A 258,919-nucleotide genomic window follows, 5' to 3' on the forward strand; every position below is an offset into this window, starting at 1 on the left:
CTATTTAAATCTAAATAATAATTATTTTTATTATACACAACTGCAAAGTACCATCAGAGTAAATATGTATTATTAAAGGAATAGCTAACCTAGAGTGTCAACAAATACACGCTAATTTTGCTGTACTGTATTCATCGTTGTAGCCTATACACCCCCAGCCCACCGCTAATAACTGTGAAAGCTATAAATATATCATCACTCGTAGTGTAACTGTACGTCAAAAATCATGGTTTGGCACAAAACCGAAACATACTGTATACTTACTGTACCTATAATATGTTCCATGTTATGTTTCCACCAGAGATAAATTCCTTGCAAGATTTACATAACATAATCAATGTAAAAAAAAAAAAAAATGCTTTACATCATGAAGGGAAGCAAATAAGTACTAAAAGAGATTTTTCAGGTATCTGTACGTTCAATTTTTTTATATATATATTTTTATACGGACAGCTCCTTACATTTAAAAACAGATACCTGTATTTTCCACATGGAAAACACTACAAAATAGGTTTGTTAATTTCTTCAAACTCAACAGATGACAATGTAAAAGATGTAAACAGAGTCAAGCGCCATTGAGATTTTGATTGATTAATTGATTGGGGACTTTTAGAGAAGAAGAAAAATTATGAAGCATGGAGAAACAACAGCAATGACGCAACAGATTCAGAGAAGCAAGATATCTCCCATCCGTGAACTTATTCAGACAGTTGTTTGTGATTTTCAGCTACAAGACTGCTTTGTGGTCAATGTGTTGCGTCTTGTGAAAACTTAAAAACCACCATCTTACTGTGTTAAAAATGAATCTAATCTGGGGGTAAAAAAACACATAGCCTACAAGCAAGATGTTTTTTGTTGTTGTTGTTGCTATCATTAGCTCATTTAAGATTTATTTACTAGTCACTTTGCAAAGTTAGCAAAGTTATGGGAAAATGTTTTTTTCATAGCATAAAAGCCTGGCCTATATAGCGATCTTATTTTTTCTTCACAGTACGAGTACTATCAAAGTGAATACAAGGGGGAAATTTGGGATTTCACAAGTTTTTTTTTAATTGTGCAAAGTCATCAAAAATAGTATTGTAAATAACAGTTTAAAAAATAATAATCTTTTGTACTTTTTTACAGTTCTGAGTACTTTTACTTGGAATTAGTACTGTACTGCTTTTATCAGTCTTTTCTTTTTTATATATATTTACAATCTGTCTGAATTTCTACTTTAATATCTGGTCATTTGTGGTTGTGTTTGTACATTTTGAACGTATGGTTTTGATTTGGCTGTTTTTATGGATTTATGTTTGGCTCTAGATACATCCATGCAAGCACACACACAAGCTGCCTTCTCCACGACTGTCCTCGGGGTTAGCTTTCCCTGTGCTTGAGTAATTTACCCCATTAAGAGTGGAAGGATACGGCCTTGTATGTTTCCACGTCGAAATATATGAGCTGCCACAGTGCTACGGGCTAATCCAAAGTTCCCGTCCGGCTTTGTTTACACTGGCACTTGAAGGGTTAACGCGGCTCCGGCCCCTTACGCGCTTCCCGATTGGCTGGCGCGCTGCCACGACGCTGTCCATCAGCGAGTGTAAACAAGGCTCTGATTGGCTGCTGGCCAGTCCGCACTGGGCTGCCTGAAAAAAGCAATTACTGCCCCCGCGGTTTCAAGGCGACCCGCGACGAACGATGAAAGGAGATAAGGAGGAGCGGTTTCAAGGCGCCCCCTTCGCCCCTCGCGCGAAACCCCCGTTGGCCCCAGAGCAAAAGGAGTCAAGAGTGACTAAATCAAAGGGAATACGGCAAAAAGGGGGCAAATTACACGCCGTATGCAATGTAGAGGAGCTCGGCGCAACAACAAGAAGTTTGTGTTTAGGAAACGAAGACGAGAGCAAGGCGACGCGGAACCGAAGAGCCAACAAGCGCGTGGCGTGGCGTGGGGGTCCCAACAAAAGTTTGTACTGGTGGACGTAAGATGGCCGCTTTTAAAAGTGAGTCGAATGTGCTCTATGGATGATTTAAGGAACTTGTTATTGTTCGTAAATTCCACACTTTCGATTCAACACGGTTGTGAAGTGCATGTGTTCGATTTCCTTTTTTTTTTTGCTTCTCAAAAATAATTCCGCACAATAGAATAAGATATTTTAACAACCGTGATATATTTAATTTAGATTGATATAATTTGATGTCCTGACAAACGGAAATACAAATGCCTGAAATAGTCGAGAAATAGTCGAGGCAGACTTGAACGTATCATTTGCGTTGGTCCGGGCCCAAAGAAAACACTACATGTCCGTACAACCACAAGATGAGTGACTATACACACTCTATGCGCAATGCTTGTAGAGAAGAAGACTTTATAGGAGAATTAATTACATATAAGTCTGTAATTTTAAGAAAAATATAGGGGAAAAAGTAAGATTTATTAGGTCTGTAATTAGATAATTGTTGCCATGTTTGCCTATTGAAATAGCTTTGAGAATTCCACAGCGTTGCACTTTTATAAAGATGCATATATGTAATTTGCAATATATATAATTTGCTATCTATATAAAATTGGAACTGCAGGGTATTGACACTTGTATACGTGCATCCAGAATTGATCACAGCAGCATGTGGAAAATAAAGTTGACTTTATCTTCAAATTTGTTTACGGTTTAATATTCACTACATGCTAAATAATGCTAAATAAACAAGTATAGTTATATTCTTAAATATTTCTTTACATTCATTACTTGGATGATGACTTAGTCAAAATTGTATCCTGTGCCTGAATCCGAAGTTTATAGGTCAGAGATTAAAAATACACAGATATATTTTAGTTGACTTCATTCATTCAATGCATGCTAAATACAGAAAATACTTGGCTCAGTTTTATATCATTAGGAAAAAAAATGCTATTATTAAAAAAAAAAGTGCTGTATAGTATATTGTACAAGGCTATATACTACATATATAGTAAGAATAGTGATATGGTTTACATTTTAACATGTTATTGCATGATGATGATTTGGTCAAAATCTAATAGTAAAAAAAAAAAGAAGAAGTTAACATTGAATCAAAATCTTATAGGTCTCAGGAGGTTAAAAAATGCACATACATTACAATATGTAATTTATGTATCAGTCAAACTGTTCACCTTGCAAACTGCAGGGTATGAACTGATTAGAACACAAAGTCTCAAAATTGCTCATTTACAGAATTACTAACTATAAAGCGATTTGATATTCTTTTGTTGCTGTCATATTCATTTACATTTGAACATTGTATTACTTACATGACAATTTGGTCCTAGATCAATCCCCCCCCAAATGAAAAATAAGCACTGAATCCTCATTTTTAAAGGTCTCGGGAGGTTAAAAAAAATGCACAAATATTCTCAACATGTATTCCCCCCCCCCCCCTTTTGTCCTAACCATCATTTTAAGCATTTAATAAAAAGAAAATATGAATAACATTTATGGTGTATTTTTTTTAATGGCTGTTATAGGTTCTTTTTTTTTTTTTTACTTAAAAGTGGGGGTCATGTGTGTGTTTGTGTGCCTCCCTCCCTGAGCCCGCGTGCCAAAGGTGGGGGTGGTTGGGCGATTGAGGAGTGTGGAGGGGGGGGGGTTGTGGGGATAATTAATGCGGATTGACTGATTGCTCTTGAAACAGAGCGGTCCTGCGCTAGGATTGTCCTCAAGCAGTGAAGCGTCCCTGACTGACACTTTCCACCTTCCCCTCGCGGCTTTCTATTCTATTGGGGCCTTGCTCTTCTCCTCCTGCACACTGACTGGCCTGATGGAAGGCTCCTTCTACTGCATATCCCGGCCGGGCTGCTCCAGCAGCCAAGACTGGCTTTCTCAATAAAGCACATTTGAATTAAAAACAGTGACGTTTACCTACTGTAGTTTCCAAAGTGTAAAACTGCACATCATACTGAGAGGGCTTGGATCTCATTAGCTTGTGCAGATGTACCTAATAAAGAGGCCAGTAAGGTTAGAAGGTGATGAAGTTTGTTAGATTCTGCATGTTGGATGGCATTCGCCCAAAAGGGTGCCAAAAAATTAACAACATTATTGATTGACTTCACATCAGTTGCTGATTAAACCAATCTGATCAGAAGACGCATCAATACATTGTATCTTTTTAAATAACTTTATTTACTGTATACGCTGGGGATTATAATTGACGCTCATTGAAATACATTAGGGGGGAAAAAATTACAATTAAGCCCTAAAAAATGTCCCCAAAACATTCAATACATGGAAAATTGGATGAAAAAAAACGAGATTGTGTTTGTTGTAATGTTTTATGCCTTTGATCCGATGAATGACGTCATTGATCGATTGGCAAATTATGATATTAGAGCCGATCACCGATTTTGGATAAAATTCAAATTATCTGCCGATCCCATCCAGCCGAAGACTGTGCGGCTGTACCTAATAAACTGGCCGGTGAGTATACATCGCCAAAGTCGGTTTGTCTTGAAGTTAAGTTTCTGGATCCATGCTGTTCCTAATATTTTGCCTCTGTAATGGAGCTAAATAAAAATATTAGAAACACTTCTGAGTATGATGCAGTACAGCACACACACACACACACACACACACATCCAGTCCCTATTAAGCCGTTCAACTCCATAGAGTTTCTGGAAGTAGGCGAATAAAATATTTCCTGCACATTACCAGCAAATGGCTAAATTAACCTAAAGTAGGTGCCATGCCAGCCACTTTAATATTAAATGACCAAACTTTTCAAAAGGTCTAAATAAGAGCCCCTTTAAAAAGTCATAATTCACAGCCAATGGGAAACATGCCGGATTTAAACGAGGTCCAAATGGGGGTATTGGGGGGGGGGGGGGGTATGTCTCCACGGGTGCCACTCAAGGAAAGGCAGCCGTGCCCCTATTTCTGATAGAATTACCAAACACAGCCGTTCATTCGAGGAGCGGGCCGTGGCCATCTCCTGAGACAAAAGAAACGCATTCAAAAGCTTTGAGTGTGAAAAAACAACATAGACGGTAGCATTTTTGCACTATTCTGGTGGACAACTCTGTAAATATCACCCCCCTCCCCCCCCATACGCCAAAATGAAAACACAACATGACCTTTCCTGGGATTGTTGCTGCTGCTTGTGATCATGCAGACAAATGAAACGCCGAGAAGCTCACGGCAACTAAACGCCGCCGTCCTTTGGACGACGACGAGGAGATAGATGGTGGTAGAACGTGGGGAATGGTTGGGCGCCAAATTAGTACCTGTCAACCAGATATATATCCGACTGTAATCAGCTCCAGGCCTGTGTGGAGACGACACCGGCATCTATTTATGGGACATCAAAACATGCAGGTAGAGGCTGTAATTATCGTTAGGATTTCTTGCCATAGCGTGTTGTCTTGTGTGTGTTTACAAGGTAAACTTATGTTTTGTAATCACCCTCACAAGCGTTTTTTTTTTTTTTTTAATTCTCAACATCAAATTAACAAATGTGATTATTTCTGCTTGACATAAAGTAACAACCCAATTTGGACTACTCCTGAAATTTTCACGAAATATTTTCTCACCGGGCTTGAATGTAAAGAAAATAAAACTCACTCAAGCGTCTTAACTGAAGATTACAAACATGTTTTGATAAACTCTAAAATGTCCAGGAATGTTTAGGTTGGGTTTAACACAGTGGCTCTATAGGCCAGCGTGGGGTCAAAAGGTCACACGACCCCGTGCAACACAGCACTCATCTTTGGGAAGATTCTTTAAATTATTTCAACAAAAGCTCTTTGCCTAATACACTCAAAATTCACTTTAGGAAACTTTTACCAGAGAACTGTGGTTATTACCACCTAAAAAAAATACAGTAGCAATATAGTCGGCCTAAGTGATAGTCAAATACTAGGCAGAGGCTTTATTCCTAAAAGCAACAACAAAAACTTACATTTAATAGACTTTACACCAACTTACACATCATTGATCAGATCCGCAACATAAGACAGCAAAGACAAACTGAAAAAAAAAGTTCATGCATTAATATCAGAGAATGAGATGTAAGTATATAAGCATGACGTGTTATAATTAATGTTTACCAGCATTATTTTTTTGATTTTTGTTTTGGAGATTAACTTATTTTTCCAATGCATTTGAATGGGCATCAATTACATGTGATTTTGGGTGATTTTTTCCAAACTCACTGATTGCTTATTGACCAAAAAATCCTGATCGTGTAAAGCCTAAAAAAAAAAAAAACAGTAAATAAACAAGTTAATCCAATAGACATTTATTGCTCCATCTTGTAATCGTATCGGTGATCGGTTATCGTGTTTTTTTTCTTAACTCACCGATCGGCGATTGGTGAACAGCCCCAAAAAATCCTGATCGTGTAAAGACCAATATTGAATATTGTAAGCCTCTGTAACATTATGCAATGTTTGAACATTTAACACTTTGTTTAAATATGGGGGAGGGGGTACTTAAATGAGTCAACTAAAATGTATATAAGTAAACATTGTACTAAAATAAATGTTTGAACACAAACAGTCCTAAAAGTAAATAAATCAATAAATGCAAGCACTTAAAAGTAAAATAAATAAATAAATAAATAAAAACGTTACTATACTGGACTTAAAAATAAATAAATAATTAAGCCGCCGTAAGATTAGGTGCAGTATGAACATTTAAAACAGTACTTAATGATTCAATAAAACATAAAGCACATATATTGTACAACTGTTTGAAAACAAACCGCCATAAAAGATCAAATGCAAATGTGTTGCACCGACAAGTTAAATACAACTGAACTGTACTTAATGAATATAGCAGTGCTATAAAGGAAAGCATATTACTCAGTCACTATGTTGATCCATACAGAAGATCAAAATTAATCTGAAAATCCTCAATAAGCTTTTCTTGAACTTTTAAAACGTTTGATATATTTTCAAAAATGTAACATGAGGCATTTGGTCTGACCAAAATCCACCAATCGGATCAAAATTAGTCAGATTTTGCACTTTTTTATCTGCAATTATGTTGATATAGGCATTATTTAGACTACCTTATAGTCTTTTTTTTTTATCCGTGTATGATTGTTGCTTACAGTACGTTTATATTTTCCAATTTTGGAGGGACAATTAGTATCAAAACAAAGTGATGCTGACTAGCTGGTTTTAAAGGTCAAAATTAGGCTGAGGGAAGGAGGTAGTGGCATGGATCCTGATGACGATAACACAGTGCGTGTTGTTGTGCGCGTGAGATGCAAATAAACAGCTTGCTGCAACACAAGCTTGAGCCAAGCCTATATGATGCGAACTAAAACGGGAGAGCACATTTGACATGCTTGAATCGGCGAATACGCGCCACTCCGTGACACCGCATCGCCCTCGAGAGGCCCCCAAATTGACAAACCTTCCAACATTTACTCGATTTCCCAAGACAAATTTGTCACGTAAGAGCCATAAAACATCCACCCGTCCATTTGCATTGACTTAATTGGCAAGCATTGAAAAGAAACGCTCAACTGCAAAAAAAACACACACACACACACACACACACGCATATCCTGCTTAAGTTATTGGAAGCGCACGACAATATCGTAATCGCGCACGCTAATTCATTCATCACAAAAACATACAACACGCCTACCCAAAGACAACTTCTTCTCGTCATTACAGAACTTGATCCGTAAAGCCAGCGCGCATCACCTCAAACTCAAACAGTTCCACATACTTCGTCTTGTGTTGAGTTCACGCGCCGTGGGATTCCCCCCGCACCAGATCCTGTGGACGACGTCGTGTAACTACTTTTCAATTTATGTCACGCTCTCTCCCGCAACACAATCTCGCTCTCCTACCTTCTCTCCTCGCAGCTTTCTTGATTTTTTTTTTTAAATCATGGGAGGGGGCAAAAGGCACATCATCGCGCGAGTTACACCCACTTCCACTCTTGCCGGCAAATATTACGCCATCTAAGTGTTTTGTTTACAAATATGATTAAAGATCCGGATCTGTTCTATTATTGGCCTATTATTTATTTATTTCTTCGTTTAATCATTACGTTTTGGGCAATGTGAACTGAAGTCACCATATGTCATTTGTGTGTTATTTATTAATAGTTTACCCAATAATAGATCAAACTTCCGTCTGGAGGTCATAGTGCAGCTGCCGAAACCCACCGATAACATTGCTGAGCTTTTACAAGCATTTTAGACGCAGACACGCACACGCTGGTCCAATTGGAGGAGAACTATAAACATTTAGCACGGGCGTTAAAGTCCGCGGCATTTTCCACGCACTTGCAGCAGCCCCCGCAGCCTTTGATCACTTCCAAGCGGTCCGGACAAGTTTGTGTGTAAAAGTGAATTTACCTCACGGTTCGAGTGTGAGCAGGGGGCAGTTCGACCCCCAGCTCTGCCGCGTTGTAATGATTGCAAACAGGCGCGTCGTAAAAGTGAACTAAAATTGAAAAAAAAAAAAAAAAACAACACGCAAACAATTTCCACTCGTGGGTCAGTTTTACGCGCCGGATAAGTGGAGGCGTAAAACGAACGACCGGCGAGGAAATAATTTCAAGAAACGAGGCGGTTGCTGCAGTCTTCTTTTCCTTCTAGCATTTTCAAAACAGTAACCCCCCCTGGACTCCCCCCCCCCAAACACACACACAACCTCCTCGAACTGACCCCCCCCCCCCCTTCCCCAGCGGGTTACCGCACCAACAGCACACGTCACCGTCGCGTTAACCCCTGCGTGGCCATGTCCGGGACACAGGAGCGTGTCGAGATGCCGGGGATGTGAACAAGCATTTAGGGAGGGAGGAAAAAGGGGGGGGGGGGGGTGAGGTTAAATTTTGGGGCTGCAGTTCCCATGCAAATAAACGAGGAACAGGTTTCCTTTAGAATTCAAATGGTTGGGAATCGTGGTCGATGTCATTGTAGGTTGTTTTTTTTGCACTGCATCAAACTTATTTCCATTTTTTTGTCAGTACAGAAGTAAATTATTAGGCATACCTCAAGTCATATAATTAGCACATTACTAAATAATCCATGTCATCAAGACAATATTTTTTGTAAAAGATAGAATTGTTGTTACATCTCATCTAATTGTGCAGGTGCTCATAATATGCAGGCCAGTTGTACTGTATACATGACACACAAATATATTGGTTTGTTTTCCTACACTCTTAAAACTGCCGAGTCAAAAACAACACAATTTGGATCAGAATTTGGACCAACCCGCTAACTTGGGTCAATTTAACCCAACTATGGGTTGTTTTGAAAAACAACCCAAAGTTGGTCCAATTTGTGACCCAGCATTTTTAAGGGTGAAGCCACTTGCTGGGTAGGGTTGAATTTTGAGCATGTTGGGTTCATTTTACCCAAGGTTAGTTTATTTATTTGGACCCAGCGATTTGCGTTGAAGATTGGTTGTGGCTGAAGAGCTGAAGCCTGTGGCTATTTTGGACAGTTTTGAAGTAAATTTAATGTAACATGGTTGCAGCTGGCAGAGGGTAACACCACTGACTTTGGACACAGACATCGAATCAATTCCCGGTCAGGGCAGATGGCCCAGAACCAAAAATGGGTGGGCAGCATCAGGAAGGCCATCCAGAGTAAAAACTGTGCCAAACATCAGGTGAGTGACCTGCTGCACTCTTAAAATGGATGGGTCAAAAAATAACCCAATTTTGGTCAAAAATTGAAGCAACCCGCTACTTGGGTCAATGTGAGCCATCTTTCTACCAACCCAATTTCTAACAACCCAATTTGTTGACCCAAGTAGGGGATCTGTCTATTTTTATTTTATTTTTTACCAATTGACCCAGTGGTTTTAAGTGCACTCTTAAAACTGTTGGGTCAAAAATAACCCAATTTGGGTAAAGAAAAAAAGACCCACTACTTTTATCAATTTGACCCACCCTTGGCTTATTTTGAATGGGAAATTTGGTTGTTATGTATGAAACAACCTAGAAAGTTGGGTCAAATCAACCCAAGTAGCGGGTCAGTCCAGTTATTCGTGACCCAGCAATTTAGTGTGGCGATGCTTGACTGGGGAAAGTTGCTTTTTCAGTCATTCATTCATTCTAGAAAATATTGGTAGTATTTTTAATCTCAGCTTTACCTGGTAACCCATTTCACGATCACTTTAATTCATCAGTGCATATACTTTTAACCCCTTGTTGGATAAAATCTTGACCCAACATTCTGGGTCAAATCCTCAACCCAACGTGCTGGGTAGAAATAACCCAGCATTAGATCAGTCCCTTTTGAACCCAGCACTGGGTTGGCTATTTCCCCCAATTTGGGTTACTTTTAAGTAGACCCAGCACCAATATACTATACAAATTAGTATTGACCGAGTGACAGCTGAAAATCTACAGGCCCTTCAAGCCTGCTATACTAAATAACATAGTGAAAGAAGGAGAAAAAAAAAGCCTTAAAAAAACATCCAACAAAAAGATCCGCCCTTTACAGGCCCCGACAGGCTACTCCGCTCAAATAAACTTGCCAAGCTCAAGCAAAGTCGTTCTTATGTTGAAACTATGAAACTACGCTGCACACCCAAGCTATCACACACACACACACACACACATGTTCTACGTCGAGATGATTGATGAGGAGAGGGAGGTGTCAAGATTGGCCTCACCCACTCACAAGCCCATTCATATTTGACTAGAACAGCCTACCACTATATTACAAAGGACACAGAAATGTTCACTTCTGCATGCTAAATTTAAAAATTTTTTTTTTTAGGTTGTACTGATTTAGGTTACGAATCAAAGTTCGCACACTTCCTAGCCTGATGTACAACAAAAATGCCGTTTTAAATCATGACAAAATATGTTCAAATGTGTCATTTCTTTACTGAACTAATGCACAAAAGCGTATCTTAATATATTTGAACGCTCAAACGTGTACTACAAATTGTGCCGTCCGTCACAATAGCTGCTTGAACAATAAGGCAATTATATTCCTTTGTAGCACTATAAAGTATTGAATATATCCATGACATACCTGTATGCGCTTTAAATGAAATGTCAACGGTTCACTGTTGTTTGTTTACTTTTTAGACGTGCGTTGTAGGTTGAAATCTTTAATCACTGAATCTTATCTTACCTCAAAGACACCATTTTGTTGTTTGCCAGGACCTGCTCTTTTGATCTGGTGGAGAAGTAGTCTTGGAGTTGCTGTTAAGGGATGTCTGCCACCTAGTGGTGAAGTCTGTTATTACAACTTAAAACAGCTCATCCACAGTAACACTTTTTTTTTTTTTTTTTTTTGTGAGAGCTCAATTTTATTTTTTTAATCGGCAGCCTTCCCAAGTCAACAGGTCATCATCATCGCTCTCTTTAAATAAAACAAACAATAACAAAACAAAAAATAATTGTGTCATGTTTATTTTCAGTCTTGTTTAGTCCCTGTCATGTTTAGCCTCTGTTTTCCTTGTGTGTTCCCCTTGTCGTGTCATTTCCTGTTTTATTGTGAAAAGTCTGACTCCTCTCGTTTCAGGTCACTTGCCCTTCCTCGTGTGGTGTCTGTGTCAACCCTGATTGTGTCCACCTTTCCCCATTACCCTCATGTGTCATCCAATCAGTGCCCTCAGCCAGGTGTGTCTTGTTATGTCATTAGTGTTGGTGTATTTAGTCGGTTGTCTCCCCCCTGTCTGGGTCGGTTCATTGTTGCCACTGTCGTAAGTCTTTCGCCACGTCACGCTGACCTCTTTGCCTTATCAGGATCCATGTCATGTTGTTAGTCTCGCCTTAGTTGTTTTGTCATGTTTAGCTTCATGTTTTGTTAGTTCAGTTTATTTTGCATTTTGAAGTTAGCTTTTTTTGATTAGAAATTAAAACCTCTTTTTGGACTGCACCTCTGCCTTCCCGCATCTGGGTCCTAAAGCCCCCACCTTACTGACAAATTGAGGGTGGTCACAGAACAAATTCAACTTATATCTCCAGGCACCACCGTATTAAAATTCACAATATATGTCTTCGCTACACCATGTGTTCTTCGTTGGAGTTTCAGATGTAACTTAAGCATACATCTCAATTAATTTATTTTTATACTCGTATGACAGTCAGGAATGTTAAAGTAAGAGATAAAATATTGCGTTATTTCCTAAGGGAAAAATATGGATGAAGACAAATTGGAGGTCGACCAGCTTCCCAGTAAAGATTGTACAAGACCCAAGAGGTTACAACTGTATTTTTTAAGTTGAGTTTTGTGGACACTTGAAACAAACACTGATTTCCACTCAAGTCTTTACAAACACCTTGAAAAACTCAGCAACGTTTTTTTTGATTCAGAAAGCAAACAAAATCAATACAGAAATCTTCAAGTAGCCATCATATGTGGTATCTTGCAGAACTTTTTTGGCACGAAATCGACAAGAACAGAAAGCTCGACAAGCGTTCCAGACAGACCCTTTAAGACATCTGTTTGATTTAAAAATTCCTCTGCCGGAGCTCACGGAAGCTCCTCGTGTTTTCTTCCTGTCATAATCTGAATGCCCCCCCCCACACACACACACCTCCCATTCCCCACCTCCCGACCCTTGTTTTTTTCCCCGAGTGCGCTGTAACAGGAGAGCGCGCTCAAACTGACCCCTGACTGAATGGTTAAATAGATGCCATCCACATACTCACCCCATCCATCTATTTCAACTCTGATGAGGAACAATTGTGGTGCGTTCAGTCAAACTCGGAACGCCCGCAGCCCTGAAACTCGACCCTTCGCTCCTCATTAGAACAATCCCGACCAAGGCCGGCTTTTACCGCTCGAGTCCTCTCTCTTTCTCTCGCCGCGTCGGCTAAACATACTTCAGTGGCGTAGTCCTACACATGTCAGGTTGTTCTCATGCATAAATACATATTTGTAAAAAAAATTCCGTTCCTTTTCTCAGGGCTTTGAAGCTGTGAGGCTTGAAATAGTAAAAATGTCCAGCGTATTCGCAGAGGGCCTTATCATTATGCGGCAACCACATGTACACAGGAAACATCTGTAATGTTCATCACTAAACAAGCCAACTTCTCAGAAGACAATGCTAGTTTGCCTTTTTTTTTTATGTTCTGGGATAAGACCCTGTAAAGTGAACAAAGGTTATTTGTTTCTAAATCCATTATGTTAGCAATAGCGATCTAACTGTATATGTTATGTTGTACAAAAATACATACATTTATATTAGGGGTGTAACAAAAATCGATTGAACAGATGTGACTGTATCGTATAAAACCAAATTAAATTGTTCGTCCTTGAATGGTATCGCTGTTCATGTATCGAGAAACACATCGGAAAAAAAAGTAAAAATAACAAACATTTATTATATTTTTTTAATTTATTTGTTGTTTTTTTTTTTTAAAAAAAAGGAGAGCAATGATGATGTCAAATCGAATGAACAATACTGAGCTCTCCTGGAAAAAAAATTAAAATAAAATAAAAAAAAGAAAAAGAAAGAGAAACACATCGAATCGTCTTTTGTTGCAAAGATGCACACCCCTAATATACATATACACATATGGATGTGCATATATATTAGGGGTGTAACAAACGGTTCCGCTTTGACAAATCAAATTGAATCGTTACATTTTAAAATCATTGATTGCACTCCATATATAGAGATACTTATATTGAATCGTCTTTTATGAGAGATGCACACTTTGTTGTTTCTTTACATTTAATTAACTTGGCCAGTTTGGGCTTTGGAGAGCTTGTTGCTCCATATAAATAAACAAGACAAAAAACTACGGCCGCATATTGAATCTAAATTGATGATCCATTGGAATTGAATTGAATCAAATCGTTACATTTTGAAATCATTACATCCTTGAATCGTATTGTAAGAAAGCATAAAAACATGTAACAATAACATAAATAAAACGTTTTTTTTTTTTTTTAACTGTTTGTACATTAGGATTTAATTTTGCCAATTCATTGTGCTTATCCTTTTTGGTTTGCCCGCCTTGACCACTAGGAGGACGTACGATACTTTACAGTAATGCAAACACGAACAAGAAAAATAGCCTTCAACTACTGCTGTTAAGTGAGCAAGATGCTGTAATATTAGTCTTTTATTTCATAAATGATCAACCACGCCTCTAAGTATTGTTATATCATCTGCCTAAATGTGTTGCATTGCTTCTAACACCGCGCAACTACCCATGCTAACTGTTAGCATGCCAACTGCGTTTGCTAGTGAGTTGAGTCGAGTTCACTGCCAGCATTTAGTCGGTACGTGCGTAAAATGAAATCATGATAAACCCGAACAAATGTAGGGGATTTATATCTGACGCTTGTCATTTGCCATATGCTGTAATACCGCTGTTAACCCTGGGAGAATGTGTGTGCGTGCGATATTTGTGTGTGTATGTGACACAGCTGTGATACGTTAAGAATCAGACGTTAAACTTGCCTCTGGTTCCAATTTTAGCTTCCAGCTTCTTTTTTCGGCCAATGGAAAACACTTCAAGGTGGCACCGGCCTCGAAGAAGGTGCCGCTTTCTACGGTTTTTACGCGGTCATGTGATTTTTGGAGAGTGGCGGTTGTTTGCCCCAGAGGCAAGTGTACACCGCACACACACACACACACACACACACGACCCTCCAAGTTTATAGCGGTCCCCATAGGTGAGTTGCAAGAGCCACAAAAAGGGGTGAGCTAAGACAGCAAATCATCCTGGGATGCGACTTCTTGCCAGTCCACTAAAACGGCTCGTCTTCCCACACATTTTCTAATCCGTCATAAAAAGATGGGTGACATCACCGGGCGCACAGTGGTTCCTTTTAGAGTTAATCGACCACACTGTGTCTCTGTGAGTTATGCGGCACGTATGTATGCATATTTGACGCAGCAGCATTAAAATGCATTGTACTCGGGAGACAAACAGAGACATCACTCTAATGTCAAGCCAGGCCAATAAGACCCCCCCCCCCCCACCCCACACCCGTCCCCACAATCCATGCCATCGTCCATCCATTCCAATTTTTTTTTTCTTTTACATTGCAGCTGCTAATGGAGCAGCCGGAAGGGAGACAAAGCTAGCTTTGTCAGCCCCTTCCCCTCCTCGCTGTCTGCTGACGAGTCCACTTGCCCCCCCCCACCCCCCCCTCTCTTAGCAGTCTTCCAATCATTTTTTTTTTTTTAAACGGCTTTTCTCCCTTTTAGAATTCACCCTCCACATCTGCAGCTAAGTCACGCGGAGCGGCGTGGACAGGCCAGGCCGGTCATGCGATCTCGGTCACGGCCTCGCCGGGGAAAAAAAGGGAAGTGTGTGTTGCGGTGGACATTATGGGAGGTCAGCGGTCAACTCGAGGCTGATAGCATCAGTCGGACTCAAAAAGCGGGTCAACTCGTTTTTATTCTACTTCTGTTGCGGCGTCTCAGGTTGTCTAACGGTGGTGGAACTATTCCATTGAGGCAGCTGGACTCGTCAAATTTTGCGACATTTTTGCTTGGTACGACGCCATGAAAAAAAATCGGAATAAACACACCAGGATACATGAACCAATTTTAGGGAAAATAAGACAAATAAATATTACAAACTCTTGCTAATGGAAATACTCAGTGGGCTGGGTTAAAGAAATGCAGGCCACATGTGGCCCGCAAGCCACACTTTGCCCACCTAAGGTTAGCCTAAGGTCACTTATCCGCGACTTCAAACTGCACAGACCACATGAGTAAAAACAATAAGGATCAAAGCCAGTTCAAATGTGATAATTGTTGCGCTGTCATTATTTTTTTTTTTTTAAACTCTCACTTGAGCGCGCAACCTTTACTGATCATGAGAGCAAATAAAATGTGAGGATATGGGCAGTGACGAATGAGATGGAGTTGAGAGAGAGTTCAGAGGATCAAATGTTCATCTGCGAGTATTCCATTGACCCACATGACTCGTGCTCTATGAAGCACGGACCTCTTCCAAAACCAATGGGGGAATTTTTTTTTTTAAAAATCTGATTCAAAATGAATATTGTCTTCTATGTACTTATGTAACTTTAAATTTCATACATGAACAAATATTCAGTGCTTACAAACCCCCCAAAAAATAAGTGTGTCACCAACTGGGCCTATTTTTCCATTTTACAGTAATTTCTTGTGTGGCACTTAAGTATGTTGGTAAATTTTATTTGATTTTATTTAGATCAGGGGTCCTAAGACTTTTTGGGTACTGATACCACTAGTCCTTCTGATACATAAAAATTCACAAAAATAAAACAATGGCAGATAGATTTAAAGAAACGTTCTAATGTAGCATTTTCTCTTCAAATTTGATTAAATTAATGGAAATTTTCTATTGTTCTAATTTCTAAACTTTCAAAACAGTTGGGTCAAAAATAACCTAAATTAGGTCAAAAAGGGACCAACTCAACTTTTTGGATCATTCAATTAACTCAAAGAGTTGAGTCAAATCAATAACCCACAAAAAATCTGGTTGCTTTGTGGGTAATTAATTCAATTTTATCCAATTTTTGGGTAATCCTGCATTTTGTAAAAAAAAAAAAAAAGCCTACTAGAACATCTGAACTATTTGGGGTTAGAGGCACTTAAAATGGTGGCAGACGTACGCAAACATGAGTTTGGTTCATTCTGACCACAGCCACGTCCCTAAGAGATTGTCGCAGCTGATCCTTTTTATGTACCCTCTCACTAAAAAATATTTCCCGTTTTTTTTATTTCACTTGAGTCCTTCTGGTTATAGGTCACATTAATGGTGGAAAAAGTTATGAATTAATTTATCTTTATCTCCTTTTAAATTCTATATATATATATCAAATGTGGAATTTGAACCGGGGTGTGTAGACTTTTTTTTTTTTTACGATACAACAATAATTACATTGCATAATGCTGCAATGACCCATGCAAGTGAAAACAGGAATAATTCAAACAAGATGTTAACATGAACCACAAATGCACAATTATCATGAGGCTACTGGTTTAGCTTTAAGTCATTCTTAGTGTAGAACGACCGCAATAATAAACAATGTTCACCGACTGCCCCTCTCACTGTCAATCAAACTGTCATTAGTTCCTGCAGGTGTACCTCAATGTTGTGGCCACAGAGTGTATTTTCAAATAAACACGCACGCAAAACTCACCATAACACACGAAAACACGCTACCGTTCGTTAGCCACATCTGCAAAAGTAGTCACTCCTTTCTATTATCATCCGGACAGATGTGTCCTTAACAACATGTGACATGTTGTAGGAGGGGATTTTACACAAGGCAGATGTATTAAAACATCCATCTTACTAGTATGAAATGATTCCCACCCTCACTCAATGCGCTTTCGTCATCTCCAGCAACAAGTGGCCTCTTCCCTAGATGAATTTTGACATCGTGCCGTCTGCTGCTACGCTGCCGACATGAGGCAGATCGAGAATGTGGGGGGGGGGTTCATTGATTGCGCTCAGAGGCTGACAGGTATACATGGAAGAAAAATATTGCATATGAATACAGATGCACGCCTTAAAGCTACCCCTGCAACAAATCCCCCCCCCCTCCTCCTCCCCCTTCTTGATCAAACCTGAGCGAGCTGGTTTAGTAAAATAAAATTTTAGTGCTGCGCTAATGTTGTGGAGCAGCATGGCGCCGCGGCTAATGGGGGGGATCATATCTATATCGCTGTTCCTACACCCCGCTTCATGTTCAACCCCGAGCGCCTGTCATCATCCCCCAGCACTTGGCACGGGATCCAACAAGGAGCCAAAGTTCAAACAAGCGCACATAAAATGAAAATAGAATTACAACAATGTGATAGGCTGTCGCTTTAAATGTTGGCAAAGAAAGTCCGTCGTTTTTTTTGTTAATCTCCTGTTTGCGGTTCTTCTTAATGGGCTTTTTTAAATTTGTTTTTGGGAACAAATCATCTTTTCCCATTGAAATAAATGTAATTGCTAATAATCCGTTCCAACACCCCACAGATCTTACAGTTTCCAATTTACAGTCACAAATTTAATAATAAATATTCCTTCACCTGCCTTTATGGACTTGATAATTAAATATTACAAAGTGGCTGCAGGTGAAAGTGCGCGTACATCATTTGAGTGGTGTATTATTAGAGGCCATTCTGGGGAGTTATCCATTAATTTGGGGTTAAAGTCCATTTGCATCCAAACAAAGGGGATATGGGGCATCCATCTCCACGCTAGGGGAAGGGGGTTACAGTGGGGAACGGAGAGAGAGGAGAGGGTGAGGAGGTTTGAGGTGCGGGGCAAGTGTGTGTGGTGGGGGTGAAGCAGATAAATCTGTCGCCCTCAGGGGTGCATTTACATAGGTGAGGACTGACGGGTCGGCAAGCAGAGTGATTTATCTGAAAATACCAACACAAACACACACATAGCACTCGGTGTTTCGCAACCTTTAATGACCTAAGGCACATCTTGGATAGTATAAAAATCTCACCAAACAAAAAAATATCAGAAAAATTATAGCTTCCACATGGAGTTGCCATCGAGGGTTCTCATTTTTCAAGATATCAGTCAGGGGAAAGGTCACTATGGATCGGACACATTGAAGACAGTCATCATCAGCTGGGGACAATATACCAAGAATTGGACGTCCCTCCGAAATTGATGAAGAGAAAGGAAAACAAAAGAACGCCATACACTAGTCAAGATGAAGGGAGTGATGAGCAACTCCAACTACCAGAAAAATGTCAGAAGAATCCTATGAGAACATCTGAAATTTAGGTGGGGTCAATCAGAGGCATTTTAAATGGTGGCAGATGTGTGCTGGCCCCCATTTAACATCAATGTAATTTTTTAATTCTACCCCCTTGCTAGTTATGGGAGGGTGTACACACTTTTGCAACCATGACAACTCAGTTATTTGTATTTACTTCCGCTTTCTAAAAAAGATTTGAAATGAGCTAAAAAAATGCTTTAACTGATTTTTTCTTGGTCCCATTTTTTTGTATCACAAAAAAAACCCTGACATTTGAACAGGGGTGTGTAGACTTTTTATATCAATTTAATGAACTAAGAGACCACTTGTTGCCATTCATACAACCGAAAATAGCTTTATATTCAATTAACAAGGCACAGATGTGATACTTTTTGGGGACATTTCTTGGATACCCCCCCACCCCCCAATGTAAAATCATAGCACTCACTCTGTATTTTAAAAACGGAATGTCCCAAAACATGTGTAGATTTATTCAAAGCCTGTGCGCACATTTGCATGCACACAACAAAGCTCTCCACACAATATAGTCTACATATAGTGCACCAAATCCTTACATTATACCTTCCAAAAGAACCAAGAAACCCAAATCTATATTTGAAACAAGATTTTTTTTTTTTTTTTTTTACAATTGCAGCCGCCTTCTTTCTCATCCTGCATGTAGATCCTCCCCCTCCCCTCCCTCACCCTCTCACACACACAGAAAGGATTTCCTAGCAACCATTCTAATTCTCGCGCACACACACACACACACACAACATGCTGGCGCTCCCTCCAAGCTATCAGCGTGGGCTTCCCCCTCCTTTCCCTCCTCCCCCTCCTCCCTCCCCTTCTTCTCTCCTCCGTGGCGGGAGAGAAAGAGAGAGCGATCCCCTCTTCACAGCTCTCCCGCGGAAGACCCCCGCACTACAGCCCGCCTGCCTACCACGAGACGCGGTCACAACCGGGGCTCCGTGCCACGCTTGAGGGGACGACGACGACGTGTGGGGAAGGGGGTTAAGAGATGGCTTCCGAAAGAGAGAAAATGGCGACTGGACGACGAAAGGGAGCGTTTCGAGAAGACTCGAGCTGTGGTGGAAGAAAAACAACCGGAACGGGGGGATGGGGAACGCCCGGGAGACGAAGCCGACGAGCGAAACCTTTCTCCGGGGCGTAATAGCGCACAGCGCGGTTCGGACTCTCTTCCAGGGCAGGGGCGACGAACCAAGCAGCGGCTGTTCGCGTTTGGTCGATGAATTCCGGAGACGGTTTTGAAAATTCTGCGTGTGTTGGGGGGTGGGGGGGTTGGAAGAAAAAGAGACTGCGGCTCCATCGGGGAGACCCCCAACCCCCACCCTTGTCCTCCCACGGCCGCCCCCCGCCCCCTCTGCGGCAGGGCGCCATTTTCGAACGCCGTTTTCTGCATGAGGAGATTTATTTTGCTGCGGTTTCATGTTACACTTTTGGCCAAGAATGTGGACGGACGAGGACAGCAGGACGCAAAACTGGACGATCCATCCGCCATTCTTCTTCATTGATTTTTTTTTTTTGTATTATTTGCACAGGTGAGGAAGCTAATAAATTCATTGTTGCTTCTGTTGATAATAATAGTAATAATAATAAAAACCCACGTGAGTAAAAAAAAAGTTAATTTAAAATTCGTTTTATAATTACAAATAGCAAATTAGTTACACAAAATGTCAGATTATTTTTTTTAATCGCTGTTATTGCACCTAATGAGTTCATAAAATATATAGCAAACAAAAAAATAACAATGTCCTTGTTTAAAAAATAAAATAAATTTTTTACGGTGTAAATAAAAGCCAGCGCAGGGTGACCGTTGTGCGTGTAGCAAAAGAAAGACTCAATTTCGTTTAGCAATTCTGCATGTATGTGCGCGTGTGTGTTTCGTTCACCCTAAAACATGCGATATTACCGTGACCTTTCTATTCTCATTTCAAGTATAATTGAGTTGACATTTTTAGTTTTTCATGAACGTGTCTTGAGTTTAAATGAGGAAAATCAAACTAAATTTGAATTAAAATCTTGAACTAACGACATAGAGATAACAATAGCGCGCGTGTGCGTGCGTGTGTGTGCGTGTGTTTAGTTAACCCTAAAATATTCCGCAATAATATGCCCTTTTTCCCCCCATTTAACGTGTAATTGACATGACATTTTATTTTTTTATGAACGTGTCTTGATTATAAATGAGGAAACGAAAACTAAATTGCAATTAAAATCTTGAACATACTTGTCACCAGAATGAGAACATAATCTCGTGCGCGCGCGTGTGTGTGTGTGTGTGTGTGTGTTTACGGCAAAGGCTCATAAAGCTTCACAGTGAAACTTTAATCTTTTTATTTTTTCAATATAGCAAAACGATTTAATTTTAAAAGGGGAGCCTCCTCTTGTTTTATCTCATTTGATGTTGCGTCACCCTCTAAATTCAACAGACTTCCTGAAAACGTGAAATTACAGGCTGGCTGCAGGAGCGTCGCACCACTTCACATAATTACACAGAGTGGACTCACTTTGAAGAACACGCTTTTAGTTGTACTAATCCTCACACAACCTACACGACCAGTTTATTAAAACACACGTGTATTATCCTTATTATTTTATTCGCAGTTTTGCATTTCGTTGTCACAATTTGGCCCCAAAATATCCACATTCTCTTTCTCTTAACATGTGTGTGAGATGATTATTTCACACACTGCACGAGCGATCTCAGGCAGCTTTGTTGACACGCGTGTTCCGTGTTTCTATATGGAGGCATTTTGAAAATGCCAGTAAAGACTGCAGCGTTTTGTTTTTTTTAAGCTTTGGACATTATAGGCGTTAATCACGTCCATTAAATAAATAAATAAATAGACTATGTGCAAATTTTGAGTGCTAGTAACTATCAGCTAGATGCAAATAATAATTTAACCCTTAATGTATTTTTAATAGCTCACATTAAATAAAATGTAACGAGTTCATATTTTTTAAACTTCAAAATAAACCATCTTAAGCTAAAGAATATAATGTGCTGTATTTATATTGATGACTTGAATTGCTGTTTTGAACTATCCAGTCAGAATTTGTGAAATTTTAGCAATTTTGTTGGGGGAAAAAATGACACCACGGTATGTAATTAAAAACATTTTTAATTTATTTTTTGCACAATCTGTATGATTAAATGCAAGTTTCATACTGTCTTAGTATGTGGATTTTTGTATCTGATACTTTTTAAATTATAATTTTGAATCATCATTTAACTTACAAGTATACTGTATACTTTGTGTATATGTGTACTATATTTACAGTAGTATTTATATATTTATTTGTACGTGTGTGTGTGTGTGTATAGGAAGATGTATTATGTGAAATTAATGTTTTTTCATTTGCAATAAAATCAGCATAGGTGTTTTCTTTTTGTAATTCAAATTAATTGTGATGTGGAGGGTAAACAAAAAATAAAAACAAATATATTTAACAATAACTGGTAGTATGTGATGTGTTCTAATGAATGTGAGTGCTCCGGGTTACACGTGGACACTATAAGGGCACGTTGGGTTAATAGATTAATACTCATCAGAATAGGGCCCAGACTTGCAGGTTCTGTCGGCCCAGTTGGAACTGACTGACCAGACACCAATCACGTGATCCATACTCACTGTCCTATAATGACATCACAGCCCATTAAGGGAGGCAAATGAACTAAATGATGAAGCTTTGAAGTGGAATATAAGAGACCATCATTAAGTCTGGCGAGCAGGCCTTTTTCATTACATGCTGCTAATAGCAACACAACAGTTTCCTCACTTTTTGCTTTTGATGAATAAGACGTCCTCTGTTTTCTTCATGCTGTTTTTCCCATTTAAACACATGAGTCAGATTAAGCTAATTAAATGAAAACATGGTAAAATGGCACACCATTACCATTTACCATCTTCTTCAGAGGAGGTCTTTTATCTAAAAAAAAAAAGTTACTTTATTTTTAGAGGGGGGGGGGGCATGCAAATATACACTTGCCTGCCATAATATTAGGTACACTGGCACAATAGAAGTGGTCTGCATCATATTGTTTACTATTAATTACCTTGACCTACATTAGAGGATAAAAACAACCACAATTTTTATTTTATTTTTTAACTTAATTCATCTTAACAGTCAAAACATCTTTCTAAAAGCAGAATTATAGATGTTGCTTTGTCATCATGCAAGTGGCCTGTGAGTGTACCCGCTGCAGATGCAAACACATAATACATGAGAGGTTTTCACTAGTAGTTAGTCAGAGGCGGAGCTGTCAAGAGGTGGTGGTGGGGTCCCATCTCCCCCTCCTCCTCCCCCTCCGACACCTCCCCTCAGCCCCTGCTGCCGCTACTGGGAGAGCCTGGGAGAACTCCCCCACCCTATAGCGAGAAGGCACCCAGCTAAGAAATACAATATAAACTCAATTAAATGCAGTCTCCACTGCGATTTACCGCAATGAATGATAAATTGGCCGTCGTTTGCACTCGGTGGGATCTCCGAATTTGCAATAATGGGGCAGAAACATTGGGTAAAATATGCAGGAGCCCGCGCGGTTTACCAAATTTAGTCCAGGAGGGGCAACTGTCCGTCTGTGTGTGTGCCTTTGTTAGAAAATGCCTGCTCAAATAACCAGGTTTGTCTTGCATGTTGTAGTGCGGGTCAAAGTGGGTTAAATTGCCCATTTGTGACATGGTAGAGGACAGCATGCAAGTAAAAAAAATATGGCCAGAAAGCTCACGACATGACAACGTGAATAAAAATGGAACAAAACAAGGAAGGGAGGGGGATTATTTAAAAAAATAAATAAAATCCAACCTGTTTGGATGATTCTATTGTCATTTGATGAGGAAAAATTGAGACGTGTAGTCCAAATTTGGTTAATTATTGTTTAGTAGTAGTAGTGGTTAAATTAATATGATCACTAAAATGACCATTGTACCCTACGCTACTATAAAACGACTCATTTGGTTTAATCTTAGCTGTCAAATTCATATTTGAGGCTACTAGCATAATTGCATGAAGCCATTTTTGAACAGTTTCACAAAAAGTACAAGAAGCCTCAAGTTGCCTCAATTCAACATTCAACAAAAACTGAATTTTGAGCAAGCACATTTCTACTTTTTTTTTTGTAATTGATACCAAGTTACAAAAGGCTAAGACAACTAGCTATTAGGCTACTGATTTTCTAACTGCAAAACTGTAAAGAGTAAAAACAAAAAAAATACAAATTGCACATTTTTGGACTAAGGAACTATTCTGCAATTATAAATATACATATATAACAAAAAAAAATATGTAAGAATATAAACACTCATACACAAAAGTGTCAACATATTAGCTTCCATTACATATTTAATTTTAGGAACTGTGTTGTGTACTCATAAGTTCATGACCCAAACCAACATGTTCACAAGCAATAAAAAAACAAAAAATCTATCACAACAATTAATGATCATGTGACTAATACATGTGAAAATTCGGATTATAAAATGCAAGCATTGAAATGAAAGCAGCCACCTGCTGAGTGTGTCAATACATTGAGGGACAACCCCCAAAACGCCAGTCAGGAGTTTGGAATGAGCCTGAAAACAAGAACGACTTTTCACATGACGATGACGACTTTACAGTCCTAAAGAAACAAATACACATTTTAAAAGTAAGGAAATCTAGTAAGTCATATGTTGCATTCCCATCTTACCAGTGGACATAAAACAACAAGCCTGCTATTCATTTGTGGACGAAGGACTGCATTCCCTTTTTTTTTTTTTTTTAAGCCTTTTAGTCTAAACACTAAAATGATCTGCAGCCGAGCTTTTAGTTATTCAACAATATAAGAGAGAAATCAATGAAACATTGTGCCAGCATGTTTATGACGGGCGACGCGTATGAAAATATGCGGCAGATGAGCAATTTCATTCCTTGCTGGAGCACAAAGACAATTCCAAAGCACCGTGGAGTCTTTTTAAGGTCAAAAAAAATAATAATAATAAACGCGGAAATGATCAAAAGGAGCCGTTTCACACACACAAGTCAAATACTACAATTATAAATGGATTCGTCTAATTAACTGGCAAGTTGGACTGCAGTTCTAAACGCGTCAAATTTACGTTCTGATGGTGATGTACCGGTAAGTCCAACGGCAAAAGAGCTTTATCATAGAGGAATATTGATTTTTTTTGCAGTGGATTGACTGACACACTCGCGCACACTCACAATTCTCTTCCCTTTATTCCATTAATCTCTGTGAGCTGTGTAAGATACTGGAGGGTTAGTGTAACATTGTGCAGCTCTAATGTATTCCAGCCCTCACTTTGCCTGTGGCATCCATATGTTTAATTCCACTACAAATGTTTTGACAGCAAATGAAACTCTTTTCTTCAAACCCCCCCCCCCCCCATTTTCTTTACGTTTGTGGGGATTCTTTTTTTTCTCTCTCCCTCCCGTTCTCTCGCAATGCATTTAAAGCGATTTTCTCTCACAGTGATGCTTTATTTAATTAGTTATGGACCACCTGGAGTTCGAACATCTCCCCTGGCTGATGTCAGACTCCGTCAACGACGCAAAAGAAAACAACTGATTCAATTTATTATTATTAGGTGCAACATTAATTTGGCTTAATGCGAGGAACTGGCCTCGCTGGTCACAACATTAGATACAGCTGCATATTTATATTATATTATATTATATTATATTATATTATATTATATTATATTATATTATATTATATTATATTATATTTTATTATATTATATTATATTATAACTGGATGGATTAGTTGAAGTACTAGACCAGTATTTCCCAAACTATATGGAGCTAAAGCACATATTTTCTATTAGAGAAATCGCACAGCACAAAACCAAACAAAAATATCACAAAATCTATGTACAGTATAGTGCATATTTAAAAAAAAAAAAAATAAATAAATAAATAAAAGTCTACACACCCCTGTTAAATGGTTTGGAATCACAAAATCTATATGCAGTATTCAGGATATAAAAAAAAATTATATATAAAAAAATAAAGAGTCTACACACTGTTCAAATGGTTATAATATAATAACAATGACAAGTGGTGACAGCCTGTCACTATATGACGCTGACATAGAAAGATAGACATTTGTCGTAAATATTTTTCCGGACCAATGAAATGAAATAAGGCAATTTTTTGTGTCAAATAGAATGAAGGCTTTTAATGTTTTAAAATAAAAGAACTGAGTCGGGTTGCTAGGATCACATTGCGACTTTGTAACATAGAAAAATTAACATTATATGTTGAGGACCATTTGATCATAATTGGTTTCATATGTCTAACCTTTTTGGGTAACGGTGTGCGGCATGCAGTTTAAGCACAATATTAAACATATTGAATAAATAAAAAGAAATTGTTAAATAAATATCTCTGACATATTCAATTAAAACTGAACATTATTCGCTTTTGGCATAACTGTGCACATTGTGTCTACAATTTTAATTGTTGTCTACGTTTTTCCATGTCTCTATTTCTCCTGAGGTGATGTCATATGAACACGCACATGAACAGGCGATTATCATCTGCTTTATGCATCTGGAAAACCAGAGACTATCTGCTATAGCGCCTCCGTTTCCCCCTGCTCACCATGCATACCACCACCCGCATTCTAGAAGACTTTTTCATCCAAAACTCACCTCATTCATTCCACTATTACCGTTTCAAACATTAGCGATACCGTGCTATGATGTAATGTAATTATATCACGCTGTGCAGTTTGTTGTTTGTACTTGTGTGCGAGTGGGAGTGAGTCTTGTGTGTTACCTCACACACACACACACACACACACACACACAAACACGCGTGTGTGTTCAACACAGGACACTATCGACAAGACACTACGCTCTCTGTGTGTCAGGAGCTCGGCGGGAAAGAGGAGAGAGAAGGATAGTCGGATAGGGAGAGTGCGGGAGAAAACGAAGGGCTGTGTGTGTGCGGGTGTGTGCGTGCAGCAGGAGGTTCTAACGTGTGTTTCCGGCGCAGGATGGCCCATTCATCATTCTCACATGGTGGGTTTACTTTGCCAGTGATAGAGAAAGCTATGAGGAGCAGCACTACGGGGAGAATTAATGTGTGTGTCTTGGGAGGAGGGGCGCGTCAACTGGAGCCGATGGCCAAAGCAGATGTGAGAGTGTGTGCCGGTGCGTGCGTGTTTATGCGGCGGGGTGTGTCGCAGGGTCACGTGCGCCTCTCCCCTCATGTCCCGTCATACATGTCAAAAGACACCACTTACTTTTCGACCCCCGCATCCTCATAAAATTAAAAGGAGGTGAAGCTTGGCCACAGCTGAGCCTTTCTTCACCCCCCCCCCCCCACCCTCCTCGTTTTTTTTTTTTTTTTTTTAAAAACAAGGCCTTTGTTTTAAATGCTACCACGCCAAATTGCGTGAGTGGGCGCACGGGTTGAGTATGGGGTCCGATGACATAACAGATGATCCCGCCACGGCCTCAAACAAACCGCCGGCGTCGTGGCAACTAGCGAATATGCAACAACTTGACAGAGGAGAGGGGGGGTCAGAGGTCACGCGGGGAGGACAGATGAGGAGTCGCATCCTCATCGTCGGGGTACGAGCTCGACGACTCCACACCTGCAGGTTCCCGTAGGCGAGCTCGACTGGAACGCCGGGTGCCGACCTTTGACCTGCGAGATCAGCCGGTCTTCATGTTGTGCGGAAATGACAAGCGCGCAGGGTGAGCCACAGCCTCCCCTGCTGGCCGCATGCTGAACCGCAACCGCACGGAAAAAAGCGGCGTCGGGTGAGGTAAGATCTAAAAGTCTTTATGATTAAATGTTGGAAAGGGGTAAGATAGGAGACACAGGGGCGGAGTTGCCGTGGCAACCGTGAATAGGGAACACCTGTGAGAATGTGGAATTTGGCATGTTTTAGTCATGCATGAATACGACGATAATGATACAAACTCACTGTGAACGAGCGCGCACACGCGCAGATATATTGTTTAAGGTCACTCAGAGGGGAAGTGAAATTAGTTTCAAATGTTCACATTATTATTGGGTATCCTCTCACTGTACAAATCCAATGCAGATGTTATCCCCGGTGGGAAAAGTATGGCCCCGGGGCCACATGGCTCCCACCACTCAATCCACAGAGCATTTATATTGTTGAGAGTTGAGAATATTTGTTGAATTAAGTTAGCATTTTCCCCTAAAAGTGGACCATAGAAATATGCTTATTAATCATTTTTTTGTATTGTTCATTCATCTCATTCAATAATTTCTTAATTGATTTTTGAAAATACAATACAAACATTTGTAACTTAAACAATTTTACATATCTGGCAATTCTTTTTCAATTAAAATCATTGGGTGATTAATTGAAAACGGAGCATGGTCTCATCTTTTTTTTTTTTTCATATTTCACGTTTTCCATTCTATTAAATTGGTTCCATTGGCTATTTATTTAACTTTTAAGTACAGTAAAATACTTTTGTATTGACTCATGATGAAATGTTTGTTTTAATTTTTTTTTAGTACAATTGACTTCATTTTAATGGAATCATGAAGTATGTTTTAACATTTTTGTTTTCAAAGCTTACACCATAAAATCAAAGCTTTTCATTTCTTTATTTTTATTACAATATTATTTAAAAAAAAAATTGAAAGACACAAAGAATCACTGAATTAAATGTTCACCGTGCTTAAAGTTATTTTGGCTGAAACATTTTTTGAACCCGCTACAGTACACTTGTTTAGCACAGTTCAGTTGATTTTAAGTAAAGTCAATTTAGTTTTCAAGCATTTGTTTAAGGTGCAAAAATGTAACTCATGTGCAACATATTTTAATTGAAATGTTTTTTTTAAAGTACACTTTTTTCTTCTCTAATTTTTAAATGCATTGTTAATGTTAAAATTGTGCATTATGTATAATAAATAATATACTTCTTAGGAATTAAACATATGCCTTGTTTACAATTAGACGTACTACATTACTGGATTTGAATGTTGTCATGGTGATACTTGGGAGAGCAAAAATGTTTTTATTTGTGGTACTTGGTATAAAGACCTTGAGAACTACTTTTGCATGCATTGTTATATTGCAATTTGTATATTTTTCCCCCTTGTATTATTATTCATCTTTCTATAGTTAACATATGTTGGCATCCACATGAATGGTAAAGAAAGACGTTTCTCTACTGATCATATAAAAAACACTTGGGATCTTTTTTGACTGGTATGTTGGAGAGGGTGGGGGAGGGGCCATGCATGCATGTTATGATGGGGGGTACCTCTTTGTGTGTGCAAATGTGTGTGTGGCAATGAGTGACTGCAGAAGAAATCAGGGATGATCTTTATGTGGCAGCCTATTTGCTTTTGAATGCACAAGGTTCAGAGGCCCCTAACGAGAGGCATTGAGTGCAGTGGGTTGGGGGGGGGGGGGGGGGGGGTTTGCAGAATAGGGGCGTCACGTCACCGACTGTACTGTCAGCAGACTCACAAAACCAACACACGCAGCTTGCTCCGGCCTGTGATCGGCCCTCGTGAGCGTCACTTGAGCGGACGCACAAGGAATGCAAATTCCCAAGGTGACATCCGGATATGAGTCAGGATCTTATTAAGCAAATTCTGGATTTTCTTAAGCAATATTTTAAAAAGGATGAAAGATTTTGCAGTCTACTTCTTCCACTTACATGATAATGCTTTTTTTTTTTTTTACATGTATGACAATGACTCATTAAATGAACCCCTTAAAAGAGAATTTTGTCACAAGGGAAAGTAAGGTTGAAAAGATGAACTCTAATTCCACTCGACAATGATTTTGTTTGTTACAAAAACTACAATTAAAAACAAAAATGACTGGTGATCAAATACACATTACAAAAAAAAGTCAGTAAATTTCCATTCCGACATCACCGAGCTCAATTTCGCCCAAAAATACAAAATGGCTCTTTAATACAAAAACGCCCCAGGGTGTTTTGTACAATTCCCCCTCAAAAAAACATTCCCTGGTGATTTTTTCTAAGGAGCTGCAGTCTGTCAGAGGTCTGGTAGCAATGAGAGTCTCCTTAAAGGTCAGAGGGGGAGTCAGAGGAGAGGGAAATGCATTGTGGGGGACTGCTAGGTCGCCAGCCTGGCCTCAGGACAGCCCGGGTAGGCCCGTTGACCTTTTCTGATGTTGGCGCAGCTCTGGATGTGGAGAGTGGACCAATGTGTGCGGCCTGAGGGGGGAATAAAGGTGGGTCATATCTAAATGTGCCCACATGTTGAGGAGAACGTGAATACTGGCATTTATCGTCCATATTATCAGTGGGGGGGGGAGTAACAAAGTACATATACATCTTCACTGTACTTTTTTCTGACTACTTTTTATTTTTACTGCCTGTGATTGCGTTGATTGAGATATTGGGTCTAAAAGTGGGTAAAAAAAAATACACAAAGAGCAGCGAAATAGAGAAACGTAAACCAAGAAGCATTATCGATGAGGGAGAACAATTTAGAGAAGCAAGAATTGTTTGATGTTGTCGGTTACAAGAATCAATTTGTGACTAAATGTCTTGTGACAGAATAAAAACCACCAGTAATTACCACCAACAAAAATCTTATTTCAATCTGGAAAAAAAAAACTCACATACAAGGTATATTTTTAGTTGTTATCATTAACTAATTTTACATTTTTGACTTAACTTACAGTTAGCAAAGCTATGGAAACCTCGTTTTGCTTTGAGAATAGTCCAGCCAAAGCTAGCTAGCTCGCTTTGTTTAGGTGCTAACTAGCTTTGGCTCGCTAGCTCTTAAACAAAGCTAATTAGCTCTTAGACAACTAGCCCGATTAACTATTAGCCCGACTTCAAATGCAACATGTAGCGGGATTTCCCCCCCCCATCTAAGTACGATTTTCCATTGTTTGAAAATATCAAAACAACTATAGTAGTGATTGTCAAAGTATGGTAAACGGCTCCCCCTAGTGACACGTGAAAGAATTAACTAAATGTTGATTTATAATGTGAATAAATATTACAGTGGTTTATCACATTTTAATTTAATCATTATGCCCAGTATTATTTTTATCTTTATTTTAAGCAGTGTAACTTTGCATGTTACAGTGAGTTCAACTCAAAAAAAAATTTTTTTTAAGTAGAGTTCAGTTGTTTTTAACTTCAAAAATATGATACATCTGCATGCAATCATTCAAATACGTTTGCCTTCAAACATTTATTTGGGTGAATTAATTTTAGTTTTGCGTGGTACATTTTCAAAGTTTAAGTACAGTATTTTATTTTCTATATTTAAGTGCAATGTTAATGTTTCAGTGGCTAACAAAATATCAAATATTTGAACCACTTCTGTATTGACGATAAAGGTAAAGCTTTACTTTCTTTAAAACCTTTACACTAGATTAGTAGAAATCTCAATCTGCATTTTTTTCTTCTAATTTTACCAACTCCTTTTACACCACTTCTGTACCTTTACTCAAGTACTACGACTAGTGCGAGTACCTTGCCCCCACCTCCGCCATATAGCCTACAAGGCTTTTAAATGCTTAGCTGTCATATCAGCTAGTAAATAACATGCAGTATATCGAAAAGGCAGGAGGCTTTGTACTTTGTCAACCAGCTCGTTTTACTGTTTTTGGCCGACAGCTTGGCACAAGCTGAAAGGAGCAGAGTAAATAAAGTGGCCGTTATGTGTGGGCTCCGCTAAATAGCTGCTCTCTTGTGTCTCCAAAAGAGAGGCGGAAGACGTGATCACGAGGAGAGCCCGTGTCTTTTCTTCTCCTCGCCGCTATTAAAGGCCCTCTTCTTCTCTCCGCCCCACTTCTCTTCTCAGCGTTCCCTTTCTGCTCCCTGCGTCCCCCCGTCCCAGTCCACTTCTGCCGTCCTTATCCACCCCGCTATCTGCCCCGCCGCAAAAAAAAACACACACACACACAAAAACACGCTAGGCCCGCCCAGCGGCTCTCAAACATGCAGGAAGGCGAGATCAATGGTGTCCACGGCGAGGGCTGAATTTCGATGAGAATAGAAGAAAGGAAGAGGAAGGGAGAACAAGTAGAGGCGGGGAGGGCATGTGAAAAAGGGAGAGAAGGGGGGGGGGGTAGTATATCCCGCACAGGGGAGGAAGAAAAAGAAATGGGAGGAATGTTGAAAGCTATGTCGACGACGGAGTGAGTGTCACAGAGTCTCACAAGGCCCAATCCTGAAATGTGGAAATGATTCAAAATTCTTCAGAATGAATCATGGATTTTGTTGCTTAACTGCGTGGGGGGGCATGTCTGTTTAACTCAATGACAGCTAGGGAGGGGTGGGGGGGTGTTTGGTTCCCTTTTAAACTGCCAAAAGCAGTTGCAGGTTAACATTTGCATCACCTGTCAAGCCTTTCCATTCGAAAAATCTCACTCCACCACATTAAAAAATAAAAAGGATATGAAATGATGTACTTTCTACCATGTAGTGGGAAAAAAAACAATTGTTCTACCTGTCACTATACGCCGGCGGCATAGATAGATGAACAAAGATTATTTAATTTCTTGAGTGTCAATTACAGGGAGATACGCAAGGTGCGTCAGAAAAGTTCCAAGATTCCAGCCATCTCTTCTACCTCTTCATGCACTCCTGGTAGGATTCTTCCCGGATTATCCACAGCGCCACATCTTGAAAAACAAGTTCCGTTGATGACCTCCTTGAGCGTGGCGAAAAATAAACCAGCAGAGGGTGAGTAGGTAAGTAGCTTCTAGGCTGGGAAGTGTCCGATGCTCAGGCAGAATGAGCTCTTTGTAGACCGGCAGGTTGATCATCTGGCTCACATTTAATATCTCGTGACACCAGTCCTGGAACTTTTCTGACACACCTCGTTGTCGGGTATACACGCCGTCCGATTTTACCGATTCCCCTCCAGTTGCAGCCCACTCGGACAGTAAATGATCACTCCCCTGTGTCTGAGGTCTGCAGCCGTGCGGAGTCGCCTGTGAGACCCTCCTCTGTCTTGATGTGAATGCGAAGGAATTCCCACCCTTTGCGTGCCAAACCCTAAACTCTGCAAAAAGGAAGCCATGGAACATGCGGCTGCACGCACACTCGCAAAAACGCTGATTTTAACGTGCACATATGGGCACAAATGTTCGTATACGCTATATAAATGTTCTCCCCCGAGCAATAGATCATTGGCAACAGGTAGACTTGAACACATACACACACACACACAGGCTGTAGATCATCGCGGTGGGCTGGGACGTCAGCACTCCCGTACACAGTAAGCCTTATAGCAGATTTAATAGAGGAAAGCCAGCATGAATTCCGGCAGTCATTCTGTTCCACTCAAAAATACCATTCACAGCACACCGCCCCTGTTAATGTGTGTATGTATGTGTACAATGTGCATATATGAATAAAACCAGGTGCGTTCTCATGCAAATTCGACATACCTGTGGGTGTATGTATGGAGCACGGGGGTCATGAATCTTGTATGAGAGGGCATTTGTGTGTATGTGTGTGCGTGATAGAAAATAGGAGGGAGGGCGGGGTTGGAGGGAAGCGGGGGTAAATTAGGAAGGACATCATCCCCAAATGGCAATTTAGGGTACAAAATCGTTTAGATGAACTTCACAAAATATTTATTTTGACTGTTCTGAGAGTAGCAAATTGTACTGCTCAACAGTTTGTCAGATAGCAAACAATTCTTCATTAACTCTTTGACTGCCAAAAACGTTAAATAACGTTTAGTAAAATCCTATGTAGGAGTGCCAAAGACGTTAAAAGACGTTTTTTTTGTTTTTGTTTAAACAGAGGTGAAACTAACCATTTTCTATTGTTGATTACTGAAAAAGGCAATAAGGTAGAAACAAACTTTTTTTTCTGATGAAAGTCCAATCTTTCATTTGGTACTATGTGTGTTTCCATAGTCCAAACACATAATTTTCTGTGGACCTTGAAAGATCAGTCAAAATGCTTAAATCGGCTGGCACTGGCGACGTCCCGTTTCTGAAAACGTCTGGCAGTCAAAGAGATAATTTTTTTTTTTTTCCCTGGAGAGCTCAGTATTGTTCATTCGGTAATTTTACCGATTTGACATGTCATCATCATTGCTCATTTTTTATTTTTTTTGTATGTTGGTGAGTATATGTATGTGCGTGCGTGCGAGTGTATTCATTAGTTAAAAAAAATTCATTAAAAAAATCCCATACCGTTCACCTAAACCGAACACTTCCAGCCAGAGTCGTGAGGCCGTCAGGAGACCCGAGGAAGGACCAAAGAAAGGAAAGGAAAGTGAATTTCGCAATTCTTCAATTCTAAACCGCTTCACGCTGTTTAATGCCACTCCCAGTTGAAGTTGATCTGGGCTCGGCTTCGGAAAACAGGTGAGCCGTGATTGGTTGCTAGCTGACCAACTGTGATGTCATCTTCTGTCGACAGCAAGTGGCAAAATGGCCGCTCCCCACAGATGAATAAAAACTTCCTATTCCACAAACACAATATTAATTAGAATACTTTGGACTAGTGGGGCTGCATGGAATATATTGTAAAGAAAATTTGAGGTTTAACTTCCCCTTTAAGTCTGTATCTGTTTGTCTGTCCTTTTAAATGTCTGATCCTAATTCTTATTGGGTAAAAAAAATATATATATATATATCACAAATCTTCAAAAGGATTGTATGCATGTATGTATGGCATGTATGCGCCCTCACTAGTCTAAACACAACATTCTGATTAATATTGTGTTTGTGGAATACAAATCCACTGATTTTTATCCATCTCAGGGGGCGGCCATTTTGCCACTTGCTGTCCACTCAAAATGTCATCAGGGCTCAGGAAATGAGCAATCACAGCTCACCTGTTTTCATGGTCATGTGACGTTCACACAAGCTGAATCATGATTGGTCATTATTACCCCTGAGCAACTGTGATGTCATTTTTCGGCCGACAGAAAGTGGCAAAATGGCCGCCCTCTGAGATGGATAAAAATCAGTGGATTCATAGAACATATTATTGTAAAGAAATGTTTGGGTTGGGGTAATTTCTCCTCTAAGGAAAAATTTGCTTTTCCTGTTTTCACAAGCATTGATGAAACGAAGGCATTAAAAATGTTGTCATTGCACAGCAAGGAGTTTACTTTGGAGGTAAACATTAGCATGTGTGCTGTTTACATGTGTTGACCTAAAAACGTTTTTTTTTTCCTGGGGAAGAGGGGGGGGGGGGGGCAGTGGGAGCATAATTCTCCGCGTAAACATGGTGATAGATGTCGATATTAACACGTAAACGCTGCTCTGCGTGCGTGTGCGGCGTGCAGATGGCGACCTGGCATCTTTCTCTCCCCACGTCATCTTCAAAACGCTCCGCTTCAAAAATTGATTTCACAGTCCAACCACCTACCCCGCCCCCCCCTCCCCCTTGGAGAAGAACAGAATACACTTCGCCTCTCCATGTTTTTTTTTTTTATGCTTAAATCATACCCGAGCAGACATGCAGCATTTTCTGGGGGTCTTTATTCATAATGGCAGGGCAACGTGATTTGCTGATGAGTCTAATGTGTGGTCCATTTGCCTCATTAATGAGACTGACACACGCCGCTCAGCCAAGAAAACGTCTATTGTCCCCTTTTACCTTCGAGTTCTTAATGTGCAGCATTTACTTGTTAGTGCTCGACTGTAGTGCTTTGCTGATGGTCAAATGACAAAGTCTTAATAGAAGATAGAGGGGACGCCGGGACAAAGGTGGGCAATGTTCGGCGGGATGCGGCCAATTCCAGTGTGAGAGGCCTGCCTAAAAACCCTATTCATGGGCCGTCTAATGCTGGTGTGTAATTAAATGTGATTACTGGAGCAGAGGGCTCCTCTCTGCCTCTCCGAGGGCCACACACAAGCACTGGAGGCGGCGCGCGCTCATTAAGGAGCCGCTAACAGATGTACACAAGCGGCGACCACAGGCGGACTTCCAATCTCTCACTCAAACGTAAGCACACGCAAGAATTAACTCCACGATTTTTTGATGCTCAGGGATCAGGATTGGAAGGAGTATAAAAGACCATGGCTGGCTTTGTTTTGCTTTTTTTTTCTCCCCCTACCATCAAGGAGTTTGTCATTATTTGGATGGGAATGCAACATGAATCGGAGTGGCAAAGTTTCCATCAGACAAACTAAATCTTTCCCAGAGCGCATGCAAATCAAACGCACCCACATGGAAGGTAGCAAATAAAAATCAGGGCATCTTGTCAGGGATAATCACACATCAAGCAACTTGAAATCCAAACAAAAATCAATTACGGTTTACACACACGCACGCACACACCTCGCCACTCCGCCTCTCGTTTCCTGGGCAGACGCGGTCCCCTGGCGCTCATGGGAAATAGTGAGCATGCCAGGCCCCACAAAGGCGTCCTTTCAGCCGCCCGCATGCTTGACCTGCGCGGGGTCACCGCTCTGCTTTGTGCCCCGTGACCCCCTTGGTCACTCGGGGGTCGCGGCGAGGACCCCGGGTCAAATCCAGATGCCTGCGTCCAATTTCGCCCAAAGTGGGTTATCGGTCCAAATCTGCCCTAAAATGTGCCCCTAGCCCCGCCCCGATAACCCACGGCTACTTCCAAACACATGACTGACCCTTTGGAATATACGTCGCTACTCCGCACTGTTAATTGGACTACCGGGGGAGAAGAACTCAAGCATTCACACATACACACACAGGCCTGACCCCTATAACTGCGCCGATACTCCAACCCGTGGCTTTTGCTCGATCCTGAAGGATTAGGTGCAGAAAGACACACATGCACAGATACACACACACGCACACACACACACAGCAGGCCTGGCAGAGGGTCTACCTTGAGGGATTAGGTGCAGAAAGACAGGACCCTCCAGCCAATCAACTGGTCTGTCACATTGATTTTGAGGGGTCATTGGTGCACAAGGAGCAGGGCTTTCCTGTCTTAACCTCTCTGATCACACACACATGCACACTTGCACACACACAATGATAATAAGTTGTATTCATGGAAATTACAACTTCATCGTAAAAGGGACACATTTCGTCATTTAGAGGCACAAAATACAAATATTTCCTCAAATAGTGACCACATTTTTATCTCAAGCACCGTACGAGATATGACTTATTTGTTCCTTGACCATTCGCACAAAACAATCATATCTCAAATCATCTTTCACCATAGTAATACATGGAAATGCTATTAATCCGTTCCAGGCCCCCATACAACAGCAACAAGCAATTTTGCAGTCATTTAGATGCTAATCATCACCTATGTTAGCATTAGCTAGCCGATTACAAGGTTATTTTAAATGGACGGTGTGTAAGATTTAGCACCATCTGGTGGTGAACTAATAATGCATCCATTTTAAAGAAGCATTGTGCCGTTTAAAAAGGTAATGTTAAAGCTTTTTCTACATCATGCATGCTCCACCAATGGCCAGATGAGTACAAAGAGCCCTGACTGTTTTACTCTGACTGCACCCATCAGCTTTTATCTTCCGTTCATAGTAGCGTGTGCGGACCAGCACACGCCACAGTTTCTTTGGGGAGGGGAGGGGCGGAGTTTTTCTTACCTCATTTGAAGTCATGTTTTCGTTTGTCAACTGTGGCTGTCGCTTTAAGATCATGCAGGTACTCATACGCGCACCATGAACGAGCCTGACACAGATGCTGCAGTTACGCTTTAGGCCAGAAGTGGCAGTCACGAGTAAAAAAGTGACAAACTGCACAAAACATCCTTTAAAACCCCACTATTAATTTTAATAATATGGAGAAAGTTCTACCACATCAATGTACATATTTAAAAAAATATATATAATTGTAAATCTAGTAATCACTAATTATATCTGGTGGTGCTTGGAGCTAGTGTCTGCCCTAATGGGTCGATCACCATTTACCTTCCGGCGCTAAGTCCCGTGATTCGGGCTTGTTTCCCTCTGCTTTGCTTTGGCTAGCTTTTGCTAGCTTCTCCCGTTAGCCACTTTTATTTCTTGCTCGACACTCCAGCTCACTCACTCCAAATCCCACACACTGCCCCTTTAAATCCACAAAGTGAAATTCGCTTTGTTTTATGTAGTTTGACAGTAAACAGCTTGAAGCACCTTTTTTTCCTCTTTTTTTACACGAACGTTTACTAATTCTGACACTGCCACCATACAGCCCTCGTAGCGCAAGTTTATGCTCACACGCACCACAGTAGGGTCAATTCAAAAGGGAGATTGCATCTGTATAAACGCTTGTATAAAGTGTCAGGCTAAATTTCCATTGACGGCAAATTGTCACTTCCGTACACACACAATGGCAACGGAATGTGTAACTGCCATACATAAGCAGTTTGTAGTCTTTCATGCTTAGCTCCGATAAATAATGGAGTGAGGCTAGAGGCAGAACTAATTGTTTCCTCACCCACTTAGCATCGACGCATCTGCCTGAAAAGCGCAAACGAAGCAAACATTTGTTAGCGCTAGGGCGCAATAGCATCTAGTTAAAGAGGAAGTTTGCAATGGTAAAACTGCTAGCAAGATTTGAATGTACCCGTAGCCTCACTTCCCAACCTCCTCCCCCCATGTTACATTGTATTGATTTGTAGCCGCGTATTTAGTAACAACTAACTGCAGTGAAAGCAATAAACTAATTCTTAAACATAGACATTGTTGAAACAAGCCAATATTAGCCATAGCTGTTACATAAGTAGCATGACTCATTCAAATGTTACTATAAAACGAAATGTTATTGGTTTAAAGTTGTATTTTTTGAACTTCCTCAAAGCCCAAAGTAACAAATGAATGTGAGGCTACGGGAAAATGATTGGTTGTTTTTCCCGTCTTTAATTGTAAACGCACCCTTTAATTTCGCAACAATAGTGTTTTTTCCCTCGCTATTTGCAGCAGGGCAACAACAACAAAAAAAATCTATCCGACATACATTTCCATTCATCCCCCAGCTGCCTCCCTAACCATCACATCCCAGCCTCTGAATAACCTTGATCCTTGGAGATACAGCACAACCCTTCTCGAGCAAAGCGCCCTGGGTTCCCCCCTCCCACCACTCCTCGACTCTTTCTTCCATTTCCTGGTCAAACAACACAATAGCCTTCTATCTGAGAGGGCACCAGGCAGGCAGCAGGAATAAACCATCACAAGTTACATTTAAGGTGCTGGGGTTTAATATTTATTTCTCCCCCGAGTATGTTTGAGTTTTTTTTATTTTGTTTACCCTCACACCTTTAGCCTCTGCATCCCCCCCTTGTTTCCCTTTCCTGACCGGAATCTGATGGCTGGAAAAACAGGATCCGCTTATATACATAGATATATTAGTGTTGTTATGATTACAAAGCCAATCAGCGTGAGAGGAAGTCGAGCGCACTTTCTGAGGGTCTTCTGCTTTACGACAGTAATGTTCCGCTCCTATAACTCCATGAGACGATTTTGTATGCAAGTCTCTAATGCGGTAGTAAAGTCATAGTTACAAAACAAACAAAAAAGAAAAAAAGAAGAACACTCCTCACCTGCTTTATTACTCTTTGTTGGTTCGCACACCGGAAGCTACCTAGTTCATAACATAATCACGAAACATTGAATGTCGGGACCATTGCAAACCCAGGCCTACCTGTAAATAAGAAAACAAACAAGTTAAAATCTTGTAATGCATTTTACTTATAAAAACATTTGAAATTATTGAATATAACCTGCTTTATACATTGGTACTATTATGACTATTTTCACTCACTAATTACACAATGGTATTAGTAAGGTAACAAGTAAGAAACAAATAAATGCTTGAAAGAGTTGATGATGTGGACCAGAAGCAGTTAGTTAAATGAAAACCATCTGCGAGGTTTCACTGATACTATCTGCTGTAAACCTCTCTCAACCGAGACATCTGAAAAATGGCATCGACATCTCAATTTATCAGATGAAGAGATGAAAGGCTGAAAATGTTGGAAACAAATGACTAGACTAGATTAAACTTGATTGTCGTTACATGTCACGAGTACAAGAAAACAAAATCCAGATTGCATTTTACCAGTCTGGAAGTGCTTGTTTTTGATTATACGGAGAGCTAAGTATGTTTTTGAGGTGGTACATGGTGTCAAAAGTTTGAGTATTTTTCTATTTTTCTTAACTATTTTCTTTTTTCCTCTTTGCTGCAGTAATATGTTCTTACTTTCTTTTCAACTTTTGTGGATGACATATTGCTGTAAAAAAATATCAGAATGGTACAATGGGTGAATTTCAGTTTCTGTACTTTTTACATCTCTGGATAGGACAAAAATGTTCAACTTGGGAGAAGGCCTCGTGACATTCAACGTGCAACCACTATTAAGGCGCCAGGGGGCGTTCGAGTATTTCACGCATAGGCAAAGGTGTAGGCTGTGTTGTCTTTATTCAATTCCTCGACTACAATCGCTACTTCCTGGATACGAGAGAGAGCAGGAGGGGGAAAAAACAGACAGGGCGAATTTGATTTACTATTTCAAACAAAGTTGTTTTAAAACTACAGCTTACACGCTTTTAAAGGAGGACGATACTCTACAGACATAACCGATCGCTTTATGACACGATGCCGCCCATGATTACGTAAACAGCCCGACGCTACGCTTGGTTAATGATGAAACTTTAAACGGTAAAGTTGCTATCTTTGCGCTTTATTGTTAAACATGCCTTTGTAAGACATACGTTCGCGTGATAATGTTTTGTAATCAAATGTTAAAAGTGTTCCTCAAGTGTGTGACGTATCTGTTTACTCTCCCCACAGCGCCACGTCACTAAAAAGAGTTGTGGAACCCCGGAACTGAGACAAATCCCGCCGTGGCCAAGCGATAACTACACTGACATTTCGTCGTTTTCCCCTTCACTGTATTGCGTTTTTTTTTTTTCGTGTTGTTTGACATTTGCCTACCGAGGGAAAGAAGAAGTCGCCTGTCCAAAAATGACGGCGTCCAACTGGGGTCTCATCATGAACGTGGTGAACAGCATCGTCGGCGTGAGCGTGCTCACCATGCCCTTCTGCTTCAAACAGGTGCGTCACCTGCGACGTGCGCGTGCTCGGATTGAAATCAATGAGCGCGCGTGAGCGAGCGTTCAGAAGCCACCATTTTAACCCTGCGTTTTAAAATTGAAATTGACATTTTAAATGCTTGTGTTCAAACAGTTGGCATTCTGGGGTGTCTGCCTGCCCATAAAGTGTGAAATTAAACAACCAAAATAAATATTTGGTTAAACAAACGAATAAATCTTTATAAAAACAGGTTAAGGGGGGGACACATTCAAAATGGAGCAAAACAATGTAACTTGTCCATTAATTCTAAGGGGTACTCCAAATTGACACATCATGGCACGGTTGAGTCATTAAAAACAAAAACAAACAAACAGACAAATTCCTTTCACGTTATAAATACAGTAATTTCCTTCAAATACTCACAAAAAGGATGACTATCTCACCCCCAAACTTGTTCCTATCTGTGGGAGGGATATGACAAAATAAGCATGATATCGGTGTTAATTTCTAATAAACAAGCATTGCTTTTGTGGGAGAAATTAAAGCTCGCCTCAGGATTTAACTAGGCAAATATCCTGTTGGATATTTACTGCAGTGATTATCTTGTTTCACTTGCCAACAAGTTAATGAAGCTCAGTAGCTTCTCAATCGTAAAACATGAATAGTCAATGACATAGCCCAAGGTGCAGACTTCTTTTTTACTGTAGTTTCTCAGGAGTCAAATTAAACGGGGGGCCTTCATTAAGCAAGAAAACAACTATGGAGATTCCTCCAAACAACTTAAGAATACTTGTCAATGAGTTTGAAAAGTTTACTTTCTGAAGCAGAAGGCCAAGGAGAATCCTTAAATAAGATGACCACGCACTGCACAGTAATAAATGTTGCGACAAACAATGCAATACAGTTGTCAAAACTAGAAGCAAACCAACTAAATTAAGTTTTGTAATAAAATATGACACGTGTACTTAATTGTGCATACCCATGTATGTATTTTACATATGTATATTTGCCTAAGGAAGGACAACGTTTATCTGTCAACACTAAGCTCAAAGGAGCGGTTACGTCACCGCCATAGGAACAGATCACATGTGGCAGAATGTCTTAATGATCATTATTTCTTGTTCATTTACTGCCTCATTTCTGCTCTCATGTGTGACTTGGAAGTAAATGAGTATTAAGGACATTCAGTGGACGAGAAGTAGAACAGTGGTAAATGTAAGGGCTTCTGGTGTGGCAGAAATGGCATACACATCACTTATATTACATGCTTTCAACAGGTTGATATGCCATATTGGAAGTAATGTATTTTCTATTACTGGTGGAAAATATAAATACCCTTGACTCCTTGCTATGTCATTTACTTTACATTTGAATGCAAAGTACATTTCAAGATGGATGGTCTACATGTCCTCGCTTTGACTGCTCCCTGTTTTTGTCTCCAGTGTGGGATCGTGCTAGGGACTCTCCTGTTGTTCCTTTGCTCTTGGATGACCCACAAGTCATGCATGTTCCTGGTTCACACCGCCAGTAATACCAAGCGAAGGACGTATGCTGGATTGGGTGAGATGTAATTTTGGGGAAATGTGCAGAAATGACACTTTTTTTTTTTCATTTTTTAGAGCTAAAAATGTAGTTCAAAACGATTACAATAAAAGTTCGACAAAAACGATAACACAAAGGATTGGGAATACATGTGATGAAATACATTTAATAATGTTTTTGAAAGGTTATATAAGTAATAAGAGAATTCATACACAAGCTTCCAATGCACACAACCTGTGCTAAATCACAACACGCAGACAGGCTAACGGACAGTTATCTAAATCACAGACGCCCACGTCACTTACCAGGTCAAGCTTGCAAAAAGTCACAGATACTACAGTAGAATGTGAGGATAGTGACTCCAAGTGGACAATAAAAAATACCTTCACATTTTTGTCCGATTATTTGATAGGATGATCGGTAGAATACTTGATTCTAAAAATATGAAGTCAGTGTAGCCCTACTTTTAACTCATTCACTGCCATTGACGGCTATAGACGTCAAAAATTCATTTGAACTATTTCCATTTAACATTTTTTTCCCCACTTTTGTTAACAAGAGTATGAAAACCTAGAAAAAAAATATTGTACATTTGGAACAGATTTAAAATGTGTGATTAATCGTGAGTTAACTAGTGAAGTCATGCGATTAATTACAATTTTTAAAAAATCGCCTAGCACCCCCAATTTTTAATAATCTTTTCATATATTTTTTTTTAAAAAGATTTTAAAAAGTCTCATACTCTAGTCAACAAAAGTGGAAAAAATGTTAAACTAATAGAAATAGTTAAAATTATTTTTTTGACGTTTATAGGCGTCAATGGCAGTGAATGAGTTAATTGAAGTTTTTATGTCTATTTGCATATGTTATAATTTTTTTTTTATCTGTCACAGCTGGTTCTGAAATGTAAGTCTTTTTTTTAGGGGATCACTGGCAATAAATCCCATAGCAACATAACAAGTGTATCAGATTATGTTTATACTGTACTTAAGTACACACAAGGAAACACCAGTAGGTCCAGTGTGTTCTTAGTGAAACGTGTGCTTTGTTTTGCTGATGGTAATATCAAAACAAAGACTATTTTTGGACACAGACATTTGTTTGCACGCAGATCATTCACACGCTAACGTCCTGTTTGCCTTTGCAGCCTTCCACGCTTACGGAAAACCAGGAAAAGCACTGGTGGAAACTAGGTAATTTATTTGACACATTTATGTCCATTGTGTTTTTATACTGATATCTTTAGACCTCAGCAAATTTAAAATTAAAGCAAGGGGCTAAGGTTTGAGGATTTTTTTTTTAATTAAAAAAAAAAATACGTTTTTACTTTAACATTTAAAACATGGCCGTTAGTAGACACAGTAAATTTCACATGCCGCTCCACCTCGTGTCTTTGCAGTATGATCGGCTTGATGTTGGGGACCTGCATTGCCTTCTATGTGGTCATTGCCGATTTGGGCTCCAATTTCTTTGCTCAGCTGTTAGGTTTACAGGTATGGGATTTTGAGTAGACACCTCAACACCAGAATTGAAAGTACCACAGGCAAATTCTAATTTGGTTCTTAAATAAATCCTTATTTTCGGAAGGTGACAGGCAGTTTTCGCGCGCTGCTGCTGATCGCAGTGTCACTCTTCATCGTGCTGCCTCTGAGTCTGCAGAGGAATATGATGTCCTCCATTCAGTCCTTCTCGGCCATGGCGCTCATGTTCTACACCTTCTTCATGTTCACGGTAAGCCAGTCCTTCCTCTCTGCTATACGTGTCGGCATTGTCCACAAATGACAATATAATATTCAATCAATAAATTGATTTTATGTTTTTTTTAAGCAAAATGTGTAGTTTGTAAATGCTACATGCGTTGAATGATAAAAAAATCAATCTTTCCCCCTCTCACGATTGCAATTGCGATTTAATGTGCAATTGTTTTTTTCAAAGTTCTCTTCCCATGTGATGTACACGAGAATGACGTAGGGCATTGCAATTAATCTAAATTCAATTACAATTTCAATTATTACACTCCACAATTACAAAATCAGCATAATCGTTAAAAAAAGTGTATTAATACTAATTTAAAAATGTATACATTTGCACCTTTTTTAAATTTTAAAATAAATAATTTAATACATTTTGTTTCATCCAAAAGGAACCTGCATAATTATAGCGTTTCAAATAATTTGATTTGTTTTAATATTTTTTATTTGTTTTTTACATTAAAACATTTTCTTGCTTTGTACCGAAATATAAACGATCGTCCTACTGCACAGTGCACGAGCTGCACTCCGACTTCAAATTTTTGCCAACATACATAAATAAATAAATATATAGTATTATAATTATATTATATTATTACAAATTTGGTTTGGTCTGAAATATATATATATATATATATATATATATATATATATATATATATATATATATACTTTTTTTTTTAAATGTTGAAACATTTTCTTGATTTGTACCCAAAAAATAAATGATCGTCCGGCTGCACAGTACATGAGCTCCAACTTCAAATTTTTGCCAACATACATAAATAAATAAATATATATCATTATAACTGTTTGGTTCATAATTGTAGTGTTTATTTTATTTTTTATTTTTTATTGTTCTTAATATTTTTAAATGTTTAAACATTTTCTTGTTTTGTACCAAAAAATGATTGTTTGAATAATCGTGATTTCAATTATTGCCAAAAAAATCATGATTATTATTTTTTCCATAATCGAGCAGCCCTAGTATGACGTTAACATAAGTCAGTAAGTCATAAATCAGGTTTTACAACAATAATGTAAACAAATTGGTGACTTTATCACTTCAACTTTAGAATTCTTGTTCAGCCCTAATTAGTAGTCCTAAATATGTTATATATTCCTATTTATTATTATTATTATTATGAGAAGGCAATGTAATGTAATGATAGACTCACCTCAGGATGAAAACAGTTGTTGCATTTTTTTTTATTACCAAATGTCAAAAACACTCTCCTGGGAAAGATACATCAATACTTTTAGTTATGTACCATTGACATAGCTAAAGTGACTGCTAAGTTGTTTTTCATTTTTTTAAATTTATTAATTTATTTTTTTAGTGCAATTGTTTTTGGGGATCCAGAGTCCAGCAACTTTTTCCCCGCCTGTTGCATCTCACCTGTGTGTTTGTGTACTTACATGCACTCCTGCTTCCACAGACTTCTCACTGCAACTTACAGCAACTCTGTAACCAGGAATCGTTTTTTTTTTATGACGCGTGTCTGCTGTTAGTAGACGCAGGCCCAGCCTGGGTCCTTTTAGAACCCTGAACCCTCTAACAGTCACAAATCTCCTTCTCATCCCTCCCACCCCCCCCTGTCCTATTCTGACACCCTTTCCTACTACCGCCCTTCTCTCCCGCCTGCTGCTCACGTTGTAGATAGTGTTGTCGTCCCTGCGCTATGGCATAGTGTCAGGCTCCTGGTTGGAGCGGGTTCACCTGTGGCGCTTGAGGGGCGTCATTCAGTGCCTGCCCATTATCGCCACCACCTTCTGCTGTCACCCGTAAGTAAACCATGGGACCCACGACGGGCATATTACACCATCAAGAGGGCAGGGAAGGAGGATCGGCCGAAGGAGCCTGAACTTCATTACCCCGTAAAAAAAAAAAAAAATAAAAATAAAAATTGCCAGCTTTTTCCTCATTTCTCACCTTTGAATTCGGTTTTTCCCCTCAAACGTCACGTGTGTGTTTGTGTGTGTGTGTGTGTGGATGGCAGGGCGGGGTGGTAAAAGTCAAGTGAAATATTTTGGACCCCTTCCCATCAGGTTGAGCAGGCTGGATATAGTTGCAAAATGGTGGAAAGTGCTTTCGCAGATTAACCCCACACTTTTTTTGTCTTTTCATTTTTATTCCGTGTCCGATTTTCTTTTATTACATCATCATGCTCTTCACGCCCATCTTTTGACTCTGGCAGGTTTCTGTGCAGCATGGGGGGTGTCCATGTCCTCATTTCTTCTGGTTTGCATGGGAGAGCAGCTCCCCCCCCCCCTTTTTTTTTGTTTTTCTCTTCCTTCACCTGTCTTGATTTGGTTTGCGCTGTAACCCCGACTCCCCCCCTCCCCCTCCTTCCCCTTAGATGGTGCTGTCTTCATTCAAACACGAGCTGCTCAGTGGCTGGTGGCTAGGGCAGGTCAATGCGATGCGCTGGGAGGGGGTGTTTCGCTGTCTCCCCATCTGTGGGATGGCCTTCGCCTGTCAGTCGTAAGTACTCCCCTCGCACAGGACCGGACTGTAAACGTCTCGCAAGCTCAAGTGACTGACATGTAGTCGAGCCAATGGTGGATGGATGGTCACACTTCTCCCCAGTGGCTAATTCTTGCTGGGAAATGTTAATGCGGGTGCTGCATGGATCCTTGCATGATTCCTGAAAGCCACAACGGGGGGGGGGAATCTGACAATATACAGTGCAAGAGCATTATAATTGCACAAAGAGGCTGCTGATTCTGTTAATGTGCATCTCACAGCCATGCGGTAATTGAAGCAAATACAAGTCGGCTACCTCGCCAGTATTGGGCATATTACAGCTATTATATTAAACCATATATTCAATGGGAGTTTCTCACTGGTCTTCTCATTCCAATAATTTTTTTTCTTGAAGTAACACCGCCATATTTAAATTAGCTAAAAAGAACTTTTCTTCTTTTACATCCATCTTGCATGCTTTGTCTCGTTTCCTTTGTCCTCTTCACTTTAGTCCTCGCTTTGGGTTATTTAAAAAAATCATTTCATTTGAATGCAAGACTGGAGATAGATTTAGCCAGTGTTGTTTGGAGGTCAGCAGGATCTAGACTCTGTGCATGTGTGTGTGTGTGTGTGTGTGTGTGTGTGTGTGTGTGAGTGAGACAGAGAGTGGTAAGTGACAGCAGGGGGTGACTGTAAGCCAGGGACTGAAGCGAGACCCTGTCAAGTCAATTCAGAGATTTGCTTCTAAATACATTGCCCATGTTTGAATATAATTCCTAAAAATGTGCAAAGAATTCGATTTATGTAGTGCTCCAGAAAAAGAAATAATATATATATTTTTTTTTATGTAGTGCTCAATTTTGGGGATTTTACCACTTTAGAGCGCCTCGTCGTCAGCCACGAGTGCATACAGTTTGCGATCAGAAAGGCTGATATATTTTTCCACAGCTCAAACGTGTTACGTGCAGGCACAAGAAAGATGCTAGATGAGTTAGCATCTATTTTTTAATCATTTCAATTAGTCGTCTTTGTGATGTGTCAAATTCACAAGGCACGTTTATTTCACCTTACAGGGGGGCAAAGGGGGGGGCTGTAGTAACTATAATAGTATAAAACCAACCAAATTTGACCGTATAGCGGCGACGTTCATTTTACAAATGAGGTGTGCGCGCACGCTTAAAAGGGGAAGGACGCCCACCCGTGCGTTTGTATGCGCGCGTGTCCGGGCGCCAGGTCCCACTAGTGGCGCTGAGTGATATTTGGCAGGACGGTGCGTTTGGCCGCTTGTCAGGGCCGAGCGAGCGAGCGAGCGAGGCAGGAGCGCCCGCCCCGTTAGATGGCAGGCAGCTGAAGCCAGACCACTAATCAACACGCTGGACTGCGGCCCTCCTACAGACACACACTGATGCATTCACAGGCTGATTAAATAGCTCTCAGCACATTGGAGTTTTATTACATTCATGAACCGTGTTTACTCCCCCGTTACATCATTACTTAACGTTGCCATTATGACGGGACGGGAGCCGGCCTTGTTTTTTTGGGCTTAAAAGGCTTTGATAGCGATGGCCGATCGGCTCATACAGTGACGAGTAGTTACACAACTTACACTTAAGGATTTTGCCGTATGCATTATTTTTTCAAGTCAGTTAATTAAGAGGTGTGTCCCACATGCTTGTGTCATATTTTTTGCTTTTTTTTTTTTATAGACTGCTTTAAGCTACTGTAAATAAAAACACAGCAGTCGGCACTATCGGGTCGACCATTTACACACCATAGCCCGGCTCTTACAGGATGCCATTTTATTTAACCTTGGCATTGAGATTTAATGGTTTGTGGATTAAGCACGGTGTGGGAGCACAGGACAGTTCTTGCTCATAAACTTCTCTTAAGAAGTGAAACGGGAAAAAAAGAACAAGCGATAATGAAAGTCATGGCCGTTTGGGCCTTTTCACTTCTTGTACATAAAGGAAAGAGTACGTTTATAAATCTCTTCAATCCAGCAGTTAAATACTGTAACAGACTTCACTGGTTAATGTTATCATACCGCTTCCCAAAAAACAAAAGTGTGGGAAATAGCACACGCACACACATTATGTAAACCAGCGGACACTTCAGACCGCCTTGACTACTGTCACCTCCTCCTGTCACACACACAACCCCCTCAATTGCCATCGCGTCATTTCCATCCGCTGCTATTTTTGAAACTGCCCGTTTAGTTCCTTTTAACGATTATGTGCTTTAAATCTTATTACGATTAACAGGATTTCCAGTGTGAGAATTGTACACGGATTTGGGAAAACTTGTTGCAGACTGTGCCTAACTGATTATTTTTTTATGAAGTCGATTTTGAAACGTTTGGCAACGCTGGTCTTCATAGGAATTGCTTATTTATTTTTGTATAGTAAATTTCGAACTTGGTTGAAATGTAAGCAAAAATGACTTTGTTTAAGCACACAAAAAAAACAGCGACATTTGAACAAAAATTATTATCAGGTGTGAAGTGTGCTGATGGAAATGAATCCAATTAATTGACTAGTTACATGTAATTGTTCTGAAAAATTATATTAATATAATACAATAATATGTATATAATTAACAAAACAAACTCAGAGTTAATTAGCTGACTTAATTGAGACAAGATCATAATTTTTTTCTGCATATATATTTTTTGTGACATTTTTGTCTGGTTGTCTGCTGTGAGATTTTTCTAATATAAAATACGTGCCTTTGAGAAATAAAGGTTGGAAAATACTGGTTTAGATTATGTTCCGAACCACAATTTTAGGCGACAGAGACCATAAAAACACATTTTTTGGGGTGCATTTTTGGCAACTTTTTGGCACCAAATTCTCTAATTGCGTCGCTTCTAACGTCTCATCCGGTAACACAGACGGCACACGAATGCAGCAACAACCCCACAGTGTGTTTGCTCTAGCCTGGTGTTTTTTTTGTAGTCTGTTGCTTTCTTGTCCCCCGCAGTCAGGTGCTGCCGACCTACGACAGCCTGGACGAGCCGTCCGTCAAACGCATGAGCACCATCTTCACCTCGTCCCTCAACGTCGTCACCGTCTTCTACATCACTGTAAGTGGAGACGTACCGTCTCGCCACCAGCTGCGTTTGTCACACGCAGACTCTTTTTAAGACTCCAGCGTCTCCCAATTGTGTATAAATGCGGCGAGACAAACATTCAGTCCAATGCTATTGTCCATCCAAAACATCATTATTACACTCTTTGTTTTTATTGCGCGATGTACAGATAGCCAAGTCGATCAAGGACAGTCATTCTGGACATGTGAGGTATTAAGTTTTCTCAGCCTTGTGGAGGAGATTAAAGAGGAGAAAAGTAATAATGTAGCAATGGCGCCACACGTGTTACAATCAGATTGCGCCGCTGTCATTCATGAAGGGAAGTTGTATACGAAAAGTCACCATTTTCGTCGGGTAAAATTTCAAGATGAACCTCAAATAAATAACAGTTCCGCAGAGTTTTGAGGTTTTTAACTCTTTGACTGCCAGACGTTTTCAGAAAAGGGATGCCGTGGGTGCCAGCCGATTTTAAGCATTTTGACTGATCTTTCAAGGTCCATAGAAAATTATGTGTGTTTGGACTATGGAAACACACATACTACCAAATGAAAGATTGGACTCTCATCTTTCATCAGAAAAAAAAGTTTGTTTCTACCTTATTCCGTTTTTCAGTAATCAACAATAGAAAATGGTTAGTTTCACCTCTGTTTTGAAACAAACGTCTTTGGCACTCCTCCATAGGATTTTACTAAACGTTATTTAACGTTTTTGGCAGTCAAAGAGTTAATAGGGGGGTGCCAAAAAATTTATTCTCATTTAGTACGATTCAGAATCGATTTTAAATGTCCCAAAATCGATTTTATTTAAATTATTTTATACCGTCTTCCCTTTGTTTGTGTATTTCTTTATTGGGAGCACTGTTCGTGTTGTACCCGATTTGGCCACTTAGGGGCAGTGTCTGATACACTGTTTTTTATTTTTATTCATATTTTTTCTGGAGAGCTCAGTATTGTTCATTCGGTAATTTTATTTGACATTTCATCATCATTGCTCTCTTTTTTTTTTTTTTTTATAATTGTGTCTGATACACTGTTAAGTTGTAGCCACATTAGAGAGTAGAAGGAAAAAGTCACGATCAAGTTATTCCAATAAAAGTTGTTGTTTTTTGCAGCGTGGAGCCGTTCTTTTGAGTGATAAAAGTGCCGCGAGTAGAGCACTAATTAGCATTAGCGAGTCAGACTGGAGTAGATCATTACGATTCCTTGAACATCTATAAATTGAAGCAAAAATCAGTCAATCAAATCATTTTGAAGCAAAAATCGATTCTGAATCGAATCGCACACCCAAAAATCGGAATCGAATCGTGAGACATTTAAAGATTCCCACCCCTAGTTTTTAGCTATAGCTCAGTGGTTAGAGCAGATGACTACTGCGTCGGAGATCAAGGTTCGTACTTCATGTCCTGGTTGGACCAGATTTTAGTCCAAAGTAGAATTTCATATAATAATCATTGTCCAATATCTTTTCACATTTTAATTTTTTTTCAAGGGTGTTTTCCCCCAATTTAGGCTATAATGACAGTTGATTATGTTTTAATGTGTCCTGAATAACGACACACCGAACCATTTTGCTTCCAGGTGGGCTTCTTTGGCTATGTCAGTTTCACGGACAACATCGCAGGCAACGTGTTGATGAACTTCCCTTCCAATCTGGTGACCGAAGTGATCCGGGTGGGCTTCATGATGTCCGTGGCCGTGGGCTTCCCGATGATGATCTTACCATGCCGCCAGGCTATCAACACCATGCTCTTCGAGCAGCAGGTGATCTCGGAACTTGTTTTTTCCACCACCACGCAGCATACGGCAGCACGCTCAACCAATCAGTGTATGTTTGCTGTGCTTGATTAGAAACTGCTGAGTCATTCTCTGTGTGTGAGCAATGTAAGCACAGTCCTCCTCAAATATACCAAGAAAGGAACTCGTCGTGACCTCAATTTCAGTAGTTTGTATTTTTTTTTTCTTCTTTTTTTTTTTTTGCCTTCATATCCACACGTGAGCTTTGGTACACAAACGCAACTGACTTGAGCGCCATACATTGACAGAGGAACATCAAACACAAACAGGTCACGATAAAGGTGGAACATACAGGAAAGTCCAGTTGCCTTGATTCGAAATGTGCGCTTGAGATATCGTAAGAGCCTCCCACCGGGGCTGGACTGCCACAAAAAAAATCGTTTTTGGCATTTTTATTTAGGTCCCACTCTTGCCTAACATGTAGTTCTTCCCCTGATGTTTATTGAGGATGTTTCAAATTGCTATCTATATTTGAGATTGATTACCAGACTGGTCGCTCTAAATTGTGGGCCAGTCTCTTGGGGTAAAATAGAGAAAAGCACTCAATCGGCCCCAAAAGAGGCCGGCCCACAGGGCATCTGCCCTGTATGCTAGATGACCAGTCCAGCCCTGCCCACCACCTGCACCAACTTTATTGTGAAATGGTTGGGGAAAAAATTATCCCTTGACTTTTTTTTTTTCAAAACTTGCTTTTCCTTAATTATGTTGTGCAAAAAATTTCAGTCGGTAGTATTGGTCAGTCACCATGTGAGTTTATTTTTTTATTTTTTTATTATTAACCAGGAATTGACCAATCTTAAGTGTTGAAAATGGCTTTTTTTAGTTGCGAGGATTCCACTTGAAGCTAACGTTATGCATTAATATGATGAGGCGATTATACATTTATTGGGTTTAACAACTACAATGTGTCCTACAACAAAAACAAGTTTGAAACCCCCGTAACACACAGCACATCATAGTCAAAATTTGAAAAATGTCTCTTAAAGCGTTTTTCCACATGCACACCTCTGAAGTTTAAATATAGTTTAAAGCTACTGAAGGTAGAATATTCCATTTCTAATCGCTACTGCCACCTGCTGACGAAAAATGAAACTGCACATACTGTTCTTCACATACACTCACCACTTACGTCACATCCGCAGATAGGGCGCGGGAACTATTGGCCAGAGGCTTGCAAGGGTACCCATTGTGAACAGCTATGGTGTTAATCTGCTAATTAGAAGACGTTTCAGTCATAAATGGTTACTGTAAAGTCATTTTGAGGGAAAACAGTTCCATATTGCAGCTTTGATATTTATCTTTGCCTCGTGAAATATTTTCAAGAAAGACATGGATTTTTCTTTATAAAATTAGATGTACGTACTTAATGTCCATGTGTGATTTCGGTGCGGAATTTGCTTTTGTAATGATATAGTTTCAGGAGTAGTAAGCTAATATTTGGATTTGGATTAGTGTTGGTGCGTGTGAATGTTTTTTTTTTTTTTATCCTACTGGGCAGTGAGATGATTGAAAAGTGAAATGAGAGCAATATCATGTGGAAGATACTGCATAAGTCTGTAACCCGCAGAAACAAAAATCCAATATAGCTAGTCATAATGAACCAAATTGTTGTTGTTTTTTTTTTTTTTTTTCAAGCGTCGTCTTCCCTTGTTGTCTCTTTTATAACTTGCAGCAGAAAGATGGGACATTTGCAGCCGGTGGATACATGCCTCCTCTGCGCTTCAAGATGATCACCCTCAGCATCGTTTTTGGCACCATGCTGGGAGGCATTCTCATCCCCAACGGTACACTCGCTGTGTGTGTGTGTGTGCAGCTTGTTGACTGGAGGTCTGGAAAGGTGCACGTGTTTCTTTGTGTGGGCAGAGTCACTGGGACACTTTAACGACCCGTGTGAATGTGACTTTATGAGTCAGTGACTGTCACACCGGAACACAGTCCTTAAATCAGGGCTCTAACTTTTATTTCCTTTCAGATGGGTAGACAGAGGGTTATGGGCGTTATTGCCGCAGACGTACACACACACACACACACACACACACCACTGTAATGTTGCTGACTCTGCATCAGGTTCACTCTGTATTGGTCCCACTCACAAGCTTCAAAATGGTGGAAGAGTTGCAACTGTTAGAATGAGTTTTCTCGCATTCATCCTTTTTTATGGGGACTGCGTGTGAAAGCTTTGATAGGTTGGACGCACAAGCAAAAAAACACACTGCTCGGCTCTTTGTGTATCTAATCAGACTAATAGGCTGAGGAGCAGGGAGGTAAGGACCCCGGGGAGAACACACACTAAATCTGAGGGAGACAATATGGTGCCCGTCCTCTGGATAAACGATAGTTCTCGGGGTCTGACATCCAGCCAACTCAGTCGACAGATACAGGGGGGGGGGGGGGGGGGCACAGCCCCGACGCCAGGAGCAGGATGCCAGGGATGCGAGCCCAGAGCGAGGGGCTGGGCGGCAGCTGATTATGAATGGCAGTTGAATGGAGCTGCTTGATAAGGAGCATGCATTTGGGGAGCAAGAGACAAATCCCTTTTGCCATTGTGTATTGTGACAAAATCAGGTGACTTTGTGTTTACAAGCACTTGGGAGTGGCAGAAGCCCATCTCTCAAAAGTGTACTCAGCGCTAATCATGTCCGCTTTTCAATATTTAATCAGTGGTGCTTAAGGTACCTCCGCATCAGTGATGATTTAACACAAAATAAACCTCGTAACCCCTTCAGACCCGCATTTTTTTCTGCTGGGCATTTCAAAAAATATATATATTTTTTTGGATTTTGACTCTTTTTCCACATAAGAACAACATGGAAAATTTTGGGGTGTCAACTTGCGATTGTGATTGCATAGCTAAAATCCAATCATGAACCAGAAGTGTTGACATCATCCAAATTAAGAGTTTTAATGGTTTAGACACGCAAATATATCATGTCGCTGCAGACATTATGTTTGTCAAACCTTTTTGTCACAAGTTTTGCTCTGACCAACCAAATTGTCCGTCCGTCCGTCGTCTTCCGCTTATCCGGGGTCGGGTTGCGGGGGCAGCAGCTTTAGCAGGGAAGCCCAGACTTCCCTCTCCCCTAGCCACTTCAGCCAGCTCATCCGACGGGACCCCAAGGCGTTCCCAGGACAGCCGAGAGACATAGTCTCTCCAGCTTGTCCTGGGTCGTCCCCGGGGCCTCCTGCCGGTAGGACATGCCCGGAACACCTCCCCAGGGAGGCGTCCAGGAGGCATCCAAACCAGATGCCTGAGCCACCTCAACTGGTTCCTCTCAACGTGGAGGAGCAGCGACTCGACGCTGAGTCCCTCTCGGATGACCGAGCTTCTCACCCTATCTCTAAGGGAGAGCCCGGCTACCAAATTGGAGCAAGAAAAAAAAAATGCTGTTGTAAGGCGAATATGAAATCTGATTGTTTAAAGAGACAGCCCTATTGTTAATATAGTTCAAGTTGCACCAAGTTGACATGGCAACACTTAGAGGCTGTAATCTGATTGGACAAAAAAAAAAATTAACATCAGTAGGGAAATATTAATGCTGTTTCTTGTAACAAATATTAGAATTGAGGTTGCATATGTACTAGAGCTGTCGAACATTTTTTTTTTATCAGATAATCACATTTTAGAATTCTGATTAATCACGATTAATCGCCTAATAAAAAAAGGCTTTTTTTAGCAACATTTTTTTCCTGCCTAATTTGAAGAGCACCGGTTATGTGTTAATTCTTATGACATTTAATATTATTTGTACGTCCTCAACATTTTTTTTTTGATCCACTGTGCACGCGCATCCTCCTCTTTTTCTCATCAGTTAATTACTTGCATAATTTAAAATGGGGAAAAAAATTGACCCCGGTATTTTGACATGAACAAATATTCTAAATGTGATACGCCAAACATTCATTAACTCTTTGACTGCCAAAAACGTTTAATAACGTCTAGTAAAATCCAAATGCGGGCTGCCAAAAACGTTAAAAGACGTTAACTATGATTTTTTTTGGGTGTTTTTTTTTGGAAACGGGTGGAGGAAAGCCTTGGCCAGCTGTGCTGAAAGTATCAAGCAGATCGAGTTAGTAGTTAGTGGCATCATTCATGGGAAAAAAAAGGTGTCAAATTCACTAGAGTGCATGAAGTAATATCGTTTCACAAAAAGCTTGATTTCTCCGTATTTTGGTCCAAAACAGAGCATTTGGGTGAAACTAACCATTTTCTATTGTTGATTACTGAAAAACGGAATAAGGTAGAAACAAACTTTTTTTTCTGATGAAAGATGAGAGTTCAATCTTTCATTTGGTAGCATGTGTGTTTCCATAGTCCAAACACAACATTTTCTGTGGACCTTGAAAGATCAGTCGAAATGCTTAAATCAGATGGCACCCCTTTTCTGAAAACGGTTGGCAGTCAAAGAGTTAATACATGGAATTATGTTTATTGCTCAAAAACAATCTGTGCTACCTTAAACGTAGTCATCCGCTGTCACGCAAAAAAAAAAAAATCTATGGTTAAAATTAATAGTGCGATTAATCTGCGTTAATTCATAATTAATGCGCTAATTTTTTTGTGATTAATTAATCAGTTAATGCTTTAACTTTAGTAGATATGTGCAGCCAACTTTAAATAAATGTTCCTGATTTAAAAGCCACTGTGGGACTACAATGTGAACTTGTCTGCTTTTGTGTGTCTATAGTGGAAACTATTTTGGGTCTGACGGGAGCCACCATGGGCAGCCTCATCTGCTTCATATGCCCCGCTCTTATCTACAGAAAGATCCAGAAGAATAGCATCATAGCTCAGGTGACCATATTATTTTTTTTCAGTTTTTTTGGGGGGGGATCCAAATGTATCATTATCAACATCTCACAATATGTCTCCTACTCTCCTGTTTCTCATTAGCTCGTACTTTGCGTGGGTCTGGGCATCCTTCTCATCAGCACCTTCACCACTTTGTCCATCTCAGCCCAGGGCCCCAGCACCAAAGTCCAAGCTCCTCCTCCTCCGGCACCCGACAAAGCAATGCAACTACCAGACGTCATTGAGCTGCATGGTAAAACACATGACTTGGTGGCTGTAGCACGTGAGCTAATAAGGCTAACATTTACTTCAACAAGGGCATCCATACCCTGCACAAGAAATGTAAGGAAATTGCGATCCTCATAGTACGGTCCAGAAAAAAAAGAAATAAAGCGACATTATTTTTCATCCCATGCCTAACAGAATGACTGATAGGGAGACAGGCAGGCCAAGGAGATAAGACTTTGATAGTATCTCTGAGCATCTCTGAGCGCCTGACATTGATGGAGCAAGAGTGATGCCCTTCAGACTGAGGCAATTTTCTTTACACCCCTCGTCCTCATTTCCTCTTGACACCCTTCCCCCACAAAGTCTTCCAATATCTCCTTGGGCACCTCAAAAAGGCCTTTAAGCCGCATCTGTATAAAGGAGAAAAGGTAATATTAGTTTGGCAGAGAGCGCAACTGGAGGTGGGAGAGAAAGCTGAACGTTGACGCGTTCAGTTTCACTTCCCCGCGTCATGCTGTAGTTGCACCGTATCGACTGTTGCAACCCGGTTTGCTCTTGCATCCTCCGCCTGCTTCCTGTTTTGTCGCCTCCATTTCGGCGTATTGCAATTGGTGATGCAGTAATGCATTTTGTCCCATGTATTGTTCTTGTCGACATGGGCTGCCACCTAGTGGAGGTTTTGGCATCAATAAGAGCTGCTCAGGTTTACTTCACAGGGAGCAATTAACGAGCTCATAAAAAATGATGAGTCAACATTGCATTGAAAGATTGTTATTTCTGTTTGACAAGAGAAAGTTAGCAAAATTATTCTGAGTTGGAACTTTTCCTTGGTAATTAATGTGAATATATGGTCATTTACAGGAAATAATTAGCATACATCATTTGTTTACATATCCCCTGACAGAATTTGTAACCTATACGATTTTACTCAAATTCGTTTATAGTATGTTTAATGGAATTCAACTAAAGCATATAAGAAAAGCACAAGTGTGCCAGGTTAATCAATACATTTTATGTGTAATAGAATTCAAATTAAACTGTAAAAATATTTCAGAAAATCAGCATCATTAAACTAAACATAGAAAAAAGAAAATAAAGAAATGCTCCTAGTTCAGTTCAATTTTTTTTTTATCTAATATTACTGTAAATAAACAGAAAATATGCATGTAACAGGGAATTTAAACATAGTTAAAGATAATTTTGTAGAATAAATTTGGTTAAAAAAATATTTCTAGAGTTTCGAGAATTATTAAGGCCATACCTTTTTTCTTTCATTTGTAAAAAAAAAATCAAATTATTACTATGTAGTTCACAATAAATTAGTCTCATGTCATTGTAAAATGTGTATTTTAAATGATTTTAATCATTAACACTATCACGTTTCAAAATATGTACTACCTAAATTCCCAGCTAATTCCTAATGATCCAAAATGTCACAAGTTCCAGGAAATTTTCTGGCCCTTTGTAACATCTGACAAGAGGACAAAGTGAAACAAATGGCATGTCAGATGTACCGTTTCATAGTTAAGTAATTAAACACATATTGCTCCATGGAAATGACGTTTTATTTTTCTGTCCATAGAGAATCTTCCAAATGTAAAACCAGTAGACATCGATAAGCCTGACCTGCCATTAGTGGATGAGCTGCAAGATAACAAGAGGCAACCAGTGGAACCCCTCCAGATTAAAGGACCAGAAGGACTGCCTGAGATCAAGAAGGAGGAAGAGGTGCAGTTGGACCGCCCCGATGCCGGTAAGGAAACCCAACTGAACATGACCTGCTTGTAAATTGGACCTCACGGAATCCAACTTTGCCTGTTCACGCAGGCGTAGTAGCCCTGCCGGAAGGCGAAGCCCACCGCCACGAACCGCCTATCCCGCGTGACGAGGTCCAGATTGACACCAGAAAGAACAATGCAGAATTGGAAGAGGAAAAGAAAATAATGGAGGAAGATCACAAAAGAGAGGTAGAGCCGGTCGGAGGGCAGGATGCCGTTAAAATGGAGGAGAGTGCGGAGAACGGAATGAAGCCTGCTGTAGTGGTTGGGAAGAAAGAGGAAGTGGACCTGGGCGGAGGTGAGGCGCGGTCCAATGAGGTGCTTGAGAAGGTGGCGGAGAAGAAGCAAGACGTACCGCTCAAAGTGGAGAAGCGAGATGGTGTGAAAGACCCACACGTCGCTGATGCTGCGGCGGCGGAGCGAGCAGACAAAGTGGACAAAGATGCCGAGGCTGTAGGGAAACGTGAGTGATTGATATTTCCCCAACTACTAGATTACAGATGTTTTTTTCTTTTTCAGGAGAGCTCAGTATCGTTCATTCGATTTGACATCATCATTGCTCTCCTTTTTTTAAAAAACAAATAAATTAAAAAAAAAATAATAAAAATGTTTTTTTTTTGTTTTTTTGTTTTTTAAATATATATACATATATATACATATACACACACACACATATATATATATTTTTTTTGTATGTGGGTGAGCATGTGCATGTGCATGTGCGTGTGTGTTAAATTCGAGGTGTGCGGGTCAGTTCTGGCCCGTCACGTCATTTTATGTGGCTCGCAAAAGCTTGCAGTCATTTTCTAGTCGTAAAAATTGATGGTATGTTTAATTAGGTTCTGAAAGAGGACCTTCTTTTTTTCTAAAGGACATTTTATATTTTGTAAGGTAGCGTGATATGAGATTTTTTTTTTTTTAAATGTAAAATATTTGTTATCAAGGTTGGAAAACACTGGGCCTGTAAAACTAGAAAAACAGCACGTTGTATCTAACTGCCGTTGCTATTTGATGTGATTTTAGCGCCACCTGCTGCTGAAGATGCCCAAGCTGCAGACAGCAAAGATGCTGGAGATGAGAAAATGGATGGTGAGTGGGAACTACACGTTTCATTTATTTACAACCAATAAATACAGGTCTTCAAGCATGTGAAGAAAGTTTCTAGTTGAGAACACATATTTATCATTTGTGTAATGAAGGACATTTTTTTGTGAAATGATCTGCAGTATGTGCCACTTGCCACTTTTTAATCTCACTTTGCTTCTTTTATCATCGCTGTGATCCCTTTTTGCTTATTGCACTCTTTAAAGATAAACTTGGGGGGGTAAACTGAAGCAGAGCCTTTCGCTGACATTTCAAACATTGCAGGATATACGCTTGGCATTTTATTTATTTATTTTTTTATTTCTGCACTTTCTCATTCTGTTGTTGACTTCTGCCCCTCTCTCTCTCTCCTCCTAAATCTTTACCTCTTTGCTCCTTTCTCTGCCGGATCACAGTGATAAAAAAGCTGGTTGCAGGTATGACAACCCTCTCGCTCCACCTTCTCTTGGTCTGTTACTAAAAATTTGAAAACGCAGCATTTATCCACGTGTGTTCACGGATATATTCATTGTAATAATATAGCATCTTGTGTGATTATCTAAACTCACCATCCCCACTTGTCTAACATAGTTCTCGTTAACTAGTTCCTTGTAGTGCTTAGATATGTCGTAGCGTTGATTTGTGTTAGATAATGCATCTATTAAAGAAGTCGATGTACACTCACCGGACACTTCCTTAACTCTTTGACTGCCAGACGTTTTCAGAAAAGGGATGCCGTGGGTGCCAGCCGATTTAAGCATTTTTGACTGATCTTTCAAGGTCCACAGAAAATTATGTGTTTGGACTATGGAAACACACATACTACCAAATGAAAGATTGGACTCTCATCTTTCATCAGAAAAAAAAGTTTGTTTCTACCTTATTCCGTTTTTCAGTAATCAACAATAGAAAATGGTTAGTTTCACCTCTGTTTTGAAAAAAAAAACGTCTTTTAACGTCTTTGGCACTCCTCCATAGGATTTTACTAAACGTTATTTAACGTTTTTGGCAGTCTAAGAGTTAAAGTAATAGAATGCTCAGTTTTTATTTATTTATTAATTTAACAGTTTTCTTATTGCATCATACTGAGAATTGTTCCTTAAAAAAATAAACCCCCCGTCAGTGTCACTGTAAAATGAAAAATTTCCTTTTTCTTGATAGGCAAACATTTTTGCTACATTTGGAAAGTGTCCAGCAAGTGTATATACTCCTTTCCCATTCCCCTCCCCCATTGAAATCCTCGGTCCTGCTAACTAAGGGCTTCTAACAGTCTCGTTTATTAGCCCACCGACTATTGTGTCGTCTCCATCCCTGTAGAAGGTCAGCTGGACCACGCGGTACTGCTGCAGGTCATCAAGGAGCAGCAGGAGCAGCAGAAGAGACTTCTCGACCAGCAGGAGAAGCTTCTGGCAGTCATAGAAGAGCAGCACAAGGAAATCCACCAGAAGCAGCCAGGCGGTATGTGAACTATTTTGCTCATTTTGATGGCCATGAAAAATCGAGTGAATGAATACCCACTAGGGAATTGTGAAATGTTTATACCACCAATTACTACTTACCTATTAGCTACTGTTTTGGTGCCTTCTTGTGGCATGTTAGGGTATTTCAGAAAGAGCACAAAAAAACGGGAATAGCTAAGGATAGGTTCCACAGAAAAATAAATTATGAATACCTGGAGTCCTCGAGTTACGTCGTATGATTTAATAATGTATGACATTGTTGGAAATTTTAGGGATATATGGTAATTTTCTGCCTCTCTCTTTTGGGCATTTAAAAAAAAAAAAAATTCAGCCTTTTTGTTTACAATTTTCTGAGTTTTTTGGCAATTTTGTGGACATTTTATAGTAATTTTCTGCCTTTCCTCTTCCTTTTTGGACATTATCAATAAATGTAAAACATAAAGCTAACTACATTGTGGATTTAATTTATTGCGGGTATTTTTTGGAACCTAACCCCAGCGGAAAACGAGGGAACACTGTATTTATTTATTTTTTAGAGAGATCCACAGGGACCCACGGGAGAGGGATTTAAGATCCACATCTGGCTCTAGAGCCTCAGGTTGCAGATCTCTGGTTTAAAATATTAACTCATTCACTCCCAGCCTTTTTCACTAAAACAATCTCCTTCGCTCCCTGGCTCTTTTACTGACTGATTTTGCAAGGCCCACAGAATATTGTTCTATTACTATAAAAATCTGAAACCTACCAAAAGAAAGATTAAAGTCTCTTCATTCATCAGGTAAAAAAAAGTATATTTCTATCTGTTTCCGTTCTGCAGCAATAAACATTAAAAATATAGCTAGGTTTCATCATTATTCACAAATCTATTTAGAATTCTGAGTAATTGAGTTTATTTTCAACATGGTCCTGATTCATTTCCTATGCTCTGCTTCCACCTGCTGGCCGTTTTTTGTAATAACTACCATTTCTTCAACCGTTCTTTGCAATTGAGAGACTGCATCAAAGCCTTCTGTATGCTCTAGCATAAAAAAAATATAAAAATACGTTTTAGGGTTACGGTTAGAACGTATTTATACGTTTTTGGGAGCAAATTAGTTAACATAGGCAGTTATAAATACTTCTGGGCGGGAGTGCAATTATTCAGGGTTCAGTTCCTGCCACCCACAAATAACTACTTTACTATAATACGTATTTAGATTTTTGAAACTGTGCAACAAAGTGTTCATCCATGAAATGTGCTGCTCCTGCAGACCTCCAGGAGCACGCGGAGGAAGCAGACGGAGGGGCGGCGAAGCCCCGAGACTCGGCCTCAGATTTGCAACAACCTGAAGAACCAGGCGCCGCCGGGGCTCCGCAAGTTGCCGTGGACGAGCCTCGCGCAGCGTTGCCGAATCCAGCTCAGGCTGAAGACAAAGGACCCGAGGTAGCCAAAGTTGCTCTTCCGGCGCCTTACAAAGAGAACAACGCAGGCGAGTCCCATCAGGAGAGTGAGCTGGGGGCGAGAGGAGTGCCTCTAATTGGGAGAAAAGCCGAGGTCCAACAGCCGGTAGCTCTAAATGAACACATTACCCAAGTGGGAGATGAGGAACTCAAGCTAGATGATGAAAAGCAGAAGTTGGAGAATGAGGTCCAAGCCAAACTGGAACAGCTTGAGAGGGAGAAGAAGGAAAAAGCGGTGTTGGAGAACAAGAGAGCGGAGAGAGAAAAATTAGAAAAAGAACAGCTGGAGCGGGAGGCCAAGGAAAAGCTGGCCAGAGAGCAGGAGCGGCTTGAGAGGGAGAAGATCGAGAGAGAAGTGCAGGCTCGGGTGGAAAAGGAACGACTGGAGAGGGAAAAGAGAGAGAAGCTGGAGAAAGAGAAGGCGCTAAAGGAGAAATTAGCGCAGGAGGAGAAAGCCGACGAAGAGAGACGCCAGCAGGAGATTGAAAAAGCAGACAAAGCTTTGCTCGAACAAAAAGAAAAGGAGGCGCAGGAGCGAGCCAAACAAGCCCAAAACGCCGACCACGCCGCACAGGGGGCTCCAAAAGAAGACGGCGAAGCTTTGAAGAAAGGAGGACGAGACCTCAAAGAGAAACTTGCCGCTGAAGCCGACCCGGGAGAGGACGGCGAAGACGGGCCGGTCAAAGCCCAAGCTGGCCCTCGGGGCTCCCGTGAGAACGCGCGGGACGAGGGGGAGCTGGATCTAAAGCGGAGGCGCCGGGCCCTGGGACGCGGCGAAGACGCCGGCGCTCCGGAGGCGCCCAGGGCCGTGCACGGGCTGGAGCCCCTGCTGGAGCTGGGGGGGCCCGACCTGCACGTCGCCCTGGAGGAGAAGCTGCTAGCGGGGGCAATGGTGCACTCGCGGCAGATTAAGCAGACCTCGGAGGACAAGGAGATGAAATAACGCGCATCACATCACACATTCTCTTTTACACTTCGAACCTGGACAGACTCCAAATTTATACCAGGAGACCATGACGTCGTTGCCTTAGACCCGCTTGCCTTCAGAATTGTTACACAGAAATACAGTGGTGCCTTGAGATTTGAGTTACAATTTGACAACAAAACACTCATATTTAAAAAATTACATTTCCCTAATAAAAGAAATGAATGCCCTTAATCCGTCCCAGCCTCCCCCCAATAAACAATAATTCTCATTCTGGCCACCGGGGACAGTAAATAGTCATTAAGACAAAAGCGAAGAAGACTTTACTTTATATACTGTATGCCTGTGAGTATTGTTTTATTGTCTATATGTGTTCATGCACTGATTGTGTTGAAATATATTTTGCTTAAAGGGCTATAACACCGACTCAGATGCTATTTGTTAGCCTGTCTATTGATTTGTGCTTTAGCATTAAGCTAATGTGGTTGTTTTGAATACATGTGTAATATTCTTAATTTAATGTTTAGTTTGACAAAAAAAACTTGTCTTGAAGCCTCTTTGAAGGATGGTTCACAATCTGCTGCTTGTTGTAAATTTAGTTGAATTCACTTCTCTCAAATGTTCTCGTATCTCTTGGCATCACGGTATACGACTTAGCTTTCAAGGTGACATTTCAGGACGAACCTAAAATGCACTATGATCTTTTACAGCGATTAGTACATTTCCTTTATTTATTAGAATTCATCACGCTGTTCACATATTGACATCATGTGACCAAGATGTCACATCGGCGTCAGCAGCTTGAAACAGACTGGAGGGGAGTCACTCAAAGGCACAGAAGTGGATTCCTTGTACATTTTCATAGTAAAAAACGCCTGTTGTGAATTTTGCTGTTCTGCTCCTTATTAGAGAAAATAAAGTAATGTGCATTGAGGTTTGGAGGTCAAATGAAAGTCACCTGGAAAGGCTCTAGTGCATTTGAGGTCCAGCCTTTAAATTTTCCCTAATATTTTGGACTTGTTTCTGTGAGTAGTGGCTTTAGTGAAAGTTAAAAATCGTCCAAAGTCCTTATTAAGGAGCAACGAGTTTGTACATATTAAGTTATTTCAATGAGTATTAAATTGTTTAAATGTACATACAGTACTTCTATGCAAATGGATTCTATTGAGGATGGATATTGTCTATGAGTCACTTTATTTTTTTGGCCGCATTTACCTTTGACCTGCCCATTCTTGTTTTCTGTATGTTTCCCCACTCTCAAGTTGAGGTGTAAATACTGTGAATCTTGATCTGATGTTATTGTGTATACTTTTTTGAGTCTTAAGTTCAACGTAATGCAGGACCTGCTTGTTATACTTTTGCTTCTACACCCATGATTGAAGTTACTCATTTGATTTCCGTGCCTTGTAATTCATGTGCAGCAGTGGTCATGTCAGGTATTTTTTGCTGTAGAATTACAGTAATTTATTGAAACAAGCAGCGGTATTGTATCAGAAATGTAGTGCAAACAATTTTGTCAGCACATGTATCGCTTTTGTATAGAGGTATTTTCTGGCTATTTTTCTATTTACAGTGTTTTTATGTGTGTTCAGATAATAAAGGCTCTATCGCAATGGTGTAAGTCCTCTCACTTATTTACACAAACAACAGGATGAGTTTCAAACTCAGAGCTTCAGATCTGTGCAATCAATTTATTAACATTACTATAGAAATGTGAGTTTTTCATAAATACCACATGATGGACAGTCCTTTTTGAGAGTATTATGACACCTATTCAGTACATTTCCAGTCAAACTTGTTATTTCGCGACATTGTTCATGACTTCATTGTCACAGTTGATTTCATATATTACATCAAACCCAAATTGGGATTTTTCATTTGGGATTTTTCTTGGCCTGTAACAAAAGAGACAGCTATCATTAAAAGAGACTTAAAAAACAATTTCCCACTAGTAAGTTACTTACAGCATTTGCAAAGCACGTCTTCAGGGCTGCAAATTCTTTAGCACAATGGTCTTTCTTCAATTCCTGCTTGTTTGTTGTGGTAGCTGCCACACATTTGCCATAAACTGCTGCCTGAATTACAAACATAGGACGAGAGACCAAGCAAAACCATAAACTTTTGTTATGTAGATTTAGAACAGCGGTGGGAAGTACAAATATGTCATTACTGTACTTAATAGATTTTCAGGGGCTTGTGTAGGGATTTTAAAACAATACATTAGTTGACAGTGACATCACCTCGCAGTCAGCTGGTTATCAAATAAAGGTAGCTCAGAATGAAATGCGAATAAGAGGCGTTTTCAATGCTTACCTCTTCTGCACATTGTGCAAAGAATTCCGGAAAGCGTCTGAGTTTCTCCCGGCTACGATGCCAAACATTTGACCCAGACATGGTGCCGTAATGACCTAAACTGCAATTACTTTATCGCAGCCTGATAACAATAAGAATCCAGGGGTTCTGGGAGGTTTGCTAACTGCCAAACATTTTTTTAAAGTGTTAGGAAACAGAAAAATACCCAACAGAGGGTAACACTTCGTAACTACGTGGACGGCGCCATTAGGTTGTCTGCGTAATTTAACAGCACCGCGCAATATTCTGCATTTTCATTCGATTATTCACTTGTCAATCAAAATACAACAGCAGTTTTGCGTTGGATGATTGGTTGTTTCATCTTTTTAGGCGTTTCCAAATGACAGGGTTTTTTTGCAGTCACTCACTCAGCTACTTACGAAAGTTTGCTAACTGCTTAGTTGTTTAATGTGTCAAGACGTTTTTTTTTAAATAATGTGTACAAATTAAGAAATAATAACAAAAAAAAATACCAGACGAGCTAGATTATTTCTGTGTTCTGATTTGCTCATTGGTTCGTCCACCAAGAGTTGCCAATTTTGCGAGCAGTGATTGGTTGTTAGTTTCCTAAACAGCCAATGGATTTTTTCCCGTAGCTGCTTACATCCTGTCCTATGATTGGCTAGCTGTCACAACCAGCCCCGCCTCCACCAGGGTCCACTGAAAGATGAGTAACCCGCAGCTATGATTGCTACATCATGGCTACATTCATGGAACGGTTAGCTTTCCTTCAAAAAGTAAGTGACAGTTGTTTTGATGGTTAGTTATTAAATCAAACATGAGCTAAATGGACTATGACTCTTTTGCCATTTTGTCTACGTGTCGCAGTCCTTCCCCCTAAGAGGTTAGCAATAGCCTGCTAGCTAAAACGGACAGTTTGAATTGTTGTAATTTTTACTTATCGTTACATGTTGTCAGAGTTTCTTCGTAGCAGGTACTTAATGAGTTAACTCAAAACATGAGTGTATTTATGTGTACACAAACAAAATCTCTCTTCCCACTTCCACTACTGAAGGTCCCGACTCTGACGAAGGCGACAGCTGATGATGAGAGTCCCTGTCCTGGCTACCTTTTCCAAGAAATTGGAAGTATCCTTTGGCTTTTTCCGTTATGCACTCCACTTTTGTCGCAGGAACTTTAAATTCATGAAAAATAAACGTTATTGAAAGCACTTAACTGTCATCACTTTGTAGAAATTTCCCACGAGTCTTTGGCGAGTGATCAGTGTTTGTTAGAGTACCTAATAGAGAGGCTTCAAGTCGAGTCCTGTCATGTCAAACTCAAGGTGAGTCACTTTATATATGTATTGTTTATATATGACTCTTCATCAATTCCCGTGGCAGGCAGAAGATATAATTAACATTTGTAGCCACCTGTAACAATTAATATAGCGTAATAGGTTTTGAAACACTTCTGTAAACGATTTGATCCTGGTCTCTTGTGTTTCAGGTGCTGAAGATCTTCGTTCATCTGTGCGGCCATGGCTCCAAACATTTCCTCACTGAACTCAGGAGGAATTCCACCTTCATTCAGCAAGCATCAGGTTGGACATTTGTTAACTCTCCTCTACTCTGAATACTCAATATTATTATTATTTTTTTTAGTATACAGTGGGCCTCCCGATCCCATCCATGGCACGGCTTTGTATCAGAAAGTGAGAAACAAGGCACAGGTCAGACAAGGATTCTATTTAAATACTCGACAGACTTACAAAAGGTTTAAAAAAAAATAGCTTGATGTATTTTCTTGTTCGCAGGAAGTTGCACGGCTGCTTTTCACTGATACGTTTTACGTAAAAAATGATGTGCTGCCATTTAACATGGCAACCTCAGCAATGGGTGAGTAATGACAAAAGTTCATTTTTTTTTTTTTACAAATTAATGTTAGTCGTGTTTTCCACTTCCACCCCCCCCCCCCCCCAAATCTGGATGTGCTCATTTCAGCTGGCCTCTCTCTGTCCAGGTATGGGATCTGCAGCCTCCCACAGGGCAGGAATGCAAGGTTTTGGGTACAATCCAGTGAAGCAGGGGGCAGGTGAGTCACTCTCTGTCCAAGTTGCGTCTTCTCTTGTGCAGCTTTACCTTCATTTTTCTCACCTCTGTGTTTTTAAGCAGGCAACGACTCGCTCCTGGATAAGATCCAGAAAGCTGCAGAAGTCGTAGCCAGCGCCGTCCTTCCCCCGACAGAACACCAGGGCATCCGTCTCCACGACAACCACTACCGGGCTGTCGTGGCGCCATCGACACCGATAGAAGTGGCTGTACCAGCATGTGCCTACAGTCTGCCTGCTCGCAGACTTAAAGGTCCAAAACGACTCATTTGAGCAATCAATCCTTTTATTTAATTAATTAAAATGCATATATTCACTCCAGGAGTGACTCAGCGTTCTCCAGGGCAGGTCGGAGGCGGCTGGGAAGAGACTGACAGTGGCAACAACTCCTCTCGCAACTCATCTCAGGACATCTCCACCAACAGCAGGGCTTCTGCGGGTAGCAAGTCGGCGTGCACTGGGAGCCAATCAGGAGCCAGCAGAGAAAGCAGCGGGGACCTATCGGAGCGGTGAGTGGAGAAGCCCAGTTAATTACCAATTACGGATTACCGGTTAAATTAACTTGCCCGTCTCTACACTATTTGCCGGCATGATTGGATATCAATCATATGCTTCTGTCAGGGTGGAAGCGTTGCAGTTGGGGGACTGCGGCCAGGAGATGGCGCTCATCAGCAAGCTGATGGAAGGCTCCAGAGTGTTTCTGTCCAATGAGGAGAGCCAGCACTTTATCAAAGAGTCAGTACAGAGGCGTCATTGAATTGTGGTCAGCTCACAAGTATGATCCAGTAGAACCTTTATAATCAGAAAAAAACGTGTTCTTAACTCGAGAGCGCCGTCATGCATGACATCACGTGAGACACGTTGAGTGAACATGAAAGGATTAACTAAGCCGGCTCATTCAAGAACAGTCCGCTGCATGTGAGACCATTATTTTGTATTTGTTGACATTTGTGTCTTTGTTTAATCCTGTCAGGTGCTCCACTCTTAACTGCGAGGTTGTTGTGGAGTTGCTCTCGAGTCGGCTGCAAGATCCCTCCAACACTGTTAACATGGTAATATGTCCATTTTCGATACGGTGAAAAATATCATTAGAGACCAAGACCCGCTGCAAAGAGCAGAAATATTATATTATATTTGTCACAAAAAAATCACTCACTGATAAATAGATACTTTCATTTTTTTGAATGTATACACTAGTGCCTTGAGACGTGAGTTTAATTCGTTCCGTAACCATGCTCATAAGTCAAATCCTCATATTTTAAATTAGCTTTCCCCATTGAAAGGAAAAAAAAAAGCCATTAATTTGTTACAGTTTTGCAATATATATATATATATATATATATATATATATATATATATATATATATATATATATATATATATATATATATGTCATGTTTATTTCTAGTCATGTTTAGTTCCTGTCACGTTTAGCTTCTGTTTTCCTTGTGTGTTCCCCTTGTCTTGTCATTTCCTGTTTTAGTTTGAAAGTTGACTCCTGATTGTTTCCACCTGTGTCCCCATTACCCTCATGTGTCATCCAATCAGTGCCCTCAGCCAGGTGTGTCTAGTCATGTTTAGTTCCTGTCACGTTTAGCTTCTGTTTTCCTTGTGTGTTCCCCTTGTCTTGTCATTTCCTGTTCTAGTTTGAAAGTTGACTCCTGATTGTTTCCACCTGTGTCCCCATTACCCTCATGTGTCATCCAATCAGTGCCCTCAGCCAGGTGTGTCTTGTTATGTCATTAGTGTTGGTGTATTTAGTCAGGTGTCTCCCCCCTGTCTGTGTCGGTTCATTGTTGCTGTTGTTGAAAGGCTTTCTCCTCGTCACGCTGTCCTTTTTTGCCTTGTCAGGAACCATGTCATGCTGTTAGATTTGCCTAAGTTGTTTAGCCATGTTTAGATTCATGTTTTGTTAGTTCAATTTATTTTGTACTTTGAAGATAGCTTTTTTGATTAGAAATTAAAACCTTTCTTCTTGGACTACACCTCCGCCTCCTTGCTCTGCCTTCCCGCATCTGGGTCCTAAAGCCTCCAACTTATGGACAATATATATATTTTAATTTTAATAAATAAAATAAATAGCACTATGTAATATTTTACTAGTTGAAGAGTTTTTACTACATTTCCTTTCAGGTGGTCAAAAGTTACTCCTCAATAAGCTGCAATTGTAATAGTCGTTCCTCGTAGAGGATAAAAAATACAGTGTTCCCTCGTTTTCCACTGGGGTTCGGTTCCAAAAAGTACCCGCAATAAATGAAATCGGCGAAGTTGGTAGTTTTGTTTTACATTTATTATAAATGTTTTATGGCTCTTAAACCCCTCACCACACAGTTTAGACACTTTTCTCTTCAAGGCATTTACATTTTCTCACATTTCTCTCTTGTTTAAACATTCTCATTGTTCAAACCTTCATAAATGTTATAAAATAGGTACATTACTGTAAAAAAAAAAAAACATGCAAAATTGCACTAAAAAAATCTGTGAAACCGCGAACACTGTATATCGCTAAAGTTAGAATTTGGTCAATTTTATATTGCAAAGAAAATCGATACTACTACTTGGTCATTCCACACGTGCGGTGCCGGTGTTATTTTTGACTAATTATTGATGAATCTAAAGTGTTGAAAATAGCTTACTCTTTTTGAGGACGCAATGTTAATGGTTGAACAAACGTGGCATTTTAACGGGGTCTCCTGAAAAGTGACTATTTTGGCGGTACAAGGTTTCGGCCCGACGCCAGCGATGTGTCTTCAATTTGTTCACACGGATGCTATTTACAAGGTTAGCCTGTCTATGGGGTTTTGTGTCATTTGTTAGTGTTGACATTTTAATATTTCATTTCATATTTTTACTGTTTTGAATTTAGTTACAGTTGTGAAGATGTAGATATAACTATGTTAACTCAATATAGCTTGATGAGTAATGCTTTTGTCCTCTTTTTTATCTTTCGTTCTCTTTTCCCAGAAATGAGAAAGTTAATAAGTTTATTTTATTTATCTAAGAAGTCTAGTTTCTGTTTGTCAGAAATCCGGTTTTTGAAAGTTCAAGGACGATCTAGTATACTGGGAGAATGTAATCTGATTTTGTACTTGGAGGGAGGGGGAGGCGTTTTCTAATAAAAGTCCCGTGTCTGAGAGAGACGAGACACATTTTGGACAGAAACATGGCTTGGTGAAATTCCTTTGTGTCATCAGAAGCTTCTGATTAAAAAACCTTGCAAGGACCCTCTTCACGAGATCTCAACTCTGATTTATTTGAACACGCAAAAGATTACAAAAACAGCTAATCTAACATTAGCATTAGGCTAAAGTAAAGTAATTGTCTTTCTTTCATGTTTATTTTGATGGTGAATGTCAACTGGTTTGGAGCCTTTTTTTTTTTTGCTAAATTGTTCACTGTTTGCCCAATTGCTTTTTGTACACAGATTTAAAAAAAAAAAACAGGCACTACAGTATATAAGAGTATGTCAACAACAACTTTTTCTTTAGTTGAATTATTGTACCCTGTCAATAGCTTTTAGCAATGATAGCAAAGAACTATTATTGATTACATTATTCTTCTCTGTTTACTAACAGAGGGCATTGTGCGCCGTAGCCTGCCTCATGACTGCCGACCTTCTGTCTCTTGAGCAAATTTTCGGAGCGACGCAACGTAGGCTCCGTCAGCTCAGCGAGGGCCCTCCTGGACCCGTGGCCAACAAAGCCACGAAGGTGCAAGAGCTAGAAAAGTTTTAAAAGTGATTCGACGGCAGGAGATAACACGACTTTTCTTTTCCTATCTGCTTCGACCAGATCCTGAGACAGTTCAAGGCCCTGATGGGCGGAGTTCACCACACGGCCAAACAGGAACCAGCCGGCAGCACTCATCAAGTCAACCACGCATCCAGCCAACTTGTTACATCGACATACTCGGGGTCTGTAGAGCCCGCGCTGGTGGACAGCTGTGAGAAATCTCCACTAACTGAGCGGCAACTGCTCCTGGCTCCCGTTCGAACTGAGGTGACAGACACTAAATACGAGGAGTGCATTCAGCCTTGTGTGGAAAGACTGTCCCTGTTCAGTGGCATGAAGCTGGTAAACAGGACGAGGCCTCTGTGCGAGACTAGCGTGGCCCACTTGGACCTGGACTCACTACAGAAGCAACCTGACAACCCAGCTTCGGTTGTGTCTGATAGTAGCCAGCAGTCGTCTGCCTTCTTGTTTCTCAACTCTTGACCTCTAGCGAGATGCTTTGCCGCTTTTAAAAGTGTTGCAGAGATGTCATTGAGTATTCGTTTTAAGAGCTGATTAACCCTGGAGAACCCACGGGGTCAAATTTGGCCCCTATAAATTCTGCTACTCAAATAACAAAGACCTTTTTTTTTTTTACTAATTTAACTTTAAAAGTCCTGAGTGCCACTTCTGACCCCTGCATGGGGCCATCTAGTGGATGAATATTGCACTTACATGAGCCAAAGTGGTGGTGACAAGATGGCTGGCAACATGCTGTTTTGTTGAGCTGGAAATTAATCCAAACAAAAACATCTTCTCAGCAAACCATCAGATGGTAAAATTGTTTTGTTTTTTTGTTAATCTATTTCATATCATGTTGCAGAATGCCTAGGAGTATGTTTTATATATATTTTTTGATAAATTAGAAACTCAGCTAGTTCAAAAAAAGGGTTAAAACTGAAAAAACATTTTGGTGTTCAGTGACCTTATAGCAGTCATTTAATGTATAATTCATAATTTTCCAAAGAAGAAAAGTATTCTTGGGTTCTCCAGGGTTAAAGAAGTGTCACGTTAGGGGTGGGCATAGTATTTATTTAAAATATGTTAGAATTTTTTATTATATTTTTTACACATGCACTTCAGATGGACAAAAATTTGAATTGTTTTGAAGAACTATTTTTTCGTATATATTTGAATTATTTTCAAAAATCAAGTGTGACCCTTGACCTCCAAAGTTTGCTCACCCCTGGTAGAATGTTGATTCGTTTATTGGCTTTCCATTGTTCACTTGCAGGAGACAAAGGCGGCCACGTCCAACTCTGCGCACGTTGTTGGGACTCATCTTTTGGAATTTTGTGCTCTTCAAGTATTGAGTGGCTCCGTTGTAGAGAGATAATTCTGCTTATTGAGTTGTTTTATCTCAGGATTTGTTTTAGGCAACAAAAACAACCTCCGCAGCACATCTTGAACCTCCAACTTGCACTCTGGTTTGCACTGAAGTAGCTTTTCTTCAAAACCCGCTATGCTCGATCTTCCGGTCTTTGCGATTATATGAATGCAAACGTATGGTTGTGAGGTTATTTGTTGTTTTTACAGCTTGTTGACTAATGGTGCTAGAGTGCATGTTAAAATTGCGTTGTGGGGAACCAACCGTTTGGATAAGCAATCAAAAGTGGCATTTGGAGTGTATATTTAACGCAGAATATTTGTCATGTTAACAAATAAAAGCAGGTCAGCTTTGTTTTGATTTTGTAGCACTATGAGTGGTCCCAAATTAATTGGAAATTTTGTGAGGACCTAAAATATTTGACAGGATTAGGTAGAGCTTGTCTGAGTCACGTACAGTAATGTCTGCATAACTATATTATACTGCCTCCTTGTGGCCAAAGCAAGCACATCAAGAGCAGCACAATGAATTGGATTGCAGCATAACACTATTTAAATCTTTACATTTTTATAAACTACAAGACAAAGAAAAAAACAGATTTTATACATAGTAACGGACGGTTATAAAGAAAAAATGGAGACTTGCCATTTAGAGTAAAGTGCATCGCTTTATTTACTTTTGCAAGCACTTTGGATCCCACTTCTCTCGCGATTAGCACCAATGAACATGTCCACACATCAACGCACGCATGTCAAGAGAATGATAACCTCTCCATAAAGTGCACAGGGCCGGATCCACACACACACGCACGCATATCAATACTGCACAGTAAACCACAGTGGCTGGGCCATGAAAAGGCAAATGTGCTTATGGTCTTCACAAATGGTTTATGGCAGGGGTGGGGATGAGCATTCCAGCCCATAATATGTAAACGTCCCCACTCTTCATTCACCCCGTTTGGACCGGGGTGGGGGGAGGGCGGGTGTTCCGCTCGACTCGGGCGTGAGACATGAAACGGGAGTCGTCGACGTGGCTGTTCATGTCGAACCCGGGCGCCCTCTCGTCTGTAGACTGCTGAAGTGCGCCTCCCTCAGGACTCTGTTGATGGAGTCGTAGGAGAAAGTGCTGCAGTCGCCATGGAAACCTTGCTGCGCCGAGTCCTTGGGCTTGGGAGAGTACTGGGGGATGCGGTTGCTCTGGTTGTGGATGCACGGCCTGCTCGTGACCACCATCGGCCTCTCCGTACTGCAGATGCCGCTGCTGCTGTCGCTGCTTGACGACTGAAAACACGACAGAAAACCAGGCTTTTACTCGGATGCATTTGCTGCTAAATAAAACATTGCACCCAACTGTACATGTACCTCAGAGTCCAAATCGGACACAAGCAGGCATGGACCCCCTCCTGACCTCTTGGCCTGCGGACTCAGCTGTTGATTCTCCTCACTGTCACTGCTCCGGTGGCGCTTCCTGTATGCAAAAAAAACAAAACAAAAAAAAAACATGTAAAAAATGTTCAAATGTGACGTGTGTGTTGGAAGGAATGATGCAGTGAGGAGCGGAAAGGAGGGGGGGAGGAGTGTTAGGGGGGCGTGCATCTAAAAGAGCACTGAGATGAACCAAAAATAGATACGGCTACACACAATCGGGCAGTTACATGATCACATATTATGACAGGGACACTGATGATTCACTGAGCTCGTTTTGGAGTTGATAACATGAAATGGCAAAAATAAGGCACATGTAAGGCATTTACTGTACCTGTTATCTGTCAGCATTGCTGCAGTCTTGGCAGATGTGGCAAAGAGAAAGGTGGACACTCCCTATGAGCTGGATTTGAATGTAAAAAGCTTCTGGCTCGGGCTATAGCTCCACAACCGAACCGCAAGACATACTACTCCTCATTCCTTGCTTGACGTTTTAGTATGGGTGGATGTATATGTGTGTGAGGGTCTCCAGCCCGATCAAGAATATAAAAGATCACACTTCCGATCGTAGCGTTCCGCTCGGTTGCTAAGTACCGAACAGCTAACAGTTGAACCCTAATGGAAATATTTCGCAAATATCGACATGACAGCAAAGCTCGCTAACGTTGACACGGCTAACTGTTGGAGCTAACTAACTAACCCCAAAAAACGCTGCACTGTGACCAAGTTCTTCCGCTGTCGTATTCCGCTCACCCTGCTGAAAAAAGAAAACGGGAGCTGGCTTTTCTTCGGAAAGAACTAACAAACGGTCAAATCTCTAAATTAATAATTAAAAAAAAAACACGATAACGTTTAAGTTGTCGAGTCACATAAGCGACATTTTAGCTTTGTAACGACATGAGCTCGCCAGCTCGTGTCAGCTACGGTAGTCCCCAACGTTTCCTTGACGTCACCAAGCCGCGCCCCTGTGTTGTCACAACGTCATCGGTCAAAAGCGGAAGTAGAGAGGTACCATGAAAGTAGCTTTCGGATCACGACGTAATTCCCATTTATTTACTTGAGTTTCTTGATTTACGTGTATTTCCGTTAATTGTATTTCGTACTCTGTATTTTCGTCACTTATCCAGGCTGCTTTTTTTTCTTTTCATATTGTTTTGGTAGTCTCTTTGACTGCGCATTTAGGCAGAAACATGCTATTACTGCTACTAGCATGTACTGTCGCCTGAATAGTACGTGCACACAAAATGCTAATATTTGTACTCAAAATGTGTTTTTTTTCTACTACTACATTTGTGGCCACGCAATGAGTAAACTGCACTGTGCCCATGCAGTAACATTTTTTAATTTTTAGGTTTTACTAAATTTAATTTGCTAATTGGCATTGGCATTTAGGTCGTTGGAAAAAAACGGGAAAAATGTGTAATTTATTTAATTTTTAAAATTAGAATTTAAACTGGTAAATAGGGGTTGAGCCCGTTGGCAATACCCCAAATTTGTGAGTAATTGATGCCCAATTAATTGCCTTATCATGCCACAAAATGGTGGCAAAGCACCACATCAAGCTTCTCAACTCACTTCACCATAGTTCTTTGGCCACAAGGAAATACTATTTATATTGTAATTTGCACAGACAGGGCCCGAGCACAAAAGTAGTAAACTAGAGAGGTGGTGGTGGTGTTGTTTTTAGCAAATCACAGGACAAATTTTGTGAAAAAGTGCATTTTTAGCATTTGGTATTTCTATTTATATCTACACTACACTATTATCCATGCCGTATGGTGTTACCGTCACTGTGCTTTTACAGGTGTTTCTTTACTTTTCTTTCACAGATGAAGGTGATTCACCATTCCGCAGAGACATTGCAAAAAGCATTGGTTTCCAATTGCAAGGACTTGGCTGAACTTTATAATCAGTACTCCAAAGAAGAACGTCACCTTTTAGAGGAAGGACTGCGTCCAGGGCAGCCTGGCTCTGTTTTCCAGCCCATTACTGTTGATTCAGACTCCGACTGGATTTCCTCTCATCCTGAGGAGCCTCAAGATTTTGAGAGCTTTTATAGAGACCCTTACAGAAAGACCCCAAATGCAAGCTGTGCCACTATTTACATTCAGACCATAGGTCAGTTCTCTTTTTGTCTCACTACGCAATAGTACGGAACGGTATTCAATTGATTACAGTCTTTGTCAGCCCAAATTTCAGCCAAATGTTTTGTTGTAGGTTCTTTTGGCGAGGCCGGGCCCCAGACAGAGCAGTACGTGGAATGGCTTCGAGAATACTGCCAAGCCTTCTTCTATGGGCTGCCTGTTCGTTGGTTACCAGCTGTCACAGTTGCGCAAACAGGGTGCTATTTCAGAATTAACCATGGCTCACAAAACCTTCAGCTGCTCACTGGTAATTGGAAATATCTACTTAGAGCCTATTGGAACCATGCCAGAGTAAATAACTGGTTAATTTTGTTTGATCTATGCTTTGTTCGCACTACTGCCATTTCCTCTTGTAGGTGACCTGCTACAATTTTTGTGGAACCGGAAACCAAAAGATGCTTTTTGTGTCGTTGGAATCACAATGATTGACCTGTACCTGAAAGACTCCTGGAATTTTGTATTTGGACAAGCATCTCTATATAAGGGTAAGGTTTTACAAATTCATAAATCGCTCAGAGAAAAAACAGATGCAGGGTCGGGAATCAAATTTAGTATATTAGGTAAAACTAATATAATTTCCAACTCAAAAGCTGAATAAAAAATTATACGTTTAAATAGACAGCAATGATCATTTTCATTCGAAACTCACATTATTGGACTATATGCCACGGAGGAGGCGGGACTTCTGACTTTGTTTCCGTTTCCGGTTTGCGACGTGTGGGCCGCCGTCACAGTACTTGCGTTTCCGCCTTTGTGCTTCCCGTCGACTTGGGGACGTGGAACGCGGCCAACAGTGGCCCGAAACGGCGCTGATGTGTAAAACTCGGAAGTCCGTGGCATCTACCCCATACCTGAGCATTATGTTAATCATGTAATGTGGTTCTGACACCACAAGATGGCGCCCCATGAAGGTTAATTGCACTCTTTGCAGGGATCGGTGTTTTCAGCTTTGCCCGGTACGATGACAACTTCTACAGCAAAAGTTATGCCGGAACGCTGAAGATGCAATATCAGCCAAAGCAGGGGGACTACTCCGCCTTTGAGGGATATTACACTCCCCCCATCACCAGCACTTTGCTGCTGCGATCCTGCAAGGTTGCATTAACAAGCTGTATCTCTCATCGTGAACATAAAAAAACAGAAACTAATGGAATGATTTCTTGCCAGACGATGACACATGAAATCGGCCACATGTTTGGGATAAGGCACTGCCAGTGGCTGAGCTGTGTCATGCAGGGCTCCAACCACCTGGAGGAGTCGGACCGACGGCCGCTGGATTTCTGCCCAATCTGTTTACGCAAACTTCAAACCTCGGTGGGGTTTAACATAGCCGAGAGATACAAGGTATAACACAAGTTTCACCACATAACTGTAAATTAGATGATGACGAGTCATCGTGCGTAAAGCTTTTTGAGTGGTACTGGAGGCTACAAAAAGAAAATATCACTCGCCTGGTGCTGAATCAGAAATACATGCTAAAGTCATCCTAAATAATTGTTTAATAATAATAATAATTTGTTTGGCACGTCCACTGAACTTGCTACTTATTTATTTGGAGAGGGGAAAAAATCCCTCTTTCGTCCTCATAACGACGAGTTTAAGTACAAGAAAAATACAACACAGCACTAGATTTCAGTTGATATTTAAGATATAGTAGTTGACTCGTTGCAGTAGTTGAATTGCATTTTTTTGGTATTTGATTTCCTCACATTAACATTGTACTTTTGGGTGCTCCACAGGCCTTGCAACACTGGATGGAAGAGGAGGCAAGGCCACCACCAGTGCAGACCTCCTTTCCCAAACCTACGGAAGCCTTTCACACAGCCAAACTGTGGCTGCAGAGGTGCCGGGACATACTGAAAGTCAATAAACGGTAACAGAGATAAGATACCAGTATATAATAAGCTTTCACTTTTTATAGCGTGTGTCATCTCGCTTTTGCTTAAAAGAAATCGACTTCTTTATGCGAGATAGGCTTTACCACACTGGCCATTAAATTTGTATGCAGTGGGGGAGGGGGGGGGACTCGGTTTGCTTTACGTCCTTATAAAGAGGTGTCAGCATTTATATTATATTTATCGTATTCATACACACAGTCAAGTATAAAGTAAAAATGCCCATTTTTACAGATCAAAAACACTCTTGCTTTAATGCTAGTGAACATGTTTTTCATTACAAAAATAGTTCATCTTTGACATCTCACGAGTGCACTTTTGGTTCAAAAATAAACTTTTCAAGCACACGTTTCTCCTGAACTCAGCCAATGTTCGATAACACAAACACAAGAGCCGATGTTAACAGAAATTGCGCAATTTCATGTACAGTATTTGGCTTCACAGTATTATTATAACATAGATGACCAATAGGTAATGATTATCATTGATCCTGATTCCCTGATTTCAAAAGTTTTTGTAAAAAAAAAAATGAAAGCCATCTCAGCAGAACGGATATTACCTCGCTCGAGAATCAAACACTTTTCAGGTACATCAGCTACGAAAGTCACAATACAGATTTCCGATCCCCTCCCAAGTGACCAGGTCAGCAATAATTTTGCCCACTTAGCGCTTACCTGTAGGTAACCTTTTCCAGCATATTCTTCACAATTAAGACCCGCTCAAGCAGCATTTATAACATGCGTGTCATGCTATATGGTTTCTGTCTTTATTTGCTTCAAGTTCATCAGGTGCATCTGAGCTGAGATCAGCACTGTCTGTTGGTTTTATCCTGTTTCGTTGACGTCTTCCGTAAAGTCCCCTTTCACAACATCGGGCGCGTCCTCGCTTAGCTTTAATGTCCTCTTCCTGCAAAGTAGTCCTCTCTTGACGGGTCTCACTAAGCCCAGGAACACGGCGCCAACCGCCATGCCGGCTGCGCAGGAGTAGAAGGCTGAGCCGTAATCCTGAGTCTCGTCCACTAACACACCTAGAGAAAGAAGGCAAAGTGTTAAGCGCTTAAAGATACATACTAGGGTGGATACTACTTACTACCAATTATGTATTTTTGTTCATTAATCTATGCCAGTGACGTGTAGTGACAAACACAAAAATTAGATGGCTTTAATAAGATGTTGGTAAATAACTACATTAGAGATTAAGAAAGATTTTTTTTTTTTATATCTATATATGATTGGCTGCTTTTGTCGTTGAGCTGAGTAAGCAAGCCGCCTTTTTGGAGTTATTCTCGAAGGAGCAAGTCGAGATACTGCAAACACAGATGCCTGTTTGGTCTGATTAATGTGCATTGTCCCCCCCAAATAAGTGCCAGTGGGTACTAGTTAGCCCCAAGAACAACATGAGTAGCCCACGGGTCCGTTCTAAAAATAGATAGCTTGTGATAGGACACTGTGACTTACTAAGAGGACTTAAAACTATATTTATCCCAAAAGAGAATTCAAAAATCATTTTAGATAATATATATAATTAATAATAAGTAATTAATATCTTGGTACCATATTTTTGTTATCATCCTTTCAGAATCTAATATCGGTCCCTGCCTACACTCTAAAAACAGTTGGTCAAAAATAACCCAAATTGGGTGAATAACTTTTTCCTCTCCAACAATTGGATCAAATTTAATTAATAACCCACAAAGCAACCCAATTTTGGGGTCGTTGTTTTGTGGATTAGTCACTTGACCCAACTTTTTGGCGATTGAATTGTGTCAAAATGAACCAACCAAACTTTTTGAGTTATTTAACCCAAAGTGTTTTTTTTGTGGTTCTATTTCTTCCCTCCCGACCACCTTCATGTGACTCAATTCTTTGAGTTAATTTAATAACCCAATTGAATTGGGCCTATAATGAACTGACCCAACTTTTTGTGTTAGTTAAATTAAATCACTAACCCAACTTTTTTTTTTTCCTTAAGACTTTTTGGGTGAGTCAATTTAGGCAAAAGTTGGGGCAAATGAATAACCAACAAAGCAAGTTGCTTTGCTGGTTAAATTTGAGTCATTTTGGACCCAACTGTTTTTAGAGCAGTGGTTCTCAACCGCGGTCCTCGAGTACCCTTATCCAGCCTGTTGTCCATGTCTCCCACAGCCAACACAGGTGTTTCAAACAATCAGCTAATTAGCAAGCTCTGCACGAAGCCTGATAACAATCCTCAGCTGTGTTGGCTAAGGGAGACATGGAAAACAGGCTGGATAGAGGTACTCGAGGACCGCGCTTGAGAACCAGTGTTTCAGAGTGTAGACTTAACTCTTTGACTGCCAGACGTTTTCAGAAAAGGGATGCCGTGGGTGCCAGCCGATTTAAGCATTTTTGACTGATCTTTCAAGGTCCACAGAAAATTATGTGTTTGGACTATGGAAACACACATACTACCAAATGAAAGATTGGACTCTCATCTTTCAACAGAAAAAAAAGTTTGTTTCTACCTTATTCCGTTTTTCAGTAATCAACAATAGAAAATGGTTAGTTTCACCTCTGTTTTGAAAAAAACGTCTTTTAACGTCTTTGGCACTCCTCCATAGGATTTTACTAAACGTTATTTAACGTTTTTGGCAGTCAAAGAGTTAAGATGGCATTTACCTCCGAGTGGGGGTCCAGCCAAGCCAGCGAAGCTGTGTATGAACACATAGACTCCAGCAGCAGAGGACATCCTCTCTAAGCCCACCACGTCGTCCTCCGCCAGCATGGGAATATGCGTGCATGCAAGCGTCCCCATGAAGAACCCGTACACAGAGCAGCAAACCGCCAGGCCGTAAAACTCAGTCACCAGAGTAAATCCCACCAAGTCCACACTTATGGAAATGACACAAGCCAGTAGGACGAGGAGCTTCCTCGTCCGGATTCGATTCTGTGTCAGAACCCATCCGATAAAAAAGCGGCCGACGATTTCGGCTACCGCCATGGTGGAGAGCATGTAGGTGGCGCGATCCCGCTCCACGCCTCGACTGACGCTCAGCTCGATGATGTAGAGCTGAGGCGCGAAGAAGCCCAGCGTGGCAAAAAGTCCGAAAAGCGAGTAGAAGATGAAGCTGCACTCTTTGAGGACGGAGAAATCCAGAAGTTTAAACTTTTTTGCTGGTTTCTCATCAACTTGCTTCTTCTCTACATCCTTCTGACCTTCAGCTTTATCTAAGTCATTTTTTAGACCCAGGCTCACCTCTGGCGTTACTTCCTTCGTTAGTAAAGTCCTCTCTGGGTTGCAGTTGACCTTCTCATCATCATCGTCATCATTTCTCACACAATCTCGTCCATTTGTCTCATTCATAATCAAGTCTTCTTTGGCGGCATGCTCCACATTCCCAGGCTTGCTTTGGGTTTCCTTGCTTTTCGGAGAGGATCTGTCAGTCTCCGTCTCCTGGCTTGTTTTGGGTTGGATCATGATTGGCCGAAGCAGAACACCACAAATAATGATGGTGCCTTGCAAAGCTCCGATCACTGCCATGGTGTGACGCCAACCGAGAAAATCCCTCAAAGAGGAGAAGGCTGAAGATAAACAGTAGATAGTGAGTGATTCAAGGTATGAGATACTTGTTATTCGTTAATAAGAAACGTACCCGGGGCTAGCGCAAACATGGACAGGGCCTCTCCAGTGGAGGCGATGGCAATGACCAGTGACCGGCGTCGTGTAAAATAATGTGATAGTATTGTCACTGTGGGTAAAAATGTCAGGCAGTAGCCAAGACCTGCAACCAGCACAAGATAGGTGTGTTCAAAACCACACATTTTTAAAAAAAAATTCTTGACAATAATATGTTACATGTGACAGATCATTCTAATTAATATTACATTTGTGGAATATGAGTTATGAAGCAAAATCCGGCCCTTTTTATCCATCTCAGGGGGCGGCCATTTTGCCACTTGCTGTCGACTGAAGATGACATCAATGTTGCTCAGCTCAGGCAACGACCAATCACAGCTCACCTGTTTTCTGAAGCTGAGCTGTGATTGGTTGTTACCTGAGCAACTGTGATGTCATTTTCACTTAACAGCAAGTGGCAAAAATGGCCGCCTTCTGATATTGATAAAAGACTGCTGGATTTTGTATATTACACTAACACAATAGTAACCAGAATACCGTATTTAGCAAAGAACGTATTATTGTCAAGACATTTTTGGGGGTGTTGACTTCCCCTTTAAAGCTTAGTCAACAAAAATAGTCAACTCAAACCTGCCACTATTCCATAGGTGATGTACATTTGATTGACGGAGTTGGTAAAGCTCGTGGCGATGGTCCCTGAGGAAATCAGTACGCCTCCGAGCATGACAATAAGTTGGAACCCAAAGCGGTTGGTCAGCATGGAGGAAAGGGGACCTGCACAGTCAGAAATAGTGTCGTGTAGGGAGTTCAGTTTAGGTTCGTCAAAGTACAATCCGAATGAATGTACTTCATATGGCCAATTGTTTGTCTTTAGTTCATTTTTGAATGATCTCTTGGGTAAAATTCGGGAAAAAAATCTTTACTTCTAAATTTGTTAAGGATGTAACGATAGGCAAATTAAAACATGAAAAAACTCATAGTAGAGGGGAGGGGTAAGCACAATATTGTGTTTTTGTACATAACACTAGTGACGGAGAAATAGGCTTGGCCGTGTCACTGTCATGCTCCTATTGTTTTTTTTTTGTTTGTTTTTTTAGAGATGTTGATAAACAAATTTGCTGGTCCACAGTGGCCAAAACATGACTAATTCAAATTAAATTGCACTAATAAACTAACCACCAGATGGTGCTAGAACTGCACAAATAAAACCTGCCTTTTTAACAGATGAGCCGCTTTTTAATATCGCGATATCACGATATTGCCGTTATCGTTACATCCCTACTTCTAATGTCACACACTGACTCCACACTGAGCCCTCGGTATACTTTATCAGATAGCCGTTAAGCCAGAATGAATTAAAAACATGTTTGTTTTTATATTTATTCCAAAAGAAGGACCCGCCTCAACAGCTTTGTCTTAACGAATGTTAGAAAAGAGGCGTATCCTTCTCTCAAGTCAGTACAAGAAAATCTTTATCACACCCTGAAAAATGTCAAGAGGGGGCCAAGAGCAGGAGAGCAGCATCCAATACTTGACATTCATTTTCTATTACCTTTCATTGTTAGTTTGGGGATTTTTTGTTTGTTTACATTTTTAGACTTTTCTGCCTTTCCATAAAATGTTTTTGGCATTTTTATGGATATATTGTAGCCATTTTCTGCCTCTCTGCTTAAAAAAACAAAAACATTTTATGGCTATTTTTTAATTAATTTTTTTATTCTGCCTTTTTTGCCAGTAAATCTGTGACATTTATGGCAATTTTGTGTACATTTTAGGGTAATTTCGGGATTTCTAGTTACCTTTTGAACATTTTCTTTTCTGCGCCTTTTTTTTCTCTTTTAATTAAATACATTTTCTGACTTTTTTGACAATTCAAAAAATATTTTATGGTCATTTTGTGCCATTCTTTTGTTTTAGGAAATTGTAGGTTACATTTTATTTTATTTATTTATTTATTTATTTAATTCTCTGACATTTTTGGCAATTTCACTGCGATTTTATGGTAAACTTATGCTTTCCCTCTTCTTTTTGGACATTTTTAGGTCATTTAAAAAACAAAACGTTTTCATCTTTTTCTGACAAGTTAAAATTTTTGACTCAGACATTTTTGGGAATATTAAAGTATTCATTTTTTTATCTAAATCATTCATTCATTTGAAGAATATTTTTATCTTAAAAAATACAAATAAATATGAAAAAAAAAAATCTACTCATTTTTTGAAGATCCGCATGTGGCTCCGAAGCCGCAGGTTGCAGGTTGCTAATGGATTCATTCAATCTCCATATTCCAAAATCCGAACAAATCAGAGATGGACCAACATCCCATAACAGATTTTGGTCAACCCTGGATCCATTATTCAAAATCATTCATTACGGCAGAACATACATTTTGTTTTAAAACTCACCGTTAAAGGTCATGACAAAGACACAGATGGAAACGATCCAGGACACCCGGCTGTTGCTCTCCCCAAACTCCTCCATTAGCTCTTGTAGGAAGATACCAAAGATCTTGATGGTGCCATAGGTGAAGACCTCCACCACGAAAAAGGCCACGGCCACCACCCATCCCCAGCCTCCATCTGGGGGTTCTGCGTATACGTTAGGCCCCAAGAAATTTGGTGTCTTGAGTCCAAACAGCACCATTTCTTAGAAAAAGAAAAGAAAAACAATCATCACTAAAACCCTTGTAAAAAACAAAACAAAAAAAAAACACATGATCAATGTTTTGAGTATCATCTACTGTGTCAAGCTAGGTCAAGTATTTGTCGGCATAGTTTTGAATTTGCTTGGGGGAAAATGAGAAAAACACACCTTGACCCAATTTACAAAACAAAATATGACCAAATGTTATCGTTAGACCAATTCCATTTTGTGTACAGTACCACTTGTCCTGATGAGATTCAAGGGTGAGCTGGAGACGGGACTATCAAACACAAACAACTATAACAAACACTGGTTTAAACCAGATTGCCAACCATGAGCTTTGCGCCATGAGAGATAATCAGGAGTGCCTCGGGAAATTCTTATTTATTCATAGCAAATACAACTTTGCTTCTCTATCTATGCTAGTGACATATAGTGACAGGCAGAACCATCAAATGCCCTTCCATTAGATGGCAGAAGGCGCAATACACCTGTTTCCAGTTTATTTGTATAGTCATTTTAATTAGTAATGTTTTGGCCACTGTGGACCAGCAAATTTGTTTACTCACAAGAGTTGCAACAGGGCTCCACGCTAGTTGACAAATATCAACGACATCACTAATTGGGATGGCCGACATTTATCACATATGGTGTTCAAGCCGTAACAGAATGAGAGTCAATTTATTTAGATTTATTTAGAAGTGCCAACAGAATGAGACATTGCTTCTTGCACGCACATCAGCTTTTTGTCAGGCCCACATTTCAATTTTTAAATAAACTGAGACAAGATGACCATTTTAGTATAATACTTTTAGTTATATCTAGATTTTTTAACCCTGGAGAACCCACGGGGTCAAATTTGGCCCCTATAAATTCTGCTACTCAAATAACAAAGACCTTTTTTTCTTTTTACACATTTAACTTCAAAAGTCCAGAGTGCCACTTCTGACCCCTGCATGGGGCCATCTAGTGGATGAATATTGCACTTACATGAGCCAGAGTGGTGGTGACAAGATGGCTGGCAACATGCTGTTTTGTTGAGCTGGAAATCAATCCAAACAAAAACATCTTCTCAGCAAACCATCAGATGGTAAAATTGTTTTGTTTTTTTGTTAATCTATTTCATATCATGTTGCAGAATGCCTAGGAGTATGTTTTATATATATTTTTTGATAAATTAGCAACTCTGAGCTAGTTAAAAAAAAAGGATCAAAATTGAAAAAACATATATTTTGGTGTTCAGTGAATTTATAGCAGTCATTTAATGTATAATTCATAATTTTCCAAAGAAGAAAAGGGTTATTGGGTTCTCCAGGGTTAAATGTCGATTTTAGGTGCATTGGCTTTAAAAACTTCACAATAAAAAAGTGAAGTAATCAGTCAAAAATGTATGATACAGAACGTAAACAAAAAAATGCTAGTCTGTCATACCCTTGCAACGTACAATTATTCCCGGCGAATGCACCACTACTATTGCACCGCGTGGGGTGTTGCAATGGGTGGTCTTTAAATACACACTTCATCCTAAATGCGTCTCGGGAGCCCTTTGCGTATATGCCAAGTTTCTAGTACGTAGTTGCACACATTGAATTGAATTAGGTTGTTGGAGGAGCCGGGGCAGGGCAGTAAAGTGAAGCCGGCTAGCGTGTGGGTCCGAGCGGCTGACGCAATGCTCCCTTCCCCCGCGGGTGTCCCCACTTCTCAGTGGGACTCCAATCACTGGACGATCCCACTCTACTCCGGCTCTATTATTAGTGTGCAAAACAAAAACAAAAAAAAAGACGCCATATCATTCTTCCTCGCTCGTCCTCGTCAAAATATAGCAGCGGTAGTCAAATTGCGTCTCACCCGTACGCTCCTACTCCCAGCATAAAAGTGAGTCCTCGTGTCTAAAGTGCTCAATCCGCTTTACTTTGTCGACACGCGCGCTTCCCCCCGCTGCCCCCTCGTTGAAAAGCGAAGGGTCACAGATAGATCTGGTTCCAGCCAGTTTTTTTCTCGCACAGACGCCCAAACAATATCGCGACTTGCAAACTACACCCTTGGAGGGTGTGGAGGCGTTGTTAGGACCAGGGATGTTATTGGTGCGAACCTGCAGCTCTGAAGCCAGATGGCAATTTCACCCCCTCCTGTGGTTCCCTGTAGATCTCTAGAGAGAGAGAGAGAGGAAAAAAAGTTGAAATTAATATATATATATATAGAGAGAGAGGGGGGGGAGAAAAAAATATTTAAATAAATTAAAAAATATAATGTTTTTTTTCTAAATGTTAGAGTCCAAATAAGTTATCAGAAAAAAAGAGACAAAGGTAAATAAAAACGTTTTTTTTTTTTAAATGTCTAAAAATATCCCAAAAGTGGCAATAAAAATACACAAAAGGGGAGAGGGAAAGCAGAAAATTACTTTAAAATGTTCACAAAATTGCCCAAAATGTCAAAAAATTGCTAGCAAAAAAAGGCAGAAAAAGTTAAAAAATAAATAAATACAAAAAAGCCATAAAATGTCCCCAAAAAAGGACAAAGGAAGGCAGAAAATTACAATAATATGTCCATAAAACTGTCCAAAAATGGCCCCCAAAAAAATTACTGAAAGGCAGAAAAGTTTAAAAATGTATGAAAAATTACCCCAAAAAATGAATCGAAAAACAGAAGACAAAAGGTAGAAGAAAATAAATTTCAAAGTATTCAATACTGCATATTTTTCTGTTATAATGCAGCCATTATTAGCTCTTGGGCCCTCAGTACATTAGACTAACACTAACACACTGTTTCATTCACAATGTTCAAATGTTTTGCGGCTCCAGACAGATGTTTGATTATTTTATTTTACCTAAAATGACTCTTGACAGGAAAGCTTACTGACCTCTGCCCTAAACAAAACGCAGCATGGACAGGGGGCGTATTTTAACGCCCAGTCATGGGACCCTCGACAACACTACCTCATTGACAAAAGTTTTATTTTCACATCAACACAAGATCTCTAATGATAAAGTCTAAAATCCTCTTGAAGCTATTTTTTTCTAGCAAGAATCTCTTATCTATAATTGTAGGTATGTGTGTAAAATTTCAAAGATTAATTGATCTACACGAAGCCAGCATTATCCGACAGATTCTTATAAGACGATAAGTATGGTTTTCCTCTGACAAATGTGAAAGTTATGACAAGGCAGTGAAAAACGCACCAATTTCTGGCCAACATCTAAATGCAAAGTCAATGGGGGGTAGGGGGGGGTCAAGATTTTAGGTGTGACTTTGTAGGATTCAAGTTTGAAACTTGCATCACTTTTAAATCCGTATCCTATTTTCAAAAGACTGTTACTGGCACACAGGCATATAGCAATTATGCTAGTTATTTCTAATTCGTTAGCTAATAAAATAATTCCAGTTACTATGCAAAACAATAGGGAAATCTCAGCATAATGCAAAGAAGGCCTGCTTATCGTGCGTGTTGCTGAGCTCACCGATGCGCTTGTGTCACGTATGAAGCTAGCAGAAAAATATTTGGCCACTCCTAGATTTGTTGTCAGATTGGTTTGTTTTGTTCCTTTCACTTAGTGGTTGTACTTGTTCGCATGAGCAACCGCCAAGCAAATGGAAATATGTACAGTCGGTTATCTGTGCCAGGGCATGGCACACTATGCAGTTAAAAAAAAATAATAATAATAATATTTTAGATTAAAAAATATTTGATTGACAATGATTTCTGCTTCAATTTATAGATATGCAAAGAATTGTCATGATCTACTCCAGTCTGACTCGCTAATGCTAATTAGCGCGCTACTCGTGGCACTTATCACTCAAAAGAACGACTATTCATACAAAACGCTTCAGGGATGTATGCAAGAGAAGTCTCTTAGCGTCCTACACTGCAAAAAAACAAAACAACTTTTATTGGAATAACTTGATCATGACTTTTTGCTTCTATGTGGTGTTAAATGATGATATAATTTGTCATCTTTTGCGTGTTCCAAAAATTGGAGATGAGACAAAGGCTCCTTCGAAGGATGATTTATTACAGAGATCTCCGGTCACACAAATTGAATATCACGTAAAGAGTGCGTCAGTCCAAGAGTGCGTGCCCCCTCCCTTGCGAGAGAGAGCTCTTTATACAATCCGAGTTTGAAAGCAAAACGCCTTTTTCTCCTCCCATGAATAAGAAAAACAGATTGGTTCTCACAATGTTACATAACAGAAGAAAAACAGAGAAGGAAACAGAATCTCAGTACACAGTTCGCACCTGTGTTCATCTTTTAGACACAACATATTCTTCAGTGTACCAGTTCGTACTTTTTTCCCAAAACAAAATCTCACAAACAGATTGAACTTGACAGCTCCTAATGTAGTATAGTTGTGGGAACTGTGTGTGTGCTTTCTCTCTCACGAACAGAATATGTTCTCACGCAGGACACTGAGAAGAAATTTTAGACAAAAACAAGGTACCAGATAGGTTAAGGTCAAGTTATACTGAGTTGAACATTATTACACCTGCTCTACACATCTATAAAACATTTCAACGTGGTTAGAATATGAAATAAAGAATTAAAAATGTTAATAATGTTAATTAACAGTGGCTACAACTTAACAGTGTATCAGAACGAGCGGAAACCACTCTGCCCCTAAGTGTACCCAAATCGTGTACAACATCAACAGTGCTCCCAATAAAGGCACACACAAACAAGGGCAAGACAGTATAATATAATTGAAATAAAATCGATTTTGGGACATTTAAAATCAATTCTGAATCATACTAAATGAGAATCGCGATTCTTATGAGAATCAATTTTTTTTGGGGCACACCCCTAATTTATAGCCATCACATTGTGGCAAGATTTTGATCCAAGGGGTAAAAACTATAAATACTGATGAGTTAAAGCTACCAAGAAATGGGTTACCAAGTTAGCAGCATGGCTGTGTTTAAAAAAAAAAAAAAAACATTTACGCAACTTTCCCCTGTCAGGTAGCTCCTCACGTCCGTCACCACTGACAGACAGTCAGTACCGACGGACCTTCTCACTCCGTCAATGTCGGATTCCCGTTTCGTTGCCTCGCCATTTTTTGGTGAAGCGTTTCAGTCATTCCACTTATGCTGTAAAATACATAAGAGGGATGTTCAAAATGGCGACTAACTTCAGCTCTACAGACCACCAAATCCAATATTCACTGCTGGGTCAAAACAATTAACCCAACCGTGGGTAAAAGTAAACCAAAGTCCACATCTAGGAAAGCAAGCCAGCATTTTTTTTTTTTAGAGTGTACTCCACTGATTTGACGCAAAACATATATAACTTGTTTTTGATTTAAAAAAAAAATAACCTCTCTTACCGTTTTCTTTCAGGCTTCGTCACAAAATGCAGGAGGGATTCACACCGCTGCTCGTTTGTGGGATTTTGCTGTGCGTCCTGTTTGTCCACCTTGTGTCAGAGCGGCCAGCTGGGTTTCAAAAGCCAAACAAAAAACCCAACTTCATTATCATACTGGCTGATGATATTGGTTGGGCTGACCTGGACGTGAACCAACCTGAACAGAGGACCAACAACACACCCAATCTTAACCTGATGGCCCAGCAAGGATTGAGGTAAAACTGAATTATTAAACCAGTTATTACACCCCCCACCTCTCTTCATCATCATCATCATCATCATCATCATTCATGATAGATTCTCGGACTTCCACTCTCCGGCTTCAACCTGCTCACCATCTCGAGCTTCCCTCCTGACCGGTCGTTACGGACTCAGGAATGGGGTCGTTCACAATTTTGCCACGCGCTCCGTTGGCGGTCTGCCGCTGACCGAAGTCACTTTGGCACAACTCCTACAGCAGGCGGGTTACTATACTGCCATGATCGGGAAATGGCATCTCGGCCATAATGGGCCATATGGCCCAACTAAAAGAGGTAAGGAGGACTTTGACCTTACCAGGTAGCAGCTACACAAGTTTGGAATTTGACTTGCTCTGTTTATTGCGCATATAGAATTGGGATGTGCAAAGTAAGGCCCGTGGGCAACATACAGCCCGTAATACTTTTAAATGCGGCCCACTGAGCATTATTTAACAAATTTATTTTATGAAATAATTAAATAGAGCTGTCAGAATTAAAAACTCTTTGACTGCCAAAAACGTTAAATAACGTTTAGTAAAATCCTATGGAGGAGTGCCAAAGACGTTAAAAGACGTTTTTTTCAAAACAGAGGTGAAACTAACCATTTTCTATTGTTGATTACTGAAAAACGGAATAAGGTAGAAACAAACTTTTTTTTTCTGATGAAAGATGAGAGTCCAATCTTTCATTTGGTAGTATGTGTGTTTCCATAGTCCAAACACATAATTTTCTGTGGACCTTGAAAGATCGGTCAAAAATGCTTAAATCTGCTGGCACCCACGGCATCCCTTTTCTGAAAACGTCTGGCAGTCAAAGAGTTAAAGCGTTAGCTATAGAGATGAATTTAAATTCCTCAAAGTGTCTTTTTTTTTTTTTTTTTTTTACTCAAGTTAACTCATTTTTATTTACTTGAGAAATTAGACATTGTTTTGTTTAACGGTTGTTTCTATTTGATGATTTTACATTAATTCCGAGATGTGCTTAAGTAAATATCTGTTACAAGCTTTAAAGAGAAAAGTAGAAGCAGAAGTTGGAAAATGTGGTTAATTGCGATTAATCACAAATAATTACAGAAATTTGTGTGATTACAGTAATTTCTAGACTATAAGGCACACCTGACTATAACCCATATATTATATTGTGCAGTTTGGCGATGCTAATTAATTAAATGTGTTTTAGAGTACAAAATATTAATAAGCTGTTTCTTGTCTCTTGAACAGGTTTCGACTACTACTTCGGAATTCCCTACAGCAATGATATGGGATGCACTGACAACCCTGGATTTAATCATCCCCAATGTCCCAGGTGTGACTCTTCTGGATTTCAAATAACCAGGTGGGTGGGACTCGATTTCTAATCAAAATCCAGAGTGGATTTACAAGTATTTGATGGCCCGTTGAAAATAATTAAAAGTAGTCAAATGAGATTTGTATTTTCTTGTGTACCTAAAGTTCACCCAAGCCTAATGAGAAAAAGATTCCTGTATCGTTGCATTTTCTGCATCTCGGTGTTGAACGCATTAGCTGTAAAAAAAGGATGCATGCGTGTGGCAAAGACACATCATACATTATGCATGGCATTATTGTGTATTGTAGATTGAGAAGGAGCGCAGGCAAAGAGAAATACTGCTATTCCGATGTGGCTCTTCCTTTGATGGAAAACAGCAGCATTGTGGAGCAGCCACTCGACCCGTGGACACTTACGCAACAGTACCAGGCGGCTGCACTCCGAAGCATACGCCATGCCAGGTAAAGCACAGACACGTGGGAATCATTTTGAGGCTTGAATTAGCAAAGATCCTACATTCTTACATACTTGTGTGAGACAGCATGTAATAATTCAAGGTAATGTGAAATATTTCAGTGGCAGCCATGCATTTACAAAAAAAAAAAAAAAAACTCATATGAAGGTTTTCATACAGCCTGTGTCATGTTAGGCGTTGGGAAAATGATGTTCTGCCAATGCAGTGTGAGAAAGAAGCTGTTCAAACTTGCGTGCTCAAACCCGTGCTCTACCATAAACCTTTAAGGCTAATAAGCTACCTAATCGTTGCATCAGCACACCTGCGCGATAAAACAACCACATAGCTATCAGTCTGCTAGCGTAATGCTAACGCATCTATGTTGCTGTGCTTTGATCATTTAAGCAACGGATTAAACACAAGCTGACAATACAGCAGCATGCACGGTCATATTCTTTATCCTCTGTGTAGAACTGGTATGAATATTAGTGCCATACTGATGATCTGAGAGAGGAGCTGAGATATATAAATAAACAGGATATCTATTTGCGAAAATTGTTTAATTGTATGCCATTACTGTATGCTTTTATGAAGTGCTATTCTACCTCATTAAAATGCACATTATAATATTTTTGTTGTTTTTTGCGGGGAAGTCTGGAATGGATTACCAGAAATTCTGTTCATTTAAATGGGATAGGATTAACTTGAATATCACAGAAACTACTGTTATGTTTGATCTTATGTACATCATGTTGTGGCTGTAGTTGAATTTTATAAAAAAAAAAGAAAAAAAAAAGGGTGTCAGGCGATTACAATGTATTTTTATAGTAAATAATCGCAAGATTTCAATAGTTAACTCACGGTTAACCGCAAATTTTATATCTGTTCTAAATATACAATAAAAAGTTTTCATACTCATTACCATAAAAGTGGAAAAAAATGTTAAATAGAAATATGGCTGCATCTTTTAGTCGTTGATACAGTAATTTCATAATAAATCATAACATTGAGTTAAAATAAAAAGATGCACTGCACTGCAAAAAACTGGGTGACATTGATTTGTGTTGAGTAAATTTTCTGCCACTAGATGGCATAATTGCATTTGTAAGTGCATTTTTCTTTTCATATTAAGATCTATCTAATCTTTAACATTAAGTAACTCGTGAAATTCTGCACATTTTTTTTTAAAATATAACTTGACCCCAGTCTAAAATAAATATATGCATTATTATTATTAAATATATTACTGCTAAATTTTGACGTGGATGTGTCTGCTGCGTTGCGACTGGAATTCCCACGATTAAGGGGCGGTCATTAATCTCGCTTTTAAAAAAATGAGTGGCGTTAAAGGAACTTTAAATGAACTCAAAATGAACGCCCTAATTTTGACACACCTAGTAATAATCTAATCTAAGGTAACTGTGTAAACATCAAATGCAATATCCCTTTTGTGTCCTTTCCAGAGAGCGAGGACAGCCCTATTTTCTTCATTTAGCGCTGGCTCACATGCACGTACCCTTGGCCCCACCACTTCCACAAACCGCTGCCCCCCATTCACCAGCTGACGGCCAAGCGTACGCCGCCACCCTGCGAGAAATGGATGGCCTGGTGGGGTCGATCAGGAGTGCTTCAAACGCCGATGATACGCTCATCTGGTTCACTGGTAAGTCTTGTGCTCCAATTATGACTGGTTTTGTGCCCATGATCTGGAAAGCCTTTTTTCGCGTTTAAGGTGACAATGGTCCTTGGGAGCGGAAGTGTCAGTATGCAGGAAGTGTGGGACCGTTCGAAGGAAGGTGGCAGAAAAAAAGAGGTAAAGGATAATGTCCAATACTGTAATACACTTTTTAAATATGTAAGCTTATAAAGTATTTAAGATGATTCATAGCACAGTTTTTAACAACATCCTCCTGGCTAATAACACTGAAGCACGGGGTCTGTAGCCTGCGGCTCTGGGGCCAGATGTGGCTCTTTAGTCCCGCTCCTCTGGCTCCCTGTGGATCTAAAAAATCCCTGATTTTTTTTTTTGATAAAATATTATTTAAATAAACTAATGATTAAATAAAAAAAATATCTAATTAATTTTTTTTTTTATTAATGTCATTGTGACCATAAAATGTCCTAAAGGGAAGAGGAAAAGCAGACAATTACTATAAAATGTTCCCAAAATTGCCAAAAATGTCAGAAAATGAATAGCAAAAAAAATAGCCATAAAATGTCCAAAAAAGGAGAGGCAGAAAATTTTATGTCCGTAAAATTGCTCACCAAAAAATCCACAGATTTTTTTCCTTCCGTGTAAGGTGGGGGTTCAGCGAAGACGACTACTTGGGAGGGGGGCCACCGGGTGCCATCTGTGGCCTACTGGCCTGCTATGATCCCTGCAAATGCCACCAGCGCTGCCCTGCTCAGGTATGTCGGCTTCCCGCAGTTGTAAATTCCTCTGACACTTGAAACCACGCTGACATCCTGTTACCGTTGTTTACCGCGGCACACACTTTTGAATATAAATGAGCGCATAATTAGAAAAAAAACCCACACATTTTTTACAGCGGTATGGACATTTTCCCGACGCTCCTATCCCTGGCAGGGGTGACGCCACCTTCGGACCGGCGCTACGATGGCATTGATGTCACAAGTGTCCTCCTGCACGGCGAGCAGACTGGTCACAAGGTATGGAGACAATTAATTACAAGCCGTGTTTAAGCAAAAGTAAACACTCAGGAGAAACCAGTTGAACCGGTTAAGAGGCAGCATTGTCAGTTTGAGCTTTTACGTACTTGTAGATGTGTTTTGTTTATTTTTAGGTCCTCTTCCACCCCAATAGTGGTGCCGCGGGGCAGTTTGGTGATTTGCAGGCAGTGCGAGCTGGGAAATATAAAGCTTTCTACGTGACAGGTAGGTGGGCACATTTCATGTTTAAAAGTCACTGTCAGCACGGATGTCACACAAAAAGCTCACGCCCAGATGACGGTAATGAAGTGGAACCAGAATGTTGGATGCGTTGTTTGTCGTCACGGAGATTAGGTTAATGTTGTGTTACTGGCACGCAATTGCATTCGTTCTGCTTAAATAGCGATATCCGGGTATTATATGCTAAATCCTCACCGGGTTTTTGGACAATTTCATAGCATTACCTGTCAAACGAGCTATTTTAGGGCAAATAAATAACCCAAAAATCTGCCTGGAGTCACAAGACATTTGAACGTTGTGAAACAGTTTGTTGGTGTGCCTAATATGCTGAAGGCCCAGAGCTAACTAGAGATACGCTATAACAGAAACATATGCAGCATCCGATTCATTTTCTTCTACCTTTCGTCTTCCGTTTTTGAATTTTATTTATTAATTTATATTTTAAAAAATTATTTTTTCATAAAAATTTTTTTTTTAGAATTTCCTGCCTTTCTGTCAAATTTCTTGCATTTTTGAGACATTTTCTGCCTCTTTGACTTTTTTTCTTCCTTTTTTGCTGTGATTTTTTTTGCCAATTTTTGTGTACATTTCATGTTAATTTTTGGGATTCCTTCTTGTTTTTGAAAATGTTTTAGTTACTTTTTGAATGTTTTCTTTTCTGCCTTTTTTAAAGATTTTTTTTCGAAATTTTGTGTACATTGTATGATACTTTTCGTGATTTCTTCTTTTGGTTTTGGACATTTTATGGTTACTTTTTGAACGTTTTCTTTCCTGCCCTTTCTTAAATCAATGTAATTTTTTTGGGGGGGGGGGGGGGGCAATTTGTTGTCATTTTCTGGATTTCTTTTGTTTTTGTACATTTGATAGTTACTTTTTAAACGTTTTCTTTTCTGCCTTTTTAAAAATAAATTTCTGACTAGGCAATTTCGTGGACATTTTATGGCAATTTTCTGCTTTTCCTCTTTATTTTTGGACATTTTGTGTACATTGTATGCTACTTTTCGGGATTTCTTCTTTTGTTTTTGGACATTTTATGGTTACTTTTTGAACGTTTTCTTTCCTGCCCTTTCTTAAATCAAATAAAAAAAATTGGGGGTGGGCAATTTGTTGTCATTTTCTGGATTTCTTTTGTTTTTGGACATTTGATAGTTAATTTTTAAACGTTTTCTTTTCTGCCTACATTTCTGACTAGGCAATTTCGTGGATATTTTATGGTAATTTTCTGCTTTTCCTCTTTATTTTTAGACATTTTAGGTAATTCTAAAAACTTTTTCATCTACTTTTTGTGTCTCTTTTCCTGACAACTTAAAAAAAATCCTTTACAGAATATTTTATCAAAATTTCAGAATTACCCCAAATTGTTTCAATTTTTTTACCGTCCTAACAATTCCTGTCTACCCCCCTATAGGTTCAGCTTCACCATGTGACAGCGACATAGAAACACAGGAGCTCCACGACCCACCGTTGATATTTGATTTAGAGCGCGACGAGGCCGAGGAAACACCCTTACAGGTTGGGACACCCGAATACCGAGCGGCAGCCCAACGGGTTGCACTCTGGAGGGACGAGATATTATGGGACATCGCCACCGACCCATCCGTGTCTTCGGCCGACTACACGATGGACGACTCGGCCCTGCTTTGCTGCGGGCCCACGCAGCCGTGTTGCCGTTGCGTCTCACTGGCCTGACAGCGGGAAACCCGGATCCAGAAACGTAACTTGTGTGCTTTGGAATGGACGGTCAGAGGTTTGTGGGGACCGATGTCATGTTTGGCAGGTACAATGTCCAGATGGGACACGGAGGCGTGCAAACAAAGAGAGTAAAGAAGAGTGGCCGATGAACAGGTCAGTTGTCTGTCAGATCGATATGGCAAAAAGAAAATATCTGCTCAGCAATTGTTGGACATTTAGGGAGTTTGCAATAAAAAAACACTTTTTCATATTTTTTAAAAAAGTGGTAATGACTTAACAGTATGACTGATTGACACCTCAAGTAACTGATTAGCTTTTTTCCCCAGTCAGATTAAATTTATCATCTACTATTGTCAAGTCATGATTAACGTGTGAACTCCCTTCTCCTTTACGCCTCAGAAATAACACGACAGCCAAATAATACGCAAGGTGGATTGATTCTGAATCAGCTTTATTGATTCTTCATTGTCAGTATGCAACAGCTCAATGTAGTGTAAGGTGGCCGAACAGCACCACCTTTTGGCAAAATTAAATGTTATCACACTACTCAGAAAAAGTTTTCAGGATGAACCTAAAATGCACTGGATCCTATAGAAGTGATCTTTATTTGACACAACTTTATGTTCTCTAACTATGAACTGAATGGCAATTTTTTTTTCTTTAGAATTGAGTCTTCATCACTGTTCACATTTTTTTGACATCATGAGACCAAGACGACACCAATTAAGCCAACATTTAAGAATCGCATGAAGTCATAAAAATGGACAGCCATGGAAATTTTTTATAGATCACGGCAATTGTGCAAAAAGTACTGAAATATTGACCATTCAAAAGATTTGACATCAAATTGTGTTCACTTTTAGGCTCATCCTGAAATTTCACCCAAAAGCCAAATACCTCTACCTTTTTGTGAGTAGTATATGTATTATATACACAAGTAAAAACTTTTTTTTTTTTCAAGATATGGTCGGTTAATACATTTTCCTATATTTTATTAAAAATAACCATATTGAAATTCAAGGACCTGTCTGTCGCTTTGTCGTGTACCATTAAGCGTTTCACATTACATGTTCTCATTTTAACTCCCATGAGTATACGAGCGTCTCTGCTTCTACTGTTTTACCCAGAATTGGTAAAACAGCTGCATCCTCAAGTCACATACTTAAAAGTGCACGTTTCAAATGCTCTTATTTGAAATACTCTCATTTGGAGGCGATGGCAACTGAAACTGAGAGGCTTTTTGTCAGTTTCAAATACAGATGCAAATGCCCTTACGGTGGATGTTAGGCTAAAACTAAAACAAACTTAGCGCATTTCAAGCATCCAGACTCTTGCATACTTCAACTGCAACAGTACACTCTTTTCAAGCAGCCTTTTGCGTAGAAAGATTAAAAAAAAAACATCTTATTTTAAGATTAGACATAATAACCGCCGATAAGGAGGTTTTTGCACACTTCCTTTGGTTTGTTTTCAGCAGGATTACTGTACACAAAAGCTACCTTTTTTTTCTCCATGCCAACATTTGTGCTATTGGGTGTAGGCCTGCTAATGAGCATTGGCTTGGGGGGGGTAGAGTATGTACTTTAAAGCATGCATGCCTACTGTATGGGATTAGGGGTTTCCCGCTCGGAAATGTTAAGATAGTTAAAAAAAAAAATAAAAAAACTCAAGTAATATGACTGTGTTTAGCATATTGAGTAGTTATTTTGTGGTCGTGACAAAACAAGTACAAAAGGTTAATAGGACCACTCTGAAAAGAAAAAAAGAAAAACTTTATCCTCATAAAAGTAGAACTTTTTTTCATAAACGTAAAATAAGACATTTAACAAATTATTATCGATATTATTTAACTGTTGCAAAGTGACTTCATTCAATTTTTTAGTCTCATCAAATTAATTTTATGCTCTCTAAAATAAAATAAAATTCAGGAACGTATAACACTTATTTTTATGATTTAGTTACATTCTCATTCTTTTTAATTTTTTTATATTTCATTTTGTTTTTAATTTTATTCTCTTAATATTTCACCTTTATTCTCATAAAATCAAGCCTGGACTTTTGTGAAGTCACAATTTTACTCTCATAAAATCTCAACCTAATTCTCTTAAAGTCACAATTTTACTCTCTTTAAAATTAAAAAAAAAATTCTAGTGAATATATGAGTTTTATTTAGTGTAAAATTACAATATTATTCTCTTAAAATGCAGACTATTCTCAGAGTCAAATATTTTCTCATAAAATTATTTGTGTATTTCTACTACTGCTAGTACCCCCCCGCCCTTTTTTTTTCAGGGTGGTCCTAAGTCACATACATAAGCAGAGCAACATACAAGGTCTACTTTCAGGAATGTTGACCTAATCAGAAGGTCAGTGCTTCTTGTACGTTTTGATCGTTTATCTCAAACAGAATGTGCTCAGAAGCAGGTTAAGTCTACAACGGCTGAAAACAACAAATGCTGCCTCACATTACATGTAGCCTGCGTTTTGCGCTCCTGTCATGATGAAGCAATGTCACTCACAAATTCTAACACTGTATTTTTCCGTGAAATAAGGTAGACTTTGTCAAAGCAACAGAACATGAGATTTTCCTATTGAGTGAAATGTCCACTCGTTGTTAATGTGTTTGTAGAACTACAAAGATCCAGAAACACCAGGATGGAACTTTCTGGTAGGATTAATTCCCTCGACCCGCAGGGGTGTACGCGGAAGGAGGCGGCTGGTATTCGTACGACCCCACCCCCGCATTCTCAGTGAGGAATCAGTGGTTACCGACTGGTGGAAATTCATTTTCGTCATCCAGACACACGGGGCCTTCAGCAAACTCGTGCTCCGGGATGACATCCCCCTTCTGGGCTCCGCCGTCCTCTGAGTATCCTGGAAATTGAAGAGAAGACTTTGTTGATTGAGGTCGGGGCTTCATGCAAAACACCCAAAATTCTGAAAATGTTTAATTCCCAGATAAGTCACCCAAGAGTGTGGTAGAGCAGGGCGGGCTGGAAGGAAGAGCCACGGTGGCTGCGTAGGATTGGCCGGCTGGTTGGTTGGAGACCTCTGCTGGTGTCTCCTCTTCCTTCTCTTCCACATGCTCCTCGCTGCCATCAAACAACCTGGCGGGTGGTAACAAGTATGGTATTTTTTAAATCGTTCCATAACCTTTACTGAGCCAAGGCACGTATTTTACATTAGAAAAATATCACTCTTTACAAATCTTAATATTGTACACAAAGAATGGAATTGTCACAAAACGGCATTTTCCTCAGTGATTCATGCTCGTTTAACGTTTTTACTGAACACACACCTGTGTTTTTGGACCAGCATACATTCACCTCCATCCTGTGGATCGACGTTATAGATGTAAAGATGCCCGTCGGAGGAGGCCACCAGCAGGCGAGGCAGCTTCTGAATCCTGCCGTACAAAAAATATAGCTATGAATATTTATATTATTAATTAATATTAATGATTTCAATTTGTATGTATTTTTTTTACTGTTATTTTATTTTTTATTAATTAATATTTATATTATTATTATTGTGTTTATATTGTATGAATAATTAATTATTATATATAATTACTATTATTTAATTTGTATTTATTCATTATTTATTTATGATTAATTAATATTTATATATTATTATATTTATATTATTATATGAATATTTATATTATGACCCCCCCCCCCCCCAAAAAAAAACAAAACAAAACACACACACACACTTAGATAATGATGTCTTACGTAGCCAGCGCGCAGATGTTCTTCAGGCCGAACATGTTGAGCCGCACGGTGGCGAAGGCTCGGTCCTGGTGCATCATGTCGGACACCTGAGCTGGCAAGTAGGTGCTGGCAGCTGTGAACATTTTGCCCACGTAGGCCGACCATGTGGGAGACTCCTCCTCTTGACTAGAAAGTTGGAATTTAAAATAGAAGATACTAGCATCAGCACTGAGTAATGTCACTTTGAAAAGGAGTAGAAAACCTCATACTCATATTTGATTTTTTTTTCTTTTTTTTATCCTGCATCGTGCGGTATAGTAACAGTATAACCAGAGTGTTTGATATGTTCTTGAAATTGACATTTTGAGCTGTTGTCGTTTTTGTTTTTTTTGTTTTTGTTTTTTACCTGGGGCTGTGCTGTTCCAGTTTGAAGATGTGAACCGTCTCAGTGTTGCTGGAGGCGCAAAGGAACTGGGCATCGGCGCTGAAGGACAGTGAGCTAATGCTAACATATCTGAGAATGAAAAGGGCAAATTATATAACACTTTAAAAGAAAGTCAACCCCAAAATTTACAAATAAAATATTCTGCTTACTGTAGCATTTGTGGAATATTAATTAACTCATTCACTGCCATTGACGGCTATAGACGTCAAAAATTTATTTTAACTATTTTTATTAGTTTTACACTTTTGTTAATAAGAGTATGAAAACCTAAAAAAAAAATATTGTACATTTAGAACAGATATAAAATTTGTGATTAATCGTGAAGTCATGCGATTAATTACAATAAAAAAAATTAATCCCCTGACACGATAAAAAAAAAAAAAAAAGATTATTAAAAATAAGGTTGTAATTAATCGCATGACTTCACTAGTTAACTCACGATTGATCACAAATTTTATATCTGTTCTAAATGTACAATAAAAAAATCTAGGTTTTCACACTCAAGTGGAAAAAATATGTTAAATAGAAATAGTTCAAATGAATTTTTGACGACTATAGCCGTCAATGGCAGTGAATGAGTTAAGCAGCTAAATCCACCCATTTAAATCCATCTCAGGGGGCGGCCCTTTTGTCACTTGCTGTCACAGTAGCTCAGGTCAACCAATCACAATTCTCCATTTGCAAGCTGAGCCGTGATTGGTCCGTTACTTGATGCAGGAACAACTGTGATGTCATTCGGGTGGATTTTGTTGCTTAATTCACATTCCACAAACGCAGTATTGATCAGAATGTCATCTTGTGTATGATGAGGACAGGATCACAGATACTTTTTTTTTTTCTTCAGATATTTTTAGATCATTTTCTTATATAATAGGGGCAAAATGGAGGATTTGTGGTAAGCAAACAAAAACAAATGCCTCACAGCTCTGTACTAGTAGACTCCATTTAAATTTATCAACACGTTAGCTAAAAATCAATTCATGCTACATACAGTGTGATGGTTATTTTGCCAGATTATACTATCAGAAAAAATATGATTGCAAACCTTTTCATCCCTCGCCGGAACTCAAACAGCCTCTGTCCTTCGGGAATGCTGAACACCCTGATGACGGTGCCCTGTGGAGGAAGACGGACATCATTGGGCCACGCTGGTGGGACGTGGAGGAGGAAGTTGAAGCGGACTCACCTTCTCTGAAGCGCTAGCGAGTTTAGTGCCGGAGGCGTTGAAGGTGAGCGCCGCCAGGGGACTGGCGTGGGCCTGGATCAGCGTCACAGTGCTCTAAACGGGAAAGCGATCAATCATGTTATCGGCACCGTCGCCTACTGTGATGTCACTTTTGACTATTCTGTTGAGTGAGGCCGCACCAGGTTGTTTGCATCGTACACTGTGATCTCTCCAATAGTGGCGCTGCCAGGGTACGCCAAGAAAGAGTTGCCGTGGTTGACGGACAGGGCGCAGAGACCTGGGAAGAAAAGAGGGAGGGTGAGATCTTGTTGCATTGTTTAGCTGTTTGTTGCAAGAATGAATTACGTTAAATTAAATTACAATGCTCTGGGAAAAGGAAGAGGTCCACTGCACACCACAATTTATTGATTTAAGTGTATTTAAAAAATATATATTTTATTTTTATTCATTTGTCTCATTCAATAACAGGTCCGTTTATTTATTGTAAATATCCTAATATTTTTTTTAATTACACATTTTTGTAGCATTGATTTCTCATTTTTATTTAGGTTTTATTCATTTATCTCATTGATTACCTAGTTTATTAATTGTAAATAATAAAATAATAAATGTTAGTAAAATACTGCCAATATTTGTTGCATTAAATTAGCATTTTTTTCCAAGGAATTGTTTGATTAAATGTACTTTTCATATTTTTAATTGAGTGTTTATTAATTTAACTCATTTATTAACTATAATAATCAAATATATATATTTTTTTAAAGAATAATAACACAAAAAAAATTATGTTTTTGTCTGAGAATTTGTTAGTATATTTTCTAATTGCTTTAGCTCATTAGATAACTGGCTAATTTATATGTTGTAAATAATAAAGCAAAAATAATACAGTATGTAGCCATTTTTTTCCCATTCATTTATCTAATCAAAAACTACCAGGATGATTTATTGTAAATAATTTAAAGAACAAAATATTTTACAATATGTTACAAAATATTATTACATTAAACAATTTGTAATTTTCTTAATGAATTGGTCCATTAATTAAAATTACATTCATTACAAATAACATTTTAAAATGACAATGAATTATTTTATAAAGCATTTGACATTTTTTTCATACAGTAAACCCACGCCACTCAAAAATTCATTTGAACTATTTCTATTAGATTAACATTTATTTTCCACTTTTGTTAACAAGAGTATGAAATCCTAGAAAAAAATGATTGTACATTTAGAACAGATATAAAATGTTTGATTAATCGTGAGTTAACTAGTGAAGTCATGCGATTAATTGCAATTAAAAAAAAAATTATCGCCTGGCGAGATGATTATTAAAAATTAGGGGTGTCAGGCGATTCATTTTTTTTAATCGTAATTAATCGCATTACTTCAATAGTTAACTCACGATTAATCACAAATTTGATATCTGTTCCTAATGTACCATAAAAAAATGTATCTAGATTTTCATACTCTTGTTAACAAAAGTAGAAAAAAAGATGTTAAACTAATAGAAATGGTTGAAATGATTTTTTGACGTTTATAACCGTCAATGGCAGTTAATGAAAGAGCACAAAAATATTCATGCGCTTACCTGACGGGTTGGTGGGGGTGTTGAGCAGAGTCTTGAGGAGTTTCATGTCTTTGATATTGTGGATGTAAATGGACTCCTCCAGGCACACCACCAGTCGCTAACGGGAGGGGGGAAGACAAACGGTGAAGTTAGCGAACGCGCTTGATGACTCACAGAAACCGACGATTCCCCGACAAAGTGTGAATACTCAGAGTCACCGATCGCCTTACCTGCCTGTTGAGCCTGACGGAGAGGATGTTGTTGGTGTAGCTGTAGTTGCAGATCTCGGTACCTTTCTTAAAGTGGTAGACGTTCATCCGTCGCGGCACGGACTGGCTCACCACCACCACCAGGCTGCTGGAGAACAGCCGCTCCACGATGCACACGTCGGTACACTCCACTGGGTGAGAGGGAAAACTTTGATTATAATGTACTGCAAGGTATTTGCTGTTTTTGTTATCCATTTGGCGCCATCTGGTGGACTCTTAGTGTTGTCATCTCTGTGTTTGAGATGTCCTGTTTTGTTGACGGTCCTTAAATGCACCTCGTGTACCATTGAAACTGCTAGCCGCTAGCTAGCTTGTCGTCTACTTTGCCGTTACAATTTGCCTGCATTCACTAGCGATCGGCGCCGATATTGGGCATTTTGACAAATATCGCATCGGCCTTTTTAAAAAAAAATAAAAATAAAAATCTGTGGGCCGATAAAAGGTCAATATAAAACCATTTTAATCTCAGGGTACTATTTATTAATTTTCAGTTAACTTTATAAGAAATATTGCTGACCCCGGGAAACTTCTGAACCTTTTGTTTTTGTTTGACATTGAAACAAAATATAATAATGTGTGACATTTTTGGCAATTTTATGGACATATGTTGATCATTTTTTGCCTCTCTTATTCCTTTTTTGGACTTTTTATGGGTATTTTTTTTAAACTTTTTTTCCTGCCTTTTTTCTATAAATTTTCTGACATTTTATGGTAATTTTTGCAATGTTTTCTTTTGTTTTTGGAAATGTTATGGTGACTTTTTGAACATTTTATTTTCTGCCTTTTTAAAAAAAAAATAGATTTTTTTGGGGCCAATCTTGTGGTTATTTTATGGTAATTTGGGGGATTTCTTCTGTTTTTGGACATATTATACAAGGTAGTTAATTTTTAAATGTTTTCTCTTCTACCAGTTTTTATTCAATTCTTTGACATTTTTGGCAATTTCTTGGGACATTTTATGGTCACTTTTTGGACAACTCATATTTACCTGCATTATTGTATGCAAATACTAAAACAATGACATAACGTTTATGTGAAGTGCTAGTGCACATATTTGTTTGCCATGTGTGATGTCGCGTCAGTTTGAGCTAGCGTGTTATTTAGGCTAGTATGCTAGTCCTAATACTATTGATGAGGCTCATGAATGTGATGTATTTGTATAATTTAACTGCTAAATGCAGGTGTTTGTGTGACATGGGTTCACAATTGTGTACATGCTAGCTGCATGGCCTTTGTGCTTTATTATTATCTTCAATTTAAATGCTGTACTGCGCTAACAGAAGGAGTTCATATACAGTATACAACGATTTGTTTTTATGGCAACTGTAAAATTGCTTGACCCCAAATTTTTCAACGGCAGTGTATATTATATTTTCTCACCACCCTCATGGATGCAGTCCAGTTTGTCCACGGCGGTGACTGAGAAGAGACGGTAGCCGGTCTTGGTGCCCACCGACAGGGAACTAAACACACACACACAAAAGGATGCTAAAAGTTTAAAATTGGAAGAAAAAAAATGGAAGAGCAGAGCAGATTCATCCTTTTGCTTTATCTTCACTCACTACTTTTTTTTCCCTGATATGACGTATGGGGTGGGAGTCATTCATGTGTCAGACAGAAAATCGGAGCGGCGACACAGCCTGCAGAACCATCTGTACCTCTAAAAAATATGACTTTGTTTGTATCAGATGACGATAAGTACATGACGGCTAAGGCTGGGCAGGCCACCTGCTTCTTTTTACAACCAGTGCCAGTAACACGTTTATTTCAAGGAGGAACACCCAAGACCTTATGAAGAGGTACTTCTACTCTAGACATGAGGTGATTGTTACAATTACTCAAAAGCAACAAAAAAATTTTTTTAAAAAGAGCTTGTTTTACGTACCTCTGTTCATTTTATGCATTAGTGTTTTATTTAATTATCTCAGTTTTTACATTGCAGGTTGATTTTATACAAGCATTTTTTTGATTACTGCATTTTATAGTTCTTGCACTACAAATTGTTCTTGCACATTGCTGTTGCCTATTTTTTTAAATAAAAAATAAACCATAGGCTACCACTTTTACAGTAAATACATACTAAACTAGTTTATTTTTGTCACTTTTAGTGATATTCAGTATATCACTTAGTACGTTATTACTTGGATTGATTCAGCAAAACTAGCAAAACAAACTTGTTGGCATGATATGAGATAATGCCTTTTCACACTGCGCTTAGCAATGTACAGCACGCCTTTGACGAGCCCATTTATTGTGTATGTGCTTCGCGATGTGCAAGGCAGACAGCTGCTGTGACCTGACGCCAGAAGGCGCATCCAATAGGAGAAGGGCTGGCGAAGTGATTCCAGAGTGTTATCAACCAAAACTCCTAGTTATTTCTTGTTATATACAAGCACGTCCAACTATGGACAAGATTAGAAATGTAAATGTTGATAACTTTCTTTTCTTTTTTAAGCGCAGATATGATTCACTTGTTAGATAATAATTTAGGGAAACACTTTTTTTGTGTCTAAATGATCAATAATACATAAATAAAGGGCCCCGTGGAGGCGGAGGTCATCTTATCAAAGCAATTATACAACAGACAGGTGCGTCAAGGAGTTAGCGTTCGTGCAGGGCAAGAAAGGCCCTCAGGTTGCTTACGTGGTGTCCTGGTTAAACGAGGCACAGATGAAGCCTCGGAGCATCTCGGGGCCGCCGTCCCCTTCGTCCTGGGAATCCATCCGAGCCGCTAGTTTCCCCTGTCCTCTCGCTGGCCGAGCTCAGAGGCCTCGGGCTCGGCTCGATCCACACCGGGGGCCCCCCCGCTTTCCCCTCCTCCGCTGCCCCGACTCCAAACGCCACGCTCACAGTCCTCGGGGGGGAGGAATGTCCGGACTAGCCCCGGATGGTACGCATGCAAGCACCGGCAGCGAACGATCCCCCGATCGCTTTAAACTGTGGATGAGATCAACGATACCGATCGCGTCGTTTCGCCGTGACAAAAAACGACGGTACTGTTAATATGAATATTAACTTCCAGGCTCCATACAGCAAAACAATAACAACCGATGGGAGGAAGCGTCACTTGAAGGTGCGTTCCGATTGGCTGGAAGAATCACATAAGACCCGCCCTCGGTGTTTTCGCACGGATATTTGTTTAACGCGTGTCTGTGATTCGTCAAAGTAACTGTCAGTCGATTAAGTTTACGTAGCAATCCGCTGATTGGTCAACGACACGCTCGATGGACTGTTTTGGTGATTCGATTGGCTAAAAGTCTTATCAATCTGTTTGCTGTGCTTTTGATCGCCCGTCTACACAGTATGTCACAAGACTCAAATGAAATGCAAATAACACGTCAAACAAGCACATAATCTTTCAAATCTTTATATCTCAAACTTTAAAGGGAGCGTCCAAAACGCGCACCCCCTTTAACCACTAAAAATAACGTACGGTTGGTGTCCGTGTGCTTTTAAATACATTAAATGTGTCGAGGTTCGTTGTTACAATGAAATCTACGCCAGTGATTCACAATTTTTATTGAGCAAAACTACATACAATATTATACATCAGAAAAATGTCACAATACTGTAAATACTGAGAACTCAATTGATGACATGATCTGCCATCCAGTGCAAGAGCATTTAGTTCTGCTTTTCACTATAGGTTGCTGGCATGGATTAGATAGAAAAATATATCAAATTTTCAGACTAAAGGAAGTGAAATTTAATGTCCTACTTTAAAACGAGCATTTACCCTCCAATAAATATGACATTAAATTAAAACAGTTAATGTTCCCCCTTTTCAGCTGAAAGTTACCTCTTCAGTGGACGTTTGCAGTTAAAAATTTGTTTGGGCAGGTATTCCAGTAAAAGTAAATTGATTTTTTTTGTGTGCTTTGATTTTTTTCCTATATATTAATTTGATTTTGTTGATTTGTGTTGAACTACCACTTAGCATTTGGGACTGTTTATTTTACCAATCAAATTTCACATCCACCCTCACAGGGCCGGAGTGCTGGCCCTAAATGATGTCAGCATTTTTTTGCCTTCTGATTAGTTGATCAAAGCAAAACTTGTTAAATTTAAGAGAAGACTGACTAGCAAAACAGTCGAAACACATATCTACGATCTGCACATACTTACTACAAACAATCTGCATCGGTGGTAGGTATGATGTATTTTATAAATTTTTTAAAATACTTGTGTGAATGTTACTAGATAAATGCATGATTCTGTGTTTTTGTTTAGTATTGAATGATTTCTGTAATTGTAAATCTCCTCACTCGTTGATACACAACCCAAAAAATGTTAATTATGGTCAGTAATATGTTTCATGCTCAGTTAATGAATTACCAAATAAAATACTTTAATTACTTTAGATGACTGTCTTTGACTTATAATTATGTGTGTTTTTTCTCTCTCCTTTTTTCCACCTCGAGCAGCTCCCCTTGACGTCATCAGCCTGGACGCGGCTCCTTTAAGGTTGCCATGGGTTACGGGCTCACATGTCAGAACGAGGAGAATTGACGTCAGCGGAGGCCGTTGATTGGCTCTCAGCCGTATCCGGTGGGGCAGCGGTCCAGGGCTCGGGAAAAAAAGATCGAAGAGAGCACAAGCTGCTAACCGTAACAGCTTTGACAAATACCACCCGTCCCGAGTCACTGTCGAAGGGCTCGGTAGGATTTGACTACATTTTGTGAGTATCCCTCTCTCCCTACGCCGACGCACGGCATGACCTCTGCATAGGTGAAATTTGTTTTCTCTTGTCTCGCGTTTGTTTATGATGGAACCCAAGATGGCGTCAACGCAAGAGGGCTTTGCCTTTGCACGGAGCTAGCATGCTATACATCAAAACCTTCAATGCTCTTTTAACGCGGAATTTACACAAGGCGGATTAAGTCAAACGATTCTAACGACGTTTTTTTTTTTTTTTTACGTCTATTATAGGAAATGCGGCGTTCACCAAGTGGTCAAGCTTTCCTTTCGCAAAGCACTCCCCTGACCTAGACGTCATTGCATACTGCACACAATGTGAACTTCAAACATTCATATTACAGTATTTATTTCATATTTTTTTCTAGCGGCGGTGTTTTTATTCTGCATGGAGTGCTGCTTGTTTAGCAAGGTCATTTTGCGTCGGAATGATTTCGGCTGGAATTTTCACACAAAACGGTAGATATATTCTCACAATAAGGAATAGTAGACTAAGTAAATATATTATTGTTATTATCCATGAACAATTATAAAAAATACCGTGATGGTAAATAGTGTCTCAATTTACAATATCGAGGGAAGTCTATTTATTTCAATTTGTTTCAAAAAGTGAAACTTGTATGTTGTATAAATCAACTTCGTCACACACTAAGTGAAATAGTTCAAGCATTTATTTGTTTGAATTTTGATGATTATGTCAAAGACACAAAAAAACAACCTCAGTATTTCGCAAAGTTTGAATATAAGCCCAATTCAGGTGTTTTGCAGCCAAGTTGTTTTGATATTCGGTTCCCTCGCTTTTCACTTTGGACAATACTTTTGGCTTTGTTGTAATCACCTGGCATTATTCAAGTGTATGATGACAAGACTGGGTGTTTGAAATAGCACTCTATTTTTTACTTTAGGCTTACAGTAATAGCATAATTTAATCGATTGTAAAGAATTAAACCATTTGTGCGTCATGATTTCATGTTTTAATTTCGTGCATTGAGTGGCTACTTTTGGTATGATCATCCTGGCCACCAGGGGCACTATAATGCCAACATAATAAATACACAAAGAAGACAGTTACGACTAAGTAACTCAGGAAGCTGCAGTAATATTTGTTTTATCGTTTTTCACAGGATAAAAAAATATATGCCTTAAAATTCTGTTATATTGTTTGTGTTTGTTCCTGCACTGCGCAGAAAAGCTTTGAACTACTGCAACATCGTTTCTTTAGCTTGCCTATGACATTTTGTACAATGTATTAGCATTAAGCTAGAGGACCTTTTGTAAGTCTTTTCGCAATTTTTGTACCGTAGCTCAGTCAAGATCAGAGAAAATTAGCTGAGTCGGGTCATTCATTACCATCGTTTTTTTGTCCTTGTGTATCACTACCTGATGATAAATGCTTATTTGTTTGCTGTATAAACCGTATTTCAATGACACACGTGTGATCGTTTTGCAAGTACAGGATGGATGTGGTTTTGGGGTATTGGCAGTTTGTAAGCATCACTTTAGAGGCTTTCCTGTTTGATAAAGACCAACCAACCTTTTGGCTCTATCTATGCTGTCATGTTAGAGGCTGATCATATGATCATGGCCAGCTTTTTCTGAGAAGTGGTTTTCTGTTTCTATGGAAGTGTAAACGAAATGCCTTTTCACGCTTTAGGTTTGTGGCTTAATTCAAAGCAAAATGAGGCGTTGTGCACGACACACTTTCATAGCCAGTCTTTGTGCTATCAAACTTGACTTGAGGAGATGAAAAATGTTGCGGTCTGGACACAGACATCATATGACCGTCTTCGGGCCTGCTGCTGAACAACACCAAAACGTCTCTTGGCCTTCTCGCTCCGGTTCTATTTCTCTCACGCGCTTGTTATTTTTGTCCGCTTTGTCGCACAGAAACCGAAAGCCCCGCATACGCATTTATAACCTCTCCTGGCATTGCGAAGATGTCATCATCTGCTTTTTTTTTGTTGTTTTCTTTCCCACTTCCCGCTGCCCCCTCTCAAGGTTAGAGGTCATAGAGCAAGGTTGCGGTTGTCGTCATGGCTTCTGGAAGCACGAGCAGCGAAGAGGAGCGCAGCCTGAGGGAGTGCGAGCAGTACGTGCAGAAACACAACATCCAGCAGCTGCTGAAGGACTGCATTGTCCAGCTGTGCACCTCCAGGCCCGACCGGCCCATGGCCTTCCTCAGGGAGTACTTTGAGAGGCTTGAGAAGGTGCGTGCGTGCCCTTTAAATGGTGCCAGCGTGTTCTTACTCCCACTTAGAATCCGTTTGTATGTTATTGGTTGTTCTGAACAAAGCCCACATTGGCAGTTATCATTCGCAGTTAAATATTCTCTCCAATTGAGAGGATCATCAACCATCAACGCCGTGCCTGCAGCACGAACACAATCACAAACCCACGTTACATAAAAACAAATATTCAGTTGTTAATTAGTAGGGGTGTGGCAAAAAATAGATTCTCATATAGTATGATATAGAATCGATTTTAAATGTCCCAAAATCGATTTTATTTCAATGATTTTATACTGTCTTGCCCTTGTTTGTGTGTGCCTTTATTGGGAGCACTGTTCATGTTTTACACGATTTGGCCACTTAGGGGCAGTGTGTTTCCCCTCGTTCTGATACACTGCTAAGTTGTAGCCACATAAAAGCAAAAAGTCCTGATCAAGTTATTCCAATAAAAGTTTTTTTTTTTTTTTTTGCAGTGTAGAATGTTAACGCTTTGACTGCCAAAAACGTTAAATAACGTTTAGTAAAATCCTATGGAGGAGTGCCAAAGACGTTAAAAGACGTTTGTTTCAAAACAGATGTGAAACTAACCATTTTCTATTGTTGATTACTGAAATACGGAATAAGGTAGAAACAAACTTTTTTTTCTGATGAAAGATGAGAGTCCAATCTTTCATTTGGTAGTATGTGTGTTTCCATAGTGTAAACACATAATTTTCTGTGGACCTTGAAAGATCAGTCAAAATGCTTAAATCGGCTGGCACCCACGGCATCCCTTTTCTGAAAACGTCTGGCAGTCAAAGAGTTAAGATCCTTCTCTGTATACATTCCCAAAGCGTTTTGTATGAATAGTCGTTCTTTTGAGTGATAAAAGTGCCACCAGTAGTGCGCTAATTAGCATTAGCAAGTCAGACTGGAGTAGATCATGACAATTCTTTGCATATCTATAAATTGAAGCAGAAATCATTGTCAATCAAATAATTTCTAATCTAAAATCGTGCTGAATCGATAATCGATTCTGAATCGAATCGCAGGCCCCCAAAAAATCGGAATCGAATCGCGGAGACAGTCGTCACAAGCAAATCCCTCATCATTAGAAAGCGGTCACTCTTTTTGATCTTGCATCCAGGAGGAGGCCAAGCAGATCCAGAACCAGCAGAAGGCCAGCAGTTCGCGCTCGGACTCCCGCGACGAGGAGGTGTCCCCGCCCATGAACCCCGTGGTGAAAGGTCGCAGGCGGCGGGGAGCCTTCAGCGCCGAGGTCTACACGGAGGAGGATGCCGCCTCCTATGTCAGAAAGGTACACACAAAACACTTTTATGTTCACCGACGTGGTTTCTTGAAGAGGTTTCTTCAGTCCGTAGTGACGTGCGTTGCTTCTTCAGGTCATTCCGAAGGACTACAAGACAATGGCGGCCTTAGCCAAAGCTATTGAAAAGAATGTGCTCTTCTCTCACCTGGACGACAATGAGAGGAGGTACCCGACGTGAAGGTTTTACTGAAGCCCTGTCAAATATAAAAGTGCTGCCATCTTGTGGCATCTTTTGGCAATTATGAACTTTTTTTATTTATTTTTTCAAATTTTCACTATTCACAATTAGAGTCAACAAACATTTCTTTGCAGTGACATATTCGACGCCATGTTTCCTGTCACCTACATCGCCGGGGAGACCGTTATTTTGCAGGGTAGGATTGTTTGCACAAAATGGCGCACGTATCAAATGGAGGCGCACCTTTAGGAGTGTTCTTCCTGTCCACAGGTGACGAGGGCGACAATTTCTACGTTATTGACCAAGGCGAGATGGACGTGAGTACTTTCTGGTTTGATTTGAAAAAGTTTCGTCATATTTTTTGTCACCATTTTTGTTTTCTGTTTAAAATAAATCGAAAACTGAAATAGAAGCCATTCATTGAAAAAAATGACGATAACTAAATTAACTGACAATTTTGTCAATGGCTAAAACAAACAACATAGTGACGAAAAATTCACATGGTTGGAGAAAAGAACCACTCAAACAGTTTACTGCAATTTATTTGATTTTCAAACGTGTTTCCATTCATTGTGCAGCTGTAAGATTAACTCAGTCACACCCAAAAAGCGTATAAATATGTTTTTAATACTTTGTCCTTTACTCCCGAAAACGTATTTATACGTTTTGTTTTGTTTGAATGCTAGAGCATACAGAAGGATTGGATGCAGCTTCTGACCTGAAAAGGTTGCTTAAAGCAATGGTAGTTATTAACAAAAAAATAGCCAGCAGGTGGCAGCAGAGTATGAGATCAACCAGGGCCATGGTGAAAACAAGCGGATTTGTGAATAATGATGACATTTAGCTATATGCTAATGCTAATTGCTGCAAAACGGAAACAGATAGAAATATAAAAAAAAAAATTCCTGATGAAAGAAGAGACTTAATCTTTTCTTTAGTAGGTTCCATGTTTTTATAGCACTAGAACACAATAATCTGTGGGCCTGGCAAAATCAGTCAAAATCCAGTAAAACAGCTTGGAGTGAAGGGGGTTGCTTAAGTAAATTAATCTCAGGCATTTATGCACTTTTTTTTCATTTTATTTAGATGAAAACACAGTTTTAAGACATTTTATTGGCAGTTCAACAGGTTTCATTCAAAAAACAGTTTAATAAAGAATAAATATAGGAGAAATAAATGGAGTTGTGATAAATGTGTCTTACGTGTTAAACTACCGTTAAAAATAGGTTTGTTATAATTTTTGTATAAAAGTTTAAATGCACTTTTTTTTTTTCATTTTATTTAGATGAAAACACAATTTTAAGACATTTTATTGGCAGTTCAACAGGTTTCATTCAAAAAAAGTTTAATAAAGAATAAATATAGGAGAAATAGAGTTTTGATAAATGTTTCTTACGTGTTAAACTACCGTTAAAAATAAGTTTGTTATAATTTTTGTATAAAAGTTTAAATGCACTTTTTTTTTTTCATTTTATTTAGATGAAAACACAGTTTTAAGACATTTTATTGGCAGTTCAGCATGTTTCATTCAAAAAAGTTTAATAAAGAATAAATATAGGAGAAATAAATAGTTTTGATAAATGTGTCTTACGTGTTAAACTACCGTTAAAAATAAGTTTGTTATAATTTTTTGTGTAAAAGTTTAAATGAATGCTAAAGGAAAACCGACTAAATTGTCAATTTAGTTGACTAAAATTGGTTTAAAACTAAAATACAGATGACTAAATTATGACTAAAACTTCACTTTTAGTCCAAAGACTATAATTAAACAAAATTTAAAAAAAATTACGCCAATTTTTTTGGGCGGGGTTCCAGGTGTACGTGAACAACGAATGGGTAACCAGCATCGGCGAAGGCGGCAGCTTCGGAGAGCTGGCGCTGATCTACGGCACCCCGAGGGCCGCCACCGTCAGAGCCAAGACCAACGTCAAGCTGTGGGGCATCGACAGAGACAGCTACAGGAGAATACTCATGGTGAGGGGACGCCACGGGACACATTTGCATGCTTGCGAAGAATACGCACTAAAAGTCGACTTTTGTTTCTCGGTGTAGGGAAGCACTTTGAGGAAGAGGAAGATGTACGAGGAATTCCTCAGGAAAGTTTCCATTTTAGGTCGGTTGTTTCCCTTCTATAGACGAGTAACAACAAAAGTTGAGCTTTTGAAACGGAATGTGTCATGGCGGCGTGCGCCCTCAGAGTCCCTGGACAAGTGGGAGCGCCTGACCGTGGCCGACGCCCTGGAGCCGGTCCAGTTTGAGGACGGCCAGAAGATCGTGGTGCAGGGAGAACCCGGAGACGAGTTCTTCATCATTTTGGAGGTGAATGGGCCGAAACCCCTCGCCGCGGCTCGCGGCCCACCAGCTCGGGCATCGGGTGGGATTGAAGTGTTGTGAACATATTTTCAGGGTTCTGCTGCGGTGCTGCAGCGGCGCTCAGAGAACGAGGAGTTTGTGGAAGTGGGAAGATTAGGACCATCGGACTATTTTGGTAAAGAAACATTTTATTATTATTTTTTATTTTTTTTTGTAGCTATTACTAGTTGGGACTCTAAATGTTTTTTTATTGGTGAAGTGCTCACATTTTAAATCATGCTGTTAATATTGCTAATATTAGAGCCACTTAGTGAGTCAGTTGTGAATTTTAACATAATAATTAATAAATATAAATCACCATTAGGACAATTATCTGTTTTTTTGGTACAAAACAAGAAAATGTTTAAACATGTATAATAAAAAAAAACACATTAAGAAACACTATAATTATGCAAGTTCCTTTGGTTAGTCATTTTTAAATAAAAAAAGGTTCAAACATATAAATTTAAACGACTCAAAATTAGTATGAACTCATTTGCTCCCAATAGCGTATGCACACGATCTATTTTAATTAATATTACCATGGTCCCCAAAACGTATTTATATGTTTTTTAATTTTTTTTTTTAATGCTAGAGCATACAAAAGGCTTCGATGCAGCCTCTGAACGCTTGAAGCAATGGTAGTAATTACAAAAAACAGCCAGCAGGTGGCAGCAGAGTATAAGAGATCAAACAGGGCCATGTTGCAAAAAGCTCTTTTCCCCCACTGTTTTCAACAGATTTGTGAATAATGATGAAACTTAAAGTTATATTATAATGCTAATTGCTGCAAAACGGATAGAACTATACTTTGTTTTTGTCCCGGTGAAAGAAAAAACAAATCTTTTGGTAGGTTCCATGTTTTTATAGCAATAGAACACAATATTTTGTGGGCCTACTGCCCCCTGTGGCAAAGGTGCACACAACAGAGGGAGTACCACAATGTCTATTGAATTGATGCAAAAAACAATTGATCACTTTGCATTCTGTTTTTTTTTCCCTTTTATAAAAGACATACAAAAAATGCCATTTGTTGTTATCAAAAAAAAGTCTTTTTTATATTTATTTATTGGGGAGTCTGGAGCATATTATTGGCATTTCTATCAATTAAATTCAATTAATTGTCAACGCATTTTGCCACTTGCTGTCAACTGACTGACGTCAAATCAACTCACCAGTTTTCTGAGTTTGGTCATTTTCAGTTTACAGCAAGCGGCAAAATGCGTTTTTAAAAGTATTAATAAAATAACAAGTGATCAAATCAATTCTAGACAAAATAGTAACTTTGTACTGCTGAAAATGATTGTTGATGTCGATTGTGCTCTTGGCTGCAGGTGAGATCGCCCTGCTGATGAACCGCCCCCGCGCCGCCACGGTGGTCGCCCGCGGCCCCCTGAAGTGCGTCAAGCTGGACCGGCCCCGCTTCGAACGCGTCCTGGGCCCGTGTTCGGACATCCTCAAGCGCAACATCCAACAGTACAACAGCTTCGTCTCGCTGTCGGTCTGAAGGGGCTCGCGTTCTCCCTCGGCCCCGCCCACCACCCCCTCTCCCCCCCCTCTCTTTTGCTCCTTTTCGACCAACGGGTCCCCTCCTCTTTTCTTTCGTGGTCGCCACCCCCACCCGGAGGTGACTTTTAGCCGTTCACCAGCGCTTGTACCAGCTGCTGTAAACGTTACCGTGTAGGCACAGTCGCATCACGCTTACCTTCATAATATCCGCTTTTGGTTTTCCCGAGAACGCAAAGCAACATTTGTTAGGAGATCTCAAAGACGGGACAATCAAAAAAGCTCACATGGCAAATTTGTTACAGACGGATTTTTTGGGGATTTTTTTTTTTTTTAAATACTTTTTTGAGTCCTGTGAAGACACATGCAGCAGAACACATGACGGCTCCTTTTTTTGATTTTTTTTGATTTTTTTTTTTTGATTTTCAGGCGGTAGAACGTGACAGTCGAGATGTCTAAAAGTTGATTTTTAGTGTGCAGCTTCCAGGCTGGTGCCAAATTTTTAGTACAAGCTGAGATGACGTATTTCGATTTGGAGCGTTAAATAGGATTTTTTTTTTTCTCCTTCTCAAATCCTTCTTGTCCTAATCAGTAGAACACCTCTACAAGAACTGCCTTGAAGAGAAAAATGGAAAAAAATAAATATATATAAAGGGGCAAAAAGCCCAAAAGTATTGTGTATTTCAGTATTCCGTTTAGTATATACCAAATAACTTGGTCACTTATGATATGGTTTGTAATCCAAATGTTCTAGTTAAATGGTCAATGACTTAATGACTATTGTTATTAAATTTTATGGTTTGGAGTGATGATAATCTTGAAAAAAAAAAAAAAAAGTTCTCTTTGTCTTTTGTAAACACTTATTTTTCCATAAATTCTATTTTAGCTGTCCAGTGCCACAAAGTAAATAAATGCTTCATGTCAATTGACACAACAGTATGTAAATTGTATTGTGTAAAGAATGGGGTCGATGCCACCGACTTCCCACTTCCGGGTTTTCCCACGGCCGCGCCGTTTTGGCCGCGTTCCAACACTCGCACCCCCACCCCTGCGGCCCCTTCAACCGCGCCGCTCCCGCTCAAAAGGCGGAAGCGCAAGTCCTGGGACGCGGCCCACACGTCGCAAACCGGAAACAAAGTTGATGGCTGAAAACCCAGAAGTCGGAAGTCCCGCCTCCTCCGTGGCATATAGTCCATAATAATGGGTTCTTTTTTTTTCTTCTTTTTTTTTCTTCTTCCAAGTAAATGAAATGGTATAAGGAAAACTATTTCAGGAAATCTATGTATCGAGTGAGTAATTTATTTAAAGCGTTTGCTAATTTTGCTTCCTGGAAAAAGCCGCCTGTCTTTTCACGCGCTTGTGATTTGTTCTCTGCGCTTATTGAACGTGATGTTACACATCCTCAACACGAGAATAGCAACTTTGTGCAGAAGTGACAACTTGATTCAATATTTTTGTTACTTCATGACTATACTATCCAAAATAATTTCATTCCTGTGTCATTTTTTCCCTGAAAAGATCATTTTGAGGCTGATTTTGCTTTGTAGTCACGAGTGTAATTTTTCCCCCCCTTTTCTTTTCGATTACAGCCCGCTCATGCTCAAGACGTGTTGCCCTCCCCGCTCAGGCTATCCTTTAGTCACTTCCTGTCCCATCCCGCTCCACAGGAAAAAGATTCTCAATAGGGACGAAGGTGTTTGTCGGACTAACGTCTCCGTTGTAAATAGCAGCAACATCAGCAATCGGTTTTAAATGTTTTAGCCACACTGCAGTCGTCCCGGTTTGCCTTAGCTGAACTTTTCCTGGGCTTACAGTAGTCGTTAAGTCACTCCCGCTGGTTGCAACCTTCCAGCGGGTCGGTGTGGGCCTGTAGTGCGCTGAGCCGCAGGCAATAAAGAGGACCATTCTTTTTCTATTCTTCCCTGTATTCAGTTTGACCTCCTATATGTGCAAAGATGTTTATCCTTTTTGGTATAGATTGTTCCAGATGGCAGTTTAAGCAATAAAAAAAGTAAAAAGAATTCGGATCTGCCTCAAGTGTTGTTATTTTGCATATTTATTATTACGCCACATGACTGATGTATGCTATATTTCCAAGGTGCCTTTACAGTTGCCATTGTCAACATTGGCCACTAGAGGGAGACACGGAGCTGTTAAAAAAGTACACACCCCTGTTCATTTGCCAGGTTTTTGGATGCTAAAAAAAATGAGACCAAGTAAGTCCTTACAAACGAAAGCTCAGGAGTTTCAGATTTTCATGACACTTTTTTTTTTTTTCCCCTAGCAGAAGCCTTAACGATTGGTGATCGGACTGCTATTTGGAACTGATCATACCACCACCAGCCCCAAAAGTGATACTGACACTGCTATGCTTCACTGGAAGTAAGTTTTTTTTGTTTTTTTTTTAATGTGAGCCCTCAGACAAGATGGAGGGAATTCCGAACAGTTCAAAATAGTTGGTATTTTCTTCAATCTTGCTTGAAAGCTAAACGGAGATGACAGGAAAAGCCTACTAGAACATCTGAAATTTACTTGCTGGCAATAAAGGGCACTTAAAATTATGATAGATGTATGCCCAATTAACATGAATTTGTTGTAGGAGGGTGTCACTTCTCAAATGTTTTTTTTTTCTTTTCAAACTTAAGATGTAGGTCACAATGGTGGAAAAAAATTCTATGAAATGAAAACCTGGCACTTTAACAAGGGTGTGTAGACTTTTTATATCTGTCTTTAAAATCACAACTTAACACTGATATTTAGTGGATGCCAACTTTCAAACAAAAATTCCCAACCATCCCAGTGCTTATCCTTAAATGTAATACAGTACTACTTTATCAAAGTATGATTTATTTTGTTTACTTTACATTTTATGTGCTCTTGTTTTATAAACATTCTTATAGGCTTATCACAAATGCACTTCCTATGGAGATTCTCCTCTCCCGACCCCCATTTTGTGCGCTTCACAGCATCTAGCATTGATTCCCGGCTCGTTCCCTTCAAATCGAAACGACTGCACTTCATCATGAAGTCCTAAGAAAGCAGAGTGGACTTCCATCCTCTGCTGCTACCTGGCCTTTTTGCTCTCCGCGTTGGCCCAAGGGTTCGCCGTGGTTCGGATGAAGTCATTAGCGATGACCCGCTCGTCGCCCAGCTTGCGCGTGCAGCGCTGGACCGCTCGCAGGATCTTGACGAGCCTGCGGTCCAGGGCTGAGAGGTGCGATTCGGTTAGGATGGGCCGCAGGGGGTCTTTTTGAAGGGACTCCCTCATCACGTCGCTCAGTCTGAAGTGAGGTTGGGCCAGCAACTGGAGTCTCAGTAGAGTGGACTGCTTTATTCTGTGGGAGAGAAAGTAAAAAAAGAAGCAAGTAATATAATTACAATATTAACTCATTCACTGCCATTGACGGCTATAGACGTCAAAAATTCATTTGAACTATTTCTATTAGTTTAACATTTTTTCCACTTTTGTTAACAAGAGTATGAAAACCTTGAAAATATTTTTTTACTGTACATTTATAACAAATATAACATTTGTGATTAATCATGAGTTAACTAGTGAATTCATGTGATTAATTACGATAAAAAAAAAATTATTGCCTGACGCCCCTAATTTTTAGGAATCTTTTTTTTTTAAATCACATCAGGCGATTAAATTGTTTTAATTGTAATTAATCGCAAGACTTCAATAGTTAACTCATGATTAATCACAAATTTTATATTTGTTATAAATGTACAGTAAAAAAATTTTTTCAAGGTTTTCATATTCTCGTTAACAAAAGTGGAAAATTTTTTAAACTAATTGAAATAGTTAAAATAAATTTTTGACATCTATAGCCGTCAATGGCAGTGAATGAGTTAATGTGAATTTATACATTCATTTTATTATTTCTTTTAATTTTATTTATGTATTTACTTATATTTATTTCATTTATTTTTTGTGTATTTTTTATTTATATATAATTTTTCTTTTTTCTCTCTGTTTTTCTTATTTTAACTTTAGTGGGGACGATTCACACAATGAAATTTAAAAAAATACGGTACAGATTTGTTTATTTGTTTTTATTTATTTGTTCATAAAGACTTCACTGGGTTTATCTCCAGCTACCCTAAAAAAACACTGAGGGGAAGTGTTATAGAAAATAATATTATTTTTGTTTTTACTTACATGCAACACTGCAATAGCGGGGCAAGAATAGACATCTCATCTCGACTGTGCTTCCCAAATCTACAATCACATATGACAGACACCATAAAATAATGCCACTATTTATTTATTTTATTTTTTTTTATAAAAATATATTTTTGGTCTTACCCTCTTGCATTGTCCAAGTGAAGAAGAAATCCTTCATCGCCAAATTTGGTGAAAATCTCATAGTGGTGTCGGTCCATGTTACCTAACAAGGTATGAAACATCACAGAAAGTAGTGTTTTTACTATGTTTTGTTTTTTTGCGTCCAAATTTTAAATTCAAGTATGTGTGTTGTGATGATGTAATCATTTATCACAATAACAACCCACCCATAAGAAAGTCAAAGATGGACATATCGATGATGTTGAGGAGCCGGTTGCCCGAGTTGTAAGGATAAAGTTTCTTTACGGTGTCGCAGTAGGACGGATTCACCTGCCACCTTTTCCAGAAAATAACAAATATTCCAGAAATGTTTCAGTTTGGTTGTTTACGAGGCGGATTCTTACTCTTCCTGTCCGGTGAAGGTGTATGAGCGTATCCAAGGGTTGGGGATGGAGATGCGAGGAGCGATGCTGAGGCCGGGAAGGTATGCGGAGAGGGAACCTTCCAGTAGGTCGGGGCTCCCGCAAACTGCATATTCCGTCTTGCATACGTACAGACATTTGGCAAAAAAACAAGTGTTGATTGCTGCAATGAGAGAAAATGAAAAAAAAAAATTGGCATTGTTTAAATGCTGTAGAAAAAATCCATTGATATGAATGGAGACGTTCTATCTATCTAATCTGTATTGCTGTTGTTTGCCCACTAGATGGCGTCAATTCCCCAACGAATATGATGCACAGTCCAATAAGAAGCCAAGTAAAAAATAAAATTAAAAAATAAGTGTCATTAAACGTCAATAAAAGTAACCAAAAAACATAAATATCGCATTTACATTCTTACACTAGACCACCAAACGGTTTTTGTTTTATACCGGGTGAGGTGAAGAATACAGCCCGGCTATCTCGCTATCTAGCTATCTAGCTGTATTGCTTTTGTTCACCCACTAGATGGCGCCAATCCCCCAATGAAAATGATGCACAGTCCAATAAGAAGCCGAGTTAAAAAATAAAAATAAAAAAAAGAGCGCGAGAGAGAGGGGAAAAAAAGTCACGAAACGTCCATAAAGGTTCCCCAAAAACATAAATATAGCATTTACATCCCTACACTAGACCACTAAACGAGTCTTGTTTTTGTTTTATACCAGGTGAGGTGAAGAATACTGCCCGTAGGTCGTCATTTCGGGTCATTTGGAGTACTTCGCCGGTGAGGTTGAGAAACCTGCCAACGACCGGTGGAACTCTTCGGAAATCCAGGATCCTAACAGAAAAATCCACAAAAAAAACAAACAAACCGTAAGGTAACCCTCATGACTTTGTTTTATTCTCTCATTTTAAATGAACATACTTTCGAAAGAGGTACTAAAAATGTATTTCCTGAAGAAATGACAGTCTTATTTTGAAATGACAAAGAGAAGAAATGAAGTCACAGTAAGTGAGGCGATATGGTCTTAAAATTAAAATAAATAACATTTTATTCACAGAAATCCAATTTTTTTAACCCCCCCGGTTACACAATAATAGACAATAAAGACCATAATATAAGAAGAAGAAAAAAAGGAAATAATGTCTCTTTTTGTCACAACGTATACCAGTGCAATTCTTAACAAATGAACATTTAAAATAAAAATACTTTAACATAACATTGCACCCTTCCTCATATGGAGTTGTGCAGGTGAAGCAAAGCGACCTGGGCACAATATTTGTAGCTTGGAAGCACATACCTTGGGTCAATAGTTTTCAATAGTTCCTGCTTCTTAGTGGGTTCGAGTTTGAGGATATGCGTTTTTGCCTGCATTGAAAAAGTCCTAGATCTCTGACTGCAGCTCGTGAAAAAGGGAGCAAAAAAATGTGATGCTTTAATTTTTTTTGTTCAGTGTCACTAAGTCTAATTCAATGCTTCTTTCTGTATCCCATCCAAAGGGCCATTCACTCCCCCCCGGGCCACATTTTAGTCATTGATCAAACAATTCAAGTGTGACGCTGGAAGAGCGCGAGAGATTGTGAGCGTTAATGAGAAAGTCCTCAGGCAAGACCGAGAAATACAGTACAAGAAAATAAGAGTCTTACAGAGGGAACATTTGTTTTAAGTGAGCTGTTTGCAGCATAATAACCGTCTGGCTGGAATTGTAGCCGCAGAGTGTTAAAAAAAAAAAAAACGATGCAGTGAAATGTGTGTATGTGTATTTTATAATCCATGGTTAGCTTCAGCTGTGAAATTTGTGTGTGGAGGTTCGGTACCTGTCCAGGTGAAAGGCAGCAATCTCTGCATTGTGTCTCTGGACATCCACGAAGAAAAAGACGTCATCTGGCGTCTCCTCGTCCCTCTGCTGCCTGATACGTGCACAAAGTCATCATTTGCGAGTGTGCTCATGAAGATCTTTAATGAGGCTGAAGTGGATGCGAGCTCACCTCATTGGCTTGAACATGGCCTTGCCAAAGTCCTGCATCTTCAGCGCCAGTTTCAGGTGGTGTCCACTGGGCTTCACCACTGGATAGATAGACAGCAACCATAAACCCTAAAACTTCTTAGAAAGGGGGCACTTTTAGAAACCTGAAAAAAAAACCCTGATTAGTGTCAACATTTGGTACATTTGGTGTCGGAGTTGGAGGATTTGTGGAAAGTATGCGGTGACACCTGAGGGTTGCTGGGAATTAGTTGGTTGCATTCTGTGACCATTTGGCATTAATAATTAACAGGCACTGCATAAAATCCCTTTTTTTTGTGTTTACAAAGAGGGTCAGTTGGAGATAAAAAGCGTAGTTGAGGAACATCGTCACTAGAAGCCGAGATTTAAGTCTCAGATGGTTATATGTAATGCTGTATTAAGAAGGGTTATTATAGTTAATGAAAACGATAAAAAGGATATGTCAAATCGGTAAAATTACAGAATGAACAATACTGAGCTCTCCAGAAAAAAAAAAACTAAACAAAAAAAACTAAAAAATTTTTTTTTAAAATGATAACTAACTGGAACTACAGTTTGCATTTATATAAAATGTCAATTCATTTTATACATGAGCTTTTAGTTTTTTTTTTATAAATATTTTTTTTTGGGGGGGGGGGGCATTACAGTACAGTCGTACAGAAGAAAGAATGTTGAAAATTTGTGAGGGAATTGTAAGCTTTTGCTTTGTGTTAAACTCCACAAATACGCCATATACATAAAAAACTAAAACTAATGCCAAAACTAATAAATCTAAATTAAAATGTAGCGTTTTTGGAAAAAAAAAAAAAAACTAATACAAATGAACCTGCTCTAAAAATGAATTAAAACAAACTGAATTTAAACGTCAAAAGGAAATAAAAACTAACTATAACGGGGGAAAAAAAACATTAATCAGCGTTACAGTACAGCATACAATAATATTAATCCAAGTCCTTTGTGTAAATACAATAAATGTCGTAAAATATTTCAGCTAATATGATTAATTCAATTGTACTTATAAAAATAAAATGTTGAGCTTCACAGTAAACCGTGAATAGAAAAAAAATATCGAATTGATGCTTTTTCCTTATAATTGGAATGGAAATATCAATCTTTTTCGGACCCCCCGCCCCCAATTGTTTTGGGTTTAAATAATAATAATAACACTGTAAAAGATTGTACTTGTATTACATACAATAATGACATAACAAAATACAATATAAAAAACAATTACACATTTAGCCACATTTTTGTTGTTGTTGCTCCAATTCAATGTGCATGTTTCTGCTCCTTCTGGTGTGTGTGTACGTTTGGCCACATGGGGGCAGTATAGTACAGACACACATTTTTTTTTACAACTGACTCAGTAACCTGCAATAATTGTTCTGAAAGGATAAGGAATGTGTGTGAGTAGTATTTATGTTGCTCCAGACTAAATGGCAAAAAAAAATTACAATGTGTTGTCATTTTTGTTGAATATTTAGCATAAACGGCATGAAAAAGTTTAAATGGACGTGAGATTAGTTGTAAATTTAAAATGTTAACTGACCTTACCTTTGGTGCAGTCACACGCGCCTTTCAGGGCCTTCTCATCTTGAGTGTAATCTGGAACAAATTCCCATTATTACCACAGTGGCGACTTTAGAACAAGCAAGAAGTGAGAATTAGTCACCTGCGTTGACCACTGTCATGTCGTGCATGTCCAGGAGCAGCCGTGCGATGGTGGGGTCACGGCGGGAGTACAGAGCGTGGCGAGTGATCCCCGCGTGAAACTTGAGCCAGTTGGCGTTGGCATCGAAGGCCACTTGGTGTTGGATCACGGTCATGTTGGAGGTGGCCGCAGCTTCGTTGTATAACTTCATGTGTCTGACCGAGAGTGGCACGAGGTAAGTCGTTTAAATGTTGCACTAGGGCAGAAATCTATGTAGCCTCAGTTAAGCCCCTCCAGCATTTTTTTTATATTTTAAAATTTATTTATAAATTATTTTTACAATTTCTGGAAAGATATCATTTGTACAAGGTCATTCTATTTAATTATTTTTGTTTAATTGTTACCCAGAAAGCATCTTGACTGTTTGCTGTCATTTATTTTGTGTTGACTTTCTTTTTATTTTAATTTTTGTGTGTTGATTAGGTACAGATATTATATAAGTTTTCTTCTTTCTGTCTCCTTTCATTTCCTTTTCTTTTCAAGAAAGATTTTTTATTTTTATTTAATTGAATTTTTTTTGTAAATTGTAAAAGAATAAATAAATAATAATGGATGCTCATTTTAAACATATTTTTTTCAAATTTTATTATATTTATATAATTAAGCAATTTTAATAAAATAAAAATGTATTTTTGGTAAAGCAGTTTTTAAAATAATTTGAATAATAAAATCATGAATTCCAATATCATTAAATGGATCAAATATTTTGATATAGTTTATATTGCTTTTCTTTTTCATGTAAAATTGTTTATTTAAATAAACAAACAAACATTTATTGCTCATTTTAAATGGGACTGTTTTAAATTTCATTTTAGTTAATCAACCAAAGAAAAGTATTTTTTTGTAAAATTGCAAATGTTTTCAATCTTCAACTATTTTTTTTCTTTTTCTATATATATATATATATATATATATATATTATATATATAATGTAATCACAGCTCATGGTCATTTTAAGTATTAATTACTAATGAATTTTATTATTATTATTATTATTATTAATTAATTAACCAATAATTTACCAAAAAATAAATAATGGTTATTTAACTAATATTTGTATTTTATGTAAAATCATTTAATTTAATAATAAAATAATGAATGCCCATCATAAATGTTATTCTTCATAATTAATTTATGTATGATTCATTTAGAATGAAGAATTACATAGTAAAATGCTCTTTTGCTTTATTTACTGTTTTTCTACTTTTTACATAATATTCTTTATTTTAATAATAAAATAATTTGTGGACTTTTAAAATGACTTACTAAATTTGATACAATGGAAAAAATATAGCTTTTTTTTGCTATTTATTTTTGTAAAAAAAAACAACACAACAACCCCAACTTATTATTATTATTCTAAAAATGAAATTATTTCCTACAAAAAATATTATTCTTCTTTTGTTCCTCTATCTGTCAGCAATGTATGACAGCCGGAACAATTAAAATTCTCTTCCACTAGATAGCGGAATGCACAATTAGCCGTGTTTGTTTGTGAGCAAATTGTGACGAAATGATCATTATTTCAGTATACTGTTCATTTTGTGACATTGTGGTGAGATTTTTTCCAATGTAAAATGTGTGCCTTGACTAAATAAAGGTTGAGAAACCCTGCCATAGGGTCTACTCCTGATGATGTAAGGTCACCATGTCAATGATAGACGATATTCTCTTGTATTACTGATTTTGAAATTGTCATTTGAAACGGCAGTCGAGAAGGAAAAATAGCCATAAAAGTAGAGCCTGACTGCTCATAATTCTTCTCCCTTTCCACCTCAAGGCTCCAAAAATCTCCCAATCTTGCTGAACGAGGGATCTCAGAATAACATGTTTGCGGCTGTGGACTCGGAATGACGCACGTTTCAGCGAGTGTTGTGCCTTCATCGCTTTGCCCCCGAAGCAAACACTCGCTCGCTATTGTCTGCGCGATTTGACAGCTGCGGGAGCGCATCTGTTATCATAGTATTTATATTCCTGGCCGCCTGCGTGCGGTGGGTTGAACGGCCGTAAAATCAGCGACTCTGCCCCTTGACCACAAACACGCCTTCCAATATGATCGCTTGCAACAACACGTGTGGCGGGGGATTCTTCAGTAAACGCCTTCAAATAACCTTAAAACCAATTGGTTGAGTAAATACTCTGTGCATGTCTAGACCCAGAGGTGATTGCATCATTTGGGACCAGCAACAGAAAAAGTTCTATCCCCTCTGAGCTTCCGTTTAGACTTCACCTGATCACCTGATCTGAGGAACTAATCGGGAACCTCCTACTGAAAACCAAACATGAGTTCCAGTTAAGAAGGTAGCAAGGAAAAGTTCAGTACAAACCATTTCAGTGAAACGAGATCATTTGTTATTGGGTTGGGTATCGTAGCTCAAAGACACGGACGGGTCAGCAACCTTTACTGTCAAAAGACTTTGAATTTGACCGTAGCAGAAAAATATGCAGCTTCCAATACTTTCAGATTCACTTTCTTCTACCTTTTGTTTTTTCTGCCTTTTTTTCTATAAATTTTTTGAAAAGTTGTTTTTTTGTGTGGATATTTTATGGTAATTTTCAGGATTTCTTCTTTTGTTTTTGGACATTTTATACTTGCATTTCATTTTCTTTTCTGCCTAAAAAAAATATTATTAATTTTCTGACTTTTTTTAATTGATTTATTTTACAATTTTGTGAACATTTGATGATCATTTTCGGGATTCCTTCTTTTGTTTTTGGACATTTTATACTTGCATTTTAAACTTATTCTTTTATGCTTTTTAAAAATGTAGATTTCTTGGACACTGTACTGCTTTTTGAACATTTTTCTTTTTTGCCTTTTTTAAAATTAAACTCTAACATTTTTGGCAATTTCATGGAATTTTATGGTCAATTTCTGCCTTTTCTCCACTTTTGGACATTTTATGGCAATTTTCAGTATTTCTTCTTTTGTTGTTATACATTTTATACTTGCATTTTAAATGGTTTCTTTTCTGCTTTTTTTTTAGAATGAAATGACTTTTTCCCCAATATTGTGAACATTTTATGGTGATTATTAAATTAATTTTCTAACTTTTTTGGCAATTCCAAAGACATTTTATGGTATTTTGGGGGATTTCTTGGAAATTTTATTGTTACTTTTTGACCATTTTCTTTTCTGCTTTGTTTAAAAAAAAACAAAAAACTCTCTGACATTTTTGGCAATTTCATGGAATTTTATGGTAAATTTCTACTTTTCCTCTTCCTTTTAGACATTTTATGGTCACGTTTGGAAATTGTATAGGTAATTATTAAAAACTTTTTAATTGACCTTTTATCTCTCTTTTTCGGACAATTTGAAAATCTGGACTCTGACATTTTGGGAATATTTAATTATTCTTTTTTTTTTAACTGAATCGTTAATTCACTTAAAGAATATTTTATCTAAAAAATAAAAGTAAATATGTAAAAAATGTAATATTAATTTCTATTTTCTTTTTTGGGGGGAGGTCCACAAGGAGCCACAGGAGAGAGAGTAAAGAACCACATTTGGCTCCAGAGCCGCAGGTTGCAGAACCCTGCTCTAAGATAGAAACTCACCTTTCCCAACGTGACATTTTCTTCCTGTTGTAGTCCATCAGCTGGTCCGCCTGGAGCAGTTTCTCCTCCGGTCCCAGCGCGGGGTTCCGGACGTTATACAGAGGATGTGCGAACAACCGGTCAAGCTTGGAGCTCCCATTGCTGAGTCCAGAAGGGTCCGCATCCTGGAGCGTGAACGCAGTCCAGTTGGAGAACTGACCGGGCAGGCTGAAGTTGCTACGGCGACACGGACAAAAGTGCCTCCCTCCTTCTCCGGCGTTCCTCAGCTTTGGCAGGAGGATGAAGTAGAGGTCAGCTGAGAAGATGGCGGTGATGGTCACGGCCAACAAGAGACGGTCTTTTCTCATTATTGAGAAAGGAAGAGGAACAAATTGACCAGAGGGGCTCTCTACTGCATGGTTCGACGCTGCCGGAGCACTCGGTCCCTGTGCGCCTTCTCCGGCAGTCAGCGAAGAACTGAGAGCGAGCGTGTATCGGCTGGGCTGCTTCCCAAGAACTGCTGCACTGACAGTGGGCGAGCGAGAGACTGTGTGTGCATCAGGGAGCGAGAGAAGAGAGAGAGAGAGGAAGGGGTGGAGGCGCCTGCGTGCAGGTATGTAAACACAGATTAGGAGCCTTCTAGGGGCGGGTGCATCATTTGCAGTCCCACAGTGGGGTGGGGATCCGTTTTGCAGGTCTGGCAAGTTTGGCTTGTTTGTAGTAATTTGCATGTATCTATGTTGGTTTTCCAACATGCTTGTCTTGGATAATATTGCAGTGGTTACCGTACTTTTTGGGTCCAGGGACCAATTAATCATCATGTCCATCCCTAAAAGTCAGTACTGTAAACGTGGCCCGGTTAAAATGGATATTTGACGTCTATAGCTGTCAATGGCAGTGAATGAGTTAAAAAAATAAATAAATAAATAAAAAGGAGAGTGGTGATAATGACATGTTGACTCGGGAAGGCTGCCAAATAAATGATACTGAGCTCTCCTAAAAAAAGAAAAAGAAGAAAAAAGAAAAGAAAAAAGGCAGTAAATGAGTCAGGGGAATATCTCTCTCTCAGATAAAATATGTTTCAATACTCACTTTGTCTCAATACCTGGATGCGATACGATTAGAGGACAGTACATTTCTGAGTGGAATGATTTGATTGGACGCACTCGCATCTTGAAAATGTGGACTCCAACATTTTTTGAATATTTAACTATTCAACATAAATATCTATGATCATTGTAATGGAAAGGAACTGAAACCCATTAAGTTCAGTCAGATTAAATGCAATACCTACTTGGGGTGTAAATCTTTAACTGGCTCACGATTCGATTCGATTCCGATTTTTGGGTCTGCCATTCAATTCAGAATCGATTTTCTGATTTAGAATTATTTAGATTTAGAGCAATTTTTGATTCAAAATGATTTGATTGGCAATGATTTCTGCCTTAATTTGTAGATGTGCAAAGACTCGTCATGATTTACTCCAGTCTGACTCGCTAATGCTAATTAGCGCGCTGCTCGCGGCACTTTTATCAATCTAAAGAACGGCTATTCATACAAAGCATTTCCGGATTGTATACAGTACAGAGAAGCATCTTAAACATCTTGCTCACCAGCATTGCTCTTCCTACACTGCAAAAAAAACAACTTGATTGCGACTTTTTCTTTCTACTCTCTAATGTGGCTACAACTTAGCAGTGTATCAGAACGCGTGGAACCAAATCGTGTACAACATGAACAGCGCTCCCAATAAAGGCACACACAAACAAGGGCAAGACAGTATACAAAAATTAAATAAAATCAATTTGGGGACTGAATCGTACTAATGTCAGTGTCGCCAACTTAGCGATTTGGGCGTTATAGTGAACCTTTCGTTGTTCATGGTGATACGGACCGAGCTCGATCTTGTGAAACTCCGCAAATAAATGACATGGATCTCAGATTTATGTGATGACACGTCAGAATTTTTAGAGCTTTTAATGGTCAGGAGGAGTAATCCACTTTTTAAAAATATGACACCATCATTTATTGCAAATTATTCTTCCATCGTCTCCATAGACCTCATTACATTACAAAAAACGCAAACTTTTTTTTCCCCAGGAATTAAAAAAAAAAAAAAAACTAAAACTAATAAAAAAAGACCAAGCTGGAAAAACACATAGGCATGTTTGTTGTTTAACTTCAAGTACGGCAACAAGCAAAGAAAACATCACGCTGCCTTGCTCACAAACCACCTTTTTCTTGACTCACCCCCCGCCCTCCCCACCCCCCGCCACCCCCCAGCAACCCCCCCGGCCTGATTCTTATGAAAACACTCAGCTTGTTGGCTCCATCTACTCGTTTTTCAGCTCTCGGCTCCTATAAAACTGAGGTAATGAAGATCTCGCACAAGGCGTGCGCACGTGTGTTGTTGCGGTATTTCGGAAACATTTTGTCGCCTGTTTGGGTGTTTGCGCGTCTGCGCGCGTGGGCGTGGGTGGAGTAAAAGCCACACGTCAGTGTCTGGGAGTTGTTGTAGTCTTTCTGGAGGGAAAACAAAAGTGAGAAGCCGTTTGCTAGCATGCCATTAAAGCAGATCAGAGGCTTTCAGATTAGATTTTGATCTTTAGTGGAAAATATGATGCTAAAATTGTCGTTGAAGGGAACGCCCGCCTGTTGAGAGAGTTCTCATCGAGCACCCATTAATTAAGACTAAAATCTAAATTATCATGTGATTTATGTGTTTACGGAGAGGGGGGGGAATTATTTTTTTTTTTTTGCGTATTTATGCTCTCATGGAGAATCTAATTTGTAGCCAAGGGAGTTTTTTTTATTTTTATTAAAATGAATTAGATTGACAATAATATAAAAATTAACAGCAGTGATTTGGCAAACTTTAACTGACATGCGGACAAGTGAATTCAGCAATTTGTTTCTTTGTATACGTTTCAAGATAATTGCTGAAAATGTGCAAAGACGAAGAACTACTTTGTATGTAGTTCTATGCCTACACCCTGAAAATGCATCTTCCCTTTAAATGGCTACTTTAGAGCGCCTCGTTGTTGACCGTGAGTGCGCGCAGCCAATGGAGAGAAAGGTGGAAGGCAGGGGGGAAAAAAAAGGTCAGACTGACGTGGCTGTTTTAGAGTGCCTCGTTGTTGCATTATGGAAAAGCCTCTATGAAGTAGCATCCATTTTTCAATTTTATCTTTAAATTTCGAAGACATCCTCATTTTTACTTTACAGGGACTTTAAGGTAGAGTGTTTATTATTGTTTTACTGTTAACCATGTTTGGCTTTGTTTAATACTTGCTTAATACTTAATATAGATTTTTTTTATATAAAATTCCGCATCAGCCTTCACCATTTTTCTTTTTATAAAAGTAACCATTGTTAACATTGCAAAAAAAATATTGTTGCTTGTACAAGTAATACAGGTTTTATGATGCAGGCCATTTGACCCCGAAGTGAATTATTTTTATTTCCTGTGGGTGGGTCTGCTGTATTCAATTTACCGTTACAAATCCGATAAAAAGCAGTTCTTATGGCTGAATCTTTAAATGAGCTGGAAAGGAAACTCACTTTTCTTCATCTTTGGCTGCGGATAAATTTTCACCCGCCTGAAGACGAATATGAGAAAGGAAGGTTTTGGACCGCCTCGGTAGCGTCATGCGTTTTTTTATGAATAGCGTATGAAGCGGAGACACATCCCCATCAAAGCATTCCTTACATTTCCCTTTGACAGAAGATCTTTTTCACGTCCTTTACAAGCCCACAGCAGTCGGTCTAGACGACTGGCACGCTTGGCCGCAAACTCACGGCGTGGCAGCAAATCACAGTTTAACAGAAAGCAATGAAGACGCATGCGTGCATTAGAGGAGCCCGGCCCAGACAATGAAAAATATACCGCGTATGGCCGCAATTAGAGGATTTTCGCCACATCAAATGTGCCTAAAATATAACTCGTTCCTTTTTCTTCCTTTCTTTGCTGACAACCTTCGCCAAACAGTGGAAATCTGCAGCCACAGTCGTCGCCCAAAAAAGTGAGTGGGCCACTAGCTTGGCACATTCCTGCAGACTTGATAGAGCCTTTTATAGAATGTGCAGAAGCCCAAACCTGCACACATGGCAATTATTCATACACAGAAAAATGAAAATCGACTTTTTAGAGATTAAAAAAAAAAGGTACCATGCAGTTATTGGTGGAGAGATAAGAGTTAACAAAATACATAAATAAAGTGAAAATATTTTAGTTAATGAAATTGAAAATAGGCTTTTAAAAAGAACCGAAATGGCATTCTGTTTATAACACAAATAAAAAAGGACTATAATTATCGCCCCAAAAAAAAGTCTGGGGTACATTGCAAAAATAAAATAAAAAAATAAAAACCCAACAAAAAAACTAAAACTAGTAAATCCACAAACAAAAGTTGTTGTTGGGTGGTTTTTTTTGGACCTACAAAGCCTACTCTATGAAAAATAAAGAAGAAAAATGAAAACCTGAAAGTAAAAATAAAGAATAAAAAATAATAAAACCTAAAACTAATAAAACCACAAACAAAATTAAGTGTTTTTTTTGGGGGGTTAAACTAATCCGTAAAAACAAAACTAGCACACACAAAAAAAACAAAAAAAAATTAAGTGTTGGGGGTGGCGGGGTATACCAAACCCATTGTATGAAATTAACTAAATGAAAACCAGAAAGTTGAATAAATAAATAAATAAAGTAAAATAGAACTAATAAAACCACAAAAAAAGAATTGGGGGGGGGGGGCTTCCAAACCCACTCTATAAAATGATAAAAGAAAAAAAGAAACACAGAAAGTAAAAAAAAAATAATCCCAAGCTCCTCAACCATTTGCTATTCTCTACACAACACGTGTCCAAGACAGGTAAACAAACTGTTTGTACGACTGCCATTTAAAAACATCTGCACCTCCAGATGTTCTTGACTCAGCAATATGCAGAATTCCTCAGGCTAGAAGGTGATTAAAAGGGAAAGTTGAGACCTTTTGTTTGTGTGTGTGCTCAACATCTGTTGCTGCATTACCCTCAGGTTAAGATTGTTCCTGCGAAGTTTGGTCCCATGGGTTGAGCAACTCATTTTACTTTCGGTCCTGCTGCTTGAAATGTATCACTTCAGCATACTTCCTTGACACCAATTCCTATTTAGGCATGTCGTGTGTGTTTGAGAACGAGCACAACATTTTTCAATCTATTTGCGTACTACACCATTTTTTCGAAACGGATATTTTTTGATCAACCTTTTGAAAACGCAGGCTGAACTGAATACGTTAAATTATAACGTGAACCCACAGAAGCTTCTCTGTTCCGCTGCCATAAATGCAGCCAAACATTTGCTACTTCAACTACCGCTTTCTTATTTGTGGTTCCTTTTTATATCCGACATGTGTCCAAAAAATGTCAAATTAGTGAGCCAAACCCGAGTTTATGAACTTTAGTCAATCTTAAACTTCTGTAAAAAGAGTTAGAAACTGGGAGTTTATTTGAAGGATGAAAAGTCCTGGACCTATACTGGCTATAAAAAGTCTACACACCCCTGTTCAAATGCCAGATTTTTCTCACGGAATGGACAGACATGACACGGAAGTTGAAAAACTGAGAGTCTTTATATAGAAAAAAAAACCTTGACCGAGAAACCTCGGCTTAAAAACCGGTTCCATTCTATATGACGGAATAAAGGCGTATATGGCGAAATAAGAGTGACAAAAAAATTACCTAAATACAGGACCATAGCAATTGACATCATCACAAGGCACAAAATAAACAAAGTAAAAATAAATACCCGACATTTGACATGCCAGTTAAATAACAAAAACCTGACATTTGAACCCGGGGATAATTTCCCCAATTACTACCCAGTTCCTAGAAAAGCTGCCCACTGATCTACTACTGCCCTGGACTGTATAATTTGATATCCTTAACATCTGTGTGTTTTCAGTCATTTTTAGCATTTATGACTTTGTTTACAACCAGATTGTATATTGTTGCCACTGGTGGTTAACTGTTAACCCTCGGTTGGCCCAATAAAAACACCAGTCCGTTTTGGTTTCCCCTGATGTCTTCACTATTAATACATAGTTGCAACCACGGAAATTTCAAGTATGCTCTTAAACATTTAGTCCTACTTGAGCCGGACAAACTTCTGAGGTTCACCTCCGGTATGTTGTTGGCTCGGTGATGTTCCACATCAAGTCTTGTCCAGAAGAGGCCGTGAGGACACAAGCGTGTCTCTGCCACCTCAAAGATGGCCGCACTTGCTCTCTTCGCCTCGTGAGCTTTCCAACAATGCACCACTGGCAGTCATTTTGTCACAGTAATCCGCAAAAGTTCACTCGAGGCAACGGGTCTATTCTAAGTTGTTGAAGGCGAGAGAGGATTTTCATACAAAAGATTTTGGATTAAAAGTGCCAAGAAGAGTCCAGCTGCCTCAATTCAACTTTTGAGGATGAACTTCACTTTTTTTTCTGATCCGAACTCGCAATCTCCATCACAACCAAAACAAACAATGCTACAAAAGGCCTTTTGTCAAATCCTAATCAGTTTCACCATTGCGCGTTTTTGTAGAAATACTGATTTAGTCGTGTTTTGTCACAATCCCGTACTATTTTTCAGACCGTGAATGCCTCGTATTCCAACAGTTTACTCAGACGGAGCGGTCGCAGGACACCAAGCCCACACCGCTAAACACAGTTCTGGAAAGGGACATAACTGTGGTTTAGTGGAACGATACCGGTTCAGTTCAGGCTAAGTGTCACTGCTGTTTTTAAAGTCCATCTTAAAGGCCCGTCTACACCAAGTTTGCATTTTCTGTTGTCAACACCGCACCACTGACAATATGAATGATGCTAATGTTAGCGGATGCTAACTATTAGCTGCTGCATAAACATCAAAAGTCAGAAGTGAACTCAACTGTATCTTGAGTCTCCATCTCGAACATACGTCAGTTTACTTGTGTTAGTCTGCAGACGATGCAGCGGACGGCGCGCCATCCTCCAGATAATGACCTCTCCGTCGTGACTCGCCATGGCAACGACCCCCAGGGACCGGCAGTGGCGCACGGCCCGGATGTCGGATTGGCGGACAGTTGCTGGGATTCCGCGACATGTCGTCATTTAAATGAGGTAGGGTTGAGAGATTTTGAAAATTAATCTAATTGTGATTCTTATTTATTTATTTATTTATTTATTTCAATATCCTACTCCCTTACATGCATACATGTTTTGGTCTTAGCTTGAACTAAAATAAAGGCAAATAAACCATAAAGTAAGACGCAAAACAGTTCTATGTAACAATATGTATCTACTTGAAACTGTGGCGTAAATGTAAGTCAATAAATCTTAAATCAAATTACAATATTAATACCAACATATTTATCTTTTAATTTATTATGATTTTTTTTTAACTTATTACAATAGGTGCATTATTACATCAATAGAGTCCAATTGTTTTTCAAAAGCAAATACTTATTTTTTTTAGAAGATTGTTCTGTTATTTGGTTTTGTAGAGATCTATATTTTTTAAAATGTTAATTTTTTTAAATATGACTTTCTTCCTTAAACTTGGATTTTAATCTCATATTATGATTTAATCTTCTTCTTTTTTGGGGGGGGGGGGGGGCAACTTTATGCTCATGAGATTCTGACTTTTTAACTTAACAAAATATGGCTTTACTCATGTAAAGATAATGACGTTTCAGAAAAAATACAATTTCATTCTCATAACATTGACTTTGTTTTTTCCACAAAAAATTGCAACTTTTAATGGCTAGGACATTTAGTTATATAACACAGAGGGGTGGGGGTGGTGTAATCCCCTTTCAGGCCTTCCTGGATCCAAATATCTTTGAGACCCCCTGTTTACAAATACAAAATAAAATGCCTATATCGTCCATACATTGGCCCAAAACTTTAATTAATTCATCAGTTCTTGTTGAACTGTGGCATCGCTGCTTTTTTTTTTTTTTCTTTCTTCCTCCACTCAAATTCACTGATGCGGTTAAAAACCTCTGGGCTAAAAAATTTGCAGTCATCTTTTTCAAATGTACTCTTGGAAAGCTCAGCATTGTCGATGCCAGTGAAATACTGCAGCAGATGTGATTCAGCACAAACTTCCTCCATCTCACCAAGTGTGCGCAATAAATGTATTTTTTTATCATCCTCTGAAATCACCTTAAAAGCTAATCTCTCAGTCTGCAGCTTTCACGGGCATTAAAATGCCTCCTTAAAAATGTCCAAAATAAGACGCAAATGAAAAGCAGGTTTCTGGATTAAAAAATAAATAAATTTTTTTAACGACTGTCAACCTTGAGGGAAGGAATCTAACCACAGAAGAATTATTCTTCATAGTTGGAGACGGGAAGGTGTAACACAAGAGCGTGAGGTGATAAAATATGCACATCTGCACAGCCAAACTTCGTGTGTTTATGCTGGCTCATACATCATTGGATTCAATGTGTACAGAAGACGTGGGAGTGGAACTCCTCGAGGAAACTACTCCCGTAGAAATGTACTGTATGTGTGACATGCGTGAGGTCGATTTCATATTTCGGATGCACAGCATTCAGTTGGTTGACAGAATGCACAACAAATGTAAACATCTGGGGAAGAACTTTTGAAAAAAGTAAAAGAGTGTTTCATGTGTTGGGATCATGCGCGCGACCTCGTGTCACCCGCAGCTGCAGTGAGGCATTGTTGCTTTTGTTTTGGCTCCCTGAATAGTTCAAACATTCCGTATGTAGAGGTTTTATGCATAAAATATGGGATCATTTTTAGGAGAAAACCGTGCAGCCTGTTGGAGTTAACAACAACAACAACAACAACAGAAATGAGACCCAGTGGCTCCATTTTGCTTCCTTTGCAGAATCAACAGTACTTGCAATTATAGCTTTTGACAATAATGCTGTGTTTTTAATGTTTAAGATGTCTTACTTTAATTCTTAAGTTCACACGTTTTTATTACTTTGGCGTCCTCATTTAGCTCCGATATTAGAAACGGTGTGGGATAATAAAATCAAGAAGTTACGTAATAGTCCAGGGAGAACTTGGCCTCTGTTTTGAGCTTTTGTAAATTGATTTATAAGAGATGACCCCTCGAAATGAGGTCAGGATCACCTGGTGCGGCGGAGCGCGTTGACATAGGCCCCTCTGACCGCAGTCTGATCGGAGCTTTCCAAGAATTCCGCGTTATTGTACAAACTATCTATTTCCATACGTGTGTTTTTTACCCAAAAAGGGTTATAGGTCACCTCTATGGGGGTGTGTAGACTTTTATTTTATCCACATTATGCTGCTTGTGCCTCCAGATTGGATAAAAGTACATTTAAGCCCGGAGAACCCAAGAACCCTTTTCTTCTTTGGAAAATTATGAATTATACATTAAATGACTGCTATAAATTCACTGAACACCAAAATATGTTTTTTTCAATTTTAACCCTTTTTTTTAACTAGCTCAGAGTTGCTAATTTATCAAAAAATATATATAAAACATACTCCTAGGCATTCTGCAACATGATATGAAATAGATAAACAAAAAAACTAAAAAAAAAAATTCCATCTGATGGTTTGCTGAGAAGATGTTTTTGTTTGGATTGATTTCCAGCTCAACAAAACAGCATGTTGCCAGCCATCTTGTCACCACCACTCTGGCTCATGTAAGTGCAATATTCATCCACTAGATGGCCCCATGCAGGGGTCAGAAGTAGCACTCTGGACTTTTGAAGTTAAATGTGTAAAAAGAAAAAAAAAAAAAGGTCTTTGTTATTTGAGTAGCAGAATTTATAGGGGCCAAATTTGACCCCGTGGGTTCTCCAGGATGGCCTTAAAAGCCAGGATGATTATTTGAAATTGGATGCGAAGCCGCAGGTCGGGAGTGATGTGGTGGATGGCAGGGAGTTTCCGCTGATAATACGGGCGGAAGAGTTTGGGAGAAGCTGTAATTTGAGTGACTGATGGGGCAGACCAAACGGAAGAAAATTGCGACAGTCGAGATGGGAGGTGGCGAGGCGACAGGCCGGCAGGATGGCAGCGGTGCGGGAGGTTAGGGATGGGTGGAAGTGATTAATGCTTGGTGAATGGAAGTAAGTGGAGCGGGCGCTGTTATTTATGTGGGCTCGGAAAAAGGATGCCATCCAGATTCTCCTGTGGGGATGGGAAATTGGTGGAGTTTTCAAGTGTAGCTATTTGAACAACATATAGCATGGCCAAACCTATGATGACATTTTGAAAGAAAGTGTTTGATTTGTATGTTTCTCACGGTACTTATGTCTGCAATTTAGGCCCAAAATAGCAGCTTTCTTTTATTTTAATGACATTTTGTGATAAATACTTCTGAAACTACTAAGCTTAAATTGCGCTTTTATCCACTCAGCAATTGGAATGTCTAGTGGGATACAAGAGAGTTAAGTAAACAGTCCCTCACAAACAGTTGAAAAGTGACTGCAAACGGTGGATTCGTTTTAAATAACTTTGGCGCCCCCAAGTGGAGAAATAAGGCAACACAACCTCAATTTGACGTCTTGAACTCACAACATCAACTACCAACATGAAGATGATGTACAAATGATCTTCAAGTAGGGTCCTGGTGGGAGTTGGTGATGATGAGGAGGAAAACAAATTCAAAATTGGATTTTAAGAATCAACAGCTCCATGTGGTGGCCCGGTTGTCCAGGAGATGAGCGATAGTAACAATGAGTCACATGTCCGAGCATTGAGGCCTCAAATCCCGGATGTGAATGAATGAGTGGCATCATCATGCCAATGGAAGCATAAAATAAAATGTTTAGTGGTGGACAAAAGATGCAGTATTGCTGTTTTTTTTTTTTTTTAAATCTCCAAAGATAAGAAAAAATGATGTTATTGTGATGTATTACTTAACATAACTTTGGATTCGTTTGTATCCTTAAAATAACTATTAGAGCCAAAGAACATGAAATATTTCTCACAGGTATATCAAGGAAAACACTACCTATACACACATCCTACACAAACTGGTCATGTAACACTCATGTGTAATATTTGAATGCAGAAAGAAACTTGGCAGGAGTTAGAAGAAGTAGAAGAAGAAACCATGAATTTGTCTCTTAGTCGTCCATATGTGATGATGGTTACATATTCCTTTTATTTATATATTATTATTATTACTCAAGAGCCTTGAAAACGTAAATAGGCACCAGAGCAGTCACGTGACCAGATCGCCGGAAGCAGGTGTATCTCATTTGCCTCATTGGAAGGATACGTAGACGCCAGACGACAATGGAAGGTATTATACTTAGTTATTTTAAACCCACGTTTTGTACAGATATGTGTTTTTTTTAACCATACACAAAAACGGGTTGACGGTATAAATCCACACGGCCACTAGATGGAGACAAAGTAAAAATATATTTGCCGAAATTGGGGGGGGGAGTAAAGTGAAGGTTTGCAGTTAATTTTTGTTTAGTGGTCCACAAAGTCACCTTCACAAAATTAATAGTTGACTAAAATCTTCCCCGGTTAACTATTTCCCGTTTTAAATTCAGTTTGGCGTCCTCGCCTCGCAGGATGGCAGCAGCTGCCCACGATCTGTCCCCCACTCAGGATAATTACACAGCCGTGGTCCGCCCTCTTTTCCACTTCCCAACTCTACACTTGGAAATAAACTTTTGTCTGCGTCCCGGACGCGTCTGTGAAGATGCCAGGGTTGATTGTTTCTCTAGGGATTGACCATTTCACTCAATAACTAACTTTACTTTTCTTTTTCCTTCTCGTTCTCTTTTAAACTGGATCATCATGTTGCGGATTTTGGTAGAATCAGCTTCAGGTCTGCCAAAAAAGAAGGTTGGAAGTCCTGATCCAATCACGACAGTAGTGTTTAGAGGTAAGGGCCTTGTTTTCTCCCTTATCCTGTGCTTTAATTAAATTTAACAAAAGCTTCCAAACGTAATAAATGTTATCTAAGGGCAAACTGTAGCAAATTGTCCTTACGTGTCCAAACATTCCCAATTGGATGTCAGACAGGAAAAAAAGAATGTTGGAATGAGACAAGTTATAAAAATGGCTGTCAAGTTGGGTCACATCTCTCATCGTAAATTAAATGGTGACTAAGGGCAAAATGGCTTCAATCACTACAAATATGTCAGCTCAGCAATCACCTACAGCCTGCAGGTGTGGCTGCTTCTCTTCCTCTTCTTTTTTTGCTTCCCCTTATAAGGCAACAACTGCAGCTCAACTGTTGCATCCGTAATAATGGCCAAAAAGAACATTTGTGAAGAGACTATTGCTGATTTTTGTGTTTTATTGTCAATGTTGCTGGCATGACTTGTGATCGTAAAACAAATGTCTGTTTGTTTTTTCAGATGAAAAGAAAAAAACAAATGTTATTGACAGTGAGGTGAACCCGGTATGGAATGAGGTAAATGTTTGTTTTTGTCCAATTAGATCTCAGCCTGTATCTGTTGCCATGTCAGTCAAATCTGCCAATGTAATTTAAACGATTAGCAATGAGACTTTTTCTTGAACCCATCAGCTGGCCCAGTTTGTCAGCTCTTTTACATCCTCTGATTGGTTGGTCTGAGAAAGCCAAGTTAGTTGTGTAAGGGAGGTCTCACAAATGACTATTTTAGTCCCTATATTTACAAAAAAATAATAATAATCTTGTTACATCTACATTTGACACTTTCTTTGTTTGTTCTCACAGGTCCTTGAGTTTAACCTGAACGGAGCCGCGCTCGAACCCAACTCCCACGTTGATGTGATTGTGAAAGACTCCGAGACCTTTGGGAAAGATAAGTAAGTGGCGTACACCCCCACTCTAGAGAATTAGCTCCCAGTATTTGACCTTTTGCTTTCTGCAAGGGGAAGGGTCGTCATGATGACATTTTTTTTTTTAAAAAGTCTATAAAGTTAGGCAACTGACTAAATAGATTCTGTAGATCAATGTGTCTTCGGTGATAATAGCAAAAAAAAATAGTTTGTTGGCTGCCTCTACCCCCTCACACCCCGCTTGCCGTGCCGAGACTTGCCGAGCCGTGTGGGACGACTGATCCTGATTGGGCAACAATGGACGGATGAATTGCTGTTTGTGCTCTGCGCCGGCGTGGATGGGGCAAATTCTCTCCAGGATTCCAGTTAAATCATGTCTTGACAATATGACATGAGCATGTTTATGTTTAACACTGTGCAAGAAGTAGTATTTGCTCCAAAGCAGCTCATGATTCTAGTTAAAAAAATGCAGAATCACATATGGGACTAATTCAGGCAAGCCACAAAGAATGTTTCCTCTGGCTCACTAATTACTGCCGTGCAACTTTTGAGCTTATGAACAGATTTTTTTTTGTCATTTCTTTTGCGCATGTCCTATGCTTGTCACAGTCCTAACTGAGGGAGGAGCTTTTCCAAATCTCAGCGTATGAGTCCACGTTGAGCAAAGTTTTCCACTGGCTTGTCTGACACACTCCCCAAAGATGTACGCAGTCATAGCACGGGGCTTTTCCCCCCCTCTCGCTTGAGTAGTTTTCCAGATTCTGCTTTTGTGCTTAATCCCCATTGTTATGGCAACGCAAAATGGGAGGGGCCATGTCAATTGGTGCCCTTTTGACTGATTAGATTTTCCAAATTAGAAGCAGCACTGTCATGATCACATCATATGATTAGCAGATTCCTTCAGTGATGACCCCTTCCACAGGGCTCTGCAACCACATGTGGCTCTTTTTTTTTTATAGATAAAACATTCTTTAAATGAATTATTGATTTAGATAAAATTTAAGAAAGAATTTAAAAATATTCCCAAAATGTAAAAATCAAAATTTTTGAGTTGTCTGAAAAAGAGAAAAAAATACCGTGACCACAAAATGTCCAAAAAGGAAGAAGAAAAGCAGAAAGTTTCCAACAAAAAGTCCATGAAATTGCGGAGATTATTTTTTTTTAAACCATAAAATGCCCAAAAATAAAAGAAGGCAGAAAATTACCATAAAATATCTTTGGCGTTGTCAAAAACGTCAGAATTTTTATTTTTATTTTTAAAAGGGCAGGAAGGAAAATGTTCAAAAAGTAACTATGAAATCTACAAACACAAAAGAAGAAATCCCGAAAATTACTATAAAATGTCCACAAAATTGCCAGAAAATTGATCGCGAAAAAAAAGTAAAATAATAATTTTAAAAAATGTCCAAAAAATGGAGAGGCACAAACATTTGCGTGTATAATAATACTGAAGATCATCAGACCAGTGTCATTACTTATCGGCTATACAGTCCTACTTTGTGATATAATCTGTTTTAGTCTGAAAGCAACCAAGAGAAGAGAAGATGAATAATTCAAGGACAAAGTCGATTTTTTTTTCTTCTTCATGTGTTGTGTACAAAATGATAGATTGACGCAAACATACCAGGCCTGTAGAGTCACTGACACAAATCAGCGTCCCTCTTGATGAAGGACACCACGTCCTGCCAAGTCCGCAGCACTCTATCCTCCCTTTTTAAAAGACTCTTGTCCAGCTGTTTGTTTGGCCACAGTGTGAATGTGCGCAGCTGTCGACAAGCGTGTCTGTTTTTGCTTTTTATTATGCTTTATCGTCAGTTGTTGTTCAATCAACTGATGTGTCAGGATTGCACCAACTCCCTTTTAGAGGTAAATGGAAAAAAGTATTGTTTGCTAACCTATTTTATTGCTTCCTCTTTATCGCTATTTTAGGATATATGCATTATGTGACACATCTAGCATTGGCTGAATTATCCGAAACAGAATGAATGTCAAAATTCTGTTTTTGTTTTTGCATAAATAAGATGTTGGATAAAGACTGTGTTGTTATTGGCAACACATGATGATTGTCATAACTCCATTTTGCAGTTTAACTGACTTTTGCTACTCCAGACAGAATTATTGGTATTATTGTTATTCAAATCTCATGCACTCATGCAAATCCTGTACTTTAGTCCTTTAGGTGCCTTAAGATAATTATATTAAAATTCCGTCAAGTCAAGTTGCTCATACTTGTTTCATCCAGTGTTAAACGCTGCTTGGGGATGTTGAAATTGTCAATTAAATGTTGTTGACTCGCTGCTTTGTGACTGGGCGGCTTCTGTTTCTGTCTTGCTGGCTCCCAGACTGCATTTGTTTGCTTCAGCAGGCGGGTCTTGTTAGCTCTGGGTGGTGACCTTAATCGTGCCCCTTTTTGTGAATGACGTCTTTATAGCACTTAATGAGTACGGACGGGGCCCATACATTTATGACTAATATGTTGGCTACTGGCCTCATTGGCAGCCAGCTGGGGTTGACTTGACACAGGAAATCAGTGCAGAGGTGCCACGGGGAACTCAAGATACGGTTCTGTTAATTAGTGTGATGTTTTTGTTTTTGGGCAGATTCATCGGGTCAACAAGAATTCCTTTGAGAGATCTTGCTTCTGGTCAAATGACATCCCTACCGTCTAAAAATGTGCCTTTGCATGATGAGACTGGCCACAATATTGGTGTAAGTACATTTTGCGATTATTAAGGCGACATTTATAGAACATTAAATACCCTGATCGTTTCCTTGCAGGCGACCATGAACCTCGTCATTGGCTACGATCCTCCGCCCAATGCTAATCAAAATGCGGATGAATCTCATGATGGCGACTCCATTGTGGATTCTGGTAAGTTGAACGACAATACTTGATATCCTCACAACAGCCAAATGTATGTAGCCTCACATTTATGTCTTCACATTCAGGCGATGCAGAGCAAGGTGACGAGACAGAGCCTGACGGGGCCCCGAGTGGTTCAGGGACCAGCCCCTCCCCTGGCAGGAAGTACGCTAGCCTCCGCAGGCGGATCGCGAGGTCGCAGAATCGACACCGGCTCGTCAACAAACCTCAGGATTTCCAGGTAAGTGGAAATGTCAATTGACTGATTAGAGCATTTTAAGCAATAAAGACACATCATATTATGACATTTTTGTTATGATTTTTTTTTTCCAATGTAAAATATGTGCCATGGCTAAATAAAGGGGAAACATTGATCTTGTGTGTTTATCTTTAGGTAGCTTCACACTTCCTCCTTGGATGTTTTTCCTCTCACGCATTCCGATGTTGTCTGTCCGTCAGATCCGCATCCGTATTATCGAGGCCCGTCAGTTGCCAGGCAACAACATCAAGCCGGTGGTCAAGGTCCAGGTGTGCGGACAGACCCACAGGACGAGGATTAAGCGGGGAAACAACCCCTTCTTTGACGAGGTACTCCAAATTTTCAGGGTTTTTTTCTGGTTTGACAGGTTCCAACTACTTAACACATTTTACTTTTGAACAGATGTTTTTCTATAATGTCCACATGCTTCCATCAGACCTGTTTGAACAGAACATCAGTTTTCGGGTAAGTGGACCGAACTAAGTGTAACTACCTACTTTGGTGGAAGGTGAGTTTTTATTTTTTTTCCTTTAAATGAGTTTTCAACTGTTTCCTGCAGGTTTACAATTCCTACTCCCTGAGGGCCGACAGTCTCATGGGAGAATTTAAGGTGCCATTTTGAATTTATGTTTAGTATTTGGCCATGCATTTTCAAATTGTTTGGATTGTGTAAATTATGTAGATTACACTTGGAAGAGAGTAAAATAAAATACAATTTTAAAAAGTCACTAAAGGGTTGAGGAACGAATCCACAACTCCATCTGTTGGTATATCGCTCATGTCATCTGGAATCTTCGTAACCCCGAGACCAAAAACAATGATTTTGGTCTCGTCTTGGATTCAAGCAAAGAGTAGGAGTGGCAAAGTGGCAGTCTCCCAAGATGAAGGCTGTGAGTTCGTTCCTCAACCCGTGTATAGGCAACAAAAAAAAAAAAATTAATAAACTAGTAAAATTTAGTCAAAATTTACTTAGAATTTCTGAGTGAAAAAAAATCTTTAGTTTTTTTTCCATGTGCAAGACAAAAAAAAACCTCTTCTAAGTGTAAATCTTATTTAGTGGGACCCAATAGACTCAGTTTAGAGTAAAGTTGACTAGTCTGCCTCATCTGTTTTTGTCTTCTCACACAGCTCGACGTCGGCTACGTGTATGATGAAGCAGGTAAGATTGTGGCGCAAAGCACATTTGTCGAAACGCTGTAGCATAATCTCACTTGCACTGCAGGCCACTTTGTCATGAGGAAGTGGCTGCTCCTGAATGATCCGGATGACTCCACCTCTGGCGCAAAAGGATACCTGAAAGTCAGTCTTTTCGTGGTAGGGATCGGAGACGAGCAGCCGGTAAGAATGCTTGACTTTGAGGCACTATCTTCTCTTCTCGTCATGTCAATAAATGCGTTATCCTGTCATCCTCACCCAGTCCGAGAAGAGGGAAACTAATGACGACCAAGACGACATAGAAAGCAACCTGCTGCTTCCAGCTGGTGTCACCCTGCGAGTGGCCACGTTATCGCTGAAAGTGTTTAGGGCGGAAGACGTACCCCAAAGTAAGATTTAGGATTTTGATTTAAGCCAAGAGATGAAGGGACTTAAAATGAATTTTTTGATTTTTAGTGGATGATGCCTTCATCCAGTCGATGAAGCAGGTTTTTGGGGGAAGTGCAAATAAAAAGAACCTGGTGGATCCTTTCATGGAGGCTCGTTTTGCTGGCAAAAAGGTTCGTAGTCATTCATCTCATTTACACGCAATCTACCATGAGGATACTGATGCCCCCTCGTACTTAACAGCTACGCACTCGGACCATAGAGAAGAACGCAAACCCGGAGTGGAATCAAGTTTTAAATCTTCAAGTCAAGGTGATTAATTTTATATCTTAGTATGTGCTTATCTTACACCAAAGCACGTCCTAATGAAAGATTGCTTGAGGGCCTTCTCTTTTCTGTTGTAGTTCCCCTCAATGTGCGAGCGTGTCAAACTGACAGTCTTTGATTGGTAAGTCACAAATGAACTAGCATGCTGCTTACTTGGTATTGGGAATTTTCAGCATGGCTTTTCTGCGACGTGGTCAGCTTGACTTAACCGTGCATGGGTGCGCTCCATCACCAGCCATATGAGAATTATGTGGCCTGTGAGTCAGACTTTACTGGCCCCTCCCTTCCCTCACAATAACAAACTCTGTAGTCCTTGTTGGCAGCGTCTTCCTGCTCGTTTTCATCACCGCGTACTCCCGAGCGAACAATATGACTGATAAGGCAGGTCCAGGAAGCCGCAAGGGAAATAAGTGCAATAGGAAGTGTTGGAAAAACTTGTGGCGGATTTGACTGAAGAGGCTGTTTTCGGTGAAATGCACTTTTACAGGTCACGTTCAAGAGCTGTATGACAAAAGTGTTCACCATTGTGACTAGTGATGGCAAATCCACCAAATGATGATTAAAAAGCACAGCATGAGAATGCACTGTGGGATTTGCACGTTACCCTTGAGTTTATCTTGCCACATGAATGTGTGCGCTGAGCTGTGTGTTAACGAATGTGAGTTATGTGTGACTGCAGGGATCGCTTGAATGGGAACGATGCTGTTGGCACCACATACCTCAACCTGGCTAAAATAGCCTCCTCTGGGGGGGAAATAGAAGGTATGGTTCATGATTTATTTGACATGTCTTATGGTGTTAATGGATTTCCTGTAAAGGAAAAGCAAATCTGTAAACACATTTTTTTTTTTCACCGACTTCTAAATGGTGCCTTTTAATTTTTGTCTTTTTCCTGGAATAGAGGAACATGCAGGAAGTGCGGAATTGTCGTCATTTGAAGGTTCACCTGTGCTCTCCTTTGCTGTATTGCATGCGTGCTATTAATAATATTGTGCAGGCTAAACTGCTCAGTACAGTGTTGCCCTGCTACATCGCAGTTCATCCACTAACCACCCGCTATATCGCTTTTTTTTCTTCATTATATTGTGGAAATTTGCATTTATAGTAGCCATTTTTACACATATAGACAGCTTTGCATTTTTTTTGTTTTCAAATCCATTTGCATTGTTTAAAGTTGTTTTAATATCTTTTAAGGTTAAGTGCGGAAGCATATTGCATTCACTTGGATAAGACCCCCCCCTCTAAATTAGTTTTTCTTACTGTGGGGGGGTGCTTTGTTTTTTGTCATTTAAAAAAAATATATTTTACTTTTATCTGAATTTCTGTTTTGCTGAATATCTTTTTTCTGTCATAAAAAATATTCAGAAAAACGGGGGAGAAATTATTTTTTTACCTCTGAAATCCAAGTGACTTGTTGCAGACTCTCTAATGGCGGATACTTTGCCGTATACCTCCAACGTAACCTCAATTTATGATTAATATGGCTCAGTTAAGTTTAATATACAAACATAAAATGAAAGAAAAAAACAAAAGTTGGTGCTTAGTTTTTCGGGATAACTTTTTTCTGTTTTAAAAATTTTTAAAATGTCCCCCTTTTTTTCTGACATTTTTTTTTTCAGTTTTTCTGAAATTTTTCCTCCTGCTTTTCTAAATAATTTCCTTACTGTTTTTCTGAATATATTTTTTAATGACAGAAAAAAATGCACTAAAACAGAAAAACGGGGAGAGAAAAAAAAAAACACAACAAAACAAAGCTCCCCCCAAAAAATAATCAGAAAAAACAGGATTTTTTTTTTTTCAAGTGAATGCACTATGAATGGTATATTGTTTTACAAAGTTCACCTGTAGGGGACTCATCTCCGTGTCCCTTGCAGTGAATTGGGGTTTACTGTAATTCAAATTCTGTTTCACATCTTAAGCTTTTTTTGTGCGTTAGTTCTCATAATCAATGTGCATTCTTGTCCTCCAGCCGCTTGCAAAAACGCTTTTCACTGCATACTAACAAGCTCAAGCTTCCTATTCTGCATGGTCAAATCCAAATCTAACTTGTGTTTTGTATCTACATGAAGCCGGAACGGGAGAGTCTGAGGTTGGTTTCCTGCCAGTTTTTGGTCCCTGCTACATCAACCTCTATGGCAGCCCCAGAGAGTTTTCTGGACTGCCAGATCCATACAAAGATCTGAATTTGGGGAAGGTAATGACGACAGACCGTTTTGGCAAGCTGAGTGGATGCGTATTGATACTCATCTTCTCATGCGAGCAATTTAACTTGTAGATGGAGAACATGAAAATAATAATAGCCAGTTCTAGTAGTTGTTGTGTCTGAATTATTATTATTATTATTTTAAACAGGGTGAAGGCGTGGCCTATAGGGGCAGGGTCCTGGTTGAGATGTCCACTAAGTTAGAAGGCAAAGTTGACAAAGCATTAGACAGCATCCCCAGTGATGACATCTTGGTGGTACAGGTAACTTTCATTCTGTCTTTCTTTCCAAACGATACAAAAAAAGAAAAAGGAATTCCATCCATCTTAAATCCCCAAAAAGTCTCGGTGTGACCTTGTTTTTGCCGTTTTCTTCTCTTGCATCAGAAGTACCAGAGGAGACGGAAGTATTGTCTCTGTGCAGTCTTCCACAGCGCCTCCATGATACAGGAGCCAGGTGAGCCAATTCAGTTTGAGGTCAGCATCGGTAACTATGGCAACAAACTGGACAACACCTGCAAACCGCTGGCCTCCACAACTCAGTATAGTTGCGCTGTGTTTGATGGTGAGTGAGCTACAATTCGGATTATTGCTGACTTACGGGGTGTTTTTATTTTATTTTTTTTAATATTAGCATGTCATGTTTCTAAGGTAACCACTACTATTACCTGCCATGGGCGGGCACCAAGCCAGTAGTTGTGGTCATCTCATTCTGGGAGGACATCAGCCACCGGATGGACACTGTCAATATCATCCTTTACATTTATCACCGCTTGGTAATGCTCCATTTTATTCTCAGAGAAAACAAATGTTTTTGTGCCGAAAGCTCACCAAAGGATTTCATTCTTTGCTATAGCAATCTAACCTGGAGGTCTTTAGAACGGCTATCTCAGCTAAAGCACCTGACGACCAGCTATCTGGCGTGTGGGTGAAGTTGCTGAGTCAGCTGATTGAAGATCTAGAAAAGTAAGTGAACGATAGGAATTATACGACTTTTTTACTGGACCACATTAGATTGCTTGATTTTTTTGATTGTCTCCCTTCTCTAGTTTCCCAACACCGGAGTTGGAGGGCCGCTCCAACCTGACGTCCTTGGACATCCAACTCAAGAAGCTGCGAGACAGTGGCTTGAAGACCATCAATCAGGCAGCCCGACGCATGAGAGAGGAGGCCCAAGACATCGCCGACACGCTCGCCGACATCGAGTCGTGGGCGGAGAAACTTGAGATGCTTGCGGAAGAGGTGAAAGCACACACACAAAAAAGAAATCCTCTAATTTACATGTTCAAATGTAGTGTGTTGTTTTCTAATTTTAATTTAATATATTTTTTTGTAATTGATTTTTAATTAATAAGAGGTGTCATGTGATTATTATTTTTTTATCATAATTAATTGCATGACTTCAAATTTAATATGTTCTAAATGTACAGTACTTTCATACTCTTGGCATAAAAATGGGGGAAAAAAAGTTGAACAAATAGAAATATGGCTGCATCTTTTAGTCACTGGTACAGTAATTTCATAAAAATTCATAACATTTAGTTAAAAGGATGTACTTTAAAAACCAAGTGTGATATTGATTTGTGTTAAGGTCATTTTTCTGCCACTAGATGGCATAATTGCATTTGTAGGACGTTGGTGACAGCTCAGTGCATTTTTCTTTCCATATTAAGAGCTATCTAATATTTAACATAAAGTAACTTGTGAAATTCTGCACATTTTTAAAATTTATAAAATACAACTTGACCACAGTCTCCACAAATGTATGCATTATTATTGAATTTATTACTGTTCAATTTTGATGTGGACGTGTCTGCTGCGTTGCGACTGGAATTCCCCCAGTACAGGCTTTCCAAGTAAGGGGTCATTAATCGCACGTTAAAACAAAATTGTGGCGAACTTTAACTTAACTCAAAATTAAGGCACTAATTTTATCCCCATAATGAATTATTATATAACATGTCTCTTCAGCCCCAGAACAGCATGCCCGACGTGATCATCTGGATGCTCCGCGGTGAGAGGAGGGTGGCCTACAGCCGCATTCCAGCTCACCAAATCCTCTACTCCACATACGGTGAACAGGCCTGTGGACAACACTGTGGAAAAACCCGCACTATCTTTTTAAAGGTACAGATGACACTCAGAATATTGGAGAATCTTGGCCATTTCGGTCCTGTCCATCCAAGTCTAAGCCGGCTGTCATGTTCCCATCAGTACCCCATGGACAAGAACCGAGGCTTGAAGGTGCCTGTTCAGGTCCGAGTCAACATGTGGCTGGGTTTGTCCGCACATGAAAAGAAGTTCAATTCCTTCTCTGAGGGAACTTTCAGTGTGTTTGCAGAGCTGGTAGGTCAATTCAAATAAATGTCAAAGCCAGGCACAAACTTGGCGGAGAGGACGTTGTTCACTCTGAATTGTTTTTATTATGAGCCCTGTAGCAAATCTTGGCATTGTGTCTCTGCTTTTGCAGTACGAGAACCAAGCCAGTATGTTTGGAAAGTGGGGAACCACAGGACTGGTGGGGCGCCATAAATTCTCTGACGTAACAGGCAACCTCAAGCTGAAAAAGGAGTACTTCATGCCCCCCAGAGGATGGGAGTGGGAGTCGGACTGGTTTATTGACCCGGAGAAAGCGTGAGTGCAACGACAAGGCCACTCAGCCGATAGAAACTTTTCTTCCATGAAAACCTAGAAAAAGTTTCATTGCTTATTATGAACGCTTTCAGGATGGTTATTTATAATGCTCTGCAGAGGAAATGAGTCAGCCGCTAGTGTTTACATTCCTCTCGTGCCACAGCCGATGATTTATTGAGAAAATATCAGATGCCGCCCGGGAGTTGAAAGGGTTACTTTTACCCATGTGCCTCCAAATTTACAATATGTGTTATTACAACATCACTTAGCCATTAAGAGCAAATTCTCAAATGTTGTGAGAGGTCTTTTTTTTTTTTTTTGTTAACATTTCCTCTATAGTGTCTTTATACTATATTCATGCCCCAAATGTGACTATTTGCTTTGCAGCCTCTTAACAGAGGCGGACGCAGGACACACTGAATTCATGGATGAGGTTTTCCAAAATGATACCCGCTTCCCTGGCGGAGAGTGGAAAGCAGCCTCCGAGCCCTTCACCGACGTGGTGAGAAGAGCACAGACATGCAAATACATTATCCCGGGAAGCTATTTTTGCTTATTTTCTATAGTTTACAAAATGTGTCTTGTCACGCAGAATGGAGAGAAGAGCCGAAATCCAGGGGAGTTCGAGTGTCCTCCCGGTTGGGCCTGGGAGGACGAGTGGACAGTTGATGACAACAGAGCTGTGGATGATCAAGGTCACATCAATCCATTTTTAGCTAATAAGATGACAAAGACAAATGTAAATAAAATTCATCACACAATAGATGCTGATTATTAAATGTTTAATATAAGTCAAACCTGGCTTGCTCTGATCTACCAATCAGAGGACAGAAAAATGGGACTCGAGTCAAATTTGAAATTGGATTGGTTAAGGAAACAGTCCCATCGCTAGTATAGTTAATGTTTCATCAAGCAGTAATGCTGATTCTGAAGGCCCAAGGCAGATTAGATTAACATGGCAACACATAGTGGCTGAAATCTGATTGGACCAAAAAAAAAAAAAAAAGTACTGAAGGCAGTGCAGCCAAGAGGAGGAGTACGTAATGGAGACTGTTAGGAATTAAATAATAACATTTTAATGGAATGATTTAGGCCAGTAGAAAAAACCTCACTGACGGTCAACTAAATTGAAAATAATTAATTTTAGGACAGCTCAGTATTATTCATTTGGCAGCTTTCCCTGAGTCAACATGTCTTCGCCTTTTATATTTATAATTTTTTTTAAAATTTTTGTTTGTGCTTTTGAATTCACCTGAAACCTGTTCAAATATGAAAAAGATTTGTTTTCTACAGGGTGGGAATATGGACTGACCATTCCCCCAGATGACAAGCCTCGGTCCTGGGTGCCGGCAGAGAAGGTGTACCATGTCCACCGTAGGAGACGGGTGGTTCGACCTCGCAGGAGAGCCGCACTTCCCGCAGGCGCAGCCGTTGAGGTCAGCATCTCGTCGTCGGATTTTTTTTTTTTTTCAGATTTTGGAAAACTGAATCGAACAACATGTTACTTTGTGCGCAGAGGCGGGACCACGGCGATCCGGAGGGCTGGGAATTCTCGTCACTGATCGGCTGGAAGTTCCACAGGAAGGAACGGTCGTCAGATACGTTTCGCCGGAGGCGGTGGAGGAGAAAGATGGCCCCGGAAGACCGCTTAGGAGCGTCGGCCATCTTCAAACTAGAGGGTGCACTGGTGGGTACAAATCAGCAGTTTTCTTCCATTTCATGAGGCCTAGCTTGCCTAAGATATGAAGTCTGAAATTGTGAACCAGTTCTAGTATTAAATATTTACTTATGTACTAAGTGATAGCTGTGCCATTTCCCTCAGCAGTCTTTGTTGATTTACTTTACAGGGTGTTGATACGGACGAGAACGAGAAAAGCTCCAAGGGCGACGTCACTAAGATGTTTGGTGCCAACACACCCACTGTGTCCTGCTCCTTAGACAGTGAGTGATGCACACAAAGATGAGTGTAGGCATAAATAGAAATGACTGCCCGCGACATGCATATGTGATTGTGTTTCCCCACCTCCTTCAGGGTCTTGCATATATCACTTGCGTGTTTATGTCTATCAAGCAAGAAATATGACATCTATGGACAAAGACAGTTTTTCTGGTATGTTGGCCCCTTGTGGTGAAATTCTCACATTTTTCGACATTAAAAAGATTATTATATTTTGCTTGACAGATCCCTATGCCCACGTCTCCTTCCTGCATCTAAGTAAGACGACAGAGAAACTGCGCGCAACTTTAAACCCAACCTGGGACCAAACCCTCATTTTCAATCATGTGGAAATTTACGGGGACCCGCAGGCTCTTGCGCAACACCCCCCGGATGTTGTCATAGAGTTCTACGACCATGACCAAGTGGTAACTACACAAAGGGAGTCATTTAGTAGCTCTGGTCTAAGAAAATGCACTCTAAAAAACTAACTCCACTATAACACCAATTGATTTAATACATGAATGTAAGTTTAAAAAAGGGATTTACATAAACTTTGTAAGTTGCTAACATTATTTTACGAGTTGAGATTAAATAAAAAATTGGTAATTACATCAACTTGATTTAGCATGTCATGCATACTCAAAGTTCACTGTTGGTCGGCTGAAAACAAAATTCAAGTTGGCATAACTGAATAAACTTTAGCTTGACAACTTAATTTTTCTCAACATTGCCATCAATCATTTTGATGATTTGAATACTCCCACAATACCTTTCACCGTGTTCAAGTTGCAAATACCAGAGTTTTCCTTTCTGTTCTCTATAATGTATCGTAGTGATTTAATTATATTACTATAGGGTGATTTATATTGTATTATTTTATTATTTGTTAGTTTTACATTAAAATACATGTGTAAGGGTCGCTCACTACTGTACCCCACAGACAGTGAACGGAAGTTGCTAATAGTGTTGTAATGTGCTTCCGTGTTTGGAACTCTGCTTGCGCTTGTACGTAGAAGCGCATGTGTGACAGAGTAACTAATGAACACATTTTAATTACTGCTGTAGTTTGATTACTTGCTTGGAGAAGGTTATGTGACTAAGCATAATGGGCATCACCTCGTAATTAAGACAAGAAGCTAAAGTAGCCTAGCGTGCGTCGAAGCTAAAGTAGCCTAGCGCGCTTTGAAGCTAAAGTAGCCTAGTGTGCTTCGAAGCTAAAGTAGCTGCGCGTGCTTCAAAATATGGAAAAGTCAGTTGTAACGCATTTCTTTGAGTTGCCAACTTAAAAAATGAGTTCTTACGATAACAGTTCTTGAGCAGTACTTGATCATCTTTTACCGAAGGAGGAAAAGCGACTTTATCCAAAGTGATATTGTTTGTTGGTTCAACACCATTCAAATAAGTTGTCAGAATTAACAAAGACTAATGGAAACTATTTTATTTATTTATTGTTAAGGCAAAATATTTTATTTTAGAGTGTGTTCTTCCCCTAACAAAATCACCTTGTCCAGGGCAAGGATGAGCTGCTGGGTCGGTGTGTTTGCGCTCCGTTGGTGAAGTTGAACCCCAGCATGGATCAGATGCCCAAACTGCTGTGGCACCCCATCACGCAGGGGGGGCGTGAAGAAGGGGAGGCACTTGTGGCTGCTGAACTTATCCTCAAAGATAAGGTCTGCAAACTAAGAAATGCCAATTAGTGACTTTTCTTTTCAATTTGCGCTAACTTGATTTGTTTCACTTTGCGCTATTGCTTTTGTCTCTGCAGTCAGGAGACTCAGATCTTCCTCTTGTTCCACCAAAAAGGGCGGAGAACCTCTACATGGTTCCGCAGGGCATCCGACCTGTTGTGCAGCTCACTGCAGTAGAGGTAACGCCTCATCTGTTCGTCTGACAACTTTATTCACAAAATCTTGAAATGTGCATTTGTTAATTGCCGCATGCAGATTCTGGCGTGGGGTCTGAGGAACATGAAACCATATCAGCTGGCCACAGTCTCCTCTCCCAGCCTGGTGGTGGAGTGCGGCGGGCAGAGAGTGGAATCGACAGTCATTAGGAACATGAAAAAGAGTCCCAACTTCCCCAGTTCGGTCCTCTTCATCAAAGTGGTACAACCGCACGCCATGTTGAAATGCATTACATTTCCTTAATCATCTTTTTCCCATGCCAATGAAATTCAGTTCACATCAAAATGGACAGAAACAGGGGTTGCTGATGACAGTTTAACCAGTCAGTGGTATGAAAGAAGGAACCAAAACCAAGATATCAACAACACTGTAAAAAAGATATATTCTAAGTAAATTTCACAAGGAAAGTTTTTTTGAGTACATTCTACCAGTTTTTTTTTTTTTTTCAAAGCTACGCAATGGTTGAGGAACAAAACACACAACCAGGTTGACCTCTACCACCTGAGCCATGCCGCTCCTGCAGTGTGTGAGTATATTGATAGTCAGGCAGAATCCTTGTACGTCCAAGAGACCAGCTGTTTTTGGTTTCATTTTTGGACACACCAGCAAAGCAGTATAGTGGCAAACGGCAAGAGCGGTAGTAGAGGTCATGAGTTCGTTTGTGCGCTACTTTTTTTTATTTTATTTTATTTTTTAAATACTGATAAAAATGTACTCAAAACTCTCCTTGTACAATTTATTTAGAATTTCTAAATGAAAAAAACTTTACTAGTTTTTTTCAAGTAAATATTGTTTTTTTTTTTTGTTTTGTTTTACAGTGAATGAACAAAACCTTTTTTTTTTTTTTTTTAAACCGGGCGCAACTTAATTTAATTTGTCTTCTTGACAACCCTGCAGCTTCTCCCAAAGGATGAGATGTACACACCTCCCATTGTGCTCAAGGTGATCGACCACCGGCCATTTGGCAGGAAACCGGTGGTGGGCCAGTGCACCATCACCTCTCTGGAGCGGTTCCGTTGCGATCCGTATGTCATCAGGGCCGAGGGAGCCATGGCTTCCAAAAGTAAGGGCACAAAATGACTCCGCTGACTGAGCAATTGACAGAATCACAGAACAAAAATACCAATGGTGGGAGTAGGTCACGTGCAGGTTATGAAGCCCTTTTCACACTGCATTTAGCAATCAAACCCATTTATTGTGCATATGGTGAGGGGCAGGGACCACGGAATGGAGCATGGCTACGATAGCACTTCCAAATATGGGCACGCTGGGAACGGGTCTTCCGCATTGCCACGCGGCTCTTTCACACTGAGCCAAGTGCAGTGTGAAAAGGGGTTAAGGCTCAAGTCCTCTTAATTACTGTCCATTTCTTATGTTGTATTCTTCCAGTGGCCCTCATGGCAGCGACTCCCTCCAGACATGTCTCCATCAATATGGAAGAAACTAGATTACTGTTGGAAACTCAGGTAAGTAATATAGTATTAAGAATATTGCATCAGATGTTCTAATCATTTAATCAACTGGTACTTTGGACTAAAAAGTCAGAATTTGACCTGTGCAGTCAAATTTGTCACTCTGGCTTGCAGTTCATGTGCAACATGTCAGCTGCTGTCAACAAAATGACTTCCCCTACCTCCTACTTTGTATGTATGATCAGTTGTTGCCGCTCTATCACAAAGCTAGAAACTAATGACACTGGAAAGCTGGTGAATCACACTTCTAATGATGTCACACTGCTATTAATGTGTGCTAGAGACGAGGCATTTTTGCAGTCTCTTCTTTTGTTCATTTATTAATCAAATCTAATGAGCACAGCAATCTAATACAGCTTTTTTTATTGAAGGAGAGCGTGACTCCGGCTTTGGCATTTGTATCAGTAGCACAGTAACCAAATCGAATCCAAATATTCAGAATCATGAATTTGGTTGGCAAAAATGTCCTTGCTCAACAAAATTGGCACATTTGCCACCAAGATGACGTCTATAATATGCTGTGATACAAATGTGCTGTTCTAGCCCCCCCTGATGGTGACTACTCAAACTGCAGCTCAAATCATTCATTTGATTTTCGCATTCATTTTGAGAAAATATTTTAATTGTGCATTTTTCTTTCTTTCTATGTATCACAATGTATGGTGTGACTGCACAGCACGTAGAGAAGGTAAACACCTGCCGGTTGATTTTTCAAACTGAGAACAGATTGATAGTAAAAGTTGGGCACAATCCACCTCGTAGGAAAAGCAAACTGTGGATTGGTGGAGTAAATTCTACGCTTCTGTGGGAGAGACTGAGAAATGTGGGCCTTACCTCAAGAAAGGATACGACACCCTCAAAGTAAGATACCCCTCCATTGTCTTTCTAATATTTTGGTTTTCTTACTAAGAGGCAAAATATTATGAGTACTTCTCAGTGCATGCCGTTCGTTCTAAACCATCGTAAACAATAATGATTTATTTATGATTAATTGTCGTTTTCAGGTGTATGATTGTGAACTGGAAGACATCGCACAATTCAAAGGACTGACAGACTTCTGCAGCACTTTCAAACTGCAACGAGGCAAGAACGAGGACGGCGATGACGACCCAAGTGTGGTCGGGGAGTTCAAGGTACTTTGACACGGTCACATTTATCCGAAAAAAGAAAGAAAGAAAGAAACTCCTCAATTTGTGCTTTTGCGCCTGCAGGGCTCGTTCAAAGTGTACCCGCTGCCGGATGACCCTGGCGTGGCCCCTCCTCCCCGGCAGTTCCGAGAGCTGCCAGATAGTGGACCTCAGGAGTGTCTGGTCAGGATTTATGTGGTCCGGGCCATCGACCTGCAGCCTAAAGACAATAATGGCAGAGTGAGGATGAATTGTGAATTTGAATTTATAAAAAGGTCGACTCAATATTGAACTTGTTGCTTTCCTTCAGTGTGACCCATATATGAAGATATCTCTTGGGAGGAACACAATTGACGACAGAGACCATTACCTCCCCAACACAACCAATCCCGTGTTTGGAAGGTAGCTAACAGCCAATTAGCATGTACTGTATTTCATCCTATATGACTCATTCAGAAGGATTAATGCGGAGTTGTTCACTTTTGTTTTGTCATAGGATGTTTGAGATGACGGGTTTCCTCCCCCAAGATAAGGACCTGAAAATCTCCGTGTACGACTACGACCTCCTGAGTCGCGACGAGAAAGTCGGGGAGACCGTGATCGACCTGGAGAACCGCTTCCTGTCCCGTTACAACTCCTACTGCGGCCTGCCGCAAACCTACTGCACGTGAGAAGACCGAAATTTCATTTTACATTTTTGTACTTCGTTTCAGGTATAATTTTGAAAGACATGAAGCCATCAGATTAGTTTTTTTTTAATCCCCGGCAGAATTTACGCTATCGATGATTTTGTGAAACATCTGAAGAGCTGCTACTACTACCACTGATTGGTGGAAGGGGGGGGGGGGGAAACTCCTAGAGCAGGCATTTGTGCAAAGCCAGCTAAATCAACAAAAGCGACTGCTTCAGGGATTGAAAATTTTACCTGACTGACTTCAGGTATTTTAAAGGCTTCAAGTGGATGAACCTGAAGTCAGCTTGGCTGAAGCTTTATCACTTTCCGAAGTATCCGCTAGGTCGAGGTTTTTGTTGATGCCAGATAGCAATTTTGCGCTGTTGCTCCAATGTCATTTGGCGAGACATGGGCTAGGAAATGTGTTTACAAAAGCTGCAAATTCTGATGGCACGTCTGTCTGAATGATACATGAAATGGAAAAAGGAAGAATATCTGTATTCAGTTTTTTGTTTTTCTGTCAGTTCTGGAATCAACCAGTGGCGGGACCAGCTGAAGCCATCCGAGCTCTTGGACAACCTAGCTCGTCTGAAAGGCTTTTCCAAACCTAGGAGTGAAGACAACGGCAATTCGCTCACCTTTAATGGGAAAGGATACACACTGGCTCAGTTTGGTCAGTTTGTCGCCGCTCCAAATCCAGCTGTTCAAACAGAACCTGGAATCTTACATGACTTGTTTCCCCTTTTTAGAGGGCAAAACTGAGGTTCATGAACACTTGGGTCCCGCCTGCGAGCGTCTGTGTCTGCACATCCTGCGAACGCAGGGACTCGTACCTGAGCATGTGGAGAGCAGGACACTTTACAGCAGCTTTCAGCCCAATCTGTCACAGGTTTGTCATCATCCATGACCACATTGACCTTTAAGCGACCTTTTCTGATGACCTGTGTGTGCAGGGAAGGCTCCAGATGTGGGTGGACGTTTTCCCCAAAAGCATGGGCGCACCCGGCCCCCCCTTTGAAATCATCCCACGCAAGCCCAAAAAGTGGGCGTACCGAAAATGTCCTCATTTTCGCTCACAAATAATGCCATCAACGCTGATTTTGACATTTTTGTTCATTCCAGGTATTTCCTACGAATCGTCATTTGGAACACGACAGACGTGACTCTGGATGAGACGAGCATCACCCGAGAGCATATGAGCGACATTTACGTCAAAGGGTACACATGATTATTCTACTTTTCATCTTTAAATCCGTTTTTTTAACATAATGTTGATGGGTTGCAGTTGGATGCCAGGCATGGAGGAGGACAAGCAGAGGACCGACGTCCACTACAGGTCTCTCGACGGTGACGGCAACTTCAACTGGAGGTTCGTCTTTGAATTCGACTACCTTCCCGCGGAGCAGCTCTGCCTCGTCTCCAAGAAGGTGAGCGCCTCTTCCTTGTTCAGATCAGTGGTTCTCAAAATGGGGTCAGCAAAATAATTAGTAATGAATTAGAGAGAAGCCCTGGTTTAGACTTGAAATGACAGTCACAAGTTGTTTGTTTCAACAGGAGCACTTTTGGAGTCTGGACAAAACGGAGTTCAGGATTCCACCTAAGCTGAGTATCCAGATTTGGGACAATGACAAATTCTCATTGGATGATTATCTTGGTGAGACACTTTTTACTTTTCGTGACCTTTCTGGTTTTTCAAATATGACATGGCCTGGCCTATATCAGGGGTCTGCAACCTGAAGCTGTGGCTCTTTAGTCCCGCTCCCTGTGGATCTCTTTAAAAAAAAAAAAGAAAAAAAAGTAGTTTTTTAAATTATTATTACATATTTAAATTGTTTAGATAAATTAATCTTGAAATTAATTATTTAGATTTAAAAAATAAAATATCAAAAAATTAATCGAAATTTGTAAGTTGTAAAATAGATGAAAAAGTTGTTTTTTTAAACCCTAAGCAAGTCAAAAGTGACCATAGAAAAGGAAAACCAGAAAATTACTATATGTGCACAAAATTGCAAAAAAAAAAGGCAATTTATTTTAAAATAAACGCAGAAAAGAAGACATTCAAAAAATGTAAAAAAAATAATAAAGAAATAGGAGGCAGAAAATTTACATAAAATGTCTTTGGAAAATTCATTTTTAAAAAGACAGTAACAAAAACGTACAGAAAGTAACTAAAATGCCAAAAACAAAAGAAATCCCGAAAATTACCATATGTACACAAAATTGCCCCCCAAAAAAGTCAGAAAATGCATTTTTAAATAAAACTTTAAAAGGTAACTATAAAATGTCCACACAAAAAATAAATCCAAAAAATGTTGATAACAAAGGCAGAAACAAATATAAAAAAAAATGCCATCAAATATCAAAAAAAAAATGCCATCAAATATCAAAAAAAAAAAAAAATGCCATCAAATATCAAAAAAAAAAAAAAGGAGACTGACAGGGAATGTTCATAAAATTGCCAAGAATGTCGGCAATTTGACAGGAAAGTCTAAAAATGTATGTTATGGGGTAGCTCTTGGGCCCTCAGTACATAACACACGGTTTCGTTCATCATAATGTTCTAAGCTTTTGCGGCTCCAGACAGATTTTCTGTTATTTATTTAGCCCAAAATGCCAAATGCCAAAATTGACAGTAAAAGTTGCTCACCCTTGGCCTATATAAGATGGGCAAACTGTTACAGTGGACTCATTCTTCAATAATATCTTGGATCCCAGGAACACTGGAGCTCTATTTGCACAACTTGATCCCCCCCGCAAAGACGCCAGAGAAGTGTACGCTGTCCATGTTGGATGATGCCAACGCAGACGTGCCACACAAGCCTGAAGCTGCCAAGTGTCTGTTTACCCAGAAGTCAGTGAGGGGCTGGTGGCCCTGTTCTATTGAGCAGGGTGGGGTCAAGTCCTTGGGGGTGAGGATGGACAAAAATGGTATCTCCAAATCCGATCGTAATCAGGCCTCTCTGAGCTTGTCGTTCTGCTCCCGTAGGGCAAAGTAGAGATGACTTTGGAAATTGTGAGTGAAGCTGATGTGGATGAGAAACCGGCAGGAAAAGGCAGGGATGAACCCAACATGAACCCCAAACTGGACCCTCCCAAGTAGGAGCACTTTTCTATTCTTTCACGTGGATGTTTTTATTTATTTATACTTATTTTTTTCATTTCTATTTATTTGATGTTTTTTTTTTTTCACTGGTAACCTCTCCTTGACCAACAGGCGCCCTGAAACCTCCTTCTTTTGGTTCACCAACCCCTGCAAGACCATGAAGTTCATCGTGTGGCGACGGTTCCGGTGCCTCTTCATCGGGCTCATCATTCTCACCATTGTGATCCTCTTCCTCGCCATCTTGCTGTACTCTCTACCGGTAAGCGTCATCCATCTTTTTAGTGTAATAGCAAACATATGATTAAAGAATGAAGAAGGCGTAAATGTCATATGTCCAAATGGTCAGTTTTATATTTTTGCACAAATTGATACTATTAGGCTGCCCCCTTGTGGTTTGTTATGGTTACGCGTATAATTAAGTGTTCATAAAATAGCTTGCAAACAAATTTCTTCTTTAAAATATATTCATTTCATTACTTATTTTTCAAGCCCAGTGTATACTTACAGGGGTTTATGCAAGTGATGTTAAACGATTTCACTTCTTTCGCCTTTTCCAGAACTACATCTCAATGAAGATAGTGAAGCCGCTAAATTAAAAGTGTATGGCGGACAAGATGAAATTGAGCCACAAAAGGACTATGGCAATGTCAAAAGGATCAAAATGCAGTAACGCCAAACAATCTTGCTGTCTTTTTAATTGTAATTTAAAAAAAGAAAAAAATTGTCAATGGGGAAGGGATGCTTGCTTCTTTGCACTATTTTAACATGTCACACACACAACTGGATTGGTGATGGACTTTTCCACACAAACACTGGTATCACTCTCTTCTTAATGAATTATAAGCACACTTCGAAAAACATAAATTTATTACATTTTTTAAATTAGAACTATCAAGATTTTTTCCCAGCCACCATTGTGGGTAGTCGCTTGATCGGATGAGCAAGTAACTAAACATTTTTAACATGTTTCCTCCAAATGTTTTTGTATTATTGTTGTTAATAATAAACTAAGAGTTAAGCCATGTCTGGAATTTATTCTTCTTGTGACGTAATCTGGTTACAGTGTTGTCGCAATAAAGCTTCCACCTCGCCCCTTCGCGCCAGACTGTTGGCTTTGCCTTGGAAACGGCCGTTTTTTCCGGCTCCCTTCCCTTCGAGCAGCTCTAACAACCTGGGGCGGGAAAAGACGGATCAAATAGTGTCTCACAATTTGATGATGATGATGATAATTGCCACTTTTTTTTTTTCTTTCTTCGCCCTACCGTGGTCCCATCTGTGTCACTTGATCGCTGGGTCCAGCGAGCAGAAACAAACCTGGCCCCTTTTCCTCTCCTACAGTCAGGAAAACCAAAATTTCCTGGGAATAGTCCAAACGGATTACCAATAACGATCTAATAGCAAAAAAAAAATGAGGTTTAAGTTTCTTACCTGAGTGTTGATTTCATTGACGATGATGTTCATGAACTCATTGTCCCCTTCTTTTCTGTGGGTCAAGAGGGAGACCATTTTGGATGCAGCGCTTAAAAAGCTCATCATGTCATGTGAAAAGAAGCATCTCTTACTTGTGCAAACTGAAGAAATTCCCTCTGTGCGGGTCTTTTATAAAGTTGTGAGCGACCAGGAGGGCCATGTCCCGAAGTAGGCTCAAGTTGGTCTGCAAAAATAAATAAATATTTTTTTAAATTCCAGAACCAGGGGTCTGCAACCTGCGGCTCTTTTACTCCCTCTCCTGTGGATCTCCCCACAATAAATATATATAAATAAATATAAATATATATAAATATATATAAATAAATAAATAAATATATAAATATATATAAATAAATATATATATATATTTTTTTATAAAATATTCTTTAAATGATTTGGTTAAAAAAAAAAGAATTAAATATTCAAAAAATGTCAGTCACATTTTGACTTTGTCAGAAAGAGACAAAAGGTACCAGTAGATGAAAAAGTTATTTAAAATGACCTAAAAATGTCCAAAGAGGAAAAGCAGAAGCTTGCCATAAAATTGCCAAACATATCAGTTTAATAATAAAAGAAAAGAAAATGTTCAAAAAGTAACCATAAAATGCCCAAGAAATCCCAAAAATTACCATAAAATGTCTTTGGAATTGCCGAAAGTCAGAAAATTAAAAAAGGAAGAAGCAGAAAACATGTTTAAAATGCAACCACAAAATGTCCAAATAAAAGTAGAAATCAAAATTTTTTTAATAAAATGCCCCCATAAAAAATTATCAAAAAATCGGTAGCAAATAATAAAAATTAAAAAAAAGGCAGAAAAAATCCAAAAGTGGAAAACAAAAGATAGAAGAAAATAAATCTCAAAGTATTGTATGCTGTATATTTTTCCGTTACGGTGCACCTCTATTTAGAACTTGGGCCCTCAGTAGATGAGACCAACACTAACAGTTTCGTTATCATCATATTCAAATGTTTTGCGGCTCCACACAGATTTTTTTCTTATTCATTTGGCCTCAAACGGATCTTTTTGACAGTAAAGGTCGCTGACCCCTGATCTCAACAAAACAATGACATCAGCCCCTCGAGAAAAGCAAACAAAATGTTGGCTCACTTTATGCACAAGCTTCATAGACTTCTGCAACTTGTCCACAGCCTCAACGTGTTCATCGGGGCCGGTTCTGTTGGCAAAAGAAGCAATTTCATTACATATGTGTGTGTATTTTTATTTTTATTTTTTAAAATACATTTTATGGGTCATCTTACTTGAGAAGCGCCACCAAAGAACGCTCTGTGTTGTGGCTTTTCTCTGCATATTTCAGCACCCTGTTTCCCGCCAGGAATATCAGGTTGGTTTTGTTTTTCTTTCCTTTCTCTGTCCCAAGCAGCTTAATTACCTAAAAAAAAGAAGAAAAAAAAGTTGTACAAACAGTCTGGATATTATTTATCAAATATGGTGTGAATAAAGACAACTTGCGCTAAATAATTTGATCATAGGTCACTCTTAGGACACTTCATTAGGTACCTGTACGTGACTGAGGTTCGACACGTGCGTTCCACAACACATGTTGGAGTCTAATCCATCGATGTCGACGATTCGAATTGGCCACGCGTGGTCGTCCGGCAGCCCTCGACTCCTCACCTGCATATTGAACACAGGTAAACACTCGCTGGCCTCAAGATTAGGTACACCAACAAAAGCTAAATAAAAACACATCTAACCAATATGTCTTAATGAGACATGGAAGCTTCAAGATGCTACCACTTAATTCATTCACTGCCGTTAACGGCTGTAAAAAAAAAAATTCTCCACTTTTGTTAACCTAGAAAAAAATCTATTGTACATTTATAACAGATCTAAAAATAAATAAATAATCCTGAATTAACTATTGAATGTCTTGCGATTAATCACAATTAAAAAATGTAATAGTTTGACGCCCCTAATTTTTTAACTCATTCACTGCCATTGACTGCTATAGACGTCAAAAATTGATTTTAACAGTTTAACATTTTGTACCACTTTTTTTTAACAAGAGTATGAAAACCTAGATTTTTTTTTATTGTATTAGAACAGATATAAAATTTGTGATGAATCGTGAGTTAACTATTGAAGTCATGCGATTAATTACGATTACAAATTGTAATCTCCTGACACCCCTAATTTTTATTAATCTTTTTTTTTTTTCAATTATAAATAAATAAATGAATACTTATATATTATTTTTTTCAAAGAAAAGATTAAAATTAGGGGGCATTGAGCGATTAAAATTTGTAATTAATCGCATGACTAGTTAACTCACAATTGATCACAAATTTTATATCTGTTGTAAATGTACAAAAAAAATCTAGGTTTTCATACTCTTGTAAAAAAAAAAAAAAAGTTAAATTAATAGAAATAGTTCTAATTAATTTTTGACGTCTATGGCAGTGAATGAGTTAAATTAGGGGCATCCGGCAATTAATTCAAAAATAAAATTGTAATTAATCACATGACTTCACTAGTTAACTCACGATTAATCACAAATTTTATATCTGTTATAAATGTACAATACATTTTCTTCTAGGTTTTCATACTCGTGTTAACAAAAATGGGGGGAAAAAAGTGAAACTAATACAAATAGTTTGAATGAATTTTTGACGTCTATAGCCGCCAATGGCAGTGAATGAGTTAAGATCAACACCTTTTCCATCTCAGGGCTGTCATTGTAAAGTAGCTTAACGTTGACTGGAATGTGAGCTCTGATCTTCTCATTCGCCGCCTGCTCCAGTTCTTGTACTTGGGCTGCTTTAAAAGTCGGCGTATCCAGTTCAATGGTGCCCCTCTGACGCCCGAGCTCCCTAAAAACAAAAACGGGAGTGAGGACGGCACAAACTCTGTTTGTGTTATGGTGTGAATCTACCAAGATGTAGTCCCGTATCCAAACATGTTTTCTGCCAAGGCTGTAATCAGATGTTGTCCTAAAAAGGGGAAGAAAACAACCATGAGTGTAAACATTAGCTCCCCTGGGAGTCTCTTTGTGAGGCTAACCGGAGTGTTGCTGCATGTGGTCAAACCTCCTCTCCCAGTCCACCTTCACTCGCACCTCCTGACCCACCTCCAGGGGCGAGGCCACGAAGTGAGCGGCGTCTTGGCCCTGTCTGGTCACCCTCAAAACGGGGACATCCGCTATCAGGCCGTGGTCATCTGGCTGAGAGAGGAAGAGATTATTGACACAGTTTTGGCCTGTTTTAATGCCGCTTCCCCCCACCTTTTTTTATTCTATTTTGTCATAGAATACGCGATAAGCAAAATGATACATACCTGGCCACCTCCCTCGGGAAACAAGATGGTGTCTTGCAGCTTCACAGTGAATCCACTCACAGTTTCTTTCTTTCCACCGATTTCCTGCTTGAGCTCCGCAGGTGAGCAGGAAGTTACAGTTGTGACAAACTAGAAGAGAGAGTCATGAAATTAAACGTAACGTAGTGTTGGGAAGTACATAGATTTTTTTGTAATTAGATTTTTCACACAGCTGTGCTTTTATTCCCTAGATTTGAATTTGATTTAGATCTGTACTTTTTAGTACTTAATTTGCAAAATTTTATTTTTTCAGGCTACTTATGACCCTAATGGAAAGAGTCAAGCACGGTTGAGCTCTTGGGCCGAGAATATTGTTTATAACTGACTGTAAAAATTCATAAAGCGTTTTTTTAAGCTTTCTTTTTTTCCATACAATCGATGTATTCTATCTGTAAATTAAAAAAATCCTTTATGCCTAAACACTGAACTACTGTGTTGTGGGGCTAATAAAGTTTATCTAATTGCTTAAAATGAAACTGAAATGTGGCATAATTTTTCATAGGCATAGGGTCAACTTTGATCATCTTGCGTAATAAGTCAATCCTTTATACTACATTTGTGTGGGCTGGCAACAAAAGGAAAACTGCAACTTATCCGTCCTAATGTTAATAATAATATTACATTACAATACAACTACTTTTGACAGCTATTAGCAACCGTGCTAACTACTTTTGCAGAGAAAACAATGTAAGCGTTATTGTTTCAAGCAATTAAGCGATGATATATTATCTGAGACATGTTCTTACCTCTTTCATATAGCAGTCCCGCTGACACTGAAAAGCCATACTGACTTATTTTTGGAGAAATCTAGCTGTAAATGATGAGACACGAGAAGACGGACAGCGGAGTGTGTAGCTTGTTAGCTTACGGTTTCTACGGGTAACGAGAAGGTCAAACTTGACGAAAGCGACTCTTATTAGTGGCCAAAGAAAACCTTTAGATTGTTCCTAAATCTTTCTTAAAAGTGCAAGAAAAAAAATACTGTCAATAAAAATAAAAAAAAAGTCAGAAATACAGAAAATAGAATTCGGAAAAGCTATTTTTTCTGTCATTAAAAAAAATTCCCCGAAATAATACAACTTCCATTTTAATTCAATAAAACACACACAACGAAAAAAAAAAAAAAGCTTATTCAAAACAACAAAGCCCCCTAAAATACTCAGAAGAATATATTTTTTACAAGTGAATGCATAACTCTTCTCTTCCATATTTAAACCTTTATTATTATTTATTTATACAGATGGCAGGAAGGCCAAGCTGAATCTTAGATATAAAGAAGATTACATGTTGCTACAGTTAAAGAAGATATTAACAAACAACAGGATTTTTAACATGTCTTTGACACAATATTTTTTTTATTCAAATTGACAACGACTTATAAGTACTTTGTACAAAGAAGAAAAAGAATCATTGAGATAAATACATTTTCAAAATCACATGTTGAATAGCTCAAAACGCAATTATTAGAACCCAACTCAGAGTGGTAGTTTCCGAGCGACAACATTTTTTTTTAAATTGACAATGATAGAGACATGAAAAAACTGAATATTCAATTAATACACAAAAACATTTGTAAATTGTTCCAAAAAAACTTTCCATGGTTGGTTCCCACAGAAGGTCCTGTGAGGCTCAATCTGACTGTGCCGCAAGAGAAAAAAAATCAGTGGTCAGTATACAATATAGCAATAGGATACTTATTACTTAAGTTGTGTTTATGTGTGCATGAAACTGAACTTACATCACTAAGATCCCCCATATCTGGTGCTGCTCCTTTATTACTAGTGGCCATGTCCTGGATCATCTAAGGAGGAAAGAAGTATTTCCATGCATAAAAAAACAGATGCTTTGAGAAATATTACTAAATGACTTTACTTACATCTGCATATTTTTCATACTCCTCCCTTCCATCATCTTCTTCATTCTCCCAATCCCTCCAATTATCAAAGTCCACAGATATCCAACTGGGCTGTGTAAGGAAGAAAAGCATGGATACCTTTTGTTTTGTTTCAGCTTACTAAATGCAAGTGTCAGATACAAACAAAATGAATTACCCTTTCTGCATCCTTCTGAAGACGAGGCCACGCATAATCAGGCTTAATTTTCCTCAGCAAGACATTGATGGTGCGGTCATATACCCTTTCTCTGGAATCCTTTGTAAATGAAAAGGATACAAACACTGTTTGTAATAAATGCGTTAAACTTGAATTAACATGACTGGATACTGACATGGATTTGGATTTTTTCAAAGAAGTGGATTTCATTGTAGATCACATCATCTGTGTCGTTCTTGCAGCTGTTGGAAAAGGTAGAACAAGGCAACTTAATCCAACAACAACATTTGCGGTTATACAATGGGGGAAGTTTTAAAACTCACCACAAGATCATTTTGTCCGTCTGGATGTCAACTTGGACATCTTTAGGTTTTTGCACCTTGAAGTTAATGGTGACATATTTTTTCCTGTCAAACCACACCGCCTGCGCTGGCTGACTGTTGGAAAATAGAGGAAAATGTAGAGTTGTTTTCACGTCATAAATTAAAGCAAAAAAAAAAAAGTATCACTTACCACTCCTCTGGTCGAACAATTTTAGGTTTGTTCATTGTAAACCTTTGCAATATCAGAAACGACAACACTGGGAAATGCTCACTCTTCCAAGGTGGCTGCTCAAATGCAGTAGAAAGGCCTGGAAGATGCTATTTATAGCATCTGACTGGGAGAAGTTGGTATCATCTGTTGGGGGGTGGTTCCCCAATACCTTTTATGGTCATCAAGTGGATTTCTTAAGAAAACAGGCATTTCTGGAGCACACTTTATGGCTACCCACCCTTAAATGAACAAAGTGACCAGGTCAACATCATTTAAAAAAAATAAAGGCTTGTGAACTTCTCATTTAGGCCATGAGAGCTACCTCTGGGCACCACGTTGGTGTCCTCTGATTTACATAATAGAACGATGTGTAATACGATAGTCTTTTTTTATTTACTTAAAAAATTTGCCTAAATAATTTCCTGTTTTTTAATTTTTTTATTCCTTTCATTCATTTTTAATTTATCCGGTTACAATAAGAGAAAGAAAATAACGAAAGATAACCTTTATTTTTCCTCAATGGGCACAAGAACACTTGAAGGTTATGTAAATGCATTCATATTGAGACTTTGAGAATAACTAAGGCAAATCGAAATAAAAACAAGTGGATAAAAGGGCTCAGTGTACACTCCAGTCCACTAAGTGACGGTAACATATATTAAGATAGCTTGCACAACGCTTAAAGAGCACCACAGAAGAAGAACATGAACCAGAAGAAGGCGCCTGTATCAATGCTGCCTCCTACTGGCCTGGTGATTTTACTTCAGTCCGTTTAGGCGATGTGGCGCCAGTTCCAGACTACACTCTTTACATTTAGCTTACACCTGAACGATTATACGTTCTTTTGACTACCTTTAATTTAACGGAACAGTGCCAATTGTTTTGAACGCGCGGCCGAGCGAATTCTCATCAAGCAAAATGCCTCGCAGACGTCAGGTAAGGGAAAAAAAGGCGTGCTAGTAACAAACGCAATGGGGTTAGCTCGTTTAACGTAGCGTTAGCAACTCGTCTTGTGGTGGGCAGAATGTTCCACCATTTCACGCCACTCGTCTATATTTCGGGTTTTTTTTCATTACCTTTAGAGAGTATTTATATTATATATGTATATATATATATATATATATATGACAAATTAGCATTCGTTTTGAAAAGTTTCCTTGTAATAAACTAAAAACAATCGTCGCCCTTTCGCAGCTATGGCTACCTGACAAGAAGCTAAATAGTCTAGCTTTGCCGTTAAAATGTTGGACAAAACGCCTTTTTTTTGGTGAAAAAGATTGACGCCGAACTCACGAAAACGTCAAAGGTAATTATTATGTGCAGGTCATTTCTACATTAACAACTGCTGGTAATGAAACTAGTAGATGTCATGTCTGAAATGAGAGATTCGCTAATGTAGTTTAATACGTGTGGAATACTGGTTCAAACTCGGGCGCGAACATGCAACGATAACATTGCCAGGATTCTGTGACACACAAGTGAAACCTTAATCTGCTTAAAATTGGATTTTATTATCATTATTATAATTATTGAGTGTTATATTGGTCACGTAGCATAGGCGGCTAACTGTAGCCTGTGTTAAAACATGACCACAGAGTTTTCGTATTAAAGAAGTAGCATGCTTAACTAACACGTTATTAGGTGCTTTGTGGGATAACCCCAGTTTTCCTAAATAACTTAAGTTCAACAATTTTCAGTTTAGCTTTTATGGAGCTGTGCCTCACATTCATGTTTGTTCATCACAATAGAGACATATGCCAGGGAGTGGTTCTGATGGAACTGAAGATTCGGACTCTTCTGCTGAAAGAGAACAGACCAATAGCTCAGAGAGTGATGGGACCCGGACCAAGAGACAGCGTCTCACCAGAGCCTCCACTCGCCTGAGCCAGAGTTCTCACGGTTTGTGTACTTGTATACAACTTGTATCGTATTCCTATTCTCTCACCTGACTCAACATGGTGATTCAACTTCTTTTACCGCAGATACGGCTGATTTGAAGCAGGCTGCGGATCACGACGAATCCCCGCCACTGACGCCAACTGGGAATGCGCCATCCTCCGAGTCTGAGCTGGATATCTCCAGTCCGAATGCCTCTCACGATGAGAGCCAGGCTAAAGATCAGGTCAACAGAGACTCAGACAAGGACCTCTCACACCGACCCAAACGTCGCCGATGCCATGAGACGTACAACTTTAACATGAAATGCCCCACCCCTGGATGCAATTCACTTGGTAAACTTGCCTTACGCTTGCCTCAAGTTTCTAATTAAAATGTCAAAGAAGTCTCTATCAATGTTATTTATTATTTTAATGACTTCACAGGTCATCTCACGGGAAAACATGAACGCCACTTTGCCGTGTCCGGATGCCCGCTGTACCACAACCTGTCTGCAGATGAGTGCAAGGTGAGAATTTGGGAAGGTTATAGTTAAATAGTTTATTGTAGTGACAAGTTGTCTATTTAACTAACATGCATACCTTTGTTTTATTGTTAGGTAAAAGCTGTCAGCCGTGAGAAGCAAGATGACGAGATGAAGGGACATGAAGAAAGCAATTCCCGCCATGCAACCCGTCACCAGGTCTGATTTGGCAAAATCTGAAGCAAATTTAGCCTGTTCTGTAAAGTGGAATTATGTAACTGGATCGTTTTGTGCTCTATTTAGACGCCAACATCAAAGCAGAGCAGATACAAAGAGCAGGTGGCGGAAATGAGAAAGGGGAGAAACTCTGGCCTGCAGAAGGAGCAGAAAGAAAAACACATGGTACCACTAAAGAGCTTCTCCTCAGTTGAGTCTGTTGTCGCTTGTCATGTGGTCTCGTCCTTGATCGGCCTTTCTGCGTGATCCGCAGGAGCATCGGCAGATGCACGGCAACACCAGGGAGCCTTTGCTGGAAAACATCACCAGCGATTATGACTTGGAGCTTTTCAGGAAAGCGCAGGCTCGTGCCTCGGAAGACCTGGTAAGAAGCTCTTATTTATCCTCCTCGATTAATCCAATCCACTTTATTTCTATAGCGCATTTTATAAACAAGCGTTTCCAAAGTGCTGCACATTGAGATCCGCACACTATCATACACATCAAATCTAGTAAAACCAACTATAATTTTTTTTAATAAACAGTCAATAAAATACAATAACTAAAATACAAAGAAAATAATTTTAAAACAAATAACAATAAATAAATAAATACATAAATAAAAAATAAATAAAGCTGTATATCTGCATCTGTACATTCAGAATCACAACTGGCCAAGTACTGTATATTTAAAAAAACGCAAGTACAAAGTACAGAAGCTCTACGGTGATTGACTCCTTGTTTTCGGCGGGCCCGCAGGAGAAGCTGCGCATCCAAGGCCAGATCACGGAGGGCAGCAACATGATCAAGACCATCCTGTTCGGCCGCTACGAGCTGGACACCTGGTACCACTCGCCCTATCCCGAGGAGTACGCCCGCCTGGGTCGCCTCTACGTGTGTGAATTCTGCCTCAAGTACATGAAAAGCCAGACCATCCTCAGGCGACACATGGTGAGATCAATGCTGATTGGCGTTTTCAATTTTTTCGACTGTTGACTGTTTAAACGGTGTGTGTGTTTGTGTCAGGCCAAGTGTGTGTGGAAACATCCCCCAGGAGACGAAGTGTACAGAAAAGGTGGCATATCCGTGTTTGAAGTTGACGGCAAGAAAAATAAGGTGCGTGATAATGCAGATGGATGCACAATTGCAAGGTTTTACTAATGGATGAAATGGGTTTGTTACTCCACAGATCTACTGCCAGAACTTGTGTTTACTCGCCAAACTCTTCTTGGACCACAAGACGCTATACTACGACGTGGAGCCTTTTCTGTTTTATGTCATGACCGAGGCCGACAACACAGGCTGCCATTTAGTGGGATACTTTTCTAAAGTAAGGACAGAACCGAGACCTGCTGCAAATGGTGACAAATTGCAAGTAGTTGACAAATGTTTCAATAGCTTTAAATTGCAATTGTGGCATCAAATAGGATCTGAAATGGTTCCATTTCAAACTCATTTAACAACAGTGCCATTTAAATATATTATTACCTTTGGAAAAAAATGCACTGGTAGTGTCTATACAGTTTTAGCACGCTATTTGGAAAGCACCACTTTTCTACTAGGCAGTTCTACGGCCAAACTAAATGAAGCTCATCTCCTCACTTCAGCTTTGTTCCTTGACATTTAAGTTGATTTTGATAAGACTTTAGCATAAGCAAAAAAATAAACGGGGAATAAATGAGTTTTTCAGCAAATAATGTAGGATGGGTTAAAAAGAACTTGAATAATGCTGTATTGACTTCACAACTTGTAAAAAATACTAAGGATGGGCAAGTACCGGTATTTGGCCTGGCTTATGTCAAGGTGGCTGCCGTCTTATGGCTGTTATGATCAGGAACTAGAAAATAGAAGAATAAAAAAATGCTGTTAATTTCATGCAATTAAGGGAAAATGCTATATTGAGTTCTATAGGTCTTTCTTTAAAATTATCTGTTGTACGTTTGAGGGAAATTACATGTATCAACTAGTGGTATCAGTACTTGGTATCAGTGACTACTCGAGTCGAGTACTCTTACTGGTATCGGTCTGACCAAAAGCGGCATCGAACATCCTTAAAAAAAAAATTCCAATAACATTGTTAGTTTGAGCTTTTTAATAGCCACTGACTCAGCAGAGGAAAAACATACACATGCGGAGAAGACTCTCTGAAACTTCTACTATTTACCCAGGCTAGATTTAGCTCCTCCTTGACATACAAAACTCAAGTCTTGATGTGATTTCCACATACAAAAAGCAGCTTTTTTTTCCCCCTTGTTTTTTTCTAGGAGAAGAATTCCTTTCTCAACTACAATGTTTCCTGCATTCTGACAATGCCCCAGTACATGAGGCAAGGCTTCGGCAAGATGCTCATTGACTTCAGTAGGTACACGCCCACAAAATGTCTCCTCACTATGCAAAAGTATCTGTGCTGACTGCTGTCTGCTTTTTTTTTTTCTTCTTCTCTTATAAGGCTACCTGCTGTCCAAAGTGGAGGAGAAGGTGGGCTCGCCAGAGAGGCCTCTGTCGGACCTCGGCCTCATCAGCTACCGCAGCTACTGGAAGGAAGTGTTACTCCGATACATGCACAACTTTCAAGGAAAGGAGATTTCGATCAAAGGTAAGACAGTTGGGGGGGAAGCCAGGCCGCTTGCACGGTTAAGGAGAGAGGAAAATAAAATTAGAATAAGAAAAAAACTAGAAAAAGGTTTTGAGCAAAATTGTGCTGTTTACTTGATGCACAGAGATTAGTCAGGAAACGGCCGTCAATCCCGTGGACATCGTCAGCACGCTACAATCTCTTCAGATGCTCAAATACTGGAAGGGGAAGCACTTGGTATTGAAGCGACAGGTGAGATTTTTCACCAGTGACTCTTTTTTTTTTTTTTTTTTCCTCTCCATTGCATATCGTGTGTTTGTGTAGTGAAGGCTCCCTTTCATTGTGTTGATGCTAATGCATGTCATGTTTACATACCAGCATGATTGGGTCAATGCTAATGCATGTCATGATTATGTAGACCCTTCATGCATCTTAACTCGCATTTGAATCAACTAATCTAATCTCCAACGTCTCTGTAGGCTTTTAACATGTGCCTGTGAGTTTTACCTAAGCATGCAATTTCATTTCATTTTTATCCGTTTCAACTCTTAACTAATGCAAATTAACACATGCTGCTATAGTTAATGCCTCTTGATGAAAATGAGATCTGACAGTACATACGCCGACTCGCTACTTGTTTTTTTTCCCCCTCCGCACAGGACCTGATTGATGAATGGAAAGCAAAGGAGGTCAAGCGAGGCAACGGCAACAAAACCATTGACCCCAGCTCGCTGAAATGGACCCCCCCCAAGGGGACATAAGCACTCAGATCCTCAGGCTACTCAATGCACTCACCTTCAGCCTCACCAGCCGCAAGTAGCCTCGACCTCCTGACTGTCAGTATAGAGCAGACCATCTTTCTTTCTTGTTGTTGTTCTTTACTACTTTTTTTTTTTTTTTTGGACCCCCTTTTGTCCGTATGTTTCAGTCAAATCAACAGCCGCAGAATCTCAAGTCAAGTTTTGAATGTTAAATGGTAGTTGGTCACATGAATGTTTTGCCTAAACAAAACAATACATACCAACATTAGGGAGCTGAGCAGTTATTGACTTTTTTTATTTTACCGTTCAGTTGACATGAAGCTAAAGAAGAATTATTGTGATAAGAAAATGACAAGCACTGTGTCATTGAATGGTCTTTGTTTGGTGTAATGCATCGGTCATCGTTAATTTTTCCGCGCTCCCCCCCCAATACAGGATTCATACAAAAGAATATAATTTTTTGATGTGCTGCAAATTGAAATTCTGAAAGTACCACTGTAAAAAAAAATGCACATAAAATCAAATAAAACGACCTCAGGTTTTTATACTGATACAATCGCATCCTCCTTGTGTGGTTTATCTAAAGCATGTGTTGTTGGAGACTGAGCTCTTCTTGTTACAGAATCTGTGGGAGAAACAAAAACAAAATGTCCTAGAATCTATTAAAAAGTATTCACATGGACTTAAATGATGTGATATTTAAAAAAAATGCTTTAACCACTCAGATTTTTTTGCTCACCTCTGTGGATGGTCCTCCTCAATTGGCTCCCACTTCTTTGTTGCCTGGGAGGAAGAAATTAGGTTTGATAGTGCTTTTGAGTTATTATTTTTTCATAATTCCTTAAACAGTAATTGGACAATTAGTGTCATATCTACACACGGATTTCTATAATGCTGTGTATCTTGATTCCTATGTACAACTTGAGTGAAAAATAACTTGCACAAATACTTGCTCTGCTTTTTCAGGAGGTGAAAGGTCACCTGAGCGTTTCCCCATGAGTCCGTAGAAACGAAACGCTTTTGATCTTTTCACGAGGCTCGCTATGGGCTGGAGCAGCTCCCACTCCAGTGATTTATCGCGCATCTTCCAAGGGCAAAAAATAATCAATTTTAAAGCACCCTCAAACGACTAGCACAAGCAAATACCCACCTGCCAGAAATGCAGTAACTGCTGCCCCTCGTCCTTTCCGTGAGGCTCTCCTTGATACAATTGCGGCAAAATGCAAAAAAGCACAAAAATGAACACATGCTGCCATTTATCCATTTCTCCTCCTGGTACGGCCGTGCTATTAATTCCCCCTTGTCTCTCTCAAATGAGAGTAAGGCTGCATTTATACCTCTGTCGACACCTCATGTCCACCAGACCCCGCCCCTCTCGAGAGGATTACGCACAGGCCTCCAAATTCAGCCCCTTCCGTCCAAATGTGTCAGGGATGAAGGATTTAATGATAATGATTATCACATTTCATTCCCCTTGGAGCTTAGAAGTTCAGAGTTGATTGAGAAATGCAATCATTTTCCATGTTTTTTTTTTTTTAGACATCTGTCATTGATACACAAATATTCAACCTGTGAGTCTGCTGCTTTGAAATCAGAGAAAGAAGGCGGACGGCTAAAGTGATGCTTTGAAAGTTTGAGTTGATTTTTATTAAAATGTACTGACAAACCCTATAATGAACAAAATCGGAGCGTTTTCTTAGTCCTTAGTTTTGTTGCAAAATATTAGCTTTTCAGAATTTTCAATTTAAATTATTATTTTTTATGGCGTGGCCTCACATATCACACATGCCAGAAACTGCCACTGCTTTTCCCTTACCTAATATGTAGTTCAACGCGGAAACGTATCATTGTATGTGACCATTCACCCTGGCCGTTTTATTTCAACACGCCAGCCCCCGCATTTCTGAAGTGGGGTGCGATCACTGTGTGCGGCGTGCCCTTTTGAGAAGGATGCCGTCGTGCATCACACGCTTTCATCTGAGCACAGGTGCTTGGAGAAACAAGAAAAGCCGAGGCAATTAAACCTGAAAGGCAATTATAGCTTTGTAGGGCATAGTTTAACCTGGAGTGGCAAATCAAAAGAAATAAGCTTCATATGCAAATACTGCATGTATTTGCATATCAAGTTGAGCTGGTTGTGATGTGGTGGTGGAGGTGATGATATTGACACAACCGTAGTTCTAGCTAACAAAAAAAAAAACACTATTAAATAATTTTTCCCTTTTAAATATGCACCATGTACCTAAAATGTGCTGCAGTCTGAGTTCGGGTTTAATAGGAGCCTTTTTGCAAAATGCCATATTTTATATACAGTATATTCCAATGGATATACACCAAGTTTATTTGATTTATTGTTGCTAAATAAACTGATAAAATGTGTGTGAGGACAAGAATGTAACTGGCAGACTCCAAATGGTTGTACTGGGATTGACATAATCTGCTTCGTCTCAGTGATTTATTACTTGTGGTCAACCTCTCCTGTGGATGCTTTAAATCCAATCATCTTTATGACTTTGTGCACTGAAATAATGTTGGCTATTGTTCCAAATGCTGCCTACCATACAACTGTGATTGTCATCCCTCGGGGCTGGGGAAATTGTCAGCGTATCAACTCTTTAATTTGTCTGTGGTTTGAAGTAATATGAAACATAAATTCTTCTTGTCAGTGTTATGACTGCTTTCACATTGCATTTGCTCAGCTGTACATTTTTTTTTACTAGCCTTGCAATCTTTTTCCCCTCTCTTAAAGAACTGTGGTTTTCTTTAATCTTGGAATGATCTGTTTGAGGAACGTAGATACCACCAGGGGGAGATGTTTGACAGCAAGCTTCTGTTCCCAAGTGGCAGACAAGAATCTTGAGGGGGGTTAGAGAATTTGTGGGGTGAAATCTCATCTGAGCTGTTTGCAAAGCTACTGATCAGCATTACTTAGAAGTGAGCACACTTTCAACAGGGTTTCAAACATGTTTGTCTCCCACTGTATACATTTTGGGCTGTTTAAAGATTCAAGCATTTTTTTTAATTTTTTTTTACATGTCGTTATATCAAATATACAATGATTACTAAAATTAAATGTGGGTAAAATATGCATAAAAATAAATGTAAAAAAACAAACTTCAATGGTGTTGATGTTTGAAACAGAAGATAATGAACATCCACTCCACTAGATGGCAGTGTTGTCCCACATATATAGTGCACTGAAACCCTCTTTTTGAAGTCATTTGGATTTATTTTATTTTATTTGGGGGGGGGGGGGGGGTTCTTTAATGACATTTGTGTGGGGGTGTGTTCTTTAATGACATTTACAGGACATTATGTTTTTTTTTGATACATTTAAGTCCTGTTTGCCAATTGACAAATACTATGTCCATTCAATTAATATAGAATACTGTATTGGATATTCGCCTAGAATATCATAAAGCCACATTTTTATTTTCCTAACTTAATTATTGAGATTGCGAAGGGGGTATCAAGCTCAATAGATTCCAAACATGGTGGTATCATTTCACAGTTAAATACCCTTTTTCTAATGATTTGAAGATGATCATTCAAGGCCAGTTTTCAGAGTTAACATGAAAAAGGTTTGGACCAAATGCAAATAAATGAACACGAATGATGAATTTCCTCATGACTTGAATGAGTTTGCAAGTTTTCAACAGATGACTTACCGGTTTGATGTTGAGGTTTGACACACCAAACTAGAGCAGACATGATGTGATGAAGACTCCATCCATACAATGGTAGGCGGAACAGCCTCACTGACATGATGTAATAAATCATGCTAAGTTTCCTTCAGTTGCCCGAGTGCCGCCAACTCTCTTGTTCACTCAGTTGTTTTTCTCGTTTGGTGCCCTGTGGCACTTTTCTGTGGTTTTTCTCTTTTGAGAACAGGACGGAGAATACAAAATGGCTCCTCAGTGTTCGCTTTTGAGTGAAATACTGCTAAGGCACTTGTGTGTTCAGCATTCACCCTGACGGAAGTGCCTTTTGAGTCCCTTGGCCAAAGGCCGAAAGTGATGCAGTGTCAGACATCACACGCTCAGACATCAGCAGTCACGCTTTTTTTGGAGGCGATACCATCAGCAAACAGATCACCCTCAGAGGCCTGAAAGCAGCTGACTTCAAGTAAATCAGTGTGTCGACTTGTGACTGTGCTGTCATACCCAGTGAGATGATTCTTCATCCGTGTTCCACCACTGCTTTGGCATTACACTCAATTAAAATGTCATTCTTACGGAGCCTGACACTGAGCTAGTACCGCTTCAGGGTAACTTGGTTACTAAATTTGGTGATGTTATTCAAGGCCAGACTGTTTTTTTTTTTTTTTCTTCTTCATTATTTGAGCTTATAAGCAACAATAGCAAGCACAGAGCCAGGTGAATCCGGAGGTTTCTTCCGAACGGCAATGTTCTTCTTGGCCAGGAACTGTCAGATGCTCAGGGTTTTGTGAGCAGGCACAACTCTCACCTCTTCTCATGCATTAAATCGGGGGTCTCCAAACTTTTTTCCTTGTGAGGGCCGCATACAGAATAATCAAAGGATGTCAGGGCCACTTTGACATTGTCTGACTTTATTAAACACGCTAAAACTAATAAGTCAATTAATTATGTACTATAGTTTAGCTGTTTTTTAGTTATTTTTAAGCAGGACTGTTTTTTTTCAGAATTTTTCTTGATTTTGGGGTGGCCCACACCCCTGTATCCCACAAGAATAGATCCGCCTCAGCTCTGAGCCAATCTCTACATTCCGAATCAAAGGAAGAGTAATCGGTAATAAAATAACTATTTTTAAAGCAGTGTTTACTTGAGGTTCTTAGTTAATCATTAATGTGATATGTTCAGAAATTAGACCTTGACGCAGACAGCAGAACATGGAGGAAAACACTTTTGCTTCTGGAACTGAAATATCTGTTTTACTTAATTAAATTACAAAGAAAAATATTTCAATTTTAGATTTAAATAGTTTCTTTGCATTGCTATAAAATCAGGCTGTGTCAAAAGTTGTTTTTTGTTCATGCTTTGGGCCGCTAGAAAATGTAAGGCGGGCCGCAAATGGCCACCGAGCCGTAGTTTGGACACCACTGCACTAAATAAAGCAAATGCCCAGGATCTATTTTTAAACGTGCTGGTTGATTGTTGGACCCACATTGAATGGAAATATATTGTTTGTTGTCTGAGTTTGAAATATTTCTTTTGTAATGCCAGTCCTGGAATTTTCCTGACACACATCGTCAATATCAGTCTGTCTAACAGCCCTACTTTTTAAAAAAAAAACATTTTTACAATCGACCATAACATTATAAACATAAGACCCAATACCATTGTTAATTACTGTGGATGTAAAGAACAAGCACCAGCATGTTTTCATTTTACATTCACTTCATCCTTGTCCTTAATTCATCTCTTGGTCTATGGGTCAAATGTCTTCATCGCTTTGAAATTGGCCATGTTATCAGAGTTCTTGTTTGTATGGGTCTTGTGGCTTCTTTGACACTCTCAGCTGATGGCAAGACCTACTTTGGTCAGATGTGCTTACTTTGTCCACGAGCCACTCACCAATTCATTTCCCAAAGCCTCAGAGGCTCAGAAGCCAAGTGCGTAATTACTCCTTAAGTCAATCTGCAAATTTTGTGGCATCCGAGCAGCAAACATTTGGCCTGGAATCATTTATTCATAAGCGGTGGCTGTCCATGGTGTGTTTAAAGTTGGTGGAGATCCTTCTTACTTGGTCTTGGAAAATCACATTAGAATCAGAGACTATATGTTAAATTATAGGATTGTGGCTTGCCTATGTTTTTCACTTAGCTGGATACAATTCATTGAATTTGTCCGACCTTTATGGCGATCATTGCGTTTTTGTGGTTCCGTGGGGAACAGTTCTGGACCCTGAAGGTTTTGCCCCAATTTTTTGTGTACCCCCTTTCTAAACAGCTGCTGCAAGTCTGTGCGTGTGACTCATCGGGCAACAGTGCGGTTGCAGCAGTGTCACATTAAAAAACAGACGCATCTCAAAGCCCTCCATCTTTTATAACAGCTCTTTTGACACCCGGCTTTTTACGAGTCTCCTTCAGTGTGCACCGTCCCCGCTTTTTCTGCGTCTTTTTCTTCCTCCATTTTTCTTTCTGTCTTCTTTCTATCATCCTCTCTCGTCTCCTCGATCCTCCTCCTCTCCCTCGCTGTATTTGCAGGCGGCTTTAGTGCCAGACACCCTGAGGCAGCGGTAGCGCCAGCGAGTCTTCCCACCTCTGTTTTTGTGGTGGGAGATGACATGTCAAAGCTTTGAAGGGGAAGGAGGGAGGGAGGAACTGGAAGGAGGGGGGGGGGGAGCACATCACTCGGCGCAGAGGCGAGCGAAGGACCCAGAGAGAATGTCATGTGGCTTGCAGTCGGCCTCAGATATACTCTCTTTCTCCGGCTGTCTATGTGGGCAGGCGGGAATGGCGACAGGAAGCAACCCCCTTCGCCCCCCCTTTCTCCTTCCCACACCCTCTTCCTCCCTTGACTTCAGTGCTCGCTCACTCCCCTCTGTCAACCAACATCACCCCCACCCCCACCCCCAACTCGGAACATGGGCCCACTTTGGCGTAGGTGAATTTCCCTCATAATGGTTCTTGTCGCCCCCACAGGCGTGCCCGTGCATCGTAACTCATTGTGTGATGAAGTGTGCTGAGGTGCATCGAGGTGTAAACGGAGGGCGGCGGCAGACAAAACATCCTCGGGCATTGCCGTACTCTCAGAACAAAATGTACAGCCACCATATGTACTATATAAATCCAAGCTTTATTTATTGAACTGTTCTTAGAAGTCTCGAGTTCTTTCACCTCTTTAGTTGCGTAGCTGTCATGGCGGAGGAACAGTAGTTGAGCAACTTACTGGGTGGAGATTGGAGGATGGCCAGTCACAACAGTGGCGCCGTTAATATGCACTCAATGTTCGCGTTAAGGTCGAAGTTCCGTTTTCTGAAACATTCGGGATAGTCCATGTTACATGTATGACAGTTTCAACCAAATAGACATCATTTTTGCTTTTAACTACAGTCAATAAAAGCCTCATCGCTCCTGCGGCATTTTCGGCATAGAGACAGGAAAAGAACTTGAAATCGCCGCGGAGAAATCAATGTATTCAAGTCGGGCTCGCTTAGTGAGTGGCAACGTAAGATGGCCACTGCACAGACCAAGATTTCCTGCGAATAGATTATTCGCAGAACCATGTTTGCATGGCCTTTCATAACCCGACTATTGTCGATATTTAGGTTTTGAAGGGATTATTGACTGCTTGATGTAGTCAATGAGGTCTCACAGTTTGCTTTAGGGTTTTTGAGGTCCAGTCTCGCATTAAGGCGTAAAATAACTACTTTTTTGTTAGCAAGCATTGTGTTCATCGTTGGAATTCCTGAGCCTATAGCTGTAAACATGCCATCTTCTAGAATTTGTTGGACGGAGATGAACGGCTTTAACTGCACATTGGTTCCGCAGGACTTAATTGGAAGGTGCACTAACCTGATTGTACAGTGTTAAGCCGTTCAACTACATGAAGCGGGTCTTACATTTTAGATCTTCAAACTGCGTGGTTGTCAAAACCACCATTTCAGCCATGGGCACTGCAAAAGCACACAAAAGCAAAAAAGTGTTATTTTCATCTCAACACTTGAGATGTGGATGCATGTTGAGTTTAGATAAGTCTCTGCATACGCAAATGCGTCACTACCGCACCAAAACGCTAAAAAAATTCAGGTCCATGGCTTACTGCCTGCTCCGTACTGTGACGGTTTAAATGCCCAACTACTACTGGTGTGGTATGCATATTATAGCATTTTGCGTCATAATAACCTTGTTCACTTATCATCTAAACATACCCTCAGCTTTTACTCTTTGTAGACTGCAATAGATTTCACATTGATTTTTAAAGTCTTTTGTTACAAGGGTGCAGTTTGAGGTTAACTGCTTATGTGCTTTCAATTTTAGTATCAGGGCAATTGTGATCAAACATCTTCTGCGATATGCTCGTTTTTTTTTATGGCCTTTGCCGACATACATAGGCGCTCCCAGTGATTTTTTTTTCACAGCCAAGAACATGAAATGATAAAGGTAAACAGGTCTTTTACTGTGGGCATGAAAAAAAAGAAGTTTAATTTGACTTTGATATGAGTATCAGACGACATGTCAACAATACCTTGTATGCTCAAAGTTTAGTGAGACATTTGACAAGTGCGTTTTTCAAATGTACAAAAATGTACCTGACAACACCCCTTCAAATTTTTCAGTTATCCCTCTCTCACTTTGAGCCGGAAAGACCAGCTGCAGGCAAATAACCTAAAGCTAAAACAAAGCCTTGCCTCTATGAAATGCACTCGCTGGATACTTTCTTTCCATGAACTGTAAACAAGGTCATAAAAACATTTGAAATGTACTTTGTATGATTCCAAGCAGTTCAACGCACATATTTGAGAATGCTCTCAATGTGTCAATCAAAAAATAGTGTCTTGTTTACAGGCAGGCTTTATCTTCATTTACAAACTTTGTTGTCATGTTCACTTATGTGTGGATTGAACAGTTCCGAGCCAATTTGATATTTCTTCGTCATTACCAATGTGAAAAGTGAGAGATTACAGGGTAGTGCACCAGTAACACTCACTATTATCAAGACAAGGTGTTATTAGGAGACATTAGCCTGTGTGTCACTCTTACAATTGCTGTATCGACACTCTTGATATCGGCTACAATTAAGAGAGGCATATTTCTGACAAAAGTTCAGTTTAGTCATTAAAGTGATTCATATAATTTTGTGATTTCATTATTGGCATTAAAAAATATCATTTGTACTGTACATTGAACAGCTTCGGACCTAGCACAGAGCCCTGGGGAACGCCACAATGTCAAGATCTTCTGATGTTTATTTTCTCTTTTTTTAACATATTGTAACAGTCTGTAAAATAACCTGTTCCCAGCTACACCACAAATACTGTATTGTTCCAGTTAATGAATTAGCATTGACTGATATATTGTCACCAACTATTGCCACAGTGCAATTTCATGCTATTCTGGTTTACACTAAGTGTGCTAAAACCATTAAGACGAGGCTCATGGCCACAGATGTGAATGAGCATGAGAATGAATTCAGCCTACCTCTCTTTTTTTATCCCCACCCCCCTCCCCGACATCTTTCGTGTTGCGTCTGAATTTTCCATGCCTGGCCTCCCTACTGCTGAGAATGCTGTTCCTTGAAGCCGCAGTATATTTTGAAGCAAGGTCGGGAGCGAGACAAGAGTCTCCAAAATCAGGCACAAGACTCCCTGTGTTCCACTGTTCAGCTTTGCTCTTGGCAGCGACTCTTGACCAGAGAGGTCTAAGCTGGCCGCAGCCACTCTTGTATGTGTGCGTATGTGTGCGTGTGTGTTTGTGCATGACTGTATGCATCCCCCGCGCCCCCCAAACCCTCCTATATCCAAATAGCTTTGGTTGACTCATTTATGAGCTCGCCCACGCAGCAACAGTACCTGGATGTGAGTCAGACTTTTTTTTTTTTTTTTTCATCCTAGATTTTGTTTGAATCCCTAAAATCCATACTCCTCATGTTGTGTGTACATGCAGGAGAGTGGATGTGGCTCCAAATGTCTTAGTTTTGACGGAGCTAAGCACACGAGTGATTCCGGGGAGCTCCCCTAAATTGGTTCCATACCTCGTCTGACAGTGGTGAGGTCATCCCTCGAAGGAAAGGAGCTCAACTTTTTAGATTCTGACAACGCTCAAATTGCATGCATATTCCGCCGCTGCCATTATTGACAATCCCATAAAATGTCAAGTCATAAAAGTGGGGCAGTTTGTCTTCTAACATAGCCTGACAAACTCAGTTATGATTTAAAAACATTTTTAAAAAATGAGGGATGGACCACACATCAAAACCTCACACTTATGATTAACACATACTGTATGGATGTGACATGAATCCTATATAGTTTGTTTAGTTTATCGTTTTTATGTATGTCAATGGAACGCCATCCATCCATCTCCATCCTCAGTTGGAATATCCACCCAGGGTCTGGAAGTCTAGGACGTAACACGCAAAACCACAGCGAATATAAATAAATTGGCTGCATTTCGCTCCCTGCTTTTGTCTGGTCAGGACACTCCATGGAGAGCCTGCCAAACTGAGCATCTACATTTGGGTTTGGCTGTTCCCCTCTCCTGACAGCTCAGCCCTGGCCAAACCACAGGAAAAGGAAGCAAAAGGTCCTCTCTGAAGGGCTTGTAAAATATTGTACCAAGTGGAAATGGCCGAAATGAATGGCAACCCTCAGTCCTTTCTCTACCCCAAAAAAAATAAAAAAAGTCTTTGAAGGAAGGACATGGGGCAACCGCAAGTCTTTCTCCCGCCCAGACCCTCGTTGTACTCTCTCATGGCTCAGGTCTATTTCAAGGTTGTAGGGTTTTTCATCTACTGTCACAGTTTGTTTGTATAATTTCCTGGAGGAAATACCAAAATTGAAGCATATTTTTCCATTTGTTGTCAGGGAATAGTCTTTAAAAAAAAAAAAAATACATTGGCCCCGATTGTATAAATATATGAGCGCTTTTTTGAGGAGGATTTTAATTAGTAATATTTTAGGTCCTTAACTCATTCACTCCCAGCTATTTTCACCGAAGCAGCCCCCTTCGCTCCCGACTGTTTTACTGGATTTTGACTCATTTTGCAAGGTCCACAGAATATTGTGTTCTATTGCTATAAAAACATGGAACCTACCAAAAGAAAGATTCAACAGGAAAAAAAAGTATTTCTCTTTCCGTTTTGCAGCAATTAGCATTAGAATATAGCTAGGTTTCATCATTATTCACAAAACTGTTTAAAACACTAGGGAAAAGAGCTTTTTTGCAACATGGCACTTGTTGATCTCTTATACTCTGCTGTCACCTGCTGACCGTTTTTTGTAATAACTACCATTGCTTTAAGGTCCTCTTCAGGTCAGAGGCTGCTTCAAGGCCTTCTGCATGCTCTAGCATACCCCCCCCCCCCCAAAAAAAAAAACGTATAAATACGTTATTGGGACCATGGTAATATTTAAAATACAACGCAGGGCTTAAAGTACTTCGACACAGATTTCCGGCGTAAGAGCCACTAGCGCAATGACAAATCCAATGAAGTCAACAGTTACATGTGGAAAATATTTCACAGTCAATGCGGAGAGAAAGGCCAACATAAAAATAAACCTTCCCATACCAAGTATTATGTGGAGCGTTATAAGAAACGCTTTTATACGTTTTTTCCCGATAGCGTTTTGCCTGTCGGGGCGCGACAATAGTACTGTCTATGCGCCCCCGCTAGTCTAAAACAGTATTCTGATTATTATTGCATTTGTTGAATATGAATCAAACCATCCATCTCATGAGGCGGCCATTTTGACAACAGTCTGCCTTGTGCTGTCGACTGAAAATGACATCACAATCCCTAAGGGCTGAGATTGCGCACGTCATATGACTTTTAGCGAGTCCACGAGACATTACGGTGATGTCTTCCTAGTGGAGAAAAGTTGCTGATGCACGACAGCTCATTAGCGCATTAGCGGCGTGGCTACTTGCACGTACGTAAACGCGAGAGCTCAGCGTGCACATACGATGCGAGCCCCAAGGCCATCTGGTCACCGGTGCCATGCTGCGGTCCTTGTGAAGTGCTTTCACCGTGGCCACTGTGGTCTTCAGTGGCGACTGGAGACTTGCTGTACAGCACTTCCAGGCCAGGCAGCAGACCTCAGAAAAGGAAATTTGGGTCGCTGAAATGGAAGGGTTGCTCCGTCGCTATTTCCAGAGCCCTCTACCGACCCAGCGCCACCCACGATATTCCATATGAGAACTGCTGTGTGTGTGGTGCCTGTGGTGTGGTGTGTGAGTGTTGGGGGGGGTTAGGAGGCGAGGCAAGGAGGGGGGAGAGAGTATTTGTTTGTGTGAGTGTGTATGTGTGAGTACACATAAAGTTTATGAGAAAATGCACGTGAATATTTCGCTCTCAACGTTCACCCTCGCATTTCAATCACAACTAATAGAAGTAAAAGTTTGGCTCTCAAATGCATATTCATAAAAATTGCGACCGTCTAGATCTCCGTCATAAAAATTCACAATAAGAGCATGAAACCACAGTTCATATTCCCTTTAAAGACACATCATGAATCACTGTCACATTTCGGGATATTGACTATTCAGCACGCCTGCTGGAGCCGAGACCGAGCTGATCCTTCTCTAAAACTCGCCTGTATAAATATCTGGGGCGTCATGGTTGCTGATGATGGAAATAAGATGAGGATACGGAGACGAGAGGAGCCTCTGATTAATGAGAAACCTGCACGACGGAAACTTTGCTTCTGGTGAGATCATGGGCATTTCTTTCGCGATACCCATCGCTGGGCTTGGTGGATTTTGTAATGGACTCGGTAGACTCCAGCCTGCTGTCTATTATATACGGCGTTTCAGTGACGAACCGCATTTTATAGCGGATACAAACATGACTCATAATGAGAGTCTGCAATGGATGTGTAGATCATGCTCACAGCCATATCACAAGCTGGTGCAAGGTTCACGTACGGTTCAACGGGTACTCCGTCTACGTGTCTTTCGATGTACAAGAAAGGTAATCAAGTAAACAGTCCCTGAAAGTCCACCGCCACCCAGGGGGAGACCTCCAGCGTCTCTCAAAGTCTTCCTATGTTGTGAATATTAGGTTAAGGTTATTTTAGGCTGACCCACTGCAGCGGCAAATTACAGCGCAAGAAAGGGGGTGAAAAACCCAAGTGGGTTATCCACCATGTAATTTTCCTGTTCCTCTTTCAAAGGATGAGGTATTCCTCGAGGAAGCCTTGTGAAATTTACAAGCTGTGACCCCCACATCAGCAGGGAAGGAGGCTCCTCTGACTTGGGAATAGGAAAGCAAAGGATGGAGCTTCATGATTTCACATCCAGTGTTTTATGGCCCTGCTAATTTCTCGAGTAGGAACGCAAACTGATAGAAAATACAGATACCCTCTTTTTTTTTTCTTTTTTTTTTGCAACTTAAACAGCTTCCGTTCCTCTATAAAATTCTGGAATCTTATATGTGGGGAATCTCCGTCCAGAAGAAATTTGTGAAGTCAGAGCGGTTGTGGTTGAAGTTCTGGAGTTCTTCCGCACTGAACGCTTCCAAGCATATCGTTATAGATCTCGCGTTGTCATGTTGGAACAGAATCGTGTCTTCCCAAAACTCTTCCCTCAAACCCGAGCATAAAATTGTCTGCCCAAACCCTGGTACCTCCAGAAGCAACCAGTTGGGGAGGACAAGGAGGTACTAAGGCAGCAGAGGTGGGCACTTCGGTCTCTGGTCTCTTTCCTTAGTTGACGGATGATTTCAAAACAAATAAAAGCATCTTAAAATGGATTTAAGATGCTCCGGCAGCCTAGTGGAGGGAGGCCAGAATCGGAGTTATGCGCTTAAGCTCGTATGCCACTAAGCGGCGAGGGTATTAGTTTTCTATTGCCAGGGTTCGTTCAAGGTTATAAAGACATTCGTCAACAAGAAAAAACAGTAATGTCTGGTCGGTGCTGGATTTCACTTTCCTTTCCTTTCTTTGGTCCTTCCTCGGGTCTCCTGACGGCCTCACGACTCTGGCTGGAAGTGTTCGGTTTAGGTGAACGGTATGGGATTTTTTAAAATAGGTTTTAGGTGAACTAATGAATACACACTCACACATACAAAATAATAATAAAAATAAAAAAAAGAGAGCAATGATGATGACATGTCAAATCGGTAAAATTACCGAATGAACAATACTGAGCTCTGCAGAAAAAAAAGAAAAGAAAAACCATTAAAACAGTTGGTGAACGTATAGACATCGGCTGATTGGTTGTCGTGTCCGCAGGAAAATAATGCCAAGTGTGGAACTTTTCATGCACTAAAACGACTTTGCGATTATGAGTAAGACCTTAACTCAATCACACTTTTAATACACAAACAAACGCCTCTTATCATACACCAGAGCTTCAACTCTTTGATGTTTATCGCTGTAATTATATGTTCAACATTTCATGCTAATTTCCAACTGAGGAATTCATGCCCTTTAAGAGAGCATGATGGCAAGCTCAGATAAATAATACTTCCCTTGCAACACATACTGTACAAACCTCCAGAGCATCCTCGTCGACGAGCTCCGCAGCATTACGCCGTATATTCTTGCCTGCATTTCAAGGGGGGTGGGGGGGGGGGGTAGAGGATGTGCGCTTGCAATGCGGCTTGCTGCTTAATTATGGGTCACGAGCTGCAGCTCGGTTGGCCTGGGCGGGTGTTGGAGCCAGTGGGTCTGGCACAGGGAGGTCTGGCCACAGACCCCGGCGGTGACGGCATGAAGTCTGGGACGAGTCAGAACACCAGCCTGGGGTTTGGAGCATTCCTCGCATTCCCTCCTCCAATGGCTGCCTGTCTATGTATGTGTGTGCGTGCATGTTGGAGATGTGTGTGAAATGGCGGGTAAGGAAAGGAAATGCAATGTTTGCGCGTATATTAGTGCATGTACTGCGCACAGCTGTACAGGGCGGGCATCATTCCATGCCATGTGATGTCATGATAGAATATTTTTGCTCAACTTCAGTAACCTTTGGCAATGTTTTTTTTTTTTTTTACCAGTCTAGGGGCAGTACCTTAATCTAAAAGTGTAAACAAAAAAAATCTGTGATAGCTATTTTAAATTGATTGATACTCCATAAGGTTTCCTAAGGACGTGTCATGCTGTGTTTTAAAGGTGTGTTTGTTCTATCCGTGTCATTTGATCATGTTGGCCACAACCTTTTTTTTGATTGGTGAATCGTTCATTGCAACCTTCCTTTGCTTGGATCTAAAGTTTTGTTCAGTAAGTGTTTGCACTTTTGGCAAATTTGAAACTCGTGTTAAACATTAGTGGCACGGCCCCTCAAAATACAGCTAACGGGCAAGACTTAATGTACCCGCAGATCCGCATCATCCAGAAGACCTTTTGCCGGTTCATTGAAGTCGTAGTGGATTGTTCATAAGTCGTCCTCACCTGCCAGTCAGACTGGCTCCTTCGCCACTCCCAAAATCCAAGCAGGGCTGCCTGCCATGTCTTCCAAGGCAGGTGTGGCGAGAAAAAAAAAAAAAAAAGGGATGTCTGAGCATTGCGTGATTCCACTAGTGACATTTGTTTTGTTTCCATGGTTACATCAGCTGTCAGGGAGTGCCCTTGGAAGGCAATCAGCCAAGTGCATTCTGGTTCTTCTGTTTTTTTTTGCTGAACTTTTTCAGCACGTTTTATAAATAGTTTTTTTTTAGGTATGTAATGAGCCATAACAACCAAACAGTATGGATGAGTAACGACACTTATTAAAAGGTTTGCCTGCAAGCCAGTCAAACACACAAGAGCTTGGCTTACAAGTATGAAAATATATCGATATTATAATAATAATACCGTATAACAAAAACCATGACGGCGTTTCTGGTATAGTAGTGGTGCGCACTCCTGACTTCACTGATTGTAGGTGGTTGAGTTAAGCAAAACAAAAAGACAGAAAAAGGGTTACAAATGAATATTTTGATGACACTAACAGTATTAATATAATGTAATTAATATATTGGATTTTTCTTACTGTTTGTTACCTGGACACCACACACATGCACATATTTATACAGTCAATAGCCCCAATTTTTTTTTTTTATTACTGACGATTGTCAACGTCCACTGTTCAACAGAGACACCAAACTCCAAAGTGATTCATCAGAACGCCACCCCATAATCATGTTCAATTGCTAATTAATATGCAAAAAAAATGGTTAAGATCCCCCTCCCCCCCAACCAGACAAAAAGCCGCCTGTGGTTGCATCCTCTTCCCAAACTTCTCCAAGGTCTTAGAGCCATGATTGATGCAATATACAGTATAGATGAGCTGACTAATGGACGGAAGTATTACAGCAATATATTTTTAAATAAAATGAGCCAAATGAAATGTAGCTAACTTATTTTTCTTTTAAAAAGAGAAAAAATCCGGCCGATACCGATTATTAGTAGTCAAAGGAGACTGATAACCGATATTTCAAGCAGATATTCATTTGCAGTGAAAGAGAAAATATTAGTGTCAAAATTTGACTTTTTCTTTTAATTTTAAAGATATAAAGAATGATAGCTTTGTTTAAAAACGCTAAGAAAAATTGCAGGGAGCTTCCAGAATCATCAGTATGCCTTAAACTAAATTAAAATGTAAGCAATTGAATAGTTTTCTACTGTGGATAAAGTTTTCCAAAATGTCAACATCATTTCTTAATTTTATTTATTTGTATTTTTAAAAATAAAAAGTGTAGGGGGTTCCCAATGTCAGCATTTTTTATTTTTTTTTATAAAGTGGAAATTTAAAGAAATCCATAAATGAAACGACAAATAAATGCCAATGCAGCTCGTTTGGGGTTTTCGTCAGGGTTCGTAAAAGGTTTCAAAAGATCTTCACAGACAGTAAAAAAATTATATAAATATGTTCGAAATGGTTTGGCGAAAAGTAAAAACTGTGGACATCTTACAAATCCTGATTAAAAACCTTAAATTTCGCTACGTTTGCAAGCATTCACCGTTCAGTGTTATACCAGCTTTATCGGCCTTCAGACTCGTAAAAAAAGCCGATGTCGATATTTGTCAAAATGCCAAATATTGGGATCGATAATCGGCCCGGCCGATAATTGGTCCATCCCTAGTTCTCAGGATACTCTCAACACTTTAAATTGGTTAATATTGCGTAAAAATGAAACAATGTGGGGTCAGACCAATAGTAATCGATTTGTGAAAAATACATGGAATTGACCATATTTGGACATAAATGCAAAGACAATAGAGAGGAACATTAGTTTATATTAATGAATTTCTTGCTGCTCGTATAAAAAGAGAACGATTAAAAAAAAAACATAGTAACTATAATTTCAACAATTCTGTTTCTATTATCACAGTGATATGAGAAAACATGCATTACCAAAAAAATCACCGATTGAATAGAGCTTTTTACTCCCAGTACAAGTGAAGCAATCACGTTTTTTTAGTCTTAAGCCAAGTCAGAGTTTACCTGTCTGAAGCAGGTGAGCCCTTTCAAAGCGTTTTTTTTTGTGTGTGTTTTGAGTGGCGACTCGGCACACACTGTAGACACAGACAGGTAAGTGCAATGAAAACCAGGAAGTCCCGGCCCACTAAAAACACACATCAAAGCCGTCGCGCATCAACAGTATCTGGCGCACTTCACGCAGCTTAAAGCCCTTCTATACAAGTCTTTTGCTCCACGTAGGCATCACATCAGCTCACCTGTTGTGACAAAGGTGCCGCGTCGGATGCGCTACTCACTTGTAACTTGCTCTGTTTTATAAGCCTGGAACAAAAAGCATGCCTTTTTTTTTTAATATACATGTTTTGGTGTTGACCTACACTTACGAATATGTCTTCATTTGTCATATCTTCACAACTTCACCCAAAAGTTAAAGTTTGCTCCCAAATAGCAACAAAAGTGCAGAAGCCTGATTTCTTTTTTCCCGCACAACCTTTATTTTGACAAGGCTGGAAGGAAAGGGTATTTATATACGGGGCTGTGTGCTGTGGTTTCCCCCACAATTACAGAGTGGCAGTGCTTAGACTGGGAGGCGTGCTGAAGGTTTATGGAGGGGGGGGGGGGGGGGTGGCGTCCCTTACAACCTGCCGTATAGACACAAATACCGCACATTCGTTCATTATCACAACGTATGCATAAAATGCCGTAACGCACGCAAGAGCTGCAAACAAATCAGCCAGTGAAATGACTTCAATCTGTTGTTATGAGAACGCACGCAAACCTCAGTCGCCTCCAAACGTTACATTGCAATGAGGCTCGATTTCTTTGTTTAAAGGGTGGTCAGCAATGTTTGGAAGGGTTCGGGTTTGTAGGCCGGAGTGCCTCTTTGTAGACCCGCTGTATTATGGTTGCCATATAAACAAGGAATCGTCTCGCACAACCGCTGGGGGAGAACGGTGGGAGTTTGTGTTTGTTTCGTGGATGCAATGTTGAATCTGGCGGCGGCTTCTGTGGGGGGTAAGCGGAGGGAGTTAGAGCTGCGGAGGGAGTTAGAGCTGCGGGGGGAGAGGGGGGGGGGCGTATTTTGCGGTTTTGCCAGGGAGCCTGGAAGTCAGTCAGGGCGGTGGCTGAACCACCTTCCCTCCACAACATCCACCTCACTCCTCAAAAGTACACACGCATACTTACACATTTTTTCATATCGCAACATTCAAGTATGGACAAAATCTCACAAGTGTTTGGCAAGTCCTCTTACACGACATTGTAATGATATATTTTGTAAAATGGAGGGGAAAAAAGCTCTTGTAATAGCCAAAGAGGCGATAGAATATATTATAGGACATCTCGTATTATGTTAGCATTTAGCTGGCAGACTTTTTGCAGATTCAAAAGGCCAGCGGGTACTAGTTAGCCCCAAGGACAACATGAGTAGCCCAATACCCATGGGGTCTGTTCTAAAAGTAGCTCACAGGTGATGGAACGTGACTAAGTTAAATCAGAGGAAGAATGTTAACACACATTTTCACATGTTCACTCTAAAAACAGTTGGGTAAAAAAAAACGCAACTATGGGTCAAAAATGGACCAATTCTCTACTTGGGTCAATTTGAATTTTGAATATACTGTATGACATCTCCTATTATGTTAGCATTTAGCTTGTAGACTTTTTGCAGATTTTGCATCGGCTCTCAAAGCTACTCAAAAGGCCAGCGGGGTACTAGTTAGCCCCAAGGACAACATGAGTAGCCCAATGCCCACGGGATCTGTTCTAAAAGTAGCTCACGGGTGATGGAACGTTGTTACTTACTAAGAAAAGTTCAATCAAAGGAAGAATGTTAACACACATTTACTCTAAAAATACACTCTAAAAACAGTTGGGTAAAAAAAATAACGCAACTATGGGTCAAAAATGGACCGATCCTCGACTTGGGTCAATTTGACCCAACTTTGAGTCAAGTAATGGTTCTTTCGGCATAAAACAACTCATAAATATTCATTTTCTTGGGTCAAAAAATTGGGTCATTTTGTATAGAACAACCCAGAAAGTTATAACAAGTAATACAAGCCGGCCTTGTTTAAAGGATGCTATGCTGCAAGCAGAGAGACGTGCCACAGGAGTGTTAATTATAACGCCCTTAGCCTTGACACTTTCAAACTGAAGCTCTTTTCATGACTTTAATGCCAGTGTTAGCGCTCTCAGCTTGATCTTGCTTGTATGTCTCCAGGGGGTGTGAGCGACCACAATAACAGGTCAAAGGCTTGTTGTGTCTCTGCTCCGATGACACAGACTTACAGCAAAGCAAACAAGTGGAGCAGACGATGATAGATGCACCTTCAGCATGCGCTGCCACTTTTTTTGTGTGTGCTAAGCTGCTGTACGTGCCCCCTTAATTGTTACTTGGTGATTGTATACTGTAGAGATAGACGGATGTTTTTTTTTTTTTAGGGCCGATGCCGATTATTAGTCGTCAAGGTGGACGATAACCGATATTTGAAGCCATTATTTATTTTCCGTAAAAAGGGGGGGATATATTGGCGTCAATTCTTTTTCAAAATACAAATGCCAATCTTGACTTTGTTGTAATGACTTAAAGCATTAAAAATGTAGATTTTTAAAAAAATTATTATCTTTGACAATATACTTCATTTTAAAAAATAAATAAAATGTTCGGGGAGCACCCAAGATTATCGGTACATCTTAAAAAGTTAAATGGAAAATAGTTGTTTTTTTTCCCACAAAAAATACAAAAAAACAGAAATCCTCAACTTTCATATTTCTTTGTTTTAATGGTCAACAAAAACAAAAAGTTCAGAAGTTCTCCAGGGTCAACAGCATCTCTTTTAAAGTTAACTAAAAATTGAAATAGTTCCCTGAGATTAAATTGGAATAGCGTTACCTATTATTGGCCGTCAGATTTTGAACTAAAAAGGAAAACTTTTCTGTAGTTGTAGTATGAAAATACAGTAAAGGCTGTTACTTTATATAAAACTGGCCAATTAGTAGTTGGTTTGTGCAAACGGAAAACAGATTTTTCATTTTGCAGTTTTGCAGTAAGGCTTGATTCAATCAGTGGCGTAACAATTTTAGCCCTTCAATCACAAACCACGTGTTTCTACCCTCATTAAAGGATCTTGTGGTTTCGCAGTGGAAACAATAGTTCATAAAGGTGTACTGGATGCGCTGTTTGACTTTGTAGTTTCAAAGTCGTGGGCAATGAAAGTAAAGGAAAATGGTGGATGCAGTTGGCATATTTAGATTAGGCGGTAAATGGATAATGACAATTGAAAGAGGAATAAAATTATTTGTCCTCTTTGCGTGTTCCAAAACTTGAAGACAGATTTAATGTAAGAAAAAACACCTTTGCAAAAATGATTTTATCTAACAGAGATCTCTGGACACTCAAACAGCCTCTAATTCATCACTTAAACAGGTGGGATTCAGAGCGTCGAAATGTGTCTCTTCCGCGTGTACAATGGCTTCTTATAGTTAAAAGACCTCCTCTCTTTTATTTGCAGACAAAACATATCTCTGGGTACTTTTAGATGAGCAGATGGCGAAAACAGAGTCAGGAGTGCGTGTTCGAAACAGATTCTGTTCTCAAGGACCAAATGTGTTTTCGCACAAAGCGCTGAGAAGGAACTTTTTTAGACTAAATAGTATGTCCCAGCTTAAGGTCAGATTATACCGAAATCAACACCATCTGCTCTGCACAGGACACAAAACATTTCGACAAGGTTAATATAAAAAATTAAAATGTTAATATATGAAATGAAGAATTAAAAATGTTAGAATATCTATCACAATAGATGAAAATTGTAGTGTGTCTGTGGTAATAGATCACAATTTGAAAAATGATTTTGATACCTAACAAGCATTTGCATCTTCACACATTTTCGGCCTACACGCTAGCCATGTTTACAGCTTCAGCCCCAGAGATGTATGCGCAGGAATTTTATTTTCCCCGCTTCTTCCTCTTCTCTCAGCACTCGCTGGCAGATCAAATAAGAGCTGCACCCGTCACCTGTCAGCGGAATGTTCCAGCGCTCTCATCCGTCAACGCCACTAGAACAGGCATAACTGTGACCCCAGCGTAGGCCTCAGTGAGCCCCCGGGCAGCATCGCCTTACCTGGTGGATCAGCCACGTCAAATGCGTTATGCGCACCGATCGTCACTCAGGTTTACCCTCACGTGTGCTCATCGGAGGCCTCGATACAGCCACCGGCTCCATCTCCTTTTTTTTTCTTTTTCGGAGGCTCCATCAACTAACCCAACATGTTCTGCCCTGCTTACCGGCCTATGTGACGTCTAAGATTTAGACAGGGCGTTGGGTTTTGTTCACCGCCAACCTGGGAGAAAGAGGAGGATTTTGGCATGTGTCAACAAGCATACCTGTAACCCAGGAGATGCGCCCTGAGGGCCACCTTGTGATTTTCTCATGATTGTGATGGCCAGACGCAGACGACATGGCTTGCAAAAAGTATACTCCTCCGCAGGACTGGGCTGGCTTAAAGTGGCGTCAGACGCACATGCGCCCACGGCATCCTGACAAGATGCTGCCTTTATGCAAAACAAGAGCCGCCAAGTAGTATTGCTCTCGTGCATGTTTGCGTGGGTCTTTCCCAATCACGGTTTTCGTTTGTGCCCACCACAGACCAACATGCCCAACCCTGAGAACATGAGGAACCCCAGTAGACGTCAAAGGACTAACGGAGTCTAAGGGGTTTAGGACTAGTCCGTAAAACACTGTGTTTGCGGTCTCTCTGTCACTGTAAACTAGAAAACAAGAGCTTTGGTGCACCCCATGGTTCCTATCTGGGGCCTCAGCATTTTGTTACCTATCTCATGTTTGTTGATGGCTTTGGGCGTTTTGAAGCAGTACTATACTTTCCCTACTACTCTAACCTGCTACAGGATTACTCTTGAACAGTCCACTGAAATTGATAAGTGCTGCATCAACAATTTTGCCCTCACAAGGTTACAACAGAAGACCTCTAAATCCAAACTGTTAACAAAAGTAATTTAAAAAAAAAATAAAATAATTATATATATTTTTTAAGCTAAGCGACAGTGGGTGATTCTAGAAACTTTAGGCTTCCTATCAGAATGGAAAGCATACAATGCCTTACAATAAAAATCATTTAAATCACAGGTGTCAGAATCCTCTCCTGCATGTTTTCGAAGTTTCTTTACTCCGGCACACCTGATTCAATGATCAGTATCATTATCAGGCTCCTGCAGAGGTTGCTGAGGCGCTTAAATACGAATCAGCTGTTTTGAACGCGGGAAACATGTAGGACTCGTAAAGTAAAGTGAAAATAAATGTATTCCAAATTTGAATTGAAGAAATTGGCAAGTATCAAAAATAATTCTTCAAAATTTTAAAATTAAGCTGTTCACTAAATACTAAGGCTGTAATTGTAATCGTAATTAATCACGAGTTTCATACTCCTGATTAATCGCAAATTAATTGCACAATTATTTTAAATAAAAAAAAAAAAAGTTTTTTTAATTTATTTAAGTTAATATACTTTCTTTCTTTTTTTTCTTTTTTTTTTTTTTTTACATGATTTTAATACTCTTGTTCAGTCTTCACCCACCTTTTTTCCCCACCACAGACCACAGGTTCAAATAATAATAATAATGTTTTTTGGGGTGGTAGGGGAAGTAATGTATGGCAGAATGGTACATAGGACAAATATTTTTATGCAAATGCATCTTTTAATTTGAAGTTAGAATTTCGAAGTATGTAGCAACATGCTCATAAATTTACTTTACAGGGCCTTTCAGTTAACAATGTTACTTTCAGAAGTAACTGAACAAGTTAGATGGCCTATTTTCAAGTGTAGGAGTAAATCAGAAATAAAATAACACCCAAAGTTGCCGAACTGTCGAGGAATATGCCCATTTGTTTGTTACTAGAGCTATTTTGCTTCTGTTAACAGTTCATGCGAATATGGTTTCATCTTTGTCACCACTTGACAAAATAATCACCGCAATAATGAAAGTGGGGGGGAAACCCTAGAATGTTGCAGTCCACTTGCATCAGCGCAAACTGAAACCACAATAATACAGAAAGTCTGACTGAATGTTTTTAATACAGGTTTTGTATTGGATCTCACCCTAAATTAGGACTCTTCCTCATTTTTACTAATGATTACTAATCCAAATGATCTTCACTCAGTCCAAAGAAAGAAGCTTGCGTGTGAAAATCCAGGGTAGGGGGAAGGGGGGGGGTCATTTGTGCAACAGGTTGCAAGGCAAAGAGAGGCCAGCGATCGCTATCAGCTGTCACGAGCCTCAAGATGATGGAGAGCGTCATGACTACCGCTGCTGTTGGGAGTCGTGTCACTTCTAAAGACACGCTGCGTTTGATGTTGCTTTTCACCTTTGTGAGTGACAGGGGCGCCGGCACGTTACGCTTTGTTCTACAACCGAGCGCTTATGGGTTTCGGTCTCATATGGAAGCATACATGCAAATAACTATGCGGGACCAATTAGCATATCGTTTCTGGTTTTCATATCGAGATCTACCTCGTGGTAGCTGTCATTACGCTGTAAATACTCGACTTTTAGCTGCTTTTTCATATGGACGCAGGAATAGCAGATAGGCCGACTGCAGCCCCCCTGAGGAGAAGCTTTCTGTTGGAGCGCGTGACAGTAATAGCAGGGTTCTTCCACAAGCAGGCACGGTGGAGCAGGGAATCTCTAATTGACCCAATTATCGAGGGAAACCGTCATTCCAGCAGGGGGTTGCAGGGACGGAGATCTCTGTTGAATGCCAGAACATTAATTGGGCCATTAGCGTGACTGAAACTCAGATTCGTCTGTCATAAGGATGCGGCATTACATTAGATTTTATTTTTTTATTTTTTGCATCGTTCTTTTTTTTAAATTATTATTATTTTTTATTTTTTATTTTTTTTTCTGGGTTAGGGTTTTCTCCAGAATTTTTTTTTCTTAAGGCGGCATACTGACGAAATGAAATCAAATATTTACCCCTAGATGAACCTAATGTCATGCACTTGACACGCTGCTCAAAGCAATGTTCTAACTGTCAGTTTCTGTGTTGTGCTGCCAGCTTGTCACTCTTGTTCGGATCAACTGGTTTCGGAGTTAAATTTAAAACAAAGCATAACCACGCAGGCTTTCTAGATCGCACCCTTGCCTCTCTTCTGTAGTTTGAACAAATAAGTGTGCATTTACTCCAAACACCTGTAGGGTTTTTGATGAATAAATAAAAAAAAAAAAAGTCTCTGTCAAGATGCCCGTCGCGTGTCAAGAGGTTCGGATTAGTCACACTCTGAGGTCGACCTCCTGCATTATTTATCAGCCGGCTCCATTCTCACTTTACTCCACACCGCCTCAGCCAGACCGTTTAGATTTATACCTCTTGTCTTGCTGACAACAAGCACATTAGTTAAGAACATTGAGACCAGCCAGCCCCCACTACGTTGTCTTCTACTTTGCCCGTACGGCCGAAAATGATCAGAGATGACACAAGTCAGCGGCGGCGTGTAAAAAAAAAAAAGAAAAAAAAGTGCAGCGACGCGCCAGCTTGCGGTGGGGAGACACGCGCTCTTGTTTTCGACAAGGTACAAAGTACTGTTAGGCCAGAGGTCTTAGAGGAACTAATTGACGCAGGTGAAGGGGTTTTCAGAGTTGCCATGAATATTTCATAACAATCAGGGTGTCGGCTGGCGCTCGTATACATCCAAACGTTCGGGCACGTGGGACGGAGACCTCGGTTCTCGCACAGTGGAAAGAAAACTAACACCTGTAATCCCTACAAGGTGTAGCAGATCAGAACGCGGAGGCCCGAGTTTATTTTTTGCCATGCGTGTTCCACCACGTGCGTGTTTGCTCGGGAAATTAGCGCCGTAACTGTTTTCCATCATTTATTGAGCCGAGGAGGAAGAAATTCAGAAATAATGTCTCGTCTTGATTTGGTGTGAAATCTGGCCTTGTTTAATGGAACAAAAATCTGACATAACTCACAAGACTTATTTTCTTTTATGAATGGCAACAGGTGACATTTTTCACTAGACGTCACTGGCATAGAGATGAATAAATATGTTTGTAATTATTATTATTTTTTTTAAATCACACAGATAAAGTAAAATGGATTGATTTCTTGGGACACTGATCTCTCATGGCTTACCATCTGGGAACTTTAATTCATTAACTTAATATAATTTTAATTAATTAATAAAAATTGTGTTTGATTATTTTCTAGCCAATATTAGTTTGCAGTGAAAAGTACAAGGAAGTTTAATTAAAACTTGAATAAATACAGTACCATTTTTTTTATTTCTGTACAACTATCTTAACTTAACTAAACTAAAGAAAAAGTGCAGGTGAGTTCTCAGGTCCAGCAGAATTTTTTTTTAGGAACTTCTTAGGAAGTTAAATGAAAATTTCAATAAATGAATACTTCCATGAGGTTTACTCAATTTTATTATGATCGGCTAGCGGATTTCAGTGCCAATTCATTTAGTTGTATTTGAACTACAGCAGGTACTAAATACCTTAAATTAGGTATACTTTAACCCTAATTTTCTAGTGTATTATCTTAATCAGAAGCATCGGCCAACAAAATCTTCAAATTAAACAATAATACATTATGACATTGTCAATGAGTAATTTCTAAAAAATCGAAATGCAAAGTCCAGCGAGTCAGAGACAATTAAAAGTACAATGAACCCTCAAGCAAAGTTTTTGCCTCTCTAATCTGTAAAATATCTGTCCATCTATTAACATACTAAATATGTGTGATAATTATATCTCCCGTTTCATGATTCTGATGTCCTTTGAAATGAATGCGCGTCTGTACGTATTCCCCGTTGCAAACTCAAAATGGAGGAGAGACCACTTTGAATAATTCAACCGCCTTGACCATCTCACATCTCCCCGCTCGCCCTCCAGCTCCTGTTTCCTCCCCGTTACTAATTACAGCAACATTCTGACAGCTCGTCCGCCTTCACGCTAATGAAGTGCTTTCTATTAGGATAATAGCGGAAGACAACGTATTAAGTCTTCGAAGGAGGAACCGTATTGTTAACGCCTCCCAAATGACCTGCTTGCGTGTCTTGCTGAGTTTGCAACCCTCCGCAAAAGTCAACATTGAAATTTGTCATTATTGTAAGTTCAACCTAAAGAAATGTTCTCTGACACAATTAGTAAATACATTAAAGGAAGCGACAATTGGCTAATTGATGCTTGCGTTGGGAGGAACTTGCTAGGCTACTTTCAGTCACCACTCAGGAATGTATCTGATGATCAGAGGAGGAAGAAGGAACTTTTTTTGCGTCCTCCTCCCATAAGACTCTCATTTTGAGAGACTTGTTGACAGTTTCGATTTCTTTCCTGCATGGATGATGAGAAAACGAATCAAATATCTCACCTCCATTGACTCTCCTACCTTTTTTTGGACATTGAAGCGACGTCTACTTGAAAACAGTGGCTGTGAAGTCTCTAGGATTGCGCCACTAGGGGGCAATCTTGAGCCAGAAAGGAAAGCGAGTGGAAGGGGGGGACGTTTAAACCTCCATGCAGACGCAGCAAAAATATTTCCACACAGGATAGACAGAGCAACTTGAAGCTACCATTTGGCATCCTTGTCCGCTGGTGGTGGAGGGAAAAAAAATAGAAGAAATTTGGTGATTTTGTAAGAATATGCACAAAGCAGCCATCAGCCTACCTGTCAGTTTCAGGTGTAAAAGGCGGTCAGTATGCACAATCTTCTCCATCTGAATGAGAGCTTTGTCCCGCGAGAGACTGTGGGGGCATTGTGCGCCCGCTGCTAAGTCTGAAGGGGACGTAGCTGTCACCGGCAATAGCCCAGAGGACACGCCACTGTTTCTGCCGGTGACAGCGGGACAAGGGACTACTTCTGGGGCAACCTTGTTTCCCCCCTGATCAAATGATGAAGTGAGCCGCTCAGGATTCCCTAGCGTGGAAGACGGCTGTCAGCGCTTGTTTGATGCTGGATGTCTCTCCTAAAGGCCAGCGGATTGATGGATGATCAAAATCAAGGGTAGAATAAGGCCTTTTTGTACTGTGTCTGTTGTACATGATTCTGAAGTGTCCCATTTGTTTTGGACAACTACCTTTTTTTTTTTCTTTCCCCAAAAAGTTGTCTTCCATATATGGAAGTTTTGACCCTTTACACACTCTTTTTTTTTTTTTTTTTTTTTTAGTAGTCTCTCAAGTCAGTCTCAGTCATTCTGGAGTGGAGACATGCCCAGCGCTCCTTAATGGCCCTTTGTTCAACCTGCAGGCTTAGAGGTCAGGGGTCAACTGCACCTGAGGCCGATTCCCACTAACAAAAGCTCTTGTGTTTACTGGCACCCGGCCACCACTTCCATGTCTCCTGCTGGAGGGAGCCCACCAAAACAGATGAGACATTTTGATAAAGCAGCTTCAGCATGATAATGGCATTATTATCCATTTTATTGTGTTAGTTAAAGATTCTCAATTTCCTTTTTTAATATTTTATAGATTTTTTTTTTTATGTTTTGTATTTATTTTTAAATATGGTAACCAGAATATGCCAGCCTCATAGAAAAATGAAATACAGGACTCGCTCTTCCATCAACTGGCAGGAGGTACAGCAGTTATAAAAAGTCTACACACCCCTGTTCAAATGACAGATTTTTTGTGATATAAAAGCTTGAGACCGAGACAAATTCTTTCAAACTTCTTTCCGCTATTCTGATCTCTAAACTGTACAACTTAATTGAAAAAGAGATTCTTTTTGAGATGGGAAGTCAATACAAATAACTGTAAAAATGTGGTTGCACACACTCTCTTATACAGTAACCCGGGATGTGACTGATCAAAATGAACCACTCACACTCAAGCTAATGTAAAATTACCTCTGATTAACCCCCAAATAAATGTCAGATGTTCCATTGGACCACAACAAAATCTCCCAAACACATATGGGAAAATGTGTTACGGTCTGACGAGACCAAGGTTGAACTTTTTTTTTTTATATGTATATATATGGTTCCAAAAAGTATGTTTGCCAAAAGAACACCTTATGCTATTGGCCGCATCATGCTTTGGGGCTGCTTTTCTTCAGTTGGAACTGGGACCTTAGTCAAAATGGAAGGAATTATGATCAGTTCCAACTAGTAGTGAGTTGTGTTACTACAAGACTTTGAGGCTTCTGCTACAATGAAGAAAAATAAATCTACTAGCACACCTGTAATTTATATAGGGTTATTCAGAGGCACTTTTAACACGAGTTTAAATGTTATTGGCTAATTCTCAACCAACCGTTTGCACACTTATGGAAGCAAATTATTTCAGTCGTTTATTTTTATTTCATCAATTCTCCGAACTAGTATGAGTAGTTCTTTTTTAGAAAACAAATTATTCACACATCATATCAATTTTTTCAAATCTGTTCAGTGATGCTAATGAGCGTCATTGTTCAAAAAATATTTTTTTTTTTTTGATGTACAAAGCGTGTGAAAGCTTTTCTCTCAGCTGTCAGACAATAACTGACTCCATGTTGCACTTGTCACTACTTTTATGGGACATGTGCAACAGTGAGAACGGACAAATCCAAGAAATGACTGCAAGCAAGTTTTTGATATTCCAACAAGCAATGACAAGCATCAATATTTCCCTCGTACTCCAACACAAATATCACCGAAGGCTTTCTAGGCCCGATCATGGAAGAAAACTCAACAATTCCACTTCCTGCCATTGCCAGCTTCTTTTCGGCACCGATTCAAGGACAACAGATGGGAATCTTTAAGCTGCCACACGTCCGCCCATGAGCTGAAGCATACAAGGGGGGGCTGAACGGGACAGATTGAATGAACTCCAGGATAGAATAAAAGAAATGTTGGGGTGCTGGGGACCTGGTGGTGACGGTTGGAATTGGGTGGGGGGTGGTGGAAGGTGGGTCGTACCTGCCAGGGCATGAGCGCAACAGGTGAAGCTCGTCCCCGAGGCCCTGCCTGGAACACACAAATGGGCCCGGCCCCCTCCACCTGTCACATTGTCTCCCGAATTGAGAAGCAGCAGGGGGCATCCCTCCCCTTTGCCCACTTATTTTAACCCCCCCTGCCCTGTTACTCCACCTCTTAATGTATCAGATCCTACATACTAGATGCAAAAATGCAGCGAACCTTCTCCGGATCAACTTCCAAAGATCATTCCGCGTCTCATATTGTGGGTGACGGCAGTTAGCATGAGAAGTGACATCTGCTACTTTTTGGAAAGGCGAATAAAAGAGACACAACATGTGGAGAAGAAGAGAAGACGACGCCACTGTTCCGCCCACACGCTTTGACTTCTAAGTGAACGTCATTGCTATAAACAACAGAAATGCTCGGCACCAGGACTTCAGGCCGGTAATGATATAGATTCTTTCCGATGATGTACGACTCGGAATCCTTTGTGACATCATGCGACAGATCAGTACTCACTTTTCTCATGTTGCTTGACTTCTGACGATGGGCCAGGCCTAGCGAAATCCTTGACACGTTCATATGTAAAGAACATTTGAGCGGTTGCCTTGTCAAATGGTCTTTACATTTTGACATCTCAAAGAAAACTTTTTATACAGCCTTAATGGAAAACATTACTATTGTAATTCAAGTCAATATATTACAAGAATAAGTACTATTATTAGCATTAGGCTAATGGCTGTTAAGGATCTTGCGAAAATGGACTTCATTGTATAGTGAGACAATAAATTCATGTTTTGGCACATCAACACAATAATAGTAGTTTAATCGGGTTGTGAAAACTGTTTTTTTTCTTCCTGGGAAAATAACCACAGGCACTGAAATTTTCAGTTTGTTTCGAACCAGAAATGTTCTTAAAATTGGTATAAAGTGAAAATAAATGTATTCTAAACTTAACATTAATTTTTTTTAACAGCTCAAATGCAGAATTTTAACACCTCAAAACCATGAACTGTCAATCAAATATCACATCAAATGAAAAAAAAAATGATGCTAATTTGTCTTGCATCTTTCTTTTGTCCAAGCATATGTTTAAGCAATGAAACTATAACAATTAAAGCACCCGGTGGCTGGAAATGATCCCACCGGGCTTCTTCTATACCACAACAATGAGGTGCTCTAAAGCAGCCACACCAGTGGGAAGCCCCTGCCCACACGCTAACTGTCACATTGGACTTAAAAAAAAAAAAAAAAGGCCACTTTCTTGCATCCTTCTGAATATTTTGCATACACTCATGTCTGACAACGAGGCGCTCTAAAGCAGCTAAGCCAGTTTGCTGAAAGTCAGATTCCCCCCCTCGCCCGTTCTCGCTATTCCACCTCTCCCTGCTTGACATTTGCTTACTCGCAGCTGACGACGAGGCGCTCTAAATTGGCAATGCCAGCGGACTCTCTGAATGCATTTTCAGGTTCTTACCTGATAAATTAATATATGGCATATCTTCAGTGGCATGTGAATTTTGACGTTCACTTCTTGAAATTTTGAATTTATTCTTCAATTTCCATTTTCTTCTTGAAAAGGTACAACTTACAGTAATTTTTTCCCTTTTCTCCTTACTCCTTCAAATCTTCATGGCACCTCGCTGCTTCACTCAAACCCTCGCCGCTTCAGTCAGCAGCGCATGCACGCGCTCATTCTCGACAGTCCAGGCTGCTGCCGTGTCGATGAGCAACAGGCGGCAGACGGTCGATGCTTCAAAACAAGACCGGTTAACATAACAAACGGTGTTGCGGCGGTGAGATGACGAGTCTGACTCACCTCAACTGCTCCACAGCTGCAATTTAGTGGAGCGACTGCAATGGGGCGTCATTTGAGTTACCTGCTAACGCGCATGCTGAAAAAAACAATTCCCATTTTGATTGTGCTTACTAATGGTAGCAGTAGTAGCTAGCTAGCTAGCTACTACCCTGAGTCTCTTTTGTTTGACCTCATTTGCAATCTCTGCTCTACTAGTAAACCTAACCTAAGTCAAGTTCTTCCACATCAATCTCCACCCAACTCGGCTTGGAACCTACAACAACAACAAAAGAAGCCAAATGGAGTTTCTTTTTATTCACTTGACTGACTTTTCGCAGGGGGGATTTGTTGTGCTCACGCAAGTTAGCATTATCATAATACCTGTATGCTAAGCAAAGTTGTTTTTATTTATTTATTTTTTCTGGAGAGCTCTATATTCATTCGGGAATTTTACCGATTTGACATGTCATCATCATTGCTCTCTTTTTTTTATTATTTTTTTTATTTTGTATGTGGGTGTGCATGTGCGTGTGTGTGTGTGTGTGTGCTTGTTTTTAACGCGGCCTTTTAAAACTTTGGGGATTAAAAGAGGTTTGATGCACACAACACACTGCTATTTCCCTTTAGGCGGGAGGAGGAGGAACCTTTCCACTCTCGGCTCTCACACTCCACGCTAGTCACGCAAGCCTCATCAAAAACACACACAGATGTACACATCCACATACACACACGAGGAGTCACAGGAAAAACACACAGACGAAACCTCACACCCGAACAGAGTGAGTCAGAGTTGCAAGCCGGGGATGGCGGAGGCTCACATTGTGTAAGGTTGTGTTTGTGTTTTATGTGGCTGTTTGAAATTCTAACCACATGTTACGGTTACAACTATGTGGGTGACTTGGTGTTTGTTACGTTGCTTTGCAGCCAATTGACTTCTTCTCTGTCGTTTTGTGTCAGAGAACGGCAACGGCAGGGAGATTATTTATTTCATGCCGGAATGTACAGTACAAATGTGGTGAACACACACGGAATGAGTTACACCTGCGTGATCCAATGAAATTGAATACAAATCTAAAAAAAAAAAAATCATCTATATGGAATCAATAAATCTTGTCATATCAACACACGAATGTTGGAGCTACAGAGCATTTTTACAGTCTAACAGCTTGTGATGCTCTACAGCCTCCTCTGTGTTTTATCTGAAAAACTATTTAAAGCTGTTTTGGTGTATTTTGGATGTAAATGTTAAAAAAAAAAAAAAAAAAAAGATTTGCAGGGACATGCTTTTCATTGGACAGTATTAAATTCTAATGGACATTGCAGTTGTCGAACGTGATTTTTCAAATTGCAAAGGCGGTAATTTGGAGAATCCCCCCCCCCCCCCCCTTTAATTTTGGTAAATTGTAGACTTAATTTTTTAATATACATATCTATGGAAATTTAATTATTTATTTATTTGTTTATATGGTATAGTGTCTACATAAGTTCAGTGCTAAAGTGCAGTCTGCATATTTACATAGCCACAGATGTGTTTGCATTATTTTTGTAGTTTGATTTAGGACTTTCTGACTTGTTTACGCCACAATTGTTTGGCAGAATTTTGTGAAGTTGTTCTAGTGAACGCTTAATACTGCAAGTCCAAGTGTTTGGTAAATTAACAGCTCTAAGTGACAAAGATAAAAATAAAGCGTTCGTTTGTTTTTATTTTTGTGTCGGACTATCCAATGCGATTAAAACATTAATGTATAATAAATATGATATTGTTTATTATAATCCAGATTAATTTATTGCTTGTGTTAAAAAAAATACATAGGATTTGTTTTAAAATTTGCAATCACGATATTGAGTAAAAAAAAAAAAAAGAGAAATCCCAATTGGGAATATTTTTCAAAATTGTTCAACCCTTATTTGGATCTTGCTTTTTATTGGACAGCACGGACGTCAATGATAGTGTTGCCAAAAATATTCAAAAGCTCTCAATCTGATGCACTGGAGTTAGACAACTACATACCACAGCCACCATAATAAATATTGTTAAATGAATACCCAGCTCTCATCTGAGTGGAGTGCTGTCTGTGTAATAGGAGAATCTTGTGTTCGTTCTTTGTTGTGCATGTGTACCTAATAAAATGTCCTTTCAGTGCGTATTGCATTGATTAATTTGGATGGCACTATTAAGTATCAGGCTTGCCAAATTGTACAAAAACAAAGCAGTAAAAGCAAAGCTGGCAGCAGGCTTCAAAACGACCTAGAGGGAGGGCATCCATTGCTCAACGTCTGAATAAAAAGAAGTCATTGAATAATAGAAGTCACATCGCCGCAAGTTCACATGAAACCCGCTGTCAGGCCGCACGACATCGACCGTAGACGCATAATTCAAGCAGATCACGCACACGCAAACATCTTGTCTACACAAAAGCAACCATAGCGAGCCGGACAACGGGGGCTTTCAAACCCGCATTTCTACGCATGACTCGCCTTAGTCGAGGTCGCACACTGTCTTATTTGAGGTAGAAAGTCCTTGGGTGCACGTCTAAATTTCACTCTGCAGTTGCGAGGTGTAGACCACTTCAAAAGATGTTTAAATGCTCTCAGATGCTCCGGGGGTGTTTGTGTGAGAGTGAAGGTGGGCTTGCACCCATGTTAAAGATTCAGGACAGGGGATGAGCCAAGATTGAATACATGACTGATTATGCCTTAAAAAAAAAAGTGATACCATTCAACTCGGACAATGTTCGTTACACTTTTTGATTTAAAAATCAACTCCAATTTTTGCTTTGAGTTGCACAGTAATCCAATGTTCATCAAAAATAAGGCACAGATTTTATTTTTTATTTTTTTTTACATTTGAGGCCATTGTAAAATTTGGCACCGTTTGAACATTAATGCTTTACTGAAATATAGTACACAGTAAATTTGACTCTATTTAGAGTGGGAACAAATAGACTCAGTTTTAGAGTAATATTTACACTTGGTAGAGAGTAAAATAAAGAATTGAAATAAATCAATAAAAGTCACTCAAGGGTTGAAAAACGATCTCACGATCTTCATCTTGGAAGACAATCTACTTCCTAACTCAACTTTTTTGGTCTCTTGGAGATAAGCAAACCATAGGAGTGGCATAGCTCAGGTGGTAGTGTGACAGTCTCCCAAGCTGAAGGTCGTTAGTTCGTTCCTCAACCCTTGAGTGACTTATTTTTTTCAATTCTTTATTTTACTCTCTTCCAAGTGTCAATATTAGCCTACTCTAAAACTGATTCTATGTGGTCCCACTCTAAATAGTCACATTTACAGTAAAAATTAAAAGTTGTACATAAAAATTAAGTAAAATGTATTGCACTATATAAATAGAAAACAAACAGTATTTAAAGATTAAATACAAATGCATTTTACATAAAAAAAATTAAATTCACCTCAGCTGTTCTTTACAAATGTGAGTCTGCTACACTACCAACAATTTTGCCTTCTTTGTAACGAGACCATTTTTAATACTTCCTCACCAGTCCCTTTTTTTTTTTTTTTTTTTTGAAGGAACTTCAAATTCATATGCAAGTAGTGATCCAAATCCTCACTCCTCTACTGCGAACACTGTGAATTTTACATTCTTTTAAATGGTGTCTGTCCTGTGAATCACTTAACTAATGTCAAATGCACCAAAAGCAGTTGCACAATTGAACTTGGTGCGGTAATTTGTTTTTGGACCTCATCCTATCTTCAGGGGACGCACTGTGCTTGCTGTTCCCGGAACCACAAGTTGCGTCAAATACTTCTCCAAGTCTGACGTGACAGAATTTTAACACATTCTGATGTGCGGCGTTTGCGCTGTCAATGTGTGATGATGAAACTTGTGCCAGCGCTGCTCTACACTAGAAGCCCAACATGGCGGCCGGGCCCTCGGTGTAGTTCACATACAGTGCGCTGCAGGAAGTAATTAACAGTAAAAGATCAAAGTCAGCCAGTCAGGATAAACACTCCTACTCCTCTGGGGTAAACAGCACCACTTCCTCCTTTTACAGACTGATGGCTGTCTCCTCTGCCACAGCGCAGCGCACACATTGTCCCCACATGAGGCACCCAACCGCCGGCCAGGAAGAACGTGCGGGCCAGGAACAGATAGTGAGGTGGAGAGGTTGCCCAAATCGCAGGGAAGGGAGGAGGAGATTGCGAAATCGACAGTTTGGAATTTTCGATCAGAGCTGGCATAAGCGTCCACACTCTCGCGGAAAGAAGGAATTTTTACTGTCAATTTCTACAATGCTCGTGTTCATAACTTGGCATGACAACAAAAAACTTCTCTGTACTGTCTTAACGTTTTAAACTAACACAAAGAATGTGAAATTAGCTCATAATGACAGCAGAAACAATACAACTTTTGCTTTTTCAGATCTTTTAATGTCAGAAGCTTGCGGTTTTGCTGGCAATCAATCAATGGAAATCTCAACCCCAGTTGATGTTATGTCATCATCTGTGCAGGTTTAGAAAAGTATCAAGACTGCTTTGACTAAGTTAGGAGTAGAAAGTACAAATGTAGTAAGTGTAGTGAGTAGGTAGAGTGGTTCTTGAGTATTCACAGGCTTACTGTATTGTACATTCTTTATCTTCTGCCAAAAACAACTAATACTACCGCAGCTAACTGAGTCACATTACAGTAGATGTGAAACTCTTCTTTGTTCTTAGTACGCACTAGAAGCCGCCATAAATTAATCATAATGCACAAACTCTTAATTTTTTGTGTACTTTTTTCCCCATGAATTTCAATATTATAGAGTGCTGTTTTACCTATTAAAAAAAAAAAACATTAAAATGTTTTCTTTTTTTAGAGGGGTGCTGAAAAAGTTGAATAGCGTAAGTCTGATTTGTGATACGAGTGTTTTTCACTTTTGACGTGGTCTCAAAACGAATTGAACTTGTACTTGAAGACACCACTGAAGTATTTTGTACTTCATTACTTCCCACCACTGGTGTTAGCTACATTGTTTTGCGGTTTTGTCCTCACTTTATGCAAATGTTCTCAATTGGATGCATTCACTGGTTCCCGACAGCTGTGCTTTTGGGAGCTTATTATGTGTGTGACCCAAGCAGCTGTGCAGGTGTACCATGAGAGACAGGAAACAGCAGCAGTGGCTATGAAGTGCAAACAAGAACCAAAGTGGTTCATGTGCATTTTGGCTGTGTGTTGGGGTGAGAAAAACACCTGGTGCAATGAAGTGTACACTCTAAAAACAGTTGGCTCAAAATTGGAGCTAACTTATTTGAGTTATTTAACCCAAATTGAATAACCGGATTGAATTGGGTCAAAAATGAACCAACCCAACTTTTTGAGTTGGAGCCACTCAGACCACGCCAATTTCTTCTTCTTCTTTTTGGAGGTTATTCATTTGACCCAACTTTTTGGGTTCATTGAATAACCCAATTGATGTTTTTTTTTTGGTATGTAACCCAAAATGTTGTCAAATTAAGTTAATAACCCACAAAGCAAATAGTATAAATAATTTTTAGGTTGTTTTGTTAGCTATTCATTTTACCTAACTTTTTGGGTTAATTGAATAACCCGATTGCTTTTGGTCAAAAATGAAGGGGCCCAACTTTTTTAGTTATTTAACCCAAAAGATTGGGTCAAACCCAATGTATTGGGTTGTTTTGTGGGTTATTCATTTGAACCAACATTTTGGGTTAATTGAGAAAAAACTATTGAATTAGGTCAAAAATGAACTAACCCAACTTTTGGCGGGTTTAAGACCACACAAAGTTGGGTTAGTTCATTTTTGACCCAATTCAATTGGGTTTTTCTCAATTAACCCATTTAAGTTGTTTTTTTGGGGGGGTTAAGACCACACAAAGTTGGGTCAAATTAAATAAATGAACCCACAAAGCAACCCAATTTGTTGGGGCTCTTTTGTGGGTTATTCATTTGACCCAACAGTTTGTCTGATCCATTTTTGATGCAATTTGGCTTGTTTTTGGCCCAACTGTTTTAGTGATACTATGCGCTGACAAACGTATGGTGACTGTTGCACATCCCAACAGTGAAAATCCTTGTAACGGCATTTTTAAATGCTTCTGGAAAGACTTTGTACAAGATGTTGAAAGAACAGTTGTGAGGTCAGAGTTAAGTCCCAAAGACGATAGACTAAAGTTAGTCACTTCTTCCATTCTTTCATACCAGTTGGGCCGGAAGGGAGTCTGTCCCCCAAAATGTTGAAGGCAGACAATTGCCCATCATTTTTTAATAAATAATTTAAGATTTCATTATAACTACACCAACCCTTAATGGGTTAATGAATTGAGATGACTCAAAAAACTCACAAGTTGGATCACCCGTACCTCAAGGCATTGCTGTCCATGAATCATTACGTTCTGATCCTTGGAAAGAAACTTCTTAGATATTTAATATGGCTTACTGAATGACTGCATTCCTCATAACGTGATACAACTATTTGTCTTAAGAATCTCGTATTAGCCTTTTGATGTTGATGCTATGTTTACATCAATGTCAAGGCGGCCCTTGTTGAGTCCCCCCCGCATTCCCCCTTCCTTAGGTGAAACTTAACCTCCTTTTGGGCTCAATGGATGGCAGATCACAGGCCCTCCAGATCTAAAAGAGACAATTATCCTCAATTGAAAGCTGACAGTAAGAACAAACACTTTGTAAGCGGCGCAGGGGTCTTTCTTCTGTCGGGAAGGGGGTCAGAGGGCTAGTCCACACTGACCAGGTCAAACTGAAGCTTCATGAAGGACCTGGCTGGTCTGTTAAAACATTTCTTTAAAAAAACAAAACAAAGTTCCAAGTGTTGGTGGATCCAGACTGTCACATCTCAGTCAGTCAAGCTTGCAAAGCCAGTCTGGGCGAGAACCGGAAAGTAAAAATACATTATTTGGCCTTGTTGGCGCTTTTATGGCTCCAGCCTTTGACATTGTCTTTGTGCTTGGCTGCCATGATGGATCGAGCAGCCTTTGCTGTGGTAGGCACGCGGCTCCCAGGCCAAATGTGGGTTTAAAAATAGCGAGGCTTGTGGATGTGCGGCTTGCTCGCACTGTTTCTCTTGGCCCGTCCGGACCTCGACATATTGCCATTAATCCGCTTCATATGCAAAGCAACACAATATGATTCCTTGTCATTGCCGCTTGCCAGCTCTGCTCACAGTCAATCACATTTGAGTCCGTGACAAACTGAGGGTTTTGTGCTGCTGTTTTTCTGGAGCCACTCAGGCACCAAACAACGAAAGAAAGAAAAAAAAAAAAAAACCTTAGCACACAAATGACTTCCAGTAATAGAAACATTTTTGTGCTTCTCTGCTTGCCATTAAGAAAAAAAATTAATCTAATAGAATCATTTGTCTTTGCGCTTGACAGGTCCAAGGGACGCTTCCATCGTGTAATTGGACGAGAGGTTCATTGACATCACGAGAGGTGAAAGGTCAGTGCGGGACAACCTTTGCTGCTTCTTTTGGTGCCAAGTTGTGTTTGAGAGTTGCCAGGTGTGAAAGGTTTTTGCTTTTCGGGCGGGACTCTGATGTGAACATCTGCGCCGGACGACTAGCCAGCGCAAAAGGAACAGGATTCATGCTAAAGCTCAACTTTCCTCTCCCCCATGGGGGTGCAACAATGGTTTTTGTCGATTTTTTTTAAAGTCTAACCAACAGCTTACCTGTCATGCCAGGTTTTCGCATGTTGCATGTAATCCGATTACTTCTCATTTATGTAGTTAGTTATTTTTAAGATGCAGGAATTACAAGGTGTGCCATTATAGAGCAGTTAAGACTATGCCTGAAACCAAAAAATGTATGTCTTCCCTTTGGCCTCTTTAGAGCGCCTCCGTTGTTGGCCATGAGTGTGCGCATGTCACACAGAGAAATATGTAAGAGCACGGGGCGGAGGGAATGTTGGGTCTTGTACGACGTGACAGGCAGCATTTGAGCTTTAGAGCGCCTCGTTGTATTCCAGTAACCGGAGGCTTTAAGATGATATATTTTCGTGTAGGGATGTGTAGTTATAAGAAAGATGCTGGATGATTTGGCATCCATTTTTCCAGGATGTAGTAGTGGTATTTGATTGACAGTTGAGGTGGGCGTGGTTTCACTGCCTTCAGCGGACACGCCCACAGCATTTGAGAGTGGGGAGAATGGCTTGAGTTTTTCATGATTTTGAAGTCTTGTTTTGTAGATTTTATTTATGTATTTTTTGCCAGCCACACTCTTCTCTGTGGGTTGTCAAATTTAGGTTTGTTGTTTCATTTTACAGGGACTTTAACATCACCTCACCAAAGGATTAGCTGTAGCGTCGTTCGCTTTTTAGCTGGTTTGATCTGTCAGGCGTTTCACAACATCTTTGAAGTGGTGGGGAATTCCCAAGAAAAGTTCCCTCTATTTTTACTTTGGATTAAAAAAAAAAAAGTGTCTCCAGGTAAAGGTGCAGATCTAGGTTTTTTGATGTTGATACAAATTATAGGATTGTTCTGCCTTTTTTTTTTTGGTGGAAGTCTACTCATTATTAGGTCATAATGTTTAGCTTTATCATCTTATCAATTTCTACAATCAATCATTACAATCGAATTTCTTATGTATTGATCATATCCTCTTCACATGAAATACGATCAAGAGCATAAAGAGCTTGTGCCACTGTTGCATCCAAAACACTGCCCGCTTTTCAGCACGCTGATATAAATAGACAATGTTTACTCACACGTCCAGTTTAGCCAACAAGCGTCTTAACTCTGCGCCTGACCCCTAACATAAACACAACATGGCTCCTTTCCCCAGCGACCCAGAAGGGCGCAGGTGGTCCACATGGACACCTCTATACGGGTTCTGACCCGGGTTCAAAGGTCACACCCCTCAAATGACGACCTTCCTCGCCGCCCCTAATTGCCCTGTTTATTTTTAGTCCACACCGGCCTGTGTTGAGCTATTATAAGAAACATGAACATGAGGCCGTGTGCTAATTACCGTTGGGCCAGCAGACCCCCACTTTCGCTGATTGCTCCCATATGCCAGCCCACTCAGGGAGCGCAGTCTCGTCTGTCACCTTCGCTGTCTCTCAGTGCTGCGGCGGGATGGCACTTTGCACAAAGTGGGCATTATTCCGAATGCGGGTTGGAATCTGTGAAGTGTTGAGTTTCACGGAGGAGAGCCGACAAAAGTTTGGCATTTACTATGTTATCTAAATTGCTGTATGTTATATGTGCGAAGCTCAATGGTGATACACTTTTAAGGGGTTCAACTCTTTGGGTATAAAAGCTAAATATGAGAAAAATGTCATTTATTTTTTACTATTAAATTGTGAAAAAATACAGACATGTGAAAATGACTAAGTTAAAAAAATACAAGCATAAAAAATATAGAATATGGTCTTGCAGAATAAAATTATAAAGTAATAAGTGTCTTAATAAAAATGCAGATTTGGTTGTGAAAATGTCGTACAAAAATTCAAATATGACGTTATAACAAAGTGTAGTATGGCTCCCACTAGTGGTGTCTGAAAGAATCACTGCCGAGGTACAGTTCTGTTATATTTAAAGAGGAAGACAACCCCAAAATATTCTTTACAATAATATGCTCTGTTTGTCGAAACATGGCAATCTGATGATTTTTTGTTTTTTTGTCGTTGACTGAAAATGACATCACAGTAGCTCAGTGCTCAGGTATTGACCAATCACGGCTCGATTTGTGTACGTCACGTGACCAAACTCAGAAAGCAGGTGAGCCGTGATTGGTCATTACCTGACCCTTGAGCAACTGTGATGTCATTTTCAGTCCACAGCAAGTGGCAAAATGGCCGCCTCCTGAGATGGTTAAAAACGGGTGGCTTTTGCTGCTTAATTCAAATGACACAAACGCAATACTAACTTTGAAGTTCATTTGAAACTTAAATGTAAAAAGCACAGCTTGTTTTTGAAGAAGTTGCGGAAATCAAATAAAGAAGCGCACATTATCACCGAGCCCGTTGCTGGAAAGGATCAGTAAATGCGGTACAAGTATTTAAAGAGGCACTAAGTAATTGGGTCGATTTAGGCCTATTTGTGGTCTGAAGGAGGTTTGAAATAAAGCAGCCGAGGTGTCCCCCCGTGCGCTGAAGTTGTGAAGTTTACAAAAGCTTTGATTGGAGTAGGAAGCTGGTTGTGTGGATTAGCACAAAGAGAGCGCATGCTTCTGTTTGCCACTGCCGACATTCGATCTGACCATTACCGAGCTGTTAGAGAATTAGCGGCGAGGAGTAAAAAATAAGCTCAGTAATAAAGTTATATCATGCGGATCATTTGAGTTTGTATTTATGTGGCTCTCCAATACTAGATGCTGAATTTTCATTTATATTTGGCGCTTAATACCAAAATGTTCTCTGTGGCAAAAGTAAATCATTTCCGTTTTTATTCTTTTTTTTTCTTTATATCCTCTTATTGTCGGGTAACAAATGCATCCGCGCCGCAGCAGGAGCTGTCACCGAGGCGTCTGGCTAGTATCAGACAGCGCGGGCCCACCCGCCTCGATCTTCCCAGATGGATTAGATTTCCATCGTGCCTCGATGCGCACAAACCTGCAACTTCCTGCACAAATGAATCGCAGAGTGAAAGAAAACAATACTTTATGCTTCTTGGACCTGCTAGTTAGCGTTGATGTGACGTTTCCTGAGCGGCGTCTCAAAAGACACACCTGTTTCATGCTCCATATACGAGAAGAAACTCCTGAAATAGTGGCGAGTTGCGGAAATGTTATAAAAGACTGGCGCTTTGTTTGTTGAGGTTCAGACGTTGATATTCACGTTATCTACCATAATGTAAAATGCCATTTACGGGTACAAGAATGGCATCAATAGTCATGGCGTTATGTTTAAGCTTCTTAAGACACTTACTGTAGTTGTGGAAGTCATCTTTGTATTTGTCTTCATGACTATACAGTATACTGCCCCCCACTGGCCAAGTAGTACACAACTACCACAACAGGATTGGGCGAGTATTGAGGTATCAGGCCAATACCAGCCTTATTTGAAGGTGTCAGACTGTTGGGTAGTCACGAAGGATGTTGATACCAGCCACCGATACTTAACCCCTTCGGTCCCATAGATGATTGCAGTGGACATGACATATTTGCGTGTCTAAACCAAAAAAAAACGCATCATTTGGATGATGTCAACACTTCTGGTTCATGATTGGATCCTAGCTAACCAATCATAATCGCATGTTGTTCTTATGTGGGAAAAGAGTCCAAATCAGTTTTTAAAAAAAGAAAAGAAAAAAAGCCCAGCAGAAAAAATGCAGGTCTGAAGGGGTTAAAGCAAAAATAAAAAAATAAAAAAATCTGACATTGAAAAGTCTTCCCTGCCAGTAGTTGGTGCGACACTGTATTAAATCATTTTTTTTAGCATAAGTACTAGTGGTATTGGTATTTGGTATCGGTGAATACTCAAGTGAATTATCGAACTGTATTGGTCTGAAAAATTATTGTTGCTTTATGAAGTGTTTTATGAAGTAATTACAGTGATATTTCCTAACATTTTTGGGGGTTATAGGCTGGAATAAATTAATGGCACATGCATTCGTTTCAATGGGGAAAGATGATTTGAGTTACAAACATGCTCACAAAACTAATTAAACTTGAATCTCAGGGCGTCACTGAATTTGCTAAATGTCACAAACGTGTATATATATATATATATTATTTTTTTTTATTTTTATTTTTTTTAACATTTTGTTTTTATGATTCATCCAAAATCATGTAAAAATCTTGATCTTGCAAATCCAACAAAAACGTAAAAATAATAGCTCACATCCACTTCAAATTTGAACAGCCGCTTCCTAATTTTGTGGAACTTGGAGAGCAACGTTCTTGCAATTAACGGGCAAAAGTGGGGAAATATTTTTTCCAAGTAAATATTGTATAACAGTCCTATGTGCGAAATATCTTGTCGCCTGTAGTAAATCAGATGATGCTGCTTTACGATGGTAGCACGCAGCGCGCAGGTGGGTTCTGCAGCTTCAGCGTTTCATTTATGTCAATGGCGCCTTGCCAATGTAAGGAGCTGGAGGCTTTTTATGACCTCGTTGCACCGTTTTGTTTTGTTTTGTTTTGTCCTCGGGTGTAACCACATTTGCACAACCGATGCAATGTCAAACTCATTCGTTGAAATATGAATTTGAATGATCAATATTCCATATAGAAAGAAGCCATGTTTGTTTATGCAAAGACTTAAAAAGCAAAGATAGGAATCGAGCCCTGGTTGTGCTGTTGAAGCATCTGGCAACACTTTGCAGTAATGGTTGCTAACTTTGGTTATCACGACTGAGCTCCTTGGATTAGGCTTTTATCCCATCGCTGGAATTTCAAACTTTCTGCTCTGTGAAGGCCTTAATTGAGGAAAGACTTTTTTTGGGGGGGGGTTTGATTTGGTCTGTTGAGGTAACACCCAGCTGTTGGCGAGATGTTAATTTCTGGAGTGTCTCAGGAGCTTTTCTAATCACTTTTTGCTGTTGTTTGTCTTCCCTGCTTTTCTTTCTACCACTGCTGCGATTTTATGTGGTTGAGGTAATCCTTCAATGTGCCAGGCAGCTGTACAGTAGATTTCAGTGTTTTGGTCTTCCGTTTGTCACCACACATTTAAAAAAAAAAAAAGATATCAATTCAGAAATATACCACTTTTGTTCAACTCTTGAGTAGTTACCGATACAGCTAGCACTTTTGATACATAAAATTTCCCCACAAAAGCAATGACAGATCATTTTGAAAAAAGAACTTTATATCCCAATATTGCATTTTCCTTAAAATTGTGTTTAGTGGGAATTTTCTTTACTTCAATACTTGTTATCAGCCGTCGTGTGTACTGATACCTTGAAATAAAGCCAGGTATCGGCCCCATACTGATACCTGGTATCGTTGCTCACCTATCCCTAGAAATATCCATTATTTCATAGACAAAACTGCTTAATTTGCATTTTTTAATGTACGTATTAAAGGGCAAGACACAAAGTGCGGCAGCAAACAATCAAGCCTCACCTCAGATTGCGCAATCTCTCAATAAATGGGATGAGGGGGCGAGTTTCTGATTCTTTAGGTCTCCAATATGTTTTAATACACTTCTAATTTAAGCTCTAATTTTCCATAGTTTTGCTACTGTTTGTATTTGTGTGCTACATATTCGTTTAGCTTCTCCTAGAATAGCCCTAGCATCTATGCTATTTTTTTTTTTAGCCCAAATGAAATCCAAACATGGACGCTATATCTACAATGAGATTTTCTCCAAATTTGACTACCAATTGAAACACGATATTTTGTGTAAGAATAAACAAAGACTGACACTGGCTCTTTAAAGAACTGCTTGAAATATTTAATGAGTAGCCTATTGAATAATCAAGAAAGTCTGATTACTAATACACTTGAAATTCAAGGGTCCCAAATATGTTTGTGAAAAGAATTCTGATTTCATTTTTTATACCCATTTTTAACATAAGGTTGGAACGTGGCCACTTTTTTTGGCTCATAAATTTGTAAACCTGACTCGCCAGCCGTGAAGCTTACTACAGTAATACCTCATGGGAACATACCTGCATGTGTGTGTGTGTTTGGGGAAATTGGGGCCCCCCACTGGTGGATCACTGTTGCCACCTGGACATCTGTCGTGGGCCACCTGATGAGCACCTAAGCAGGGCCAACACACCTGACGGCGCCCCTTGTGGGTTCTATCCTCATAGGAGCCTCCCAGACGGCCCAAACGCTTTTCGGGCATGGGTCCAACAACAACAGCAACACAGAAGTCAATGGAACTTTGAAAAGAAATCCCAGCGTTTGTGATGTCTGCTGCCATTGAGGAAAAGCCCCTTAAACGAGACTTAAGTTTGGTTCTTCATAATGGAAGGGCTGGTAATAGAAACCTGCTGTCTCTCTGCAAAATTGGTTTCACATTTTTGAATGATAGCCAAACCAGTGGAAGATAAAAAAAAAAAAGCTTGCAAGGTTGTTTCAATACAGCATGAAATTCAAGACATGAGTTCTCTTAATTCGGTGTCTGGTCCCCCTCCAGAATACTGGAATACTCTCCAACCAGGATTGAGTGCTACACCCAGTTCCTGTACTTTTTTTCCTTTTAGTAATCTTCCTGAGAAACCAAGGTGGGAATTTTTGGGTGAAAAGGTCACTGTCCTCCAGCATTCTTGGCTTGGCAGGGGGGCAAGGGTTGGGTTGAATTGGAGAGGCAGGTTGAGGATTGAGGTGAAGCAAGGGCATTGTATGTCCAGGGGAGGTACCGAAGTCGGGTTTGGCCCTTTTGGCTTTTGTTGATGTGTTTTGTGGTCATTGTTGGCTGCGTTTAATACGCAACATTCCTCCTGGCCCCAACAGTCCGTTAATACAGCAGGAAGGCAGAAGCGAGTGATCATTAAAAAGACGGGCTTTAAAATCTTATCTGAAACGATAGGCGTTGACTCCCGGAGTCGTTTTTGCTGTTCGCTACATTGAGCAAATAAATAATAAATCGGGTATAGGACCAAAAAAAAGGCAAAAAAATGTATAATAATAATAAAAAGAGAGAGCAATGATGATGCCATGTCAAATCGGTAAAATTACCGAATGCACAATACTGAGCTCTCCAGAAGAAGAATTTTTTTTTAAAAAAATGAAAAAATTGGATAAGAGGGTATTGTTAGGATTCCACTCAACACAATTCCTGACAACTTTATGGATGACCCAGGAAGAACTGTGTTTTTTGCCTTTTGGCTAATATTTTCCAGAAATGTTCAGCAAACAATTCATGACTCTTAATGCTGATCTTATGAAAATGATACTTGTTTGTAACTCTAAGGCTCTTCTGCCTGGATTTGAAAATGACAAATGTTCTCGTTCGCCTGGAGGGGATGCAGCCGCAGCAAACGGGGTCAAGATGTGGTCAATTGAAGCTTCACGTAACCTCTCGTCGTTTTTATTTTTCAACACTTGACGAGAGTCTCCTAAGGCAGAGCTCTTCTTCGACGGCTTTTGTCGTCGTTGCGGGGCCCGCCTCGCTCCTCCTAGGCGGCTTTTTAAAACCAGATTACAGGTAAACGGGTTGTTTTACCCCCGGAGCGTGCTGTCACTGAAATATGGATGCGTTTGAAGTGCGAGCCCGTACACAGTCTGCTCAGAAGTTAACATGTTTTGGTATGAGCGGGATCTGTCATTCCGATGGCGTTATCGTTAGCAGTTTGTCATGTCACGGTGAAGCCTGGCCAAATTCCTCCAGCCACTTGCTATCCTCTGGTTACTGCTTGCTCATGGCTTTCCTTTCTGTGGCTTTGTGGGAATGAGAGACAAAGCCACAATTCTATCAGTGGATTTATGCATCGGTTTGTGTTTATTAATTAACCCTGGAGAGCCCAAGAACCAACATTGGAAAATTATGAATTATACATTAAATGACTGCTATAAATTCACTGAACACCAAAATGTTTTTTCAATTTTAACCCTTTTTTTGAACTAGCTCAGAGTTGCTAATTTATCAATATATATATATAAAACGTACTCCTAGGCATTCTGCAACATGATATGAAATAGATTGACAAAAAAAAAACACAATTTTACCATCTGATGGTTTGCTGAGAAGATGGTTTTGTTTGGATTGATTTCCAGCTCAACAAAACAGCATGTTGCCAGCCATCTTGTCGCCACCACTCTGGCTCGTGAAAGTGCAATATTCATCCACTAGATGGCCCCATGCAGGGGTCAGAAGTGGCACTCTGGACTTTTGAAGTTAAATTTGAAAAAAAATAAAATAAAATTGTTATCTTTGTTATTTAAGTAGCAGAATTTATAGGGGCCAAATTTGACCCCGTGGGTTCTCCAGGGTTAAGTTCTTATTGCAAAACAGTATGTGCAGTATTTGTAAAGCAGCAGTTTTATTCTCAGAAGTCAGATCTGTAATCTACTTCCGTACAGGAAAAGTTCCAAACCTCCATGCATCAGATAAGTGTTTTTTGTTTTTTTGTATCTGGGTCAAGCACATTTCGCTTGGAGCGATGCTTTTGCCAGACAGAGGTTATTCAAGGCTGGCCTACAGGGAGTCGATTATGACTAATGAGCTCCAAGTTAATGTGACCGGCCAGAGGAGGAGGCAGCTGTCGGGAAAACGGGCCCAGATTTTATCGGGATATCTCGTCACGGGCCAGACTGGGAGACAAACCCACAGGAAGTGCACCAGTGCCGACGCCGGTCACGTCCGACGAGTGATGTTGCCGGCTTCATCGGCTTATAAGGAGATATTCGATGGATGTTTGAAAAAAATAATACGATTTTTTTTTCTCTCAGGGAAAAAAACGTTATAAAAAAAAAAAAAAGAAATTCTTTCCTTGTTGTCATGATATTCAGTATTTCTGAATGTCAAACCGGATGATACAATATAATCACCTGATGGTAAGTCTTAACTAGCCATACCATAAAACGTCCAGGATTCATCGGATTGACTTCAAACTTGGTCTATATGATCAAAAGACCTGGGACATTTACAAGGATGAAAAATTTGACTTTTTGACATACTATATGACGGGGGCGGAGCATACATTTTTGTGTTTCCTAATTATTTCTTAACAAAATATTTTCAGTTGTACGTTTTCACCTCGATCCACAAAAATTGTGACACAATTTTAATAGCCCACGTCATACAAAGAAGTCTTTTGGAACAGAAAGTCCGCCATTTTGAATTTACCTTGCAATTTGTCACCATTTTGGGCCTTTTCATAGAGGTCATATATATATATATATTTTATTATTTTTATTTTTATTTTTTCTGGAGAGCTCAGTATTGTTCATTCGGGAATTTTACCGATTTGTCATGTCATCATAGTTGCTCTCCCTCTTTTTTTTTAATTATTATTATTTTTTAATATATATATATATATATTTTTTTTTTTAATTTTAGAGGTCATATATTAATGAACTAATCCTAGGGAATGAGTCCAATCGGCTCCAAATTTTGCATTTCGATGAAAAAAATATTGAAAGCTTTTTATTTCATTTCGCGCTGTTGCCGTGGCGACACGCTGTTTATTGTTATTGTCTTATGTGTTAGTACCCCAATGTGGAAGTACCCCAATGTTGCCAGGGTTGTGAAGGCCCTTTATAGCCGATTGCAGCTCTAGTCTATGCGTACAGTATATCTTAGTTTGATTTTCCCAAAGGGGGACGTGATCCCTAAAGGTACGGTTTTGTTTTCCCCTCTTCTTGGTTTATTGAAAACCGCGCTGTGATACAAACAGAAATAAGTGATCAGTAATTGCTTTGTGGTTCAGGGCCCTCAAATCAATTATTCTGCCTCCCTGGCAAAAAAAATGACAACGGTTTATTTGAACATAAGCTCCCCTTAGGTGAGTCATCAGGGCTAATTGAGACCTGGGGATCTTGACATTTATTGACAAGTAATAGAAATGTAGGCATTAAGAGTTATGCTTGTGCAGGATTAACCAAAGTTGACCCCAAACTTCTCACCCAAAACGCATTTAATTGTGGCACAGGACAGCCGGCCAGAGTACCAAGGTGAGAGCAACAGGTGTGGAAATAATCTGCGACCCACCCAGTTTGCCGGGGCTCCTATTCAGCCCTCACCTAAGCTGCCATATGTGCATTGTGGCTGACGAGGAGCAGAGGAGGAACATGACAATTATAACATTACGGCTGGCTGACTGAGCAGCGTTCTCAGCTGCTGAGAAACAGAAGGGAGAAAAGGGGGGAGAGCCAGTTTTCCCACCGGAAAGCGATCCAGCACACGCAGTATGGAGTCTGTGCTGATGTGCCGGGTGTGTGTGTGTGTGGGGGGGGGGGGGGGGGGGTCTGTGGTGCCACACCGCTCCTTCGGGAGCAAAGGTGTGTGTAACCATTTAATTAATGTATGATTTGCTGCAGGTTTAAAATCTGTCATTTACGTTCAGTTTAATTCACTCGATTCTAAATGTCTTCAATGATCAGAAATGTTTGGAGGTTTAAACTGGAACCGGTTTGAACCGGAAAATCTTTTTTTTTAGGGGTGTAAAAAATGCATCGAATTGAACTGAACTGAATCGTACCAGAAAGACGCATATTGAATCGTTTTTTTTTTTTAATTTATTTATTGGAGAGGCATTTCTTAGAAGAAAATGGCACATTTACATTGCTGACAATTTCATTCAAATGCATGTAAAATGACAACAAAAAATACCCTCTCAAACTGAGCCATACCATATCGAACAAAATCGAACCGTTCTTGAATCGTTGCGCAACCCGCATATCATTAACCGTATTTCACATCAGAAAATGTCTACTTTCTGCACAATCTTTCCCAAATGTTCAGAGTCCTGTCTCCATAAAGAGTTTATGATCAGTTAATTCTACATACAGTAATTTTCTGGACTACAAACCGCTGCTTTTTTTCACTTGCATTCGACCCTGCGGCTAATACAAAGGTGCGGCTTATCCATCGGATCACAAGGGGGCGCACTATAAAGGATTCGCAAGAGCGTCAGGCAGAGCAAAACAAACCAAGTGAGCCCAAATACAGAAGAAGAGACCGGAAAATAAAGTAACGGTAACATTAAAAACACCTGTGGCTTATATGTGTAGTATTCCCCAAATTTAGCGAGCGTGCCTTATAGTCAGGTGCGCCTTGTAGTCCAGAAATGACTGTAGTCTAAATATGCACTCAGGTAATAACCCTATCCAACTAATTGATTTAGTCCCATGTTAAGTCCTTTTTAAGGGTCATTCTTTGCGCTCTACTGTGTCCCACTTGCATACCTGAACTGACGCTATAAGTAATAAAATAGGAGTCTTTGATGTGATGTCCCACCCAGAGGCTTCTTCTTCTCCCTTGGAGGGAGACAATACACCAATTCATTACCGGAGCTGCCTCTTCAAAGCTCAGCCACTCGGCATCAAGAAACTCTAAACTCGCATCTCAGACAGGCTCCTTTAAACACCCACTCAAACCCCCCGCCGCCCCCCACCCACCTCCCCCTGGGCACTGAGGTGGCGGCTGGATGAGTCCACATAAGTCACGGTAGCCTGCACATATCCCCTCCTTAAAGCCTGCAGCGCCACACCTATCCCCCTCAGGTGACAGGTGGATTATTGGGCACTGGTATTTTTTTTGCATTCCCGTGCCCATCTTTAAACACGCCCGTTGAGTGCGGGAAAAGCATCCCTGTAAGATCTGGGAAGGTTGGAACCCTGACGTTGTTAGATTGCACTTTAACACTGTACGTCAGATTCAAGTGTTAAAAAAAAAAAAAAAAAAAACTTGACTAGGCTATATTATGCAGCTTGGTATGTCATTATACATAATACTTGATCAGTGTCAATTAACCAATTACAAATTGTTTACAATGTTAATTACTGCAATACCAAATCATATTTTTAGTATAAAAGGTGTGTTAAAAAATAATTATAACCACCTAGTGACAACAACGGTTTTGTTTATACTGTAATTCTTGAGGAGAAAGATGAGGTATTTTTGTGTGAGGTGTTTCTTGTTAAACTTGCATTTCCATTTTTCAATTCTAAATCTCATGATATATAAATTGAACTACTCAAAATGTGTATCAGCCCATCTCAGGCAACTCAATGTTGTCATTATTTTACTGGACTGATTTTTTATTAGCATAGAATTAGCATGTACGTGAAATACAGCCTCATGGCATTTGTGCTAATAGCATATTTACTCTATTACTAATTACAGAGATTTAACAAAAACATAAACAACAAAAGAAATATTTAACAGGACTGTGCCATGGTTATATTCCTTACAGTTATAGTTGAAATATCATTTAATACACAACAAATATTTGATTTCAAGTAACCCGGTATGTCTGTGACATAAGAAGCTATAAATAACGACAGCTCAAAAATATTTCCTGTTTATTTTGGGTGCAAAATGAATTCTGAAAATATTCCCTTTTATTGTCTTACCACAGGGCAAGCTAACATTCCTTAGCAAAACTGAGTGCAAATTTTTTACATCAAATCCTGACGGGGTCGTCCGTAACGCAACAACAGTTAATTTGAGTGAAAAACTGCAGTTTGTATTCTGTCCTAACGGGCCAAAGTGGACCCACCTGATGGGCCGCTTTTGGCCTATGTGCCATATGTTGCTCTCTTCTGCATCTTTTTTTTTTTTTTTTTTTTTTTCCAGGAGAGCTCAGTATTGTTCATTCGATTTGACATCATCATTGCTCTCCTTTTTTTTTAAAAAAACAAATAAATTAAAAAAAATTATTATTATTTTTTTTAAATATATATACATATATATACACATATACACACACATATATATATATATATATATATATTTATTTTTATTTTTTTTTTGTATGTGGGTGAGAATGTGTATGTGCGTGTGTGTGCGTGCGAGCGTGTGTGTATTCATCAGTTCACCTAAAGCCCATTAAAAAAAATCCCATACTAATAATATAATATAATAATAAATTGCCAAATGCAGAAACATCAATGTAAGTTATCACGATGTAGTGGCTCTCGCTAACAGACAGAATTAAGTAACCAGAATTAGGTTAAAAAATTCTATATACGTAGACCATGTTTCTATAAATTTTGATATTTGGTTTTTATTTGAGGCAGATATTTTTTCCATTAAAAAAATCTCTTCTGCATCTTTCACTGAGGGCATGAATGATTTTTTTTTTTTAAAGAAAATAAACTTAAAAGTCTAGTTGGGATATGGAGTAGCACAAATACTGTAACACATTTTTCAATATTGTCATGGCAACGTCAACAAATATTTTTCTACCGTTCTATTAACTGGCAAACACGTTGTCAAGAACTTTGTTGTCCTTTCATCAAGAGTATTCAAAGCAAGTCCTTCCACTGTGTTTGTTTTTGGTTCGTAATCCTTTGTCGTGACCTCAGGAGGGCCATTGAACCACTTGAAGAAGACAAAAGTCGCTTGACCCGCGCAGCGGAAAGTAGATTTGAAGTGAAGCACTATTTGTTCACGATCCGCGATGAGCTTTACCCTGGCACGTGTTGTTTCGTCTCGGTATTTTGATAGCGCTTTAAGGAAGTTTTTTTTTTTTTTTTGCTACACGGCTTTTTTAAGATTGTAAAGCCTGAACAAACACGTCTCGGTTTGACTGAACATCTTTTCATCTCCGGAGCCAAGTTTGGTCGTTGTTATTCTTTGGGGACGCGTTTGTAACACGGCAGATTAGTTTTAAGCACGCTCACACCACGCAACAGTTTTAAGAAGCGCTTCTCTCCGTGGGTGGCCAAAAAATATGGCCGCCTTATTGTCTGTCTTTTTCTCTCTTAAGTTTTTGTTCTTTGCCAAGTCTGACGTCAGTCCGTAGAGCACCCGGGATCCATCCGTGAGTGCGTGTACAGTTTCTGTTTTGACACCCGTTCCTAATTACACATGCAAATGATTGATCACCTGGTCTCGGTGAAAGGGGGGGGGGGGGGGTCCTTGTTACAAAGATGTTTCTGTGATTATGTCCAAGTTCAGGACACTTTCCGCTGCCGGGTACGGTTGAAAGCGATACCTGTGCAGGCCCGTGAGATGGGAGATTAAGTTTTGAGCACCTGCCATTTGGACCCGAGTTTGTCTCTATTAGTGGGCTTGAGGAGCGAGCTCCACAGGTTTGACTGCGGCTTTTTGTTTGGTCTAATCCCACACAATTTAAAGCCGCTCGCAAACCTCTTTGACACCCGAGGGGGCCTGACCAGTCCAAGGCACAACTGAGCTGCTTTTGTGAAATGCGATTTGGCTAATTGATTTTGCGAGTGGCGAGTTCAGAGCGCCTGTGGTGGCAAACTGAAACCGCTTCAAATGATCCCCACTTTTGTGGCTGTATAACTTTTGTTCCTTGCTCAAAAATAAACAGCAAGCCAGAAGTGGCCGCCATTCACCGCTTTCACATATGGGGTTAAAAGCTCCGTTTCCCTTCTTGACTCGGCAACAGCTGTCCATTCATCTGCACTTTGACTCAGGTATGGAGCCAATCTGAGGGCCAGGAGGGTTTTAACCCCAATCTTCTCCTCTCCTCCCGTCTCGCAGCCTGGCACACATGGGCCGAGCAGCTGCGCTCGCCATTGATGTTACTGGGCTGCCTGGATGGCTGCCTGGCTGGAGGGAGATAGATTGGAGGGGAAATGGCTTAATTGTCCTCACTCTCACTGCTGGAATGCAAATAGCCCTCCTCTGCTAAGCCTCCTCGGCGAGGAAAACCCCACGCTGAGGAGTGCCGACGTTTGTTTTCTCCTTATTTTAGTGACGAGGGAGAACTAGCACAATGCTACGACATGTATTCTCATTGGGGCTTGGACGATAACAAAACGCCCCTGCACGACTGCTTTGCAAAATAATTTCTGAATTCAATTCAAACAGTGTCCAAAACTTTTTTTTTTTGGTCAACCAGCACAGTACATTTCAGTTGTATTTAACTTTTAAGTACAATACAATTAAGTGCAAATATTTAAGTATTTTATTTATCTTGTAGGTCAAGTACAGCTTTGAAAATCCTTCCTTTAATATATTAATATATCGATTCATCACCCTCTTACAAGTAAGTATTTTTTTTTAAGTATTTTTTTGCCTAAAGCATCTCATGATGCAAATGGTTCCATTTTTTTGTGTTTCCAGAAAAATCTGAAAAAATTACTTAGACGATTATTTTTGGGCGTCAATATATAAGCAGAATAGAAAATGGAGAGATGGGTGCTTTTTCTGAGCTCTATATCGTTATGGATTAGCTAAATTTCCTCTTTTTTTTTTTTCTTTTTTTTTTTTTCAATAAATTCCCTTGGATAGTTTCCATATTTTACTAAAATAATCTGAAACTAGCAATGGTGTACAGTAGGGGTGTGCCAAAAAATGGATTCTCAAAAGAATCACAATTCTCATTTACTACAATTCAGAATCGATTTTAAATGTCCCAAAATTGATTTTATTTTAAATTATTTTATACTGTCTTGCCTTTGTCTGTGTGTGCCTTTATTTGGAGCGCTGTTCATGTTGTACCCGATTTGGCCACTTAGGGGCAGTGTGGTTCCACGCGGTCTGATACACTGTTAAGTTGTAGCCACATTAGAGAGTAGAAGGAAAAAGTCACGATCAAGTTATTCCAATAAAAGTTTGTTTTTTTGCAGTGTGGAGCCGTTCTATTGAGTGCTAAAAGTGCCGCGAGTAGCGCGCTAATTAGCATTAGCGAGTCAGACTGGAGTAGATCATTACAATTCCTTGCACGTCTATAGATTGAAGCAAAAATCATTTTGAATCAAAAATCATTCTTAATCGAAAATTGATTCTGAATCGAATCGCAGACCCAAAAATCGGAATTGAATCAAACCCTGAGACATTCAAAGATTCCCACCCCTAGTGTGCAATATTAAATTTGGGGAAATCAGTTTTTCCTCAGCTGTGAAAATAAGATCGACACACGCTACTACCACCTGCAGGACTGGAGTGTAGCAGTATCGTCTGGAGCATCTGCAAAGCGGAGGTGTATTCATACCTGGATTTTTTTTTTTTCTCGGCGTGCAAAATCTTCTTCTGATAGCCCAAAATAGGCTTCACCATTCATCATTCGCAGGTCAAGCAGTTAGGCAGGTGAGGGGTCGTGACTCGTGTAGAAAAGGTTGGAGATGAAAGAGTTAAATGCCAAGGCGTATGTATCCTGTCTTGACTTTGATCTCTGCCTCAGGTAGCTCCTTCCTGGCCATCAATCTTGGCCCCGAGCTGACGGGGAGGCTGCGCCTTTCTCAGAATAGGCTTGCTCAGACTCAGACCGTCTCCACGCCTCGACGAGGGCTGGCGCGATGCGTCAGCCGTGCACGCAAAAGCTACATGTGTAAGAAGTGTTCTTCATTAAATCTCAATTCGCTCACATTGTTGGTTTCGTGTTTGCCAGCTCAGTGTGAAGCTTTTAAAGAAAATAGGCAAGAGCGCGGGGAGGGACGGGATGTTGTGTTGCGGTTGCGAAGTAACGAACATGTCTGCGGAGCTTTTGATGTTGCTTGGCAGGCTTCAGACAAACACTGACAGGCCGATGATGCAGCAGCGCAAGCCCGCGTTTGTACCACCACCGCCCCCCAACCCCCGGCCCATCCTGGCCCCGGTCGTCTCGCCCTCCAGTGACAAATGCTTTAATATGACAAGGTTAAACACCTGAAGCGCTGCAGCAAAAGGCGCATGACCAAGTCGGGGTCAAGAGAGCAAACCTTAAGTGGCGGCTAGCTTGGTGGTTTCTACCTCATGCACTTGTTTATGTTGTTGACTTGTATGAACTTCTGAACAACTAAGGCACATTTTTAAAAAACTAAATAATAATTCAAGGCCCATTTTCTAAATTGGGCACTAAATTAGTGAGTAAAAAAAATTGAACACCACAATTCAAAAATCTTAAAAAAGAAAAGCATCCAAAAGACACCTACATGTAATATCTGCTTCCTGTGTTTCTCTATGAAAGTTGTCATTTGATCGGCCGCGAAGTGGAAATCTGCCTGTTGCTCATCTTTTGTGTTACATTGTAGGCTACGTTACAACGGAACTTGTTGTCAGCAGCCGAACTTGATCCCCTCAACTTGATTCCCATCGAAGAGGGGAAAGGCAGAGATGTGACTTGACCCAGACGGTGACGACTGTGTGAGTTACGCCACAAATTTCATCAGCTTTAATGGAAAACGTCAACTAGCTTAGCTACTTAGCACTGCCAAATGATTGTAAAAAAAGTAATGATAAAGCTTTTTCTGAATTTTTTTTTTTAAATTCTGGAGAGCTCAGTATTGTTCATTCGGTAATTTTACCGATTTGACATGTCATCATCATTGCTCTCTTTTTAAAAAACATTTTTTTATTTTATTTTTTATTTTGATGTGGGTATGTGTGCGTGCGTGCGTGTATTCTGAAAATGTTTCTTAAAGAATATAAAAGGCTACATGGTCCAGATTATACGGTTGGCTGTAGCGGTGATCAAGACAAAACATGGAAATCGATTTTTTTTCCTTTTCTGTTAGCTACTGCATTTCCCAACCTCCATTTCGATTTGAATATGAACAACTCTGAACGTTGTTTACCTTCTGTTCCTCAAAACCATCACTTGTCCATAAGGCCAGACACACGCCCCCTTCCTCCTCCTCCTCCTCCACTTGTCATCCTCGTCACCTCTGGCATTTCAAACTGACGCTTATCTCGCACATTGTTGGCCGTCGGACCACAAAGGTGGGCTCACGTTACCCAGGGGGGCAGGTAACTTCAGAAGGATAATCCTGGGACCTGGTAAACCGGTTCGTTGGCGGGACCTTTCGTTGCGTTTCATTGTTTCTGCGGTTGTATGTGTGACTCCCTGGGGGGAAATCATTGTCCGCTTGCTTCGCTATTTCCACCTCCATCTGTCAGCTTGTGAAAATGAATGACCGAGAACGTCTTCCTATTTTAAATGGAAAAACATTTGCCGCTTGTTAAATGTCATATGGATTATTATTTGTTATTTTTTTAAAGGCAAGGGGTATTATTATACAGGGGGAAAAAAAATCCATTCAGTTTTTTGTTACACCCCTAATATATGTATATACTGTATATGTGGTGTCCAAATTAGTGCGTTAATCTAGAGTTAATTTAAAGTTTCTTTAACGGCAGTAATTTGGAAAACTGTACTAGGGGAATTCCAGTCGGAACGCAGCAGATATGCCCATGTCAAAATTTAGCAGCAATAAATTTAATAATGATGCATATATATTTGTGGAGACTGGGGTCAAGTAGTATTTTACAATTTTAATCTTTAATATGATTAGATAGCTTTTAATATGAAAAAAAAATGCACTAAGCTGTCACCATTGTCTTACAAATGCAATTATGCCATCTAGTGGCAGAAAAATGACCTCAACACAAATCAATATCAGACTCATTTTTTACAGTACATTACATCTTTTTTTTAATTTGAACTCAATTTTATAAATCATTAAGAAATTAATCAATGACTAAAAGATGCAGCCGTATTTCTATTAGTTTAACTTTGTTCCCACTTTTATGCTAACAGAGTATGAAAGATTTGGGGGAAAAATGTGTATTGTACATTTTATGACCTTACCTGACTTTTTATGCCACCCATAAACCATAGCAGACCTAGCAGGATTCTGGGTCACAGTTCTACTACCCCCCCCCCCCCACCCCCCACTCTTGGAAATGATGCATGCCAGCTTTTGTTTTTTCCCCCCCACCTCCTTTGGCTAGGATTTACAATGGAAAAACATAGTATACATATCACCCCCCCCCCCTCCATGTTGAGCTGGTGAATCTGGAATGTGTGCTTTGGCAAGATTTTGTGAGGAGCTCAAAAAAAAACAAAAAAAAACAGAGCTGTAAACACCCAGCGTGGACCCAGACTGGCTTCTCTGTTCCAGATGTGGAGCATGCATGCATGAGGCGGTGCTATTAGTGCAGCTACACTCCAGCAAGCGCTAACACAAAACACTACCACTACTGTCCCGCTCACTGCCTGTCCATCAGCTTGGCCCTTTACACCGTATTGTAAACAAACCCGCCATAGTCAGAACCGGCACCAAGTGCACTCACAAGCAAGCATGCAAAAGTGGATGCAATGCAATTGCTCTAATTGGCGCTATTTAAAGCACATGTGATCATGTGACACTACTACGCTCATTATTGCACAAGCTTATTTGTTCATCGCGCCTAATTGATTCCAGAGGAAATTCCATGCAACTAATCAATTAAAAGTTGACACCGGGTGATGATGCTGTCTGGCAGTCATTATGTAAACGAGTCATTTAAAGCATCGGATTTTTGCTTTTTAAGGGAATCCGATCTAACCAATCACTCTTAAGTGTCTTTTCTTTTAATCCTGACAAAATGTCATCAGATATCTCAACAAAGATATTGCGTAACGTAACTTTTAATCGACTTAAACTTGAGCCATAAAAATACAAAATTGAAGATTGCTTAAATAAACATAATAGTCAGCTTGTTGTTTTTTTCTGTTAAGATTTGAAATACAACCAAAACAAATGACAAATGTTTATTTTTTATTTTTTATGTTTTATTAATTAGAAAATTAAAGACATTATGAAGTAAAAAATGAGCTATTCCAATGAGCAAACAACACTTACAGTAAGCATTATCATATTTTATTGGAAAATGATTGAATGAATATTCTATTTTATTATTTATTTTAAAACGGGATGGTGCATATTAATGAACACTTATAAGCGAAAATGCCGGATTATTATAAAATAATTTTCATCTGTATTACTTTGGCAGGTTAATGTAACATTTTGAATACAAAGACAAAAAAAAGGGAAAAAAAAAAAGAAGAAATCAAATAAATCAATTATTCTTATGTTAGTCAAATAATTCCTTCAAATTCAAAATTCTGCTCAAGTTGCCCCCCATAAATAATAATAATAAAGGAAAAAAACGGGAGACTAAGAAGTTCTACATTAAAAAAAAAAAAAAATAATTCCACTTTATTTATTTATTTATTTTACATTTCAGTCAGTTCCACCTGAAATGCATCTACTGATGATCATTTTTAATTTTCCAAGACCTAAACAGGTGTGTTTCCGCTGCGTAAACATTTAATCTCATCTTCACACGAGATCATACCGGAATTCTGCCGGCTCTTGTGAGAATGCCAACGCACACATGACAAGGCAAACTTGAAGAATGACAAACTGGCGCTGCGCATATTAGCCTTCCTTTATGACGGGCGAGCGCCTGGAGGAAAGATTTGGTCAATCATCCTCTGCCACCTCGTCTTTCTTTTCCTCCGCTCTCCTAAGGCGTAAAACAGTCAAGGGAAAAATCCTTTTGTTTGCTTTGGCTTTGTTGATGCGCAAAAGACAGAAAAACACTTTACACCACACAGAATGTTTTAATAGTGTCAGCCAAAACACTGAAATGCAGATGCTTGTCAAGAAAGGTGAGACGTGGTCGCGGAGGAATTGAACTTGGCTTTCCTGGCGAAACCCGTGCAACTATCCGAAGATGCGGAACCATGAACGCCAAACCTTTGCTTCAATGTCAGTTTCTCGCGATCGGCTGCATTAGGACCATGAAGACATCCTTTTGGCTAGGCATGCCAGTCTCTTGGAATGTGTTCTTGGTCTTATCTGGATGCTGGCTCATATTTGTCTTCTTTATTAAAATGGTGACTCCATCCTTTTTAAAGGGGGGCACAGCATGAACCTGGAAAAAAAAACTCAGCACATACTGTAAATACAACAGCGCCAGAGATGGGACCAAGTCGCAAGTAAGTCTTCAAGTCTTAACCTTCAAGTCTCAAGCAAGTCCCAAGTCATTTTGTCTCGGGAAAGTCCCAAGTGAAGTTGCCTTATTAATGCAGTCGTACCTGCATCTGGTATCTGGTCAGTATCCGTATCTGGTCTTCCTAAGTCACTATACACTTCCTTCTTGTCTCTTTTATTTCATCCTGCTACTTCCACCGCTGATGAAAACTCTGAACTCCTAGAGCAGGCGTTCACGCTGATATTTGTCCTCTTTATTAAAATGGTGACTCCATCCTTTTTAAAGGGGGGCACAGCATGAACCTGAAAAAAAAACTCAGAACATACTGTAAATCCAACAGTAAACAGAGATGGGACCAAGTCGCAAGTAAGTCTCAAGCAAGTTCCAAGTCATTTTGTCTTGGGAAAGTCCCAAGTGACGTTGCCTTATTAATGCAGTCTTACCTGCATCTGGTTTCTGGTCAGTATCAGTATCTGGTCTTCCTAAGTCACTATACACTTCCTTCTTGTCTCTTTTATTTCATCCTGCTACTTCCACCGCTGATGAAAACTCTGAACTCCTAGAGCAGGCGTTTACGCAAAGCCATGGAAAGTCTATCTGAAGGCCTGCACTGGAACTCGGCATCAATAAAAACTGAGCGGATACTTCAGAGAGTGCTAAAGCTTTGACTTCAGGTTGATGATGATCCAAAATCTTACATATCCGGTCTCCAATCAAGTACGGAGGCTTTAACTCCCAAGACCGAGTCAAGTCTTTGTTAAGTCATCAAAACAGGTGACTAGAGTTGACTTGAGTCTCTGGCGTTTAGTCTTGCCCTAAATCTTTGGGATTCCAGTCTCACAACCCGGTTCTCGTAAAGAATTATTTGGGGTTTGGAAGAGCATTTCCACCAGTTCTTCTCTTGTGGTTTTCACAAAACTTGTTGACAAAGTCATTTGTGTCCACATTCATTTCGAAACAATGTGCTGAAACGGGTCCACGTGGCCACCTGTCCCCATCGGGGACCCGCGGCCTGTCAACAGGGTGACCCCCGGCTCCTATCGGGCCCCCCCCCCCCGAAATAGAGGCCGGCTTGTCAAACGTGACGCGGAAGATCAGAGCTGCTGCCGTTGCTCGGGAATGCGCTCTTTGGTTTTTAGCCTCAAAGAATGTTGTCAATCTGCGTCACCAGCCTCATGACGGACAAACTCGACTTGTGTGTGTTTGAGTGCACGCACCCGGGTTGAACACGCCTCGACGCGGGTTGTGTGCGGCGTTGTAGGAGACGCCGCCGAGTCTGGGCTGCGTTGGAGAGCGCCGAATGTTTTGAAAATGTTTGTATTAAGAGAGACATGGCGTGGACCCATCCCTTTGCCCCATGACTGCAGGGCTCGACTTTGTTCTTGGCTCCTCGTACCGGCATAATTACAAGCCTGGCAGGGCCTCCCGTCCTCCGTGTGTGTTTGTGTGTGTGCATGTGCACACCTTAGCTCTCATGCGATGTGTTGGTTTCTCTGCTCTTGTCTTCGCTGTGGGAGACTAAAAGCTGTCTTTGAGTTTTCTTAACTGGACTTTTTATTATTTTATTTTATGACTCATTGAGCCATTTTCAGCAATAAAAAAAATCATATTTTGTCTAGAATGAATTTGATAGCTTTATTATTTTTCATTTTTCACAATTAATATCTTTAAAAACGATATTTTTTTCCACTTGCTTTTGACTGACGATGACATCAGTATGTGCTGAGGAAGTGGGTAACGACCAATCATGGCTCAGTTTGCTGACCAAACCCAGAAAACATGTCAGTTATGATTGGTCGTTATCTACTTTTTCAGCACACATCTTCAGTCCACAGCAAGTGGAAATTTTCGTTTTTAAAGGTATTAATTGTATACAAAAAAATATTGTATACTAGCAAATTCATTCTGGACAAAATACTAACTTTTTCAGTTTCTCTTATCTTTGCTTCTCTTCTTTTTATTGGAGGAGACCAAAAGGTGTCTTCACTTGTCCAACAAATCTTGATTTTGGATCACATTTTTGCCCCACAAATAAGCATGCTTGTTGACTCGATGTTAATTTAATTTGTGGGACCAAATACAAGAAGGTACACAAATTAAAGTGCCAGTTCTTGACCCCGTTGAACCCAGGATTTTGTTTTCTATTCTGTCCCATTTTAAATCCATCCTCGTTTTGCTGCGCTAGCCTCATCCTAGCTAGCGCTAAGCTAGTTGGTCACATAGGACTGGCTAGCTTAGCATCCACATTTGCAAACTAACTTTTTTTTTTGTTAGGACAGCGTGAGAGACTAAGGTCTACTTTCTTATCTTCAGACTAAAATAGAAGATTATGTGAGGTTATAAATTCAACTTTAACAAACTTTAATACGGTTGGTATAGATGTGGGGTTATGAAGGGATTTTAGTCAGCGTGTCCCAACAAAATAAGATGAGCTAAGCTTTTTTTTTTTTTTTTTTACCATTGTCTTTTTGTTAATAAAAGGCTTTTATAAAAAAAAAAATAATAATAATTATTATTATGTTGTTCTGTTGTACCTTCTTCGTCAGAAGCTCAAGTCCCTCACAAAAAGAGTCACGCCCAAAATGAAAACTGGGTTGTTTTTGTTTTGACCTTTTTGGAACTGCTTTGATGTTAGAGCCAGAACAATTTGAACCAACACCTCTTCTTTAATTGTCACTAAAGCAACGATCCACATGCCTGTGGCCAACTATGACGACACAAATTAATGGAATGAGGTTGCAAGTGGAGCTTCTTTGGGGACGTGAGCCCAGAGGAGATCAAGATGTGAGGCTTCAAAGCACAATCTCGATTTTTTTTTCTTCTTGTTTATAAATTAAGTTTTCACAATCATTTTGTAAAGAATGTTTTTTTTTTTTTTTTTTAATTAATTGCCAATCTCAGCTCATAGTGACAGGATATCTCGAGTGTTCACACTCAATTTCTGAGGGCTTCAAAATTTCTACTTGTGAATGAAATTGTTCCATATAATAATCATTTGTGGCTTTGTTCTGGCGGCCTGTTTTGGCTGAGTGGCTGCGTGGGGTTCGGGAAGCAGTCCAGCCCCCAGTAGGCAGGCATGCAGGCCTTCACGATGACTGCGTGTGTAGTAGCTGCAGGCGGCGTTTAGTCGGACCTGACCAAAATGATGGGTTTGGACAGCACGGCAGCAACACGCTCAACCCATCAAACACTCTTTAGAATGCGAACATATCTTACTGTACATATGATGGCTCTATTTAGTTTAGTAGAAACCCTTTTTTGTGTGTCAGCATGTCTTCCTCCTCCGCATTTTTGCAAAGTTTATGGATGACTCTTTCTAAGCCTCCGGTTATATTTTCACAATTTCACTCATGTCCTGTGTGTGTTTGTGTGTCTGCATTTTTTTTTGGCCGAGTCTGCACCACTCTTCCCACCCTCTTGCCACATCCGTGTTTTCCCACTTTTCCCATCATTGTTTATTTTTTAAACCTTGTCATTGAGTCACAAGAATGCACACAGCCACGTGCACATGTATTTTTTTATTTTTGGAGTGACATATTTGCACACCGGTAGTTTTGTTTGGAATTCAGTCTTTTTCCCGTGAGTGGGAATATTTAGAATTTAAAAAAAAAAAGGCAATTAAATTAGCTTATTTATGACCTGCAGGTGCAAATAAGACATTTTGCCCTTTTAAATGCTGTGCATTTTGGAAATGTATTATTATTATCATTATTATTATTTGAACTGCAGAAAATTCCACGCATGCAAAAAAAAAAAAAAACTTCAAAACAATACATTATCAGAAACGTTATAATATTGTGTTTAACGGCTATGATTGCAAATGATTTCGTTTGTGGAACCATGCTTAATTGTATTTATTTTTTTTTAAACAGCACACGATTGGATATTAATAATTTTAGCATTTGACATATTTTTCTCTTCAGTAAAATGATTACAAAAATCAAAAGCAACAAAATAAAAATGATTAAGGGGAAAACTGAACAAAAATATCATGCCAAAGAATGCACATTCCATACGATTGTGATTTTAGCATTTGACATGTTGTTCTCTTCAGCAAAATGATTTAAAAAACATAAAAATAAATAAAATAATGATTAAAGGGAAAACAAAAAAATGCTAACTAACATCATGCAGGAGAATAAAGCACGCGGTCATTCCATATCGAATTTTGTTTGTCTCTTATTTAAAAAGCCCGCGGATACAAATATTCAACTGAAATATTTAAAACCAATTTCCTCCGCGGAAGTTCTATTCAAGAAGATCTGAAAAGGCAATCAAATCTCATAATGATATTCCTAGCGCGCTTGCTTGGGGCGCTATTTGGACGTTATTGTTGCCTCGAACAACGCATCTGTCAGTCAGCACACGATGAACACGATTTGATGTGTTGCTGTTGTATAGAAGGAGGTCCCAACATGCGTGCGTGCGTGCGTGCGTGCCCGTGCAGAGCTGCATCTTAACGCATGTTAATGAGCTTCCATGCAGCTCCACTGACAGTTTGGGGCTGAAGGGGCCAATCAGAGGGAGAGAGAGAGAAGTTGCAAGGCAGAAGACGAGCAGTGTGTTGAAGCTCTGCACACACGAGGTGTTTGACGAGCATTGCCAGCTGCAAAGAAGATTTTATTATTTGTGTTTATTTTTTTTACTGTGCTTTTATTGGATTTTTTTTCCACCGGGAAGCTTGCGGATCTTCTCGCTATTTTCGTGTGGATTTCGTACAAATTCTCGTCCTCCTCCGAACTCATGAAACCATCTTCTTCCCTGTGTGGACGCTCGAATGATGTCTATGGCTCTCATGCCTGACACTCTCAATGGCTCCGACCCGTCCAAATCGGCCTTTCTGGAGTTTGGACACGCGCATCCGGCTCACCAGCAGCGCTCCCCGGGACTGCCTCACATTTACCCCGTGCACGGCTTCCACGCTGCCGGCCATTCGCAGCACGACGGCCCCTTCCCAGCCGGCGCGACTTATGGCCGCTCTTTGGGCTACGCCTACCCCGGCGCGTCGAATCCTCACCCGCAGTCTGCTTACATGCCCTACCAGCACAGCAACAGCAGCTCCGGAAGCAGCAGTTTGAGCCTGCACGGACGATTAGAGCACACAGGTATGCAATTTTTTATTTTTTTTTTTAAATCATACATTACGCGTGTTTGCACTAATTCGAATCAGAGCAAATCGCCTCTAATATAAATAAGTACCTGGTTGTCAAACTCGTGTAGAGTAGACCGTTCTGCACCAAAATGCAGTTATTCGGCTTGTGTATGTAAGGAACTGCTTTTGGGTTATTTAGCACCCATTTTTTTTTGTGTTTTTATAGAACCAACCATTATTCAATGCATCACATCAAATGGTTCTTTGGTTACATAATCCGAAAGCACTCCTGCTATAACAACACTCAAAAAATTGTTGGGTTAAAAAAAAAAAAAAATTGGTCAAATCAACCTGCTGATTTTACCCACTTTTCCGGGTTGATTATTGTTATTTTAGAGCGAACGCTTTAAAAATTGTTGGGTCAGAAATAACCCAAATTGGGCCAAAAAGGGACTAATCCCATACTTGGGTCATTTGTCCCAACTTTCAGGGTTGATTTTTATTTCAGTGAACACAAAAAAGAAAACAAAACTGTCACAAATAACCCAAATTGGGTCAAAAGGGACCAACACAACTTTCTGGGTTATTTGTTTAACCCCCAAATTTGGGTCAAATAAATAACTCCCAAAATATCCCCCCAAAAACGTACACTTGATTTTTCTTATTTTAAAAATAGTTCAGTTAAAAATGACCCAAATCAGGTCAAACAGCAACCGACCAAAGATTTGGGGTTAAATGAACAACCCCAAAATTGGGTCACGTGAGTTATTCATTCGCCCCAGCATTTTGGGTTGCATCTTTATTTAACCCAAAAAGTTGGGTTAGTCCCTTTTTGACTTCATTTTTAAACAAATTGTTTTTAGAGTGTTTGATGCATTGAATTTGAAATAAGAAGAAGTAAAATAGTGACAAGCCAATATTTTCGTCTTGTATGTAACTCTTGTCCAATTTATTGCAAATAAATAAATAAAAATGTTGTCGTGGCCCAAAACTTGGTTGAGTTTGACACCTGTGTTTTACAGCAACGGGGAGATAGATAATCCGTTTTTTTTATGCTAATTCAAACACAATGGTGAAACAAAAGTCTTTATTATTAACTGTTAGGAAAATGTGCTGTATTCTCAGATAGACAGACAGACAAGACAGATGGATATGGATGGACGTAAATGTGCATGCAGCAGGGCGTTTTTTTTTTGTTTTTTTTTTGTGTGTGTGTCACATGCGTGCCTCAAACTTGCACCTTAACTATTTGCACGATATAACATTCAGCAAGTCACACTTTTATTGACTCGCAGATCCCGACAAGTCCCTCGCACTGGAAAGCAGGGACGTGCGTTTAAATGGCAAAGGGAAGAAGATCCGGAAGCCTCGCACCATCTACTCCAGTCTGCAGCTGCAGGCTCTGCACCAACGCTTCCAGCAAACCCAGTATTTGGCCCTGCCAGAGCGCGCAGACCTGGCGGCCAAACTGGGACTCACGCAGACTCAGGTGCGTGGGCGATCAACACTGCATATAAGTTAAAAAAAAAAAAATAGGAGGGGGGGTAATTGTTGTGATTTGTAATTGTAGCTCATAACGCCTGTCTTGTTCACAACATTAATTAACCCTTTTTGATTAAAGCACCTAACCACAAGAAGTTAAGAACAAAAAAAAAACGCAAATGGTTTCGCGACACGTTAATCCGCTGGTTTTGTTTACAGGTGTGATAATTGGACGCTGTTTAATTGCATGTAGCTACCTGAAATTGCTTTTGGAACATTAGGTAGGATTACGTGTAAGGATGTCAAGGCTATAAATCTTCTTATTAAGACGCAGTCCTTTTTTCTTTCTTTTTTTCGCTGCAAAAAAAAAAAACACTCGTGTTAGAGATTATAGAGTTCTGGAGTGGGAAAAAGAAAGTGATAATAATAAAAAATAATAATAATACTGAGAGCGGTTTTTGAATATTTTTTACTGTCCCATGTGTCAGGTTTCACACAGCGCAAACCTTGTCAATCAAAATGATCTGGTTTGAGCACATTTGTAGTAAATACAGTAAATAGTAATATTCCACCCAATTAAGTGATATTGAATATTTTCCCGCAGCGTTTGATGATCACTTAACCAAATGGAGATCGACAGCTTGGACAATAATAACGTGCAGGTTTCCCTCCCCTCCCCCTTTTACAGGTGAAAATCTGGTTTCAGAACAAGCGCTCCAAGTACAAAAAAATCCTGAAGCACGGGAGCGGACCAGAGGGCGAGCATCTGAGCAGCACCAGCTCGGCCTCCCCTTGCTCGCCCCAACTTTGGGACGTGTCCATGCAGGCCAATAAAGCGGCGGGCGCCATGTACCCCAACAGTTACATGAACAATTTGGGCCACTGGTACCCCAACCAGCATCCTCACCAGGAGGCCATGTCCAGGCATCAGATGATGTGAGTGGATTGTTTACTGCCAAAAAGCCCATCACGTGAAAAAAAAAAAAACGTTCAGCAAGTTTTGCGGCTGGGATTACACGCGCTAATTTCGCGCATCATTTGACGGGACTTTTCTTGAGAAACGACACTGAAGAGGACGCGCAACGTCTGGATGAATGCGTTTTGAACACGTCCGTGTGCATGATTATTCACAGAGGCATTTTCCACGGGACACCCTCTCCGAGTATTATGCTAATAAACAGATGTTGTGACTTTGTCATTATTTCGGAGATGTCTGCTTTTGAATGCGCAAAGTGTCCCGCGAGCGGACAAATTGAACGGAGCCCAACAAATCCGTGTGAGCTGCGAATGAAAACACTGTCTCTGTTTTGAATTCAACACATAAAGATTGCTTAACTGCTGCTGTGACTTGTGACGTGATGAATCCAGTCTTTTATTCTTATTAGAACGAAAATTCATAATGAGCGAACCACTTTACGTGCGTGTGTCAAACGATTTTAGTCGGATTAATCACGTTTTAGGATATTGATTAATCGTGATTAATCACTTAATGAAAAAGGCTTTTTATCAACATATTTTGCCTGCCAAATTTGAAGAGCACCTGCTATGTGTTAATTCTTTCTACATTTAATCTCTTCCACATGTTTTGATCCACTGCACGCTCTCATCCTCCTCTTTTTTTTTGTAATCTGTTAATTACTTGCATAATTTAAAATGGAAACAAGAATGACTCTGAATATTTTTGTCAAGAACAAATATTCTGACTCGGTTTAGGTATAAAAAACAAAAAAAAAAAACAAATATTCTGAATGACATATGTAAACATGTGTTCAATGTTCTACTTAATGCATGCAGTTATGGTTATTGCTCAAACACAAACTGATCTTAATGTGACCGTATACGCTGTCAAGATAAAGGATCTGCGGTCAAAATTAATAGTGTGATTAATCTGCGTTAATACACGATTAATGGGGTAAATTTATATATATATATATATATAAATGTTTAATTAATCAAATTAATATATTAATATATATATATATATTAATATATATATATATATATATTAATATATATATATACACAGTATATTTACCATCAATTTCCTTTCAAATACGCTCACATTTAAACCTCATCCCTTTTAAAGTCATGATGCGAAGCTAAATTGTAGATGTTTGGCTCAAATAGTTTCCTGAAGTGTGTAATAGTGTTCATTGCAATTAACTCAATCCCTTCAAAAGTTATAATGCAAGCAGTTTGTTATATTCATCATCGTGCCTTCTGGCTATTGGGACCATTAAAAGAAAATAATAATAACCAATAAGTTTTAATTGTTAGCACTTGTTTCCCCCAAAATAACAGCATAAACAACGCTCCACTGCTATTAGCCTCGTAAAAAATACAGAGCATAACACCATCTTTGTTATTCAACCAAATTTCTTCCAGGATGCCCTCACCTCTTTTGGCGCTCCATTTGTGTCTCATATGAGTCAGGTCAGAAGAAGAAGAGCCGAAGAAGCTCCTCGGAAAGTTCCCTCTTTTATATATGCTCTACAACATGCGAGGCTTTTTCCTCATTGATGATGACGATTACGCGCCTTGTTGAGCATCGTGACTGCACGTCTGGGAGAATTATAGGCAATTTCACATCTCCAGATTAGACTAATAGCTTGTGGAGTTGGACAGATGAATCTTTCGAACCAATGATCATGCAGGCACAGTGACGGGGACGCTCAAAAAGCTTTGAAAAAAAAAAAAGCCATGTAGATACGAAGTCTGCTCGCTTTTGATTTGCAAAAAGAAGCAGAATATCATCAGGCCTGTGTGGTGATTATCCTCATTAAGTGCACTGACGTGACATGAGCGAGCAATTTGGTTTCCTCTCAAGCGAGTCTTGACTTCACTTCCCCGGGACGCGACCACGCAACGTTTCTCCCCCAGATTCCAAGCGGGAATCGAGTTTGGCAGGCGTCGGGCTCGGCAGCGGACGACACACAAACACCGCCATTGTGTTTACATCCTCGCAAATGACATGATGTTGACTTATACTCCATCTCGGGAGACTTCCTCCAAACCATAATCACTACTTTGCATCCCCAACTCAAGTCTTCGCCCTCCAGCGTAATGATTTATGCGATGGAGGCTTGCTCTTTGTTCCCGGAAGGATTGGATCCGAGTCGCTATGATGCGGATCATACTTATATGAGTAATTCATACGATAGCCAACGAAAAGCGAAGTATAACTTACAAGCATTCGAAACATCCTGAACAGTGTGTTGCTGTAAAAGGGCACACGCCAAAAATAACATTTTCCCGCAAAACTGCAATCAAAAGTATATTTATTTTTATTTTCATATATACTGATCGGCCACAAGATTACGAGCACGTGCTCAGGCTGAGCTCCCAATGCAAGTTTTTTAATTTAATAGTACAGTTTGTGGTCATTGTTACTGTCAGCATGGGACTATGCTGTTGTTGTGCCTATTGTTCTCTCGTCCCTCCGCTGCGCAAAACTGCTGCCCTGCTTTCACTTTCTCTATCATTGGTTCCAGGTTTTGTAAATATGGTTTTAAAATTATTCGTTACAGGTGCGAGGTCATCATTTTAGTTTCTTCTAATTTTTGGGGTTGACCTTTTTTTCTTTTTACAAGCCCTAATGTGTGTATGTTTATTTAATATGTGTATATATGTACATTAGAGGCTGACACGGGAATGGATTTTTACTCCTGTCCCATCCCATTCCCACGTGAAAAAAAAATCCCGTCCCAGTCCTGGACCAAAAAATAAATAAAAAAATCATGTTCTGTCCCGCTGCCAGTAAAAACGACTCCCATTCAGAATGACTCCCACTCCCACTCCCGTACCGCTGCCATTTTGGTGGTCAACTACATAAAAAAAAAAAATCATTGCCCTGAGTTTTGTTTTTCTCCTCCTACTGGATAATCCTTCCCCCGTGAACATTTTATCTTGTCCCGTCCCAATTCCGTGATAAAGTTGACTCCCATGCCTGGGAATCCCGCCCCCAAAAAATATCAGCTTCTAGTGTACATATATCTATGGATGGATGTATCTATATATGTATGTATATATTAGGAGTGTTCCATTCAGAGTTTTCTGCTTCCGATACGTTCACATACTTTTGCTGCACATTTGTCAATTTAAGACTTGCTCACTAATAATTACTTGAATAAGCAATTCATCTTTTCATATTTTTTTTCCCCATAAATCGAGAAATAAAAATATATAATTTGTAACAGTGCAAAACATTTTGATTCCGTTATTGGTTTGGTCTTTAGCATGTGAATTTGTCACTGGTCGACTATAAATAGCATAATTTGTCTATAAAATTGTTGTAAGTAAACCTCTTGGCGCACTCACTGGCAGTGAGAGAGCCACTGCCACCTACTGTAGTGGATGTGCAATTACACTTTATCATTATTGTATTTTTATCATTTACCGTGTATGAAATCCTATCATGAGCATGTCTCCATATATGAGGAAAGCCAATAAAGACACACAAACATCATTACTGTACAGATTTTTAGGATTTACACGCTTGTTAATCTTTATCACATTTTCTTTTCTATAATGGAATATAGACTTTATGTGCTGGCGGTGGCCAAGTGGTTAGCACATCTGCCTCATAATTCTGAGTTGAGGGGGTTTGAATCCGAGGTCTGGCCTTCCTGTGTGGAGTTTGTGTGACCAGCTGAGCCCATCCAGGGGTCAGCAAAGGTTCACAAGTTCACAGCTGTCCCCGCCTGGCCAATATATTTATTTGGTGTTTACAGCAAAGCATTTGCGTGATCCCGAAGCAGCCGAGGCTCCGTCCAGACCTGGTCTACGGACCGGGGCAGCTGCTGGAAGTCTTTCCATCGTCGCGTCGGGCTCGCCGAGGAGCTCTCGACCTCCACCTCAACCCGCTTTGTTCCCCCCCCCCAGAGACCGGCGCTGACACCATCCTGTTGACTGCTGGACGAGGTAAAGGCCTCAACGGGGCCTCAGCACCACCTCGATTTAGACCCAAGTGCTGTTTTTTTTTTCTTCCTGTGTGGGATCACATTCAAGTTCAATAGTTCACTTTCATGGCTGCCTCCACTTGTTCATATTTCGAGATAACGTGAATGTTGGAGGTCCACACACTCACACGCGTTTGTCTTCAGCACAAATGGTGCAACTGATGAAGGGCGGCCGAGGACCACACATGCCGAGGGGTGTGGCGGCTGAGGGGGGGAGGGGGGTCTACTCAGGGAGATCACATGAACGCTTGATGAGAATTAACTGATATCGAAATGCAAATAATTCACATCTGCTAGCGAACACGCCAACATATCAGAACCTGAAGGCAATTTATAGTGAATTTAGTCACAGGCTTACAAATTTTTGAGTCAGGTCAATAACAGATAACTTGCAAATCAAAAGATAACATTCCAAGTGTGACATTTTTAAGTACTCCCAAGTTTTTCAAAGAAATCATCATATCATATCACCCTTTCTTTTACTCTTTGGCAGCATTTCCTATAATGTGACCATACAATAGGACATTATTTATTTAGACTTTTTATTTTCCTTTTAACCATATTAATAGACTACTGTTAAAATGGGTCACATTAAAACGCCCTTTTTTATTATCAGTATTTTTTTTAGAACAATATAGATACATATACAGTGTATACATGCTACTGTTAAAATGTTTCACCTTTAAATTTGTATTTATTTTTTTTAAAATCTGAATAAAGATATTTAATTGATCAGAAATTCCAGACATTTGTAAAAAAAAAATTTTTTTAAAAAGCCACCCCCAAAATACAAACATTTCATCTACGTTACCCAAACTTTTGAACTTTTGAAAATGTATGTAGTATTTCTTGTGTAAGGTATTTATGTTGAAAATATTAAATTCACTTTTACTAATTAAAATATTAACGTTTCATAACATCTATTATTCGTATTATTATTATACGAATATTGCTAAAATTAAATAATTGTTTAAAATAAATTAGTCAACACAGTCATTTAAAAATAAAATTTGTCCCATGGCGTGTTCCGTCCACCTGACGCATACCACGGACTATTGTATATTATCCAAATAAAAGCCGACTCTGCCACTCAATTTTAAATTTCATTAAACATTTTTTTTTCATGAATTCCGATGCATTTCAACATCGTAACAAATACTTCCGGGTTGACATTTTTTGCACTCATAAAAACAAACACCTCAAACTGCTTCTTCATGTTGATGATTTTTTTTATTATTGCTCATTTATTTCTCCACCATTTTACTACTCTTTTGCTTGTCGGGCTACTCCAATATGCGAAAGAGTTAACCCCCCCCCCCCCCCCGAAGCAAACACCCCCCCCCCCCACAAGCACACACACGCTCACTACAGAGACGCAATAAAAGCGAGCGACTCCAGCATGTCTGCCATCGCGTCGCCTCCTACAATCTGCACAACTTGTTTTTTTGGCTGCGCGTTTTCTGACGTCAACAACATTGTTCGGCGCTGTCAACAACCACTAAAATCGCCAACCTGTCCCCGCCCGGAAAGAAATTAAAAATAAAAAAACCAGAACAAATTGAACATCTATGTTGTATAATTGCGCGTTCAAATGTAGGGCAACTACGAGATGAAGATTAACATTTAACATGCGAGTTGCGCTTTGCCCAATCGAATAAAATAATAAAATACGATACGAGCATATTTACAAATCGATGCATTTTTACTGAATATCTTTTAAATAATATTTTTACAACAACAAAAATATGATGATCAATTACACCGCTACAAAAAAAATAAATGACTGAAAAATTGCTCCTCATTTGATTCTGTAGTTGAAGGCACCACGCAGCTGGACACACAACGTGCAATTAACACTTTTATTTAAAGGACAAGAAGGCAATGAGTGAGCTACTTACATGAATATAAAAAATGACTTTTGCATAGAGAACCACAATCGAGTCGTTCAAACAAATATGATCATAATAGTGGTTCTGTATAAACACCTATTTACAACCTTCGACGCTTTGTACAAATGCTTATAAATATGACCTGAGTTTAATTAACGTGACGCTCGGCATGAGTTATTACAACTGCGCAGTTTTGCCATTATTGCCTATTGTTACTATTTAACAAAAATAACGTTGCATTTCTTTTTACAAAAAGGGGGGGTATAACAGAGGAGATAAATTATATATATATATATATATATATAATAAAAAAAAAAAGAAGAAGTCAGATGTCCTTTAAATACGTCGTTATAGTGATCACAAATCCCTTATGTGCTTTGAAAAAGTTCTGGTCTGGATGACTTGTTCCCGGTCCAAACGTGATCAATGCACAGTCGTTTTTGGGTAGACCTCGTTTAAAAAAAAAAAAAAAAAGGGCTTGGAGTAACTGTTAATAAACAGCTCCCACGCTCTGTGGCGGGACGGGGTGGTGCACGGTACCCGGATGCTGTAGGTGGGATCCCTGCTGGTACCAATGGTTGCTGTAATCGTCCATGTAAGGCGGCGACGAGCTGTGGGCCGGCTGCGGCACCTGAGGTCTGCTGAGGGGGGTGTTGCTCTGGGGGGTGCTGTTGTCCCACGCGGCGGGGGAGGGCGGCGAGTTGCACGCCATGGAGTCGCTGGCGTTCGGGCTGTGGTCTAGGGGCACCTCGCCGTTCTTGTACAACTTCTTGAACTTGGATCTCCGGTTCTGGAACCAGATCTTGACCTGGGGAAAGATAGTGCGGAATGTTTAAGACTCAGAACCAAATTTTTCTCTCTCTTTTTTTTTTTTTTAAATGGACATTATGAGTCCGTGTATCGTACCTGTGTTTGGGTCAGGCCCAATTGGGCCGCGAGTTCGGCTCTCTCGGGCAGAGCGAGGTACTGCGCCTTTTGGAAGCGTCTCTGCAGAGCAGCGAGCTGATAGCTGGAGTAGATGGTTCGGGGCTTGCGGATCTTTTTGGGTTTGCCGTTCACCATGCGGACCTCGGGTTCGGGCTCCTCTTTTACTAAAACATAACAATACATATTTTAAATGCTGCCAAATGTAAGCTAATGCAAATTAATAAGTAGAAGTGTGAACACGGGGCTTGTACGGCATTTCAAAAATAAACACAGAAAATAACACTTATGAATAATAAAATATATATTAGAGTTCAAAAGTCATTTCCTTACCCGAACTTGGCGGCGATGCCTGCAGGTGATCTCTGTTGTAATGTCCGTATTGCCTGTAGCTGTTCGTGTAAGGATATTCAGATTTGGCGGCGTACACTCCAGCAGGTCCCATTCCGTTCAGGTTAAACTGGTGGTGATGGTGGTACGAGTTGAGGGTCTGTCCGTACGCTTGGCTCTGGTAGTACTCGTGATGGGCCGACTGCGCCGCGCTGTAGTAGCCCATGTCCGTCACGGAGGACTCGGGCAGAGTCGGGGAGTCCTTAGATCCGATAGATCCCGGAAGGTCGGTTAGAATACCGGCGATTTTCTTCTCGTATAGCTGCTCGATACTCATGCTTTTTTTTTTTTTTTTCCCCGTAATAGGAGGCTGCAAGGAGGAGGGTGGGGGTGTGGGGAGGTTCCCTCGCAGGGGTAAAATCCACGCGTGGATGGAAAGAAGGAAGAAAAAGCTTCTTTTTGGGGCAAGTCCACTTAAAGTCTTCCAGCTGCAAGAACTTGGTTGTGGCATGACTGGGTGGCTGTGACATGAAGTTATAGAGAAATGGGCGGGATGCTGCGCTCCCATTGGCTCCAGTGCACCCCCCTCCCCCGTCGAACCCCAACCCCCCCTCCTCCTCCTCCTCAGCCTTCAGCGCCCGCACGCAAACCTCACCGTCTTGACTTTTTATTAGGGTTTTTAATGACGCATTTGCATTTACCTGTTGGCGGTGAGAAAACCCAACACGAGAAACTTTTTAGGGACTTCATCCAACAATATTAGCCTACTACTATACTCTAATAATATATTTAATTTCGCCAACTTTCCGGTGCATAATAACAGCTCGGAGCTTTCTTTTTCTTTTTCTTTTTCTTTTTGTTTAAGAGACTAATCCCATCGCCAGACCGTCTCCTTAATGCTTTTATGCAATGTTTTGCCTGGAGATCACACTTTAATTCATCAAAATGAAAAGGCTCCCACTGCCTTCCATTGTCATTCAAAAGTGTTTGGGGAGACCCGAGTCAACTGTAGGGGTGAGAAAAAGCGAGATAGGAACGATAGTAAAAAAAAAAAAAAAAAAAAGTTGCTTCAGCTGATACAGCCCTCGGGGTGAATTCCTCTGAAGTGTTTGTGCGTGTGTTTCGTTTTTTTCTGGGGTGTGGGTGGGAGGAGTGCAGGCGTGTAAATAATAATCATAAAATGACGGATGGATTATACACCGTTGATGGAATTGGGGGTAATATTTCAAGTTTTATTTCAGAGTGGTTTTAGTTGTATTTTTAGCTTTAGGTTATGACCTACAGCGCCCCCTGCTGAATGTTATAATCGTTATACATTTCTTTATTGATTGTAGATTAAATTAAATATTAAATATATTAAATTAAAAACTAAAACTCTATTGATATATGCACCTAAATCTTAATGATCGCTTCCATTCTTTCCATGTGACTTTTTTTTCCCTCCATAGACCACAGCAAATTTATGTGTTGACTTGTCACCCGTCTTTTCTGATACTATGGCGCCCTCTTTTGGTAGATTAGCGCAGTGCAACTACACACGCCTAATTGAATGAATGAATCTTTTAGTTCCTATTTTTCTTATTTTTTGTTCTATATAAATGAAGTTGGTAAAAACATCTGCTGCTAAGTGTAATATTTCAATGGCATTTAGACAAGTCAGACTACTGATGAGGAACTGTATAATAAATAAATACAGTTTAGTGACAGACTATTTCGTCACAGAAAACATTCATACTCCTATCCAGTAGATGGTGCTGATGGACCGAGTATGGAGTTGCACTTGCACGCCATGCAAAAGATGCAATGAATCCAAAACATGCGACATTTTACGTCCACTTTCCGAGGCGTATTCATTTCACAGTATTTTTATTATTTGGAAATTTCTCTCACTCTCAGCACGATGCAGTGCAAAATGCATCCACAATAATAAGAACATGATTGTAACAATTACCTGACACTGAGCATTATTATCGATAGAATACTTTCCCTTTTGTTTTTGCCACCACTGCTGCCTTGTAAAGTTTTGTACATATGCCAATGAAGTCCTATATTCCTTATCAGTAAGACAGCCAATCAAAATTCAGCATGCTGGCAACTTGAGAAGCCTTCAGCGACCATTGTTAGGTACTTAACTGACACAGTAGGTTTAAGTAGCACTGCTGGCCTGGTTTCAGCCTGCATGGGACAAAAGCTCAATTTGCTAAAAAATAAACAACATGTTGGAGGAAGTTTAGTTAAAAACATTACCAATTGGTACTATTTACTGTAGAACAGTGTTTGCTGTACCGTTTTCCTATTTCTTATGCATTGTGACTGTAATTCAAGGCGGACATTTAAGAGTGAAAGTGAGATAGCAGTTGGACCCCCAAAGACAACACAACCATTTTCACAGGACCTTGAACGATAAAGTAGTTATCAAAAATTCCGCTGCGGAACAATATCTCTCTCTCTCACTCTGTCTCTCCTCCCATTCCTTTGTTGTCGTTTTATTTCTAAATACCGACTTCTGCATTCCACTTTCAATTGAGTCTCCTCCAGGCTGTCCCGTACTGCAATGTACAGCCTGCAGGTACGAATATTGTGCCAGGTTTTGTTTTTTTTGCACCATATGAGGGGATTACAGAAAAGAGACAGTTATTATGGAGGAGTACTGTATACATATTGTTTCATGGCTTTATAAATGCGTAAATGCCTTTTATTGTAAGACCAACAAAGGGGAAAAATGCATACCATACTTCCTCCATAGTTGCCTCTGTTCTTGTAGACATCATCTTATTATCAAGACACTTGAATACTGTATTTTCTTTAATACAGGGTTTCCGCCGGTCATTTAAAAGTCTCAAATGAATTTTGCTTTAAAAAAAAATAAAAAATAAGGCCTTAAATGACTTTAAGAATATTTGAATGTGTGGAGGAATTAAAAATCGAAATATAGTTAATTATTGTAAAAACAATGTTGTTCATGCTCTATAAACATTATAACACAATTTAGCAATCATAAATGTTATTTTTTTTAATTCATTTATTTTTTTACAAGTATTTGTTGGGACTGGTGACCGGCTGTAGTTTACAATGAACAAAATGACCTGGAGTCCTCGAGTTACTTCATGTTCCACACCAGTTGTTCTGAATTTGAAAAGAAAAATGTAGCCATCCCGTCATGAAACACTAATGCCACCTAGTGGCTGAAAATGACCACAACCAAAACTTAACGTCATGTTTCAAATCTTACAATCAAACTACTGTATCAATGAAGGAAGATCGACCCCTACATTTGCATTTAGTAACAATATGTGTCCACTTTTATGTTAATTTAAGTTACATTAAAAATGATATGGAAAAAGCATGAAATTATAATTGCTGACACCTGCAAAAAAAAAAAACTGGAACGATAGTCAGGTGTGTACTTGGGTGTTTGCTCTTTTAAAATGAATGACAAACCAGGTGATCAGTTGAAAGTGGAGGTAAATAAATGCCTTACCCCGCATCTGATACATTACGTAATTGAGTAAATAAACACATCCGAGCACCATAGAAAATACTTTGTGGCAAAAATGACTTGATTTGAGTCACCCTTAATGATACACATACTATGTATAATCCCAGCGCAGAGGATGTTTACATGTTGTAATTAAGAGGGGATGACGGCCACGCAATCGCTTCCGATGGGCCCCCCGCTGCAAACTGCAACGCAATTTGGAAACTTCAAGCGAGTCTCCATAATGAAGCGCCACGGGCTACTTTAGGGCTGATTTGATTGAGAATGGGAGTCAGGCTCTCTGCTGAGTGGGAGAGCTTGCAAGCAACTCTCTCGTTATCTACCCCGCCTCCCTCCTGCAGGTTCTGACCTGAGATAAAAAAAAAAAAAGGGGGAGATTGCAGTGAGTCCCAAAAAAATGTTTTTTTGTCTCAAGGGTGGCATCCCCAGAAAAATTGCTTTTCCGCACACAATGTGGACAAAAGTATTAGGACAGTGGGCTGTCACGGTCACAGGAAGTGAATATGTGAGTAGAGACATTTCTGCAGATATTTGGAAGAAATGACACTTTGACTCGTAAATGTATTGTTCCCTCAAAATAACTCAAAAGCCACAGAAATTGCGTTCTCAGCTTTCGTATGAATCCACGTGAGACCACATTGGTCCGGGCAGAAGAATGCTTCTATTCTGCGCTTCCACTTTGGCCAGGATGAGTGGCCTGCGCAAACAGCTGTTCTCTCGGGCCCATCAAAAGACCCGGAGCGACGTCTTTGATTACGCCGTCTTTGTCCGCCCCGCCACTCGACTCGAGTATTCAGGCTGCAGCTAACTAAGCAAGGGAATCCCTCGTGAAATTCCCTCTATTCGAACCAAGCGTCTGCAAATTCCAAACGATCTCGCTCCACTGCTAATTTAACTCATTCGCTGCCATTGACGGCTATAGACATCAAAGATTCATTTGAATAATTTCTATTAGTTTAATTATTTTTTCCACTTTTGTTAAAAAGAGTATGAAAACCTATAATTTTGCGATTCACTCATTTATGCGATTAATTACGATTAAAAATTGTAATCGCCTGACGCCCCTAATTTTTAACTAATTCACCGCCATTGACGGCTATAGACGTCAAAAATTCATTTGAACTATTTCTATTTGTTTAAAATTTTCCCACTTTTGTTAACAAGAGTATAAAACCTAGAATTTTTTTTCTTTTACATTTAGAACAGATATAAAATTTGTGATTAACCGTGAGTTAACTATTGAAGTCATGGGATTAATTATGATTTAAAAATGTAATCGCCTGACGACCCTAATTTTTTATATTTTCTTTTTCTCTTTTAAAAAGAAAAGATTATTTAAAAAAATACTTAAAAAAAGAGAAGATAATTAAAAATGAAGGGCGCAGGCGATTACATTTTTTTAGTAATTAATCGCATGACTTCACTAGTTAACTCATGATTAATCACAAATTTTGTATCTGTTCTAAATGTACAATTTTATTTTTTTAGGTTTTCATGATTTTCAAAAAGGTTTTCAAAAATGTTAAACTAATAGAAATAGTTTAAATTAATTTTTGACTTCAATGGCCGTGAATGAGTTAATAATCTTTTCTTATTTAAAAAAAAAAATCACGTCAGGCAATAATTTTTTTTAATTGTAATTAATTGCATGACTTCACTAGTTAACTCATGATTAATCACAAATTTTATATCTGTTCAAAATGTACAATAAACATGTTTTTCTAGGTTTTCATACTTTTGTTAACAAAAGAGGAATTTTTTTTATACTAATAGAAATAGTTCGAATGAATTTTTTTACGTCTATAGCCGTCAATGGCAGTGAATGAGTTAATCTTCTCAATCATTCCCAAGTGCATCTTGACCCCTCACCCCCCCTTGTGCCCATCCCATTTGGGGATTATCAAAAAGCGTAACCATGGTGACATTTGGACTCTTGTTGTCTCTCTCCCGTGGTTCTAGCAGGAAACTCCACCCTGAATGTGAGCATGTTTTGACTCGGGACAGGATGAAACTGCGCATCTTGACAACATTGTCTGTACTATTAAATTTGCAAATTTAACATCCTCAATCCTTCAAACTATTGGCAAAAGTGTTCAACCCCAACTATAGGCGTTAAAAACTGCTTTTAGAATTTTCCGTCCTTCAGTCACACATCCCCCCCTTAGTTATTTGGTGGGTTGTTAACAACATAAGACTAGCAATCCATCCAGACATGCCTGAGCTTGGCCCGTTTTGGGGAGTTCCCCGTTCTGCCCCTACTTTTTCCCCCCCCAGCTTGCTTCGTCATCTCATTTTTACAAACATGCAATTTTGAAATGAAGCAAAAGAGCGTCTCGTATTTTTGTTGGCAGCAAATTCTTGATCAGCTCCGCAGTGATCTTGCGTCCTCAGGCAGGTGTTGACGACTTCAAGTGCTTGTTGTCCAGGATCAAAACAACCTACGAGGACTAATGACTTTTGGGGCCAAGAATAGTCGCTGCTCACAAAAAGTCAATATTTGATCCAAGAATATAAATGATGTTGAGTATGTAGAACACTTTTTGGGGTCCAAAGAACTTAATTGAGTAGAGCTTTTAATTATTGGCCTGAATAGGAAGAAGTACTTCTTTTAATAGGTTTCTTTTATTGACGCTTTTATAAAATGATCTACATAAGAATTGATTGCAAATAATTTTGTTGAGCGGGAATATCGACTATAACGTGTTGTGTTATAGTTAATAGGTTGCTCGTTAACAACACCTCAGGTGAAATTCAGAGGCCACTATACCACCCACAATCCCCCCCCCCCCCCCTCCAAGAAAGGCCCCTCAGTGTTTGCCTTGCAGCTGAGCCCCTGCCAGTGTCCCTCACTAATGAATGGAAGCTTAATGATCTGAGCAGGCCATTCAATTGAGTGGAAAATGTGCACGTCTGTAGCATCTCTCACACTTTCGCACTCGACTCGCTCCGCTCCACTTGTCGTTGGAAGATAACAAGAGGCCGAGTTCTTTTTCACACACACTTATATATATATATATATATTAGCGATGTCAGGCGATTACATTTTTTAATCGGCATTAATCGCATGACTTCAATAGTTAACTCACGATTAATTGCACATTTTATATCTGTTCTGAATGTACAATAAAATGTACAAAAAAATATTTGTTTCTAAGTTTTTGTACTCTTAATATAAAAGTGGAAAAAATGTGAAACTAATAGAAATATGACTGCATCCTTTAGTTATTGATATAGAAATGTCATAATAATTCACAAAATTGAGTTAAAACTAAGCAGATGTACTGTACTGTAAAAAATGAGTGTGATATTGATTTGTGTTGAAGTTGTTTTTCTGCCACTAGATGGCATAATTGCATTTGTAAAACATTGGTGACAGCTCAGTTCATGATCTAATCTTTAACATTAAGTAACTTGTGAAAGTCTGCACATTTTTTTTTAAATTGTAAAATACAACTTGAGCCTAGTCTCCACAAATATATGTATTATTATTAAATTTATTACTACTAAATTTCTCAATTTTCCAAGTAAGGGGTGGTCATTAATTGCGCGTTAAAGAAATTTGTGGCGTTAAAGTAACTTTAAATTAACTCAAAATCAACGCACTAATGTTGACACCCTTAACTCTGACTGCCAAAAACGTTAAATAACGTTTAGTAAAATCCTATAGAGGGGTGCCAAAGACGTTAAAAAACGTTTTTTTTTCCAAAACAGAAGTGAAACTAACCATTTTCTATTGTTGATTACTGAAAAACGGAATTAGGTAGAAACAAACTTTTTTTTCTGATGAAAGATGAGAGTCCAATCTTCATCTATCATTTGGTAGTATGTGTGTTTCCATAGTCCAAACACATAATTTTCTGTGGACCTTGAAAGATCAGTCAAAATGCTTAAATCGGCTGGCACCCACGCCATCCCTTTTCTGAAAACGTCTGGCAGTCAAAGAGTTAATATATATATATATATAATCCAACTCATCTGCGTCCATTGTAAGCCCCCCTTTTTACAATAGCACGTTTATTTGTACGACGTGCGCATCCACTCATAAACAAAATGGCACCATGTGGATCTGAGCAGCAGCTGCTCCGAAGGCGAAAGGAAATAAAGGTCCGAAGGATGAGTGGAGAGGGATCGGCCCTTTGCATCCGACAAAAGGGGGGTCTTAACAGAGCAGCATTGTAAATCTTGTAAACTCACTTTACCGCGGGAGGGTACACGAGCAACGTGGAAGGGGGGGGGGGGGGGGCAAGGTGATGTCGTGTTTACTTCTCAAGTGCCATTTTTCAAGTCTGTCTGCAAGATTACATTAGGCTTAGCACAGGAACCATACATCTGGTTTTCACAAATAAGAACAGAGAGGGAGTTTTAACCTAGATGAGCCCAGCTGGGTTCTAATTCTTGCCCGTTAAATGTGTACAAGTGTACCTAATGAAGTGGCCTGCGAGATCTTTGACGCTACTGGACAACCACAAAGTTGCACCTTCAGTAAACATTGTGTCATTGTGTGGGCTTCACGCTGGGCTTGTTAAGTATCAAGTTCTGAGCCAGGGGTACGACGTCGACCCCGGGCCTAATGCTCTCAGCGCCGTCGTCAATTTCAATGAAGTGAAGTGTTGCGAAGCTGACGAGAACACAGGGAGAGCCGGCGTGATGAATGAACTCTGGGTAAAGGTCATGCTCCGCAGACACGCCCCCTTTTCCCACCCAATGCCTACAGAATGTACACATGCAGTTACTTCCTTTGGTTAATTCCGTCCAGAGCCAAATGAAACCTCCCCTTGAATATTCTTCCTTTGAAATCGGTGACTCCTCCGCACATCACAAGCTACAGTGATTCATTTTGAACAAGGAGAAGTAATTTGGTCTTGAGCAACTCCCTTTTTTTTTTCTCTCTAATGATTAAACACCACCTGCAATGCACCGTAGCACATCAGGTGTTCACTTATTATTTTTTCTTGCAATGAATCATTAACTCGTGACAGATTCTTTTCACTGGTAATGCAGTGGAAGTCAAGGAAGTGGAGGTGGATGGAAGAATTGATCCAGTTTCTGCGCAAAAAAACAAACATTTGACTTCATTCACCATTAACCCTTAGAAAGTAGCCTAATAACTAATAATCACACTGGTGGTCTCAAATTTTCCTCACTTCAGTTTTTTTCCCAAGAGTGTTAAAAACTGCCTCGTCCCCCTCAGCTTCAATGTCTTATGGGGTTCCACAGGGTTTAATTTTAGGGCCCTTTCCTCTTCTCTTTGTATTTGCAGGTTCATGGGATTTTCTTTCCAGATTTTTGTACCACGAAAAAAAAATAAAAGATGGTGTTTCCGTAAAACCCTTTTTATAATATGTTAAAGACTTTAAAGCATTGATGACCTGTTCCCATAGTTGCGCGTGTCCTACTGACTCAAGCAAAACCCCAAAAATCAGGTGCCACTCACTGGACAGTGGGAGCGTTCCGAACCACGCCTTCCTCCTCAGGCAAAACATTCCTGGGCTTTGCGCAAGCCCGAGACCTGAAGAGCAAGTGAAAGACCTTGTAAGGGTCCCAAAATTCCTATGCTGCATTTTGCTTCCTACTCCACACACACAAAAAAAAAAATCACCCATGTATGATGTGGATGCTGACAAGCAACACTTAAAAGTTTGAAAAATCCATTTCACCTTGCCCTAATTTCATTCCATGCAAACCAAAGAAGGAACTGGCAAATTATTAGATTTAGCTCATTAATCTTTGATGATTTTCCCCTGCAATTCGATTTCATCCATGCCATCCTGATCGAGTTACACCGGGAGAAAACCGACTACAGTACGCCCAAAATTCAGTTTTGTGTTGCAGTCTAGACCTGCATTTGATTCCCATTACATCGTAACAAGTGGCGGACTGGTTTCACAAGACGAAGTCGGATTCCCGCGAAAAGGTCATCCGAGCCCAGCGAGACTCCTGGTTGAAGTTTAAACAGGCCACGCCGTCTTCCTGTTGTCCAGAACATACTGGCTTCATAGCAACCCCCGGCGCCATGGCAACGGCTGCCTATGTCATCACCGAGGAGCGGCGACTCGGTCAGCGAGAGCGTGCTGTGCTTCATATTCATCCAATGTCTTGCTCGCGCTGTTATTATTCTCCCCCCGCCAGTTATTGTGGATTAAAATTCATAAGATACTCAATGCAGGACCGAGGTCTTAATTAGGTTTATTTTCTGTCTTTTTATACAAAGCTTATTCCAGTTGGAGAGTAAAGGGATCATAACGGAGCATATTGTGTGCTTTTGTTCTGGTTCGAGAACAGTCGGCCCATTTTTGCTATCGCACATTCATATCAGAATTCACCCGCCATCCTGTCAGGCCTTCAATGTCTCAAGTGTCCGACAGATGCAAAACTGGGCTTGAAAATGAGCAAAAACAGTCATAAATTTGATTTAATTAATTTAATGGGAAGTTTTAAATTATCGAAAATCTAATTAATTTGTTCAAAGTTATTATGACATGATAAGTATGATCTGTGGGGGGGGCAGTTTCTGGCCTAATTTTGTACCTCTAATTTGATATATAAAAAACTATTATGCCTGAGGAAGAGCAACCAATCAGAGGCCTTGGGCTGACCTGTTACCTTATCACCACAGAAAATTTGTGATCGACTGTTATTATGACTGTAAATGTTACAGTAACAAAGTTGTATTTATAGCAAGGCTGTGCAGCAGATGACTGACACCTTGTAATGTCTCTGATTGGTTGTTTTTCCTTGGGCACGGGGGGGTTCTTGTTTTTCTAATTAGAGGCGGTGCCAGTGATCATATTTATGTGCTACTGTCAAGTCATGATGCATAATAACTGTTTTTAAACAAATGAGTGTTTTTTTTTTTGTTTTTGTTTTTTTTAAGGGTAAAATTGCAAAGTGACATTTTATTTAGGCAAAATCTGACACTAAAACAAGAACATTTGACTTGGCAAGATATCAAAATAAGTGAGCTTAAAAAACACCATTGTCTTAAAACTCAAAATTTCAATAAGTTATAATACTTTAAAATTGTTCTGGTTAAACTGGGACGATTTAAATGGTCTTCATAAAAAAAAACTGCCTGGTAAGAAAAAAATTATTAGATTTTTTTTTTTGGGGGGGGGGGTGTTTCTGCATTGTAACTGTAGCAGCTGCAGTGCTGAGCAGGAAGATATTCTAACCAGGAGAGACTTAACCTCAATTAAAGCAGTAGTATGACACAGGAGGAGGAGAACGTTTCCTTGTTTCTTCAGTGGTGGTGTGGGGAAAAGAAACAGGAAACTGGGAGATTCTGTACATTTCAAATTACATTCCATGTTTGTCCATGTGGACTGGATTTAAGCAGCAACGTCATTCAGGTCCTCAGTTTCAGATTGTTGTTCCTTAACGGCAACTTTTACACTTGCAGTGTAGTTTTCAGTTATATATATATATATTTTTTTTTAAAAGTGAGACTGTTCAGATGTCAAAAGGGCGCATGTCCGACGAGCCCGGGTTCAGAATCAGATAGCCTCCAAGCCTCTTTGACTGCCAAAAACGTTAAATAACGTTTAGTAAAATCCTATGGAGGAGTGCCAAAGACGTTAAAATACGTTTGTTTCAAAACTGAGGTGAAACTAACCATTTTTCTATTGTTGATTACTGAAAAACGGAATAAGGTAGAAACAAACTTTTTTTTCTGATGAAAGATGTGAGTCCAATGTTTCATTTGGTAGTATATGTGTTTCCATAGTCCAAACTCATAATTTTCTGTGGACCTTGAAAGATCAGTCAAAATGCTTAAATCGGCTGGCACCCACGGCATCCCTTTTCTGAAAACGTCTGGCAGTCAAAGAGTTAAGGGGGGGTACAAAAAACAACATGTAAATCAATCATTGCTAGCAAAAAAAGAAGGAAGAAGAATCTAAGTTCCTCCTTGCTCAAAACACAATGGCATGATACTGTTCAGTGTCGGAGCTGTTGATGCGTGTCTTGATTAGGCCAGCAGGCAGCAGAATGTTGACAGTGTACACACTGGCATGTTGTGCACTCGTCTTCAGCCTGACAATCATGCTCACGAGCTGCTTGACGGTGAAATGGAGATGTGCTAATCCCATAACAAGCTAGTTCCCCTATTGTACGTTACTATACTGTCCTCTCAATTAAACGCATAACCCACATAAAGCTTAGTTAATGTTTGACCAGTTATAACGTTTCTTAGCTTTCTGGGGGGGGGGGGGGGGGGGTAGTCGTCA

The 258,919-nt window shown here is 39.7% G+C and overlaps 14 protein-coding genes and 1 long non-coding RNA gene across 33 annotated transcripts; 7 read left to right on the forward strand and 8 right to left on the reverse strand.

Annotated features, from left to right (window-relative positions):
- Window positions 1-24,003: 24,003 nt before the first annotated feature.
- On the reverse strand, window positions 24,004-40,605 carry LOC144038054 (uncharacterized). 2 transcript variants are annotated; one of them, XR_013289132.1, is made up of 3 exons: window positions 40,488-40,605; window positions 39,094-39,194; window positions 24,004-24,212 (listed from the first exon to the last, which is right to left on the reverse strand). It is a non-coding gene; the product is annotated as an uncharacterized LOC144038054 (long non-coding RNA). The 2 variants fall into 2 exon arrangements; XR_013289133.1 differs by lacking the exon at window positions 24,004-24,212 and adding an exon at window positions 29,358-29,831.
- slc38a10 (solute carrier family 38 member 10) lies at window positions 39,981-64,540 on the forward strand. Of its 3 annotated transcripts, none has more exons than XM_077550155.1 (18): window positions 39,981-40,211; window positions 40,344-40,607; window positions 42,029-42,146; window positions 43,276-43,321; window positions 43,528-43,621; window positions 43,716-43,859; window positions 45,537-45,661; window positions 49,323-49,425; window positions 51,009-51,191; window positions 52,897-53,008; window positions 55,910-56,016; window positions 56,116-56,266; window positions 57,824-57,994; window positions 58,069-58,482; window positions 59,043-59,108; window positions 59,519-59,539; window positions 60,420-60,560; window positions 61,813-64,540. In XM_077550155.1, the coding sequence occupies exons 2-18, from the start codon at window positions 40,518-40,520 to the stop codon at window positions 62,943-62,945; spliced, it is 3,219 nt and encodes a 1,072-aa protein (XP_077406281.1). In that variant the 5' UTR covers window positions 39,981-40,211; window positions 40,344-40,517; the 3' UTR covers window positions 62,946-64,540. The 3 variants fall into 3 exon arrangements, with proteins under 3 accessions (XP_077406281.1, XP_077406282.1, XP_077406283.1); XM_077550156.1 differs by lacking the exon at window positions 45,537-45,661 and adding an exon at window positions 46,237-46,361; XM_077550157.1 differs by lacking the exon at window positions 59,519-59,539.
- Window positions 64,541-64,598: 58 nt separating this feature from the next.
- On the reverse strand, window positions 64,599-65,509 carry ndufaf8 (NADH:ubiquinone oxidoreductase complex assembly factor 8). The gene is made up of 3 exons (XM_077550160.1): window positions 65,241-65,509; window positions 64,892-65,002; window positions 64,599-64,822 (listed from the first exon to the last, which is right to left on the reverse strand). Exons 1-3 carry the CDS (start codon window positions 65,319-65,321, stop codon window positions 64,802-64,804), a joined length of 213 nt encoding a protein of 70 aa, XP_077406286.1. The 5' UTR covers window positions 65,322-65,509; the 3' UTR covers window positions 64,599-64,801.
- Window positions 65,510-65,868: 359 nt separating this feature from the next.
- On the forward strand, window positions 65,869-72,786 carry tepsin (TEPSIN adaptor related protein complex 4 accessory protein). Of its 2 annotated transcripts, none has more exons than XM_077550158.1 (13): window positions 65,869-66,016; window positions 66,295-66,367; window positions 66,473-66,564; window positions 66,729-66,822; window positions 66,884-66,951; window positions 67,036-67,117; window positions 67,242-67,313; window positions 67,391-67,582; window positions 67,652-67,838; window positions 67,951-68,064; window positions 68,303-68,381; window positions 70,905-71,039; window positions 71,121-72,786. In XM_077550158.1, exons 1-13 carry the CDS (start codon window positions 65,978-65,980, stop codon window positions 71,541-71,543), a joined length of 1,650 nt encoding a protein of 549 aa, XP_077406284.1. In that variant the 5' UTR covers window positions 65,869-65,977; the 3' UTR covers window positions 71,544-72,786. The 2 variants fall into 2 exon arrangements, with proteins under 2 accessions (XP_077406284.1, XP_077406285.1); XM_077550159.1 differs by having other exon boundaries at window positions 67,394-67,582.
- Window positions 72,787-73,073: 287 nt separating this feature from the next.
- On the reverse strand, window positions 73,074-74,840 carry LOC144038015 (uncharacterized). The gene is made up of 3 exons (XM_077550052.1): window positions 74,185-74,840; window positions 73,788-73,893; window positions 73,074-73,706 (listed from the first exon to the last, which is right to left on the reverse strand). Exons 1-3 carry the CDS (start codon window positions 74,199-74,201, stop codon window positions 73,464-73,466), a joined length of 366 nt encoding a protein of 121 aa, XP_077406178.1. The 5' UTR covers window positions 74,202-74,840; the 3' UTR covers window positions 73,074-73,463.
- LOC144038007 (arylsulfatase G-like) lies at window positions 74,762-98,842 on the forward strand. 6 transcript variants are annotated; one of them, XR_013289125.1, is made up of 18 exons: window positions 74,829-74,888; window positions 75,680-75,968; window positions 76,068-76,241; window positions 76,351-76,479; window positions 76,926-77,338; window positions 77,734-77,867; window positions 89,459-89,698; window positions 89,781-90,016; window positions 90,943-91,057; window positions 91,318-91,470; window positions 92,927-93,126; window positions 93,196-93,276; window positions 93,764-93,872; window positions 94,013-94,133; window positions 94,268-94,358; window positions 95,782-96,218; window positions 98,358-98,431; window positions 98,695-98,803. XR_013289125.1 is itself a non-coding variant. In XM_077550039.1 (17 exons), the coding sequence occupies exons 2-17, from the start codon at window positions 75,680-75,682 to the stop codon at window positions 96,060-96,062; spliced, it is 2,694 nt and encodes an 897-aa protein (XP_077406165.1). In that variant the 5' UTR covers window positions 74,829-74,888; the 3' UTR covers window positions 96,063-97,085. The 6 variants fall into 6 exon arrangements, 4 of the variants coding, with proteins under 4 accessions (XP_077406163.1, XP_077406165.1, XP_077406161.1 ...); XR_013289124.1 differs by lacking the exon at window positions 98,358-98,431 and having other exon boundaries at window positions 98,695-98,842; XM_077550039.1 differs by lacking the exons at window positions 98,358-98,431; window positions 98,695-98,803 and having other exon boundaries at window positions 76,926-77,089; window positions 77,162-77,338; window positions 95,782-97,085.
- On the reverse strand, window positions 78,121-86,142 carry LOC144038008 (monocarboxylate transporter 7-like). Of its 4 annotated transcripts, XM_077550042.1 has the most exons (7): window positions 85,975-86,124; window positions 85,117-85,168; window positions 83,889-84,128; window positions 82,114-82,257; window positions 81,500-81,628; window positions 80,526-81,428; window positions 78,121-78,916 (listed from the first exon to the last, which is right to left on the reverse strand). In XM_077550042.1, the coding sequence occupies exons 3-7, from the start codon at window positions 84,124-84,126 to the stop codon at window positions 78,714-78,716; spliced, it is 1,617 nt and encodes a 538-aa protein (XP_077406168.1). In that variant the 5' UTR covers window positions 84,127-84,128; window positions 85,117-85,168; window positions 85,975-86,124; the 3' UTR covers window positions 78,121-78,713. The 4 variants fall into 4 exon arrangements, with proteins under 4 accessions (XP_077406168.1, XP_077406166.1, XP_077406167.1 ...); XM_077550040.1 differs by lacking the exon at window positions 85,117-85,168 and having other exon boundaries at window positions 85,975-86,142; XM_077550041.1 differs by lacking the exons at window positions 85,117-85,168; window positions 85,975-86,124 and adding an exon at window positions 85,711-85,950.
- Window positions 96,500-106,325, reverse strand: LOC144038011 (WD repeat domain phosphoinositide-interacting protein 1-like). The gene is made up of 12 exons (XM_077550045.1): window positions 105,892-106,325; window positions 104,629-104,711; window positions 103,210-103,379; window positions 103,001-103,097; window positions 101,589-101,686; window positions 101,410-101,502; window positions 101,269-101,339; window positions 100,185-100,292; window positions 99,800-99,964; window positions 99,364-99,471; window positions 99,033-99,172; window positions 96,500-98,939 (listed from the first exon to the last, which is right to left on the reverse strand). The coding sequence occupies exons 1-12, from the start codon at window positions 105,969-105,971 to the stop codon at window positions 98,824-98,826; spliced, it is 1,329 nt and encodes a 442-aa protein (XP_077406171.1). The 5' UTR covers window positions 105,972-106,325; the 3' UTR covers window positions 96,500-98,823.
- Window positions 106,326-107,728: 1,403 nt separating this feature from the next.
- On the forward strand, window positions 107,729-117,537 carry LOC144038014 (cAMP-dependent protein kinase type I-alpha regulatory subunit). Of its 2 annotated transcripts, none has more exons than XM_077550050.1 (11): window positions 107,729-107,926; window positions 109,947-110,150; window positions 111,298-111,468; window positions 111,554-111,645; window positions 111,793-111,854; window positions 111,929-111,975; window positions 113,474-113,632; window positions 113,711-113,771; window positions 113,856-113,977; window positions 114,065-114,146; window positions 115,345-117,537. In XM_077550050.1, the coding sequence occupies exons 2-11, from the start codon at window positions 109,977-109,979 to the stop codon at window positions 115,515-115,517; spliced, it is 1,143 nt and encodes a 380-aa protein (XP_077406176.1). In that variant the 5' UTR covers window positions 107,729-107,926; window positions 109,947-109,976; the 3' UTR covers window positions 115,518-117,537. The 2 variants fall into 2 exon arrangements, with proteins under 2 accessions (XP_077406176.1, XP_077406175.1); XM_077550049.1 differs by having other exon boundaries at window positions 107,731-107,926; window positions 109,942-110,150.
- Window positions 117,538-117,554: 17 nt separating this feature from the next.
- Window positions 117,555-128,000, reverse strand: fam20a (FAM20A golgi associated secretory pathway pseudokinase). Its single transcript, XM_077550044.1, has 11 exons — window positions 127,502-128,000; window positions 123,905-124,098; window positions 123,787-123,837; window positions 122,216-122,294; window positions 122,045-122,137; window positions 120,949-121,064; window positions 120,212-120,392; window positions 120,035-120,144; window positions 119,829-119,910; window positions 119,682-119,741; window positions 117,555-118,851 (listed from the first exon to the last, which is right to left on the reverse strand). The coding sequence occupies exons 1-11, from the start codon at window positions 127,846-127,848 to the stop codon at window positions 118,581-118,583; spliced, it is 1,584 nt and encodes a 527-aa protein (XP_077406170.1). The 5' UTR covers window positions 127,849-128,000; the 3' UTR covers window positions 117,555-118,580.
- A 10,668-nt stretch (window positions 128,001-138,668) lies between these two features.
- Window positions 138,669-161,287, forward strand: LOC144038006 (myoferlin-like). Of its 4 annotated transcripts, XM_077550032.1 has the most exons (56): window positions 138,669-138,739; window positions 139,268-139,336; window positions 139,815-139,870; window positions 140,156-140,247; window positions 142,821-142,929; window positions 142,999-143,092; window positions 143,170-143,324; window positions 143,543-143,671; window positions 143,745-143,807; window positions 143,902-143,952; window positions 144,471-144,501; window positions 144,565-144,680; window positions 144,760-144,886; window positions 144,954-145,057; window positions 145,128-145,196; window positions 145,289-145,332; window positions 145,891-145,973; window positions 146,113-146,151; window positions 147,281-147,405; window positions 147,564-147,677; window positions 147,801-147,978; window positions 148,065-148,189; window positions 148,270-148,379; window positions 148,463-148,655; window positions 149,385-149,540; window positions 149,628-149,759; window positions 149,884-150,047; window positions 150,435-150,549; window positions 150,640-150,742; window positions 151,341-151,483; window positions 151,564-151,734; window positions 151,895-151,988; window positions 152,080-152,157; window positions 152,230-152,411; window positions 153,498-153,656; window positions 153,752-153,853; window positions 153,930-154,091; window positions 154,788-154,953; window positions 155,280-155,356; window positions 155,477-155,533; window positions 156,039-156,050; window positions 156,125-156,223; window positions 156,367-156,495; window positions 156,574-156,729; window positions 156,800-156,891; window positions 156,986-157,156; window positions 157,687-157,835; window positions 157,912-158,051; window positions 158,116-158,204; window positions 158,285-158,380; window positions 158,448-158,589; window positions 158,717-158,816; window positions 159,878-160,071; window positions 160,149-160,258; window positions 160,377-160,524; window positions 160,823-161,287. In XM_077550032.1, the coding sequence occupies exons 1-56, from the start codon at window positions 138,733-138,735 to the stop codon at window positions 160,859-160,861; spliced, it is 6,210 nt and encodes a 2,069-aa protein (XP_077406158.1). In that variant the 5' UTR covers window positions 138,669-138,732; the 3' UTR covers window positions 160,862-161,287. The 4 variants fall into 4 exon arrangements, with proteins under 4 accessions (XP_077406158.1, XP_077406157.1, XP_077406159.1 ...); XM_077550031.1 differs by lacking the exon at window positions 138,669-138,739 and having other exon boundaries at window positions 138,994-139,336; XM_077550033.1 differs by lacking the exons at window positions 138,669-138,739; window positions 146,113-146,151 and having other exon boundaries at window positions 138,994-139,336.
- LOC144038012 (alanyl-tRNA editing protein Aarsd1-like) lies at window positions 160,943-167,746 on the reverse strand. Of its 3 annotated transcripts, XM_077550048.1 has the most exons (17): window positions 167,634-167,746; window positions 167,444-167,557; window positions 167,296-167,362; window positions 167,121-167,219; window positions 166,946-167,035; window positions 166,808-166,870; window positions 165,031-165,159; window positions 164,758-164,917; window positions 164,630-164,687; window positions 164,411-164,567; window positions 163,255-163,371; window positions 162,996-163,126; window positions 162,844-162,910; window positions 161,828-161,919; window positions 161,694-161,748; window positions 161,528-161,622; window positions 160,943-161,436 (listed from the first exon to the last, which is right to left on the reverse strand). In XM_077550048.1, the coding sequence occupies exons 1-17, from the start codon at window positions 167,666-167,668 to the stop codon at window positions 161,298-161,300; spliced, it is 1,668 nt and encodes a 555-aa protein (XP_077406174.1). In that variant the 5' UTR covers window positions 167,669-167,746; the 3' UTR covers window positions 160,943-161,297. The 3 variants fall into 3 exon arrangements, with proteins under 3 accessions (XP_077406174.1, XP_077406172.1, XP_077406173.1); XM_077550046.1 differs by lacking the exons at window positions 166,808-166,870; window positions 166,946-167,035; window positions 167,121-167,219; ... (1 more) ...; window positions 167,444-167,557; window positions 167,634-167,746 and adding an exon at window positions 165,816-165,956; XM_077550047.1 differs by lacking the exons at window positions 160,943-161,436; window positions 161,528-161,622; window positions 161,694-161,748; ... (6 more) ...; window positions 164,758-164,917; window positions 165,031-165,159 and adding an exon at window positions 166,394-166,707.
- A 633-nt stretch (window positions 167,747-168,379) lies between these two features.
- Window positions 168,380-173,941, forward strand: kat7b (K(lysine) acetyltransferase 7b). Its single transcript, XM_077551699.1, has 14 exons — window positions 168,380-168,590; window positions 169,403-169,553; window positions 169,637-169,885; window positions 169,976-170,058; window positions 170,149-170,232; window positions 170,317-170,415; window positions 170,504-170,614; window positions 170,989-171,180; window positions 171,256-171,345; window positions 171,419-171,559; window positions 172,494-172,587; window positions 172,679-172,825; window positions 172,950-173,056; window positions 173,464-173,941. Exons 1-14 carry the CDS (start codon window positions 168,573-168,575, stop codon window positions 173,563-173,565), a joined length of 1,668 nt encoding a protein of 555 aa, XP_077407825.1. The 5' UTR covers window positions 168,380-168,572; the 3' UTR covers window positions 173,566-173,941.
- Window positions 173,942-232,131: 58,190 nt separating this feature from the next.
- dlx4b (distal-less homeobox 4b) lies at window positions 232,132-240,441 on the forward strand. The gene is made up of 3 exons (XM_077551519.1): window positions 232,132-237,625; window positions 238,908-239,101; window positions 239,783-240,441. The coding sequence occupies exons 1-3, from the start codon at window positions 237,298-237,300 to the stop codon at window positions 240,032-240,034; spliced, it is 774 nt and encodes a 257-aa protein (XP_077407645.1). The 5' UTR covers window positions 232,132-237,297; the 3' UTR covers window positions 240,035-240,441.
- A 5,456-nt stretch (window positions 240,442-245,897) lies between these two features.
- On the reverse strand, window positions 245,898-251,542 carry dlx3b (distal-less homeobox 3b). Its single transcript, XM_077551655.1, has 3 exons — window positions 247,199-251,542; window positions 246,848-247,032; window positions 245,898-246,749 (listed from the first exon to the last, which is right to left on the reverse strand). Exons 1-3 carry the CDS (start codon window positions 247,761-247,763, stop codon window positions 246,432-246,434), a joined length of 1,068 nt encoding a protein of 355 aa, XP_077407781.1. The 5' UTR covers window positions 247,764-251,542; the 3' UTR covers window positions 245,898-246,431.
- Window positions 251,543-258,919: the final 7,377 nt, after the last annotated feature.

Source organism: Vanacampus margaritifer, chromosome 18 (assembly GCF_051991255.1).
Source record: "Vanacampus margaritifer isolate UIUO_Vmar chromosome 18, RoL_Vmar_1.0, whole genome shotgun sequence".
In the NCBI taxonomy this organism is placed as follows: domain Eukaryota; kingdom Metazoa; phylum Chordata; class Actinopteri; order Syngnathiformes; family Syngnathidae; genus Vanacampus; species Vanacampus margaritifer.

Excerpts from the sequence above, each read along its gene's own strand:
- slc38a10 (XM_077550155.1), top strand. The coding sequence starts at position 40,518 with ATGACGGCGTCCAACTGGGGTCTCATCATGAACGTGGTGAACAGCATC. Across the intron at positions 43,622-43,715 it reads CTCAGCTGTTAGGTTTACAG|GTGACAGGCAGTTTTCGCGC; the intron begins GTATGGGATTTT and ends TATTTTCGGAAG. Across the intron at positions 59,540-60,419 it reads GATAAAAAAGCTGGTTGCAG|AAGGTCAGCTGGACCACGCG; the intron begins GTATGACAACCC and ends CCATCCCTGTAG.
- ndufaf8 (XM_077550160.1), bottom strand. The coding sequence starts at position 65,321 with ATGTCTGGGTCAAATGTTTGGCATCGTAGCCGGGAGAAACTCAGACGC. Across the intron at positions 65,003-65,240 it reads TTGCACAATGTGCAGAAGAG|GCAGCAGTTTATGGCAAATG; the intron begins GTAAGCATTGAA and ends TTTGTAATTCAG. Across the intron at positions 64,823-64,891 it reads AGACGTGCTTTGCAAATGCT|GCCAAGAAAAATCCCAAATG; the intron begins GTAAGTAACTTA and ends CTTTTGTTACAG.
- tepsin (XM_077550158.1), top strand. The coding sequence starts at position 65,978 with ATGGCTACATTCATGGAACGGTTAGCTTTCCTTCAAAAA. Across the intron at positions 67,118-67,241 it reads CATGGCAACCTCAGCAATGG|GTATGGGATCTGCAGCCTCC; the intron begins GTGAGTAATGAC and ends CTCTCTGTCCAG. Across the intron at positions 67,839-67,950 it reads AGCGGGGACCTATCGGAGCG|GGTGGAAGCGTTGCAGTTGG; the intron begins GTGAGTGGAGAA and ends TGCTTCTGTCAG.
- LOC144038015 (XM_077550052.1), bottom strand. Across the intron at positions 73,707-73,787 it reads TGTCCGATTTGGACTCTGAG|TCGTCAAGCAGCGACAGCAG; the intron begins GTACATGTACAG and ends TCGTGTTTTCAG.
- LOC144038007 (XM_077550037.1), top strand. The coding sequence starts at position 75,680 with ATGAAGGTGATTCACCATTCCGCAGAGACATTGCAAAAAGCATTGGTT. Across the intron at positions 93,127-93,195 it reads TACGCTCATCTGGTTCACTG|GTGACAATGGTCCTTGGGAG; the intron begins GTAAGTCTTGTG and ends TTCGCGTTTAAG. Across the intron at positions 94,359-95,781 it reads TAAAGCTTTCTACGTGACAG|GTTCAGCTTCACCATGTGAC; the intron begins GTAGGTGGGCAC and ends ACCCCCCTATAG.
- LOC144038008 (XM_077550040.1), bottom strand. The coding sequence starts at position 84,126 with ATGGTGCTGTTTGGACTCAAGACACCAAATTTCTTGGGGCCTAACGTA. Across the intron at positions 81,429-81,499 it reads CATGTTTGCGCTAGCCCCGG|CCTTCTCCTCTTTGAGGGAT; the intron begins GTACGTTTCTTA and ends GTTTATCTTCAG. Across the intron at positions 78,917-80,525 it reads GGCTGGACCCCCACTCGGAG|GTGTGTTAGTGGACGAGACT; the intron begins GTAAATGCCATC and ends TTCTTTCTCTAG.
- LOC144038011 (XM_077550045.1), bottom strand. The coding sequence starts at position 105,971 with ATGGATTCCCAGGACGAAGGGGACGGCGGCCCCGAGATGCTCCGAGGC. Across the intron at positions 101,503-101,588 it reads TGTACGATGCAAACAACCTG|AGCACTGTGACGCTGATCCA; the intron begins GTGCGGCCTCAC and ends TTTCCCGTTTAG. Across the intron at positions 99,965-100,184 it reads CTGGAACAGCACAGCCCCAG|TCAAGAGGAGGAGTCTCCCA; the intron begins GTAAAAAACAAA and ends CCAACTTTCTAG.
- LOC144038014 (XM_077550050.1), top strand. The coding sequence starts at position 109,977 with ATGGCTTCTGGAAGCACGAGCAGCGAAGAGGAGCGCAGCCTGAGGGAG. Across the intron at positions 110,151-111,297 it reads ACTTTGAGAGGCTTGAGAAG|GAGGAGGCCAAGCAGATCCA; the intron begins GTGCGTGCGTGC and ends TCTTGCATCCAG. Across the intron at positions 113,633-113,710 it reads GCTACAGGAGAATACTCATG|GGAAGCACTTTGAGGAAGAG; the intron begins GTGAGGGGACGC and ends TTCTCGGTGTAG.
- fam20a (XM_077550044.1), bottom strand. The coding sequence starts at position 127,848 with ATGAGAAAAGACCGTCTCTTGTTGGCCGTGACCATCACCGCCATCTTC. Across the intron at positions 122,138-122,215 it reads GCCATGTTCAAGCCAATGAG|GCAGCAGAGGGACGAGGAGA; the intron begins GTGAGCTCGCAT and ends TGCACGTATCAG. Across the intron at positions 121,065-122,044 it reads GCTGCCTTTCACCTGGACAG|GATCCTGGATTTCCGAAGAG; the intron begins GTACCGAACCTC and ends TTTTTCTGTTAG.
- LOC144038006 (XM_077550031.1), top strand. The coding sequence starts at position 139,249 with ATGTTGCGGATTTTGGTAGAATCAGCTTCAGGTCTGCCAAAAAAGAAG. Across the intron at positions 150,550-150,639 it reads CCGAGCCCTTCACCGACGTG|AATGGAGAGAAGAGCCGAAA; the intron begins GTGAGAAGAGCA and ends CTTGTCACGCAG. Across the intron at positions 153,854-153,929 it reads TGCAGCTCACTGCAGTAGAG|ATTCTGGCGTGGGGTCTGAG; the intron begins GTAACGCCTCAT and ends TGCCGCATGCAG.
- LOC144038012 (XM_077550048.1), bottom strand. The coding sequence starts at position 167,668 with ATGAACAAACCTAAAATTGTTCGACCAGAGGAGTG. Across the intron at positions 166,871-166,945 it reads AGTATGAAAAATATGCAGAT|ATGATCCAGGACATGGCCAC; the intron begins GTAAGTAAAGTC and ends TTTCCTCCTTAG. Across the intron at positions 163,372-164,410 it reads ACAGCCCTGAGATGGAAAAG|GTGAGGAGTCGAGGGCTGCC; the intron begins GTGTTGATCTTA and ends TTCAATATGCAG.
- kat7b (XM_077551699.1), top strand. Across the intron at positions 170,059-170,148 it reads TGTCTGCAGATGAGTGCAAG|GTAAAAGCTGTCAGCCGTGA; the intron begins GTGAGAATTTGG and ends TTTTATTGTTAG. Across the intron at positions 172,588-172,678 it reads CAAGATGCTCATTGACTTCA|GCTACCTGCTGTCCAAAGTG; the intron begins GTAGGTACACGC and ends TTCTCTTATAAG.
- dlx4b (XM_077551519.1), top strand. The coding sequence starts at position 237,298 with ATGATGTCTATGGCTCTCATGCCTGACACTCTCAATGGCTCCGACCCG. Across the intron at positions 237,626-238,907 it reads CGGACGATTAGAGCACACAG|ATCCCGACAAGTCCCTCGCA; the intron begins GTATGCAATTTT and ends ATTGACTCGCAG. Across the intron at positions 239,102-239,782 it reads TGGGACTCACGCAGACTCAG|GTGAAAATCTGGTTTCAGAA; the intron begins GTGCGTGGGCGA and ends CCCCTTTTACAG.
- dlx3b (XM_077551655.1), bottom strand. The coding sequence starts at position 247,763 with ATGGGAGCGCAGCATCCCGCCCATTTCTCTATAACTTCATGTCACAGC. Across the intron at positions 247,033-247,198 it reads GGCATCGCCGCCAAGTTCGG|TAAAAGAGGAGCCCGAACCC; the intron begins GTAAGGAAATGA and ends GTTATGTTTTAG. Across the intron at positions 246,750-246,847 it reads TGGGCCTGACCCAAACACAG|GTCAAGATCTGGTTCCAGAA; the intron begins GTACGATACACG and ends ATCTTTCCCCAG.